The 257,987-nt window shown below is 47.6% G+C and overlaps 15 protein-coding genes, 1 long non-coding RNA gene and 1 other non-coding gene across 51 annotated transcripts; 5 read left to right on the top strand and 12 right to left on the bottom strand.

Moving 5' to 3' along the window:
* Positions 1-21,215: 21,215 nt before the first annotated feature.
* Positions 21,216-22,779, bottom strand: LOC147377615 (uncharacterized). The gene is made up of 2 exons (XR_015139665.1): positions 22,641-22,779; positions 21,216-21,467 (listed from the first exon to the last, which is right to left on the bottom strand). It is a non-coding gene; the product is annotated as an uncharacterized LOC147377615 (long non-coding RNA).
* Positions 22,780-45,510: 22,731 nt separating this feature from the next.
* ZBTB8B (zinc finger and BTB domain containing 8B) lies at positions 45,511-61,789 on the bottom strand. Its single transcript, XM_086334397.1, has 3 exons — positions 60,796-61,789; positions 49,922-50,100; positions 45,511-46,924 (listed from the first exon to the last, which is right to left on the bottom strand). Exons 1-3 carry the CDS (start codon positions 61,772-61,774, stop codon positions 46,607-46,609), a joined length of 1,476 nt encoding a protein of 491 aa, XP_086190523.1. The 5' UTR covers positions 61,775-61,789; the 3' UTR covers positions 45,511-46,606.
* Positions 61,790-92,431: 30,642 nt separating this feature from the next.
* On the top strand, positions 92,432-115,853 carry BSDC1 (BSD domain containing 1). 2 transcript variants are annotated; one of them, XM_086334299.1, is made up of 11 exons: positions 92,432-92,885; positions 93,196-93,256; positions 98,660-98,776; positions 100,799-100,966; positions 102,241-102,295; positions 104,240-104,355; positions 104,752-104,820; positions 104,984-105,062; positions 106,055-106,534; positions 112,722-112,825; positions 114,293-115,853. In XM_086334299.1, exons 1-11 carry the CDS (start codon positions 92,779-92,781, stop codon positions 114,323-114,325), a joined length of 1,389 nt encoding a protein of 462 aa, XP_086190425.1. In that variant the 5' UTR covers positions 92,432-92,778; the 3' UTR covers positions 114,326-115,853. The 2 variants fall into 2 exon arrangements, with proteins under 2 accessions (XP_086190425.1, XP_086190430.1); XM_086334304.1 differs by lacking the exon at positions 92,432-92,885 and adding an exon at positions 92,889-92,929.
* A 539-nt stretch (positions 115,854-116,392) lies between these two features.
* Positions 116,393-127,218, bottom strand: TSSK3 (testis specific serine kinase 3). 4 transcript variants are annotated; one of them, XM_086334316.1, is made up of 4 exons: positions 126,997-127,218; positions 125,434-125,499; positions 124,645-124,852; positions 116,393-117,110 (listed from the first exon to the last, which is right to left on the bottom strand). In XM_086334316.1, the coding sequence occupies exon 4, from the start codon at positions 117,028-117,030 to the stop codon at positions 116,446-116,448; it is 585 nt and encodes a 194-aa protein (XP_086190442.1). In that variant the 5' UTR covers positions 117,031-117,110; positions 124,645-124,852; positions 125,434-125,499; positions 126,997-127,218; the 3' UTR covers positions 116,393-116,445. The 4 variants fall into 4 exon arrangements, 3 of the variants coding, with proteins under 3 accessions (XP_086190442.1, XP_086190438.1, XP_086190453.1); XM_086334312.1 differs by lacking the exon at positions 126,997-127,218 and adding an exon at positions 126,218-126,282; XR_015139652.1 differs by lacking the exons at positions 116,393-117,110; positions 126,997-127,218 and adding exons at positions 119,269-120,491; positions 126,218-126,282.
* Positions 118,214-119,745, top strand: FAM229A (family with sequence similarity 229 member A). Of its 5 annotated transcripts, none has more exons than XM_086334369.1 (3): positions 118,252-118,675; positions 118,757-118,903; positions 119,060-119,327. In XM_086334369.1, the coding sequence occupies exons 1-3, from the start codon at positions 118,539-118,541 to the stop codon at positions 119,160-119,162; spliced, it is 387 nt and encodes a 128-aa protein (XP_086190495.1). In that variant the 5' UTR covers positions 118,252-118,538; the 3' UTR covers positions 119,163-119,327. The 5 variants fall into 5 exon arrangements, with proteins under 5 accessions (XP_086190507.1, XP_086190495.1, XP_086190484.1 ...); XM_086334358.1 differs by lacking the exon at positions 119,060-119,327 and adding an exon at positions 119,589-119,745 and having other exon boundaries at positions 118,332-118,675; XM_086334346.1 differs by having other exon boundaries at positions 118,332-118,675; positions 119,008-119,327.
* A 12,204-nt stretch (positions 127,219-139,422) lies between the features above and the next one.
* Positions 139,423-141,803, top strand: MARCKSL1 (MARCKS like 1). Its single transcript, XM_086334285.1, has 2 exons — positions 139,423-139,718; positions 140,527-141,803. The coding sequence occupies exons 1-2, from the start codon at positions 139,632-139,634 to the stop codon at positions 141,034-141,036; spliced, it is 597 nt and encodes a 198-aa protein (XP_086190411.1). The 5' UTR covers positions 139,423-139,631; the 3' UTR covers positions 141,037-141,803.
* Positions 141,804-141,993: 190 nt separating this feature from the next.
* HDAC1 (histone deacetylase 1) lies at positions 141,994-173,958 on the bottom strand. Of its 5 annotated transcripts, none has more exons than XM_086334269.1 (15): positions 173,852-173,958; positions 166,854-167,008; positions 166,438-166,550; positions 154,296-154,413; positions 149,786-149,860; positions 147,573-148,092; positions 147,352-147,493; positions 146,184-146,276; positions 144,890-144,998; positions 144,668-144,808; positions 143,995-144,103; positions 143,766-143,896; positions 143,391-143,543; positions 142,825-142,873; positions 141,994-142,548 (listed from the first exon to the last, which is right to left on the bottom strand). In XM_086334269.1, exons 7-15 carry the CDS (start codon positions 147,406-147,408, stop codon positions 142,521-142,523), a joined length of 870 nt encoding a protein of 289 aa, XP_086190395.1. In that variant the 5' UTR covers positions 147,409-147,493; positions 147,573-148,092; positions 149,786-149,860; positions 154,296-154,413; positions 166,438-166,550; positions 166,854-167,008; positions 173,852-173,958; the 3' UTR covers positions 141,994-142,520. The 5 variants fall into 5 exon arrangements, with proteins under 5 accessions (XP_086190395.1, XP_086190366.1, XP_086190376.1 ...); XM_086334240.1 differs by having other exon boundaries at positions 147,954-148,092; XM_086334250.1 differs by lacking the exon at positions 173,852-173,958 and adding an exon at positions 173,163-173,525 and having other exon boundaries at positions 147,954-148,092.
* Positions 173,959-178,976: 5,018 nt separating this feature from the next.
* Positions 178,977-200,045, bottom strand: LCK (LCK proto-oncogene, Src family tyrosine kinase). Of its 2 annotated transcripts, none has more exons than XM_086334220.1 (13): positions 199,937-200,045; positions 187,273-187,389; positions 186,887-186,968; positions 186,645-186,735; positions 186,329-186,427; positions 186,071-186,174; positions 185,739-185,888; positions 185,279-185,431; positions 184,947-185,126; positions 182,543-182,619; positions 182,298-182,451; positions 182,084-182,215; positions 178,977-179,633 (listed from the first exon to the last, which is right to left on the bottom strand). In XM_086334220.1, the coding sequence occupies exons 3-13, from the start codon at positions 186,960-186,962 to the stop codon at positions 179,431-179,433; spliced, it is 1,419 nt and encodes a 472-aa protein (XP_086190346.1). In that variant the 5' UTR covers positions 186,963-186,968; positions 187,273-187,389; positions 199,937-200,045; the 3' UTR covers positions 178,977-179,430. The 2 variants fall into 2 exon arrangements, with proteins under 2 accessions (XP_086190346.1, XP_086190345.1); XM_086334219.1 differs by having other exon boundaries at positions 187,280-187,389.
* On the bottom strand, positions 196,773-196,845 carry TRNAR-CCU (transfer RNA arginine (anticodon CCU)). Its single transcript has one exon. It is a non-coding gene; the product is annotated as a tRNA-Arg (tRNA).
* Positions 200,046-201,861: 1,816 nt separating the features above from the next.
* FAM167B (family with sequence similarity 167 member B) lies at positions 201,862-203,938 on the bottom strand. 2 transcript variants are annotated; one of them, XM_086334165.1, is made up of 2 exons: positions 202,977-203,938; positions 201,862-202,350 (listed from the first exon to the last, which is right to left on the bottom strand). In XM_086334165.1, exons 1-2 carry the CDS (start codon positions 203,232-203,234, stop codon positions 202,120-202,122), a joined length of 489 nt encoding a protein of 162 aa, XP_086190291.1. In that variant the 5' UTR covers positions 203,235-203,938; the 3' UTR covers positions 201,862-202,119. The 2 variants fall into 2 exon arrangements, with proteins under 2 accessions (XP_086190291.1, XP_086190299.1); XM_086334173.1 differs by having other exon boundaries at positions 201,862-202,347; positions 202,977-203,432.
* Positions 203,939-206,801: 2,863 nt separating this feature from the next.
* On the top strand, positions 206,802-214,746 carry LOC147377605 (myotubularin-related protein 9-like). Of its 5 annotated transcripts, XM_086333858.1 has the most exons (11): positions 207,206-207,294; positions 207,536-207,852; positions 208,032-208,140; positions 208,351-208,476; positions 208,592-208,765; positions 209,228-209,454; positions 211,458-211,619; positions 211,803-211,944; positions 212,027-212,247; positions 214,227-214,378; positions 214,452-214,746. In XM_086333858.1, the coding sequence occupies exons 2-11, from the start codon at positions 207,668-207,670 to the stop codon at positions 214,583-214,585; spliced, it is 1,632 nt and encodes a 543-aa protein (XP_086189984.1). In that variant the 5' UTR covers positions 207,206-207,294; positions 207,536-207,667; the 3' UTR covers positions 214,586-214,746. The 5 variants fall into 5 exon arrangements, 2 of the variants coding, with proteins under 2 accessions (XP_086189993.1, XP_086189984.1); XR_015139507.1 differs by having other exon boundaries at positions 206,802-207,852; positions 211,760-211,944; XR_015139506.1 differs by lacking the exon at positions 212,027-212,247 and having other exon boundaries at positions 206,802-207,852.
* Positions 214,747-214,804: 58 nt separating this feature from the next.
* On the bottom strand, positions 214,805-222,570 carry EIF3I (eukaryotic translation initiation factor 3 subunit I). The gene is made up of 11 exons (XM_086334050.1): positions 222,533-222,570; positions 222,347-222,439; positions 221,015-221,102; positions 220,647-220,712; positions 219,424-219,573; positions 219,211-219,338; positions 216,385-216,495; positions 216,185-216,274; positions 215,803-215,876; positions 215,196-215,288; positions 214,805-215,068 (listed from the first exon to the last, which is right to left on the bottom strand). Exons 1-11 carry the CDS (start codon positions 222,533-222,535, stop codon positions 214,987-214,989), a joined length of 978 nt encoding a protein of 325 aa, XP_086190176.1. The 5' UTR covers positions 222,536-222,570; the 3' UTR covers positions 214,805-214,986.
* Positions 222,571-222,624: 54 nt separating this feature from the next.
* TMEM234 (transmembrane protein 234) lies at positions 222,625-228,021 on the top strand. Of its 7 annotated transcripts, none has more exons than XR_015139576.1 (5): positions 222,625-222,671; positions 222,951-223,102; positions 224,276-224,342; positions 226,866-226,984; positions 227,251-228,021. XR_015139576.1 is itself a non-coding variant. In XM_086334131.1 (5 exons), exons 1-5 carry the CDS (start codon positions 222,656-222,658, stop codon positions 227,343-227,345), a joined length of 423 nt encoding a protein of 140 aa, XP_086190257.1. In that variant the 5' UTR covers positions 222,625-222,655; the 3' UTR covers positions 227,346-228,021. The 7 variants fall into 7 exon arrangements, 5 of the variants coding, with proteins under 5 accessions (XP_086190257.1, XP_086190263.1, XP_086190238.1 ...); XR_015139577.1 differs by having other exon boundaries at positions 226,866-227,073; XM_086334131.1 differs by having other exon boundaries at positions 226,892-226,984.
* A 2-nt stretch (positions 228,022-228,023) lies between these two features.
* On the bottom strand, positions 228,024-233,195 carry DCDC2B (doublecortin domain containing 2B). Its single transcript, XM_086334046.1, has 9 exons — positions 232,477-233,195; positions 231,542-231,593; positions 231,025-231,101; positions 230,710-230,841; positions 230,246-230,392; positions 230,103-230,142; positions 229,336-229,471; positions 228,829-228,932; positions 228,024-228,436 (listed from the first exon to the last, which is right to left on the bottom strand). The coding sequence occupies exons 1-9, from the start codon at positions 232,737-232,739 to the stop codon at positions 228,362-228,364; spliced, it is 1,026 nt and encodes a 341-aa protein (XP_086190172.1). The 5' UTR covers positions 232,740-233,195; the 3' UTR covers positions 228,024-228,361.
* An 18-nt stretch (positions 233,196-233,213) lies between these two features.
* Positions 233,214-236,071, bottom strand: IQCC (IQ motif containing C). Of its 4 annotated transcripts, none has more exons than XM_086333892.1 (5): positions 235,792-236,071; positions 235,305-235,448; positions 234,831-235,095; positions 234,491-234,609; positions 233,214-234,370 (listed from the first exon to the last, which is right to left on the bottom strand). In XM_086333892.1, the coding sequence occupies exons 1-5, from the start codon at positions 236,056-236,058 to the stop codon at positions 233,534-233,536; spliced, it is 1,632 nt and encodes a 543-aa protein (XP_086190018.1). In that variant the 5' UTR covers positions 236,059-236,071; the 3' UTR covers positions 233,214-233,533. The 4 variants fall into 4 exon arrangements, with proteins under 4 accessions (XP_086190018.1, XP_086190037.1, XP_086190030.1 ...); XM_086333911.1 differs by having other exon boundaries at positions 235,400-235,448; XM_086333904.1 differs by having other exon boundaries at positions 236,017-236,071.
* Positions 236,072-236,347: 276 nt separating this feature from the next.
* On the bottom strand, positions 236,348-240,434 carry CCDC28B (coiled-coil domain containing 28B). 3 transcript variants are annotated; one of them, XM_086334061.1, is made up of 7 exons: positions 240,359-240,434; positions 238,958-239,145; positions 238,692-238,778; positions 237,649-237,815; positions 237,357-237,550; positions 237,119-237,141; positions 236,348-236,544 (listed from the first exon to the last, which is right to left on the bottom strand). In XM_086334061.1, exons 2-7 carry the CDS (start codon positions 239,119-239,121, stop codon positions 236,490-236,492), a joined length of 690 nt encoding a protein of 229 aa, XP_086190187.1. In that variant the 5' UTR covers positions 239,122-239,145; positions 240,359-240,434; the 3' UTR covers positions 236,348-236,489. The 3 variants fall into 3 exon arrangements, with proteins under 3 accessions (XP_086190187.1, XP_086190209.1, XP_086190198.1); XM_086334083.1 differs by lacking the exon at positions 238,692-238,778 and having other exon boundaries at positions 240,007-240,434; XM_086334072.1 differs by lacking the exon at positions 238,692-238,778.
* A 4,555-nt stretch (positions 240,435-244,989) lies between these two features.
* TXLNA (taxilin alpha) lies at positions 244,990-257,579 on the bottom strand. Of its 6 annotated transcripts, XM_086333831.1 has the most exons (12): positions 257,524-257,579; positions 256,776-256,985; positions 255,582-255,920; positions 254,352-254,418; positions 253,733-253,824; positions 252,979-253,149; positions 251,437-251,631; positions 250,291-250,410; positions 249,959-250,033; positions 249,354-249,446; positions 248,960-249,055; positions 244,990-248,260 (listed from the first exon to the last, which is right to left on the bottom strand). In XM_086333831.1, exons 5-12 carry the CDS (start codon positions 253,802-253,804, stop codon positions 247,934-247,936), a joined length of 1,149 nt encoding a protein of 382 aa, XP_086189957.1. In that variant the 5' UTR covers positions 253,805-253,824; positions 254,352-254,418; positions 255,582-255,920; positions 256,776-256,985; positions 257,524-257,579; the 3' UTR covers positions 244,990-247,933. The 6 variants fall into 6 exon arrangements, with proteins under 6 accessions (XP_086189957.1, XP_086189950.1, XP_086189945.1 ...); XM_086333824.1 differs by lacking the exon at positions 254,352-254,418 and having other exon boundaries at positions 257,431-257,579; XM_086333819.1 differs by lacking the exon at positions 254,352-254,418 and having other exon boundaries at positions 257,483-257,579.
* Positions 257,580-257,987: the final 408 nt, after the last annotated feature.

The following is a 257,987-nucleotide window of genomic DNA, read 5'->3' as shown; positions in this document are numbered from 1 at the left end:
CAAGTTCAGCAGGAATAAAGAAGACTATTTACATTTGTTACTTGTTAACATATTTACTGTTTTTTAAATTTATTTTTTAATTGGAGTATAATTGCTCTATAGTGTTGTGTTAGTTTCTGCTGTACAACAATGTGAATCAAGCTATATGTTTGCATATATCCCCTCCCTCTTGAGCGTCCCTTCCACGTCTTCTTCATTGCAGTAGAGTTTGCATACAATATTACAAGTGTGCTTCATAATTGTCAGTTGGAAAGTGCAGCAACTTGCTTTTACTTGAAGGAGCTCTCTATCCTTCCCTGACTTAGGCCATTGGAATCTAGAAAGTTCCCTGAGATGGCAGGCTCCTGAGTCATCATGGGAGTTTACCTTGTATCCTCTTGCCTGTCTATGTTTGGCTAATGTATCTGGATACTTGCTCTTTCTCTTCACCAGGTCCTACTGATACAATGCCATCACTGAGTAGCAGACATCTCGTGTGACTACATTACTCAGTACAACTAACTAGTTGTGGGAAAATCTCAGTGGAGGGCTAGCCAGACCTCCAAACAGGAATGGTGATGCCTGTGGTTGGGCTTCAGGATCCAGAGCTATGAGAGGTCATTCCACCCAAGAGAGCTACAGAGAGTCAAAGATGATTTCCAAGCCAAATCCTTGGAGACAACCCAAACTTAAGCCAGGGAAACCAAGTTCAAATGGTGGAAATGGTATAAATAAAGGTTTTGGAACAGACTAGGAGCAAGGTAAGGCATGAGTCTTCATGTACAAATAGTATCTTGGTTGAATGTAGAGCTTTCAGATCACTCCTCTTACCAAGGCCTGTAATGTTACATTGTCTTCTAGATTCCAGTTTTGCTAATGAGTTGTTTGATGCCAGTTCAGTTCCCTTTTCTTGATAAGAAAGCTATTCTTTCTATCTAGAAGCTTGTAAAATTTTCTTTGATCCTTGGAGTTCAAAAATCTCACCGGGATTGGGCTAGATGTGGCCCCTTTTTCATTTGCCTCTTTCCACTCTCTCCCTCAATCATTCGACTTCAAGTCTGACAAGCCAATTTCTGCCTCAGCAGCACTCCCCCACCCAATAAGTCTCTATCCTAGTTCTCTAACCTTATCACCATCTGAAAATTATGTTACATATGTTTTGTTATTGTCTATCCCCCCAAATTAAAATGTATGGTTCATGCCTTGTCTATCTTGATTACTATTGTATTCTTAGCCTATAGGATAAGTCTTAGGAAGTGTTTGTTGAAAGAATGAGTGCTAGTGGAATAGTATGTGTGTTTCTCTACAGTGGGCTTAAGGCAAACATTTGGCAAGCTGGGATCCTGTCTTGAGTTCTGTGGACGTGTCCTATTTGTTTGCTGGAGCCCAGCATGGCAGCTTCCCCCAGGCTGCCTGCATCTGAGCAATACAATAGGCAGCAAGTAGACCTCAGGATCATTGCCCCAGCTGTCTCCTGGGGGGAAATTCTGTCTTCCAACCTTGCATCCTTTGACCTCTCCTGAGCTCTGCTTCATTTTGCAAATTCTTCACAGGAACTCAGGTTCCTTACCGTCCCCTCCAGCCTCCTCTCCCCCAGCCTGTGGAGCAACCTCACTTACACCCCACCTCCCAAAAGTAATGTGCTTCCTCTGTCCTCTGAACATACTTTCTTTCCTCCATCTGAATTTCACTACTCACCACCTCCATTTGCCTGGAACAGTCCTATTTTCCTTTAAGACTCAGTTGAGACATCACTTGTCCTGTGCAGCTCTCTGATACCTCTAGAGGTAAGTGCTCCTTCTTCTCTGCGTCTCTGTGGCTCTAGACAAACACTTCCATTACTATCCTTATGAAAAGTTCTCATAACTTTTCCTTGATCTGTTTCTTTCCACTACTGAGGGCAGGCATTTCATCTTATTTTACTACATAATCTCCACGTACATGCCCTGTATCATATACACTGCTGATGTCAATCAATGCCTGCTCAGGAGACAGAAAACGCAATGCAAGTTTAGTATAAAGAACTGTCAACTGGGAGTTCCCTGGTGGTCCAGTGGTCAGGACTTAGTGCTTCCACCGCAGGGGCACAAGTTCAGTCCCTGGTTGGAGAACTAAGATCCTGCAAGCCACATGGCCAAAAATAAGAATTATTAACTACTAAATGATACAGGTAGGTAGGTATATACATAATATAAATAGATAAATAGATAGATAGATTATAAGGATTATGTGATTATGGAGGCAGGCAAGTCCATATCTGCAGCATGGGCCAAAAGGCTCGAGACCCAGGAGAGTCGGTGTTTCAGTTCCAATCCAAAGGCAGTCTATTGGTGAGTTCCCTGTTACTCATGGAAGCCAGTCTTTTTGTTCTATTTAGGCCTTCAGCTGATTGGATGAGGCCCACCCACATTATGGAGGACAATTTGTTTTACCCAAGGTTCACCAATTTAAATGTTCAGTTTAGTCACAAAGTTGTGTCTGATTCTTTGCAACCCCATGGACTGCAGCACACACCAGGCTTCCCAGTCCTTCACCATCTCCCAGAGTTTGCTCAAACTCATGTCCATTGAGTCAGTGATGCCATCCAACCATCTCATTCTCTGTTGTCCCCTTCTCCTTCTGCCTTCAATCTTTCCCAGTATCAGAGTTTTTTCCAATGAGTAGGCTCTTTGCATCAGGTAGCCAAAGTATTGGAGCTTATGCTTCAGCATCAGTCCTTCCAGTGTATATTCAGGGTTGATTTCCTTTAGGATTGACTGGTTTGATCTCCTTGCAGTCCAAGGGACTCTCAAGAATCTTCTGTAGCACCACAGTTCAAAAGCATCAATTCTTCGGCACTTGGTCTTCTTATGGTCCAACTCTCATATCCATACGTGACTACTGGAAAAACCATAGCTTTGAAATGTTAATCTCTTCCAAAAACACCCTCTAAGTTGACACATGAAATTGATCATCAGGTGGTCGTCTACTAAAAGGGTAAAAGAAATCTCAAAGAAAACAGGAATAGCAAGTGTCACAAATGGCAAATTAGAAGCTAACATCTCTAGGTTTGAAGGGGAGTACTTGAGGAGGAACAAATTTGCAAGGCTCCCTAGTCTTCCTCATCCCGTGACAAGGGTGAGATTCAGATGACTGTGTGTCTTTAGTCCACTGGATGGTGAAGTTCACTGAGGTGTCACAAGCCTGGACTGGAGGATCAGAGGTCAGTTACGAGGATGCCAGTGCGTCTTACCGGAATGTGAACACTACTACCCTGGCAGCTGCCATGTAAGGCCGAGAAGAAAGGTCCACTGGGGCCAGAACAAGAAGCTCCTGCCTCTCTGTGTGTAGTGTCCCTCCAGTGTCCTCTATTAACTAGGCTTAGCATTGCCTTCGCTGACAAAGAAGACTTGTCTATAGGGTCCAGCTCATTTCACAAAGCAGGGCGAAGAAGGGCAGATTCAGAGCTAAGTGACAATAAATTGATAACTTGCTACAGTTGAGGAATAAAAAAATGTCTTCATCATGCAAAACTGTAACTAATTAGGAGGGTCATGTGTTGTCTTAGATAATCAAATGAGAACAGTTTTTAAATTTAATGAAGGGAGTGGGGCTCTTCAGTGGAAGAAAAGGGAAATACAGGCTATAAGACAGGAACATGGTGACCAAGGAGATAAGAGACAAAGTACTAAGAGGACAACCAGATGGGTCAGATACCTGTGAAGGAGTACCAGCTCTTTCACTTCAGTTCAGTCGCTCAGTTGTGTCCAACTCTTTGCAGACCCCATGGAATGAAGCATGCCAGGCCTCCCTGTCCATCACCAACTCCTGGAGTTTACTCAAACTCATTGAGTCCATCAAGTCGATGATGCCATCCAACCATTTCATCCTCTGTCGTCCCCTTCTCCTCCTGCCCTCAATCTTTCCCAGCATCAGGATCTTTTCCAATGGCCAAAGTATTGGAGTTTCAGCCTCAGCATCAGTCCCTCCAATGAACATTCAGGACTGATTTCCTTTACGATGGATTGGTTGGATCTCCTTGCTGTCCAAGGGACTCTCAAGAGTCTTCTCCAACACCACAGTCCAAAAGCATCAATTCTTTGGCTCTCAGCTTTCTTTATAGTCCAACTCTTACATCCATACATGACTACTGGAAAAACCATAGCTTTGACTAAACAGACCTTTGTTGGCAGAGTAATGTCTCTGCTTTTTAACATGCTGTCTAGGTTGGTCATAACTTTAACAAAAGTAGTTTGTTACCAGCTCTTTAACAAAAGTAATTATCTTATTCTCTTCCCAGAATTAAGGCTTCCATTATGGCTCAGATGGTAAAGAATCTACCTGCAATGCAGGAGACCTGGGTTCAATCCCTGGGTCAGGAAGATGCCCTGGAGAAGGGAATGGCAACCCACTCCAGTATTCTTGCCTGGAGAATCCCATGGATAAGCTCCAAGCACTCTGTGTGCTTGGAGCTTTCATGGTGGCTCAGTGGTAAAGAATCTGCCCGCCAGAGCAGAAGGTACAGGTTCAATCCCTGGGTCAGAAAGATGTCCTGGAGAAGGAAATGGCAACCCACTCCAGTATTCTTGCCTGGGAAATCCCATGGACAGAAGAAGCCTGGAATGCTACATACAGTCCACATCATTGCAAAGAGTTGGACACAACTTAGCAACTAAACAACAGCAGCAATTCTATATTCTTATTATTCCAGTGACCATAAATTCAGTCCCATGCCACAGCTCAAACACATTATCACAACAGACTATTTTCCAATTTTTGAATTAATTTTCATGAAACCATTTACAAAGGGAATAAAAATTAAATCTCACTTTGTTTCATGTAACATATTGCTTTAGACCCAGTGGTTAGGACTCTACGCTTTCATTGCCTAAGACCTGGAGCTTAATCCCTGGTCAGGGAACAAAGATCCCACAAGCCACACAGTGCAGCCATTAATAGTAATAAAGTAATAATAATGTGTTACTTTATCCAAAATAATATCTCAAAGTTTTTCGTTAATGTAATATTAAGCTAGCATTTCCATAATTTATTCTATCTCCCTATACTATTAGCTACAAAACATTACCCAAAGAAGGGAAAGTCCTGGTTTACTGAGATCAGTGCTTGACCCAGATTTGCTCAATGAACTTTTCTCACAGTGTTGTTGAAGATTCCCCCAGAAGGATTGCTTGGTAGTAAGCACATTCCTCTAGGATGCAGGAGGGGGGCTGGCCAAGCTCTGAAGGCAGAGGCAATATTGTCTTGGCACTCCCCCAGCTGTCCAGGAGGGCCTACTGTGGGGACTACTCTTGCCACCCCCACAAATTGCTCACAGACACAACCCACTCTTAAGTCTGAGAACTAGCCCTGGGGCTCATCAGGTGGTGCTGAGACAAAAATGTTCTGCAAGATCCACTCAGCACCCATGATTCCAGACTGACTGGTTCCAGAAATTTGAGGGAGTTGATGCTTTTTGGGGGTACACTTTGTCTAGTGAGATACAGAAAGCAGCAGATACATTATTCTCCCTTCCTCCCCACCACGGACAGTTAGGGGACATGCTAGTTTCATACAGCCTTGCTGATGACATCCCCAGAGACCAGTCACCTGTTCTTGGTATGAAGCTGTGGCCAGCACAGTAATGCATGCATGTGAAGTGAAGTGAAAGTCACTCAGTTGTGTCTGACTCTTTGTGACCCTGTGGACTATAGCCTAGAGTCCATGGGATTCTCCAGGCCAGAATACTGGAGTGGGTAGCCTTTCCCTTCTCCAGGGGATCTTTCCAACCCAGGGATAGAATCCAGGTCTCCCACATTGTAGATGGATTCTTTATCAGCTGAACCACAAAGGAAGCCCAAGAATACGGAGTGGGTAGCCTATCCCTTCTTCAGTGGATCTTCCCAACCCAGGAATCGAACCAGGGTTCTTTACCAACTGGATTCTTTACCAACTGAACTATAAGGGCTCCCTATTTTACTGAATTTTTTCCCTGCTATACTCTCCTTTTCCCCTCATTCCTGCTTCCCTGGGACTGCACCATTCCCCAAAGAGTTAACCCATAAGGTTTGTCTCAGGCTCACACCACCCTTATGGCAGAAAGTGAAGAGGAACTAAAAAGCCTCTTGATGAAAGTGAAAGAGGAGAGTGAAAAAGTTGGCTTAAAGCTCAACATCCAGAAAACAAAGATCATGGCATCTGGTCCCATTTTCACTTCATGGGAAATAGATGGGGAAACAGTGCAAACAGTGTCAGACTTTATTTTTGGGGGGCTCCAAAATCACTGCAGATGGTGATTGCAGCCATGAAATTAAAAGACGCTTACTCCTTGGAAGGAAAGTTATGACCAACCTAGATAGCATATTCAAGAGCAGAGACATTACCTTGCCAACAAAGATCCATCTAGTCAAGGCTATGATTTTTCCAGTGGTCATGTATGGATGTGAGAGTTGGACTGTGAAGAAAGCTGAATGCCGAAGAATTGATGCTTTTGAACTGTGGTGTTGGAGAAGACTCTGGAGAATCCCTTGGACTGCAAAGAGATCCAACCAGTCCACTCTAAAGGAGATCAGTCCTGGGTGTTCTTTGGAAGGAATGATGCTAAAGCTGAAACTCCAGTACTTTGGCCACCTCATGGGAAGAGTTGACTCAATGGAAAAGACTGTGATGCTGGGAGGGATTGAGGGCAGGAGGAGAAGGGGACGACAGAGGATGAGATGGCTGGATGGCATCACCGACTGGATGGACATGAGTTTGGGTGAACTCCGGGAGTTGGTGATGGACAGGGAGGCCTGGCATGCTGCAATTAATGGGGTCGCAAAGACTGGGACACAACTGAGCGACTGTCCGACTCTTTGCGACCCCATGAACCGCAGCACACCAGGCCTCCCTGTCCATCACCAACTCCCGGAGTCCACCCAAACCCATGTCCATTGAGTTGGCGATGCCATCCAACCATCTCATCCTCTGCCGTCCCCTTCTCCTACCCTCAATTTTCCCCAGCATCGGGGTCTTCTCATATTAATAAGCTGCTAATTAGAGAAAGAAAATGTCTCAAAACTCAGAGAGTGGCACCAGGCCCCTTACCCACAACATGCATTTTGAGATAGGCATTGGCACAAGGTGAGCCATCCTGGGTCATAAAACATTTGGCATGAATCTTGAAGGAAGGCAAATTTCCAAGCTAAATAAATAGTTCCATTAATATAGATTAAGAGAACATTTCCATGAGTAAAACATACTGGTTTGTTGAGCCATTATCGGTTCTGAGTCTTAGGCAGAACCAACTTGAAGAAAGGCATATTTTAAGATAAATACATAGTTCATTAATATAACGTAAGAAAAAACATTTCCATAAGAAAAACGCATTGGTTAGCTCAAGATTTGAGAAAAGTTAAGTTCAGGTGGAACCAGGTGTCATCATGGCAACACAGAGTTTTAAAAGAAACCTTTTAAATTTGTATAGAGAAGGGGGAAAAACAGTCTGACACTTGTGGTTTGATTCCTCTGCTTGGGGACCCCTAGCCTGCCTGCCTGTTACCCTCACCAAGTCTCTTATGTCTTCTGCATTTGCAGGCAGGTTCTTTATCACTAGTGCCACCTGGGAAGCCCCTTAATACTTCTATAACTTTGTCTTTCTATGTTTAGAAATCCATCTAAATTTTGTTTTGATGTATAGGATCTACTTCTTTTTTCCAATACACCTATCCAGTTGTCCCAGTGGTATTTATATAAATGTTGTCCTTTCCTTATGGGGCTTCCCTGGTGGCTCAGATGGTAAAGCATCTGTCTGCAATGCAGGAAACCCAGGTTCAATCCCTGGGTCAGGAAGATCCCCTAGAGAAGGAAATGGCAACCCACTCAAGTACTCTTGCCTGGAGAATCCCGTGGAGGGAGGAGCTTGGTAGACTACAGTCCATGGGGTCGCAAAGAGTCGGACACGACTGAGCAACTTCAGTTTCACTTTCTTTAAAAAGTCGCTTTTATCAGATATTAAATTTACACATATTCAAGAGTCTTTTTCTGGATGTGATACTCTGTCCCATTCATCTATTATCCATTGATGTACCATTGTACTGTTTTGATTATTGTAGCTTTGTGTTATATTTTGCAACATTAATTTTAAGTGAAATAACTTTTTTATTAAGGCTTAATATGGTACATTTCCTTTTCTGGCCACTTTAGTGCTCATTTTTACACTAAAAATAACATTAACCTATATATATTTATATCCAGAGAAGGCAATGGCAAGCCACTCCAGTACTCTTGCCTGGAAAATCCCATGGATGGAGGAGCCTGGTAGGCTGCAGTCCATGGGGTCGCTACAAGTTGGACACGACTGAGCAACTTCACTTTCACTTTTCACTTTCACGCAATGGAGAAGGAAATGGCAACCCATTCCAGTGTTTTTGCCTGGAGAATCCCAGGGACGGCAGAGCCTGGTGGGCTGCCGTCTATGGGGTCGCACACAGTCGGACACGACTGAAGCGACTTAGCAGCAGCAGCATATATATTTATATATAAAATAAATAACCAACAAAGACCTGCTATATAGCACAGGGAACTCTACTCAATACTCTGTAATAAGTTATATGGGAAAAGAATCTGAAAAAGAATAGATATTAGGTTGATGCAAAAGTAACTGCAGTTTTGCTTTGTTGAAATTTGCTGTTTGATTTTGGAATACATTCTTAAGTAAATGTGGATATGTTATACATCATTTAAATGCATGTTTCTCACTTTATGTTTCTTCTAATGACTCGTTACCTGCCACTTATTTTATATTTATTTTAGACTATGGAAATGATGTTAGACAAAAAGCAAATTCAAGTAATTTTCTTATTCAAGATCAAAATGGTTCGTAAAGCATCAGCGACAACTTGCAACATCAACAACGCATTTGGCCCAGGAACTGTTAACGATTTACAGTGCAATGGTGGTTCAAGAAGTTTTGCAAAGTAGATGAGAGCCTTGAAGATGAGGAGTGCAGTGGCTGGCCATTGGAGGTTGACAGCGACCCTTTGAGAGAATCACTGAAGCTGTTCCTCTTACAACATGAGAAGTTGCCAGAGAACTCAACATTGACTGTTTTATCATTTGGTGTGTGTGTGTGTCTGCTAAGTCTCTTCAGTCATGTCAGACTCTTTGTGATCCTATTGACTGTAGCCCACCAGGCTTCTCTGTCCATGGGGATTCTCCAGGCAAGAATACTGAAGTGGATTATATCGACTAAAAAAGATGTAGTTGCGAGTTAAGTTTTTTGGGGGGCAAAATGAGGACTGCAGCCTGGGGGCAGCACCTCAGATAGCTCTGAGAGACCGCTCCAAAGCCGCAGTGGGGGAAAGTCAATATATAAGGTTTTGGTGAAAGGGGAGTTCAATACCATGAAGCACTCATTTTACAAAAGGTCTTTTGTTAGTTATGAGGATCTGATGTCACCATGAAGGGATTTAGAGCTTCTTTAGATATGAGGAGATGCAAGGATTGAGATCATAAAATCTGTTCCTAAAAATATCCAACTATCTAAAGACCTATCCCACCAGATTCTCTGGAGCACAGAGTGTCTCACTCCACCCTGAACTCCCCCAGGGGTTGGTGAAGGTCAACAGCTATAGCAGCATGGGGTTCAATCTCGGTAGAGGCCGATGGCAAAGGCCTTTATTGTTCAGTTGCTGGCAATGCTCTTGGTAAGTGCCAGTTTGTAGTTGGCATGGCCCCCTTGTGGTCATAAATCTGACCATATTCTGGGGTGCATTTCATGACCATTTTGTCTCACATTGCTGGGAAGACTCGTTCCCAACTCTAAAGAAGGTTTTTGTTAATAGGCCACTCAATGTGCTATTACTGGACTAGGTCTTAATAGTCAAAGGTCTCTGGACACCTGTCTTCTAGTTATGGTCCAGGAAAGTATTCTCTTTTGTTGCATCTTCCCATATCTAGAGTTACACTATTAAAATCATTGATCATATATTGAGCTATACATTTGATCAACAGCTTCAAGTCTAGTCATCATTTTCATTGGAGGCTCAGTCATACAGTTGGTAATACAAGAAATAATAATCTTGTGAAACAAGCAAAATACAAATAGTATAGTTAATAACATTAGTGGAATTTAAAGTAAATATTTTAGCCATGAGCCTCTCACACCAAACCAGTTATTTTAAAAAAGATCATCAAGACCAGGGAATGGGTCACTTAAAGCAGAAATCTGATTTTTCATGTGATTCATCAAATGTGTTACATTAAAGGACTTATCAGGTATGAAAATATAGCATTCACTTTGAATTAGAGCACAGATATCTTCCAGAGATGCTGTCAAGTATCAAGGGCCTTGCAGTTGTGTAGCACTGCCTTTCTCATCATAGATATCTCAGAATTCAATAGGCTAATGGCCTGGTTGCTATCATTTAAAGCTTATGAAAGTTTTTTTTTTTTAAGCTTATGAAAGTTATTAAGGCCAATTACATCCTCTAATCCCATTGAAGGCACATGCAAACACACACACAAAAGCTGCCAAATGGTCATACCAGTAGAATACAGATCCTTGACGCATTGGGATCATACCAATGGTAGATTGGTTGGGGTTACCTCTAATTTGTTTACATGTATGATCTTAAATTCATGGGAGTCCCAGGCTATACCTTCCTATCCATCCCTGTATATGTGAAAGCCATTAACTAGTGCCACAAATCCACTGAGTTCCATACCAATCACTAATAGACATTATTCATAAAGCACCCAGCCTTCTCTCATAATTACCAGGTTGATCATTTTTAGCATGATTTAACCCTTCCCAACATAGAGGAGCTTTTAAACTTAAATGACCATAAAGTGAAAGTGAAAGTGAAGCCGCTCAGTCGTGTCCAACTCTTTGCAACCCCATGGACTGTAGCCTACCAGGCTTCTCCATCCATAGGGTTTTCCAGGCAAGAGTACTGGAGTGGGTTGCCATTGCCTTCTCCAGGGGAATCTTCCCCACCCAGGGATCAAACCCAGGTCTCCTGCATTGCAGGCAGACGCTTTACCCTCTGAGCCACCAGGGAAGTGCCAAATGACCATTAGATCAGATCAGATCAGTCACTCAGTCATGTCCAACTCTTTGCGACCCCATGAATCGCAGCACGCCAGGCCTCCCTGTCCATCACCAACTCCTGGAGTTCACCCAGACTCACGTCCATTGAGTCAGTAATGCCATCGAGCCATCTCACCCTCTGTCGTCCCCTTCTCCTCCTGCCCCCAATCCCTCCCAGCATCACAGTCTTTTCCAATGAGTCAACTCTTCACATGAGGTGGCCAAAGTACTGGAGTTTCAGCTTTAGCATCATTCCTTCCAAAGAAATCCCAGGGCTGATCTCCTTCAGAATGGACTGGTTGGATCTCCTTGCAGTCCAAGGGACTCTCAAGAGTCTTCTCCAACACCACAGTTCAAAAGCATAAATTCTTTGGCGCTCAGCCTTCTTCACAGTCCAACTCTCACATCCATACATGACCACAGGAAAAACCATAGCCTGGTGTTAATCATGTAGATCCATGCCATAATTGTGGGAGTTTTCCATTTAATAGATAAGAGGTTAATTTTTTTATTGATACTTAGCTCATCACTCTGATTGAGTTTGAATGACCCTAAGAGAAAACTTAAATTTACAGCCTGCATCAGAACAAGTGTTATTAATTGGCCAGGTGAGAGGATCCCATCTGGTAATATCATGAATAGATACAACAGGACTGAACATTCATCTAAAATAAATTTCCTAGGGGGTATCCAGTCAGAGCCCTAGAGAACAGAAATCCACCAGGGTAACCCAGAAGTACTAGACATAGGTAATTGGCCACAACCCAACAATTGGATTGAGTTGTAAACTATCATAGAATCATGTCCATGATAGAAAACATTTGATTTATATGGATAGGTCCAAGGAATCAAGAAAACACTATAAATGATCATACAAGTCAGATAAGCATCTAGGGCAAGCTGTCTACTCCTGATGTCATCTTTTTCTCATCCTAGTATAGTGTAGTTTCCTCTGAGCATTGTTTTAAGGTGAGTTTGAGATCAGCAGGCCTCTCTATAGACCAGTCCAGCTTTGGAAGTGGGAGTTAACCCAAGAGTCAATTTCCCTTCAATTTCATGGGTTGTGCATGAACTAGTTAAGAGTACCTGATAGAAAGGTCCTTCCATCCAGGTTGGAGACAGTTCCTTAAATTATGTCTTCTTCCAATCTTGGTTGCTGATCATGCATGAGGCATCTGATCTTCATCCAAAGACAGATTATTGAGATAAGCTTCAGAAACAATCTTAGAGTGTCCTTTAATAATTAAATTAAATTTTACATTAAAATGCCCTAACAGCTGGATCATCGAAAAAACAAGAGAGTTCCAGAAAAACATCTCTTTCTGCTTTATTGACTATGCCAAAGCCTTTGACTTTGTGGATCACAATAAACTGTGGAAAGTTCTGAAAGAGATGGGAATACCAGACCACCTGATTTGCCTCTTGAGAAACCTGTATGCAGGTCAGGAAGCAACAGTTAAAACTGGACATGGAACAACAGACTGGTTCCAAATAGGAAAAGGAGTACGTCAAGGCTGTATATTGTCACCCTGCTTATTTGACTTATATGCAGAGTACATCATGAGAAACTCTGGGTTGGAAGAAGCACAAGCTGGAATCAAGATTGCCAGGAGAAATGAGAAACGCTGGGTTGGAAGAAGCACAAGCTGGAATCAAGATTGCCGGGAGAAATACCAATAACGTCAGATATGCAGATGACACCACCCTTATGGCAGAAAGCAAAGAGGAACTAAAAATCCTCGATTAAAGTGAAAGAGGAGAGTGAAAAAGTTGGCTTAAAGCTCAACATTCAGAAAACGAAGATATGGCATCTGGTCCCATCACTTCATGGGAAATAGATGGGGAAACAGTGCAAACAGTGTCAGACTTTATTTTTTGGGGCTCCAAAATCACTGCAGATGGTGATTGCAGCCATGAAATTAAAAGGCGCTTACTCCTTGGAAGGAAAGTTATGACCAACCTAGATAGCATATTCAAAAGCAGAGATATTACTTTGCCAACAAAGGTCCGTCTAGTCAAGGCTATGGTTTTTCCAGTAGTCATGTATGGATGTGAGAGTTGAACTGTGAAGAAAGCTGAGCGGCAAAGAATTGATGCTTTTGACCTGTGTTGTTGGAGAAGACTCTTGAGAGTCCCTTGGACTGCAAGGAGATCCAACCAGTCCATTCTAAAGGAGATCAGTGTTCTTTGGAAGGAATAATGCTAAGGCTGAAACTCCAGTACTTTGGCCACCTCATGCAAAGAGTTGACTCATTGGAAAAGACTGTGATGCTGGGAGGGATTGGGGGCAGGAGGAGAACAGGACGACAGAGGATGAGATGGCTGGATGGCATCACCGACTGGATGGACATGAGTTTGAGTAAACTCCGGGAGCTGGTGATGGACAGGGAGGCCTGGTGTGCTGTGATTCATGGAGTCGCAAAGAGTCGGACACGACTGCATGACTGAACTGAACTGAACAGCAAAGAACTATCCAGGAAATGAGTCTTAGTAGATACAGACCTCCATTAACAACCTGGGATTTAACATTCATTGAAACATCGTTTTCTCCCTAAAATCACCATTATTTTTACCAAATATAACCAAATCAAGACCTGTTTGTAATACAGGTCTGGTCTCAATAAATTTGGCCTGATGATTTATATAACCATAATTAATCATAGATTTTTTTTTGCTTTGCTGAGACTTTTATAGAGTCTCAGACTGAACTTTTAAAATAAAACCTTTCAGGACTAGGAAAGTCATGCCAAAGGTTTATCATAGATTTTGCCTAACAGATCTAAGTAAATTCCTCCCTTCTCAAGGTCTCCAAAATTCCTTGAGATTTCTGTACCTGTTATTGAGATAACCTTCCTAACTTATCTGATAAAGTTACTGGAAACTTAAGAGCTTCCAATCTCTGGCGGGTTCAGATAGAGAGAAAGATAAATGTTTCAATTTGTTTATAGAATATAATTTTACCAAATTACTATCATAATTAGTTTGAGGGGAAGGGGTTTATTTTCTTACACCTGGAAAACACAGATTCAAATCAGTAATTTTTCAGATAGAAACCATAAAAATTATAAGCATATTCACCAGTTCATTTAGTCCTTTTGTTAACCTTTGTGAAGTCATCAGGTTTTCCATTAGAATCTTTACCCAGTTCAGAAACTGGTATTTATCCAAAAGTCCTTTTTATAAATCTTCTTGAAGAGGAAGCATTTTTGCGAAACTTGGTTAGTGCTATGACAATATTTTGAGATAGTAACTAAAATTATGTCTGATAATATTTTACTCAAACATATCAGAAATTTAGGAACTCCATACAGTTTCTAGGATATCTATATTAGTAACATTTACCATACAATATAACCCGAGACTTATTACTCACTTGCCAATACTCCCCATGTAATTCTGTATACAGTTCAGTTCAGTTGCTCAGTCGTATCCAACTCTTTGCAACACTGTGGACTGCAGCATGCCAGGCTTCCCTGTCCATCACCAACTCCTGGAGCTTGCTCAGACTCATGCCCATCGAGTTGGTGATGCCATCCAACCATCTCATCCTCTACCATCCCCTTCTGATCCCTCCTTCAGTCATTCCTAGCATCAGGGTCCTTTCAATGAGTCCGTTCTTTGCATCAGGTGGCCAAAATATTGGAGTTTCAGCTTCAGCATCAGTCCTTCCAATGAATATTCAGGACTGATTTCCTTTAGGATGGACTGATTGGATTCTCCTTGCTGTCCAAGGGACTCTCAAGAGTCTTCTCCAACACCACAGTTTAAAAGTATCATTCTTTGGTGCCCAGCTTTCTTTATAGTACAACTCTCACATCCATACATGACGACTAGAAAAATGAAAACTTTGACTAGATGGATGTTTGTTGGCAAAGTAATGTCTCTGCTTTTTAATACGCTGTCTAGGTTGGTCACAACTTTCTTCCAAGGAGCAAGCGTCTTTTAATTTCATGGCTGCAATCACTACCTGCAGTGATTTTGGAGCACCCCAAACTAAAGTCTCTCACTGTTTCCATTGTTTCCCCATCTATTTGCCATGAAGTGATGGGACCAGATGCTTAGTTTTCAGAACGTTGAGTTTTAAGCCAGCTTTTTCACTCTCCTCTTTCAGTTTCATCAAGAGGCTCCTTAGTTCTTCTTCACTTTAGGCCGTAAGGGTGGTGTCATCTGCATATCTGAGGTTATTGATATTTCTCTTGGCAATCTTGATTCCAGCTTGTGATTCATGCAGTCCATCATTTCTCATGATGTACTCTACATATAAGTTAAATAGGCAGTGTGACAATACACAGGCTTGATGTACTCCTTTCCCAGTTTGGAACCAGTCTGTTGTTCCATGTCCAGTTCTAACTGTTGCTTCTTGGCCTGCATACAGATTTCTCAGTAGTCAGGTAAGGTGGTCTGGTATTCCCATCTCTTTCATAATTTTCCAGTTTGTTGTGATCCACACAGTCAAAGGCTTCGGCATAGTCAATGAAGCAGAAGCAGACGTTTTTCTGGAAGTCTCCTGCTTTCTCTATGATCCAGTGGATTTTGGCCATTTGATCTCTAGTACCTCTGCTTTTTCTAAATCCAGCTCAAACATCTGGAATTTTATGGTTCATGTACTGTTGAAGCCTGGCTTGGAGAATTTTGAGCATTGCTTTGCTAGCATGTGGGATGAGTGCAATTGTGCAATAGTTTGACGCTCTTTGGCATTGCCTTTCTTTGGGACTGGAATGAAAACTGACCTTTTCCAGTCCTGTGGCCACTGCTGTGCTTTCCAAATTTGCTGACATACTGACTGCAGCACTTTCACAGGATCATCTTTTAGGATTTGAAATAGCTCTACTGGAATTCCATCACCTCCACCAGCTTTGTTTGTAGTAATGCTTCCAAAGGCCCACTTGACTTCACACTCCAGGATGTCTGGCTCTAGGTGAGTGATCACACCATCGTGATTATCTGGGTCATGAAGATCTTTTTTGTATAGTTCTTCTGTGTATTCTTGCAACTGCTTCTTAACATCCTCTGCTTCTGTTAGGTCCATACCATTTCTGTCCTTTATTGTGCTCATCTTTGCATGAAATGTTCCCTTGGTATCTCTCATTTTCTTGAAGAGATGTCTAGTCTTCCCCATTCTATTGTTTTCCTCTATTTCTTTGCATTGATCGCTGAGGAAGTCTTTCTTATCTTGAATTTAGCTTTTCTCTCTGTTAATAGGATATCTTTTCTTCAAATATTGAAATGCTTTTGATAATAGATTTAAGTTTCTTTATTTCTTAAATAATCTGTTCTGAAATCCTTTATTGTTACTTTGGCTAATTGAAATAGCTCAACTGGAATTCCATCACCTCCACTAGCTTTGTAGTGTGGCAAGAATACTCAGAAGAACTATACAAAAAAGATCTTCATGACCCAGATAATCATGATGGTGTGATTACTCACCTAGAGCCAGATATCTTGGAATTCGAAGTCAAGTGGGCTTTAGGAAGCATCACTACGAACAAAGCTAGCGGAGGTGATGGAATTCCAGTTGAGCTATATATCAATTCTGTATACAAAATAAACCTAATTAGTGTAATATCTCTCTTGGGGTGTTTCAGGGGCCCACTGAAGCATCCCAAAATTAGCTAGAAATCCTCTTCATTAGAATGATTTAGGAAGTTTTGTCAGCAAATATCAAAAAGGTTTAGAACACTCAGTCAGATATGATTATGGGTCACTGTGAAACAATAGCTATTCACTTAGCCAAAGTAACAATAAGGGATTTCAGAACATCATTTAAGAAATAAAGAAACTTAAATCTATTATCAAAGGCAGTTCAATATTTGAAGAAAGAGGTCCTCTTAGAGAGAAAAGCTAAATTCAAGTTTTTGCACCAGCTTACTTTATATAAAGTAATGCTCAAAATTCTCCAAGCCAGGCTTCACCAATATGTGAACTGTGAACTTCCAGATGTTCAAGCTCGTTTTAGAAAAGGCAGAAGAACCAGAGATCAAATTGCCAACATCCACTGGATCATCAAAAAAGCAAGAGAGTTCCAGAAAAACATCTATTTATGCTTTATTGACTACACCAAAGGCTTTGACTGTGTGGATCACAATAAACTGTGGAAAATTCTGAAAGAGATGGGAATACCAGACCACCTGACCTGCCTCTTGAGAAACCTGTATGCAGATCAGAAAGCAACAGTTAGAACTGGACATGGAACAACAGACTGGTTCCAAATAGGAAAAGGAGTACTTCAAGGCTGTATATTGTCACCCTGCTTATTTAACTTATATGCAGAGTACACCATGAGAAACGCTGGGCTGGAAGAAGCACAAGCTGGAATCAAGATTGCTGGGAGAAATATCAATAACTTCAGATATACAGATGACACCACCCTTATGGCAGAAAGTGAAGAAAAACTAAAGAGCCTCTTGATAAAAGTGAAAGAAGAGAGTGGAAAAAGTTGGCTTAAAACTCAACATTCAGAAAACTAAGGTCATGGCATCCAGTTCTGTCACTTCATGGCAAATAGATGGGGAAACACTGGAAACAGTGTCAGACTTTATTTTTCTGGGCTCCAAAGTCACTGCAGATGGTGATTGCAGCCATGAAATTAAAAGATGCTTACTTCTTGCAAGGAAAGTTATGAACAACCTAGACAGCATATTAAAAAGCAGAGACATTACTTTGTCAACAAAGGTCCATCTATTCAAGGCTATGGTTTTTCCAGTAGTCATGTATGGATGTGAAAGTTGGACTATAAAGAAAGCTGAGCACAGAAGAATTGATGCTTTTAAACTGTGGTGTTGGAGAAGACTCTTGAGAGTCCCTTGGACTGCAAGGAGATCCAACCAGTCCATCTTAAAGGAGATCAGTCCTGGGTGTTCATTGGAAGGACTGGTGTTGAAGCTGAAACTCCAGTACTTTGGCCACCTGATACGAAGAGCTGACTCATTTGAAAAGACCCTGATGCTGGGAAAGATTGAGGGCAGAAGGAAAAGGGGACGACAGAGGATGAGATGGTTAGATGACATCACTGACTCAATGGACATGGGTTTGGGTAAACTCCAGGAGCTGGTGATGGACAGGGAGGCCTGGCATGCGGCGGTTCATGGGGCCGCAAAGAGTCGGACACGACTGAGTGACTGAACTGAACTGAACTTTATTTAAAAGGTAAACTTAATTAACTTTGTTTTAAACTTAGTCCTAACCATGTACAAAATTTTTTCCACTTCAACATCATTCTTTCCAATGAACAATCAGGACTGATCTCCTTTAGGATGGACTGGTTGAATCTCCTTGCAGTCCAAGGGACTCTCAAAAGCCTTGCTTTCTTAGACAGAACATTTTAGGATGGCACCAAACATCATTTATTTTTAATCTCAAATCTCTTTAGTTTCTCTGTAACAGGAAATTAGTGTTTAGTAGCAACTATTTCAAAATCGTATTTTATTTGGAAATGACTCAGCTATTCAACAAAGACTTCCAACACTTAGTTTAGCACAACCCTTAGAAGTTTAAGTTATTCCAATCTGGAGAGACTATTTTAGACACATATTCCTAAAAAGCATAATTATTTTTAATGGAGTCTATCTAAAGGCTCATATCTCATTTACATTTTTTAGAAGTTTCTTCACTTAAGGTAATTTCCTTGTTGACAAACTTGCAACAGATATAATAATATTTAACTTATATTAAATCTAGGTACAATGAAAATATTCTGCTTAATGTTAATTACTCTTAGACATGTCTACATTAGATCAACAAACAAACATTAATATCAGGTATTTAATATTGAATATTTCCCAGTTCATGTGAACCTGAAATTCATTTAGGTTAATTTCTCTTGTATTTAGAATTATTTGATTTGTAAGTGGTTACCTTTTTTTCTTAAGGCCAATTAGATTAGAGCTCATTTACAAACTGATCTTAGCAATCAGCCATATTATCCAAAAAAACAAAGACACACACTGAGACATACATATATCCAATAAACACAAGAGATCCTATAGCTTTGTTTTCCAAACTTAGTTATGAAGAAAAAATGGTTGGAATAAGATTTTAAAAGGCTTTGTTCCTCTTTTTTTTTTCTTTTGGTTTCAGGAATTAGAGATGGTCTAGATAAGTGATAAGGGAAATAGATGGGGAAACAGTGGAAACAGTGTCAGACTTTGTTTTTTTGGGCTGCAAAATCACTGCGGATGGTGACTGTAGCCATGAAATTAAAAGGCGCTTACTCCTTGGAAGGAAAGTTATGACCAACCTAGATAGCACATTCAAAAGCAGAGACATTACTTTGTCAACAAAGGTCTGTCTAGTCAAGGCTATGGTTTTTCCAGTAGTCATGTATGGATGTGAGAGTTGGACTGTGAAGAAGGCTGAGCACCGAAGAACTGATGCTTTTGAACTGTGGTATTGGAGAAGACTCTTGAGAGTCCCTTGGACTGCCAGGAGATCCAACCAGTCCATTCTGAAGGAGATCAGCCCTGGGATTTCTTTGGAAGGAATGATGCTAAAGCTGAAACTCCAGTACTTTGGCCACCTCATGCGAAGAGTTGACTCATTGGAAAAGACTCTGATGCTGGGAGGGATTGGGGGCAGGAGGAGAAGGGGAAAACAGAGGATGAGATGACTGGATGGCATCACTGACTCGATGGACGTGAGTTTGGGTGAACTCCGGGAGTTGGTGATGGACAGGGAGGCCTGGCATGCTGCAATTCATGGGGTCGCAAAGAGTCGGACACGACTGAGCAACTGAACTGAACTAGATACGTGATCCAGAGAACTCTGGTCTAAAGGTATAGAAGGAGTTATTTCCTCAGGGCAAGAATTCTTAAAGAGATAATTTTTTTCTTCAAGAGCTTCCTCTGAAGTCTAAAGAATATTGTAACCACATTGTCAAAAATTGTATTTTTCTGTGACCATAGTTTTATAGCAAAAATTTAGACCAGATAGTGCTCAACTTGGCCCATAATAACAAGGGCAGATTGGTCCCAGCAGGGATTGTCCCTCTGGGGAAGTAAGGGTCTAAGTTTGATCAGCCCCAGGCTGTTGATTACAGGAGGAAGTCCTGGACATAAGGGAACTTCAGTCCATTTTCCTATCCTATGTCGATAAAGATCTAATATTTTTAGGCCATTTTTCTTATCATTGGATCATAGCTACAGATTGACCAGTAAAAAAAAAAACAACAAAATTTTTTACCCCCAAGGGGTTCCCAGGTGGAGTGTGGAACCTTAGAGTGAGCAATTCCCATATTAACTTGAGCAGTTTGTACCAGATGTCTGTTCAATCAAACCAAACCAACAAAAGCAAACCGAACCAGAACTTCACAGGAGTCACACTCCAAATGAAACAAAAGGCAGAGATGCCCAGAAATCAAAAGCCAAGTAACAAGAGTGCCCCGAAAAGATGGTAAAGTAATGCCCAGAAATCAAAAGCCAAATGGTATAAATGCCAAACGTGACTTCCCACTTCTACTAGACCTGTGACCTGGCAAAATCAGTGCTAGCAGCCTTTTCTAGTTCTGATACAGTTTCGAGCAATTTCTTGTTGGTTTCCTGCAAAGAAGTTACTCTATCATTTCCTGTTTTAGAAGCTTCTCAGTTCAGTTCAGTTCAGTCGCTCAGTCGTGTCCGACTCTTCGCGACCCCATGAATCGCAGCACGCCAGGCCTCCCTGTCCATCACCAACTCCCGGAGTTCACTCAGACTCACGTCCATCGAGTCAGTGATGCCATCCAGTCATCTCATCCTCTGTTTTCCCCTTCTCCTCCTGCCCCCAATCCGTCCCATCATCACAGTCTTTTCCAATGAGTCAACTCTTCCCATGAGGTGGCCAAAGTACTAGAGTTTCAGCTTTAGCATCATTTCTTCCAAAGAAATCCCAGGGCTGATCTCCTTTAGAATGGACTGGTTGGATCTCCTTGCAGTCCAAGGGACTCTCAAGAGTCTTCTCCAACACCACAGTTCAAAAGCATCAATTCTTCGGCACTCAGCCTTCTTCACAGTCTAACTCTCACATCCATACATGACCACAGGAAAAACCATAGCCTTGACTAGATGGACCTTTGTTGACAAAGTAATGTCTCTGCTTTTGAATATGCTATCTAGGTTGGTCATAACTTTCCTTCCAATTAGTAAGTGTCTTTTAATTTCATGGCTGCAGTCACTGTCTGCAGTGATTTTGGAGCCCCCCAAAATAAAGTCTGACACTGTTTGCACTGTTTCCCCATCTATTTCCCATGAAGTGATGGGACCAGATGCCATAATCTTCATTTTCTGAATGTTGAGCTTTAAGCCAACTTTTTCACTCTCTTCTTTCACTTTCATCAAGAGGCTTTTTAGTTCCTCTTCACTTTCTGCCATAAGGGTGGTGTCATCTGCATATCTCAGGTTATTGATATTTCTCCTGACAATCTTGATTCCAGCTTGTGTTTCTTCCAGTCCAGCGTTTCTCATTATGTACTCTGCATAAAAGTTAAATAAGCAGGGTGATAATATACAGCCTTGAAGTACTCCCTTTCCTATTTGGAACCAGTCTGTTGTTCCATGTCCAGTTCTAACTGTTGCTTCCTGACCTGCATACAGATTTCTCAAGAGGCAGATCAGGTGGTCTGGTATTCCCATCTCTTTCAGAATTTTCCACAGTTTATTGTGATCCACACAGTCAACGCCTTTGGCATAGTCAATAAAGCAGAAATAGATATTTTTCTGGAACTTCTAGATACCAGTCAAAGCATGGCCAGCCTTTTCTAATTGTGCATGCAAAAGTACCAATTTTGGAATATCAAAAGAACCCCAATTTGGCTGTTTTAGGTTAAGATCTCTTTTAGTATAATTTCTCCAGTTAACTAGGTACTTGCAAGTATGAGCTCCATACATATTGTACATGAATCTGGCTGGAGTGTTGGTCAGAGGCTGTCTTTCTGACACCCCTTTGTTTTTGTTTTTGAGAGATTCCATTTCCTATCTTCAGCTGAATTTGTCAGGGATAAAAATCACTAGTGAACGTGGGTAGTGGGCCCATGTGCTGCTTGTGAGCTTATCTCCTCAGGAGTCACCCCAGAGTCATTTCAGCTCAGCTTACATGTCTCGGATTCTACCTACGGCAATCTAAGACCACCATGGCTGCTCAGGTCGCTGAATGGCCAGTTCTTATGTGCGACCCCAGGACGAACAAGTCTTTTAATTAATGAGTGGGTTCCCCTATAGGACCACTGCATGGTATGAGGACTAGGCCTCCACCACTCCCGTAAATTTCTCAGTCACCTGAGAAAACTGAAACTGGCCAGGAGGCGTCTTGTCTCTTTTCTTCAGAGCAAAGCTCTCAAATATTTTCCTCACTTTTATCCTGACAAATTATATAATGACAGTCAAATTGAGGAAAAGTGTCAGATCAGCCTCTTACTTAACCACTCAGCCAAGACCATTCAGTCCCCTACAACGGAGCAACCTCAGCACCTTTCAGCTGAACCTGGGTATTCCTCGATTTTTTCCCAGTTGAGCCCCCATATCCAGTACCTTTCCACTAGGTGAGCAATTATCCTGGCATCTTTCAGCCAGCCCCCCACCCAGTATCTTTTGACTGGGTGGGAATTTCTCAGTGTCTTTCAACCAAGCCCCAGATTCAAGAGACTTACCCAAATTCATCTGCGCTCCCCAAGGAGGTGAATGGGCTCAAGGGGCCACTGCTGGTACCAAAGCTCCGATTCCTCGTGGAGTCCAGTCAAAGAAAGGAAGTCCACTCTGGGTCCCTTCGTGGTCACCATAACTGTCAACTACAAAAAGATAGTTGCAAGTTAAGTTTTATTTGGGGCAAAATGAGGACTGCAGCCCGGGAGGCAGCGTCTCAGATAGCTCTGAGAGACTGCTCCAAAGCCACAGTGGGGGAAGTCAATATACAAGGTTTTGGTGAAAGGGGAGCACACATGAAGCACTCATTTTACAAAAGATTTTTTGTTAGTCATGAGGATCTGATGTCACCATGAAGGGATTTAGAGCTTCTCTAGATATGAGGAGATGCAAGGATTGAGATCATAAAATCTGTTCCTAAAAACATCCAACTATCTAAAGACCTGTCCCACCAGATTCCCTGGAGCACAGTGTCTCACTCCACCCTGAACTCCCTAAAGGGTTGGTGAAGGTTAACAGCTATAGCAGGGGTTCAGTCTCGGTAGAGGCAGATGGCAAATGCCTTTGTTGTTCAGTTGCTGGCCATGCTCTTGGTAAGTGCCAATTTGTGTTGACAGATGCCATGCCCTACTCCAGGGGATCTTCCCAACCCAGAGATCAAACCTGCATCTCTTACTTCTCCTGCATTGGCAGGTGGGTTCTTTACCTCTAGCACCACCTGGGAAGCCCCTACCATTTGGCACTTGAAACAAATTGGAAAGGTGAAAATGCTCAATCAATGAGTGCTTCATGAGCTGACCAGAAATCTAAAAAATCATCAATTTTGAAGTGTCGTCTTCTCTTATTTTACACAACAATGAACCATTCCTCTATCAGATTATGATGTGCAACAAAAAGTGGATTTTATACTGCAAACAGAAATGACCAGCTCAGTCACTGGACCAGAAAGAAGCTCCAAAGCACTTCCCAAAGGCAAAACTGTTCCACAAAAAGGTCAGGGTCACTGTTCGGTGGTTTGCTGCTGGTCTGTTCCACTACAGCTTCCTGAATTCTGGTGACACCACTACATCTGAGAAGTATGCTCAGCAAATTGGTGAGATGAACTGAAAACTGCAATGCCTGCAGCTGGCATTGGCCAATAGAATGGGCCCAATTCTCCACACAACACTTGACCACACGTCACACAACCGATGCTTCAAAAGTTGAACAAATTGGGCTACAAAGTTTTGTCCCATCTGCCATATTCACCTGACCTCTCACCAACTGACTACCACTTTTTAAAGCATCTAAACAACTTTTTGCAGGGAAAATGCTTCTGCAACCAGCAGGAGGGAGAAAATGAGTTTGTCAAATCCCGAAGCATGGATTTTTACACTACAGAAATAAACAAATTTATTTCTTTCTAGCAAAAATGTGTTGATTGTAATGGTTCCTATTTTGATTAATAAAGATGAGCTTGAGAATAGTTTTAATGATTTAAAATTCACGGTCCAAAACTGCAATTATGTTTGCACCAACCCAATATATGTATAACTAAATCATTTTGCTGTAGATTGAAAACTAATAAAACATGATAAATCAATTATTGTTGTTGTTGTTTAGTCATTAAGTCATGTCCAACTCTTTCGTGACCTCATGGACCTTAGCCCACCAGGCTCCTCTGTTCATGGGATTTCCCAGGCAGGAATACTGGAGTCGGTTGCCATTTCCTTCTCCAGGGGAATCTTCTCAACCCAGGGACTGAACCTGTGTCTCTTGCTTTGGTAGGTGGATTCTTTACCACTGAACCACCTGAAAAGCCCAAATCAACTATACTCCAATATTAAATTTAAAAAATTTAATGTATAATTTTAGCAAGTAACCTTGTACAAGAGGATTTCCCTGGCAGTCCAGTAGTTAGGATTTTGTGTTTCGACTTCAGGGGGTCCAGGTTCAATCCCTAGTTGGGGGAGCTAAGATACTGCAAGCTACACAATATGGCCAAAAAAAGCACTAAGAAAATATTTATTATTGTTATTGCTTCCTATGCAATCAATCAATTTTGGCTTATTGCCACAATTTTGTGGGCTTTTCATACTAGTCTAGAATGAATGGGTTTAAGACTAAAGTCACAGGTTGGGTTTTCTGGGAAGTAGATGCTGAGTTCAAGCTGGGAATATAGAAGAATTAACAGGGAGAAACACCTGTGAAGGATAAGGAGCAGAAGCAGGCTTGAGAAAAGAGATCAGTTAGTGACAGGGTTTCTGCCAGCCCATTGGGAATCTCCAGAGCAAACATTGCCTGATGGAGGAGCCCCAGATTTTGGCTGGGCTTCTGGAAAGCTGAAGCCCTCGAAGGCACTAACTGCAGGAGGCTGTCAGCAAGTTCTTTCGTAAACGGAGATCTCAGTGGCACATCTCTCCAGGTCTGCCACATCACTCTTCTCAGCTCTGTGCTGGTGAGCATGGGGAGGTCTCTTAGTCATTCAACAAACACTCAGTAAGCACTTCTTCAGTGATCCCTTAAAGGAAAATCAGAAGGGACTACCTGAGAAACTGGGCAGAAAAGTCTGGCTTCCCCAGCACCAGGTTTGGTTCCCCTCCTAGTTGCTCCCAAGCACTATGCTTTGGTACATAACTCTAACCCTGACCCTAATCTAACTGCATTGAAGCATCTCATTAATTTGTTGGTCATCCCCAAAGACCACAAGATACTTGGGGGCAGGCTGTGTCTCATTCACCCAGGTTTTGAGGCTGAGCAGAACGCTGTGGGGTTCCTGGGCACAAAAGCATTTGTGTTCCCTTCCCTGAGTACCAAAGGGCAGATTCAAATAGCTGCTAACCAAGGAAGGCAAGGGATGCAGGGACAAGGGAGGAGCAGTCAAGAAACAGTAGTGCAGGACTTCCCTGGCTATCCAGTGGCTGAGAATCCACCTACTGGTGTGGAGGACATGGGTTCGATCCCTGGTTCGTGGAGATTCCACCTGCCTAAGGGCAACAGGGCCCATGTACCACAAGGCCCAGTTGTGCTACTGAGCCCTCGCTCCAGAGCCCAAGAGCTGCAGTTTGAGTCCGAGTGCTTCTACTTCGGAAGCTCGAATGCTCTAGAGCCAGTGTTCTGCAACAGGGGATGTCACCGCGGTGAGAGGCCCTAGAACCACAGTTGGAGAGTGGTCCCTGCACTCCACAGCTGGAGAGGGCCCACACACAGCAATGAAGGCTCAGGGCAGCCAAAATATTTTTTTAATTAATAAATATATTTTTAAAAATTTTTAAGAAAAAAAAAGTGTAGCCTTGGGGGCAGCTTCCTGGCTCCCTCTCAAGGGATACACATAACAACATCTTTGAGCTCTTCTGCAGAACTAAAACCCTAACCAAATGGAAGAGGTTAACTACTTGGTGAAGCATTTTCATTCCAGAGAAGGTCACAATTCACCCATCATCACTTGCGACCAGATGTTCTCTGGATTGAAGGAATGTAGGCCCTGCATGCTCCTTGATCCTTATTAGCAACCCTTCCCCTTGACTATAAAACTCCTCACAATCTCCCACCATCACTCTCCTCCTCATTGGGATACAGTTTTGAGGGCATTAGCTGTGGCCCCCTTTGCTTGGCAAAGGAATAAAGCTATACTTTCCTATTTCACCTAACACTCTATCTCTGAGATTTAATTCAGTGTCGGGATAAATAGGCCACATTCAGCTTCAGTATCCCCAGCGCCTAGAGGTACTCAACAAATATTAGAAGAAGGAACAGTGGCGAGGGTCATTAAAGTGTGTGTGCTATATTGTAATTGCTCCTGGCGCAGAGCCCTTAAAACTCTTGGAATTTTGTAAATGATGAGAGCTCAAGAGGTGTCTTGATACTTATAACCAACTCCTTTTAACTGCCCTGAGTTTATCTTAATGAGGTGACTTTTGGAAAGCACCTAAAGGTGGGGACTGGTTACTAGGGGAAACAACCATGTGATTAGAGGTTTGGAACTTTGAGTCCCAGCCCCCTGGCCTCAGAGGAAGGAAGAGAGGCTGGAGTTTGACTGAGTTGACAAAGGCCAATGATCTAATCAATTGTCCTTATATAATGAAGCCTCCATAAAATCCCAAAGAATGGGGTTTGGAGACTTTCTGGGTGTAAAATAAAATTCATGTTTATGCTGCTGCTGCTGCTAAGTCGCTTCAGTCGTGTCCGACTCTGTGCGACCCCAGAGACGGCAGCCCACCAGCCTCCCCCGTCCCTGGGATTCTCCAGGCAAGAACACTGGAGTGGGTTGCCATTTCCTTCTCCAATGCATGAAAGTGAAGTGAAAGGGAAGTCACTCAGTCGTGTCCGACTCTTCTCGACCCCATGGACTGCAGCCCCCCAGGCTCCTCTGTCCATGGGACTTTCCAGGCAAGAGTACTGGAGTGGGTTGCCATTGCCTTCTCCACATGTTTATGGCAAGACAAGAAAAATTTAGACATAAAAAATTTTCTCTCTGGACTTCCCTGGTGGTCCAGTGGTTAAGAATCAGCCTGCCAATGCAGGAGACGATGGATTCCATCCCTGGTCCAGGAAGATTCAACATGCCAAGAGGTAATTAAGCCCAGGAGCTGCAACTACGACAGCCTGTGAGCTCTAGAGCCCTCGCTCCTCGTCTGCAATAAGAGAAGCCACCACAATGAGAAGCCCTTGCACCAAGAAAGACCCAGGACAGCCAAAAATAAACAAAATTTTTTTCTTTTCCCTTTGGCCTCCCCTCTCTCCCCACTGTGCTTTGTGTGCCTGCATTTACATTGACCAAACCTCTCCGATCAGCAGGAACACCTGTTCAATCATAGATAGCAACATTCTTCCAGTATCAACAAGACAACTCTTTTAAATTACTATGCTCCTTCTTGGTCTTGTAAAAGGTCACATGACCTCCCCCATGATGGTGTTTAAATCTAGATTATGTAAACTGTCAAACATATGCTATTTAATGAGCCCTCTGTCTCAAAAAATTTAGAAAGACTATGTCATGACTTCTAGCAGATGGAACAGGTCTCAGAGATTTCTGAGATACTCTTCCCAGGTTATAGTCCTCAAATTTGGCTTGAATAAAGTTTTCCAATTCTTTCTTAGATCAACTGATTAATTTTTCATTGACACAGGTTGGTGGACACCTGGAGATTTGGAAGGAGTGACACACTCAGAGAAGGCATGGAAGCTCTGCGCCCCTTCCCGCATACCTATGCATCTCTTCCATCTGGCTGTTTCTGAGTCACATTTTTTTTTGTAATAAACCTGTAATTTAGTGAGTAAGGCTTGCATGTATGCTCAGTCGCTCAGACTCTTTGTGACCCCATGGACTGTAGCCTTCCAGGCTCCTCTGCCCATGGAATTTTCCAGGCAAGAATACTGGAGTGGATTGTCATTTTCTACTCCAGGGGATATTTCCAACCTAGGGATCGAACCTGCTTCTCTTGCATCCCCTGCACTGGCAGGTGGATTCTTTACCACTGTGCCACCTGGGAAGCCCCAGTGAGTAAGGGGAGGAGGAGGAGAAAGTCATTGGAACCTCCAGTGTACAGCCAGGAGGTCAGAAGCACAAATGGCAATCTACACTTGAGATTGGCCTCTTAAGTGGGCAGGAGTGGGGGTCAGTCTTGGAGGACTGATCTGATGTTGTCTCCAGGTGGTGTCAGAACTGAGTTGAATTGTAGGACACCCACCTATTTGGTGGTGGAGAAGTTGCTTTGTGGGGCTGGAAACCCCATACATGTGAATTGGTATCAAAATTGCAACAAACAAGGCTTGGTTCCTGCCCTCCTGGAGCAGGAATTTGGAGAAAAGGAAGTCCACTAGGACCAGGTCTCAAAGGAGAAGTAAATTTTCCTCAGGGTGAAGTGTATAGGGTGTGTGGAGTGAGGAAGAGATAAGAGAGCAGAAGAACATGAGAGCAAAGGCAGCATGAAAGGGACTGGTGTTTCAGGGAGTACTTCAGGAGAAAAGTTTTTCTGGCACTAAACATCTGAATGTTGCAAGGCGGGTGTGAGGTTGCAAGGCGGGTGTGAGGTTGCCTTTGAAGAGGATGCCAGTTTGGACGAATTAGCAAAACTATGACTCCTTTGAGTTAATATTTTTATAACTTTTTCACTTTTTTAATATTTTTAAAGTCTGATCATTTTAAGTAATATATTCTACTAGGTGAAAATATCCTACTACTTAATGCTTTTACCTTTTTTCAGATCATGATCTAGACCTGTACAGTCTGATACAGTAGTCTCTAGTTACAAGTGTCTATTGAGCACTTGAAATATGGTTGCTCCAAATTAGACTTCCCTGTAAGTGTAAGCTGCAAATTCCTAAGACTTAGTATGAAGAATGTAAAGTATCTAATTAATAATATCTTATATTGATTACATATTGAAATTATAATATTTTGAATATATAAAGTTAAAACTTATTATTATATGAATATTATTATTATTGGCCACACTGGGAGGCATGTGTGATCCTAGTTTCTTAACCACTGGACTGCCAGGGAAGTCTCTCAAGAATATTTTTTAAGCAAAACTTCAGCCCAATCTCCGTTCTGTAGCTTTGCCTTCATGATGAGATGTTGTGGGCACTGCAACTTTGTCTTCTTATGCTTTAAAGAGAGTAAGGGACCATCAGTCAACATCACAGAATTCCTGCGACCAAGATATTCACCAGAAAAGTTATCTTTTAATGATTGGCTGCTGACAAGCCCTTATCAAAAGCCTGGTTTGGATGGTTGCTCAGAGGGTCAAAGGAATGTGCTATTTGTGCCTCTGGATTTTATGAGCTCGGTCTCCATATCAAGTTAGACAGTACGAGTTTATGATTTAATGTTGTAGACTTGGGGCTTATTGAATGTCCGTATTAGAAACAGCCCTTGTGAATTCTGTAAAAACCCTCAGTAAAGAATTTGACCATGAGATTTTTTCAATATCCGTTTTAGAGGGAACTGTTTAATCAATTCGTTTTAGAGTTTAGTGCCAGAAAAACTTTTCTCCTGACAGCTATTTTCCTATTATTATACAATGAGAACCATTGCACTTAGCAATCTCTCTGTTTATAATTTTGGCTGCAAGAAAACTCAGAACTATATTTGATATTCAGTTATACTAACAATCTTTAGCTTTAATTATCCTTCCACTCTCCATGGCTTTTCACTGCTTATACTTACTGTACAGTTTAATGTGAGGTCCATATTGAGATAGTGTTGTTTCAGTTACTTTTGCTGTACAACATCCATCCCAAACTTGGTGCTATAAAACCACCACCATTTTATTGGGCATATTGATTTTGTGGCTTATCAATTCTCAGAGGGCACAGTGGGGGCTGCCCTTCTCTGCTCCATCCTGTTCCAGGTTTCAACTGGTGACTTAACAGCTAGGAGTTCAAATGGCTTCTTCATTCACTTGGCTGAGCCTGGTCTGGAAAGGCTGAAGGCTGGGCTCCACTGGAACTATTAAGCAGAGCGCTTACGCACATGGCCTCTCCATATGGCTTGGCTTTTCACTGCACTGTGCTGGGTTCTCTGGGACCGCAAAACCAGAGGGAGTGTCCCAAGAGTCAGCATTCCAAGACAGCTAAGTGGAAAGTATATGGCCTTTCCTAGCCTCCAAACATCACTTCTGCCATATTCTACATCGTAGAGCAGTCACAAACCCACCTAGATTCGAGAGGAGAGTATAGAAACCTCACCTCTCAATAAGTATTGAAATCATTAATTGCTACTTTGATAACTACAGACATAAATAATAAAAATAATAAACTCATGGCTCTTCTTCGGTCAAAGAGATCTAAACAGAAGGTTTCTCAGTATTTATTCTGCTCAGACCATGTGGCTAGAGGTGGGGGGAGAAAGGTAGGAGAGGCCTCTTCAGCGCCCCACCATCTTCCCACGTTTGTTACTGAGCCAGGGTTTTATTACTACTGTTATTTGTAGCTGTTCTTGGCTACCTGCCCAGCAACTTGTATGATCTCAGCTCTCCAGCCAGGGATGGAACTCCGTGCCCTCTGCAGCGGAAGCGCAGTCCTAACCACTGAACTGCCAGGGAACTCCCTTGAATTTTTTTAATTGAATGAAACATTCTTTCATTTCTACTGTGCTTTACAATTTTCAAAAGCTTCACACACATGAGTTCATGTAATCCCATAATAACCCTTTTCCCCCTACCCCTGTGCTGCCCCTCTTCCCTTCCCTCTCCCCACTGGTAACCACTAGCTTGTCCTCTACACCTGTGAGTCTTATAGAGCCATTTTTACAACTCACCAAAGCTTCCATAAAGGGGAAAACCTAGCTAAAATTAGACACATTATCAAATTGGTAACAATAAGATTATTTGGGCCTCAAATAATTGTTTCAAAGGACTTTAAGACACTGTTATTTTAGTCATGAAAGATTGATAACAGACATCTTTTTTAATGACCAGGGCAAAGACATCTTTTCTAGTAGTTGGAAATAATAAGTTCAGCAAACACCTGAAAAGAGACAAATTTAACAACCGTTATTCCTCTTCCTTGTCCTCCTCCTAGTTTCTTCTCTTCCTGAATTATTGGAAAGAAATTCCCTTAATAAGCACCTAAAATATGCTAAGTATTATTGTTGTCATTCCCATCATGTTTCAAAGCACAGATTTAGCAACTAATTTAAGAACATGATTAATATACAATATTTCAGGGGTTGGCAAACTTTTCTGTAAAGGGCCAGATAATATTTTAATTTATACTTTGTGGGTGATACAGCTCTTCAACAATCATTCAACTCTGCTGTCCTAGGGAAAAGCAGCCATGGACAATTTATAAATAGATATGGATGACTGTGTTCCAATGAAACGACTTACGGACACTTACAGTTGAATTTTATCCAATTTTCACATGTCACAGAACAGTATTCCTCTTTTGATTTTGTTTCAATCACTTCAAATTTAAAAACCAGTCTGAATTCATGGGGAAAAATGGGCAGTGGGCCAGGTTTGGCCTGTAGGCTGTAATTTGCCTACTCCTGCAAAGTTATATGAAAGAAGGAGGGTACAGAATTATATTCATGGTACGATTTCCTATAACTTAAAGGAGGAGACCTACATATAAAGAAAAGGCTGAAAGTACACTTACAAAACATGTTTTTTGTTTTTAATGCTGAGATTATGGTTGATTTTCCTCACGTGGATTTTGGTAGTTTCGGATTTTATAGATCGGAATATTTTACCTTAAGGATGGAAATAGAAGTTTTTGAAAGAACAAATGTAGTCATATTTCCCCTTAACAGCACATATGCCAAAAATCAAGAACAAGGAGAAAATCAGAATGAATTCTGTGGTGTTGGACTGGAATTAGAGTTACCTATCAATGTCAATCTATCTATTTACCGGTATATCCAAGGAAATGTCCACTGAGAGGTCCTGAAAACAATTCTTCATAAGCAATGAGCACACCTGGCATCCAGGTCTTGGTTTCTTTAAAAAAAAAACAAAACTGATTTATTTTACTGTCCTGGGTCTCAGTTGCAGCACCCAGGACCTTCCTTGTACTGCAAGGGCTCAGTAGTTTCCGGGCAAACTTACTTGCCCCACAGCACGTGGGGTCTTAGTTCCTCCACAACAGGGATTGAACTCGAGCCCCCTGCATTGGAAGGAAGTTGGTTTGTTTTTGTTTTGAGGATAAGTGCTTTACAATCTTGTGTGGTTTCTGCCATACAACAATGTGATTCAGCTATAAGTATTCATATATCCCCTCCCTCTTGAACCTCTGTCCCACTCCCAATCCCATTGCACCCCTCTAGGTTGTCACAGAGCAACAGTTTAAGCTCCCCATGTTACACAGCAAAGTCCCACTGGCTATCTACTTTACATATGAATGGATATGTTTCAATGCTACTCTCTCAATATGTCCCACCCTCTCCTTCCCCTGCTGTGTCCACACGTCTGGTCTCTATGTCTGCGTCTCTATTCCTGTCCTGCAAATAGGATCATCAGTACCATTTTTCTAGCTTTCATACATTTGGGTTAATATACAGTTTTTGTTTTTTTCTTTCTGACTTACTTCACTCTGTATAACAGGTTCTAGGTTCATCCACCTCATTAGAACTGACTCAAATTCACTGGAAGGCATATTCTTAACCACTGGACCACCAGGTAAGTCCCCAGATCTTCGTTTCTAAATAATGGTTCTTCACGAAAAAGAACCAAAGCTTTTTGGAGAAGTATGTGATTTGGGGGCTGGGGCAGGGAAAAAAGACACAATGAACTTGGATGCCAACATAAGAGATGACAGTTAGATCCCTGGGTCGGCAAGATCCCCTGGATAAGGAAATGGCAACCTACTCCAGTATTCTTGCCCGGAAAATCCCATGGACAGAGGAGCCTGGTAGGCTACGGTCCACGGGGTTGCAAAAGAGGACACGACTCAGCGACTAAACAACAACAAAGAGCCTGGAACATCTTGTGTAAGAAATGAATAAAGTGCTCAAATAACCATATGAAATCCAATGGACACAAAAGTTGACCTGAATGGGCTTTCACTGGCCAAATCTGGGACAGTTTGAATATTAAATGACAGCAGTAGATTACAGCCCAATAAATATACCAGAAAACTATGATCCCATATGACTTAATAAGTAGATAGGTGAGGGATATTAAGAGGTATAAACTTCCAGTTGCAAAACTAAATGAGTCATGTGTATGAAAGGCACAGAGTGGGGAAATATAGCCAATAATTATGTAATGTATTTGTGTAGTGACAGATCATAACCAGACTTATCATGGTTTTCATTTTGAAATGTTCAGAAATGTATAGTCAGCTATTTGTGTAAAGAAAAGCTATGACAAACCTAGACAGTATATTAAAATCAGAGACATTACTTTGCCAACAAACATGCATCTAGTCAAAGCTATGGTTTTTCCAGTAGTCGTGTATGGATGTAAGAGTTGGACCATAAAGAAGGCTGAATGCCGAAGAATTGATGCTTTTGAACTGTGGTGTTGGAGAAGACTCTTGAGAGTCCCTTGGACTGCAAGGCAATCAAACCAGTCAATCCTCAAGGAAATCAATCCTGAATATTCATTGGAAGGACTGATGCTGAAGCTGAAGTGTCAATACTTTGGCCACCTGATGGAAAGAGCCGACTCATTGGAAAAGACCCTGATGCTGGGAAAGATCGAAGGCAGGAGGAAAGGGGGACGACAGAGGATGAGATGGCTGGATGGCATCACTGACTCAATGGACATAAGTTTGGGCAAGCTCCAGGAGTTGGTGAAGGACAGGGAAGCCTGGCATGCTGCAGTCCACGGGGTCACAAAGAGTCAGACAGGATTGAGTGGCTAAACAGTCAAAATGGACAAACATCTGTTTACAAGATAAATAGGTACTAGGGATGTAATGTACAACATGATAAATATTACTTACACTTCTGTATGTTATATATGAGAGTAAATTGTTGAGAGTAAACCCTAAGAGTTCTCATCACAAGGAAAAATATTTTTTCTATTTCTTTAATTTTATATCTATATGAGATGATCTATATTCACTAAACTTACCGTGCTAACCATTTCATGATGTCTATTAGTCAAAGCAATATGCTATACCCCTTAAACATATACAGTGTTGTATGTCAATTATATCTGAATACAACTGGAAGGAAAAAAATAATAAATAAAATTTTAGCACTTTGATGAGAAATGAACGATTTATGGAGTTTGAAAGTAATTAATACCTCCTGGCTTCCCTGGTGACTCAGACTGTAAAAGAATCTGCCTGCAATGCAGGAGACCTGGGTTGGAGCCCTGGGTTGGGAAGATCCCCTGAAAAAGGGACTGGCTACCCACTCCAGTATTCTTACCTGGAAAATTCCGTGGACAGAGGACCCTGGTGGGCTACAGTTCACGGGGTCACAAAGAGTCAGACTGAGTGACTAACACTATGTAATACTTTACCAATAATAAAAGCGTAACTTCACAGTAGAAAAGCTTGTCAGGCGTCATTTTAAACAAGGATCAACATGAACATCGTCAGTAAGGAGGCAAACTGACAGATTGACAGGGGGTCACTGATGTGATGCTTTGAGAAGAACGCAGCCCCTCTTCTGTGATAGTCCTGCCGGAACGCATAGCCTCAATCTAGTGAGAGGAGACACAATCTTTGTGAGATGAGGCACACAAAACCAAATGGAGAGTTTACGAATTAGCTGGCATGCCCCCACCAGGCCGCCCCATCCTCGCCGCGCAGCCCGAGCCCAGGCGGCCGCTGACCCTCTGGGAGTTCGCGGCGCCCGACGACTCCAGACACGCTGGGCACCGGCGCCGCGCCGCCTTCCCGCCGCCGCCAGGAGGCTCCGCGCGCCTTCCCGCCTTTCCCTGCGCTGCAGCCAGAGCGGCCGGGCCCTGCGGCCAGACGGGCGCGGCCAGCAGGGCGAGGCGAGCGCGCAGTCCGGGAACCGGTGCGCCCCGCCGCCGCCCAAGGCCAGGTCCTTGGCGCCGGCCAGCCGGCCGCGCCTCCTTTGTGACCGTCTCCAGCCCCTCAGAGCCGGCACGCCACGGCCGCTGAGCCCGGGGCTGCAAATGGCGCCCGCTCGCCTCTGCGCCTCCCGCCGCCGTTCTCCCGGTTCGGGGACGTCTCGGGGTACCCGTCCCGGGGCGCCTACGCCCTCATTGAGGCTCGCGGGCCGGTCCTCAGCTGCCACGACGCAAGCCTGCCCTTAGGCGAATACCTAGGGGAGTCCTATATATATATATATATATATATATATATATATATAGTAAAATGCATATAGTATAAAATTTGTTATTTTGAAGTACAATTCAGGGACATCAAGTACATCAAGTACAATTCACAGGGTTGTACAATCATCACTGCTGTTTAGTGCCAGAACTTTTTCATCACCTCAAAAGGAAACCACCCCATTAGCAGCCATTCCCTCCTCCCCACCCAGCTGCTAGCAACCACCACTCTGCTTTTTTCTCTCTATGGATTTGCCTATTTTGAGTATTTTCTATAAATGGAATTGTGCAACACCGGTGTCCTTTGTGACCAGCTTCTCTAGCTGAACTTAATGTTCTCGAGGTTTATCCAAGTTGTAGCATGCATCAGAACTTCATTCCTTTTAATGGATGAATAATATTCTGTTGTATGCATACACCAGATTTTGTTTATCCTTTCATCTGGTGATGGATACTTGGGTGTTTCCACCTTTTGGCTATTATGAATAGATCTGCTAAGAATGTTTGCATACAAGTTTTTGTTGGAACACCTGTTTTCAAGTTCAATTCTTTGTGGTATATAACTAAATATTTTGCTCCACATTTAAAGGAAACCACTACAGCCATGTACAATTCTGCCATTGATTCTCAGAGTTCCTGGAGCTGTATAAGGCATGCTCCCCCAAATTTTCCTATCTTCCTTGATATTCTTGGTATAGGAGACATATATATCAATGTACCTGCCCTCCCCAGTGCCGCTTCTCAGGGGATTTGCCTCATCCCTTCTCATCGCCCACCTTAAACTTCTAAATAACATCCCCTAACCGCTCCACCCCTCCAACCCTCATCTCCAGACTGAGCCCTCTTCTGCCCAAGCTACCATTGACCTGAGGGAACCTATCCCTTGCTGGGCAGAAACTGAGGTGTTTTCCTTTGGAGGACTTTTTAAATAGTTTTTTAAAAATAATTTTATTTATTTTTGGCTGTGCTGGGTCTTCGTTGCTGCATTCAGGCTTTCACTAGTTGCAGTGAGCAGGGGCCACTCTGCAGTCGGGTCACTGTGCAGGCTTCACAATCCAGTAGTTTCTCTTGTTGTGGAGTACAGGTTCCAGGGCATGCAGACTTCAGTACTTGTGGGCAGATGGGCTCAGTAGTTGTTTCCCAGGCTCTAGAGCACAGGCTTAATAGTTGTGGGGCACAGGCTTAGGTGCTCTGTGGCATGTAGGATCTGCCCAGATCAGGAATTGAACCTATGTCTCCTGCATTGGCAGGCAGATTCTTCACCACTGAGCCACCAGGGAAGCCCCACCTTTGGAGGATTTTAACTAAAGGACAGGTAGGGGCTGGAGCAGTCATTTAGAACTGATGAATGGTGGCGGAAGGAAACTAGTCTGAGAATGGCTGGGGAGCCTCACACAGGCATAGGGAGGCAGACGAAAAGCATGAACAAGAACCATAATAGCCTCACTCCTGACTTCGAATTTCGGATGATCTGCTGACTTGCTGTCCTAGGACGCTCATAATGTCACTCATTTATCTCTTGAAATAAATGCTCTTAAAACTGTTCTCAAGCTTTCATTTGCATCCGAATGCCTCTAGGAATGCTGCTGATGTTGCTAGAACTAGAACCATACTTTGAGAACCATTGTCTTAAGCTTGCTTGAGTGCCTGTTCCTTGAAACCAAAAGTGCCCTGACCAGGAAGAGCACTTGCTTATCTGCTGCTGCTGAATTCACGCGTGCCTGGGAAAGCTGACATCCCACCTGCCTGCAGCGCTCACCATTACAGGCTGTCCAGCTGGATGATTGATTGATTTGGCTGCACCACGCAGCTTGCAGGATCTTAGTTCCCCAAACCAGGGATCAAACCCATGCCCGCTGCAGTGGAAGCACAGAGTCCTAACCAGTTCCCTGGATCACTAGGGAATTCCCTATCCGGCTAGATTTAACCTGTCTTGCTACTGCCTATGAGCCACAGCTGTGCTGAGAATACTGGAGTGGGTAGCCTATCCCTTCCCCAGGGGATCTTCCCAACCCAGGAATCGAACCCGAGTCTCCTGCATTGCAGGTGGATTCTTTACCAACTGAGCTATGAGGGAAGCCCACTGAGAACACATCAAGGAAGTGCAGAGTTACAGAAGTGCAGAGCAGTCAGTGTTCCTGCCCTCCCACTTGGTCTCAAGCTTTGGGCATCAGATGTTCAAAGCAGTGAAGTCTGAGCTCCTAGCATCTCACTAAGGTCTTGCATCATGCTCATTTAGTTTCTGCCTGTAGCTCTCACATTGAAGGCTCAGGCATACTTCATTGGAGCTGAGACAAATGACTTGTTTTCTCCTGGTCAGATCCTTCCAGCAACTTCCTGCCAACGCTTCATATACATCAGCTGCGAACCTCCACTGATTCTCATACCTACCAGACTTGTTTATATCCTAGTGATGTTCACAGATTGGTTTAAATTCTGGTTATGCTCACCAGATCGATAGAACTTACCTTGCCTTCATCATTTCTACATAAGGAATAACAGATTTCACATCCTGTCCAACATTCTAAATCACAGCTCTCTATATAGAGCTAGATAGCAAATACTTTGGGCTTCGTGGATGAAAAGTCTGTTGCAACCACTCAACTTTGCCACCGTAGTGCAAAAGCTGGCATATACAATATGGAAAAGAATGGGTGGACTTGTGTTCTAATAAAATTTTATTTGCCAAAACCAGGCAGCTAGCAGCTTTGACCCAATCTGTGTTCTAGACAGTAACTGTTTTTGCCTATTACTAAATGAAATTGAGTCTTCAAACAGATGTAAAGTGTATCTAGTGTTAGTAGTTCTATATTATTATGTGGAAATTTTTTTTTAAGTCTATAAGCTATAAATGCTTTTCTCAAGAGCTGGCAGTGAGCCCAGCCAATCTTAAATAAACCTGCCTCAACATTTTTTAAAATGTAAAATTATATCAATACGTTGCTAACACTGAATCAACTTCCTGTCTTTAGAAGATAAATATTTAAAACTATTTAAGCAGAAATAATTTTTAAAACAAAAATATGCACACGACTTAGAGATTTATCTTAAAAATGGAATGTCAAAACAACAGAAATGAGGTCAGGTCTAGATTATATAGATTATATCCACCAATTTATTACTTCATTCTGTCTTATTTTTAGTTCTTTATAAATAAAAAGTAAAAATAGCAAAACAATACACAATGTGCACAACACTGAATCGTATAAACATATCTGGTACATAACCACTATAACATAATGACCAATTCCATTGCAAAAAGCAGAAAGTTTCCCACTCCTTAAAAAGAAGGAATCAGTTGCTATTGTTTGAATGATCAGGATCATTTCCAACTTTGTCTTTTTTTTTTTCTTTTTTTGATAGCAGTATTGACAAGTGCCTTTGTTAGAGGAACTAATCCACTTGGAAACTTGTGGATTAAAAATAAATTCAGTTTCTATTTTTCTTTTAAGAGTTGTTGGAAAGTGTATGCCTGTAGAGCTAAGCACTTAGAATGGCTGTGCCTCTTTTGATTTTTGTGTTATCTGCCATAGTTTTTGATTATTTTGCATCCCACACCACCCACTCATCAAGGGGTGGTCAGTTTTCCGTCACAGAATCTAAAATGTCCTGGCTTGGAATAGTCTGCTCAGAAACTGTCTAATATAAGGAAGTAATTGGTCCTAACATCAGGGGACAGAGAGGTGGGAAAAGATGTTGATGGAAGCTTCTTGTGTTTAGAACTCTATTTATTTTCTTAATTATTTTCTTAATAAGTCTTAATTATCTTCTAAATTAATTTTAATTTGGAGCTCTATTTTATTTTGTGAATTTTCTTTCTTAACTAATATTATATTCATAAAATTTCATGTAAAATATATGCCCTGAAAAGTCAGTTAAATTACACTTGTTTCTGAAGACAAAATGAGCAATAAAGGAACAAAAGACTTTTCCTTGAACTTGGATAGTACTGTTTCTACTCCAAATTTGTCATCAGGGTGTCTTAATCTGACTTCTTGGAAATCAAAACAAAAATTTAGTTTGAGACTATTTCCTGTTTACCCCCAGGTTGATGTAACCAAATTAAAGATGATTTGCATTCATTTTAATCCCAAACTTGTTATTTCATTAATAACCAGGATCACTGCTTCTAGATATTTTCAGATCGTCAAGTGGCTAATCTGTTTTACTTTGAAGTTTCATATATTATCACACAGCTTTAAATAAAATTAGCTCTTATAATAGATTTATTAAAATCCACTGAGTCAAGAAATATCTAAAATACAATTTTACTCAATATCATATTATATGGGTCGCTGTCTTTAAAATATGTGGGTTTTTGTTTCAAATATGATTATCCTTGTCACCTTCTCTGAATCATACCCAATTTATATTTCAAAAATCAGCTAGAGAGGTTGGAAAAAGTAATTTCAAGATAATGCTGTAAATTTTTTAATGTGTAATTTCAAAGTTTAAAAAAAGTGAATACATTAATATCAAATACCTGATACATATTAAATAAGTAGACAATAAAATTTTGATCTGCTGTGTGTTGATGGTAGTTTATGTTGTTTCAAATATGTGTGGGTATTATAGGAAAAGAAATTAAATTAACTCCCTTATGTTCAACATGTGACTTCCCCTTCCCTGTCTAAGTATTACAAGAGTTCAGGCCAGGATCACACAAAGCCACATGAGGCTAAAATAGCATTTTCCTCTGCTGTAATTTTAGTCTGATAGGTACCCAAGGAAACAAATGCTGTCTACAGATGGTCTTTGCTGCCTGCCCAGACATGTCTGTTTGTTATCAGCATTGGCTTGGCAGGATCTGGCTTCTGATCCTAACTAGTTGTGTGGGAACTAAATACTAGTTGTTTCATCTCTCTATAAAATCTCTTTGGAGGAGACTATCTCCAGTCCTTTGATTTAATGGTTCTATTCTGTATGTACCTGGTTGGGGAATTAACTAGTTTACATGGCCAACCAAGACTCAATCCATATGCAATGGGGCTCCTCCATCTGTCACAGGAACAATACCTTTCTTCTAACTTATTACAGTGGGTGGAGATGATGGGAAGTTGTTTGTTGTTGTTGTTTCTTAAATAAGAAAACCATAGCACCTGATGCATATTTGCTAAAGACTAGGATGTTCTGAAATGTTTGTAGTATTTATATATAATTGAATAAAACATGTAATTTAAACACTGTTAATATCCAAAGCTACCATGTTTGAAAAAGGCAAGAAATATCAGAAACTGAGTTGTTTATAAATTGTATCCCAAAGGTAGGAGTTTATTGGACAAGAGACAAGAAGGTCTTCTCTAAGGCTCTAAGATTGGGCTGGACACTCTGCCCAAGCATTCTCAGAACACCCTGTTCCTGCCTCTACTGTCACACCCCAAACTGTATGGTTTAAGTGTTAGCCTCCCTGATTACACACTGCAAGTTCCTTGAGGACAGGGATTGTGCTTGTTCATTGATGTATCTCACAGGTACCCCTAGTGTCTGACAAACAACAAGGACTCCATAAATAATTACTGGATACCTGTTGAATAAATAACCGGCTGTCCTCATTTATTGATCTGCGAGGAGCAATAGAAGCAGGCAAGGGTAGCACCACATGATCCAATGATAAGAGGCACCATATAAAAAACCTGGTGTTTGGTGGTTGCCAGGTGGTCACAGGTTCCTATCAAGGTGTGAATGATGGAATCCCCAGAAATTTCCATTTAATGATGTCCCTATAGGATGTCACACTATACCTGCCTATGCTGAGTAGCACAAAAGGATACAAGACATTTTGGTGGGACCATTTATCCAACTCTTAAATACACCTCAGCAAAATTTGCAGAGTGTATTAATCACAAGTAACTAAGTACAAAGAATGAATACTCTTCAAGGAAGGAAAAATAAGTTGGTGTAGGCCATCTCTTTATAGGAATTTTCTCTGGCTTTATTTTTTAGGAAATAGGCGTAGTATCTGTTGTATAATTGCTCAGCATACCATTTGGCAAAGGTATAACAAAACATTTTCCCCTTCTGTGTGAGAATTTAACCTTGGTTTAATTTTCCAGCTCTGTTCCCCCAGCAACCTAATGAAGAGTAGTATATCAACCACATTGCTAGGCAACATTCCATATGGTAGAAATGATCCCGAGTTGGTAAACTGTAAACTGGGAGAACTATTAAATGCCTGATAGGAAGCCACAGCTCTGGGCTTCCCTATCTGTAGTGACTCTTGGAAGAGACATGTCTCTTGTGGGGAAGATATTTCAGTGGAGTTGTTATAAGAGATACTCGCTCCCATGGAACAAGAAGCTTTTAAGCCAGAATAGCTTCCATATTTGCGGGATGTGTGTCTATCTCCTTGCACCTGAGCCATACAGACAGACGCAGGGACTCTGATGAAAGAGTAATATCTGGCTCTGCCCTGTTGGTGAGCTATGCTTCCCATCCTATAACCTTGTTTCTTAAAAAATATTTATTTATTTGGCTGTGTCGGGTCTAGCTTTAGCACACGGACTTTCTAGTTGTGGCACTCAGGCACTCTGCGGGATGTGGGATCTTAGTTCCCCAACCAGGGATCAAACGGGCATCCCCTTCATTAGAGGGCAGATCCTTAACCACTGGACCACCAGGGAAAGTCCACCATCCTATCTCCTTCTTAGTGAATCTGATGTGATGGTTTATGAGTTTGACTGTTTCTAAACATCTAGTTGAGCCCAAGTAGCCTCCTGGAACGCACCTTATTACTATTTGCTTGCTGTTTCTGGTGGTAGAAGAAGCTCCACAGAGACCATGGGTAGTAGAAAGATGTGAAACTGCTTGGCATGTTCTAGCATGTTCTGCTTCTAAAAAAATCCTAACTATGCCCTTCACAGTCGGCATGACATATAATCCATATCCATTACATGCCACCAAGACATTTATCTCAAATTGACACCTGCCTTTAAAATCCCCAAGCTAGTTATTGCTAAACCTTCTTCATATAAGCACATAACCCCAATCCTAACCCACATTGATTTTTAAGATGCTACTGAGAGAGGACCAAAAAAAAAAAATCAAATGATGGATACAAAAATTGCTCCCCCAAACCACAATTGCCCATGAAGAATTGGCAGTAGTAATATTATCCATCTGGAGGATCAGAACAGATGCTAAATGTCCTCCTCAAGTTATGAAGACTCCATATCATCTGATCACAATGGTGTGAGTTAGTGTCACCTCTGAAAACTAGGAACATATTAGAAACTAACCAAGCCACCCCTGCCAAACAAACAACTTTCCATTTATCTCTACAGAAGCATTATTTGAAGAAAAGAATTCAAATTGTCAGAACTTTAATGAGAGGTGTGAAGAACACAGCCATATTTGGTGGAAATATTGAACAAAAATTAATGAAAACACTATCATAAGCAGCTGAATAAAGCAGCCTCCTTTTTGAGTCAGAAGATAGTGTGACCTTGTGAAAGCACAAAGCAAGCTACAAGGGACAAGCAACAGCAGAAAGTACAGTGGTGATGCTCAAAACAGTGTGATGGGAACTTCTCACCCACCCCAACCCTGTGCCCCTCCCTACCCCACCCTACTAGACTTCACGGAGATAATATATTGTCACTGAACAGAGGACACACAAGAACAACTCAGAAGTCCAAATGAAGCAGCAGCAATTCAGGTGACCGAAGGCCACTCAGTTGCCTTTCTCTCCATGGGGTTTATCACAACATCAATTAACAACAACAACAAAACACTTTTGTTGTATTCTGACCTGTATATCCTCCAGAATACTCAATTTCACAATATTTTGCAGACCACTAAGTCAATAGCTTTCTTAAGGAATATTCAAAGTCTAGTGACCACCAAAATATTTACATCAGAATGGCATCTTTCCACTAAATGACCAGAAGCCATGATGATGATTTCTAAATGTATTACAGATAATGTGCCTTATTTTCATTCCTTTCTAACCCTTGCCTTGAAAGCCTGTTCCCTTTTCCCAAGAGAAACAACTGTCCAAGGATGCCATCTTAAAATTCCATTACAAGTAAGAATCTTGTTCCCATTCATTCAATATATGTAATAGAAGACAAAAAGATCTGGATTGAATGTGCCAGAAAGATGCCAAATATAAACTAGATCATGAATGGTCTGCATTGGAAAAACTATGAATCTACTTATAAAAATATCACCAACTCCACAAATTAAACCTCAGAGACACTGTGTAGGTTAAAAATACTGACCACCAAATGTGAACATAAATTTAAAACTGCGGGCAGTTTATGATCTGATAGTCCATACAGAGGAATTATCTCCTTTAAATGTAATAGAATTCAACTACCAAATCTAGTTATTCCCAATGCCAACACACAAACTCCAAACAGCCAACCAGGAATGTAACAATCTGAGACATTACAGAGAAATAGAATTGTTTAAATACTAAGCTTCACATTCCATTTTCCTCTCAATGATTTTGCTACTTTAAAATCAGAGCCCAGTAATAGTTCTAGCAGTACGAATCAGATCAGAATTTCTAAGTTTCCACATCACACATCTAATCAGATCTCAGGCAAGTCATGGACCATCTATCATCTGGCCTCAGTGTCTTCATTTAATGAATCCACTATTTTCAAAACTTGTGGGAGTGTAAGTGAAAATGTAAGTTGCTCTGTTGTGTCCAACTTTTTGCGACCCCATGGACTATAGACTGCCAGGCTCCTCTGTCCATGAGATTTTCCAGGCAAGAATACTAGAGTGGGTTGCCATGCCCTTCTCCAGGGTATCTTCCTGACCTAGGAACTGAACCCAGCTCTCCTGCACTGCAGGCAGATTCGTTACCATCTGAGCCACCAGAGAAGCATAAGGATCTAATAAATATTATGAAGGTAAAAGGTAGCCTAAAATGTACAATAAAATTAAGTTCATTAAAGATATCATTTTTTTAAATCCTGCTTTATCTTACAGCTGGTTTCTCAACCTTGGTACTCTTGTCATTGTGGACTACATTCATCTTTGCTGTAGGGACCGTCCTATACCTTGTAGGGCATTTAGCAGCATCCCTGCCTCCACCCACTGGATGCCGGCAGCACCCCACCCCAAGCTATGACACTTGAGAGGGTCTCCAGACACTGCCGGATACAGGTCCTCTGGGGAGCAAAATCACCCCCAGTTGAAAATCACTGTCTTAGAGTGAAATCTCTAATGTAAAATGTTTTATCTTGCACCCAGGGATATGAATAGATCATGGGGTCACCAGAGAGGATCATTGCTCTGCTGGAGAAAGCAGGCTGAGAGTTGAGCTGTGAGGTAGAAAGGTCAAATTAAAACATCAGAAATACTTTAGACAAAGAAAGCAAAACATAACAAAACTCCTTGCAAAGTATATCTTTTACACCTCCATTTAGGTTTCCTCTTGCTAAGGTCCCTCTTCTAAAACAACACTAATAGTCTCATTTCTGGTAAGAAAAGTATTTCTGGTCCTTGATAATTTTCTGTGTGTAACTCTTGACCTAGAACAGTAATTTTCCAACTACCTCTGATAAAAGAGGTAACATTTTTTTGTTGTTGGTTTTTCAGTTTGCTGCGCAGTGTGCCTTCCAGGGAGTCCAGTCCCCCGACCAGGGATGGAACCCAGGACCCCTGCAGCAGAAGCATGGAGTCCTAACCACTGGACTTCAGGGAATTCCCAAAAGACCCATTTTTAAATTTCCAATCAACTGCAGGCCAGGGTATGGCCCTACTGTATGGACTGGGATCCAGGAATTCATGGAGCTGAAGCTGTTTCAGGCCACAGTTTGAGCAGCACTGTCCTGGGGTTCCAACTTCTGTTGAGAAGCATGGTCTAAACACTTTCTGAACCCTTCAATGCTAACATTTTTTTACAAGCAAATTTATATTTTTTTGGTTAAAGAGGTAGAAAGCGATATTTTTTACTACCTTTTGAAATATAATTATAGTAAAATTAAAGGAGGGCTTCCCTGGTGGCACAGACGGTAAAGAATCTGCCTATAATGTGGGAGAACCAGGTTCAATCCCTGGGTTGGGAAGATCCCCTGAAGAAGGGAATGACAACCCACTCCAATATTCTGGCCTGGAGAATCCCATGGACAGAGGATCCTGGAGGGCTACAGTCCATGGGGTCCCAAAAAATTAAAGGAAGAAAAGGAATTTCCTTTAAAATCCATTTTGGATACTTAAACATAAGACAAAATTACGGAAGTGCCTGAAATATCTTTAATCCATAATACTTCTTGTTCTTTAGCCTTTTAAAGAAATACAGTCTCTTTTGTTAGAATAATTGTATGGCTGCAAAGTGAATAAAGAACAGACTGGTTTTAAAAACCTGTTCTTCTACTAACCTTCCCTTTCCCTCCAGATGATCTTTTAAAGGTAAACAATTTGGAAATATAACTTGCTTATGTAGGCTTACGCTTTCCCTCCAATTAAAGTTCTATTCATAAAGTAAAAGAATGGCAGTGATGGCTGCATTGCCAGGTTACACAGTGGTGGCTGTCAGAAATGGCTGGAAAACACAGAGGAGCATTTTGAGCTTTGCCCAAATGACTTGCTTTATGATCGTAAAACGGGTTATTTGTGTGCGCACAATCGTCAAACACCAAGCCAGACAGGGAAACCACCCAGACCTGGGCTCTCAGGCTCCCTTCCTGGGGCTAACTTAAAATGTAATTTGACGGGGGCAAGTCACAGTGCCATAAGGAGCCTTTCAGCTCATTTCCATGCTTGTCTGCACATAAATACCCTCAGCCTCTAAAACTGCAATCTTAGATTTAGAAAGTACCTTTTACAATCATAAAGCCAGACAGCCCTGCCTACCTTAAATCAAGCAAGCTTTCTGCTTAACACTTTACCAGAAAGTTACAGTACAGAATTGATCAGGAGAGGCTTGGCAGAGGTAAGATTGATCTCGAAATTTAATATATTCTTGCCCACCTTTTCAGAGAAAGAGGATGACGACATAGGAATGCAGAAGACTGAGAAACTACAAAAACAGCTATAGAGGTTTTCTTATCTTTCTCCAATCCAGAGTTTGGATGCATAGCTCTGGAAAAAACAGCAAGCCTCAGGGCCAACCTTGATTCACTCAGAAAGCCTTCGGAAACCAGGGGCACCACTAAAAAATCGTTAGTCCTCTGAGTCACAGAATCCAACCTCCACTGTGCAGCCTAACAAAAATGCAAATAATTGGCAGTGAAAAAATGTTCCTCTCAGGGTTCCACGCCATTGGACAAAGGGTGGCTTTCACTCACAGAATCAGCAAGAACAAATTCTAAACCCTCTCCTCCACCAAGTTACTGCTACGTAAGCGTGTCTCCACCAGATAAGTTGGGCTGAATTTGGGGTCTGTCGTCAGAATCTTCTCCGGCGGGGTCATTTTCCTCCCCAGACTCCACATAGATCGGCCAGTCACTGTCTGTGTCACTCTTTTCTTGGCTCTCGAACGACGCCTCCACCAGGCTGAGGTTGATGGGCATCAATTCGTCATCGTCGTCGTGCGTATCTGTAATGCAGGTGCAGCTGTCACACAGCCCGAAGCGCCGCAGCCCCGGTGACAGGTGACTCGTGAAGGTTCTTCTGCAGCCCTTGCAGATGATTGGACGGTTGGATCTATGCACCTAAAATCACCAGCACAGTGCATGTCAGAGAAAAGAGGAGGAGCCATGGCCTTCAGGGCCCCATGTGATATGGCCCCTGGATGACCTTCTGGCTGCATTTCTCACCACTCTCCTTTTGCTTTTTCTGCCACCATCTCAGCCTCATCAAGATCCTTTCCAGCCCAGGGCCATGGGATGTGCATGGAGCAAGCCCTCCTCCCCACTGCCCCCTCTCCCCTCTTACTAAAGTCCTTTTGTGGTTTTTCTTGGCTGTGCCACAGGCTTATAGTATCTTAGATCCCTGACCAGTGATGAAACTGGCACCTTGGCAGTGAAAGCATGGAGTCCTTACCACTGGATTGTCAAGGAATTTCCACTAATGCCTTTCAAGGAAGTCTTTTCTGATGCTCCAGGCCAGACTAGATCTCCCAGCTATATAGTCTCACCTATACTTCTCCCTTCATGTCTAACAAATCATTGGTAAAATTTACTAGGTTACAGATTTATAATTTACTAGATTATAGATCTATAGAAATTGATAGATTATAAGCTCCACGAGGTCACAGACTAGCTTCACCCATGTTCTCTGTCCTCTGTGTCACATCTGTTACTGTATCCCTAGTGCCTGGCATGGAAAGGGCAATCGGTGAACCAATTAGGATTTTAGGCATGGCTTCTTAAATACTTTGGAATGTTTAGTTATTAAGAAGGCAGATTTCCCAAACAGTGTATTTCCCAAACATGCCAGCGGATGCTTCAGCCTTGACTTCTTTGTTGATAAATGTGTTCCTTACATATGAAAAGAGCTTTGCATACTAGAAAAGAGAACTTGATCTCCTAACCCCATGCAACTCCTCATGAGGACAGCAGCCCCAGGGGTCCTCTTTGTATAAGGAACTATCTATCTGAAGTGTGCACTCTTCAGGAACTCCAGCCAACTGGGGATCTGTGAATGAATAAGAGCCTCCCTTGTGGAGAGCTCTGGATGCAGGATACATACAAGAAGCGAGACAGACAGAGAGGCTGATGCAGGAGAAGGGCCAATAACAATACTTAGGTTGCTGGAGCTGCCCTTACATGTCCTGGGTTCCCATGAGGTTTCCTGGGTTTCCTGAGTCAACCTGAGTGTGTTTGTGACCCTTGCAGCCTGATGGAGCCTTTGAATAGTAGACTGGATCTAGTACAGAGTGGAATGCGGATTACAACCAATGAAACATCTTAGAGGCACGCAGGGACCGATTTTTGCCAAGATGGATTGGAGATTAATTTGAAAAAAAAAAAGGCCAAACAAAAACTTAACATCTTAGGATAAAGCCATTCTCAGGTAAGTGTGCTGGGTCCAACACTGAGAGGAAAGGCAGTCAGTCAGTCACCTTGAATGTATCTAAGTCTAGATACTATCAAAACTGTAATTCACATATCATAAAATTCACCCTTTTAAAGTGTACAGTTCAGTGGTTTTTAGCACACTCATAAGGTTGTACAACTATCACCACCGTCTAATTTTAGGACATTTTCATCACTCCATAAAGAAAACCTGTGCCCATTAATGGTCTTATCTCTCCCATCCCCACAGGCTTCAACCACCAATCTACTCTCTATCGCAGTGGGTCTGCCCACTTTGTATATTTCATATAAATGGAATCACATAATAGATGGCCTTTGGTAACTTGCTGCTTTCACGGAGCCTAATGCTTTCAAGGTTATTCCATGTTGTAGCATGTATCAGGACTTCATCTCATTTTATGGCTAAACAATAGTCCATTATAGGGGTACACCACACTTTGTTTATTCATTCATCAGTGATAAATATTTGGATTGTTTCTATTTTGGGGGCTCCTCTGTCCATGGGATTCTCCAGGCAAGAATACTGGAGTGGGTAGCCATTCCCTTCTCCAGGGTCCAGAAGAGCCTGGGGGGCCACAGTCCATGGGGTCTCAAAGAGTCAGACACGACTGAGCGACAATGGTGACTTCATGCCTAACCTCTGGAGGAAACACTAAACTGTCTTGCACAGTGGCTGCACCAGTTGGTGTTCCCACTAGCAGTATATGAGGATTCCAGTTTCTCTACCTCTTCACCAGCACCGTGTTATTATAAATTGCTTATTATAGCAATCCAAGTTTGTGTGAAGTGGCACCACTCCCATTCTGTGGGTTGTCTTTTCACATTCTTGAGAGTGTCTTTTGAAATCCAAATCATTTTTATGTCGGAGTTTTCAAAGACTCATTGACTTGTTCAAGTGTTAGTCACTCAGTCATGCCTGACTCTGTGACCCCGTGGAATGTAGCCCACCAGGCCCCTCTGTCCGTGGAATTCTGCAGGCAAGAATACTGGAGTGGGTAGCCATTCCTTTCTCCATGGGATCTTCCCAAACCAGGGATCGAACCCAGGTGTCCTGTATTGTAGGTGGCTTCTTTACCATTTGAGCCACCAGGGAAGTCCCTGGTGGCTGCCTTGCTCAAAGATAATCTTAAATACAATGCCTTTCTACATGGGCTGAATGCTTTTTAGCAGCTGGGACTCACCCACTTACATGGAAGACAGAATCCTAGGCAGCAGCCAGTGGGCAGGGAGGGCCCCTTGGCCAGGGGTCCCCTTTGCTGCTCACAGGCAGCCCTATAAATGGTGTTATACCTCTTCCCTACCCCGGGGTGCTGAGGTTGGGTGGGAAACCGAGGCTGCAGCTTACCCTTGGGGGAACAGACTCCCAATCCCTAAGCCCCAGTGTTCTCTGCCTTTTGACAATCATCCTCAGACTAGGATCTGAACTTTCTTAACTTTCCTTCTAGGAAAACTAGTTTGTAACCGTAAAAGTTTTCACTTTTTCTTTTTCCACTAACACAGCTATAATTTAGTAGCAGAAATACATGTTTAAAATTCTCTGACAATACCCCAGTGGACAGAGAAGTGAAAAACTGAGGGGCTTCACCTTTACATTAAACACATTTCATGAACCACCTTCCACGCCCCGCCACTCTCCGCCATCCTGAGAGATCCACCAGCTGCGACACTTACACTGAGCGCGTGACTCCGCAGATGCTCCTGTCGAGTGAACCTCTTGCCACAGGTCTCACAAGGATAGGGCCGCTCCCCTGTGTGCGAGCGGATATGCCGCTTAAGGATGCCCTTCTGTTTGGCACTGTAGGGGCAGAAAGGACACTTGTGCAGCTTGATGGGCACCACCAGCACATCACCTGGGGAACAAACGGTACTGTAAGCAGCAACAAGACTGGCTGCCCTCCAATGGATGGAATCCAGAGCAGAACTCCACCAGCCCAGTTCAAGAGGGAGAATCCCAACTCCACCAGCAGCTAACAGCAAGACGGTGTCTGCAGATCCTGACTCTGCTGGGCTCTGGGTCAGCCAGAGAGGGAAACGGGCTTCTGATACAAGACTGCAAGGAATGCTGTGAGGCATCAGCTTTCAAACTTCTCTGTGGCTCAGAGTTAGAAACAGCGCTTATGTCACAGCCTGAGAACACATGTATCCTCATGTGGACAGCTTGAAACACTTTCCAAAATAATACTCACTCTGATAATGTCTATTCTCCTTGATTTCATTTTAGGAAAATAATGATCGAGACCCTGTTATAGAATGAATTGCATCCCTCCCCACATATTCCTATCTTAAAGTCATAACCTCCAGTGCCACTTGTATGTAAAGACAGGGCCTTTAAGGAGGTAATTAAGGTTAAATGAGGTCGCAAGGGTAGAGCTCTTATCTGATAGGACTGGGATCCTTATAAGAAGAGGAACAATGCCAGAGGTGCCAGGAACGATGGCTTTCTCTCTCTATTCTTGCACAGAGGACAGGTCACGTGAGGACAAGCAAAAAGGTAGTTGTCTGCAAGCCAGGAAGAGAGCTCTCACTAGAAACCAACCATGCTGGCAGCTCGATCTTGGACTGAGCCTCCAAAACTGTGAGATAATAAATTTCTGTTGATAAAACTACTTAGCCTGTGATATTCTGTTATGCCTGCCTGAGTTGACTAATGCAAACCTCCTGAACTGATATAATGACCCTCAAAAATGTGTGGAAAAAAACAAACAACTATTACGATGGATCAGACCTCCAGACCAGGTTTCATGCTTTCTTTGACAACAGCTCCCGGAATAGCTTTCAGGCATATATAGGAGAGGTTTGCTATAAAGCAGCCCCCACACTGTTTGGAATTTATATTAACTCTGTATATATGAGATCATCAAATATCTAAAAATTCATTTAAATCTTTTTCCCTTTTTTTTTCCACCTTGTTCATACAGCTGTTAGGGTGACAACATGATTATCACCCACATGTATAGAGACTGACCCTTTCAAGTTTCCTGAGTTACCCTATTGGCAGTGTTCTGAGACTCATTTCCTCTATCCATGCCCTTCAGGATTTTACAGAATTTGATCATATCATATATGCGGAGGCACTAATAACTCAAGTTTTCCAGGCATAGAAATTAGGAGTCGCGTTCTGGCTCTGCCACTTACAAGCCGTGTGATCTTGGGCATCTCACCTGACTTCTCTGTGCTTTAATTCACTCATCTGTAAAATAGGGATAATAATAATTCCCACCTCACAGGATTGTGGTAAGAACGAAATGAGGTAATACCTGAAACACAGCACCCGGCACATAATAAGCTCTCATAAACGTCAGCCATTTTTGTAACATCACCTCGGTGTTTCTCTCCTGATTAATCTGGCCAGGCTCCTGCGGTCTCTCTCAACGCAGGAGTAACTCCTTTTCTCTGAGACCTTCTTGGGACATTTACCTGGGCTTTATACCTTTCCTGAGGTGCTGCCAAAAGTATGGCAAGCTGAACGTCAAGTGAGTACCCAACATCATTCTATGTAAGGGTGGAGATTATCTTCTTTAGCTTCTAGTTCCCATGCTGATAATGTCTAACATTTTTCATAATCTATAATGAAGGAGATCAAACCAGTCAATCCTAAAGGAAATCAACCCTGAATATTTATCGGAAGGACTGATGCTGAAGCTAAAGCTCCAATACTTTGGCCATCTGATGAGAAGAGCCGACTCATTGGAGAAGACCCTGATGCTGGGAAAGACTGAAGGCAGGAAGAAAAGGGGGCAACAGAGGATGAGATGGTTGGATGGCATAATCAACTCAATGGACATGAGTATGAGCGAATTCTGGGAGATGGTGAAGGACAGGGAAGCCTGGTGTACTGCAGTCCATGGGGTTGCAAAGAGTCATACATGACTGAGTGACTGAACAACAATAATGACTCCAAAATCTGTCTCCCGGAATAAAAGCAGCAGCTCGTGGCTCAGCACTGCATATACATGTCGGATTATTTACTTCTCACTGCTTACACTGGCACTGAGAGACCAGTTTCCTGCTCACTCCCCTGGCACTGTGGACTCTTCTTATCATTTATCCCCATCAGCCTGGCATTGTGCTACCACCTTCTTCCTGATTATCTACAAAAACATTAAGTAAAATGGGTCCACTGTTAGACCTTGGGGGAAAAAATAACCATTAACTACATCTCCATCAGAAAAGTATGAATTACTGCAACATTTCCCTTCTCTCTTATGATCTGGCTCCCCCAGAAGAGCAGTTCACCTGAATGCCTATTACATGTGAGGCACTGTGTCAAGATACATTGTTATCAAGATACTTGTTTCTTCACTCAAGAAGATAAGTCTAGCAGGAGAGAAAGACATGTAAACAAAGTCATACAATATAATGTAACAAATGCAAGTTCAAAGTGATGAAGAAATGTAGACAAGGGTGGTGGTGGGATGAAATCAGAGATTTGGATTGACATATATACACTAGTGTGTATAAAATAGATAACTAATAAGAATCTACTGCATAACAGAGAATTCTACTCAATGCCCTGTGCTACCGTGCTTAGTCACTCAGTCATGTCTGACTCTGTGACCCCATGGACTGCAGCCTGCCAGGCTCCTCTGTCCATGGGATTCTCCAGATAAGAATACTGGAGTGGGTTGCCATTCCCTTTTCCAAGGGATCTTCCTGCCCAGAGATCAAACTTGGGTCTCCTGCATTGCAGGGGGATTCTTTACCATCTGAGCCACCAGCGTAGCTCTATGGTGACCTAAATGGGAAGGAAATCTAAAAAGAGGGGATATATGTATACCTGGGCTTCCCTGATGGCTCAGTTGGTAAAGAATCTGCCTGCAATGCAGGAGACCCGGGTTCAATCCCTGGGTTGGGAAGATCCCCAGGAGGAGGGCATGGCAACCCACTCCAGTATTCTTCCCTGGAGAATCCCCAAGGACAGAGGAGCCTGACAGGCTGCAGTCCATGGGGTCGCAAAGAGTTGGACATGACTGAGTAACTAAGCACAGCACAGCACATATGTATACATATAACTGATTCATTTTGCTGTACAGCAGAAACTAACACAACATTGAAAAACAACTGTTCTCTAATAAAAAATTTTTAAAAAGAAGAAAGAAAGATAGTGAAAATAATGAATTCTCTCCTGGAGTTCAGAGATGATCTCACAGGAGAGGTGACCTTTGAGCAAGGTTTTGAAGGATGAATAGGAGTTCACTGGGAGTTTGAGAAAGAGAAAGGGTATCTCAGGCAGGGAAACAGCACAAGTTTAGGCACAGAGGTAAATGAGAATAGGGAATACAAAGCAGGGTGGAGAAGAATGAGGAATGAAGCCAAGGAAAGGGGCAAGAACTTCTGGGGAAGGTCCCAAGGTCACATTTATGAATTCACTCAGCAAATTTATCCTGAGCACCTACAATGTGCCAGACTGGGTTCTAGGCCCTGGGGATACAGTAGTGATCAGAAAAGACAAAAATCCCTGCCTCTGCAACACTAACATGTTAATGAACTCAGACTTTATCCTTTAAGCAGGTAGGGTTTTAAGCAAGGAAGGTACAAGGTGATATGACTTTTAAAGGATTCCTCTGGGGATAATGCAGGGGAAGGGTTTAAGAGAGGCAAGATTAAAGGCAGGAAGTCCAGTGGGGAGGGGATGAGAGAAGACAGAACTAAAGCCTGTGACTGTGGAGGTGGAGAGGAGGAGAGAGAATTGAGAAATAAAATTCACAGCATATGATGACCTCAATGGGGAGGACAGAGCAGAGGAAAGGAAAGATTCTAAATGACACTGATTCTAGGTTAGCTGACGTGATAGGTGATGGTGGAATAAACCAAGGCAGGGAACACAGGAGAAAAAGCAGGTGCAGGATGAATGAGGTCAGTCGGGATTTTATCATGTTTGAGGCAGGCTCAGTGCATCCACTTTTTTTTGGTGGGGGTGGGGCAGGGGGGATACTTGGATTAGACAGATCAATCTGGAGCTTGGGGAAAGAAGCAAAGAATACAGTTATGAGTCCTCAGTAGATTGAGTGGTTGCTTTAACTGAGGCCTGGCTGTCCCCTAAGCACCCTGATTCCGTTAACCCATGGCCTTGACACCCTGGATCAGGGGAGGGTAGGTCTTCCTCGGGCTTCACTGTCATCTCCAGAGCAAAAGCCTAAGATGTTTTGAAGGTCATCCCATCAGATGATACCGATGCTCATCCTTATTACAGTCATCTAGGAGTCCCTGGGTCATCTTGCTCCTTGGAGATTTGATCACACTGCCTTCAGACTCTACTCCTGGAAAAATTCTTGGTGTGAATACCAAAAATGACCCTTCCAATGCCCTGGCCCCTCTGTTCCTGGATCTCCTTTCTTCCAGAGAGCTTATCCTCCAATCCATCTCAGCCACCCAATCCTAGATGAAGAGGTCTCAACTTTGCCTGCATATAAAAATGCAGCTTAAAATGAAAAACAATACTAATGCCCAATCTCCATCCCAAGCTAATGGGTGGGGTGGGACCCAAGCAGCACATTTTTTTAATGTTTTTTTATGTGGTGAAGATCACATAATATAAAACAGACTGTTTTAACCATATTTAACTGTACAGCTCAGTAGCACTAAGTACATTCACATGGTTCTGCAATTCTCACCATCATCCATCTCCCGAATTTTTCTCCTACCTAAGCTGAAACTTGGGTTTCCCTGGTGGCTCAGACAGTAAAGAATCCGCCTGCAGTGCAGGAGACCTTAACCTCACATCCCCTTCCAGCCATGGAAGCATTTCTTTGTTCCCTTCACAGTAAATTTCTTGAAAGAAGTACTATACCATCTTCACATCTACATTTGAGGGTTTTTGGGTTTTTTTTTTTGAGGTCTCTGGGCTTAGTGCTTTATTCTAATATTCCAATAATCACCATAATCACCATTTTATTTTATTATTTTTATGAAGTATAGTTTATTTACAATATTATATAGGTTTCAGGTGTATAGCACAGTGATTCAGTATTTTTACAATTTATGCTCCCTCATAAGAAAATGATTACAATTCACTGTGCTGTACAATATATCTTTGTTGCTTATCTATTTTAATTTTTCTTTAAGTTTTAGGCATCCTATTTGATGTTTCCCCTCCCATTGTTTAAGTCTTTACTGAATTTGTTACAATATTGCTTCTGTTTCATGACTTGATTTTTTTTGGTCCTAAGGCATGTGGGATCTTAGCTCCCTGACCAGGGATCAAACCTGTAACCCTTGCATTGGAAGGGGAAATCTTAACCACTGGACTGCCAGCGGAGTCTCTGAGTCCTCGTCTAAGCCTACTCCATTTGGTCTTTTCCCCACCACTTCATCATACTGCTCACCCATGACCTCTCCATTAATAAACCCAATGATCAGTCCTCAATCTGCCTACACACAGTACCGGACATTGTTGATTTCTCCGTTATCTTGAAATGTTTTCTCCTCTTGACACCCATCACTCTTCCTTCCTTCCTTGGTTGTGCCATGCACCACGTGGGATCTTACTTTCCCCACCAGGATCAAACGGCACCCTCTGCGTTGGAAGCACAGAGTCTCTCCCACTGGACCACCAGGGGAGTACCGCAGCACTCCTGATTCTCTGCTGCCTCGCCCACTGCCCCTTCTCAGCTTCCTCCACTGGCTCCCTCATCTTCCTGACCTCCCAATGTTGGGGCTTCCCAGGGCTCAGTCCTTAGGTCTCTTATCTTCTCCTTCTAGATCTATGGAATACACAGAATTTAAATTGTGCAGATCCAACAATGACCCTAGATTTATATCTCAGCTCTGACTTACAGATGGAATCACTTACTGCACATCTTCACTGGGATATCCAACGGGCACCACAAACATAACATTTAAATCAATCGCTCAAGGTAAAAACATTAAGGCCATCTTTAATGCTTCTTTTTCTCATAACACTCATACAGCCATTAGGAACTCTGGTCAGCTCTATCTTTCAGAGTCAGTACAGTCCTAACCCAATCACATCTCACCTGTCTACTGCTACCACACTGATTCAAGGCGAGTGGGGTGGGAGAGAGGCACAAGAGGGAGGGGCTACGTATATACAAATAGCTGATTCACTTTGTTGTTCAGCAGAAACACAACCTTGTAAAGCAATTATATCCCAACAATAAAATAAAATTTAAAAAAATAGAAAAATGGGACTTCCCGGGTGGTCCAGAGATTAAGACTGTGCTCCCAATGCAGGGGGTCCAGGTCCAATCCCTGGTCAGGGCACTAGAACCCGCATGCCATAACTGAGAGTTTATGTGCTGTAACTAAGAGTTTACATGCCATAACTAAGACCTGGTGCAGTCAAATAAATAAATAAATAAATAAGACAAAATAAATAAAATCTATTTTAAAGAAAAGAAAAAGAAGAAGGCGCACACCTCTCACCTGGGTTACTGCAGTTACCTCCTAAGCGGTTTTCCTGCTCCCACCTCACTCCCTGACAGTCTATGCTCCCCGTAGCCTATGCTCCCCTGTAGTCTACAGGAAAGCGAGAGGAGAAGCAAGAGGCCCACTTAGAAGGTAACTGCACACAGTACTCAGAAGGATCCTTTTAATACATGTCATCTCAAGTCACTCTCTGCGGAGCAATACTCAAAGACCTTCTCATCGCCTTCAAGGGCCTACCTGGTCCACCCTCACTCAGCCTCTCTGACCTTATCCCCCAACACTTGCTGCCTTACTCACTCCACTCCAGCCACACTAGCATCCTGGCTGTTCCTTTTGTTCACTTGCCAAGTGTGATCCTACACCTGGGCCTTTGCACCTTGCTCTTCTCTCTGCCTGGAATGTTCCCCCTCATATCTCTGCAGTTTGCTCTCTTACTCACTTAAGGTCTTTGCTTAAAGGCAACCTGTTAGCAAGTCCTGGTCAACAGTAAATAAAATAGCACCCCCTCACTCTCAGTCAACTTTGTCCCTGCTTTAGTTCTTCATATTCAGTCCAGTTCAGTTCAGTCGCTCAGTCGTGTCTGACCCTTTGCAACCCCATGAATTGCAGCACGCCAGGCCTCCCTGTCCATCACCAAGTCCCGGAGTTCACTCAGACTCACTGAGTGAGTCAGTGATGCCATCCAGTCAGTGATGCCATCCAGCCATCTCATCCTCTGTCGTCCCCTTCTCCTCCTGTCCCCAATCCCTCCCAGCATCAGAGTCTTTTCCAATGAGTCAACTCTTCTTCATATTATACAGGTACTTATGTGTTACTGTCTGGCTCACAACGCTAGAATGTCAGCTCCACGAGGACAAGCACTGTCTTTTGTTCACTGTTATAAACGAATATTCATTCACTATAAACGAATAGTGCCTGGCATATAGGAAGTGCTCAATAAATATCTGTTAAATGAACAAATGAACAGGAATGATAAGATGTTAAAGAAGCAAGGCCATGATGGAATGCTGGACACACTGACATTAAACAATCCCATGATGAGGCTGAAAAGAAATGGACAAAGGTAACAGCAATGGGTACTCAAGGTGTCAGAAGCCAGGGGAAGAAAGAATTTCAAGAAGGAAAGATCAGAGTTAACTACTGAGAGTGGTCAGAAAGATAACATCTGAAAATCACTCACTGGATCAGCTCTGGAAATGTCCGGCTGACCTCATGAAGCAGGTGGGGTGTTGGGTAGGGGTCTTTCCTCACAGTGGGCTGAGAAAAGAACGGGAAGTAAAACGGTAGCAGTGGCCAATACAGATGAACTTTTCAGGAAGCAATGGGAGGTAGTGAGGCTGGCACTGGGAGGTCCAGGGGAGAAGAGATTATACGAGGACCACGTGCTTTGACAGTGTCTGCCAGTGTCAGAGATAAGTGAATACACAAGTACTATAACTGCCTCCTCACCATCTCCCTGCCCAAGTCTCCCATTTCTTCACTACCTTATGCTGAGGCCACATTAATCTTTCCTATCCACTCCCAAGCTCAGAAACTACCAACAATTCCCCTGTGCCTATAGATAGAAACTTACCGCTTACCATTTATGGCTTTCCATGACTGACTCCAATTTCTCCCTATGTTTTCTCTTCTTACCCTCAAATGCCACTTTTTAAAAAAATTGAAATATAGTTGAGTTGCCATATTGTGTTAGTTTCAGGTGTATAGCAAGGTGACTGTTCTACATATCCTTTTTCAGATTCTTTTGCATTATATTAATATGTTACAGCAAGATATTGAATATAGTTCCCTGTGCTATACAATAAGTCACTACTTATCGATTTTATATACAGTAGTGAGTACTCAGATGCCACTTTCATAAAGCCTCCCTAACCTAACAGCTGGAAGCCAGTTCTGCTTCTGGCCCGCTGTGAAATTCACACCTCCGTCTGTCTTTCAGCCCTAGTACCTTGTACCGCACAGTGCCAATTTCACACAGCTTAGCTTCTATAAGAAACCATCAGTTTTTTGAGAGCTGGAGCCATATCTGACTTATCTTTGTATCTTCACAAGGAAAGTGCTCAAGTATTTGAGCAAATATATGAAAAACCAAACAAATCAGTCTTACTCTGTCCCTTGGCACTTGGAGTAAATGTACCCTGGAGCCATGCAAATGGAATCAAAACCTGGCAGACAACAGGCATGGCAAGCAGCCAGGAGACTGCCCTGCCCCAGGATGAGTTGGAAAGCTGACTTTATAGATGGACAGATGGATCTGAATGAAGGTGGTGTAGATCTGAATTTCTATTTCTTGGTACTCGTGATACAGGCAGAGGGGTTGAGAGACAAAATCAGTGCACTGAAATCCTCTAACCACCTGTGCTGCCCTCACAGTTTGTTTCATGAGTGAAATGAAGCCAGCCTGGGTTGCTATCAAAGAACATTAGTGGTGACGTGTGTCAGTTCTATATTCTTAAGGAACTCGCCAAACCCTCTGGGTCTCAATTTCTCCATACTTCCTCCACCTAACTTACATGGCACTATGAGGGGCTGATGGATGGAGAAGGGGAACACAGACTGTGAAGTGCTACTCTTACACAGAAATTAGATTTTGGAAGTCCCTGGTGGTCCAATAGTTAAGAATCTGCCTGCCAATGCAAGAGACACAGGGTCCATCCCTGGTCTGGAAGATTCCACAGGCTGCAGGGCAACTAAACTGCCGCATGCTTAAACTACTGAGCCTGCGAGCTGCAACCACCCAAGTCCCCACGCCTTGAACCTGTGCTCCCCAACAAGGGAAGCCACCGCACTGAGGAGCCCGCACACCGCAGTGAGGAGGAGCCCCTGCTCCCACACCTAGAGAAACCCCAGGTGCAGCAGTGAAGACCAAGTGCAGCCAAAAATTCATTAATTACGTTTTTAAAAAGAAATTAGATTTCAACAAGTTCCCATAGGGTAATCACTGAAAACAACCACTACCTTTTGCATGCTAGTTAAGCCAGTGTCTCTGGCGACCAGAAACCATATTTGCAAGTTTTGCAAGTCTAGATTAGGTCAGACATACAGAGCATTCTTGATTTTTACAAAAAATGAAATTTTGATGCAGGGATGAAGTAATTTTTCATTAAAAAATGTTAAAATGAAAAAAAGAAAGAAAGAAATTTAAAAGTCTCCAGACAAACTCAGTTTTCCTGGGATTCTCCTGTGTGGTGTTTAGCCGCTAAGTTGTGTCCAACTTTCACGACCCCATGTGTACCTGTTATTTTTTTTTTTAAGTCTCAAAATAGTCATTTAGTAACGAATAAGAGCAGATCACCCCCCCTTACTTAGTCAACTTTCACTGCACAGTACTGAAGGGTGAATTAGAAATGTGACTCATTAATGTCTTGGCTTGAAAAGAAGCCAAGGGTACTTTCATCAGTAAGGAGACAGCCACATCTATTTCCATCTCCTAAGACAGTTTACAACACAATTACCTCATCTGTAAGAAGAGTTAACCATATTATCCCATCTCTCAGAATTGCTCAGGCAAAAAACTAAGTTCTCTTAAAACACAAAATCCTACCAAAGGATACAAGAAATTTACTTACACGAAGCCCAGTTCAACTCTCAAATACTCGCCAGGACATCACACTATCAGCCACGACATGTTAACTGAGTACATGGGCCAGGCACCACAGTTGACACAAAGAAGGATAAATTTCCTACCTGTACAGAACATGTTCTCATATGTGAGAAAAAAAAGTTCTGAAAACCTTTTCATTTGGTCCTCAACTCTGTAAGAAGGCAAGGTGGGAGTGATTATCTCCTGGAAAAAAATAAGGGTTCAAAGAAATTTAATGAATTCACCAAAGTCCTCCTTGTGGTTAGTAGAAGAGGGTGGGTTCTTTCCATGTCTGCAAATCGCATTCAACACGCTTATACTCTAGTTGTAGAGGTTAAAAAAAAAAAAAAAATGTGAAGAGCCAATGCCCTGGACACAGCAGCTGCTCAATTAATATTATTGGCAGTGGTGGCAGTGATAACATGGAGATAACGGTGGCGATGGTGATGATAGGGATGCTGATGGTGGTGATGATGGTAGTGACAATGACAATGATGCAGGTGATGGTGGGAGGCCAGAAGGCACACACGCATGTGCGTGAGCAGCAGAGATGATGGAGGCTCATGCAGCTCACCTGAGTCCTCTCCATACCAGTCAGTCTGCACATCCATCGTGGAACTCATGGCTGCTACTCCTGCACCATCTGGTCTTCCCTCCAAACTCTGAGAAAAGTGATGATCCACATCCTCTTTGCTCTGGACGGCACTGTTGCGCAGGAGTGCCTCCAGGAACTGCTTAACATGGTAGTTACTGTAAGCCAAGTCGATAGCTTGGCTACTGGGCAAACCCTCCTCCCGGTGGGCCAGGCTCAGTGGGATGGCAGGCGGCTGCTGCTGTCCATCCACCTCCACCTCTGCAGCATCCAACTCCACCTTGGGTTCCATCTGTTCTGGCCGAGTGGAGCGGTCACTGTCGACCCAGCCACTGCCCTGGCTGTCTTTCCCCACCAGTTCCAGAGGGCAGCAGCCTCTGTGATCACCACTGGGGGGCTCTCTTGGTCGGTCCTCACTCTCCTCCCCCTCGGCTCGAGAGACCAAGCTCTTGGTCTCACCAGCGGTCCCTTTCTTGGGGCTTCCACTGTCCACCTGATGAGCTGCGGCAGCCGCTGCAGCTGCTGCTGCGGCTGCTGCTGCTGCGGCCACCGCAGCCGCCACTGCAGCCTCCTTCTCCATCTTTCTGCAGATGTCAAGGGAGGATCTGATGTATGTCTTGCAGAAGTTCACCACGTCGTTCATCTGCAGGTAGCTGGCAGCCGACATAACTTCAATCACGTTCTCCCCACACAAATCCAACTTTCCAGAATAGAGGAAGTCTAAGATGGTGGAGAAGGCGTCGGAGGTGACGATGTCCAGGGAGGCGGTGCTGTGCCGCCCGCTGTCCTGGATGTAGTGAATGAGCAGGGCACGGAAGTAGCCGCTGTTGGCAAACAAGATGTTCCTGTGGGCCTTGAAGATCCGCCCTTCCACGATGATGCTGCAGTCGCAGAAGAAGTCCCTCTGCCGCTGTTCATTCAGCTCCCCCAAGAGCTTGGCATAATAGGATTGCATCTCCATTTCTCCACCAGCTGCTGCTGCTCAAAAGGAGCCTGGATCTCTGCCAAGATTTTTTGTTGTTGTTTTTTCAGTTCACAAATGCCAACCTTACAAATAAGATGTTCTTTTTTTTTTTTATTCTTCCCCAAAACCCAGGTAAATAATATCTTTATAATACGGGCTAACAAAAATTAAAGATTGTCTAACTGGGTTAACTAATGAGAAACAGTAAAAGTAACTACAGCTAACTGTATGTGGGTGCAGTCCTTAGTATTTTACATAGATTCTTTCTGTGAGCTTTTATAACAACCCTATGAATAAAGACTAATATCATACTTACAATATTGTACTTTTAAGACTCAGAGGATGGTGATGATCCAGCTGCAACAGAGCCAAGACTCAAAACCTCCAGAGTTCATGCTCTTATAAATGACATTCGACTTTCTTTAAGGCTCAAAATATAAATAATACCTGAATCTAAGAATTACTGTCTCCAGTTCAGTCTCCAGTGTCCCAATACAGAACTTAGGGACTGGCATGTCTAGTCTCAGCTCACACTCATTACCATAAATTTGTGGGAACACTTGGTGGATGCTTGGGCTAGCCAGAATGCATTCTCCATTCTTATGATTTTATTGCCCTTTTTGGCTTTGATGGAATCATCCTTGCCCCATCCACAGCCAATGTGCTTTGCATAAAATTAGCACCACGCCCAGGCTCCAGATGTGTAAGCTATAACATAGGCTAAACCCATCAACATAACTTATCCTCTGACCATAGTGACTGGCTCAGAGATGGCCATGTGACTAGGCCAGAGCCAATGAAAAGCAATGAAACATTTGCTGGGGGATCCAAAAAAAGAATGGCTCTCCGCTTTGTGGGCATGTAGGCTATGAGGGATGCTGCTGCCACACCACAAGGGGAACCAGCCTAATACAGATGATAGCTCAGTTCAAACAGGAGCAACAGATGGAGGCCAGGGACACCATATGAGTCCCAGCTCATGCAGTGCCAGAAGCCATTAAGTCCCTTTTTGCTTTGGTTGAATTTTCTCAGTGCAACTGAGATATTCCTAATTGATTGACTCCACAACCCTTCATTCTCTTCTCTGTATTTTTTATGTCTCGGTCCTTCTCTGTCAGTGGACTGTAAGTCCTTAGAAGGTATGAGCCATGTCTTATTTCATTTGATTTCCCATAAAGCACTTGGCAGGGCTCCCCTTGTGGCTCAGATGGTAAAGAATCTGCCTATAATGTGGAAGAACCAGATTCCATCCCTGGGTCAGGGAGATCCCCTGGAGAAGGGAATGGCTACCCACTCTAGTATTCTTGCCAGTATTGTTAGAGGATTTCATGGAAAGAGAAGCCTGGCCGGCGACAGTCCATGGGATCACAAAAAGTCAACACGACAGAGAAACTAACACTTTCACAGCATTCGGCAGTGCTTTGGACAAAGTAGGTTGCTGCTGCTGCTGCTGCTGCTGCGTCGCTTCAGTCGTGTCCAACTCTTAGCGACCCCACGGACTGCGGCCCACCAGGCTCCTCCGCCCATGGGATTTTCCAGGCAAGAGTACTGGAGTGGAGTGCCATTGCCTTCTCCGACAAAGTAGGTTAGCTAAATACAAAAGAATACTCCTGTCTTACCTGCTAAGTAGAACAAGTATGTAACAAATACAATTGTTAACTGCTCACTCCTGTCTGACTCTTCTGACCCCATGGACAGAGGAGCCCTTCAGGCAAGAATACTGGAGTGGGTAGCCGTTCCCTTCTCCAGGGATCTTCCTAACTTAGAGATTGAACCCAGGTCTCCTACATTGCAGGCAGATTCTTTATCATCTGAGCCGCCAGGGAAATCCCTAAAACAAATACAAAACATAAATCAAGTTTAAAACCCTTCTGCAAGTGAGGAAGACAGAAGCTGACCTCCCCTGAGCCTTTCTATGTTTTCTCATCACACAAACCACGTAGCCATCGATCAACTTACCCCTTTTATTTACTGACCCATTGAGCTCAGAGAAGTTCCTATATCTTCTTCTTCTACTGGGATCCCAAAAGGCCTAGTGAACGCTGCCAACCACAGCTAATAACTCTTCAGCACTCTTCTTTTCTACAAGTGGAACACAACAATTACCCCACGCAAGAGAAATGAGGCACCTCTACCAGCAGACAGAGTCCACTGCCAAGAGACCCCTCAAGGCCTGTGTGTTAACCTAACAGACTGTACTCACAAAAGACCAACAACAACCTCATTAAGTGCACTTTACACCTACTTTCCTCACATTTATAAGTGACACATTAAGTTTAGAAACTAGAGAACAAAGAAGTAAAGAAGCCTCCGTAAGTAAACTGACAAACTTAAAAGTGAGAATGGATAGCTAGGAAAAGGTTTTTAAAAAGTTGTCAAAAACAGACCCAGACATTTTTTCAAAATATCAGCCTAAGGCCACTTAGCTAAGGGTATTAAATGCTCCTACATATTCAAGATGGCCTAAGGACATCACTAAATTATACCCCAGGGCTATGATGGATGGGCCTAAGTCATCAAGATGATTCTTTTTATATTCATTTTAAACTCCAGGAGGTTATAATTTGGGGAATGTTTTTTCATCCAAAGTAGTTAAAATTAACATTTTGATTTAGAAAGGAAGAGAACTGTCTGATATCCGAAAAACTCTTCTCCCCCCCGAAATAAATCAACCCTGAAAGTTTTCACAGGATTAAGAGTTCCTGGTCATTCTCACCTCTTCTAAACGCTCCAGACAAACCTTCCTCTTTTTGGCAATCATATCAAGGGGAAAGCAAGATACAGGAGAATGCTACATTTAAATATCAAATTCTGTTCTTCCTCAGAACTGAAAGAAAACCGATCAGACTGGTAAAAAATTTTCAAAGTAATAATATCCACTGTTGATAGAAATATCATCGGGAACACCATTTTAGACAGGAATTTGCCAATATTTATCAAAATTTAAAATGTACACATCTTTGGGGATTTCCCTGGTGATCCAGTGGGTTAAGACTGCACTTCCACTGCAGGGAGCATAGGTTCAATCCCTGCTCAGTAAACTAAGATCCCCAAATGAGGTATGGCGTGCCCCGCCCCCTACAAAAATTACACATCTTTTGCTCCCAAAATTTCATGGCTAAACACTTATCCTTTTGGATGTATTCCCAAAAGTACATCAAATCAGAAGCTGAGAGATGCCCATCACACCAGGTTTTTGTACAAGCACAAAAGTAGAAACAATCAGAACATTCACCAGTAGGGGGCAAGTTAAATCAATGAGGTATATTCACACAGTGGAATACGAGGCAACCATGCTTTAAAGAGTGAGAATTCTGTGTATTCATATAAAAAACTCACCAAGATATATTAAGGAAAAATATAAGATGCAAAACAAAATGTACAGTATTATTCCATCACCTAGATGGGATACACATATGTTTTTGTTGGTATATGTAAGAATTTTTTTCTGGAAGGTAATATGAGCAAGAGTTAATAGCAGATAACCTCAACAGTACATGAACCCAGAACTTTCAGATGTTCAAGATGGATTTAGAAAAGGCAGAGGAACCAGAGATCAAATTGCCAGCATCCGTTGGATCACAGAAAAAGCAACAGAGTTCCAGAAAAACATCTACTTCTGCTTCATTGACTAGGCCAAAGCCTTTGACTGTGTGGATCATAACAAACTGTGGAAAATTCTTAAAGAGATAGGAATACCAGACCACCTGACCTGCCTCCTGAGAAATCTGTATGCAGGACAAGAAGCAACAGTTAGAACTGGACATGGAACAAAGGACTGGTTCCAAATAGGAAAAGGAGTACGTCAAGGCTGTATATTGTCACCCTGCTTATTTAACTTATATGCAGAGTACATCATGAGAAATGCCAGGCTGGATGAAGCACAAGCTGAAATCAAGATTGCCAAGAGAAATATCAATAACCTCAGATATGCAGATGACATCACCCTTATGGCAGAAAGAGAAGAGGAACTAAAGAGCCTCTTGATGAAAGTGAAAGAGGAGAGTGAATAAACTGGCTTAAAACTCAACATTCAAAAACAAAGATCATGGCATCCAGTCCCATCACTTCATGGCAAATAGATGCGGAAACTATGGAAACAGTGACAGACTTATTTTCTTGGGCTCCAAAATCACTGCAGATGGTGACTGCAGTCATGAAATTAAAAGACTATGACAAACCTAGACAGCATATCAAGAAGCAGAGACATTAATTTGTCAACAAAGGTTCATATATAGTCCAAGCTATGGTTTTTCCAGTAGTCATATACAGATGTGAGAGTAGGACTATAAAGAAGGCTGAACACCGAAGAATTGATGCTTTTGAACTGTGGTTTTGGTGAAGACTCTTGAGAGTCCCTTGGACAGCAAGGAGATCCATCCTAAAAGAAATCAGTCCTGAATATTCATTAGAAGGACTGATGCTGAAGCTGAAACTCCAATACTTTGGCCACCTGATGCAAAGAACTGACTCATTGGAAAAGACCCCGATGCTGGGAAAGACTGAGGGCAGGAGGAGAAGGGGATGACAGAGGATGAGATGGTTGGATGGGATCACCAACTCGATGGACATGAGTTTGAGCAAACCCTGGAAGTTGGTGATGGACAGGGAGGCCTGGCATGCAGCAGTCCATGGGGTCGCAAAGAGTCAAACACGACTGAGCAACTGAACTGAACTGAACCTTGAAAAGAGGGACTAGAGGAAGGAGGTTTTTGGAATGATTTCATTTTTCATGTATAACCTTTCCATACTGTTAGGATCTTTCACTGTGTGCATATATTGCTTTTTTCCCCCCTCTCTCCTTTTTAGCAAAGAAGAAAAAGGGGGAGGGACAGAGGGATAAGGAATTGGTAAATAAGGAAGATTATTAAATAGGACCAATTCTTTTTTAAGAAGTATTCATTTATTTATTTGGCTGAGCCAGGTGTTCTTTGCAGCATGTGAGATCTAATTCTCTGACTAGGGATAGAACCCGAGTCCCCTATATTGGGAGAACAGTCTTAGCCCCTGGCCCACCAGGGAAGTCCCAGGCCCAATACTTCTTGTAGAATGGTCTTATCTACAGAGCCTCCCCCCAGGCACCTGTATTTTTCACTAGAAGATGCGTCTTTCTAGCAATAATATTCAAAACCTATTTCCTTTGGCTTTCTATCTGCAAATATTCTAGATTCTACTGGATCATGGAAATACTCCCTTGACTTTGCAAAAATCTATCCACATATTTTCTTCAAATCTTTCTCCAACTGCACTTGGCATACAACGTGGAAATGTTTATTCACATCAACTCCACTTGCCTTCGGTGCTCTGCATCCCTGGCACAAACCGAGGATCACCACTTCTCCTGGAAAAGAAGCTCGTAGGGTACACTGCTTCCAGAAGCACATTTATCCGCACTTTGGCAGGGACCCTCCCAACCTTCCCATGGTTCCAATTCAACTCAACAGTTATTGGCTACAAGCAATGCCTGACACAAGGAAGAGGCCAAAAATAGAAAACTGAACCAAGAACATCGCATGTCTTCCAGGAGAGGGCAGATGCCAACACTAGTGTTAGCAACGAACTCCCACATGCCCCTGAGAGAATGTCTTTATTCCAGCGCCAAAAGCAGCTTTGAAATCCACCCGCTCTTTCTGACAACACTCCTGCAGTTTCACCAGAGAATAATGAAAATCTGCTCCTCAATTGTTAGCATTTACTGAGAACTACTTCTCATGAAGTACTGTAAAAAGTATTAACACTTTACAAGCATAAACTAATGTTAACCTCCCAAGAACCCAGTACAGTACGTAAAATCATTACTTCCTCTTTTTCAGAGGAGGAAACTGAGGTTCAAATTTTCATATAACACGCTCAGGCTAGGACTGGCACCGAGATTGGTTTGAGTCCAGAGTTGACATCCTTATCCATTTATGCCAACCTGACTTCCCTCACCCTCCAGGAAACCGTGAGAAGTGCTGGGGAAGTCATTCATTCCTTTCCCAAACGCACGGAGTGGAGGGAAACGACTCAGAAGAAGAGTTTCCACTTTCACAGAAAGTATTTTCTGGGTCAACTGCATCTTTGATTCAACTGCTAAATTGACCGCAAGTCAAGGGGATCCTCCCCCGCCCGGAGGTAGACAACCCTGCAGAAATCACCAGAATCCGTTACTGGATATAGTCTTTGGGTCCCGAAGGTGAGAACCGAGGCCTTGCCCCTCCCACGGCCTCTCCCGGACAAAGTGACCGTCGCTGCCAACTGCGCCAGTCTGGCCGAGCCCTTGCGCCCTGGGACCATCAGAATCAGCGTACGCCCATACCACCCGCTGGACGACTCCGGGCATAGGGGGCAACCCAGTGTCAGGAAGGACGGGGGAAACGGCCGCCGCACGGCCCTCCCCGAGCTGCAGGGGAGGGAGAGGGTTCGTCAATGAGTGCGGGTTCGCCCGGCTGGAGTCCGGGAATTAGCCAGGGCCAGGTGGTCCGAGAGAGGCCGACCGACGCGGAACATCCCTGTCGGTTGCCCATCCCGCCCCCACGGCGCCCCGAATCCCCCCAAGCCAATGAAAGCGGCAGCGTGAACCCACTTCTCTGCTCTCACCTTTCAGCTAGTTCCTTCCAGCCGCGCCGCCGCCGAGCTACGCGCACTGACACGCCCCCCTTTCATTCACCTGTCGCCCCCTCCGCTGAGAGGCGGGGCAGTCGACCAATCACGGGTGCTTCTGCGTTCAGGAAGGCGGGCCCTTGGACAAGAAGGTTGCTCAATGGCTTTGGTGCCCCCCTCCAGAGGCTGCGCTCTGAAGGCTCCAGTGCATGCGGAGTGATGGGAGTTGTGGTCTCACAGTTTATTTTTCGAGTAAAGCTACCCTGGACAAAACTACAACTACCAAGATGCCAAAAGGAGCAAGGACCAGCGCTTGTAAAGGCTAGAGCTCCGATCGGTCTTCTGAGTCCCACTTGACAGACCTGCGAAGTATCTGTCTCTTTGTCCCGAGAGCTAAAAACACGTTGTGCGTATTAAAACAGCCTACACAATAAGAGCTATGATCTGTCAATCCGCACACAACTGCCGGCGCTCTCCACAAAAAATCTGGAAATGAGTGACATGGTTTAATCTACTCAGCAGGTTTTTCTTGAACACCTGGAACACTCTCTTCCCTTGAAAGGCTTTCAGGTTTATATATACAAGTGAAATCGTTAAACAGCAGTACTGATGTGTTCTAAGTAACAGTACAGGCACGTTCTGAGGCTGTGAAATAAACAAACCAAGTTTAATGCTCTCAGCTTCGTTCTAACGGAGGGTACATTCGTTCGCGAGAGCTGCTGTAACAAAGTACTATTCAGTTCAGTTCAGTCGCTCAGTCGTGTCCGACTCTTTGCGACCCCATGAACCGCAGCACGCCAGGCCTCCCTGTCCATCACCAACTCCCGGAGTCCACCCAAACCATGTCCATTGAGTCGGTGATGCCATCTAACCATCTCATCCTCTGTCGTCCCCTTCTCCTCCTGCCCTCAATCTTTCCCAGCATCAGGGTCTTTTCAAATGAGTCAGCTCTTCGCATCAGGTGGCCAAAGTACTGGAGTTTCAGCTTCAGCATCAGTTCTACCAATGAACACCCGGGACTGATCTCCTTTAGGATGGACTGGTTGGATCTCCTTGCAGTCCAAGGGACTCTCAAGAGTCTTCTCCAACACCACAGTTCAAAAGCATCAATTCTTCAGCGCTCAGCTTTCTTCACAGTCCAACTGTCACATCCATACATGACCACTGGAAAAATCATAGCCTTGACTAGATGGACCTTTGTTGACAAAGTAATGTCTCTGCTTTTGAATATGCTAACTAGGTTGGTCATAACTTTCCTTGCAAGGAGTAAGCGTCTTTTAATTTCATGGCTGCAGTCACCATCTGCAGTGATTTTGGAGCCCAGAAAAATAAAGTCAACCATTGTTTCCACTGTTTCCCCATCTATTTACCATGAAGTGATGGGACCAGATGCCATGATCTTAGTTTTCTGAATGTTGAGCTTTGAGCCAACTTTTTCACTTTCCTCTCACTTTCATCAAGAGGCTTTTTAGTTCTTCTTCACTTTCTGCCATAATTAAACTGGCTTAAACAACAGAAATTGATTGTCTCACAGATCTGGAGACTATTGAAGTCCAAAATCCAGGTGTAGGCAGGATTAGTTCCTTGTAAAGGAAGAATCTGTTCCAAGGCTCTTTTCTTGACTTGCAGATGGCCATCTTCATGTGCACATGGTGCTCTCCCTGAATACATTTCTGTGTTCATATTCCCCTTTTTATAAGACAGTCATATTGAATTAGGCTTCCCCAATGGCTCTGTGGGTAAAGAACCCACCTGCAAAGCAGGAGGCTATGCGGGCTCAATCCCTGGGTTGGGAAGATTCCCTGGAGGAGGAAATGGCAACCTACTCCAGTATTCTTACCTGGAGAATCCCATGGATTGAGGAGCCTGGCAGACTACAGTCCATAGGGTCACAAAGAGTTGGACATGGCTGAGTGACTAAGCATGCACGTCGTATTAGATTAGGAGTTCACCTGACACCAGTACAACCTCATCTTAACTAGTTGCATCTGCAACAACCCTATTTCCAAATAAGATCACATTCTGAGATACTGGGGGTTAGGATTTCAACATAAGAATTGCGGTGGTGAGATGGGGGGTACAATTCAACCCATAACAGGGAGAGATGGCCAATAAATAGATAGATGGTTTTTAAAAAGGAACTAAGTGAAGTGCATGGCAACGAGCTAAAAAGAGTGGTGAAGCAACAAAGAATGACTCAGTGGCTGGGTTAAGTTGAGGCTCCTGGATGGCCTCTCTCAGTTGGTGATGTTGCAACTGAGACCCTAACTAGGAGAAGTGAACCATGCTAACATTAAACAGAAGAGCATTCCAGGCCAAGGAAGAGTTAGTACAAAAGCTCTAAAACAGAAACAAGAGGATGACTCTGAATGAGAAGTGGATGACAGGCAGACCAGCTTAATGGGCATGCAACCTGTGCAATCCCATGCAGCCCCGCTCCCAGAAAGGCTCCATGCTTGCTTTAAGGCTCTGCTGCTCTAATTGCTGTCTTGCAGTTCTTAATAATTTTTTAACAAGGAGCCCCATATTTTCATTTTTTACTGGGTCCCACAAAGTATACAGCCAGTCTAGGTGACAGGAAATGTGAATGGATAAAAGAGCAGAAGCCAGATCATGTAGAGAATTGTAGGTTGGATTTTTTTGTGGTATGTTTTACATGGGATGAGATACCTTTGAAGGATCTTAAGCAGTGGAGAGAGATGATCTGATAGTAAGTGGTCCCAGTAAAAGATGCTGATAGCTGGGGTTAGGGGATGTGGGAGAGGTGGAGAGAGCTGGTTCACAATATATTGTAGAGCTTGTCAACAGTTAAACTGCAGCTCACTCTAAAGACAACTTAGATAATTTAAATAAAAATAATTTAAAAGGTGAAATGTCAGTCAAGCCCCATTGTACAATTCATCAGAGAAAAGCAGTTTATTTATCTCTTGCAAAGCTAGATGCCAAGAGAAGAATAGCAGCACATCTTTACTCTCTGGGTGGCTTTCCTTGTCACACAGTTCCCAATGACCAGCTCAGGATCCAAGGACATTTGATCCCATGGCAGTGCAATAGTCATTGGAAGGGAGGCATCTTCAAGCTCAGCCTCTCACATCGTCTGACCAGAGAAGTCATGTCATTGGTGCTTAACCTTAATTACAGCCATATATGGCACTCACCCTGTGTTATTAATTCTGCAATTCCTGGATCCAGGATCTGAATTTAAGGTATCAAATTTTATTGCTGTGCCAGATGATAGAAATATTCCAAGCTGCTAAAACATAGGGGCTTTTAAGACATGGAAGCAAACTAAACGTCCCTCTAGAGATGAATGGATAAAGAAGATTTGGTATATCTACAATAGAACACTGCTGCTGCTACTGCTAAGTCGCTTCAGTCGTGTCCGACTCTGTGCTACCCCATAGACGGCAGCCCACCAGCCTCCCCCGCCCCTGGGATTCTCCAGGCAAGAACACTGGAGTGTGTTGCCATTTCCTTCTCCAATGCATGAAAGTGAAAAGTGAAAGTGAAGCCACTCAGTCGTGTCTGACTCTTAGCGGCCCCATGGACTGCAGACAACCAGGCTCCTCCATCCATGGGATTTTCCAGGCAAGAGTACTGGAGTGGGGTGCCATTGCCTTCTCCATCAATAGAATACTACTCAGCCACTAAAAAAAATGAAATAATGCCATTTGCAGCAACATGGATGGACCTAGATATTATTATACTAAGTGAAAGTAAGTCAGACAAAGACAAATATCATAAGATATCACTTATATGTGGAATCTAAAAAATACACTACAAATGAACTTATTTACAAAACAGGAGTAGACTCACAGACATAGAAAACAAACTTATGGTTACCAAAGGGGAAAGGCGGGGAGGGATAAATTAGGAATTTGGAATTAACAGATACATACTACTAATAGAAATAAAAGCAAAAATAAACAAAAGGAACCTAATCAAACATAAGCATTTGTACAGCAAAGGGAACCATAAACAAAATGAAAAGACAACCTCCAGATTGGGAGAAAATATTTGAAAATGATATGACCGACAAGGACTTAATCCAAAATATACAAACAGCACATACAACTCAAAAACAACAGAAAAACCCAACCCAATCAAAAAATGGGCAGAAGCTCTAAATAGACATTTCTCCAAGGAAGACATTCAGATGCCCAACAGACACATGAAAAAGAGCTCAGCATTACTAACTATCGGAGAAATGCAAGCCAGCACTACCATGAGGTATCACCTCACACTGGTCAGAAAGGCCATCATTAAAAAATGTACAAATAACAAATGCTGGAGAGGATGTAGAGAAAAGGAAACTTTCCTGTGTTCTTGGTGGGACTGTAAATTGGTGCAGACACTATGGAAAACAGTCAGGAGGTTCTTCAAAGAACTAAAAATAGAGTTGCCATTTGATCTAGCAATCCCACTCCTGAGCGTATATTCAGACAAAACTATAATTCAAAAAGATGCATGCATCGCTATGTTCATAGCAGCACTGTTCACAATAGCCAAGACATGAGAACAACGGAAATGTCCTTTGACCGATGAATGGATAAAGAAGTTGTGGTACATATATAAAAAGAACAAAATAATGCCATTTGCAGTAACATGGATAGTCCTGGAGGTTATCATACTAAGTGAAGTAAGTCAGGAAGAGAAAGACAAATACCATATGGTATCGCTTATATGCGGAATCTAAAATATGACACAAATGAATTTATCTACAGAAAAATAAAAAAGACTCACAGATAATAGAAAACAGACTTGTGGGTTCCAGGGGGAATGGAGGGTGGGGAAGGGATGGATCAGGAGTTTGGGATTAGCAGAGGCAAACTTTTATATATAGAGATTGGATAAACAACAAGGTCCTCCTGTATAGCACAGGGAGCTATATTCAATATTCTGGGATAAACCATAATGGAAAAGAATATGAAAAAGAAAGTATATCTATGTATAACTGAATCACTTTGCTGTACAGCAGAAATTAAAATATTGTAAAATCAACTATACTTCAATAAAATAAATTTGAAAAACCAGGTACACATTACACTGTATAGTACATGGAACTGTATTCATCCTGCAACCAAGAGTTCTCACCCCAAAATGAAAAGATCCTGCATGTCGCAATGAAGATCGAAGATCCTTCATGCTGCAACTAAAACCTGGTGCAACCACATAAATAAATAGATATCAATATTTTTTTAAAGCCTCTGGAAGTCATCATTTAGGCAGCCTTGGCAAAGGGCAAGAACTTATGATGCTCCATCTCTCATTGGGCAACCACAGTACTGGCGCCCCAGGATTTGATATGTGTGTGACCAATTGGGGACACGCATGCTCAGTCCCTCAGCCGTGTTCAACTCTTTGTGATCCTATGGACTGTAGGCCACCAGGCTCCTCTGCCCAGGGGATTCTCCAGGCAAGAACACTGGAGTGGGTTGTCATTTTCCTGCTCCAGGAGGTCTTCCTGACCCAGGGACCAAATCCACGTCTCCTGCATCTCCTGCATTAGCAGGCAGATTCTTGACCGCTGAGCCAACTGGGAAGCCCCATGTAGACTATGACAGGGCAATTTATGAGACAGAGGTCATAGCAGCTGCTACCGTGCTGAACCTAAAAACGCTGACAACCATATTCTTTCCAGTATAATCTCTGCACATACTGTGACCCGCCACAATCAACATCTGTTCTAATGAGGAGCACCTGGAATAATGAGATTGTTTCTCTCCAAAGAGAACCACTTGAGGAACAACAGATAATTCATCTCTTCTTGAGGGTTTCCCAAGGTTTTCACTGAGAGTGCATGTGTAAAGTAATTGAACAGCAGAGTCAGGAGCAGCTGGTCAATTTCTAACAGTATGCAAGGACAGAAGTTGCACACCTATCAGGAGACATCTGATTTGTCCTGAAAAATAGGGTATGAATATTGTGCACTGCACTAAGGTATGTCCCACCTGTCTCTCCCCAACAATTGATACCCAGGGCAAAGTCACCCCCTGGCATGCCACCTGCTCTGCATCTCCAGGTGCTAGATCATCATTTCTCTTCATCTCGGGGGAATTGGGAAGTGGTCACCACCAAATATGCTACTCCTCAATGGAAGTCAAGATATTTTTTAATACGTATCATTTTAACCCAAGAGCAACTCTGGGTTGACCTGCCAATGTGAGCAGCCAGCCTTATTCTTAAGTGAACACATTTTCCCTTGGGTGAAACACTGTGGATTTTTCCCAGGGTTGAGTGCTAACTCCTGGGTGACATCCCAAATGGCCCCTCAGTCCGTATTTTACTCCCAGTTGAAACCCTGACCTCATTGAGAATGGTTAGGTGGATTTTTGGCACCCTGGGAGGCACACAAATGGTCCTCTGCTCTGAGCAGCTCAATGTTGTTGCTGTTTTGTTTTGATTTTACTTTTTATTTCGGAGAATGTGTTTTCCACACTGCAAGGCTTGTGGAATCTTAGTTCCTTAATTAGGTATTGAACCTGTACCCTTGACAGTGAACATGTGGGGTCCTAACCACTGAACCTCCAGGGAATTCTCTGGAGAATTTTAATATACAAAGTACATTTATTGTAAATATGCCATGGGGGATTAAGGAAGTTCCCTAATGGGAAGAAACGAGTTAATAGCAGGCCTGCAACCCACTCCCTCTTTCTCCTGAGATGAAAGGGGAAAAAAATATCCCTGGTCAAATCTTGTATACACGCTAATAACCCATGCTCTTGGTAAACACAATAAGAGTATATACTTACTAGCAGGAAAGTAACAGAAAATCCTTATCTATGAAATGTTTTTAATAGGATACACCTGCCCTGTTTAAACTGCTTACTGTCAATAATCCTGGATTTTATGGATTTATGGAGAGCATGGCTAAGCAGAGAATGGGGAATATAAGCAGTGTAATTAATCCAATATAAGATGGAGATGTTCCACAACCAAAAGGAAGCAATGGCTCCCTACATATTGCTCAGAACACACCTCACCTGTTAAATCTGAAACTAAGACACATCCTTCTTTTCTTTTTTGTAATATGAATTTATTTATTTAGCTGTGCTGGGTCTTAGTTGCAGCATACAGGATGTTCCATCTTCTGTGCAGCATGCTGGATCTTTTATTTTTATTTAATTCAATTCATCTATTTTTATTTTGGCTGCACTTGGTCTTCGTTGTGGCACACTGGCTTTCTCTAGTTTCTCTGTGCAGTGTCTTCTCTCTGCAGTGTGCAGGCTTCTCTAGTTGCCATGGGTGGGCTTAGTTGCCTTTGGCGAGTGGGGCCCTAGTTACTGGACCAGGGATTGAACCCAAGCATCCTGTGTTGGTAACCATCCCAGGTGGCACTCGTGGTAAAGAACCTGCCTGCCAATGCAGGAGGTATAAAAGACATAGGTTCAATCCCTGAGTCAGGAAGATCCCTGGAGGAGGCATGGCTACCCACTCCAGGATTCTTGCCTGGAGAATCCCATGGACAGAGGAGCCTGGTGGGCTACAGTCCATAGGGTCGCAAAGACTCTAACACAACTAAATCAACTTAGCACACACACACCCTGCATTGGTAGCTCACAGTCTTAGCCACTGGATGACCAGGGAGGTCCCTAGAACACATCTTATTGTTAGAATGGAAGGACACGCTCTCTAAATGGGGAGCTCCATCTGCCAGTATTGGACTTCTCCAAGGGAAAAATACTTTACCTATGTTTTGTGACTGCCTTTTTCCTTTAAATCACTGGTCTAGTATAGGGTAAGACTATGACTTACATGAGTCTGATTCAAAAGTTCAGTTCCTCTTATTACCATTCCTTTCGTTTTTTTAAAAATCATGAATAGATGTTGAATTTTACAAACAATTTTTCTGCCTTTATTGAGGTGAATGCATGATTTTTCTCATTTAATTTACAAAGACAGTGGATTATGTTAACGGATTTTTAAATTGTCAAATGAATGTTGCATTCCTAGGATAAAATTAACTTGGTCATATGCTGGGAGCCAGTGTGAGGAACTCCACCCGTGGCAAAGGTCATGAGGAGGGAGGCTCGGCATACGTAAAGGCGGGATAGAGCCTCAGGAGTCCCCCTGGATATTCTTAGGCATCTACCCCCAAAATCAGAGTCTGCCTACTTTACTGCTTTGTGCTCTCACCCCTGACTTTACGGGGTGGGGGGGACTGTCCCCCACCACCATCTCGCTCTCTCTGATGAGGAGTTTACTTACAGCTCCAGTTAATAAAGTTCCTGGGCATAATAGGAGTGTTTAAATCCAAACCCCTCAGATGGCTCTCTAACTTGCCTGACAATTTACCTGGACTCCTACATCTATGCATATGATTGTTTACAGTCTCCCAACCGCAAGAGGCACAGGAAGCTTAAGATATTCAAATAGCTTAGAGCCTCTCAGAGAGTTAGAAACAGTCAGAATAAAACTAGTAGATTTCCTTGATGAGCCAATGCTTGCTGCCAAGTTTCCACATCCCCTGTATTGTATCCTTGGAAGTTAGTTGGTATGTAGAAAAAATAAGTAGTGGCCTTGGTGTTAGCAACTTTAGACCCTTAAGGTAATAAATTCTTTCCTTTGTTGTAAATCCACTGCACCTCTGCCCTATAGGAATGCAACTTTATCTAACACCTTCGGAGGATGGCGCCAAACTTTAAAATAATTACTCTTAGAGAAAATAAGTCTTATGGTTGACAAACCTTTGTCAGAGTCATAAAATGTTAATAGGCCTTCTGGCCAGAAGATGATATAAATCACCTAAACCATTTGTGTACGATAAGTTTGCAGAAAAGAAACCCTGGTTTCGATAAGGATCAAAGACTGCTGACTTTGCATGATTTCACATCCCCTATTATCCTCTATGTGCAACTTACGGTATAAAAGCCCCTGTTGAAAATAAAGCTACGGGCCTTGCTCACCAAAGCTTGGTCTCCCCGTGTCATTCTTTCTTTCACATTCTGGCTGAATACCCATCTGGAGCGTGGAGGTCCTCTGCTACCACTTATTTGCCTGGGCTTCTAAGACCCACTCGAGAAGGTGCGTAAGGTGGGGCACCTTCTGCTATTTGAGAGGGCAACTGCGGCCTCCGTGGTCAGAGCTAACCTGATGTCACAGGTTATATTGATTTTCCTCGTAAACCAAGTTATTCAGCCTCTTTTCTCCGCTGAATTTTCCTACTGAGCTATCCTCATTCTATTACTCTTTATATCTTTGATTAATATTTAATTAAAGCTATTGTATCCAGTTCACCGAAGCCGTCTCCCCTTCGAATTCCCTGGATCAGCCGGGGCTGGACCCCGGCAGTCATAAATTGTCACCTTTTTCATAAATTGCTGAACTTGACTTGCTAATATCTTACTTAGGGTTTTTGTATTAATGTTTATGATTGAGATGGGTCTTTAATTTTTATGCTTGTCCTATCCTCAGGTTTGGTTTCATGGTAATGTCAAATTCATAAAATGCCTTGGAGAATGTTCCCACTTTTTCTCTTCCCTGGAAGAACGCGTGTAGGATGGTATTTACTCCCTCTCTGCACAGTCCACTTCTCTGGACACTCACATCCACATGCATTTATTCTGAAACATCCAACGTGCTTATCTCCTCCCTGACAGGCCATGTAAAGTCCCAGCCAGTTACTACATCTCACTGAAAGTCTGTCTGTGATGTGCAGTCTTCTCTATCAAGTCCAAACGTGGAAAACACTACCTGCCTGTCATTCAACACTCCCAATATACAAAGATAAAGAAGAAAAAAGAAACCTGCAACTCAAAAAAAAGCTACAGTAGAGACCATGAACCCCCAGAAGTCATGGCAATTGTCCAACACTATTATTAAACCCTCTGGGGCAGGAATAGTGAGGATTTCCTGCCCAGTCAATATTGTAAATTCTTGGGAGCCAGGCAGCCCCTGGATCTGTTCTCTGGATCCTTCTCTGGAAGGATCTTCTTAGTCCATCGTTTTCTGTATCCACATCCGCGGTGGCACTGGAGAAAATGTCCTTCTAGGCAGCTGCCCAGCTGTTCTGGTTATTGTCTCTCAGCTTCAAACCCACCCTCAAGGCTCCGCTTTGTGATGCCAGAGCTGAGACTCTGGGAAATCACAGTTCTTTTTTTGCCAGCTGGCAGTAGGGGACCCCAGAGAGAGATTACATTTCTGGAAGAGGATGAAGATGTATCCTTCTTGCTGTCTGTTCCTATTCTCTCAGCATCATTTTGGCAATGATTTTGATTCTGCCTCACTTCTGTTTTCCTAAATCTGATCTAGAACCTTAGCTGCAAGCGAGTCTGGGAAATGTTTTTAGCTTTACAGCTCCTCAGATAGAAAGATGGTGGCATAGAGGTCAAGAGTCAATCCATGTATCTGTCACTTCATCCCACAGGCAGTCATGCTGGAGGTCCCATATGGGCAGAACACAAAACATGGAAAACAGCAGGTGCCAAAGCTGTGTGAGATGAATCCAGTGAAAATATAATAGCCTGACACCACGTTAAAATCCTAGAGCATATGGCCTGAACACATCGGGACATTTACTCCAAAGCAAAGGGCAAGGTTGCTGCACTTTAGACTTTCTTCCTCATAGAAGGAGCCCAGTACTTGATGGATCTCTTTGGATTTGGAAGGAAACATACACCATGATTCGTGCCCACAAAGGTCCGAATAGTCAGGGTTATGGTCTTCCCAGTGGTCATGTATGGCTGTGAGAGCTGGACCGTAAAGAGGACAGAGCACCAATGAATTGATGCCTTCCAACTGTGCTGTTGGAGAAGACTTGAGAGTCCCTTGGACAGTGAGATCAAACCAGTCAATCTTAAAGGAAATCAGCCTTGAATATTCACTGGAAGGACTGATGTTGAAACTGAAACTCCAGTATTCTGATCACCTGATGCAAACAGCTGACTCATTGGAAAGTCCCTGATGCTGGGAAAAATTGAAGGTAGAAGGAGAAGAGGGCATCAGAGGATGAAATGGCTGGATGGCATTACTGATGCAGTGGATACGAACTTGGGCAAACTCCGGAAGATGGTGAGAGACAGGAAAGCCTGGCGTGCTGCAGTCCATGGGGTAGCAAAGAGTCAGACACGACCGGGCAGCTGAACAACAACAACTCACAGCATGACTGGTAAACTATTCCTACCCATCTAGCAGTTTCCAGCTTTGAGGAAGGTATGGAGAAAGCAAAGTGAGAGAGGCCTCTCCAGCTGATCCAGGCTGCGGTGTAAGTAGTTCAGCCTTTTCATCCTGATGACCAAACAGATCCACAGCTCAAACTGCCAGGTAAATTAGGATGCTCTATGGAGCCTGGAAAGCCCCATGGACAGAGGAGCCTGGTAGGCTGCAGTCCATGGGGTCGCAAAGAATCAGGCACAACTGAGCAACTTCCCTTTCACTTTTCACTTTCATGCACTGGAGAAGGAAATGGCAACCCACTCCAGTGTTCTTGCCTGGAGAATCCCAGGGAAAGGGGAGCCTGCTGGGCTGCCGTCTATGGGGTCGCACAGAGTCGGACACTACTGAAGCGACATAGCAGCAGCAGCAGCAGCATGGAGCCTATTGCAAACAACGATAGAGGAAAATCTGTAGCCAGATCCTTAGGGTTTAGGGGTAAAGCCATGTTTCGTTCGGGCTACCCTAGTGGTTCAGCAGTAAAATAAAAACCCACCTGCAATTTAGGAGATTTGGGTTCAATCCCTGGGTCAGGAAGATCCCCTGGAGAAGGAAATGGCAACCCACGCTAGTATTCTTGCCTGGAAACTGCCATCAACTGAGCGACTAAACAACATGCTTTATTCATAAGAGAGAATTTCTCTTTTGTGAGCTAGCTCCTGGAGTTTTAATGGGCTCTGATAGACTGCACACCTGACCACAGGGCTCCAAATGACCCTGTGACCTGAGCTGCCCATTGTGAACTGGATGTTCTCTAATTAATTCTTACACCTGCAATTCTTCAGGGGAAATGGTCCATGTAAAACCTTGCCCAAACAGACCTGAAGGGGCAATGCGTAGGTCATCCCCCTCCCAGTGTACCCATTCCTGCTACATTGTTACGATAACTTCAACCCAGGAGCTTGAGAAGGAAAAATGGAGAACTGCTTTATGTGTGGCTCTGTAAAATGTGCAGGTATCAGCCAGAAATGTAGACTGCTATGGCTGGAGCACCCCATTCAAGATGACCCTGAAGGAGAGCAGAGGAAGGAAAGTGTCCTGGTGGCAGAAGACGGAGTAGAGCGTGTGGTTGTTTCTACTTTGTCTCGAAGGAGACATTGGACCATAAAGAAGTCTGAGGGCCAAAGAACTGATGCTTTTGAATTGTGGTGCTGGTCAAGACCCTTGAAAGCCCCTTAGACAGCAAGGAGATCAAACCAATCAATCTCAAAGGAAATCAACCCTGAATGTTCATTAGAAGGACTGATGCTGCAGCTGAAGCTCCAATACTTTGGCCACCTGATGCAAAGAGCTGACTCACTGGAAAAGACCCTGATGCTGGGAAAGATTGAAGGCAGGAGGAGAGGATGGCTGCACAGGATGAGATGGTTAAATAGCATTACCTACAAGGCACATGAGTTTGAGCAAACTCTGGGAGATAGTGAAGGACAGGGAAGCCTGGCATGCTGCAGCCCATGGGGTCTCAAAGAGTCAGACACAACTTAGAACTGAACAACAACCACAACTTGAAGTAGAGATGGACTGAAATCAGGATCGATACTGAATCCCAGGCGATGGCTACTGAAGAAAACAAGATGAGAGTCTTGGGAACAAAAGCTGGGGACAGAGGAACAAGGATGCTGCTGCTGCTGCTAAGTCGCTTCAGTCGTGTCCGACTCCGTGCGACCCCATAGACGGCAGCCCACCAGGCTCTCCGGTCCCTGGGATTCTCCAGGCAAGAACACTGGAGTGGGTTGCCATTTCCTCCTCCAATGCATGAAAGTGAAAAGTGAAAGTGAAGTCGCTCAGTTGTGTCCGACTCTTCGCGACCCCATGGACTGCAGCCCACCAGGCTCCTCCGTCCATGGGGTTTTCCAGGCAAGAGTACTGGACTGGGGTGCCATCGCCTTCTCTGGAGGAACAAGGATAGACCTGCTGAAATGGGCCCAGACCATGTGTTCACCGCTGTGGGTGTGATTGCAACAAGGCTCCCTATATGGGAAAAACTATTAGAGATTGGCTTTCAGATGGCAGACCGTGAAAGAGCAAGAAATGGTTTCATAGAAATGGTTATGTGGCCCCAAAGTCTAGTGGAGAAGAAAATATCTCCCCAGGTAGAACTATAAGAAGTAGGTTTCATTGTCTACTTTGCCTGTAGGGAGACAAGACCTGAGCTCAGGATCTGTACCGGGTCGTGGATTAATGATGTGACGAGCTCTAAGTTTTAAAAATTAGAAGTTCACGAGAAAGACGTTTGCAAAAGATAGATTTCTATGAATATCCAAGATCATAAGACAGGAGTATGCCATATAAATGCTCACCATGGCCCCCCACTGAGGGGAAAATAACCAGAAAATAGGATGCCCTGTGGGTGTTAACTGGATGTTAACCGATGACCTTTCCCCCAGCCAGTCCAGCTCTTGTTCAATGGGTTCACGCACAAAAGACCATGACGACAGGGGTGGAGATTAGCCATGGGCTCAAGAATAGGAATATCCCTCACCAAGGGTGGTCAGACAACCAACGGGATTGATACCCAGTTTGCGCAAAGCAGCTAACAGCACTGGACCCTTGCATGCATGCATAGTAAGTCACTTCAGTCATGTCCAACTCTTTGCGACCCCATGGGCTGTAGCCTGCCAGGCTCCTCTGTCCATGGGATTCTCCAGGCAAGAATACTGGAGTGGGTTGCCATTTCCTTCTCCAGGGCATCTTCCCGACCCAGGGATCAAAACCGCGTCTCTTCTATCTCCAGCATTGGCAGGCGGGTTCTTTACCACTAGCGCCACCTGGACCCTTGAACTGGTATCAGACCTTAAGGGGAGCAGCCGGCTACTTGGGCAGCTTGATTACAGAGGACTCCGTGATGGAGGCACGAATTTGTCTCACTAGAAGAGGCACTTATTCCGGATATGGATCTGCTTTCCTTGCCTCGAACACCTCTGCCAGAACCTCCACCTGTGGACTAAATGCACAGTCTTGATATCCCATACAGTATTGTTTCTGACCATGGAACTCACTCAAGAAAATAAATGAGACAGGACTCACTGGCCTTGTTATGTGCACCATTAGCCAGTCTAGAATGGTAGAAAGGCCTACTAAAGGCCCAGATAAAGTACCAACTGTTAGACAACACTTTGGGAGGTAGTGTACCATCTGCAAGATAGAGTAATCCTCTGAACCAGGGCACTGTCTCTCCTGTAGCCAGTCACAGAGTTCGAGAATCAAGGGGCTGGATGCAGGAGTGGCTTCTTCTAACAATGAAATCTTTTACTCACTCAAAAATTATCTGTTTCTTGGGCTTCCCTGGTGGCTCACTGGTGAAGAATCCACCTGCCAATGCAGGGGACACGAGTTCAATACCTGATCCAGGAAGATCCCATACACTGAGGAGCAACTGAGCTTATGTGCCACAAATACTGAGCCTGTGCTCCGGAGCCAGGGAGATGCAAGTACTGAGCCCACGTGCTGCAGCTACTGAAGCTCACATCCCCCCCCCCCCGCCCCCTGCCCCCGAGCCCGAGCCCGTGCTCTGCAACAAAGAAGGCACCATAGTGAGACGTCTTCTCACCGCAACCAGCGAGGAGTCCCCTCTCACCACAACTAGAGACAAGCCCAAGCAGCAACGAAGACCCAGCGCAGCCAAGGATAAATAAATACAATTATTTTTTAAAAAATGATCTGTTTCTTGACCCCATGATTGCAGGGAAGCAAGGTATGTTAAAAGCTTCTAGAGTCCAAGGAGGGGAATCCTCCACCAAGTGAGACAATTTTTTCCACCAAACCAGAAGTTGAAACTGCCACTCAGCCATTTTTTAATAATTTTAAAAAAATATTTATTTAATTTTTGGCTGTGTCAGGTCTTAGTTGCAGCTGTGGGCTTCTCTCTAGCTGAGGCACACGTGCTCAGTAGTCGTGGCATGTGGGCTTGTTGCCCTGCACCACGTGGGGCGTGACCTCCACCAGGGATCGAACCCACACTCCCTGCATTGGAAGGTGGATTTCTTAACCGCTAGACCACCAGGGAAGTCCTGACTCAACCATTTTGAGTACCTCATGCTGCTGAACAGACAAACAGAAAAAGAAATCAAGGTATCTCGTAGGGTTCAGAACTCTGGCTATCAAGGGGAAATAAGTTGTTACCACACAACAGGGGCCAGAGACTTCGGGACAGACTCACCTGTATTCCCTAAGAATCCTATTCCTACTACAAACCCTGTGATCAAAGTTACTGCAAGAGCGCTGCAATTCTAAACAAGAGAATCTGTCTGTTCTGTGGGCACAGAACTTGACTATATTGCTGACCGAAGGCAGAAGGAACCTGGAATAGTTAAGAAGGAAAATCATAAATACAAGATCAACTTTTGAATAAGTCAAAGAGGGACTTCCCTGGTTTCCCAGTGGTTAAGACTCTGCACTTCCAAGGCAGGGGGCGCATGTTCCATTCCTGGCCGGAGAGCTAAGATTCCACGTACAGCACGGCGTAGCCCAAAATAATAATACTAATAAATTAATCGAGGAGGTGAAGATTATAGCCTCTACTTGATCTTCTTTCCCCAGTGTACATAGTTAACATTTTTACATACATTTTCTTCTTTCTTCTCTCTTTTCCCCACTTCTGTCTCTTTGTGATTGTATATGGAGACTACCTTCACCATCCAGTCATAGATCACAGATTTTCAAGAAGGGATTGAGAAAAAGCTAAAGGGGGGACATCAAGGCATTGGGGTGCCTTTCCTGGAGGGTTAAGAGTGTTTTTAATTATACTGCTTTTTAATAACAACTGCTTTTTAATAACAACTGCTTTTTAATAACAACTGCTTTCTACTCTTTGGGGAGCAAGTCCCAGTTTGGGACACAGGGATATATGTTTGGCAACAAATGGGGTACATCGACAGTTAATGTTTGGGCCATCCACACTGTAGAGAGGAAAAGACTCCCTCTCCCTCCTAGGTTCCATAGCTGTGTCTATGAAATAAACTGATAACAGATGGATTAACAGGAGAAAAGGTTTACAAGTTTATTAATTTTTAATATTGGGTGCATGGGACATAGCAGGAAAAAAAAACAGTAAATACAAAAAAAAAAGGGGGGGTGGGAGTTAAAAGATTATACACTGACTTAGGGTTTTCCCAGTGGCTCAGTGGTAAAGAATCCCCCTGTCAATGCAGGAGAGACACCGGTTCAATTGCTGATGGGGGAAGATCCCACATGCCATGGAGCAAGTAAACCTGTGTGCCACAACTACTGAACCTGTGCTCTTGAGCCTGGGAGCTGCAACTGCTGAGCCCATGTGCCTCAACTTCGGAAGCCCACACACCCTAGAGCCAGCACTCCACAAGAGAAGCCCCCTCAATGAGAAGCCCGTGCACCGCAGCTGGAGAGTAGCCCCCACTCGCCGCAGCTAGAGAAAAGCCTGTGCAGCAACGATGACCCAGCACAGCCAAAAATAAAAATAAACTTTAAAATATTATACACTCACTTAATAAGGAGACACTTAGGGGAGAGAGTAAATGATTTGGGGGAAAAGATGAATGGGCCCTCAGAAGAATATATGATACAATAGATATGACATTTTGTGACAGTTTGTCTGGGAGTGGGGTCGACTTCTAGTCTCTTCCCTGGGATTTATGATAACTGAGTTCCTTTAGGAGGATCTGTCCTTAAGTAGATGAAGTTCAGAGAAAGCTTTTTCCTGAATCTGTCATTTTTCAAGTGCCTTCAATGCAAAATAATCAATATTCCAAGGCAACACATTTTAGGCTGACATTTCCTGAACTCCTTCAGCGTGCAACCCCAGTCTCCATTTGGGGAAAACCCTCAGTGTCTGTTACAGTCACAGTACGGAGATAACACTAGTTCTCACCTCCACTGCTATGTCCTTCTGCAGAAGTAAAGTGGGCTAGCTCTTTTGTCTGCCCACTCTCAGATACAGCCATGGAGCAAGTTTATGATGTACCAAGTCCCAAGAACAGTGCTTAAAGCAGCTGGAGTATATTATTACCATTCCTGTTTTTTCAACACAAGAGGCACGGGAAGGTAATAGGGCTTGCTTCCCTGAGTCAGTCCACAGCGCCACCTTCTGGAAGCCTTGGTGACAGCCACCCTGGTAGACAAAGTCATCAATCAACCCTTTTGCAGAAACATTTGCCCTGTTTTATTTTTTCTTTTAATTTACTTTCTAAAAATTAATTTTATGTATTTATTTTTGGTTGCTTGAGTCTTGGTTGCTGAGCAGGGGCTTTCTCTAGCTGTGAACAAGTGGGGGCTAATCTCTAGTTGCAGTACGCAGGCTTCTCATTGCGGTTGCTTCTCTTGTTGCAGCGTGTGGGCTCTAGAGAACCGGGTTTCAGTAGCTGTGGTGCAAGGGTCAGTAGCTGTAGTTCCAGGGCTCGAGAGCACAGGCTCAATAGTTGTGGCATATGGGCTTAGTTGCCCCAAGGGATGTGGAATCTTCCCAGACCAGGGATCAAACCCTTGTCTCCTGCTTTGGCAGGCAGATTCTTAACCACTGGACCACCAGGGAAGTCTCCTTTTGTAAATTATAAAGTGGTGCATAGACTTATCAGAGGCTGGAAGGAACAGGGTTCTGCCCAAGATCACACAACACGACATGTTAGGAGTACAACTAGCACCAGAGGGGTACCAGGAAAAGTTTAACGACTGGCTTAGGGGCAAGGCACATAGCTTGTAATGTCTGTAGATTTGATGATGTAAACAATCCCATCTTCGGAGATTTTAAACTACCAATGTGACATCACGTAATACAGAGTTGGGAAGAGATTACAGTAAGTCACACACCATTACTTGGCATTTTCTATACAAAAAATGTAAGTTATTTCAAAGGCATAGATGATAGAAAAATGTATAAAAATATGAGTTTGGGATATTTATTGCCTTTGTTTTTATATAATTTTATTTTCTATATCATTTATTTAATCTTAAGTTTCTGTAATTTACATTTTTGTAATGGTTTTGTTCGGGCTCAGTGGTAAAGAATCCTCCTACCAATGTGAGGGATGCAGGTTCAACCCCTGGGTTGGGAAGATCCCCTGGAGAATGAAATGGGAACCCACTCCAGGATTCTTGCCTGGGAACTCTCATGGACAGAGGAGCCTGACAGGCTACAGTTCATGGGGTTGCAAACAGCCAGACATGACCTGGTGACTAAACAACAACCATGGCTGTGCTCAACAACCAGCATACTCAGCGCTAGAAGGCTGAACCAGAAACTTTCTGCTGGCTTTTAGACGTGCCCTGTGCTGCTTCCACCAGCAGCTTGAAAGTAAAGTGAAAGTGAAGTCGCTCAGTCGTGTCCGATTCTTTGCGACCCCATGGACTGTAGCCTACCAAGTTCCTCCGTCCATGGGGTTTTCCAAGCAAGAACACTGGAGTGGGTTGCCATCTTCTCCAGGAGATCTTCCCAATCCAGGGATTGAACCCGGGTCTCCCGCATTGTCAGCAGACGCTTTACCGTCTGAGCCACCAAGGAACTCCGCCAGCAGCTTAGGCATTTTCATTTTGTACTGGGTCCTACAATTTATGCAGCTAGTCCTGCAGCCAACTCTATGCTGGATTTCCACAGCAGAACCAGGGCAGGCTTTGGAAACTTCACTTCCAAGGATCATCCTGGGCCTGGCTGTCTTCCACTGGGGAAGCCCAGACTGTCTAGAGGAATCAACCAGAAGGGCATCCTAGCACCACTCCCGTCAGCCCTGCTGGACACGAGAAGCCTACTTTACTTGAATGAGTCTACAGCACCATCTGGTGGCAGCTGGGTGTTAGGGCTCCCTGGGAGCCAAAGCTGGGAGGCTCCTGGGACAAGAATCGTCCACTATGAAGGATCCAGCAATGCAGGAGAGGAGACGTGGTCAAAGGAGGTTCTGAGGGTCAGGGACAGGGTGAAATGATGCATTCATACTTCACCTTAGAATTAGAAGAAAACTCAGATGTCCCTAGACTGGTGAAAAAACAATGCCAAAAAGAAAAAAGTGACCAATGCCCATAACCCAGGATTAAAATCTACTTCCCCTGGCTCTCAATCTAGTGATCTTTAACATACCATTTAGTTCAACAGATGCTTATGAGTCTCTAACAGTGCTTAGGACAAGGGTGAAGGACTAAGGCAATAATAATTACCGTATTAAGGGCTTTCATATAATATGTTAGGGGCTTTTTTTGTTTCGTTGTTTTTTTTGTTTTTTTTTTTAAGCCAAGCCTCAAGGCTTGTGGGAACTTAGTTCCCCAACCGGGGGTTGAACAGAGCCCTACAGTAGTGAGAGCACAGAGTCCTAAACACTGGACTGCCAGGGGATTCCCTGTATTTTACTTATTTTACTTAATTCTCACAACACCCAGAAGTTGTATCCCCATTTTAATGATGAAGGCTCTCAAGCGAGGGAACGTTAACCTGCCCAAGTCCACGTTGCCGGGAAGTGGCTGGGCTGGGATTTGAATCCAGATCTACTTGATGTCATTCAAGGGAGCCAAGGCTCAGGGTGCAGGGAAGGACAGATGGGGAAGACCAAAGAGATCCAAGAAGGTCCTGCTCAGTCCACACACACTGAGGACCTCACGCGCGAGAGCTGTGCTAGGCCTGGGGATGGGAGGGTGAGAGTGGAGGACAGTCTTTGTCTGCAGCTCACGGCTGGGTGGGGAGGCAGGACACGAACCTGGACAAAGTGAAGGAATATGCTATGGTCAGAGACTTGATTTTATCATAAAGCCTTGGGTTCAAATCAGAGTTCTGCCATTTCCCAGTTGTATGACCTGGGAAAAAGTTAATCTCTTTCCATCTCTCTGAATCTCATCTTCTTCCACTACAAAATGGAGAACAAAAACACTCCCTACCTCATAGGACAATTGGGAAGATAACACAAGGAACACTGTGTAAGATGATTAATAAAGAGCACCTTTAGTGTGCGGTCACTAGATCACATTGCCTTCACAGCACAAGTCATTTCCTTATTTTAAAACCTCTGGACATCCCTGGTGGTCTAGTAGTTAATACTCCATGCTTCCACTGCAGGGAATGCCCCTTTGATCCCTGGGGAATTAAGGTCCCACATGCTGCGTGGTGTGGTCAAAACTTAAAAAAAAAAAAAAACACTTAATAAAACTAAATTTTAAAAGCTCTGGTAACTCTCCTCTATCCATGGATTAGGTTTGAATTTTTAGCTCTTCATCCAAGGTTCTCAGGAGTAAAGGAGTTAATGATCTTTACAATCTCATCTCCATCTTCTCTTTTCAATTTTCTTTTTAGCCATTCCAGCTTGCTCCCAATTAGACTTGTCTTTGTCCTTACTCTCCTTACATGTTCTATTTCACTTGCCCTACCGATATTCCACTCCAGGCACCATTCTGCTGCTGCTGCTAAGTCGCTTCAGTCGTGTCCGACTCTGTGCGACCCCATAGATGGCAGCCCACCAGACTCCCCCATCCCTGGGATTCTCCAGGCAAGAACACTGGAGTGGGTTGCCATTTCCTTCTCCAATGCATGAAAGTGAAAAGTGAAAGTGAAGTCGCTCAGTCCTGTCTGACTCGTAGCGACCCCATGGACTGCAGCCCACGAGGCTCCTCCGTCCATGGAATTTTCCAGGCAAGAGTACTGGAGTGGGGTGCCATTGCCTTCTCCAAGGCACCATTCTAGGAACTCGAATATCTGGGGGAAGAGCATTCTGAGCAGAGGGAACAGCAAGTTCAAAGGCCCTGAGTCAGGAGAGTGCTGGGAATTTTCAAGGAATGAGAGGCCTTAGTAGATCAAAGTCAGGTCAACTTCAAGGACACTGTGAGGCTATAGTGGCTTTTCCTCTGAAATAAGAAGACATTGGAGATTTCTGAGTAGAAGACGACTGTGGCCTTTTCAGATTCAAACTCTGAATCCATTAAACAATAACACCCCATTCCCATCTCCCCCTGGCCCCTGATAACCACCATTCTATAACCTGTCTCTATGAATTTGACTATTCAAAGCATCTCATATAAGTAGAATATTACAATATCTGTCCTTTTGTGACTGGCTTATTTCATTTGGTATAACGTCTTCATGGTTCTTACATGTTATAGCATGTGTCAGAATTTCCTTCCATTTTAAAGCTAAATAACACTCCAACACGTATATGCGTGTACACATTTTGTTTATCCATTTCTATGTCAAGGAACACTTGGGTTGCTCTCACTTCTCGGCTATTGTGAACAATGCAGCTGTGAACGTGGGTGCCCAAGCATCTGCTTGAATTTCTGCTTTCATTTCTCTGGGGTATATACCTAGAAACGGAATTGCTGGATCACATGGTAGTTCCACGTTTAACTTTTTGCAGAATCACCATACTGTTTTCCACAGCAGCTGCACCACTTCACACTACCACTGTCGCATGCTTTTCAAAAGATTGCCTTCAGAGTGAACTAAGACTAGACTAATAGAAGGCAAGAGTGGACGCAGAGATACCAGTGACCCAGGTGTGAGACGATGGTGGTTTGGACCCACATAGTGGCAATGGAGGTGGTGAGAAGCTACTGGGTTTTTATTTTGATTTAAAGGTAGCACCAACTAGATTTGCCAAGGGATTATCTTTTGCGTATGAAAAAAGTGAGGAATTAAATTGTCTCCCAGGTCTTTGGTTTGAGCAAGTGGGGGGATATGGTTGCTATTGACAGCTTTGGAGAAGTTTGCAGGAAGTTGAGGCAGATACATCGGGAGTTTGGGAACATGTTAAGTTAATATGCCTATTATACAACCAAATACAGATAACGATCCTGGTGTTCAGAGAATACATGTGGGTTGGAGAGAAAATTCGGAGAATTGTCAGTGTGTAGATGGCATTTAAAATCATGTGGCCTGATGACATCATCTGGGGAAATGATGACAGAGATCGAAAAGGAGAGGGTCAAGGGCTGAGCCTTAGGACATTCTAGGGATAAGAAGTAGGTGTGAAAACAAAACAGCAAAAAACACCTAGAAGGAGACACCAAAGCAGGAGGAAATTCAGACAGGCAAGATGTCCTGGGAGCCATGTGAAAAAAATGTCTGAAGAATGAAAGTAATAGATTGTGTTAAATAAGATACTGATGGTTCAAATAAGATAAGAATTGCAAATTGGCCACTGCTCTTGGTACCCTAACAAAAGTAATTCAAATGACTTTGGAGAGGCAAAAACCTCACTGAAGTGAGATCAAGAGAAAATGGAGACATGTGAGTATAGGGAGTGCTTCCAGGAGTTTTGCTGTAAAGGGGAGTAGGGAAAGGGTGATGGGTCAAGAGAGGGTTAGGTTTTTGTTTGCTTGCTATTAAGATGGGAGAGCATATTCAAAAGCAGAGACATTACTTTGTCAACAAAGGTCCGTCTAGTCAAGGCTATGGTTTTTCCTGTGGTCATGTATGGATGTGAGAGTTGGACTGTGAAGAAGGCTGAGCATCGAAGAATTGATACTTTTGAACTGTGGTGTTGGAGAAGACTCTTGAGAGTCCCTTGGACTGCAAGGAGATCCAGCCAGTCCATTCTAAAGGAGATCAGCCCTGGGATTTCTTTGGAAGGAATGATGCTAAAGCTGAAACTCCAGTACTTTGGCCACCTCATGCGAAGAGTTGACTCATTGGAGAAGACTCTGATGCTGGGAGGGATTGGGGGCAAGAAGAGAAGGGGACGACAGAGGATGAGATGGCTGGATGGCATCACTGACTCGATAGACGTGAGTCTCAGTGAACCCCGGGAGTTGGTGATGGATAGGGAGGCCTGGCGTGCTGCGATTCATGGGGTCGCAAAGAGTCGGACACGACTGAGCGACTGAACTGAACTGAACTGAACTGAAGATGGGAGAAGTAACAGCATGCATGATGACAGAAATAATCTTGTAAAAAGGGAAACAAAATGGAGTGGGGGTAAAGAATTATTATAGCTACACTCCATAGACAAGAGACAATGGATAGATAACTATATAGGCACCTACTGAAGAGCACAGGGAACTCTACTCAGTACTCTGCTGCTGCTGCTGCTGCTGCTGCTGCTGCTAAGTCGCTTCAGTCGTGTCCGACTCTGTGCGACCCCATAGACGGTAGCCCACCAGGCTCCCCCTTCCCTGGGATTCTCCAGGCAAGAACACTGGAGTGGGTTGCCATTTCCTTCTCCAATGCATTAAAGTGAAAAGTGAAAGTGAAGTCACTCAGTCGTCTCTGACTGTTAGCAACCTCATAGACTGCAGCCCACCAGGCTCCTCCATCCATGGAATTTTCCTGAAATGACCCATACAGGAAAATAATCCAAAAAAGAGTGGATATATATGTATATACATGGAGTCTTCCAGGTGGCATAATGGTAAAGAATCTACCTGCCAGTGCAGGAGACCCAAGAGATGTGGGTTGGATCCCAGCCCATTCTTGCCTGGAAAATTCCATGGACAGAACACCCTGGCAGGCTACATTCCATGGGGTCACACGACTGAGCAACTGAACACAAATGTATAACTTATTCACTTTGCTGTACAGCAGAAACTAACACAAGATTATAAATCCACTATACTCCAGTAAAATTTTTTAAAAATTAAAGAGAGGACGGGATCTAGGCCAAAGTATGAGGGCGCAGATGCAGCCAGGTAGCAGATGAGGCGGTAAGAACAACGGAGGCCTCATTTGGAAAGTTAACCACACACACAAAATCTTCCTCCTCCAGACACACACATACACAAACACACACACACAATTTTTCAACCCTAGACTACACACACACACACACACAGTCTTTCTCCTCCAGAGTGTCTCCGGATTTCTCCCGACCACATCCAGTTTACGTAGTTTTGATCTGGGTCGCCAAAAATTGAGCTAACTAAATGTGTCTGTCTCCCCAATCTCCTGAGAGCGCCTCCCCCAAAGGTTGCATCGAAGACATCTCCGAAATTTCCTCCAAACCCCGCCCAGAGCTCCACGGACTGCGCTTGCTCAATTAGCCCGAAGAGACCCCAGGCTGCTGCTACGCGGCAGGTTTCATAAAGGGGGGCGGTCCTAGCCCTGCGCTCAGGGATACAGACGTTCGAGCTCCAGGCTGGCTCGCTCCCTGCCTCCTCTCTACCCGGTTTACAATTCGAGCCCTCAGCCACCGGCCGATCTTGACCCAAAACGGCCACCGTATCCGATGTCAGCGGATACCGACCTGGGTTCGATGTGGGGGGGCGGGGCTAACATTTGGGGTGGGGCCTGGAGACAATCCTGAGAGCGGATTGGACCGAGCTTTCAGGAGCGGAGTTTTAAGTCCGAACCCTGGACCGAACCTGAACCGAGTTTAAGGAGGCGGAGTCTAATGATGGAGCCAGGCGGAGATGGGGCTGAGGACGATATCGGCGCGGGGATTGGGCCTCCCGCTCCGGGGTGGTGCTTGAGGGGGCGGTGCCGTGTCGGAAGTCAAAGGTCAGTAAATAGTGGTGATGTCATGCGGGCAAGATGGCGGAAGGGTGAGCCCGTCATCCAGTTCTCCAGGCGTTGGGCCCCGAATTCTCCCCAGGGCTGGGGTGCTGGGCCAGGGTCCCCCGGGGGAACGGGAGGCCAGCGCGGGCCTGACGGAACTGAAAGGGCGGGGTGGAATCGCAGCGTGAGGGAGTGGGGAAGCGGCCTTCGATGCCCCAGCCCACGGGCCACATCTAAGAGGGGAACTGAGACCCGATCATTGCGCGGCCCCGAGTCTCACCGCGGGGCCGCCAGATGTATCTGTCTTCCACAGGGAGGACGTGGGATGGTGGCGGAGCTGGCTGCAGCAGAGCTACCAGGCAGTCAAGGAGAAGGTAAGCTGGGCCAGCGCCCTTCCTCCGGTAGGGCCTCAAGCCACCTCCCTGCACCCTGTTCCGAGCCTGAACCGCTGAACCTTGTGGGTTCCGGGCCTCGGGGACCAGGCTGACTTGGGCCCTCTGGGAGGACAGACCCCCAACTCAGACCAGTGTGACTCTACCTACAGTGAAACAAAGATGGCCTTAAAGACTGGAGCGACCGTGTCGTCGGAATCCGTGGGAAAGAGTGGTGTATTCCCACTTGGGAAATTCAGTTTTGTAAAAGAGAGAACATTTGATCTAGGCCTTGAAGAGAAAGGATTCTGCGATAGAAACTTACTCCTATAGTCCTATATGCAAATAGGAGTGTATGCCATAGCCAGCACTCTGACTCTCTGGTCCTCAGGATACCGACATTAGCCCAACAGATGCAGTCGTGGGCCTCCCCACACTCATGGTCTAGTGAGGAGACAGCAGTCCCTGTGGGCTGAGTGAGGCTTGGCTCTGCCCGTGGACAATGCCACTGTGTGTTCCTGTTTCTTTCCGTGCTGGTTTGTCAAAACCAACTCATCTGAATTCTGGAAAAAGTTAATTACCATTTACCTCAAGCATCTGGGGTGAGTCCTGCTTCAGGGCAACTCCAGGAGGCTTCTGGCTTCAGTTAAATCAATGCTCTACTCTGTGAGCATTTTTATCCTCGCCTGGCCTGCATACTAGCCTTTCAGCTACAGCCCAGAAAATCTGAGAATGGCCTGAGCTGTTTATGTTGTTAATGAAGACTCAGTTTCAAACTGAGCTTGAAGCTGAAGGGGAATTTCAAACTGAATTCTAATAGAAGAGACCCCAGAGTAGTTTGCTTCTTGTTGAGCAGTCTTCGGGAAGGAGAGTCTGACATTCATTTAGCAAATGTTGTGTGAGGGCCTCCTATATATTACTGTCAAGGTTGGTCTTCCCATAACACGAAAAATAGGTAGTTGATTAGCCTTCCATCTTTGTTCTCTCATTTGAAGCAGGGGGAGTGGGTATTGTTTCTGCCTTTGACAGTTCCCCATTTGAAAAGAAAAGACTTAATTTCCTACACTTACATGAACTTTGGCAAGATATTTAACCTCTTAAAGCCCCAGTTCCTCATCTGTAAAGTGGGAATACTAATAATACCTACCTGACAGAATTGTTGTCATGATTAAATGATGATATATGTAAAGCACCGAAACAGTATTTAGCACACAAGAAGTATTAAACAAGGACCTTTTTTTAAGAACTGAGAGTAAATACCAGCTACCATTTTCTATTAATTTTGTTCTTGGTCTTTCAGTGCTCACTATCCTGGCTGCGTCTGGACCACTCAGTTCCCAGCAACCCCCCCCCCAATTTTCTTGCAGCATATGCTGCCCCAGAAACTACAGCTTTGAGATTATGCTATAATCTGCATTCCTCTTCCTCTTACTTCCTCCTATTGTGTGTGTATGCGTGTGCATGTGTGTGTCGCACTTGCCCATGCACACTGGTGGGAAAATTACGTTGCTCTTTGCCTCTACCACGGATTCCCCAGACTCATCTGGGCCTGGTCTTGGGCCTCTCAGCCTCCACCCCCTACCCTAGCAAGTGTTTTCAGTCTCTTATTTGCTCCTCCCCTTGCCTTCAGTAACTTTCCCCAAACCTAACTGTCCCCTCACATTCCCTGTCGAACCACTTCCTTTTTTAATTTGAGGTGACAGCCTCGCCTCCTTTTTAAAACTTGAAGTCAACAACATCATGTTTCTTGGCTCCCCACCCCTGAAGCCCCTACATATAGCCTTATCTTTGTAAACACTCAACTTCACCTACCACTTGCCAAATCCAGTGGATGTTTTTCAGCCCTTATCTTCCTGGACCTTTTGCTGCTTTAGACACTAGCGGTCACTCTCTCTTTCCTGAAAGTCTACTCCCTTGGCTTTTATGGCATGATTCTGTCTCAGTTCTCCACCTGCTTCTCCAGGCTTTCCTGTTCCGTGAGTTCCTCTTCCTCTGCTTGCCTCTTAAAGCTGGCGTTTGAGGAACCTGGTCCTCAGTGCCTTGCGCTGTTCACTCAACAGACTCTTCCTTGGTGAGCTCTTCCATTTTCATTTTAGGGTGACTCCTAGTCCTGTCCTTGGAGCTTTAGTATTTGAGAATAGCTCCTGCGGGACAGTTGACCCAAATATCCCCCAGTCAGTACAGATACTATATGGTTTTTATATAGTACTATATAGAGACTATAGAATATATATATCTAGCTATATAGCTTCTCTCTACACTTGCTCCCCTTCACTGTTTCCTCCCTTGGCTAGCAGCACTGCAACCACCCAGTCACTTAGTTTAGTTGCCAGTAGCTCTTCCTGACTCTTTGTTTCCCTCAGTCAACACATCTATTTAATCACCAAATCCATCTTTTTTGCCTAATATTTCTTGAACCAGTTCCATCCTATCATCCTTACCAGGGCTGTCCTTATTCATATTCTTCTGTTTTCTCTCGTGGACTATTGCAACAGCCTCCTGACTGGTCTTCCTCCATTTCTAATCTACTCAAGTCTTGGACCTGTCATCCTTCCCAGTCTTAGGAGTGACATGTCAAAAACACGAATCTCATCATGTCTTACCTCCTTCAGACACTGGTGGTTCCCCGTCACCAACAGGGCTGACCAGGCCCGCCATGGTCACCCTCTCAAGGTTTCTCCCTCACCACTTCTGCTTTGCTCTTTATTTTCATTTCTCCCAGGACCGAAATGCTTGTAGGCCTCAGTATACTCCAGGTGCCACCATGCCCAGGCTTCCTCAGTAACTCCTGCTTATTCTTTAAGGCTCCGTCCAGACTTCTTCACCAAGTCGCTCCAGCCTCCCCACAGTACACTGGTCACTGCTCTGCCCTTGCACCTCAGCACTGTTATGTGAGCATTTTCCCCAGGAAACTGACCTTCGAGAGGGCTGGCACCATGTCTGTTCATGTTGGTCCCCTCAGAGCTCACAGTCAAGGGAGGGAGACAGCCATTTGCCAGATAATCATGTAAATGGTTAATAATTAAAACTCCCTGGTACATGCCAGTCTAACTCTATGCCAGGCTCTATGTCAGACACTGGGAGAGTATCAATGGAAAAAAAGGCTTTGTGTTCACAGAACTTACTGTTTACCCAGGAAGATAGACAGTGAACAGGTAATCAGAAATCCAAAGTAGAGGAAATGTTAAAGAAGAGAACGTGCAGGTGCCATGAGCAGAAGAGCCAGCCTGGTCTGAGGTGGCATCAGGGAAGCCCCCAGGGGAGTGACATGTAGGTACAGCTCTGAAGGAGGAACAGGAGTTATCCAGCTGAGGGGGTTCGTTCATTGTGTTTGTTCGCTTGAAGAGTTAGAATGTGTCAAGGAGAGGGAATGATGTATGCAGACACCCTAAAATAGGAAAGATACTGGAACACTGGGGAAATTTTGAGCATGGCCAGCTGGACCTCAGTAAGGGGCATAGTGGGAGAGTCTCCCAGAGAGGAGATTATATGGACCTTGTAAGTGAAGGGAAAGATTTTATACTTTCATACTTGCCGTTGGATACCCTGTAACCACTGAAGGCTGTAAAGCAGGGGCATCTCTGTCTGCTCTGACTTACAGAGTTTCCCCTGTTGCCATGAGGAAAAGATACTAAAGCCATCTTATGCAACCTGGGAGAAGGCAGTGGCACCCCACTCCAGTACTCTTGCCTGGAAAATCCCATGGGCGGAGGAGCCTGATGGGCTGCAGTCCATGGGGTCGCTATGAGTCAGACACTACTGAGCGACTTCCCCTTCACTTTTCACTTTCATGCATTGGAGAAGGAAATGGCAACCCACTCCAGTGTTCTTGCCTGGAGAATCCCAGGGACGGGGGAGCCTGGTGGGCTGCCGTCTGTGGGGTCGCACAGAGTCGTACACGACTGAAGCGACTTAGTAGTAGTAGTATGCAACCTGGGGGGTTTCCCTCAAGCTCAGTTGGTAAAGAATCTGCCTGCAATGCAGGAGACCCTGGTTCAATTCCTAGGTGGGGAAGATCCCCTGGAGAAGGGATAGGCTACCCACTCCAGTATCCTTGGGCTTTGCTTGTGGCTCAGGTGGTAAAGAATCCACGTGCAGTGCAGGAGACCTGGGTTTGATCCTTGGGTTGGGAAGATCCCCTGGAGAATGGAAAGGCTACCCACTCCAGTATATCTGGCCTGGAGAATTCCATGGGGTCGCAAAGAATTGGACACAACTGAGCGAATTTCACTTTCATGCAACCTGGGAGAAGAGTCCAGATGAAAGAGGAGGTTAGCCTGGACTAAGGTGGCGGTAGTGTGCATGGAGAAAGAATTAATAAATGACTCTTCCAGTCCAGTTAAGGAGTCCCAGATCTGAAATGGAGGCATTCCCACTTGCAGAGAAACCTCTGGCTGATAGATGAGACTTGCCAGGCTGATGAGAATGAGGCAGACCCTTCCCCAAAGAAAAAAATCACCAGAACACTCAAAAAGACACTTTAAAAATGCAGGTAACTATCCCTTATAAAATGAAAGGGCTTGCAGAGGTAAGCACAGAGATAGTCCAGGAAGATGTCTTGGAGTGGGTGAGGATGAAGACAATGTAAGACTTAGACAAGAGCTGAGGGGTTGCTGTCACCACTGGGTCTGAGCACAGAGTGAGAGGCAAACTGTCCGACGGAAGCGAGTGTCAGTTCTGCCCAAAGGAGCTCTGTGCATGAACAGAGCTCTGAGATGGTGGAACCAGGGCAGTCTAGGAGAGACTCTGATCCAGTATTTCTTTTAACACCCCTTTTGTTGAATACAGAAAAATGGCACACCTTTTTACTGGTATTGTCAAAATTTGCTCATAAAAGCTTTCTAAACTATTGCTGTTCCAAATCCAGCCTGTTTGTGAAACCTTTCACACAAGTAATTTCACCTGCTGTCTCGTATTTCAACTGAATTTCCTTGTAACAAAAAAAAGAAGTAAAAATAGAGAACACTTTCCTTTGATTAAAAAAATCCTTTCTCTTCCTGTTTGCAATTGGAAACAAAGGTCATGGCTTACAGCATAGCGATGTGATGCAGTCTGTCTTGTTTTCAGACTACACCTGCCCCCTAGCCCAGTCTGCTCATGAGAACCACTGCTCTAGGCCACATCCCTCATTACCTAGGAGAAAACCGAGGACTTGATGAGAGTTCCTCCTGGCCACAGAGCTTCTAGGTACCTGGGCTGAGCTCAGTCCCCTGTTTTCAGACCAGCAGGAAGTTCTGTGCTCTCTGCTGTTGAGTAATCCCAGGTCGTGGGATTGGGACAAGGAAGCATTATTTCTGAGCCCAGGTTCCCATGTCCGTTGTTTTCCACGTTTCTGTCTGGTACTGAAGCGCAGGAAACAAAGGGTGGTGGAGCCGCTGGCTGTCAGCGCTTTCTGTCTTCCCTTAGTCCTCCGAAGCCCTGGAGTTCATGAAGCGGGACCTGACGGAGTTCACCCAGGTGGTGCAGCGCGACACGGCCTGCACCATTGCGGCCACCGCCAGCGTGGTCAAGGAGAAGCTGACTGTGAGTACTACCTCCACCCCCAGAGCCTGAGCGCCATGTTTCATAACCTACTTGTTTAATTAATCACTGCAGACCCAGTTCTGCAGCGTCAGAAATGGCATGGTATTCTTTTTTTTCTCTGACATTTTATTTATTCATTTTTCTGACTGTGCTGGGTCTTTGCTGCTGCCCAGGCTTTTCTCTAGTGGCAGCGAGCGGGGACTGCTGTCTAGCTGTGGTGCGTGGGCTTCTCATTATGGTGGCTTCTCTTGTCGAGCACAGGCTCTGGGGCGTGTGGGCTTCAGTGGTTGTGGCTCCCAGGCTCTGGCGCACAGGCTCAGGACTTGCAGTGCGCTGCTTGGTTGCCCCGCCACATGTGGGGTTTTCCTGGACCAGGGGTTGAACCTGTGTCTCCTGCATCGGCAGGCAGCCTTCACCACTGAGCCACCAGGCATGCCCACGGCATGGTATTCTATTATGTGGATTTGACCAGTTCCTAGTTTCCTGATTCAGTTTTTTCCAGTATTGTAAGCAGAGCTATAGTGAACATTCTGATTGCTTAATCTTTGCCTTTAATATGTTCTTCCAAATAAGGTATTGAAAAGGATATAAGATGAATGTAGTTTTAGACCTTTTAATATCTACTGTAGAACTACCTCCAAAAAGTTTTTGCCAGCTTGTATTTTTACTGGTCCAGGTTTTACCAGTCAGAGATGTATACTGAAATTCTCCTCTGAGATAGGAGTTAGATTCTCAAGTCAGCATGAAAAGTGAAAATTGTATACAGTCAGAGATACCCCCGCAGAGCTCAAATTTCCGAGGAAGTATAGGGTCCTGGTTTTGTATTGCAACTTCCCCTTTAGTAGTAGAACAGACTTCAGTTTCTCTGATCACCAGTGGAATCAGCTGCCTTGTAATTAGAGGCGATGTTATGAAAAACATATTGTGGAGTGTTTTTAACCAAGCTTCTTTTGTTGAATCTTAGAAAATACTGTCTGCCTGCTGACCACAGCCACTGATGAGCATGAATGACAAGTAGTCACCCAGCTGAACCGCTGCATGTCCAGCCAGTAGCAGAGACACGACTTGTGTCCTTCATTTATTTATTCCTTTTTTAATTCAACAAATACAATTATATACCTGTGCCAACGTGTGCCAGGCACAGTTGATAGGTTCAAGGTTTAAAATGCCTGGGCAGCCTCATTGGAAATAAATATGACACTTTGCTGCAAGGTTTGCGGAGCTTGGTCTTGTCTCTCAGCACACCGTCCCTTCTTGCTCAAGGGCATTCTGACCAGCATGGCTCCAGATGGGTGCCCCACTTGCCCCTTCTAGGGGGTCCATGCATTTGCCCTCAGCTGGTCCCAGGCTTGTCTCTAGGCAGGGCTGTCTGTCCTCATCCTGCCCATATTTCCTCAGTCTTTCATACAAAATACCTCCTGAGCAATGATGATGATGAGATTGTAATATTACAGTACTGCTAGTTATTAAATGTTTGCTATGTGCCAGACATTGTGCATGCCTTATCTCTTAAAAAATCTCCAAAGTAACCCCCTGCAGGAAGTATATTTATCTGCATTTTATAGTTAAGGAAACAGACTCTGAGAGGTTAGGTCTCATTACTAACAAGTAGTAGAGCTGGGATTCAAATCCCAGATTGACCCGAAAGCTGGTACCTTTCCCATCTCTCTCCCTCTAAGTCCTTTTCCCTGTTGAATGTCTGTGCCATGGATCCTCTCCTGTCAATCTTTGATCAGCTTGACTGACCTTGAAATTTTGGCGAAACAGCCAGTCAAGGAGCTCTGCTCTGACCTACACAGGCCTACTGCGGCCCTAATCTGCACCCCCATCTGGGGGTGGTGACCCTGGCTGCCCCTCTGTCCGTCTCCAGCCCCAGAGATGGGGTGAACCGTTGTGAACATTTCCCTGGTCCCCCGACACAGTACACTTTGACCCCTGATGCTTCACCCTTCTCTACCCCATACCCCAGATTGCAGCCTGCTCCTGAGCCACTTCACTTCCTCTATTGGCTTCTCTTTGCAGACTGAAGGCTCCTCTGGAGCGACAGAGAAAATGAAGAAAGGGCTGTCTGACTTCTTGGGGGTGATCTCCGATACCTTTGCCCCCTCACCAGACAAAACCATCGACTGTGACGTCATCACCCTGATGGGCACGCCTTCTGGGACGGCTGAGCCCTATGATGGCACCAAGGTATTCACTAGCGGCCCTGGGCTCTAGCTTCCAACCTGAGCTCACAAAAGCAGTACATGTTCATAAGAAATAATATGTGTATATAATTAAGTTGGAGAATACCAATAAACAAGAAGATAATGATTTCTAAACCCATAATCCCATCACTCAAAGAGAACCACTGATTCTGATTGTTTTTCTTTTTAACAGAAAAGCACTTTATATATGCAATTTTTTAACCCACTTTTAAAAAATTTATAACTATTAGCGTCTTTCCTTATCACTATCATTTTAATGTCTTTAACTTCTTGCAGGTGTATATAGCATAATTTATTCAGTCATTTCTCTAGTGTTGCACATTGAGATTCCTTTCAGTTTCATCCATAACAAGGAGTGCTCGAGAGCATCTTTACAGGCATGAGTTCCACATTTGTGTTGTTTAAGATTAATTTTCAATTGGAATAAGTGTACAGGAGGAGTATGTCTTCAGAGCAGTCATATCAGCAACAGTAGTGTGTTTCTGCTGCATTGCATTTTCTCACCATTATTCTCACACTCCCTGAGCATCTCCCACACTCGCGGTATGGTGTCACAGCAGCCTGGCCTGCATTGTACCGTGTTGAATTTCCACCCCAAACATTTTTCAAGCATGTTTTTCAGCCCTAGTGTTAGCACCACCACTTAGTACACATTGAAGTGGATTGTGATATTTTTTTTTAATTACAGAAGTTTAAATTATTACAGTGAATCAACCAAAATCACTTGCTGAAGTTCTGATGCAGCCCACCCATGCTTCCTGTAATAACAAGGAAGGAAGGATGGGCTTTCCATGTACCAGCTAAAGTTCACGACTCCTGTGGCCCTAATGGGAGCACAGCTTGCAGTTCATTTGGCAGACTGGCTATGAAATTAAGAAATTCTTGATGAATTGTTTTAACTTGAGTTAAATATTTCAAAATTTGCCAGTGAGTTTTGGACTTTATTAATATATTTGCACTACTGTTTTTTGTATATCGTATAATTCAAAACTATTTTATGTGTATGATTTTGTAGCCTGCTTACTTTATTTTCTTAGTCCAGGGATGGAATACTGGGTGAAAGACCATTTTTCTAGGAGCTCCAGTTTAGGACTCCTAGCTCAGTGCTCCACTCATAACCCACACTGTTAATTACCAAGTGCCCTGTTGGTATGGTAGCCAACAGGGGAGAAGCTGGGTCGTGGTTGATTGGCAGAGAGGCATTGCTTTCTGTCCCCAGCACCCCAGAATTTCTCTTCTTTTTTCTTTTTTTTATAGGCTCGCCTCTATAGCCTGCAGTCAGACCCAGCAACCTACTGCAATGAACCAGATGGTGAGGGGTTGTGGTGAGGGGCAGGCTTGCTGGGCAGGGAGGCCAAGGGGGTCTGGATTGTACGCCCTGTTTGTCTCTGTAGCAGTGGTCAGGTAGCCTCTGTGTAAAGGACCAGAGCCGGGGCTGCTTTGAACCCTGCATCTAGTGGGATGGGTTGATGGTTGCCTTTCCTCTCTGAACGCAAACTGTCTTCATCCCCATCTACAGAGGCTTTGCTCCTCTCATCCCTTATCTTCAGTTGGGCTCCCTCCCAGCCCTGCTGCCCTGCCTGCCTTCCCTCTGGCCTGTTTGCTAAGCTCCTGATGTACAGCAAGCCCCACATCTAGAGAGGGGAACTGGTGTCTAGGTGGGAACTAGACACCAGAAATGAGTGGAACTCTGAATCAACCCTGTCCAGACCTCCAGGAACCTGCCTGCCTTTAGGAGAGAGAAATGGAATAAAGCAAAGATAACTAGAGATGGAGTGACTGCTTCCACAGAGAGAGGGGAGCAGTGGGAACCCAGAGGATGGCACATAACCCAGCCTGGGAATCCTAGAATGTGACACCTGAATTAAGGTTTTAACAATGAATTAGAAGTAAACTAATTTTACTTGTAGAAGTCGGGGGAACAGTGTTGAAGCATGACAACAGGACATTTGAAGGTCTAGAAAAACCTAGGCATTCGAGAATACCAGACAGAGAGTACGTGTGAGGAAATGAGGGCAGTGAGAGCTGCCAGGGGCACTGGACTGAGGGCCTTGGGTACCAGACTAAGAAGTTGGAATTTTGTCCTGAAAGACTCAAGGTAGCGGGTCTTAACCTTTTTTTGAGTCACAAAGGCCTTTAAAACTCAGTTGAAAATCATAAGCCCGCTTTCAATAGAATTGTATGTGCAGTATGGGAGTTCTTGAACCCTTTGAAGCCTATCCTTGGACCATAGTCTAAAAAGCCGTACTGTAGAGAACTGTTGAGTCTTAAGACCTGATGTGATCAGATTTTGCATTTTATAAAAGAGCCTTCACGCAGTGTTTTGTTAAGGACGAAATAGAGAGGGAGAGACAAGACAGGAAGACCAGTTAGGAAGCTCGGTAGGAATCCTCATGTCAGAGGTAAAGCCAGAACCAGGGAAGGGCCGGGTAGACTGAAGAGGAAGATGTGCATGTAAGAGACACTGAGGAAGTGGAATCCAGAGTGACTGCAAAAGGGAGGAGCCTGGGAGGGCCCGCAGGTCTCTGGTGGATAGGTGGGTGGGACAGGTGCGGGAGGAAGAAGGTGAGCATGCGCTGTATTTGCAGCATCTGTGCAGGTGGATGTGTCCTGGCACCTGGACCTCTGGATCTGGAGCCCAGAAAGGTAGCCTCAGCTGCCAGACTGAGGAACTGTCAGTGGGAGAAGGAGGTTAAAACTCGTGGTTTAGCGGAGGTCATCTTGGGAGAAAATGGAGAATGAGAAGAGATAAAGAAAGGAGAAAGAGGAGCCCACTGAAGACTCAGATGGACCTACTAGAGCAGGAGGAGGAAATACAGGCAAGAATGAGAAGCCAGGGGAGAAGACGGCTTCAAGAGGAAGGTAGTGATTCCCAGGGCGGAAGGTATAGGATGGCCACATGACCAAGGACAGAGAAGTTGCTGTTGGATCTGGCAGCATGGCGTCACTGGTGACCTGAGAGCAGTCATTGCAGAGAGGAGAGGCTTCAGTAGCCAAGTGTAGTGAGCTACAAACCACGCAGGCCCTGGAGAGAGAGGAGACTGCAGCCCCCCCGAGATCACTGAGGGGCCATGCCCTGATAGCAGGCACACCCATCCCTTCACCCTGCCTGATCCCCCACCTTGGGCCACGTGGCTTTGGAAAAAACCTTACCCTTTCCTCGTTGTCCGTGTCCAGGCTTTGGTGTGTTTTCTCTAAGCCCAGGGTTCTTTCTTCAGCCCCACAGAACTGACCATCAGTATCTTTCCCTCTCCAGGGCCCCCAGAGTTGTTTGATGCCTGGCTTTCCGAGTTCTGCTTGGAGGAGAAGAAGGGGGAGATCTCAGAGCTCCTTGTAGGCAGCCCCTCCATCCGGGCCCTCTACACCAAGATGGTGAGGGCCTTCCCGGCTCCTGGCTGAAGGTGTGGGGATGTGGGAGGGTCATGTCCAGAGTCATTGTGGAGTCCTCTGGCCTAAAGAGCAGCAGGAGGCCCTGTGGAGCCTAACCAGCCAGCTCCTGAGCCAGGAATCCATGTGGGGGAATCTAAGTCACCAGGCTTCTGGCAATCACGGTGAGAAATAGAAGGGCCAGCAAAGCCTGATGGGAGTTCTCTTCTACCTCCTGGGCCAGGAAGGTGGGTCTGGCAGTTGAAAGTGCTGTAAGAATCACAGCTCAGCTGCTTAGACCCTCTGAAATCCAGAATGACTGGGAGCTGGCTGATAAGGCTGGGGACATGGACCCCACACAACCACTTCTAAAGTCCCATCTCCACTGTCCCCTCCCTCCAGGTGCCTGCAGCTGTTTCCCATTCAGAATTCTGGCATCGGTATTTCTATAAAGTCCATCAACTAGAGCAGGTATGGTGGCCTAACCAGGGGAGGTACTCCACTCAGCCTTGGGTAAGGGGCTGGGTTTTGTTGAGGGAAGAAGGGGACAGAGGGTACCAAGAGTTCTGGAGTCAGAACCAGAGTCTGGGGTTCCCTGACTGCTCCTGGCCGTCTACTCCTCCCCCACTTTCAGGAGCAGGCCCGGAGGGATGCCCTGAAACAGCGGGCAGAACAGAGCATTTCTGAAGAGCCTGGCTGGGAGGAGGAAGAAGGTAAGAGGTATTGAGAGGCGATGAGCAAGTACCAAGTCCTGCCTGTGGGGGGCTGTCTGGGCCATTCTCGCTGAAGCCTTGAGGGACGTGGCGCCTCAGGAAAGGAGGGATTAAACACGGTGTTTGCAGGTGCCAAGGATAGTCTGAGCTACAAGGGGGTGTTTACCAAGTCTGGTGGCCCGGGTTTAGGCACAGAGGTTGCATGTGTCAGCTGCCAGCCCATGGACCAGCTGCTTCAGAGTAGGAGGAGCTTACTGAAATTCCAAATGTCCTTCTTCTAAGACTCTGGGCATGCACAGCATGCGGCATGGGGGGAATCTTCATGCCCTAACCAGGGACCAAACCCCCCTACAGTGGAAGCGTGGAGTGTTAACCTTTGGACCTCCAGGGGCACCCCAGACTTGTATTTTTAACAAGCTCTGCTGGTAATGTTAATGCCCAGCCAGACTTGGGAAGCACTGGCTTAGGGACAGAGCTGAGCTTCCTCTGCCTGGTAGCTCAGCTTATTAGGAGTGTGTTGGAGCAACCTGTATGATATGTTAACACAATTACTAAGTGCTTATATTATATGCCCAACCCGTACTAAAAGCTCTACACGTATGGGCCTTACTACAACGTTATTATTCCTCTTTTGCAAATGAGGCAGGTAGGTCAACGGAGAGTTAGGTGGCTTGCCCAAGATCATGCATCCAGGAGGGAGCAGAGCTCAACCTGAACCTCATCCCGACTGACTTTCAGGTCTTGGCTTTCTAAGCTGTCATGTTACCTTGGGCTGCACTTGTAGAAGCTGAGTGCCTGCCAGACATGCACTAGGCCTCATGGGTAGGAGATACTTTGACCAGCAGGGAGTACCTACAGAACTACCATGGAGAGGGGGTGAGGAAACCGACTAGAGCAGACTTTGATGAGGACCTGAGCTCTGTCTGGTGGTCTCCATGATGGCCTTGGGACTGACCAGAGTACATCACTCTCCTTCCTTTCTCTCTTGACAGAGGAGCTTGCGGGCGTTTCACCCACGTCCCTAAAAGAGGCAAAGGTTCCTGTGGCCAGACCTTTCACATCCCCTGAAGGAGGACCTGGTCCCCAGAGCCCCTGTGAAGAGAATCTGGTGACCCCCGTCGAGCCTCCAACAGAGGTGACCCCCTCGGAGAGCAGTGAGAGCGTCTCCCTGGTGACACAGATTGCCAAACCGCCCCCTGCCTCTGAGGCCCCAGCGCTGCCCAAGGACCTGTCCCAGAAGCTTCTAGAGGCATCTTTGGAGGAACAGGACCTGGCTGTGGATACGGGCGAGACTGGACCCCCACCCCGAGCTCAGTCCAAGCCCCACACCCCTGCTTGCCGCCCCAGCGGTCCAGAGCCCCGGCCTCCAGCCAGAGTAGAGACTCTCAGGGAAGAGATTCTCACAGACTTACGGGTGTTTGAGCTGAACTCGGACAGTGGGAAGTCTACACCCTCCAACAATGGGAAAAAAGGTGAGTCAAGGCCAAAGCCCAGGGAGCATGCGGGGGTAGGGCAGGTGAGAGTTGCCACCTCACAAGGCACACTCGTCTCCTTGTCCCTTGTGAGGATCCTAGGAGAGGTGGCCTTTGTTTGTGATACTGATAATGATGACAGCTACTATAGGTTGAGTGTTTATTACTGTATTCCATTAATTCCAACATGCATTAATCCTCTGAACTTAAGATGCATCTTAGGATGACAAAATAAGATTTATGTCAAATCATGGGTTAAGGATGTAATATTGCAGTTAATTTCTCAGTTACCAGGGGAGCTTGTTAATTTCTAATTTACATCTCATTTCCCTATATTACTGTCCTCATTTTATAGTTGAAGAAAGTGAGCCTCAGATGTTAAGTAACTTGCTCAAATTCACACAGCCAGAGAGTAGCAAGCCCAGATTCAGACCTAGGTCTGTCTGACCTGAAACCCATGCCCTTAGCTACCACAGGGTGCCAGTTCCTGTCCTTTTGGACAGTTCAGTTTCGGGGTGGGACCTCCTATGACACTGATTGCTGCCAAGGGTCTTCTCCCCTGGATGACCTCAGCAAAGTCATTTAGCTTCCCCAGGCCTTCTTTAATTATTATTATAAAATACATGAACAAAGCTTATGTGTACAGTTTAAAGAAGAATAAAGTGAATACTCATGAACTTGCAGTGACCTAGCTTAAGTAACAGAGCTTTAGTCTCTTGTCTGCTTAGTGAAATTTGAGACAGGAGATACTTTGACTTTGTGTCGGGGAGGAACCTCTCTAACTCCTGCAGTTAAAGAACAGTGGTATCGCTGGTGTCAGCTTGTTTTGTTACATCCAGAGTACCTCTGCAGAGGCAGCCGATTGTCAGCAAGACCTCCCCTCAGCTCCTCACCCACAGGCATCCTGTCTGCCCACACTCAGCACCAGCCAGTCACCCAGCTTGCCCAGCAGGTGCACACTGGCCTGCTGGCAGTGAGAGACTGGCTTGCTGCTGTGGATGGAAATGGGCCCCTCACACCCTGCCCTGCTCTGCTCCCTGATGGAAACTGCGAGATGTCTAGTTTCCAACACAGTGCTTTCCTTCTGACTCTGAGTCAGTGAGGTCATCCATTGAGCTCCTACCTACTCTTTATGAGACACTGAGGAGGGAGGGGCAAAGGCTATGGTCTTTTATGATGAAGCAAGAAGCAGTACGGGGCAGGCTTGGTACCGGAGGAGTTCAGAGAAAGAAGGAACCGCTGGGCATGAGCAGGTGTTTCAGCGAGGAGACAGGCATTGTATAGGCGGGTTGGAGAGTTTGGGGTAGGTGCGGGTGGGGGAGCTGTAGTCCAGGCTGCAGGGTCCTACAGAGTCCAAAAAGCAGAGGGCATGGGGCATGTTGAAGGGGGTAACCAAAGCCCACTTTTCTGTATTGTTCCCAGGTGAGGGAGGAATAAGAAGGGAGGTGGGGTTGGCTCAGAAATACAACTTGAGATCCTAAACCAAATTCAGAAAGTTGGACATGGTGCCACAAAGCAGCAGGTCGTGCTGCTTGTGTTACATGCCCAACCTGTACTAGGAGCTTTACATGTAGAGGCTAAGCTAAGGGCTCAGCCTCTGGGGTTCAGACAGTTCTGGGTTCAAATCCCAACTTTGCTCATAAGCCATGTGACTTCAGAAATGTTACTGATCTTCTGTAAGCCTCCATTTTCTCTATAAGTTGAGACTCATTGTTCCATGATAGAGCCTCAGTCAGGGAAGAAATTGGGGTAGAGCCCTGCTCTGGGGAGATGATCAAGATAGTAAAAGGTACCAACCAGTCTCTGGACACTTCCTGTGTATATAGCTCTGTGCTGAGCACTTGATATGCATATCACTCAGTCCTCACCAAAAATCCTATGAGAGCTGTGAGATTTTCCTTTTTTCTTTTTCTTTTTTACTGGTAGGAAACTAAGATAAATCACCCACCCAGTAGGTATTTAGAGAAATGTGAAATAGCCTTTAGGAGAGTGCAGAGTAGGTGGTGGGCTCAGCAGGTGCTGTGGGGTTGCTGGGTGGATGGTACGAAGGGTGCTTCTGAGATGATGGTTATGAATTTTGAGAGAGACCAGTCACCGCTGTTGTACTTTTGTCCTGCCACATTCAGTCACTCAGGTGCAGGCACAGAGCAGGTGGGGAGTTGGACTGAATCAGGGTTGAAGTTTATCCAGGTGAACTCAAAAGGACAAAAGTCGAGTGTATGCAGAAGTGATCAGAATGGCGGTTCATAGAGTCTAAGCTGGGTAAGGGTGGGGACAACAGTGACACAGTTGGAAGGTTTAAGAATTACTGGTTCCATTTGGAAACGGGCTCCTGGAGAATGTGATGGGTAGAGGCTGGAAGAAATGAGATTGTGGAGAAGATGTGGCGGAAGCTTGTAACCATTTGGTCCAGTGCGTCTCACACACTTAGTGGGGCAAAGCTGGGGTCTTGGACTGAGAGGGGACAGTGGGAACAGAGTAGAGAGTAACATCTTAATAGATTTTTTGTCCTGGAGGCAGTGACTCCTTTTCCTTCTTGTGTCCACATCCAAAGATGACATGAGCGAGGCTTGGTCTCTGGGTACAGCAGTCTCTGGGGTGGCCAAGCCAAAGGGACTCCTGAGGTCCCAGGGTGATGCCTGTCATTGCAGAGCTGCTTCCCACCTGCATTTTGTGCCGAGGTCCATTTGATTGAGGAGACTAGACTTAGCCTGCTCAGGCGCCCTCAGCAGGGAGCAGGGAGGGGAGATTGGAGCGGGCCCTGTGGACTGAGGACTGGAAAGAGCCTTGGGCTTATGGCCCCGCTTCACCACTGACTGACCACCTGGGAGGGATTTTGGCCTCCATTTCTTCTTTGGAGAAGCAAAGATCCAATTAAACAGAATAAAATGAGCTGTGAGTGACAGCACTATGATGTTAGTAATCACTCGAAAACTCCCCATTCCTTACAAACAAAAGAAAACAGTAACACTCCATGGAGATGTCTTAAATTGTTGCATAGATCAGTTCTCTGCCATGTGCCCAGAGTAATGGCGATCTTACTAGTACTCTTGTTGTGTGACAGGACAGGATGGTGGGAGAAGGCAGGTGGCAGAGAAAGCCCAGATTCACCTCTCTGCCACTCGAAGCCTTTGTCTCCTCATCTGTAAACTGGGACTGTTTACATCCACCCTCTGAGATAAGTATAAAGTGCTCCAAAAATGTTACCTGAGACTCTCTTCTACCCAACGGGTTTGCCCTAGCATTAAGCCCTGAAGAGAGTTTCAAATCCCTGGAGGGAAACCTGAGGTTAGGAAGAGCTGTCATGACCACAGCCACAGCTCTGAAGGGAGAAATCAGCTGGGAGTCTGGCTTCTAACCCACAGGAAGCCTGCACTGACAGAGAACCAGGCATGAGCCACCAGAGTGTCCTGACAGCACAAGGAACCTTAAACGTGGAGTCAGAAGATCTGGGTCTTTGTTTGAGATCTGATCCTGACTGGCTGAGGGACCATGTGCAAAATTACTTAACTGTAGGACCAGCCTTTAACAGGTCCATTTGTTGAATATCCACTGTGTATGTATGTTACAACCGACTCAGTGGACATGAGTTTGAGTAAACAAGAGTTGGTGACGGACAGGGAGGACTGGCGTGCTGCAGTCCATGGGGTCTCAAAGAGTCGGACACGACTGAGTGACTGAACTGATGTATGTTACAGGCACTTTACATGATGCTGCTATTTGTCACACTGCTGTATCTCATACTGCAGGCCAAGATCTATACAGAATCATCCAGATTTCTGGGCCACCACCTACACCTGCTAAATCTGAATGAGGGGAATGGACAGGGAGGAATCTGCTTTCTAATAAGCTCCTCCGGTGGTTCTCTGCAAAGAGAATGGTTTTATTCTTATTTTATCAGTATAAATAAACTGAAGCCCAGAATAATTTGCCCAGGACTACACAGTAGAAAAAAGAGGGTTCCACCCAGGTTTGCTTGACTCCAGAGATACCATGTGCTATGTGCTATGTGCTTAGTCACTCAGTCGTGTCCGACTCTTTGCAACCCCATGGACTGCAGCCCGCCAGGCTCCTCTGTCCATGGGTATTCTTTAAGGCAAGAATACTGGAGTGGGTTGCCATTCCCTTTTCCAGGGGATCTTCTCAACCCAGGGATCGAACCTAGGTCTCCTGCATTGTAGGCAGATTGTTTACCATCTGAGCCACCAGAGAAGGCCAGAGACACTACCACATGGCTAGATGGGTGACTAGAGAGAACAGTGCAAGAACCCTAATAAGGACTGTGGGGCCCAGGCTTGGGGAGGTCTCAGAGCCTGGGTACGTGTGAAGGAGCAAGCTAGACAAGAAGAAACAAGGTATTTACAGGTGGTGCCCTTGGGGGATCAGAGCTTGCTTTTTTTAAAGATGCTTAAAAAAAAAAATGATTACAAAGTAATATATGATTTTAGAAAAAAAGAAACATTACCCCATGACCTCATCACCTAGCAATAACGATCGTTGGATTCTTATGGGTATTTTGCTCGTCCTTTCTGTGTGTGTGCATGCATCTGTGAGCATATTTTTTTAAATGAAACCATACTGCATGTATTTTTTTTACAGGAACTATTTTTGTCATTTTCTTCTCAGTAATAACTTTCACATGTACTTTTTTTATATTGTCTGTAAGAAGGCATACCCAAATACGAATGTTTGGAGCAGTGGCTGTCAAACCTTAGCAGGCATCAGAATCACCTAGAACAGGGCAGAGCAAGTGTTTTCTGTACAGAGCAAGGTCACAAATATTTAGGCTTCAGGGGACATACAGTTTCTGTCCCAGCTTCACAACTCTGTCTTTTCAACATAAAAGCAATCATAGGCAATATGTCAACAAATGGCCATGGCTATGTTCCAAAATTTTATTTCCAAAAGCAGATGGTAGGCTGGATTTGGTCCACAGGCCATAGTTTGCCAACCCCTGATTTAGAGAAAGAGTCCATGGATGTTTATTTAGTACAAACTATTTGTTCTTGTCACTTGGAATACATAAGAAAATAGAAGATCCCTGTCCTCCAGGAGCTCACGTTCTAGTTTCTCTATTATTAGACAACAAGCACGGGGAACCTGATTATGTAATACACTAGCAAGTGATAAATACAGTGGAAAAGACCATCCAGAGCAGAGTGAGGGGGACAGGGTTGCAATTGAAAATAGGATGATCGGGGCAGGTCACATTTAGATGGTCAGATATGAGCAAAGGTGTGAAGGAAGTGAGCAGGTTGGCCTGTGGGTATCTGAAGAAGAGTTCCAGGTACAGGGAACAGTCCTTGCAAAGGCCTTAGGTGGGAATGTGCCTGATATGATTCAGTAGCAGCAGGATCAGTGTAGGTAGAATGGAGTGACTGAGGCAGAAGAGGTTCATTGTTTATTTCTTCTGAGAGATTTCCATGGCTCCCAAGGAGTTTCTGGACCAAAATATTTCTCCACTACTCAGTAACTTACTTTTTCTCACTTAATCAGATCAGATCAGATCAGATGCTCAGTCGTGTCCGACTCTTTGCAACCCCATGAATCGCAGCACGCTAGGCCTCCCTGTCCATCACCAACTCCCGGAGTTCACTGAGACTCATGTCCATCGAGTCAGTGATGCCATCCAACCATCTCATCCTCTGTCATCCCCTTCTCCTCCTGCCCCCAATCCCTCCCAGCATCAGAGTCTTTTCCAATGAGTCAACTCTTCGCATGAGGTGGCCAAAGTACTGGAGTTTCAGCTTTAGCATCATTCCTTCCAAAGAAATCCCAGGGCTGATCTCCTTCAGAATGGACTGGTTGGATCTCACTTAATAGTGTAAGATTATTTTGCCATGCATACAAATGTTCTGTAGCCTAACCTTTAAAAGCCACATAACATTCCGTCATAGGACTATACCCTTTATTTTTATAATTCCCTAGCAGAGGACTTTTAGGTGGTTTTTTAAGTTTTTATCAGTGTTACAGCACTATAGTGAACATTCTCTTGGTTAAATTTTTTTACTGAATCCAGGGTTCTTCCTTAAAATAGATTCCTAAAAGTGGGATCACTGAGGCAGAGATAGCAGCATGTAAGCCCTTTGGTGTGTATTTGTCAGGCCCTTCTGAAGGGCTCCATCAGCCCAGCTCCAGCCGCACCACGTGCCCTTCCCATCTTTCACACTGTGGATCATGGTTCTAGGCTCGAGCACAGACATCAGTGAGGACTGGGAGAAGGACTTTGACTTGGACATGACTGAAGAAGAAGTGCAGATGGCACTTTCCAAAGTGGATGCCTCCGGTGAGGTGAGTGGGCCTGCTGATGGTGGGCCACAGGGAAGCAAGCCCAGTGATCCCAGGTCTGAAGACTCTCCCCACCAAGCCCTACTGGCCCCTCACGGTGGATCCCTTCCCATCTGAGGTGGCCGGCTGTGGGAAGGGAGCCAAGGCCTCCCGCTCAGGCCCTGAGCAGTCATCAGCAGGCTCAGGCTCTGCTTCCCCTGAGTTCCAGGGTGGCGGATAGGGGAAGTTCTTGACATTAGTCCTATCAGCATCACCTGAGGAACCACCAAAAAAACCCAGGTGCCGGACCCTGCCCCAGATCTTGTGACTCAGGGTCACCAGGTGTGGGACCTTAAGACCCTGGCCTTGGAGGCAACAGACAGTGTGATCGCTAGACCTGAGCCTCTGCTGCACCATCTAAACGCGGCACTGGTCGTTACCAGCTCACGCGTGGCGGTGGTGATGCATGTGCACCCGTTAGCACAGAGCCTGGGACGTGGGAGCACTGACAGGTGTCCTAAAACCACCGCAAAATGGAGCTCAGAGCCCTATTACTCTTATTCCTCACTACCTCTCCAAATGAGAAATGACATGAAGGAGAGGCTGGGCAAAAAGCTCTCACAGCTAGTAAGGGACAGGACTGAGGCTCCAGCCCACACCTCTGATTCACATAAGTGCTATATCAAGAACTGTCACACAACAACCCCATGATTCCTTCCATCACATAGCTCAGGGAACCTGCGATAAAGAGGGAACAGATTAGAGAGATGGGAAGGGCCTTGTTTTTCATATTGGGAGACTGAGGGCTGGGGGCCACAGTGACCTACGTGAGTATTTTACACCTGTGGCCTCACTATACCCAGAGGAAAGAAGGCTCATGGTGCCCTCTCATGCCATGGGGCTTTCACGGCTTTGGTGTCTTTGTAGCCCTTTTTAAAACCTGACATAAAACATACCTGAACAGTCATTCTGTAACTCATTATACCAGGGGATCCACTGACAACAGGCCAAGAGAGTTCCCTGGGAGACTTCAGCAGGGGATTAGGGTGCTGGAGCCCCCAGTGAAGGCCCAGTGAGTCCCTCTAGTCCTGTGCTGCACTGGCTTCTGATCAGAGTGCCACTTTCAAGGTCGCTGCCTCTTGGAGCCATGTTTTTCTCTGCTCAGCAGGAGACAAGTTCTCCTTAAGGGACTGACTGACTGGGTTCTTGCAGGCAGGGCGTCCCCTTGTGTCCAGAGTTGGCTGGTAGAAGCATTTCCTTTGAGTCTAGAACCATCAGACCCACCCCTTAGGCAGAGGGCTCCCCAGACATTCCTTGAGGCTAGTGTTTCATTTTCATAGGAGGGAGGGTCCAGCCCGGGAGAGTGGGGCTTGGGGTTGCAGGGAGGGCTATTCTGAAATGGGGCAGCTGGGGAGCTTGGGTCTGGACTTGACTCAGAGGAGTAAATATGTGTTCGTGCTCTCCATTATCTCCATTGTCCCCCCTTTGCAGCTGGAAGACGTAGAGTGGGAGGACTGGGATTGAGGGGAGCCAGAGCAAGCAGCTCCCCCACCCACAGCACTTCCCACTTCCCTCGCCCGTCTCAGCCCGGCCCCGGAAGACACTGACTAAGAATGTCCCCCAGTGGCCTCTGTCAGCCAGAGCTCTCGGCAGATTCTGGGTTGTTCCTTGTTGGCCCTTCAGGCCTCTGCTCATGTCTGGGAAGGGCCTCGCTAAATCCAAACCAGGAACTCTGACTTGTGCCAACCGTAGGATGACATGAGGGGGAGGAAACTTCCCCCACCCACCCCACCCCCCACTGGAAGAGCCTACATTTCTCTGCTGAATACCCGCTGTTCCTGGGGACTCTTGCTGAGGAGTCCCAAGGGACAGCCCTCGCCCATGTGCCTGTGTAGACAGAGGCTAAACCGCCGGTCTCATGGAGGACGCCAAAACAACACTCTGTCACCCATGAGCCGGCAAGGAAGGCCGTGCCACCTGCCTTTGGCTTGACAGGGATGGCAGACACACTTTGGTTCCTATCCCAGCGGGTAAGAGGCATTCATTTCTGGGAAATCTGCCTCCCTTAGGAATCTGTCCCTCCCAGTCATTTTCCATTCCTGGAAGGGCTCCTTGTGGTTCAGAATCTAGAGACCAAACTCCCTCCTTTCCCCCAGTCCAGGCTGGTATGTCCCTAGCACCTTTCCCAAGCCGTCTTCATGTCGGATGCACCTGAGTCCTTAGCCCAGCTGTGCCACCTGCAAGAGTCTGCTCTTGCCCTTCTTCCCTTCCCCAAGAAGGGAGGGGGCCACTTCAGGCCCTTCTGTGTGTTGCCTGGCGGGATACCTTGGCCAGCCAGCCACCAACTTTGACTCCCCCGTAGCTTAGGACACAAGCCAGGTACCAGCGGTACAGAGCAGTGATCAAAGCCGAGTACTTACAACTCTGGTAAGCCCGACTTCTCCGCCTCAACCCTTCTGCCTCTTGGAGGGATACGCTGGGGGTGAGCTGCTCGAGATTCTCGACAGGCTTCTGCAAAAGCTCATCCTCCTGAAGGCAGATCCAGTCTTGGTGGCTCTCACCCTCCACGCTGGTAAAGCTGCACCTCTCTTGGGGGGACGAGGGGCTGCAGGAATCCCTGGAGACCCTGGTGCTTCATGATGCTGCTCTGGTGATTCTTGTACATAATCTGGTGTGTTCACCAATGATTTAAAGGGATCGTGGTCAGGGACGCCAAGAGAGTGGTGGTCACTTCCACTTCAAACCTTCAATGAGGGGGTGGGATGGAGAGAATGCTGAATCTTTTTTTCTCTTTTTCATGGGATGGGGTTTTTCTCTTTGTAATTATTTCTTTAGTTTAATTAACCTTTTGGTTGTTTGTGCAATATTATATATTTTAAATTATAATGTATCTCCCCAGAGTATTTTGTAGCTGGGATAAGAAAAAAAGAAAAAAAAAAAAAAAAGACTCTAACAGCTGTTAGTTTTGTAATTAAAAAAGAAAGAAAAAAGAACTTTGTCCTGAACCTTTTCCAGACTTGCCGTTAACAGCTATTAAAGAGATTCAACAGAAGCTGGAAGGTGTCTGGGGCTCTGTTCTTGTCCCCTACAGCAGCTGCCCCAGAGCCAGGGCAAGGCAGTGTGCAGGGTGGAGCCCAGGGGAGGGGTCAGGATGGGAGGTGGTAGCCTGCGTTCCAAGGAAGTCCCTTGTCTTCATCCCAGACTCACCTTGGCCTTTGGGGTGAGGAAGGGACAGGGACCCCAGAAGGCCTCTCACCAAGACAAGAAGTCAAGAGGCCGTTTCTGCATTCCCAACGCTTCTGCTTTTATTTGGAAAGGAAGATGCAACAACAGTGGTTCCAACTGTTCTTGGTCATTTTTCTCTCCTCCCCCTATATGTGTATGATTCTGGGGTCTATTTTAAGTAACTTTAGTTAAACACCTGTATGAAAATCACTTGTCAGCCATAATAAAAGGGACGTCTGAATGAGGCCCTCTGGTTCCATGAAGATCTTTAAAGGGAAAGAGAAGTAAGGCTGGGGAGGGTGTAGGTAAGTTTAGGATAAGTAAACTTAAAGTGTAAAATATATATATCACCATTTTAGAAGCGGGTTTTTGGGTTTGCTTTCTCCCCCTACTTTATTGGGGAGGACTTGCCATTGCTTTTACGAAGTGCTTGCTAGCCATGGATGCCAACTGACTTCTTCAATTGAAGGCCGGAGAATCATGTCTGGTTCCAGGAGCCGCTTGAGCAAGTCCTGGCATTCAGCCGAGATGCCCAGATGAGTGGGGAAGGACACCCCCTTCTGCTGCTGCCACAGCATCTTGGGGATGTCTGTGTCGTCAAAAGGCAGGCTGGCACAGAGCATGACGTGCAGGACCACGCCCATGCTCCAGATGTCACCCTTCCTGCTGTCGTGCGGGATACCCTGCAGCACTTCGGGGGCGGCATAGGCAGTGCTGCCGCAGAAGGTCTGGCTCAGCTCCCGGCGCGATTTGGGCAACACCTTGGCAAAGCCAAAGTCTGTCAGCTTCAGGTTGAAGCCCTGCAACAAGGCGTTCTCACACTTGAGGTCCCGGTGGGCCACGCCACAGCCATGGCAGTAGCGGATGGCCTCGACCATCTGACGGAAGAGGGCCTTGGCCCGGCTCTCGGGCAGTGGCCCCCCATTCAGCACACAGTCAAAGACATCCCCTCCTTCAGCCAGCTCCATCACCAGGTAGATTTTCCCGTCGGCAGACTCCAGCATCTCATACACTTGGATGATGTTCTTGTGGTCCAGAGTACGGACGATCTGGAGCTCCCGAGGCAGGAATCTCTGGATAAACTCTAAGGAAACAAAAGAGATGGAGAATCAAGTCCAGAAGAGCCTAACTCCTCCCTCTGTCTCCTGTCTTCCAACTTCTGTCTGCCCACCACGTCTGGGTTGTGGGCCTTGGTTCCCTTTAACAGCCTTCAGTGTCCAGCCGCCTGGACACTGCAGAGTGTTCACTTCTGTCTTTGTAGTTAATATATTATTCAAGGGAACTAGTCCGTCAGCCTCAGGGACTGTTGTGAGCAGCCTGTGAGACCATGGATAGCAAAGTGCTTTGGGAACTTTTAAACAAATCTACTAAACTCAGTTATGAGGCCTGATTTGCCCACAGCATGGTAAGCTAGACCCTCTCACCTGTGCCCCCTGACCCACAGTTCTTTCCATGAGCCCTGTCTTTTCCCCATCTCTCTCCCTTGCACCAGCTCCTGCCCTCTGCTACCCCTGGCCATGGCCTGGCCAATCAGTTGACCTCCTAGAATAAGAAAGGCCTAGTAGGCTCTGACTCTGCTTCTGAGGGTCCTTCACCGCCTGCCACATTCATTTTGGAGTTTGAGAAGGTGTGATTTTCCTGGACTTTCTCTGTTCCCCACTGACTGACTCCAGAGCCAGAGCCTCTCTTGCTTTCTTTAAGACTAAAGGGGAGGAGGGAATTGCTCCTTCTGACTGGAGGAAGCACCCACCCACCTCAGCCAGCCCTCCCTTCCTCCAAAGGGGCCCCAGCTCACCTTCTGGCCCTCCCATCTTGTCTATAATTTTAATTGCCACTTTTCTTTGGTGTTTTTTGGAAACTGCTTCTTTGACTTTTGAGTAGGTCCCTTCCCCAATGGTCTTGCCCAGCTGGTACCCATTGGAGAGCAGAAAGTCCTCCATGCTGTCTAGCACCTCCTTCCTTCCTATCACCCTCTCAGCTCATGCTGCCTCTGCGAGGCAGCGCTACTCCACCATCGCCCTCGGCCCGCTTCTTTTCCCCCCAAGGACTTCATCCGCAGCCGCCCCCAGCGCTACAACATTCTCCGTCTGGACACAGGAGCCGCGGGTGATGGGAAGGGAGAGGGTCAGACATTTTAAAACTCTGGCCCAATTGTGATGTAAATGCTGTGTGACCCTGGGCCAAAATGGGCAATGCCCCTATCTGCCCTCACCAACACCACCACTACCACCGCAAAACCCAGCACGGGTTAAGTCACCTCCGTGCCCCGCCCCCGCGCCAGGCAGTGAGTCGTAGCCCCGCCTGTAGGGGTTGCTGCGATGTCTGCGCTCGGCCCGGGATGCCAGGCTCTGTTCCGTGGACGCCCCCATCGGGCAGCAGGGGGTCTGCGCCACCCATGGCCAGAGCCCTCCAGCTCCCGGCTCGCCGCCGCGCTAAGTGCCCGGGCGGCGCGGGGTTCTCCCGGGTGGAGGAACGGGTTCTGTGAGGTCAGCGCGCCGCGGCCCGGGTCACAATGCAGCCCTCCCCCTCGACGCCCGGGCCGGGACGCGCCGCAGACACCTGCCCGGCTCCGCCTGGACCGGAGCGTCCTCCCGCGGCCAGGGCTCGGGCAGCTGCTTCCAGCCTGGGACTGGCCTCGGCCTCCGGCAGGTGAGCAACGGCCCGGGGGGCGGGCGCGGGGAGGGGGTGCCCGGCGGCCCGGGAGCGGCCTGACCGCCACTCCCCGCGCAGAGCGCCCCGGGGCCTGGACATGAGTGCCCAGGAGCCCCCGCAGGGTCGGAGATTCCCCATTGAGGCCGGAGACTCCCCTGGCCTTGCCGCCGCCCCCGAGTCCCAGGACAGCCCGGAGCCCGTAGCTACGGAGCACAACCCGGTCAGGTGAGGCCAGCGCCCCTGCCCGCGGCCCCTCCCCTGCCGGTTTTCGGTCCCCAGACCAACCCGCACCCACGGCCGAACCTCTAGGACTGATGCGCCCCCTACAGGATGGGACCGGCCGCCGCCTCAGCGCCCCCTGTCGCACCCCGCTTTCCGCAGGCCGCTTCGACGCTGCCCCGGCTGCCACTGCCTGACGCTGCTGCACATGCCCATCGACGTCTACCTGGCCATGGGCGGGAGCCCCCGGGCCCGCGCCACCTGAGTGCGCCTGCGCACGGCGGCTCCGCGGGAGCCGGGCGGGGACGGGGCCCGCTGCGGGCCACCACGCTGAGGTCGCGCGCGCGCCGAGCACGAGACAATGATGCACATTTTAAAATAAAAGAATGATGCACATTTTAATAAATCACAGCATAAACTGTTCTTTCCACTCCGGCTGGCCGTGTCTCTCTTATCCCGTCGGCTCGGGCCCGCCGGCTGCTCCGCCCCATCCAATATCACCTTTCCCTCTGCTGCTTCCTCCCTTGGGCCCAGCCCCAGGGGCCCGCCCTTCCCTCCGGGTCGGCTTGCTTCTGGCTGGGCACCAAACCCTCCCCTTTTTTTTTCACTGGTCACGACGCCCTCCAGGGCCGTGCTTCTGCTTGGGCGCTGCCCTCATCCTTCTCCCCGACACTCCCCTTTGTCTCTCCAGGAAAATCAGCATTACTGTTCTGGACTCTGGGGGCCCAGAAAAGCTTGAGACTGGAGGAGATGGACAGACAACTCAGAATAAAGAGAATGGCCACCTACCCCGGGCCCATTTAATTCTCCAAAGATGGAGTTTGGTTTTGCTGCCTTCTGTTTTGTGACCCTGAGTCTCTCTGGCTTTGTTGGAGGGATTAGGGGCTGCCCCACCATCTCGACCCCTGGTTTCTCCTAAGGACTGGTGGGGTCAGAGAGAGACTGGGGAAGAAGTCGTTTGAAAAACTGATTTCTTATTCCTATTTTACAGGTGAGGGAACTGAGTCTTAAGCCACTTGGGCCCTTGGCTGGGGCCCCCCAGGTGGCTGGTGATGCTAGTGCACTCCTCAGTGGCCTCAGACTTCAGGCAGCAAAATGCATCCCTAGGAGGAGCCCATGACAGGAGGGCTGCCTGGAGGCTGAATGAGTATTTCCCACCTTCTAATTTTGCTTTAATGAACCCTGTATTATTTTAATATCAGAAAAAAAAAACGTAACCCAAAGGTCAGGCTCAGTCTCCTGTCCCCTGAGATTTAAGGACACTTGACTCAACGCGGGGTTTCCCAGGTGGTGCTTGTGGTAAAGAACCCGCCTGCCAATGCAGGAGATGCAGGTTGGATCCTGGGTCAGGAAGATCCCCTGGAGGAGGACATGGCAACCTACTTGCCTGGAGAATCCCATGGACAGAGGAGCCTGGCAGGCTACAGTCCACAGGGTTGCGAAGAGTTGGACACAACTGAAGCGACTGAGCAGGCATGCACGCACATACATCCCTGATTATCTCCTCTGGGCAGGGAACATGGCTGCCTCAGCTTCGAAGTCCTGGGAAGTCAGCATTCCCTGGCAGTCCAGTGGTTAGGGCTCTGCACTTCCACTGCAGGGGGCACAAGTTCAATACCTGAGTGGGGAATGAAGATCCCAAATACCACACAACACAGCCCACCACCACCTAAAAATAAATCCCAGGAGGGGAGAGCTGCTTCCCCCAACATGATGTATCTATTCCTGGGAAGGGCAGTGATTGGCCCGTGTTTGGCCCAAATCACAAGCATATTCTTTGGGCCAGTTACCACTGTCAGAGAGATGGAAGACTACAGTTGACCAGGCTGAGCCACAGGTAAACCTATCCTTGAGGTGCAAGCACAGTCAGGTGATTGACAGCATCGCTAGACTAGAAAATAACGGGTAATGATGGAGAAAAAAGCATTGCAGGAGCAGAGACTGCTTATGCAATGATCAAGTACCCCTGGGAGGAAAAGAAGCCTGAAAAACAATGGATAGAGAGTTTGATAGGGGCCAGGGAACAATACAGCTCCATGGCAATGAGGAGCCTTGGAAAGTGTGACCAGGAGTCAGGCCACTGGGTTCTCTTTCAGGTTTTGTGCCTGTCTCAGTCAATACAGGTCTACTAGCCAGGCCTGTGCGGGAGGTCAGCCATGAAACTGACAAACATGACCCTTAACTCTCATGAAATTCACATGGCCTGGCAATGACCTGATGGGAGGCAGGTCCCTTCCTTCTGGACCCATTTCCTCACTGGCTTAAAAAAAATAAAAGCCTCAGCTGATCTCTATGGACCTTCCCAGCCCACAGAGGCAGAATTCTTCCCATTCTTCCTTTCTCTCTTATCTCCCTCATTTCCTTTCTCTAGGCTTCTGGAACCCTCCTTTCCTTCAAAAAAAAAAAACTTACTGCCTGGGAGTTTCCTTAGTGGTTAGGATAACGGCATTTCATTCTCATGGCCCCGGTTCAATCCCTGGTCAGGGAACTGAGATCTCACAAGCTGTGAGACGTGGCCAAAAAAGAAGAGGGGAAATCAAAAACTTACTGCCACTTTCATTTGTTTGGTTAGTGAGGGATAACAAAAAATACAGACAAACACCTTGCCAATAGGCCAGACTCTGGAGCTAGATAGCTCCAGAATGGCCAGGAGCAAGAGGAAAGGGCATTCCAGGTGGAAGGAATACCGTGGGCAAAGGCCTGGAGGCAGGGAAGTTTAAGGAATTCAGTTCAACCAACTTTCACTAACACCTACCTGGGCCACACCAGGTGGTGACAGGTCCCTTCCCCTTGGAGAGCTCAGAATTCAAGGGACCCAGGGATGAGTTAACAGAAGAGAAGCTGGATGAGGGAGACCTTGTGTTTGAACTTGTTCTGTAGGTGACAGGTAGAGTGCCAGGCTCCAACCGGGGTCACTTAACTATTTTTCTTTTCCTTTTCCATCATGTTCTCTGTTGCTTCTTCCTTTTTCCCCCAGGAAAAACCACTGGCCTAAACTCTAGTCCTAGATTTGAGTCCTGATTGTCATTTACTAGCTGTGCAACCTTGGGCTAATTACTTAGCCTCTCTGAGTCTCTTTCCAAATCTGTAAAACAGGGCTAATAACATCTGGTGGAAGGTTTCAGTAAAGTCATGCACCAGGCAGGAATCTCAGGCACAGCTAGCACTGAGCAAAAGAGGACACTGCCTTTGGCTTCAAGGGGCAGCAGAGAGCCAGCTAGCCATGTCCCCAAGGGCTGGGTATCTGGAATCTCTCTTGCCTCCCTTTGTCAGGTTCCTATCAGTCCTGCTCAGGAGCTAAGGAACTTGGGAGCAGGGGGCATTTTCAGGGGAGTCCCCAGGTAGGAAAAGCAGAACTGCCTTCCTCACTCTAGAGGATAAAGCTGTCCCCAGACCCAAAGCTACCCAGGTGTCGCTAGTAGTAAAGAACCCATCTGCCAATGCAGGAGACGTAAGAGACGTGAGTTCAATCCCTGGGTCTGGAAGATCGCCTGAAGAAAGGAATGGCAACACACTTCAGTATTCTTGCCTGGAGAATCCCAATGGACAGAGGATCCTGGTGGGCTACATTCCATGGGGTTGCAAAGAGTTAGACATGACTGAAGTAACTTAGCATGCATGCAGACCCCAAAGCAGGACCCCCACATCCCAGCCTCATTTTATGCCTGAGGAATGGGGAGGGGCCCAGTCAAAGAAGGATACTCAAATCCCTGCTTTCCCCGACTTCTCTCTCAAACACCTTATTAGCCAGCCCCTCCCTAAGGGACCCTCTTTTAGAAGGAGGGGGCGAAGTACAGATGGACCCCCCCCTCAGGTTACCATGGAGATGGCAGGGAAAGGGTTGCTGTATCGCCATGGCAACAATTGACGTCAGCACTACCCTTTCTCATTGCTTGATATGAGAGGGGGGCAGCCACCCCAACCACAAGCAAATCCCCCACAAAGCCTCCTCCCTTTACTGAGCCAATCAACCAAGGGGTCGACAGGCTTAATATAGCACAGGAGTTAAAAGCACAGACTCTGATGTCAGTCAAACCTTGGTTCAAATCCTCTTTGTGCATGGTTTTAGCTGTTTAAATTTGAGCAAGTCCCTTAACCCTGGAAGACTAGTATGTACAATGGGGATAGAAAGCTACATGCCTTCAAGGGTTAATGTGAGGACTGCAGGGGATCATGCAGGTGACGGGCATTAGGCCAGTTTATGGGAAGTGCACACTGATGTTAGTGACTCTCTAGAATCCTGGGGACCTGTCAGGGCATTGTGGCTTTTCAGATATAGATTCACAGCCCCTAAAAGGCTTCCAGGATTCCTAAGGACTGGCCCTGAGTTTGAGCACCTCAGAACTGGCGGCGGGGAGTGGAGGGCAGGTATTTCCTTGGCGGGACAGTGGATAAGAATCCACCTGCCAGTGCAGAGGACACGGGTTCAATCCCTGGTCTGGGACGATCCCACATGCCATGGAGCAACTAAGCCTGAACACAACTACTGAAGCCCACACACCCTAAAGCCTGTGCTCCACAAGACAAGCCACCACAATGAGAAGCCCACGTACCGCAACTAGAGAAAACCCACATGCAGCAACAAAGACCCAGAGCAACCAAAAGTAAAAATTAATTGATTAATTAAAGAAGGAATGGGGGAGGTGAATCCAGAGACAGTGGAATTTCCCGACTCTGAAGAAACCCCAGATGCCACTTTCCTTGAAACCTCATCACATCCGAACCCTGACCCAACTTCCTTTTCCTCCGCCCATCTGCCTCCTTCTCCTAGGCCTTCTTAGCAGCCATCTACCTCTTGACACTCCACTTGCTCCTCTAGGAAAAAGCATGGATGAGGGCCATTGGGAGACATCAGGCAATCTGACACCAGGTAGATCAGTGGGTTGGACCCCACAGGGATCCACGGTCCTCTCCGCACCCTCCCTTGGGGTGAAGACACTGGAATCATTCTCACTCCCTCTCATTTCCCCAGGCCCCAGTCCAGGTGCCCACAGTTGATTCTCTAATTCTACTGTATTGCCCTGAATCAGACTCCAATTGCTACTCATCTGGATTACTCCAGCGGCCCCCCAACCTATTTTTTTCTTTTTTTTTTTAATACTTTTTATTGATTTATTTGACTGAGTTGGGTCTTCATTGTGGCCCCTGGGATCCTCACTGTGTCATGTGAGATCTTTCATTGTGGCACATGGGCTCACTATTTGTGGCACAGACTCTCTAGTTGTGGCACTTGGGCTCACTACTTGTGGCACAGAGGCTCAGTTGCTCTGCAGCCTGTGGGATCTTGGTTCCTTGACCAGGGATCAAACCCACAGCCTCTGCAAGGAAGTCTCCTTCTAACTGGTCATATGGTCTTGTACTTCCTTCCCTGCTTGATTCCTCCAGCCCCGAATTATTCTATAAAGACCACAACCCAGCCATGTAATTCTCCTATTTAAATCTCACCAATGGCTCCTTTACATCACTTGCCCAACCACGAGGACACCCCTGAGTTCACAAAACCTTCTTTCCACCTTTCAACATGCTGTTCCTTCTGCCTGGAATAGCCTCCTCACTCACTTTACCCCTCAGATCTCCACCAATTGTCAGTCCTCAAAGAAGGTTCCTCTGACTACCTGTCCGTTCCTTCCCAGAGCAGCTGCTTGTCCCACTGTGTACTCGCTTCTTCCCTGATCCTCCCACTGTGTACTCGCTTCTTCCCTGATCCTTGCTGAATGCCTATTTACCCCATTACACTACAGACTCACCAAGGGCGGAGGCTGTGTCATATTCATCCTGACATCCTGGGGCCAAGAATGGAAGGGCTCAGGAGTTGGTAGAATGGTTGTCATTAGACTGGCTACTGAACAATGGCTTGATGGGTCCACAGAGGAGAGGCCGAGAGCGGTGAGGTGAAGGAATAGCAGAGGCGGTTGGGGGATCTGGAATGGCCTCCCTAAGGAACTGACCCTGAAACTAAAATGAGATGCGGTTACCCACACAAGGACAGGGCAGTGGGAAATATCCCCAACCCCGAGACTGGTCTGTGCCACGATGAACATAGTGCTGATGACACTGTGAAGAGGGAAACATTCAAGTCTTGGAAAGACGGCCGTAGCTGCTCTGTAAGAACAGACCCTGGAAGAGATGGCAAGTAGCAGCAGAGAGATCATTCAGGAAGCTGCAACCTCCCAGATAAAAGGCGATGGGGCCTTGGACCAGGTGTGAGCAGAGGAGATGGAGAAAAGCAACTGCATTTTAGACATCCTGGAGAGGACAGGATTTTGTAACTGCTTGACTATGAAAATGTAGAGACAGGGAAGAATCTAGAACCAAGCCCAGATTTCCAGTTCAGGCAACGGAGGAAACAGCCAAGCTGGGGAACATGGGAGGGACAGGTATGGGGCATGTCTTCTGTGAAGTGCGACATCCAGAAGAAGGGGGCCAGGAGACAGGTCTTGGGGAAGGGAAGAGGGGTATGGGAGAGAGAAGTGAGTCTCTGACAAAGGTGGGCATTAAAGGCACAGGAACTGACAAGATCCCTGGGACATACTTACAAGGCCCAAGAACACCCATGGTTAGGCAGTGAGCAACAGATGAGAAATTTGCCACATGGCGGCAACCTGTAAGATAGTAAATAAGTCAAGACTGCAGTGTTCAGAAAAACAAAGGCCCAAAAATATTTCAAATAGGAAAGAGTGTTTGTGTCAAAGTCGGTCACTGCTAAAGGGTCAAGTCAGATAATGACTCATGAGCATCCCTGGGATTTAGCAACAAGGAGGTCAGTGGTGACCTTGAGGAGCTGTTCCCGTGGAATGGTGAGGGAGGGAGCCAGATTGCAGGGGCAGGGTGGGGAAGTAGAAACAACATGTGCACACAACTCTTGCAAGAATCTTGGCTGTGAAAGGGAGCTGGAGAAGGACCCAGGGTCGAAGGAAGGCTTTCTTCTTTTTCAAAGATAGGAAAGACTAGAGCCTGTTTGTTTGCTGCTGGGAAAGAGCCATCAGGGAGTCAGAGGTTGGAGACAGGGAAAGGAGGAAGGGATGAAAGGAGGGAAATTCCCCAAGGAGAGAAAAGAGAAGGTGAAATCCCCAAATATGGCCACACAACTGGGGGGAGGGTGGTGACAAGCCTGTACAGGATTCCGGGGACTCCGAATAGCTGCCCACTCTTCCCAGCAGCCAGTGTGAGTCACTGGGGGAAACAGCCCAAACTGGCAGTGTAGGAAAGGGCACAGGGCCAACATGTTCCCCAGGGGGTGGGGGAGCAGGGCCCAGCCTGGGCTATGAGCCCTGAACCCCATGCCCTGAGCAGGACAAGGGCACAGGGAAGTTGTCTCACCCTTTGTAGGGGCAGGCAGAGCAAACTGGCTTTTCACTGTCCCTTTCTGAATCTGTTTCCCTTTCTGCAAAAAAACTTAGGTTAGGGTTTTTAACTTTTTGAGGGGACAGGAGGGTGGGACAGGTGTCAGGGACCCTTTCTAGATTTCTAGATTCCTTCCAGAAATATATGTGTATTTGAACTTGGCAGACAGTTTAGTGAAGACCCACAGACTCATCCCTGGCTTCCAGATAAGAATTCTGAACTAGAGTTGGCTGAGGAGTTTTCTGCCTCTGATTTAGTTTCCTGGAGCAAGGGAAAGGCTCCTGTAAGGGCCAGGGAGACAGAGGTGGGGAGCTCTGAAGCCTGGAAACAGTGAGGCCTTTTGAGGTGTGGCGTCTTCCTGAGCACACCATCAGGGGTGTGTAAGCAGAAGATGGAGGCCCCTGGTTGAAATAAAAGGAAGGGTTGATCCAAACAGCAGCTGACCTTTCCTGGGCCCCTCTTGCTGCCTCTGTCCTTGTCTTTCTGTCCCTGACCCTGTGGGACTAGCGTCTCAGGGAATCCCCCGGCAGTGGTGACCAACCCCCGCCCCTTGAAGCGGCTGGTGAAGAAAGACCACCGACTAGACCCCGCCAGAGGGCCTGGTGCCGCCCCACTCCTCTCTGGCAGCTGAGGCCTCCTGCTAAAAACAGCGGGGCCCGAGGGGAATATGGGCTTTCAGGCCTCCCCCTCCACGTCCCAGCAGGTATTAAAAGAGGCCGAAGAGGACCAGGCGGCCTGGACACTATGCTATTCACCGAGACTGCCCACTTGGTGGTGAATTTTCTTCTGTCCTGGTGAAGGGGTCCAGAGGAGGGTGCCGGCGAGATAAAGGCCCCGGGTCTGGCAGCTTGGGGGGAGGAGAAGCGCAGGTCCTTGGGAAGATCCTGAGAGGGGCCTCCAATCTCCCTTCTCCCCAGCATGGGCCAGGAGTGATCCCGACCCTCGCCCCGACGCGTCTGATCCGAGGCGGCCGCCTCCTCCCAGCGTGCCGCGCCTCCTGGGGTGACCGCTGCCCTGTCTCCCCTACGGGCGCCCCAAGGCCACGCCCCCTTACTGCCTGGACTAGGAGTTATGTTTCTAGGGCTGCCGGAGCCCGGTCTTGCTGGCGCCCGCGACCCGCCGAAGCCTGGGCGACTACTGGATGAGCCCGCAGGGCAGCCGCCCACCGGGCACCTCCTGGCGCTGGCCCGCGCACAACCTGCTACTGCTGCCGGGGGCCACTGGGGTGGCGGACGGGGCCCAGGTGCACTGGCCCAGCTGCTACGGAGCGGGCCCGCGCCTCCTGTGAGCGCGCGGGGCGGGGCGGGGCGGAGGCGGAGGCCCCCGGAGGGCGGGGCGGAGGGCCTCGGATGGAGGGGCGGAGCCTACGGCGGGGGCGGGGTCTGTGGAAGGGGCGGATCCTCAGACCCGAGGGTCCGTCAGGGGTTGGATAGGCTGGCTTGACTGTGCCTGGGAGAGAGAGGAGGGAGCGGAACTGGGTGGTTAAGGGCGGGGCCTGAAGCAACTGTCCACGGAAGGCAGTGGGCGTAATCCCAGAGCGAGTGGGATTTGGCCCCGTCCTGGCGGCCCAGTTTTTCCTCCCTAGGTGGAAGCACAGGTGGCAGAATATTAACTACGAATACCTGGGCAGGAAGAAGGGAGATCTAGCTCCCCGGCATCCCCGAGAGCCGGTGAAGGGCGGGGCCCAAAGAGGGCGCGACCTCGGAGGGGCGGGCCTATAGGCGGGGCCTGGCGGAGGTAGGGGTGGGGAAGGGTGATGCCCGGACACGAGGTCAGTCCGCCTTGCCTTCCAGACTCGAGGACCCAGAGGGAATGAACCGCAGTGAGAAAGGCCCCGCGGGCTGGGCGTGGGGTTTCTGCGGGGTTATTCATCCCTGCCCTTTTCAAACCACCACAGATATTTTTAAAGGAGATTGACAGATTCGTCTCTATTAAAAGTTCTGTTCATCAAAAGACAACTAAAGGGGTAGAATAGAGTTTCAAAGAGGGCTCTTCAAACACAATGCCAACTTGAGCCCAGCGCAGGGAGTGTGGAAACCAGAATAGATCATGCCCTTGGCCACCAACTGGGTCAGTTTCAGGACAAGAGTGACCCCAGCCCCAGGCTTGGTGACCAAGCTGAATGACCTAAGTGAATTGGTCTGCTTGAAGGACACTCCCCCGTGTGCCTGTGTGTGCTTCACATTTGGGGGCATCTCTGAATGTTGCATCACTTCTGCACATGGTTCTGTTTCTCTGTGTCTCTGTCCCTTGTCTCTGTGTCCATTCATTTATTCAGCAAGTATTTATCAGGGCCTATTTTAGAGGGTTGTGTCAGATTTATATTCTGAATCACTGAGTTCAAATTGGTGAAAAGAATAGTTGAGGCTCCCTCATGGAGCTTACATTCTGATGGGGAAACAACAATAAAGAGAAGTCAGAGATAAACACCGTGCTGTGTTTGAGAAGGATGAAGTGGGCCAAGTGCTGTGTTGTATGGAGAGGGCACAACCTGTGTCTTGTTCACAGATCCAGAACAATGCCTGACTCATAACAGGGGCTCACTAAAGGGTGCATTAATGGATGGGTTGGCCAGGAGGTCCTATCTGAGGAGGTAACTGTAGATCAAGGCTTGAAGGGTGAGAGAGCAGCCACTTCAGACTCCGGGAAGAATGTTCTGGCTGGAGGGAACAGCCTGCATGTTTGTCTCTTGGGTGGCCCTTTGCCTTTAGCTATCTATCTTGTAATACCCCTTTGGCTATGTCTCTGTTCTTTTCTGTTGTCTCTCTGATGTTGGGAGCCGGGGGTGGTGGGTTGGGATAGGGGAGTGGGGATGAGATGGGTTTCAATAGGGCCCTCCAAGGTCTCTGGAAGTGAGGTCACTGCTGAGTTGATTCACTCCACTGGCCCACTCTGGCCTAACCTGCCTGGTCTGGACATTCCCCTGGAAGCAACCCCTCCCCTCAGCAGCCTCAGTCCCACGATCTCTGGCTCCTTCCCAGGATAGCATCCTGCAGTCCGGAAGGAAGTCCTTCGTTCTGTCTAACCACAGTCCCTGCTGCGGCAACCACAGCCCTTTCCTCTCATTCTGCCCCATGGACAGAGGGGAGGAGATGGGCTGGCCCTGTGGCAGCAGATCCTGCCTGGACAGAGAGCCCAGTAAAAACCTGACAGAGTGAAGGTGGCAACCCCTCTGCAACCACAGGGAGGGGAACCTCAGAGGGGCAAAGACGATCACGGATCTTAGGAGCCTCTGCCACATCCATTATTTCTTTTAATCCTTCAACATTCCATTTTATAGATGGAAACTCAGGCAGGTCCAGAGAGGAAAACAGGGCAGAACTGAGACCACAACCCAGGTCTCTTGATAAAATAGTTATAATCATAACACTTAATATTTATTCCACATTTACTTTCGGCCAGTTATTATGCTAAAACTTTTCATGCTTCATCACAACCCTTGAGGTAGGTACCATTGATGTTCCCATTATCCACATATAAGGAGACTGAGGCTCAGAGCCATTAAGTGACTTGTCCAAGGACACCCACAAGTTCACAGTAGAGCTGCACAGGAGCCAGGACAGTCTGGTGTGCTCAGCTGCACACCCTGTGCCCCAGGTCCCAGAGGAGTGTCACTGATGTCTGTTTTCCAGGAATTTGGGGAGACAGCTTCAGGTTCATCACATGATGGTCCCGAGGCTAACTTGTGCCAAGCCAGGATGAGCAGGAAGATGGCCCAGGAGCACTGCACAGTCCTCTGTCCCCTTTCTGTGGGTGAAGATTGTCCCTTTGCCCTCTCCTGGATCTCTGTGTTCCCGCCCTTCACTGACCAAATAAAGAGCTCTCTGGCTCTCCCTACTTTGGGGGGTAATGATCTGTGTCCTCCCCAGCCACACACACTGAGTTAGACTGAACCCACAGAGCTGGGAGGAACTTTGCAGCCACCCTTGAATGTCCCACTGCACCCATGACCCCCATGGGGTACGCTGGGTGAACCCAATGTGTTCTAGCTCCCCAGACTCTCGCAGGTCATAGAAAAAGGCAGAGGCATACACTAGCTCAGTAAGGTGCCACAGGAGGGTGACATTAGTTTGTTTGGGGCATAGTGATTCCTCTGTGAGGTCAGGAAACCCCCCACCACCCTCTTTTTTTAACCGTACTACATGCCATGTGGGATCTTAATTCCCTGACTAGAGATCAGGGGTCAAACCCATGCCCCCTTCAGTGGAAGCTCGGAGTCTTAACCACTGGGCTTCCAGGGAAGACCCCCAGGAAAGCCTTGGAGGAGTTCCTTGAGTTGAGTCTCCACAGATAGGCAGGCCCTGGGTGCTACACAGGAAGTAGCAATCCAAGCAGAACTGGCAGCACGGAGAAAGGTTTGGTGATTTGCAGGCTGCAGTGGTGTTGTTGAAGCTGTCATCCCGCTGAGGGAACCATGAGATTGGCAGCCAGGGCTCTCTGTCTAAGGTGGAGCTAGCTGGGCCTGGAGCTTCTAGGACCTTGAAAGCCAGGATGAGGGGTTGGACATGCTCTGGGAGGAAGTAGAGAGCCATGGAAAGGTTTAAAGCAAAGGAGGAACATGATCCCCTCGTGGCATCTCTAGGCCTACAGCCCTCCCAGGGTCTCAGAGTCCACTCTGGTGGGCAATGAGTGGTCTCCGGCCCTCAGATAGGTCCAAAGCCCTAGGCAACTGTCCCTGTCCCCTTTGCACTCTCTTGCAGGTCCTACCTGGGACTGAGGCTGGGAGTGGATCAGCTCAAGCCTCCCTGCAGGGATCTGGCAGAGGGGACTGATGGTTTGAGCCATCTTTGGGCAGGTACCCTGACTCAACTGCTCTGTGGTCAACAGCATCCCACTCCCCCTTCATAAGACTCACTTGTGACCCATCCCCTGTCCTTTTGGGGGGATGTCTCAGTCATATTAACAGGTAACTGCAGGACAGCAGCCCCCACTTCCCATACCCAGAGTCGGCTCCCTTCCTCCTCTAGCCCCCCTCCCTCCAACGGAACCTCGCCCCCATCTCTGGTGCTCTCCACTCCCTGAATGTCTCTGCACTTTATCTCCACCTCTGCCCTCTGCCCTTGCTAGTTCAGGCCACCTTCACTGTTGTCTGGACCAGTCTGACCAACCGTTCCCTGCTTTATCTTGCCTCCAACTCTGTCCTTTTTTGATCTGTGTCCTGAGCCTGTTGTTCTGTGTCTTGTAGGTCCCTGTGGCACATCCAGGGTGGTCTCCAAGGGAGCCAGAGTTCTGGAGAGATCTGGGCTGAAGATAGAGATTTCATAATGGTCAGCATACAGATTCTCCTATAGATACACATAGAGAAGGACAGAGAAGAGAGACAGAGACAGATAGACACACACATACAGGGATCTTCTCTCCAACACAGATTTCATTCCAGATGCCTAGATCCTAACAACATTCCAAAGGCACCTCGACTTAACCTGTCCAAAGCTGACCTCTCCATTTCTGTGGTGCCCCACTGCTCCTCCTCTCGACCTCCTGTGTGCAACTTGGCACCTCCTTCCCCCCATTTCCCAAGCCAGACCCGCAGGCACCATCCTTGGCCCTCCCTCCTGACTCCCATCATCCTGTCTTTTGTTAAGACTTGTTACTTCTGCCCCCTAAACCCCTCTATATCTCTCCTCCTCTGTCTTCCTCCATCTTCAGCAGCATCTGACCTGGCAGATCACACACTCCTTCTAGAAGCCATTTCCTCCCTCAGTCTTCAGGATACCCTGCTCCTGGTTCTCTTCACTTCTCTGCCCATGAGCTGAATCCACCTGCTGGCTCCCCCTCCAGAGTCTCAATGCTGGAGAGGCCCTGGCGGTGTCTTCTTGAGCCACTTCTCTCAGTGGATCTCGTCCAGTCCTGTGGCTTCAAATCTGGGAGGCCTCCAAAGCTCTCCTTTGGAGTCCAGGCTCATAGATCTATTAACTGCCAGCCTGATGTCTCCACGGGGACGCTAATAGGCATCTCAAACTGAAGCTCCAAGGCCCTGCTCGTAGTCCCCAGCCCTGAGGACAGAGTCTAGTCTAACCCAGGAAGTGTTGGTGTTGGCTCACTCTCCCCTCTCTCTTTAGTGCAGGTTCCTACCATCTCTTCCCATCATGGATTATTTCAACATCCCTTCTTACATAGCAGAGAAGAAAGACAATTCCAGGTGAATAGAGGAAGGCGAGCAGGCTAGGTCTTGGGGGAAAGCCCAGAGTGTGCTATGGGGAATCAGTGAGGATCTCAAATGTAAGGCACAGACTTTCCTCTGAGGGCAGTAGGGAGCCACAGAAAGGTTTGAAGCCAAGCGGGATGTGTTTGATTCTACATTTCTTTCATTCATTCCTTCACTCATTTACTCCATCTGTCAACAGATTATTCATTGAGCACCCCCTACTGGAAAGTAATTCTCAGGTAGAGGAGAATGAATGGAGGGGCTGGACTTGTGCAGAGAGACAAGTGAGAAGGCTCATGAAATGGCCCAGGTCCAGGTGAGAAGGGCCAATCGTGGAGATGGAGATGGAGGAGGATGAGCTGATGGCGGTGGCCTGGTTATGCAGCACCAGGTTCCTGGTTTGGGCAGCTGAGTAGTGGGAACTCTCAGCCCAGGAGTGTGGAATGTGTGGTGGGAGAGCCATCTCTTCCTCCTGGGGAATCTGGAAAGTCCTTGGGAGTGGTTTAAGAGAAAGCAGAGGGACTTCCCTGGTGATCCAGTGGGTAATAAGAGCCCATGCTTCCACTGCAGGAGGCATGGGTTCTATCCCTGGTCAGGGAACTAAGATCCCATATGCCACATGGCAAGAAAAAGAGAGAGAGAAAGAGAAGAGCAGAAATTCAGCAAGTAGAGAAGTGGAAAGAGGCATTCTAGGTGGAGGGAACAGACTGTTCAAAGGCCCTGAGGTAGGAGAAGATCAGCCCTGAGGACCTAAAAAGCCAAGAGAGTTGAAGATCAATAGGCCAAGAAGAAAGAGAAGGGAAGTGAAGCTGGGAGTCCCATCTCTGAGGCACAATCTGGAGCATTGCAGGCTGGTCCCCAGAGATGCCAGACCCCCCTATGCAGACAGATGGGAGGGAAGGAGAATGTGAGGAGGAGCTGCGAGGAGACAGATGATGTGCACGTCAAGGGGTGTCCAGAGTATGTCTTTTCTGGGAAAAATCACTAAAAGAAGGTCCCTGGGGGATACTTCTGGAGTGTGAGAGAAAAGGAAGAGAATCCTCAGGGTTCTGGGGAGAGGCAGATTCCTTTACCATTTAAGGAACTGATTGAGCCCAGTAAATTTCCCTCTGAACACTTCAGCATCCTTTGAACAGTCCCTCCACCACCTGCCCAGGAAGAAAGTTGATGGAGGGAATACAAGGTTATCCCAGGGCAGTCCTAGATACCCACCTCCTCTCTCTAGGGTAGGAAGGGAAGAGAATGGCCCTGGCCCAGGATTTCACGTAATCACACTTAGGAACATTGTCAACTTTTCCCACATGCTGGGCACCTCAGGTGCTTAGTTCTTAGGGCTTTATGTCATGATATTAGGTCGTTCATCTCACAATAACCCTGAGAAATGGGTATAATCATCATTCCTATTTTACAGATATGGAGACTGAGGCTCAGAGCAGGCCTAAAGACACATAGCTGAGACATGATGGAGCCAGTTCTTTACCACTAACATTGCCTCAACACAACAATACCTACTGAACCCTTCAGTTCAGTTCAGTTCAGTTGCTCAGTTGTGTCCAACTCTTTGAGACCCCATGGACTGCAGCATGCCAGGCTTCCCTGTCCATCACCAACTCCCAGAACTTACTCAAATTCATGTCCAGCAAGTCGGTGATGCCATCCAACCATCTCATCCTCTGTCATCCCCTTCTCCTCCCACCTTCAACCTTTCTCAGCATTAGGGTCTTTTCCAATGAGTTAGTTCTTTGCATCAGGCGGCCAAAGTACTGGAGTTTCAGCTTCAGCATCAGTCCTTCCAATGAATATTCAGGACTGATTTCCTTTAGGAGGGACTGGTTGGATCTCCTTGCAGTCCAAGGGACTCTCAAGAGTCTTCTCCAACACCACATCGTTGACTTTGAAGGTTTGTCTAGTCAGAGACTGAACCCTTGCCACAACCCCAAGTGGTGCCGGATGTCCTTGCTGTATGGAGTGGGCATTTTGAGGCTCAGTAAGGGGAAGGGACTTGTCCAGAGTCACAAAGCTGGAAGGTGGTTGGAACTTGGATCCAAATCATTTGGGGGAGGAGGCTGAATGGAAGAGGTGATGGGGCAAGATCTGAGCAGTGTGGAGAGGAAGGGGTGGGACTTGGCACTGGACTAGGAGAGAGTTTCAGTTTCCCTTTTAAAAGGACTTCCCCTAAATGGGGGATTTTGGCTGGAAACTTGTTAGCAATCCACATTCCACTGGTTTGGCCGCCTCTTCCCCCTAAAGGTGTTGAGGATCTGAAAAGAAACTGAAAGTTGGGAAAAGGGGAGGGGCGGGGGCAAGGGAGAGGCTATGGGCAGCCCAGAACTGGGTTGATTTTCTGGTGACCTCATTGAGCCTGGGGGAGATAGGCAGGTGAGCTGGGATTACACACCTCTTAGCTATTGGAGAAATTGAGCCCCAGAGAGACAGCTCTATTAGATAGTGGCTGGATCCTGTCCAGTTTGCACAACCACTGCCAACACACACACGCGCACACACACACACACACACACACACACCCCCCAGGGGAAGAGGGAGTGAAAGGGAGAAATAAAAGGGCTGAGTGGCCTAAAATCCTGAAAGGGAACTTTCCAGATGTCTTGTTTCTGTGATGTGGTGACTGGTTGGATGGTGGGTCCCAGGGAAGAGTCCCTGAGGTGCCCAGTATCCAGACTCAGGTTCCAGGCCCAGGACTGGCCTGCTAACAACCCAGCCAGAATCCAGCATACCCAGGGTGCTGGGGAGTCCAGTTCCAGGGATCCCGGTCCTGCAGCTGCCATGCTGTCCCTGCTGACATCCCTAATGGCTCCTCCCAAACCAGAAGCAGCGAGACCCTTTGTGGAGGCCGCTCCTCAGAGCTCCTGGAAACCACTTTCTCTTAGACCTGACCTCCTCCTCTTCTGCTTAATGAACACTCCACCTGGCTGGGCTTCAGAGTCCTCTATAGAGGGGAACAGTGGATCATGCAGTAATGTGGTATAGCAGGCATGTCTTGGTAGCAGCTATGATTATTACTGTTGGTCATTCCTCCCTTTTCAAAACTCTCCCGAGTGGTCAAGGATCCCCATGATTCTGTGCTCTAGGGTTTCTCCTCCCCCTCCCATTGACTCCCTCCCTGAGGCCCTCTCCTGCTGCTGGCCTGGCTAATGGCAGAGCTCCCACTGCCCCAGGACTTCCTGGGTGACCTCATGCACTGCTTGGCTCCAGTCACCCTCTTACTAGCAGCAACCAGAGATCCAGATTTCCTGGGGTCAGTTCTGACTTAAAACTTTCTGTCTGTTATCCCTTTAAGGTCACTAGCCAGACCCTGGCCTTTGAGGCTTGGTCTTTGGCTTAGGAAACATGATCACATGCCTATGTGCTGAAGCATACAGGCTACCTCCTGAATGGCCCCCCAAATTTTCTCTGGACACCTCAGACTCAACAAGGTTAAATTCCACAACCCCCTTCCAGCTTTAGTTTTCCTCTGATTCCCTATCTAAGTGATGAGATCATGGACCCCAAACAGAAAACTCAGAAATCTTCACTCCCATGTCTCCACCCCATCCCTGTACCAGCCAGTCCCCAGATCCTAGAACCCTGTCTCTTTAACTTTGCTCTAGAACAGGCTTCTGCCTTCATCCCCACTCCACACAGACCATCTGCTGTTCCCTTGTGCTACTGGAAGCTTTTCCTCCATCCCCTGGCCCTCCCAGAGGGCCCTCTTCCATGCAACCCACAGGTCTCTCATCTGACCCTGCTCTGGCTCTTTCTTCTCCTCTTAAGGCGTTGCCAGCCTCCCCATTGGGAAACCCCTGCGGGCAGGGGCCCGATGTGACTCACAGCTGACACTCTGCCACGTAGGAGCAGAAGGAGGAACTCCAGTCTCTGTGCACTTGAATCACAGAGGCCAAGCTGTCACTGTACAGATGAGTAAACTGAGGCCCGAGAGGAGAGAGGACTGGCTGACAGTTAAAGCGGAAGGCAGAGCTGGGGCTAGAACTATAAAGTCTCTGGGTCCAGGTGATCCTCCCTGGAAGGAGATGGGGACCCTGGGGCTGGGAAATGGGCTGCTCCAAGTCACCATTCCTGAGGTCTCCACTGGGACCTAGCTGTCCTCTGGTATCTCTTCCCCTCTCCAGGCCTTGGCATATGCTGGTCCCTCCCCTTGGAAGGCCTGTCCTCCATTCCTGATAAGATCCTGCCCACTCACATCTCACCTAGTGTCTAATCTGATCTCCACCACAGGACCCTCCCATGCCCCCAGAGCTGTCTTTATGAGGTGGTGTTCTCTTTTGTCCTCCCCCCCACAACCTTCAGGGCTCTCCTGGGGTCCCACTCCCTTCTGTCCATGGGGACTAGGAGCATCTCAGGCCAGGACCAGGGTCTGAGCCTTTATGGGAGAACTGGGACAGATGGAAGATGTGGGAAAAGTCTAGTCTCTCAGCTTCCCTTCCCCTGCCCATCTCAGAGTGCCCACTCCTCCTGCCCCTGCCACTCTGTCCTGGCAAAAGCTCTCATCTCAAAGGCCCTGATCACCTCGAGCTGACCCATGGAGGCACACACAGCCACTCACACGAACACAAAGTAGTCACTCTCTCATGCACATACACTCATAGTCACACACGCAGTCACAGCCAGTCACCAACCCAACCTCAAGGACAGACGGGCACACACACCCAGAAAGTCTCAGAAAGTCATCAAGAGTCACCAAGCCTCTCTCTCTCACCCTTAATACACACTGCCAAACAAAGATGCGGACTCACACAACTGCAAAAGTACACACCTGGTCACACGCACACATATACCCAGAGTCACAAAGTCTCTCACACACAGACAGATACAGAGCAATACACAGTCACACACAGAGAGAAACAGACACACACAGTTGCACACAGGCCCCTGGAGATACAGAACAATGGGCGCATTGTCTGGGCTGGCAGCAGCTGGGGAGAAAGGAGCTGCAGTGTGGATGGAGGGGGCTGTGGGGGCTGCCGTACCACCCCCACTCACCCCCGCAGCATCCCAAGCCTCTTCCCCCTTCCAGAAGCTGAATTCAGCTGGGACCTGGATTTGCTGAGAGATTCAGCTCTCAGGTCCCCCTCCTCAGCCTCCTTTCATGTCTGGTGGGGGATGCAGGGCTCCCTTGTGGACCAGCCTCCTTCTGGAGCTCTGGGGACTCAGGATCCTTTAGCCCCTGATGGCTCCCCTCTCCTCCCGGGATCATCCTGACTATGCACCACTCATCCCCACCAGAGCAGAGCCTGGAAACCGGGGGCCTCGGGATCTTAACCTCTGACTCCAACCCCTCCAGGACTCACACAGCCTTCATCTGAGCTCTGCCAGCCGGAGCTGGCAGCGCCTGGCAGCATTGTGGGTCCCCTATTGTGGTCAAGACAGAAATGCGGGTCACGATGTCCATCCCTTACTGGCAGGGGTGGAGAAGTCACTGTCCTGTCAGTGAGTTGCCGTAGGGCATGGTGCGCCTTCCCGACCCAAGAGCTGGCTTTTCTTGCCTCCCACTCTGACCAGGCAGCCCCAGATCTCAAGAGAGACTGCTTCCAGGACTTTCCTTATAGCCCACAGCCCCTTTTTACAGGTCTCTCCAAACTCTGTCTTACCCTCAGTTACTGGTATCTGCTGTGTACCCTTGGACATGTCATTTTCCCTTTCTGAATCTGTCCACTCTGAAAAACAGGGCGTTAATGAAGCCAAGAGCATTCTGTAGTCTCTGAGTAGGGCTGGGGGTGGAGGCTACAGGAGTGAGCGCTGCAGGTAGAAGTCATCTCAGCCCTGTCGTCAGATCTGTGGGAGTTCCTGATTTCTCAGGCCCTGGGGTGTCTCCACACCTCACAGCCTCAGGCCTCCCAGGAGACCTTACTCGTAGGAGGGAGGGAACAAGGGAGGGCCGTGCTGAGCTGTCCAGGACACACAGCCTTGTTTTTGCAACACTTGGCTTCCGCCAGCCCCCATCTCCTTCCTCCTGGGGGCTGAGGGCAGCAGCCGGACGCACACATCCGGGGCCAGCCAGGACTCTGGGGTTCCCCCTGGCCTGGACTATTGGAGGAGGCTCCAGCTGCAGTTTCCAGTCACCACCCGGCCCCTGTCTCCAGGCTCCCCTACTCAGGCAGGGGTGAAGGCTGGACTGGGCAGCTTGGGGGCTGGCCTCAAGGGACCATCCAAGGCCCCTCCTCCTGAGGAACTGGAGTGTTTTAAGGGTTGTTGAGCCCCCTCCTGGGCTTCCTCTGCTGTCTTGGGGGAAACCCTGATGTAGGGGAGCGGATGTGACTGGGGAGTGCTGAAGTCAGACAGGTTATGTCCAGGTCTCTGAGCCTCAGGCTCCTCAGCTTTCTAATGGGGATGGAGATACCTGCTAAGATACCCCAGGTGGGACTTTGTCATGGGTCTGAGATAAGATGGACCAAAGGTGAGTTTGTCTGTGGGGGCTTGGTGTGACTGGCCACCGACTGACTGACAGGAGGGATGAGGGACGACCTCACCAGACTCACCAGACTAACCCTGCGGCCGGGCAGACGTCCTGGTGGGGCAGGCAGCACGTGGACGGGACCTCGGACCCATCTCCAGGCCTGAGGGGGCACAGAACCCAGCTAGGGCCCTGCGGCTGCCATGACCACATTCTCTGGAGCCCGCCGGCTGACGAGTCTGGGCATGTGAGTCCTTCGACCAGTTCTAGGGGGAGACTGACAGAGCTTGCCAATGCGGGACCAAGACGATGGGGGCCACTCCAGGAGCTAGGGCGTCCACCCTGAGAGGTGGACGGTGAGAGGAGGGGACGACTGTTCCCTTCTCTTTCCTCTAGGAGCCCCTCTGCTCGCGTAGGGACCCGCCTCCCTCCTTCCCGCCCTGGACCCCACCTGTCCCCGGGAGCCGAGTGGGTTGGGGGACCAGACCGCCAGCGTCGCCCACCGTTCAAGTGGGGCCCGCGGCCTGGGTCCGCCTCCGCCCCTTGATTGGGCGCTCATTTAAATGTCCGGCCCCGCCCCGAGCTCCGGGCGCATATATATAGGAGACTCGGCGGGCGGCAGGCGGCATTCTGGCGCGGAGCGGAGCGGAGCGGCTGTGGGCGCAGCTAGCGGGTTGGGCGCGGAGCGGGGGTGCAGCTTGGTTTCCCCCCGACACCCCTCCCCCTCAAACGCGAGCCCCACCCCTCCGCCGGCCAGGCCCACCCGGCCGAACTATCCCCTGCGGCGCGAGCCCGGGGCGGCTCCGGGCGCCCCCCCAGCAGAACCCCCCACCATGGGCAGCCAGAGCTCCAAGGCTCCCCGGGGCGACGTGACCGCCGAGGAGGCAGCAGGCGCTTCCCCCGCCAAGGTCAACGGACAGGTGGGTGCGCTCGGCACGGCCCGACCTGGCCCCCTCCTCTCGTACCTTGCCCCCTCTAGGGCCCCGGTCCGGGGCCGCGCGCTTTGTCCGGCCCGGGACACGCGGCGCCCCCTCCCCCGCCCGGTCCCTTTGTTCTCGGCGCCGCAGCCCCCGCGGGCGAAGCGAGGGGAGGGGCGGGGAGGGGGCGCCGGCCGGGCCCCGCCGCCTTCTTTGTTCGCGGCCCCGGCCCCCGGCGCTGCCCCCCGGCCGCCCCGAGTGCCGCGCGGGGAACAAAGGCGCTGCTGGGCCGCGCCAAGGGGGCGCCCGGGGGCCGCGGGGCGGGTGCCCGGAGGCGAGGGCACTCCCCCCGCAGACCCGACCTCAATATCCCAAGGCCTTTTTTAAGGGAGGAGCCGCGATGTGAGGAGAGCCTGCGGTGGGTGGGGGCCTTTTACACAAAGCCGGCGGCTGGGAAAATAGGCCGTCCAGGTGCAGGGAACAGCGCCCCGGGGCGGCTTCCCGCCCAATATCGGCTGTACGGCTCCCCCGCCCGTCCGGGATCCGCGGCCTCGGGCGGTCCTGCGCGGAATAGAGAGCGCGCCCCGGGAGAGGTGGGTGGGGGGCCCCGATACCCTAGCGCCTCCTGCCGGCCGCGGCCTCTGTATCCTTGTGCGGGGCAGGAGGGAGAGGTTTGACTGGATGCCGCTGGGGTGAGGCTACAACTAGGCTCTGGGGGTGCGGTGGAATGACTCGGGACCCCGATGTCTGGGTTGGCTGGGGGAGGGGAGTTAGAGCCCCGACCCTCATTGCGGTCTTCTCTGCCCTGCAGGAGAACGGCCACGTGAAAAGCAATGGAGACTTATCCCCCAAAGGTGAAGGGGAGTCGCCCCCCGTGAACGGAACAGAGGAGGCAGCGGGGGCCACTGGTGATGCTATCGAGCCAGCACCCCCTAGCCAGGGCGCTGAGGCTAAGGGGGAGGTCCCCCCCAAGGAGACCCCCAAGAAGAAGAAGAAATTCTCTTTCAAGAAGCCTTTCAAATTGAGTGGCCTGTCCTTCAAGAGAAATCGGAAGGAGGGTGGGGGTGATTCGTCTGCCTCCTCACCCACAGAGGAAGAGCAGGAGCAGGGGGAGATCAGTGCCTGCGGCGAGGAGGGCACTGCCCAGGAAGGGAAGGCTGCTGCCACCCCCGAGAGCCAGGAGCCTCAGGCCAAAGGGGCAGAGGCCAGCGCTGCCGCCAAGGGAGGAGACACAGAAGAGGCAGGGCCCCAGGCCGCAGAGCCATCCACTCCCTCGGGGCCAGAGAGTGACCCTGCACCAGCCAGCGAGCAGAATGAGTAGCTGGGTGGGGGCAGGTGGGTGATCTCTAAGCTGCAAAAACTGTGCTGTCCTTGTGAGGTCACTGCCTGGACCTGGTGCCCCGGCTGCCTTCCTGTGCCCAGAAAGGAAGGGGCTGTTGCCCCCTAGCCACGTTCCCTCTCCTCCTCTCCCTCCTGTGGATTCTCCCATCATCCATCTGGTCTTCCTCTTAAGGCCAGTTGAAGATGGTCCCTTGCAGTTTTCCCAAGTTAGGTTAGTGATGTGAAATGCTCCTGCCCTTGGCCCTACCTCCTTCCCTGTCCCCACCTGTGCCGAAGGCAATTGCTGGTTTTCTTCCCCAATTCTTTTCCAAGTAGGTTTTGTTTACTCCCCAATCCCTGAGCCAGATGTGGGGGTGCCTACACTCCCAAACCTTGAGTGTCCAGCCTTCCCCTGTTGAGTTTTTAGTCTCTTGTGCTGTGCCTAGTGGCACCTGGGCTGGGGAGAACACTGCCCCTGTCTAGGTTTTTATAAATGTCTTACTCAAGTTCAAACCTCCAGCTTGTGAATCAACCCGTGTCTCCTTTTTTGACTTGGTAAGCAAGTATTAAGCTTTGGGGTGGGCGGGAGGTCTGTAATGTGAAACAACTTCTTGTTGTCTTTTTTCCCCCTCCCATTGTTGTAAATAACTTTTAATGGCCAAACCCCAGATTTGTACTTTTTTTTTTTTTTTTTCTAACTGCTAAAACCATTCTCTTCCACCTGGTTTTACTGTAACATTTGAAAAAGGAATAAATGTTGTCCCTTTAGTGGTGCTTTTTCATGAGTGGTCTTCTGGGGGTGAAGGTGAGAAGATTGGCCAACTTCAAGCTTTGATGGGGGGATTAAGACAGGTAAGTCTGGGGTTTCGTTGAAGGCTTACCCAGGTTCTCATGGACACCAGAAGGGCAGAGACGTGAACCCAGGGGATACTACAGAGTAGAGATGAGCTCAAGAGGGTATAGAAATGTACCATTTTATTACAAAGATTCTCACAAAAATGAAATATAGTATCTCAAAATGGAAACTAGACTACCAATCTTCACCTGCAGAACTGGGGGAAAGACAGAGAGAGGGCAGGCATGAGAACAGAACCAATCTAAAAATGGCTGATGTTACCTTAAGAGCCTAAACACAACAGGGAGTCCCTGAAGACCCAGCCACCCCTTCTCAAATGCTCAGCAAGGGCACCTTTTCAAAGCTATGAAGCAGGCACTTCAAGATTTTGTCCTATGGCTGCTTAAGTGGATCCCTTTTACCCAGTACCCATTAGGGTTCAAGAGTTTGGGAGGGACGGGTTGCAAGGCAGCTACTAGAAAAGTAATGTGTGCCCTGACCTCAGGGCCCTGGTTCCTGTCTAGTCCCTGGGGATATTTATATTTAATATATTTTTATATAAATACACAGAGAAATAGAAAATATAAAATCTGAAGGGTTGTGGGATAAAGGTAGGGATTTGGCAAGAAGCCAGAACTGGAGAGGTCTCTTCAGGCCAACTTGACCTCTTCCTTGACCCTGTGGAGAGAGCAGAAACTGGCATTAGATAAGCCACCCCAGAGGCCTCGGAAAAAGGAAAGGTACAATGACTTCCTCAGGCCCCTGGCTGCCCAGGTGACTGCTGAAGGCTGGGGCTTCCTAGCTCTGCCTAGAACTGCAGCAACTGACAGACTGGTCCCTGAAAGAGGCCTTTGTAAGCTGGACCAGCTGTCCCTGTGCTTTCCCTCTTGGTGTGGTGGGACAAAGGGGCTGGTGCTCCAATGCCAGGGAGCAGACAGACAGTTCTTTCCTCACCCTTTGGCTTCTTGCTTCTCTTCCTTGGTTTTCTCCTCTTCTGTGACTTCTAGAACATAAGAATACAGGGATGGTCAAGGGCAGCCCCCCGGAAAGACCCATGGGATCTCCTGAAACCCCTTCCCAGCATCATAGCTCAGTGGACATACAAAAGAGAAAAGTACATCCCAAGCCCTCCCAGCTAGACCTGCAGAGAACAAACAGGTTGGACCGGTTTCCCAGCCTGCTAGAGAGTAAACCCAGCGGGTGGAGGCAGCCCCCTGGGAAACTGCGGTGAAGCACTGGGAAAGGGCTTGGGTGGTATGTGAGCCTCGCCTGACCAAGGGGAGCCCAGGCATGTCCCTGGCTCTGGAACCTGGCAGGGCTCTATCAGTCAGTGAGGATGACGAATTGAGTTTCATTCTTCTGTGGGCCACTTCTGGGAACCACAGAAAGGCCCACGTAGCTGAGGGAATACCTCAGGAGCTGACAGTGCCAAGTCGGCTCCCCGCCCCCCAGTGCCCTACATAAATTCATCTTCCAGGGCCTGGGGCTCAAGACCCAAGTCCTGGCCCAACCAAACTCACCTTTCTTCTCTTCTGGATCTTTCTCTTTCTCATCCTCTGTTTTGACTCTCTTGGCTTTCTTGAAGTTGGAAGAGTTCTTGCGCCCGCCTTCTCCCTCCTCGTCAGAGTCGGAGAACTCTTCCTCACAGGCAATTCGTTTGTCCGAGGAACAGACTGGGAAGTAGTGGGACATTCCAGTGAGAGAGCAGATTCTTTATCTCAGCAAAGAATGCTTTTCTGCACATTCCCGCAAAAGACACCGAGGGAAGGGGACCTGGCCCTACAGGTACGAGCATTTGGGGTTCTCAACAGCTGGGCAGCTTGGAGAGAACATGGAGGCAAGTCAGAAGAGCCTACAGAGTAGGGAGGCAGAGGCCCCCGAGGTTTGGGTCTTACTTGAGATGCGCTTGTCAGGGTCTTCTTCATCCTCATCACCACTCTCCTCTGGAATGGCGTCCTCGGGGATGGCCTGCATCTGGACCCCAGGCGCGTGGGGCAGCATTCTCAGGTTCTCGAACAGCCGCTGTCTATGGCCAATGGTAGAGAGGTTGGCTGGGCTCTGGTCAGGGACCAACCGGAGCCTGAAATGTTCAATTAGGGGTGTGTGGGGCGGGGGTATACTCACTTGATCTTTTCCAGGTACTCATTAGTGTTCTGGTTAGTCATATTGGAAGGACTGATATGAAGTTTGAAATCTGGTCCAAAGTATTCGAAGTAGTCGTTGTATGGAAGCTCTAATTGGGGTGGGGGCGGGTGAGAGAATTAAGAGATCTGGCCACCATGGAACCCCGAGAAAAGCATTTGCAGGTTTATCTGGGCCTGTCAGCCCAACTGTCAAACAGAAGCAGGCCTTCAAGATGGGGTGAGACTTGGGTACCTGTAGGATTTCAACTGTTTAAAAGCCAAAGCCATTCTCCAGGGCCCACACCAGTGGTGTCTGGGTATGTGTATGTGAGTGCCTGTGTATAAGGAGAAGGCTGAAGCCCCTGGTTTAGAAAAATTTAGGCAATATTCATTGAGAGTACTCTCCCTCACTACCCCAATTACCCTACAGAGTATGAATTCCAAAGCTGTAACTACTGATAATTCTGTCCAGACCAGAAGTCAAGGGTGAATGGACAGGGGCAGCTAAAGGACTCGGAAAAAAGCTGATGGCTATGGTCTGAAAATCACAAGAGGCTAGCAACAGAATCAGAGTCTGAAAAGGAGACGCTGCAGAGCCAGCGGGAAGGGGGTGTGAGCTCAAGCACACAGGAGCTCCAGCACCGCCCGGCCCAGTCTGGCCCTGGAGCCATTACCATTAGGGATCTCCGTGTCCAGGGCCACAGCTGTTTCATATGTCCAGCACCGGGCGACATTACGAATGGTGTAGCCACCTCCTCCCAGCATCAGCATAGGCAGGTTGAAGCTCTTCACAAATTCCACACACTTGGCATGCCCTTTGGTGGGAGAAGGGGTGCCAAGTTACAGGAGCACCCAGCAGGACCCTGCCTGCCCATCCCTATGCTACCTGGACTCACCTTTGATGGTCAGATTGAAGCAACCTAACCGATCCCCAGACAAGGAGTCAGAGCCACACTGCAAGACAACTGCACTGGGCTGGAACATCTCCATTACTTTGGACATGACCTGCAAGGACACAACCTGGTCACCACCAGCCTCAAGAAAAGCTTTTGGGGTTCAGGCGGAAAAGTGTGGGTGCAGCACTTTCCTCTGTTCCTTATTCACCACTCCTACCTTTTCACTCTGCCCCAGGCTGCGGAGTAAAGGGAGCACCAATCTGGGCTTCCCGTTTCCCTACTTAGTTCAGTTTTCCAGGAGCTTTCTAGAGCTAGTTACGCTGAGCCTAAAACAGCCTCCTTATCAGTTCCCCACATCCTTCCCTGCTCTCCAGGTCCAGGACCACTGGCTCCAAGAAGCTCTCCTGACCCTTAGCTGCATCTGCTCTATGCATTTGGTCCTACAGACTTTGAGCCTCACACTACAGAGCTGCCTCACTTTTGTGTATCTCATTCTCACAACTAGATTCCAATGTTACTCAGGACAGAGACTGTAACTCAGGCTTCTCTGTCACCCTTACTACAAGGTATGTTTTAATAGTAGGCACCCGGTGTTTGCTAAACTACTATGCGACCTAACTAGGTTACTACTCTAGTAATGGTTGGTTCCTTGTTGCTCACAGGTGAAAATTTAACTCCTCAGCATGGCCCTCAAAGCTCCCTTTGAAATACTAACCCCACAAGTACTTTCTACCACATCCTTCAACACCCCTCCCCGCATCATACAGGCCTACTGCTGCATACTGGCACCCCCGTGCCTCTGCTGGTGCTGCTCCCTCTGCCACCCCTCCCCTCCAGCTCCCACCTTTTTCTTCACATGAGTAACTCCTCATTTCTCAGAGTCCTGCTCAAATGTCACCACCTCTGTGAAGTCACCTCTGATTACCCTTTCCCCAGCTCAGGCAGCAGTTTTTCTCTCTCATTCCTCTGTTCATCCCTCAAAAACAGCACTAACCACATGCTATTGGGGATGTGCCTGCCTTCCACACCATGGACTATACCATGGACTGTGAAGTCTTCAAGGACACAGATCATGCCTTAGACATTCCTGTATAACAACAGTGTTGGATAAAAGATTCAGATATATACTTGGAGAAATTTTGTCCTCTCAACTGGCCATACAGCATGCAATCCAGGGTTCAAACCCATCTCATTTCCAGCCAGCCTCTCGTTGGGGAGACATCCCTGAGGTGCTTTTGCTACCCCTCCCTTAGACCAATCCCATTTACAGCCCAGTGGTGGAAACGCCACTTACCGGCTTGAAAATGGCCTCATAGGACTCGTCGTCAATCCCATCTCGGAGAGGGTAGTTAACAGCATAATACTTGCCTTTGCCAGCTCCAATATCCTAATCAAGAAGGACATTAAAGTAAAACTGAAAAATGAAGCTAGGAGGAAGCTCAAGGGTAGGGGCTGGAAGGCTAAGGAAAGAGGCAGTGGTTCTAAGAGAGAGAAGCTGGGTCTATGAGGTGGGCCAGGGACAGAGCAAGTTAGCACCATTCCCCTCACTGGCGGGACAACTCTAGCTCACGTCTCTGGACAAACCACTGAGTCTGCACTCAGGCTGAGAATCATTTATGGGGCCAGAGGCTGAATATCCCACCCCCACAGCATGAGATCTCTTCCTCTGGACTGAGTTAAAGGTGGCTGGACCACAGAATTAACACCCATCCCACAGCAACCCTTTTCTAGAACACTTTACTGCTCACTCTTCTACCCCCCCACCCCACCCTCAACTCTAGGGAGGTGTAGAAGGAAAGCAGAAAGGGAAGAATTCTTCAAAATTGTAAATGCTCAGTTATTCTAACACTTGCCATAGTAAACTGACTTAATGCCACTTTTTCACCCAAGGGGCACTGGCATGACAAAGTGGATGGTTTCATTGTATCCATGCTAACACAAGCAGAAAAGTTTAATGAATTAGCTTCCAGGGATTCTTATCCTGAGGTCCATGGATGGGCTTCAGTAGGAGGAAGTTGTCTATTAACTATTCAATATCAAATCTAAAATTTCATGTACATTTCTGGGGAGAGAGCAGCTTTCTGTCAGATGGTCAAAGGGGAAGGTAACCTAAAAATACTAAGAACCCTTAAGTTGGTTCACAAAGGTCCCAATTCCTGGCCTGTGAGAGAGTACCTGATATTTCTAGCCTAAAATTCAAGCTGTCTAGGACATCTTAACAGTGTAATGCAACTCAGCCGTGGCCAGGAAGGAAGTGCAATGAGTCAGGAGGCACCCATCCCTCACAACCCTGTATGCTCCATCATTCCCTTCTTCCAGAACAAGAGAGGGAAAGAGACCATGGCAGGTGTGTGGTCTCCGAATGGCAGAAGAGGCAGGAAGTGGTTTTTGGTGACATGAGATAGGAGAGTTAGAGCTGGCAGCTGAGGGTGAGCTGGTTGGCCCCTGAAGGGAGTTCTCACCCGTAGGTCCCCAGTTCCTGGGAAGTACTCTCCATATTTATGAAAGGACACAGTCATGACTCGGTCTGTGGTATAGAAGGCCTCTTCCACGCCATCGCCGTGGTGAATATCAATGTCAATATACAGCACCCTCTGGTGATACCTAGGATCAGAAGGGGGTCAGGGGGTTCTGGGGGCTCTTTGAAAGTGGGACGCGCCAAGGGCGCCAGGTCCCAGCTTACCGGGCTGGCTGCCTCCCTCAGGTATCTCTAAGCACCAGAGACGTGGAAACTGGCTGAAGGAAGGTGGAAGAGCGGCAGGGTGTCTCCAGAGGCCTGACCAAGCCGACCAAGTCCGATCTTCCTACTCTACAGCCAGGGTCAACTCCAGCCACACAGGGACATTCTGGAGGCAGGATCTGAGCAGCACCTGCCCCTGATCTTGCCGTGGGCTCAGATCAAATCAAGGCCTCGTCAAGGAGAGGATGGCCAGAGACACTCACCAAACACATCCTAGCCGGCACGCCGCTAGGAAAAGCAAACTAGGGAGGCAAACCCGGGGGAGAGGGAAGTGGGAACCTGGCCTAAGGTGCTCCTCCAAGAGACAAGGCCAGGCAGGCATACTTTAGCAGTTCCAGGATGGCCAAGACGATATCATTGACGTAACAGAAGCCAGATGCCTCGGACTTCTTTGCATGGTGTAGGCCCCCAGCCCAATTCACAGCGATGTCCGTCTGCTGCTTATTAAGTTTCACAGCACTTGCTGGGCACCGGAAGAAAGAACACAAGCCTGTCACAAAGTCCCTCTCTCCCCCTTCCCCAAAAAACCATGGGAACCCAGTGAGAGATAGGACCTGCCTATTTAACAGCTGAACTGTACAACTTACCAGCTAGCCCTCTCCCTCTGCCTACTCCAATGGGAATAAACACAATATTGGCTACTCTAAAAAAACTGTTTTCCAAACTGAAAGTGGTAAAACTCACTAGTAGGCCTTAAAATTGGTTTAGTGGGCTATGGTTAGTATATATATATATATGTATTTTTAAATGAGATCGACTATAAAATAAAAATAGCAGAGTAACAATAAAGGTAACCACTTGTGAAACTAGCTGCAGAGCAACAGAGGATGTGTGTGTACGAGTGCATCCATAACCTGGATTTTAAGTGTAAATGTATTTCTTACTGTGGTTCATGGTCAAAATATTTTGAAGACACCAATGTAGTAGACATAGGTTTGAAGTACAAATAGGTCCAAGAAGAAGTGAGAGAAAAATACACACCATGTGTGCAAATGCCTTTGTGTCAGTGTGACTTTAACAGCAATAAAAACATGAGGAAATCCCCTGGCAGTCCAGTGGTTAGGACTCCATGCTTCCACTGCCAAGGGCTCAAGTTCAGTCCCTGGCCAGGGAACTAAGACAGATCCTTCAAGCTGCATGGTGTGGAAAAAACAAAGACAAAAAAACACCAACACAGAGCAACTTGAGTGGACTAATTATATCAACTGAAGTTGGTCCATAGCATAGAATAATCATGTAGCCATTAGATACCATGCTAAACATTATTACAGATAAATTTCAAAGATTTACTAAGTAGGGACTGCCCTGGCAGTCCAGTGGTTAGACTCAGCACTTTCACTGCCACAGGCCCAGGTTTAATCCCTAGTCCAGGAACTAAGATCCTGCAAGCCACATAGCATGACCGAAAAAAAAAAAAAAAAAATATATATATATATATAGATTTACTAAGCAAAAAACGTAGCAGGGAGACACAAAACTATACATACACATTTTTGTAAAATATAGATGAATATATGCTTGGTCTAGATACGTGCACAAAGGAAAAAGCATGGATGTACAAATACCAAAATGGTAATGATGGGCACCCATGGACAGTGTGATTGTAGTCAGTTTTTTTCCTCTGTATACTTCTTTGTTTTCTGAGATTATATTGGGAGGTGGTAGGGAGAGGGGAGGAGAAAAACCGATGATCACAGAAAAATAAATATTTGTTAAGAAATGGTAGGGTGATCCCAGAGATAACGTAGATATTACTAATGGAAGTGGGAGATATGTGGGGAGTGTTTCTGACCTCTAAATGTAATTACCATGCTCTTTTGTAAGACACAGATGATGACACTTCCTATTTTTACAGCACTTTGCAGTTCACAAATTACTTTTATGTTCAGCATCTCAACAACCCCATGAGGTCTGCAGGGAGTTCCTGTATACAGGATGTCTTAGTAGGAAAGGACAGGCAAGGACACATATCTATACCATGTCAGACTGAACCTGGCCTCGGACTGAAGCAGAATAAAATTTTAAGGACCTAACGTAAAAACCCACAGGACCATTTTACATGGTCACAGGTCAGCCTTACTGGGACAGTGGCCTAAAAGACAGACCTCACTGGTACAGCCCAGAATAGCCCTTAATGAAGGGTATATATTCCTTACCCACAGAGCCACCAGTAGACAGCTGACAGAACTCAAACAGGCCATCAAATACGGGACAGTCCTCACCGACGTTGACTTGAAAAAACACGAAAAGGTTAGTTTCCACAATTTCCTTTTGGTTTTGTTTACATATTTATGAGCTGATGGAAAAAACACAGCATTTGGATTCAGAAGGCCTGGGTTCTTGTCCAGGCCCTCCTGCTTACTTGCTGTGAAACTGGGTCCAGTCATTTAACTTCCTTGAGCTTTGGCTCATTATCTTTAACAAGCAATAATGATATCCACCTCACCTAATTCTTGAGAAGATTAATAGAAACCTTACATGGGAAGCATTCAGCAAGTAAATAAGTACTTGGAAAATGTTGTTTCATTCCCGAGGGAGACAAATTTAGCCTCTTATTCCAGCCTGGGTTTGTTCTGGATCTTACTCCAGCTGGTCAACAAGCAAGCGAAGAGCAGAGACTATACTATCCTCCACTGATGCTTAACAACATGCCGGACACCATGCTAAGTGCTTTATTTTTTATTTACCTATTTTTTTTTTAAATGCTTTAAATACTTGGTGTCGTCTATGCTCACACAACTTTCTTAGGTAGGATTTGGTCCTGTTTTATAAATGGGGAAACAGGCTCAATGAGGTAACTCCCAGTAAATGGCAGAGGCAGTATTCAAGGATTGGTCTGTCTGTCCTAAAAGCCCACGAAAATACACTCTGGCCTTTTCCCCAGTAATTTCACATACACAATCTCACTGAATCTGCCCAACAACTCCATAAAAGATGGACAGGACCAATATCAATCCCACTGTGCAGAGGAACAAACAGATGTGAAGTTAACTGACTTGCCCAAGGCTATATAACCAGGCAGTGGTAGAACCAGAGTCCAGGTGTCTTGACTCCCACAGTTCAGTGCTCTTTCTACTACAACAAATGACAACTGGAGGAAGGTTATTTCAGGCCTAAAAGGGTAAAAGTACAAACTAACACATAATGTGGAAACACATGCAAACAATAATGCAAATAAAATGAAAAAGACAGGAAGGGAAGCACATCTGAAGTCTACAGACTAGAGGAGGAACTTTACAGCTCCAAGTCTCCTCTCACAAAAAAGGAAACTGCTGAGATAGCAATGATACCCAGAAGTTAGAGGCAAGGCTGGGGCTAGATCCATGTTCTCTTGCCTCAGCCTTCACACTGCATCCACTATTATCAATAAAAATGGAGCAAAGACGGGGAGCCCTAGGGTGAGGAGGGTAGGAGAGCCCAGCTTAGACTGTGGTGACCTGTTGAGCCACAGCTGAAGCTCAAGGTTTGCAGCCGCCGCAAGAGTTACCAATCCTAGTCCTACCCTAAACTTGGGAGGGGGCTCTGATCTGGAGCCCTGCCAAGAACAGTGCTACGAGGAAGGATGGTGTGCATAAGGGGGCAAGCAGAAGGTGGCCCTCTCCCTCATTTCCCAGGTAAACACTGGGAGGCTGTGTCAATAAGAACTTTGGTCCCTGAGGCCAGGCTATTTATTTATCCATTGGCAATTGATTTCCCTCTCTGGCGGCTTCCTCCTTTGGTGGGTTTGGTCTGTCTGGGTTTCTAGCTTTGCCTATATTCCTGTTTGATGTGGAGCCCCCGTGGGAAGAAATTGGTATTTTAGAAATGAGAAAAAATATTTTCCTTCAGGCCCCACATCAATATGCGGCTCAAATGGCCATTCCATTATTCCCAGGAGCTGTGTGATTACCGACAGAAAAGGGGTAAAACGGGAGAGCAGACTCTCACTTGGACTAATCTATGAGACTAGGGAGGACTTTTCTATGGGTTTTCTCTCTTCCCACTATAAATACTTTTCTCATTCTTAGCCTGGCTTTAGACTGACGGGGAGCAATACTGGGTGAGAAATATGGGAGCAGATGCAGGTTGAGAAGGCAGTAAAAAACATACCGCAGAGAGAGACGTATGAGATTAAACACTGCCTTCAGGACAGTGCTACTCCTTTAGTGGTGGCGGCGGTGGTAACGGGGCGGAGAGGGGAGTAGGAGAAAAAGGGCATGTGATCAAATAGAGGTGTCCAGGGGCTTCAACTGTATTGGTAATATTTTCTTTCTTAGGCTGATTACAGGAACATGGATGTTCATTACATTATTTTTATACTTTTTGTGCGCCTGAAATATTTTATTTGCAACATATTTTAAAATACTCCAGGGACTTCCCTGGCATCCAGCGGTTAAGACTCCATGTTTCCAATGTGGAGGATGTGGGTTTGATCCCTGGTCCGGGAACTAAAATCCCACATGCCACACAGCACATCCAAAATAAATAGATAAGTGAAAATACTCCAGAGTCAGGAAACTAGAGTTCCATTCTCCGTTCTACCACTATCTTGCTGGGAAAGTCATTTCACCTCTGTAGGTTTATAAAATGGAGAAGCATGCCTCCACATTTTATTAGCACAAGTTCCTTTTATCATGTTTCTACCATGAGCCTCATATTTTGATAGACTACCTGCCCTCCACCAAAATGCATTTATTTATGTTCCCATTATTAAATATTAGATCAGAACTTCTAATTTAGATTCTCAACGTCTCAAAGTGAACACAAAGCATTTAAATTACATTCTAGCCAAGAGCAAGGAAATCTGACTTATTTGGTCTTCTTAGAGGTATAACTTCTCAGGTTCATAGTGGTGGTTTATTTGCTAAGCCGTGTCGCACTCTTGTGACCCCCATGGACTGTGGTCCTCCAGGCTCCCATGTCCTTGGGATTTCCCTGGCAAGAACACTGCAGTGGGTAGCCATTTCCTTCTCAAGGGGTCTTCCCAACCTAAGGACTGAACCCCAGACCCCCTGTGTTGGCAGGTGCATTCTTTACCACTGACCCACCAGGAAAGCCTAACTTTCTAGGCTAGGTGTTGGTAAATACTGAAAAAGAGCTCAGCTCGTCATCCCTGTTGTTCTCTCTGTAGACACCCCTGGTTATAAAGCACTGCACTAAGGGGCATCTCTCTGGCTCATGTCAGTCAGTACCCTGAAGTCCTTAGAAAGCCTCATCCTTCTTACCTCCACCTCCAATGATGGAAAATCTCAGACCTAATTTTTTAATGTACAACTTTAGAATGCTGGTTTTGGGAAAAATGGAGCAAACTGGGAGCCAGAACCAAACTACTGTACACCCAAGGGCCTAACATGTTGTCTGCCTTGGAAGATTTGAAAATAATAAAAGCAGTAAGTCATAAGAGCAAAAGCTACTATTCACTTTCACTGACAGTTGGTGCTTTAAATACATTATCTTACTTATCCCCCCAAACTCCGTTATAAAATAGGCACTACCGTCTTTCTTTTAAAGAGGAGAAAACAAGGCTCAAAGCGGCTAGGGGACTTCCTCAAGAACACATGCATAGGTAAGTGGTAGAGCTAACAGGTTTCAAACTAAAACATCAGAGCTCATTCTTTTGCTGCAAAACCAAGCTGCTTCACTAATGAGAGCCCTCTCTGCTGAGAGTAGAGCCTGATCACTGGCCTAAATAAGTTTTGGAACCCCCTAAAGGCATCGAGAGCAAAGGAATGAATCTGTCTCACCTTGAGACAGAATGAAATAAGACTCTGCCAATTTAGACAGTAAATACCTTAGATGGGGCAGCTGGTCCTAGAGTTGTGGGTGGCAAAGAAGCTTAATGCTTCCAAAAAGGTCTCTATAGTTCTGTAATCATTAGCAGTGCACAATTATTGTAACAGATAAATTTCTGCCTTAGGAATCAGACTACCTTGTGGCCAGCAGTAACAAGAAAGTGTCATAGGTTTCCTGGTATTCCAAAATAAACTATCATAAACTACTCAAAACTTCTAGACAATACCGTTATACTGTTTTATTATGAGATCTTAGGTGCTACATGATAATTTCTAAAATAACACAAGGGAGAAATCATGTATGATAGTTTCTTCCCAAATTTGAACATATTTTCCCCCACAACTAAAACAATCACCATAATTCCTACAAGCTGAGTGTGGCTTCTGAAATGATACCTGTGCTGGTTTCAAGTTCCAGGGGGCAGGGGCAGAATCACCTCAACTCAAAGATGACATCACCTAGAGTCTGTCCTAAGTAGCTGCTAAATTCTCAACTAACACTCACATAGTCAGAGCAGTTACAGCTGCATGGATGCCATCCAGGCCACTTTACAAAAGAAAAACCTGAGAAGTGACTTGTTCAGTCAGTTAAGTGTCAGAGTTAGGACCTGTATCACCTGTCTCCCTCTCCCAGACCAGTGCTTTTTCCATTACAACAATCATGGTTTGGGGGGGATGGTGTTGTGAACCTAACTGGACAATGTTCAGTCTCTATTCCTTACAATCAGGAAACAAAGCCCGTCCTGAGACAAAAGAAGCACTGTGGTACCCTTAGGAAGCAGGGAAATCAGGTGTCACCTGAATGGGGGATACAAGCGAAGGGAGGGTGAGTCTCTCCAACTAGAAGGGGGACCTAATGGGGCTTCAGAGTAGAGAGGGAACAGAATGCACTTACATCTCTGCATCTGCTTGCTGTACTCGGACATGTTATCTGGGCGGATGGAGCGTAAGAATTTAATGTAGTCATCACTGTGGTACTTGGTCATCTCCTCAGCATTGGCTTTGTGAGGGCGCTAGAAGACAGAGGGGAGAAAAAGCATGTTATTCTTGACCATGGCCAGTCTTCACTCAGCATTGAGCTACACAGGATAAAAAGAAATTACTGATTAGATTCAGGCCTCAAGATACTCACAATCTAGTTAAGCAAACAAGATTATCAAAATATATTCAGTATCTCACAACCTAGACTGCAACTCAAGCTCTATTGCTTAGGCAAGTCTATTTGTTTTTTCCCATTTTTTAAATCTAAAAAGTTGTTTTAAGTTTTTAACTGTGGTGGCAAGTCTATTGCTTGGGCCTCAATCTCCTCATTTACCAAATAGAGATAACATCATCTACTTCACAGGAAAGTTGTGAGAAGTGGATGAGATTATTAAATCTCTTTGTAAATTGTTTTACAAATTATGACTTCAATATTAACTATAACAATATACAACTATGGGCCAAATGGCTCTAAGAGTTCAAGAAGAAGAGGTGACTAGTACTGACTGAAACAGATGGCAAATCCTTTATAAATCATCACCACACCAATAATTCTGACCACATCCTCCCGATAAAAACTTCCTTGAGGGACTTTCCTGGGGGTCCAGAGGCTAAGACTCTGTTCCCAAGACATGGGGCCTAGGTTCGATCCCTGGTCAGGGAACTAGATCCCACATGCTGCAAGAGTCTGCATGCCTGAACTGAAGATCCCACCTGCCACAATGCAGATCCAGCATGCTGTAACTGCGCCCAGGTAAGGCCAAATAAATAAATATTTTTAAAAAACAAAACTTCTTTGACATAATAATTTCCTGGTTATCCCAAGATTCTGATTCGGCCTGTCCTCTTTTTAAAAATTCTCCCAAAGAAATGTTTACTTAAAAAAAAAAAAAAAAAGACTTCCCTGGTGGTCCAGTAGTTAAGATTCTGAATTTCCACTGCGGGGGGCGTGGGTTCAATCCCTGATTGGGGAAGTTCCATATGCTGTGTTGGTACAGCCAAAAAATTTAATAAAAATAAAAGTTCTCTTCCTCTCATCCCTTAAAAGTGGGTCTCCTTCAAAGATAACCCTCTTCTTTTCTATTAACCCATATTTTACAGTTTATAAAGCATTTTCAGTACAGCTAACAGGAATTGTTTACTCTGTGCCAGCCACTGTTTCAGGCACTTTATTGCTATCCAGCATGAGACAACCTTTTAAAGTTATACTATTATTATCTTCACTCTGCAGTAAGGAAACTACAGAAGAGAGGGGTTAAACATAATTTGCCCAAGGTTACACAGCTAGTAAGCTGGAATAAGAACCCAAAGGTCTGGCTCTAGATACTATCTGACTCTCATTTAATCCTCCTTTATTGATGAAAATATTAAGAATGAAAAACAGGGGCTTCCCTGGTGGTCCAGTAGTTAAGAATCTGCTTCCAATGCAGGGGACTCAGGTTCGATCCCTGGTCCACGAAGATCCCACATGCCACAAAGCAATTAAGCCCGAGCTCCACGGCTACTGAAGCCTTTGAGCCTAGGCTGTGCTCAGCAACATGAGAAGCCGCCACAGTGAGAAGCCTGTGCACTGCAATGAAGAGCAGCCCCTGCTCACTACAGCCAGAGAAAGCCCAAAAGCAGCAGTGAAGACCAAGCGCAGACATAAATAAACAAATCTTAGAAAAAGACAGACACTGCTTTATTAAAAAAACAAAACAAACCCATAGTGAAAGAAGCAAGTACTAGATCCAAATACTAAGTTGTTTTCACTATACTAAGCCCTTTGCACTCTTGACAATGTTGTCAAAGCTCTGCTTTGGTGATCCCTTCTAGATAGGTGACTGCCCAGACTTTCACTCCATCTTAATGTTCTAAGCTTCAGATTCATAATTCCAATAGCTTCCCAGCCAATTCCACTCACAAATCCTACAGGCACTTCAAATTCTACTGGACATAACAACTTGTTGAGAACATAGAAGCATTCAAATTTAACTTCCAGAACTACTCTTCTGCTGTTTTTGTTAGTGAAGTGTCATCTTTAACTCTGTCCTTCTTGCCTTCTATTTCAATCCATTGCCAATCCCTTTCATTATACCTCCACAATGGTTCTTTTTTTCCCCCCTCCATAACATTGACTGCATCCACCACCTTATTTCTCCTCTGCTCCTCTTTCCCAGGTTTCCTATTCTCCCCACCATCCAGTCAGTTGCTCCAGACAAAAGTCAGAGCATCACCCTTGACTCCTCATCTGCTACATTCAACTTCTCTGGAAACTACTGCCAATGTCTCTGTCAAACCTGTCCACTTCCATCCCCAGGTCACACACGTTGGCTTGGATAGTGGCAACAATCTTCTAACTGGTATCACACCCTTAACCTTAACAACTGTGAATCTATTCTCAATTGTACAGCCAGAGTAATCTAAAATTCAAACTGAATCATGTCACTCCCCTCTAAAACCCTTCAGTGGCTTCAGTATTCACAAGATCAAGCTCAAATTCTTTAGTTTGACTTGAAAAACCAAAATAATTGGGTCCCTGCTCACCTCTCTAGAATCTTCCTAAAATATTTTATGCTCTAGCCTAGGGAACACCAAATTCAAAGCACTTGGAAGAGCCTGAGGTAGTTTAGCTAACTTGGTGCTTCAAACAAACAAATAAATAAAAACTAGTGAGGAAATCTGGGCCTAAATGCCAGGGTCTTCTGGGTTAAATTCCATTTATTTCAAAGGTTGGATACTAACATAAAGTTCTTAAAAATAATTCGTCATTTAAACAAGAATGTTTGAGAGGCTGAATTTTTCTCATGAAACAACTGTACCAATCTGCTGAGCACAACTCTACTAGCTGTTCTCTAAGGAAATTCTCTCCCATCTTTAGGCCTTTGCACATGCTATGGCCTAGAATACTGTTCTCTTCACATCCTCTATGCAACCTTTAGGTTGCAATTGAAAAGTTAATTTCCCCAGAAAGCTGTCTTTGACCCCCAGAGTCTCAGTTAAGTAACTCTCTGAAGTGTTCCCCTGAGAACCCTGTACTTCCTTGTCATCACATTCAACCTGTATAGAAATTGAGCTGCTTATTTTACTCTGGGAGGCCAGAAGCAGGTCTGACTGTATTCTACAAAAACAAGACAGGGGAGGAGTTCACAGGCGACCTTGGTTAGGATTCCAAGCTTTCACTGCCATGACCCAAGTTCAATCCCTGGTCAGGGAACTAAGAACCTGTACAGCTTGAGCAAATGCTCAATAAAAATCTGTTGTCATAATAAATTAACTCTCATTTGGATTATTTTTTTGGTCTCCTCATCCGTTCCATTAATATCCAGTCTAACCCTCTTTCAATCCATCTTCCATAATGGTGTCACAAAAATCTTTAAAAAGTCAATGCCCTCTTCTAGAACATTCAATGACAAATGAAAAGATTTAAAAGTCTAGCATAGTAATCAAGGGGACTTTAAACTCAATTTTAAAGTCCAGCATAGGACGAGAAGGGGATCACAGAGGAAGAGATGGTTGGATGGCATCATTGGCTCAATGGACATGAGTTTGAGGAAGGTCCAGGAGATGCTGAAGGACAGGGTGTGGCGTGCTGCAGTCCATGGGGTCACAAAGAATCAGACACGACTGAGCGACTGAACAACAATAGTAATCAAGGAACTTTACAAGGTTCCTTTTCCAATCTAATCCTCCCTCCTACCCTCTTTCATAAACATAATCCTCCAGAAAATAACTCTTCTTCAACAAGACCTACAGGGTTTCCCACCACAGTGACTCTGATTAAGCCTTTCTACTATTTGAAATTCATCCCTATCCCATACCTCTGAAGGACAAAGCCAATCTCAAAAGCTGCCTCTTTTACAAAGTAAAAGCATATCTCAGCCTAAGAAACCATCTTCATCCCAGGCCACAAAGTTTCAAGGAATATGACCTCATAATCAAAAATCACAAAAGAGGACTTCCCTGGCGGTCCAATGGTTAAGAATCCCCCTTGAAATGTAGGGGATGCAGGTTCAATCCCTGGTCAAGGACTTAATATTCCACAAGCCATGGAGCAACTAACCTCACATGCCACAACCACTGAGCCCACATGCCACAACTAGGGAGTCTGTGCGTCACAAAAGAAGATTCTGAATACTGCAACAAAGACCTAACACAGCCAAATAAATAAATATTACAAAAAAAATCACAAAACACACAAGGAAACAAAGCACCAGAGGTAAGACGTCAGAGAAACAACTAATAGCAGAATCAGATCCTCAGGGACCTTGGACATACACTGAAATAGAAAAGAACAGCACTGAGAATTCCCTGGCAGTCCAGTGGTTAGGACTCCAGCACCCCCACTGCAGAGGGCATAGGTCAGATCCCTTATCAGGGAACTAAACCTGCATGCTATGGGGTGTGGCCAAAACAACAATAATTAATAATAATAATAATAATTAAAAAAAGAAAAAAGGATTGAATTTTTATGTGAAGTGAAGTGAAAGTCACTCAGTCATGTCTGACTCTTTGCAACCCCATGGACTGTAACCTGCCAGGCTTCTTAATCCATGGAATACTGAAGGAGGTTGCCATTCCCTTCTCCAGGGGATCTTTCCAACCCAGGGACTGAACACGTGGCTCCTGCATGGCAGGCGAATTCTTTACAGTCTGAGCCACCAGGGAAGCCCAAGAATATGGGAGTGGGCAGCCTATCCCTTCTCCAGGGGATCTTCCCAACCCAGGAATCGAACCAGGGTCTCCTGCATTGCAGGTAGATTTTCTACCAGCTGAGCTACTATATACCAGTAAACAATTAAAAATAAAAAGTTCAATTTGTGACACCAAAATGTATACTCAGAACTTATGAATAAAAGGAAAAGTCATGTGTTAAATTCTAAAAATAAATAAATAAAAAGTTTAAAAGATACAGTTTATGATAGCATTAAAAAAAGAAGTAATGGGGAAAAAAAATCTAGTAAAAGAGGTACATCACCTTTATGGAGAAAATTATAAAACTTTATATTGATAGCCAAATTCTCAACTCCCCCTCAACAGTGGAATGGATAAACTGTGGTATATTCTATAATTAATTACTATACAGTAATTAATATGAACAAGCTACAACTACACACAAAAAATACATATTGTGTAATTCCATTTATATTAAATTCAGCAAAATTAAACTATATTATTTTAAAATGGATAATTAGGTAGTTGAATTATGATCAACAGCAAGGAAGCAATTAACAGAAAAGTCAGAATTCTAGTTATCTCTGGGGGAAAAGAAGAAGCTACAATCAGGAAGGAACACATGCAGGTGTCTGAGGTACCAGCAATGTTTTATTATTTTTTGAACTAGCCAGTGTTCATGTGTATGTTTACATCAATTTGTTAAACTGGACATTTGTTTTATGCAGTTTTCTGTGTTAATATTTCATAATAAAGAAGTTAAAGGAAATCTTTATATAAGACATTTAAAAAGACGTAATTAAATGGAGATATATACAATGTTCATGGATTCAAAAACTTACTATTCTCAAGATATCAATTCACCCTAAGCTGATGCACAGAGTCACTGAAATTTCAACCAAAATCCTAGGAGATTTGTTTGTACCATTGATGAGTTAATTCTAAAATTAACAAGTGCAAGAGGAAATGTCAGTTGCTTGGTTGTGTCTGACTCTTTGCAATCCCACGGACTACAGCCTGCCAGGATCTTCTGTCCAAGGAATTCTCCAGGCAAGAATACTGGAGTGGGTTGCCATTCCCTTCTCTGGGGGATCTTTCCAACCCAGGGATCAAACCCAGGTCTCTAAAATTTATTCCGAGTACAAAAAGCAAGTCATTTTTTAAAAAAGAGAAACAAAGTGGGAGGATTTAATACTGGCTATTAAGACTCATAAAAAGCTGTTATAATTAAGCCACTGTAGTGACAGCATCCTGGAGAAGGCAATTGCTACCCTTTCCAGTATTCTTGCCTGGGAAATCCCATGGACAGAGGAGCCTGGCCAGGGCAATAAAGAGGCAAAGTCAAGAGAACACAGGCCCAGAAACAGACTCCAACATAGGACCTGGCACAAAGTAGGTGCTTAATACGCGTTTGTGAGATAAATTAATAAATATTGACATTTCAGATATAAAAGTGGTAGCACTTAGCTCAGTGGGGAAACAACAGACTTTTCAATCAATCAGCTGGAGAATATAGGTTTCAGTGGTTTCTTTACTTCAAATCATGTTAAAACGTCAAGTCTAGATAAGTGAATATCTGTATGTGAAAGGCAAACCTATAAAGATTTTTAAAAAATTAACATAAGAGAACACCTTAAGGGTTGGGAAGCATTTCTTAAGACATAAAAGTACTTTTAAAAGAAACAATAAATATGACTATGTTACAATTAAGAATCTGTTTATTAAGGATACACTAGATTGAAAAAGACCAGAGTAGAAAATATTTATAACAGTACACTGACAATGAACTACATATACCAAAATACATTGAAAAAACAAAAAACTACTCCAGGGGACTTGCCTGGTGGAAAAGGTGCAGAGATTAAGATCCCCCGCTTCCAATTTAGAGGGCTTAAGTTCAATCCCTGGCAGGGGAACGAAGATCCCACGTGCCACGTGGTCCAAAAATAAAAAAGAGAGAGAGAGGTAAAACTACTATAAATTGGTAAGAAAAAGAAAGCCAAATGACCCAAGAGGAAATGGGCAAAAGAAATGAAAAGATATTTCATAGTAGAGGACATACAGTTTTACTGGTCACTAGCAAAATGCAAATCAAGACTGGGACTTCTAGCAGTCGAAAGGTTAAGATTCTATGCTTCCAATGCAGGGAACACAAGTTCAATTCCTGGTCAGGGAACTGGGGAACTGGGATCCCATGTGCCATGTGGTACAGCCCAAAAAAACCAAATCAAGACCATAATTATAGTTCTTTTTTTCACCCATTTGATTGGCAAAATTTAAAGCCTAATTCCAAGTATAAGAGAGGATGTAAATCAAGGTATCTGTTATATATTGCCAGTTCATTCAACCACACTGAGAAACAACTGGGCACTTAATATTCACAAATCCTACAGTCCAGAAATTCTGCCCCCAGATGAAGAACCATAAGAAAATTTTGCATATATACACTTAGAGACATGTATAAGAGTATCAGAGAAAAACTGGTCCTAACATTAAAAACCTAGATACAGGACTTACTTGGTAGTCCATTGGTAGACAGTCTGCCTGCCAATGCAGGGGACATGGGTTTAATCCCTGGTCTGGGAAGACCCCACATGCTGAGGGGCAACTAAGCCCCTATGCCACAACTACTGAAGCCCGGGCACCTAGAGCCTACGCTCTGCAACAAGACAAGTCCATACACCACAAGGAAGAGTAGCCCCTGCTCACAGCGACTGGAGAAAGCCCACACGCAGCAATGAGGACCCAGCACAGCCAAAACAATGAATAAATTTAAAAAAACAGAGATACAAATTAAGATTATGGGAGAATGGATAAATTACAATATACTGAAATGATAAAATCGTATTCAGCAGAGAAAAATGAAAGAATTATAGCTATATGCAACAAGTTGGATAGATTTTAGTAATTATATATATTGTGAGACAAAAGCAAGTCCCAGAAGACTACACACAGCAGGCTACCCTTTTTAAGAAATTCAAGAACAAGTACATAAACACTATATATTGCTTAGGCACATATATACATGATAAACATAATAATATGATAAGCAAAAGAGTAATAATCACAAAATTTAGAAGCGTGATCAGGTTGTAAGAATATGAATGTTCATTGCATTATTAAAATATTTAAGTATTAAGAAAGAATAAATAAATAAAATATTTAAGTAAAGTGAATGAATAAACAAAGTAAATTTTTTAAAAAGATGGCCAAGCGTCAATCTTCTTTGGATGTTCATAAGCCAAGAAAAACAATGAACCTGATTCTATGCATCTAAAGGCCAATTACAACAGAAACACAAGAATAACCAGACAATCAAAAAGAAAAATGGGCAGAAGGCCTGAATGGGAACTTCAGTAGGGAAATCTGTAAAAAGATCCTCAACTGCACTAGTAACAAGAGAAATACCATCTTGGCATTATGTGCATGCCAAACAGCAATAAGGACGACTGTGTGCCTATATCCTCCGAGCACACCACCTGGTGAAACTCAAGCATATGCACCACGAGACATGTTCAAGAGTGTTCAGGACTTACCTGTTGGTCCAGTGGCTAGGAATCTGCCTGCCAATGCAGGGGACAACAAGTTTGATCCCTGGTCCAGGGAGATTCCATGTGCTACCGGGCAACAAAGCCCATGTACCACAATTGGTGAGCCCAACAGAGCCTGAGGGCCGCAACTACTGAGCCCATACACCTAAAGGCCATGCTCCACCGCAAGAGAAGCCACTGCAATGAGAAGCTTATGCACCACAAAGAGTGACCCTGCTTGCCACAACTAGAGAAAGCCTGCACACAGCAACTCCTATCTAGTGTAGCCGGAAATAATAAATATTTTAAAAAGAATGTTCATAGCAGCATTGTTTGTAATAGCTCAAAACTAGAAACAAACCAAATGCCCACCAATACCAATAAAATAGACAACTTGTGGTGTAGTCTTTCGAAATACAGTGAAAATAAATATATGTATCATCAACATGAATGACTTAGGAACATACTGGGCAAAAAAGGCAAGTCACATAATAAATACTGTATGGCTCCATTTATGTAACATTCAAACATGTAAAAGTAAAATATGTATCATTTAAGGATACATACTGGTAAAATTATAAAGAAAAGCAAGGAAATAATAAACCCCAAATTCAGGGCAAAGGTTAACTCCGGGGAAGACAGAATCAGGGAAGGACAGACAGGAGTTCTAACAGTCATGGAAACATTTCTTTTCTTAAACAAGGTGCTATTAATAATAACGTGATTCTTTATACTTTACATATATTTTATAAAAATTCTTTCATATCTACTCAATGTTTTATAAAAACATTTAAAAAAAGGAACAGAAGGCGATGAGTAAGAAGCCTGGGAATATACAAAATCAGCATCCAAGGCAAGGAAGAGAGCAGGATTCTTAATTATGTAAATAGGAAGATGCCTGGATGAAAAGTGAGGATTTGATTCTGGGAGAGATTAATTAGATGTGCAGAGAAAGAACTGGAGAAGGAACCCAAGAAGGTGAAATTGTGTGAAAAAGACTTCAACCTGTCTCCTTCAGGTATAGAAACTTCTGCAAGGAGAAGTCCAGGGAATTTCTTTCAGGAGTAACTCTCAAAAGCCATTAATTTCAGGGCATACACTAAAATAAATGGCTATTTGTCCTTTGGGAAAGGGATGCTAGGATCACAGCCCAGAGAAAGGAGAAGAAAGAAGAGATCAATGCAGAGAAGCGCTGTTAACAGAGGGGACTAAAGAGTCACACTCAGTAAAGAGGGTACAGGTTCAATCCCTGGTTGGGAAACTAAGATCCCACAAGCTTTGCAGTATGGTCAAAAGATTAAAAAAAAAAAAATTTTTAAGGGGGAAAAAAAAAAGATAGAACCAGAAAAGGAAAAAGATCACATGAAAGAGAACACGGTCTAGAGATTTCAGCAAGAGATTACACTGGGCTTTTGCTTTAGTTTACAATAAGAATACCACACAGATGAAGTAATCTCCAATAAGGTATTATTGTCTCCTATGACAGCCACAGTTAGTTACTTCCCAAAGAGCTATTCTCCCCCTTCCCTCTTTTTAACAGATCTCAATTTGGTTGGGTATATCCAGCCCCAAGGATCAAATTGCTGGTGAATGGTCTAAGTATGGCAAATGACCCAATGAGACTTACAGGGAAATCTGTTAGGAAGTTGCTAGGAAGAGCTTTCTTCTTTAATAAAAATAGAGTGTAGGGTAGGCACAGTGGAGAGTGATTCAAATCAAGGTTGCTATAAAGATTAAGTAAATAACAGTAGCCCTGGCTTGGTACTTAGCCATCTTCAATAAATGTTAGTTAATTTCTCCTCTCACTTAAAGATATGACCCTTTTTTTATTATTAATATCTCAGTATCACTCATGGAGGTTAATAATGTCCCTGGGTTATAACAAGTACTCAACAAAAATCTGTTGGATGAAAAAAAGAAACAGTGCTTAATGCAACTCTTGAAAATGAGAAAGATATGACTAGGTGGAGTAAATAATCTTCCCCATCAGAATGGGGTAGAAAGAGGCAGAATCTGATCTGGCTGAAATGGAGGGTTCTGAGGGTGGAGTGGCAGGGAAGGGGGCAAACAGGCCAGGTGAGCATGGCTGAGATGTGCAACAGGCAGCCCCGTGGAGCCTTGGTGCTTACCATTCCACATTCAGGTACCCTCTCTGTATCTAAATGCTAGTCTGTTCCCTAGAGTCCCTGAAAACCTCTGCTATCTTTTCTATTTTTCATTCCCAGATGCCCTTCACACCTGAAAATGCTCTCTGGTCCCAGTTCCATCTGCTCCTCCATCTACCTTCCCTCCTTGCTTTCCCAGCTGCCTCCAGGGGCTCCAGAGACATGACACGGCTGCCTGAGACAGAAGATTCATCTCCTTTCAGTCTCCGGAATGGTGGGGAAGGATGCTGCTGCTGCTAGGTTACTTAAGCTGTCAGCACAGACTTCAACAACCCTTACACTCTAACCATAAGGCAACACAGGCCCCCAACCCCTCCTTATTTTCTCATTTGGACTCTTGCAACATCCTCCTAACTTAGCCTCCCTGCTTCTCAAATGCATGCCTATTCCTATTTCTCATTTAAAATACTTCACTTGGGACTTCCCTAGTGATCCAGTGACTAAAACTTCACGTTCCCAATGCAGTGGGCCTGGGTTCAATCCCTGGGTTAAGGAAATAGATCCTGCATGCCGCAAGTAAAAGGTCCTGAATGCTGCCACTAAAGACCCAGCACACCGCAAAGAAGACGGAAGGTGCTGTGTGCCACAGCTAAGACCCGGCACAGCCAAACAAATAAGCAAGATGTTTTGAATAAATACTTCTTTTGTGTTTTACAGCCTCCAGAAAAGTTCAAATTGGGAAACTCTGGACCAAATTTGGCCCGCAGATATGTTCATGTACTTTTGTTCCTACATGTTTCAAACAAACTTGGGCCAACATTTTAAACCTTGGAGATTCTACGTAATAATCCAGAGTTCTGGCTTCTCTTTAAAAACCACTATGTGCTTGGTCACTCAGTCGTGTCCGACTCTTTGTGACCCTTTGGGCTACAGACTACCAGGCTCCTCTGCCCATGGGATTTTCAGTCAAGAATACTGGAGTGGGTTGCCATTTTCCTCCTCCAGGGGATCTTTCCAATCCAGGGATGGAATCCATGTCTCCTGTGTCTCCTGCATTGCAAGCAGATTTCTTTACCTGCTGAGCCATCAGGGAAAGCTGGAAGATGTGGCAAAAGACATCAGCTGGAGCCAGGCCAAATGGCTAGAAAGTCCATACTCTCTAGTAACTAGAGACTTGGTATCTACTTCAACACAGTTCCAATCACTTAGTTTTTAGGGACTGGATTTTTTTACCCTGGCCCAGCCAAATTGCTTAATATAGCACATCCAATTCTTGCTGACCTCTCCAGCTCTAGCTCCCCTCTCTCACACTTGTCAACTTTATACTGCAGCAATACCTGCACACTAAACTACTTTATTTCCCTAAACACATCATATTGTTCCTACCTTTCTGCCTTTTTGTATATGTTCTTCCCTCAGCCTAGAATGCTAGTCCCCTCCTGAACTTCAGGCTAATTTCTATTTAATCTTTAAAACATTGCTTAGCTATCACTTCTAGGAAACATTCCAAGGCTCCCTTCCACGTTCTGCCTCAATATCTCTGAATCTTATACATTTTTATATCGTTGCACACTGTAGTACAATTTGTTGTTCACCAGCACTAGAGTGAGCACCTTAAAAAACAAAGAATCTCTATCCAATGTCTGCCACGTAACAGTCACTCAACACATTTCATAAATGAGTAATTGAAAAAAAATGAGACAATGAATGATGTATGGGGAACCAGAGCTGAAGAGGCTAGGGAGGGGTGAAGTTCCCAGTAACTCACATAGATTTCCATCTTCCGGTAGAGACCATAGTTAAGGAGTAAATTATGAGTCATGCGGATTCGGTGAGGCTTCATTGGGTGGCCTTGTCCATAATAGTAATTTCCAACATCCCCTGAAGAAGAAAGAGTGACAGCTTCAGTGACACAGTTAGACACACACTCCCAGGAGAACCCACAGATTTTTACAACAAATTTCTAGGCAAATTCTGTCTGGTTCATTCTAGGCACCAAGATTCTCTCCCACCTCAAGGAAGGGTAACTTCAGAAGACAACGAAAAGCAGGGGGCCGTGGTGAGAGGAGCACTTAAGGATGTCTGTCTAGCCCAGTTTTTTCCCTTGGAACCCAAAGACATTAGACAGTGTGAGGGGGTCAGTCCAAAGCTACTTGGGGAACAGCGGCCAGTGAGGTGACTCACCTCACTGTCTCCAAGGAATTCACTCCCACAACAGAAAGAATAATCATCACTACTCAGAATTACTGTAAGTCACAGTTCACCTCCTGCACACCAGAACACTTTATGGTGTCAAAGCACTTTTGCAATCACTTTCTTACTGGATTCTCACAAATACCCTGGAAAATAGTCAAGACAGGGAGTATTATTCCCATTTTATAGATTAAAGACTAAACTCATCATCTCTTTTTTAAAAAAATTATCTTATCCCTTCATTTTGTGTTTGGCTGTGCTGGTCTTCACTGCAGCTTAGGCTTTTCTCTAGCTGAGGACAATGGGGCTACTCTCTAGCTGTGGTGCTCAGGCTTCTCATTGCAGTGCCTTCTGTGGTGGACCACGGGCTCCACGGCATGCAGCATGTGGGCTCAGCAGCTGTGGTGCCCTGGCTCTACACAGCAGTCTCAGTGATTGTGGCACATGGGCTGAGTTGCTCCGAGGCATGTGGGATCTTCCCAAATCAGGGACTGAACCCATGTCTCCTGCACTGACAGGCAGATTCTTTACCACTGAGCCACCAGGTTGGTTGGTTGTTTAGTCGCTAAGTCGTGTCCGACTCTTGTGACCCCATGGACTGTAGTCTGCCAGGCTTCTCTGTCCATAGTATTCTGGCAAGGATTCTGGCAGAGCCACCAGGGAAGCCCCATAAACTCACCATCTCTTCATTTATCCATAGCAATAACCTTCCACTGGTCCCTCTGCTGTCAGTTCAAACTATCTGCCACACCAGTTATTTTCCTAATATACAGCTTTGATAACATCACTCCCCTACTCAAAAGTCCTTAATGGTTCCCCATTTTCTATAGGATAAAGAATAAAGAACAACTTCAATAGGACTTTCTTAATCTATTTTCCAACTTCTTACCACAACCACCCTACCCCAACATACACACCACATACATATACACACACACACTCTGCTCTAGACGTTAGCAGGCAAATGGGTTAAATACAACTGGTTGCTTGATTTTTCTAAATAAGATGTTATTGGAATACAACAATGCCCATTAGTTTTATCATCTATGACTACTTTTACATTATAATGGCAGAGTTGAGTAGCTAGTTACTACAGAGACCCACCCATGTGGCACATGCATGCTAAGTCACTTTGGTTATGTCTGACCTGCCAGGCTCCTCTGTCCATGGGATTCTCCAGGCAAGAACACTGGAGTGGGTTGCCAACTCCTTCTCCAGGGGATCCTCTGGTCCCAGGGATCAAACCCACATCTCTTATGTCTCCTGCATTGGCAGGTGGGTTTTTTACACTAGTCCACTTGGGAAGCCCTCCCAGTCACACAAAGCCTAAAATACTTATTATCTGACCCTTTACGGAAAGTCTGCCGATCTCTTGGAAGAAAAGCTATGACCAACCTAGATAGCGTATTAAAAAGCAGAGATATTACTCTGCCAACAAAGGTCCATCTAGTCAAAGCTATGGTTTTTCCAGTAGTCATGTATGGACATGAGAGTTGGACTATAAAGAAAGCTGAGCGCTGCAGAATTGATGCTTTTGAACTGTAGTGCTGGAGTAGACTCTTGAGAGTCCCGTGGACTTCGAAGAGATCCAACCAGTCCAGCCAGGAAATCAGTCCTGAATGTTCATTGGAAGGACTGATCGCTGAAGCTGAAACTCCAATACTTTGGCCACCTGATGCGAAGAACTCACTGGAAAAGACCCTGATGCTGGGAAAGGGTGAAGGCAGGAGGCGAACGGGATGAGAGGATGAGATGGTTGGATGGCATCACCGACTCAACAGACACAAGTTTGAGCAAGCTCCGGGAGTTGGTGATGGACAGGGAAGCCTGGCGTGCTACAGTTCAGTCCATGGGGTCATAAGGAGTCAGATGCAACTGAACTGAACTGAGTTGAACTGCCAATCTCTGTTATGAACATGCTAGATTATTATCAGCTTCTTGAACGCGTTCACCTTCACACCAAAGTATCCTTTGTTCAGACTGTTCCTTTGACTTGGAACGTCATTCCTTCTCTGAGCATCCTCCTCACACTACAAAGCTCAGCTAAAGCTCCAGCCATAGTCCTAATCAGAATAAATGGTCTCTTCCTCTGCATGCAATTTATATATGGCACTTAATTTTGTATCTCAATTATTTACATATCTATTTTATATCTACAAGACTGTTCCTTGAAGGCAAGGACAAATATGCCCTGTACATCACACAGACTGAATAAAGATTCAAGGAAATGAACTGAGACTCAGAGAGTTATGTGCCTGCTCAAGATCACACAGCTAATGAATGAGTGTCAACCCTTCTAACTCCAAATCCAGGATGTTAAAAACTGTATTAGCAGGACTTCCCTGGTGATCCAGTGGTTAAACCCCTGGGCTTCCAATGCAGGAGGCATGAATTTGATCCCTAGTTGGGGGAACTGAGACATGCCCAAGTAGGGTGTTCAAAATTTTCAAAATTAAAAAAAAAAAACTTTATCAGGTTTCCCAGGTACCTACTTCAGTTTGCAATTAACCTAAAGGGCTCTGTAGTCTACCTGGTAGAAAGTTCCTGGGAAAATATTTCAAAATCATGTGAATTGCACACCCAAAGTTCTCTCTTTGGAAGTTCACTAGGATGAGGCAGATCTTTCATTACCAGTGAAACAAAGGGTCCCAACCTCTTAATCAATGATTTAGTAGTGCCAGAAACAGGCTTCATTCCAGGGAGCAATGCATGGTGGGGAATGCCACCAACAGCATCCAAGCTGTACTCCATTTCTCTTTAGCACAAACAGACATGGCCTGTGATAATAGGAAACTGCTAAACAGTTGAATATTTAGGATCTCATCCTTTTCTCTCTTTATTTTTTAAAATATTTATTTGGCTGCACCAGGTCTTCTTAGTTTCGGCACCCAGGATCCTAGATCTTTACTGCAGCACTGGATCTTCAGTTTCGGCATGTGGGATCTAGCTCCCCGACCAGGGATTGAATCTAGGCCCCCTGCCTTGGGAGTGCAGAGTCCCAGCCACTGAACCACCAGGGAAGTCCCTCTCTCTTTTTAAATAAACCTTATTCTTTAGAACAATTTTAGGTTTACAGAAAAATTGCTAAGAAGTACAGAGTTCTTAGATACTATACTATTTCCTCTATTAACATTTTAGTTAACTAGAAAGTATCTGTTACAATTAATGAAGCAATATTGATAATTATTTACTAAAAGTCCATACTTTAGATTTCCTTAGTGTTCACCTAATGAATACCTAGTGTTCATCCTCTTCATTTTAGTGAGGCCTGTGTTCTCAGGCAGTCACAAGCCAGAGCACAGCATGTAGCGGCATTCAACAGTCCCATACAGACAGACTTTGAGATACAGTAGGAGGGAAGGCAGTCAGAGACGTTTGTTCCCAGGGCTCCTCAGACAACTTTACCACCACGGGGTTGGGTAGAACACGTTCTCAAGGCACTGGCTGAGACTTCCAGAAAGTCAAAGTGTCAGTGGCTCAGTTGTGTCCCACTCTTTGTGATCCCATGAACCACAGCCCACCAGGCTCCTCTGTCCATGGAATTTTCCAGGCAAGAATACTGGAGTGGGTAGCTATTCCCTTCTCCAAGGGAGCTTCCTGACCCAAGGATTGAACCTGAGTCTCCTGCATGGCAGGCAGATTCTTTACCATCCGAGCCACCAGGTAAGTCCAAGTCTTCAAGATGCAGATCCCACTTGTGGGCAGTCAAGAGTCACAAGGTCATTGCTATGTTATATAAATTGGATTCCTGCTTACCCATTTCTCTGGTATAGATCTTGATCCCTAGTAACTCCCCTGCCTATCAACACAGAATCCAGCCAAGGTTAAGACTTGGGGAATTGAGATAACTTATCTAGAAAGCTAAGGGAGTATCTGAGGGTGGGGCCCAAACACATTATCCTGTCTTTTAACAGTTTTTAATCAGGTTGCTGAGAGACTTAAAAAAAAAATAATCCTTATAGATAAGAGTTGGCCCTCCCCATCCACTAACCCTGGACTAAGGAGGGCCTATTGTACTATGTTATTTTATGTAAGGAACCTGAGCATCCTTTTGATGGGGTCTTGGAACCAGTCCAGCTGTTTTAAACTTTTTAAAACTTTATTAAAAAGGGCTTTCTGCACTGTTCTCATAGTTTCTCCATTTTATAGGGGAGAGGCCTGAGGCCTGTAAAGGTAAAATGACTTGCCCAATACTTCAAAGCTTTTGAGCAGCAGAACCAAATTTCAACCCCAAACTAGTGACCTCACTGAGAAACTCACAAGTAGTTTCTCAGAAAGGAAGAGATCACCCTTCTCTAAAGGTGGAGGTCTTTCCACTTTTTCTCTTTTTAAACTGAGAATGTGGAGATCACAAAAAACTGTGCAAACTGATAAAGCTATGAAGTCACAGACTCCAGCTTCAAATGGACCCTCACCACTGCCCAGCAATCCTTCAAATGTTTTTACTTGCTCCCTCTTTCATAACAGCTATCTCTCTTCAAGATTCCTATTCTACCCAATTGCCCTCCCCTACTCTCACGAAAAGGAATATTTTCTTACTTCCTGAAAAATATTTTCTTACTTCCTATCTCCTGAAAGCCCCCTCCACTTTCCATCTTCTCTCCTTCAAACATGCTTTTTCTTGCCACTTACCCTCTCATCCCAAAGGAACTTCCTCTTAAAAGAGGGGTGTCCCTACGTGTGCTCTGGTTTCCATCTCACCTGATCTCTCCTCAGGGACCTCCATCATTACTAGCCCCTCTCCCCAGTATCTTCAACCTCTCCCTAATTTCCATAAAAATTTGCACATACTTAACTCTCAGCCACTAATTCTCCTCTTTATCAACAACCCTCTCTCTGTCTCAACAGCTTCCTTTTGGGACTTCGCTGGTGGTCCAGTGGTTAAGACTCCGTGCTTCCACTGCAGGGGGCACAGGTTCAATCCCTGGTTTGGGAACAAAGACTCTACACACAACATGGTATGATTAAAAAAAAAAAAAGTTTCGTTAAAAAAAAGAGTTCAATCTAATGCCTCCCCTTCAGTCTACAGTAATTTAACTTCAGTTCTAAATGCTGCACAGGAAACAGTTCTTGCCAATACTTGGCCACTCCCTCCCTCTTTTGGCTACTGTAACCCAACACTTTCTGGTTCACTTACATCTCAAGTCATTCCCTCTGTATCTTTATTCACTTTATCAACAGTATTTTTTGAGAATCTACTACGAGCTAGGCACTGTTTAGGGGGGCCGCGTATACAAAGGTAGACAAAACATGATCCTTTTCCCTAAGGAGTTCACTGTCTGTAAGAAGTATGAACAAGTAAATGGGCAATTCCAGTACACGGTGACTAATGTACAAATGTACTCTACATACCCAGGAGTACAGAGCATGAAGAACACTAGACTTTTTCTCAGCCCACCTCCTTAGAATCCCACCCTGGACCCTCTTCTCTTTTCACCCTATACAACTTCTTATATGGGATACAAGGGTAACTGCATTCTCTTCTGTAACTAAAATTATCAGCTGTATGTATGTATGCTGACAATCATCAAAAATTTCTATCTTCTCATTTGTCTTCTAAACTGCAGACCTGAATGGCCACTGCCTACTGGACACCTCTACTTGGGATATCCCCCAGACATCTCAACAAATGTTTCTTTAAAAAACAAAACCCAACATTATCAACTGAAATGGTCTTCTACACTCAGCATGAAACTGCCCAAACTAAACACTGGGATCCTTGCCTTTTTCCTTACTTCTCCATTCATGCATTTAACTTCTGTCCCAGAGTGATAGTTCTAAGGTACAATAAATCTGATGATGTCACTAACCTGAATACGACTTCAATGATTCACCAGTGCCCAACTTGTGAATATAAATCCAACTTTCTTAGGGTGGTGTGCCCAGCCTTTCATGATCTGGTCCCCATTTACTTCTCCAGCCTCATCACTTGCAACCTTTTTCTCACCACTGCTCTACACCTTCTAGCACTGTGCCTTCAAATTTATGCCTCCACCATACTGTACATCCGGCCATTTTTCAAAGGTGCTCGCCTCTCTCTTACCTCTCAACTTGTTATCTTTATCCTTCCTGGGCCTAGTTAATAACTCTTGCTCTTCAGGTCCTAATTGAGATGGCACCTCCTTGCCTGACTTCTCAGGCTGGGCAGATACTTCGCTGTGCTCCCAGCAAACTCTGAGCTGTCCTTCCTCCCAACCTGATAGTGTAGAGCAATTTTTCTGTCATGGTCTATATGCTCCTCCAGACTGAGTGAGAAGAAGGTGGCAAGACCATCCCCTGGCCTCAGCCCCTAAATGATACCTAGAACAGAAGAAGCTGCTGCTCCACAGATTTCTGTTCAACGAAAAAGTTTGTTTTAACAAGTTGCATCCTTCTTCTTCCAACCCCAGGAGTCCCATTTCCCAGCAGCAACCGCAGGGCCCGCTGGGAGACAGGGGGAGGGGACTTGGTGACCTCTAGGTGCTGAGCCCTGCAGGCCTCTCAACAGAAAAGATGAGGAAGGAAAGGGGCAGTGAGAGATCTTAGGATTCTCAGCAGAACATATCACATATCACCCGGCAATCTTCTTCACCAGATTCTGCCTCCTGCCTCGGACTCAGCCTCCCCTCTAGGAGGCCGCCGCAAACTCCACATCAGACTTCAGAATTCCCCACCAAGGTGACCTCTGGCTTCCCGAGGCGACCCTCCTGACCTCGGACCCATCCCACCCACCCCCCCGCCTCCCCTCTAAGCCTCGACCCCCTTCCCTTCAGCCGTCTCCCTCAAGCTCCACCTCCTTTCCTCTTAGCCTCCTCCCTCAACCCCAACCTTTTCCAGCCTCTACCCTCAGCCTGGACCTCCTCCTCTCTGCCTCAGCCTCCTTCTCTCAGCCTCCTCCCTCAGCCTTTCCCAAACGCCTCAGCCTCCCCGCTCAGATCTCCTCGGCTCTCTCTCCCGGATCCCGCCCGGCTCGGGCCCGGCCCCGCCCCTGGCGCGAGGACTGTGCTCACCGTCGTAATAGTAACAGACTTTCCTCTTGGTGCCCTGAGTCTGCGCCATCTTGCTCGCCTCCCGTCCCTCCCGTCAATCGGTCCGTCCGCCCTCCCGCCGGTGGCTCAGCTCAGCGTCCGACCCGCGGGGAGGGGGCGGGCCTCCAGAGCGCCCCGCCCATCCCCGCCCGGGCTCACCTATAGCCGCGCAGCCCGGGCACGGCTCCAGCCAATCAGCGGCGCTGGGACGGCCCGGAACTCGGCGGGGGGCAAGGGCAGCCCGGCGAGGCCTCGGAGGGCCCCCTGGGCCTGTACCAAGGTCCGCGACGGGGGGAATGGGGCTGCCCCGGGACCGTACCATTCGTCCCGGGGGAAGAAAGTGGGCCTGCTAACTTGGGTGTCCCATTCCGCTTTGGGAGATTGCTTGGCGATCAGAGGCCAACTTTCATTTGACAGAGGCCTACGATGGAAAGTGACTTGTGCAAGGTCACTCAGCTAAGTTTGGAGGAGGAGAAATAAATTGACAAACAACAGGAAACTGCTATAGACGAAGGACTGTGCCATAGCTTTACCGACATTATCTCGGTCATCTCTGTTGTTCCTATTGGCGGCCTTGGAGTGGGGCCTTCTATCCGCATTTTACAGACAAGGATAATGAAGTTGAAAATTTTGTGACTTCCTCAGAGTCACACAATAATTACGTTCAGTTTTCAACCACAGATTTTTTTAAACGCTTACCCGACTCCAGAAGCACATATCACAATGGCAGAACCCAGCCTTTCTTACTCCAAATGCAGTCTTTCTTTTCAAATGCAGTCCTTTCTTACTCCTGATGCAGTCACCTAGGAGGGCTAAGGAGTGCCTTTAGATGGGAGAAAACTGTCGCTTACACCAGAGCAGAGTTTCTAAAGATACTGAAGCTATTAATATTTTGGATAATATCCAAATATGTTGTGGGGGGCCATCCTGTGCACTGTGGGCTTCCCTAGTGGCTCAGACAGTAAAAAATCTGCCTACAATGCTGGAGACACAGGTTCAGTCCATGAGTGGAGAAGATTCCCTGGAGAAAGGAATGGCTACCCACTCCAGTATAAGGATACTGGAGAATTCCATGGACAGAGGAGCCTGGCAGGCTACAGTCCATGGGGTCCCAAAGAGTGGGACATGACTGACTAACATTTTCACTTTGGCCACTTCTCTTAGATGCCAGTAGCACTGCCCTAGCCCTCTGCAGCTGTGACAACAAAAATTGTACTTAGACATGGCAAAATGTCTCCAGGGCAAGGAGGAGAGGATTGGAGGACGTATAAAAGCGCCCCCAACCCTATCCTTGAGAACCACTGCACTAGATCAATCAGTCAATCATTATTGAAAGCTAAGGGCTGAAAAGCACTGTGGTGGGCTATTAAAGAGGCAACTACAACAATATTAATATTTAGTGAGTGCTTACTGTGTGCCAAGTAAGTTACTCATGGTTCTACAGTCAATAAGATACATTTTTATGCCTCTTTACAGTAGAATCTGCCTGCCAGTGCTGCTGCTGCTAAGTCGCTTCAGTCGTGTCTGACTCTGTGCAACCCCATAGACGGCAGCCCACCAGGCTCCCCCATCCCTGGGATTCTCCAGGCAAGAACACTGGAGTGGGTTGCCATTTCCTTCTCCAATGCATGAAAGTGAAAAGTGAAAGTGAAGTTGCTCAGTCGTGTCCGACTCCTAGTGACCGCATGGACTGCAGCCTACCAGGCTCCTCCATCCATGGGATTTTCCAGGCAAGAGTACTGGAGTGGGGTGCCATCGCCTTCTCCAGCCTGCCAGTGCAGGAGACACAAATTCCATCCCTGGGTTGGGAAGATCCCCTGGAGAAGGAAATGGCAACACACTCCAGTATTCTTGCCTGGGAAGTCTCCTGGACAGAGGAGCAGGCTGGTGGAGGAGAGGGGCTGCAAAAGAGTCAGACATGACTTAGTCTAAAGACAGCCTGGGCACTTGTATTCCTCACATGGGAACTGCATTTGAGCCTTTAATTATAAAAGTAACAGGAGATCTAAGACTGGGCACTTTTTTTTTTCAGGCAAGGCTTTATTGGGGCTCCTAGGGCAGCAGCCGACAGCAACAGGGAGCGAGAACAAACAGGTTTTCGTGCTTGCTTGCTAGCTCCCCCACCCTCCACCGCCTGGGGGTGGGGGTGGGGTGAAGCTTGTTCCTTATATGGGGTGAGGGTAGGGGTGTGTCCAGGGGTCCGGTTGGAGGGTTGGCTTAGCTGTTTTGTTCAACCTTTAGGTGGTGTTGTTGGGCGCTTCTATTACAGAAACAGCAAAGAACCAAGAAATAATCCCTATTGCCAGTTCTGTGTTGCTGCTTCCCAGCCAAGAACCTTTCTGTGTCCCTATTTCCCGCTTAGTAAAATGGAGAGTGTAAGAAAACAAAGTTCATCAACTCTGCGGCTGCAGCCATGTCCAAAAAAAGGAGGAGGGTGGGATCAGATGAGGTCATGGGTGTGGCAGCATTTTATAAAATGTTGAACAGGAATCACCAACCCGGATGCCTACAGAGGTCAGGAAGGTGGTGTAAATGAGTGGATTTGTATTATAGTTACATTGGTTTGAGTCAGGTACTTTGCTTATTTTTAAAACTGGATTCTTTTTTTTACTTTCAGAAAGAAATATGTCCTCCCATCTTTCTTCAAACACACTGCCATCTTCAGGCATCTTTAATTTTCACACTTTGTAATAGAAATATGGTGTGCAAAAATTTTTCATTTGCCTCTTTATTATAAAAACCATAGCACAAGCATGATGATAAATAGCCACTAACACTTAGGTTCATAATCTGAGAGCAATAGGGTGTGAAAGGCAGAGCTCATGCCCAACCTAAAGGCGGTGGCCATTACTCAGCTCCATGAGGCCAGGTAAATCTAAAGGAGCCAAATCTTCCTCTTTTCTCAAGAGAAGACAGAAATCTGGAGTTTTTTGCAAAACTGCCCCAGTTTTATAAACTGACTGCTAACTCAGTCTATTTTCTTTTTTTTTTAATTAATTAATTTTTTTATAAATTTAATTTTTTGGTTGTGTTGGGTCTTCACTGCTGTGCAGGCTTTTCTCTAATTTTGGCGAGCGGAGACTACTGTCTAGGTGCTGTGCTCGGGCTTCTCATTGCGATGGCTTCTCTTGTTTCAGAGTATGGGCTCTAAGGCACAGGGCCTTCAGTTGCGGCTCCCAGGCTCTAGAGCACAGGTTCAGTAGTTATGGAGCACAGGCTTAGATGCTCTGCACCATGTAGAATCTTTCCAGATCAAGGATGGAACCCGTGTCTCCTGCACTGGCAGGCAGATTCTTTACCATGGAGCCACCAGAGAAGCCCTACTTAATTAATTTAATTAACCCGCCTGCTAATGCAGGAGACATAAGAGACTGGAGTTTGATCCCTGGAGAAGGAAATGGCAACCCACTCCAGTATCCTTGCCTGGAGAATCCCATAGAGACAGGAGCCTGGTAGACTACAATCCATGAGTCACAAAGAGTTGGACTCGACTGCAGCGACTTAGCACACAGCACACATTTACTTTTTGGCTGTGCCTTGGCATGCAAGATCTTAATTCCCAGAACAGCAATCGAACCCATGCCCCCTGCAGAGGAAGCATGGAGTCTTCCACTGGACCGTCAGGGAAGGCCCTCAATCTATTTTTAACACAGCAGTAAGAGCCATTCTTTTAAAATGTAAGTCTCAAAATGGCTCCTGCAGAAGCCACAGGCCCCAAAGCCCCACATGATCTATCCTCCGCCCTCAGGCAGCCTTTGTGTCTCAGAGCTTGCCCTTCCCAAGTTTCTTGCCCTTTGTCTCAAGTTTCTGCCTCAGGCTGTTCCCTCTGCCTGACTGCTCCTCCCCTATACCACTGACTCCCTCACCTCCTTCAAATCTTTGCTCAAAATTCACCTTCTCTATGAGACCTTCCCAGTGTATCCTCTTTAAAGCTACAAACTTCCCCCAAATATGACACTCCTAATTCCCCTTTCGTTGCTCTGTTTTCCCCTTAGCACTGTCACCTTGCAGCACACCATACCATTTATTTGTTTGGGATGCTTACTGTCTATCTTCCCTGTGAGCTCCCCAGAGACCTTATCCACTGCCTGCTGCTGCTGCTGCTAAGTCGCTTCAGTCATGTCCAACTCTGTGCGACCCCATAGACAGCAGCCCACCAGGCTCCCCCATCCCTGGGATTCTCCAGGCAAGAACACTGGAGTGGGTTGCCATTTCCTTCTCCAATGCATGAAAGTGAAAAGTGAAAGTGAAGTCGCTCAGTCGTGCCTGACTCTTTTCGACCCCATGGACTGCAGCCCACCAGGCTCCTCCATCCATGGGATTTTTCCAGGCAAGAGTGCTGGAGTGGGGTGCCATTGCCTTCTCCAGATCTATAATCTAGTAAACTATAAATCTATAACCTAGTAAATTTTACCAATGATTTGTTAGACATGAAGGGAGAAGTATGCTGCTGCTGCTGTTGCTGCTAAGTCACTTCAGTCGTGTCCGACTCTGTGTGACCCCATAGACTGCAGCCCACCAGGCTCCCCCATCCCTGGGATCCTCCAGGCAAGAATACTGGAGTGGGTTGCCATTTCCTTCTCCAATACATGAAAGTGAAAATGAAGCCACTCAGTCGTGTCCGACTCTTCGTGACCTCATGGACTGCAGCCCACCAGGTTCCTCCATCCATGGGATTTTCCAGGCCTAGTGCACAGTCAATGTTCAATAAATATTTGTTAAGTGAGTGGATTAACTCAGTATTTAAAAACACCTTAAAGGTGAATCAGAACATATACCTCTTGAATTAGTAGCTGTAAAAAGGAAAAGGCAGTCACTCTTATGCAATGGGAAAGGAAGGGTCTTGGGACTCATCTACTCTCTAGGAGGTTCTGGCTAGGGTGCCCCTAATTCTTTGGGGTGGAGGTTTGAAGGGGTTCAAAGAACACATACCGCAAAGTATAAGGACCTCCTCTTGGCACCCAACATCAGCAGGGCTGGAAAAAGTTCAGACATCCCTTCATCCCTCCCACCTTTCACCCCAATTCAGGGTGCCTCAGTTTCCATCTTCTGAATGTCCACCTCCCCCCGCAAGGAAGAGGAGACAGGAGTGGGGAGCAGAAAGATGTACAATCTTCGCCAACAGGTATTTATTGAGCTCCTTATGTGTGCCAACACCAAAGAGGAGCACACAGAGGTATTTTAGATAAGGTCCCAGCTCTCAAAGAGCATCTTGATGACCAGGGGAAAGGAAAAGGGGACAGGGAGAAGCAGGTGTTAATCATAGGCCTCTCTCCTCTCTTTGGTGGTCTTGGAAGTCAGGGGGGCGCCCAGAAAGGACAACTTGGACAAGTGTCCAAGACGTATATGCACAGGCCACACATGTACAAGACACATGTGCAGAGCCCACCCAACTACAGATCCTGTGTACAAGACACGAGAAGTGTACGTGTCGCACGTGGGTGGGCTTCACATGCTGAGTCCGAATGTGCACAGGCCACATGGGTATGACCCAGGAACTGCACCCCCCAGCCAGGTTGGCTAGGTGGTGGGGGGCTGCAAGCCCCCGTCACCTAGGCCCCTCAGGGCTGGGGCTGGTACTGGCCCTCCGTGGCTGTGAAGAAGTCCTCCAACACGCTGCGCAGGTAGTCAAAGGTGGGCCGTTCTTCCGGGCGCTCCTTCCAGCACAGCATCATAAGCTGGTACAACTCCTCCGGGCAGTTGTCAGGTCGTACCATGCGGTAGCCTCGCTCCAGGTTCTGAATCACCTCAGGATTGGTCATCCCTAGAGGTTGATGGGAGAACTGACATCAAGGCTCCAGGTTTCGGAAGCCCAGAGACAGGGGTGATGGTCAAGAAGATATTTGACAACAGGTATGGTGTGAGCACCAATCCAAAGGGATCTTGGTCTTCATCGATGGTAAGGATGGTAAGGCTATATTGGCAGTACCTTCGAAAGGTCAGTCATGCCACTTAGAGTGTCTGCTATGGCTTAAACATGTAGAAACACAGACGTGTTTGGCTGTGAGTCCTTGAGTGATCCACTGAACTTCTTTGAGCCTCAGTTTCCTTATTTAGAAAATGGGATAATAGGAGCTCCTACCTCCTAGAGATGTTGTGAGGATTGAATGAGAAAGTGTGTACACGGCCCTGAGGATGGTGCCTGGAGGAGGAGATGGAGCATAAAGAGCGCCTGTGATGATTATTATTTGGTGGGGAAGGATGAAGCCATCAGGGCCTAGTGCAGGATGGGGGCCCACAGCCAGGACAATGGGGAAGTTTCTCCAGCTCTGGGAACAGGCACATGAGATGCTGCATCAGGAAGCCAGGTGGATCCTGGGCCTCAGCCAGGCAGACCCTGCATCGGGCACAGAAGATTCACTAGGCCCCTCTGTGACCCAGATGAAGTCATCTTTGGACCAGTTCCCTCCCTTTGTACTGAACCTGGCCCCACCAGCGAGGCCCATTACATGTGGACCCCAAGAGATGGTGCTCTGGAGAACCGAATGGTCACAGCAGAAATAGGCTCCCTGTTTCTAAATTACCTGTGTGGCCTCTGGTTTCTCCTTCCTTCTCCTGAGAAGAGAAGCCTAACTCCTAGACATCCTAGCAAAACAGTAGTTTTACTCCTACAAAGCTTCAAACTGGAACCTAGTCAATAGAGACCTCTCTTCCTCAGGCCTTGCCCCTGGGAGCCTCTAGCTATGTGGCCCTCACATTTAAAAATCAGGGCACGGAAAGATACAGGCTAGGAAACAACACTGATGCATAGAGTCAAGGGTGCAAACCAATTGGCTACACCCAGCCTAAATATAGCCCACAGACAGACCCACTTTGACTTGGCCCCGTATTGTGTTTTTAAACAATCTGAATCATCACCAATATTTGGAAATGGGCAAATTTTCCTAAAACTCCAAGCTTTGGCTTTTCTTGAAAATACACAGCTCTGCTTTTTGGGCCCCTGTGTCTTAATAGCAACCATCTGCTGGTGCAGACGAGTTTACCCAGGTCCCCATTACTCTCCATAGTCTCCCTGACCCTGAAACTATGCGTCAGTTGCCATTTATCATCGTGCTTTCATTGCCTTTATTCTTCTAGTAGAAAAATTCTCTAAGGGAGCAGTGTGAGCTCTTGGCAGGATGACAAGAGTATGTTTCTAGCCCCAGCGCTGCCCTTGAACTCTTTGATGGGGCAAGTCCAGACCAGGAAAGGCCTGCATACTCACACCTAATTCTAAGGTGTTTTTACCTTCCCAGGAGCAAAGTTCTGTGCACACTGCTCAGGATGTGGGAAGCTTCTGCCAAGTCTGGCCATCGGGCTGCACGAGCTCCCAACCCGGTCTTTGTGTTCTGTTTCCTTTCCCCAGCGTTTCCTAGCAAGTTCCTTCCAAAAAAATTCCATTCCTGCCCTGGCTGAATTCAGCGGTAAAGAACTTTGTCGAGGAGATAGAGGGAGGAGTGGGAGAGAGTGGGAATTGGTTGCTTACACATCTCTCTCACTCTACATGGAAGGCTTTAGAGGGAAAGGAAGTCAGTGTTTCGTGAGCATCTACTATGAGTCAAGCTCTTTCAAAAATAATCTTGTTTCTCATATCATGAAACTGAGGCTCAGAAAGGTAAAGTCATCTGCCCAAAGTCACCTGCCCAAAGTGATTAATAATAAAACCTAACACCCTTGAGTGTTTTGTATGGGTCAAATACTGTTCTAACCTCACGTTTTACAACTGGGGAAAGAAGCAATAATCTGATCAAAGTCAAACAGAAAGCATCAGTGGCAGATCTTGTAATAAAAAGCAGGCCTTTGGGAACTTCCGCAGCGGTCTAGCGGTTAAGACTTTGCCTTCCAATGCAGCAGCTGCAGGTTTGATCCCTAGTTGGGGAACTAAGATCCCACATGCTGCAAGGTGTGGCCAAAAAATAAATAAAACTTGGAAAAAAATGAAAAAAGAAAGAAGGCTTCTTGCCTCTCAGACCAGATCCTCTTCTACCTACTAGGCTGCCTGTGTTAGAGTTAAAGAAAAGAGCTGGGATTATTGAAGGAAGAGAGATTCAGGGACAGAAATGGAAGCCAGACCTAGGAGATGTGGCACCTGATCGGGGATGCACGAGTGCCATCCCTAGGAGAATAGAGGGGAAGCAGCTGGAAAGGTTCATATTCTGAGCCTGGGAGGAAGTAGAAAGACATGAATTTGCTGCCCTTCCCCATCACCCTTTCAGCTCCTGCCTGGACCCCGACCTGGGTAAGGGATGCGACCATGAGTGACAATCTCCGTCAGCAGGATCCCAAAAGACCACACGTCCGACTTGATGGTGAATGTCCCATAGTTAATGGCTTCTGGTGCTGTCCACTTAATGGGAAACTTGGCACCTGGAGGGAGGGCAGTGAGGTCACCAGGGTCTGCCAGGCCAGACCCCGGAGACCCCTAACTTCCCTCATATCCCATACCTACCCTCCCTGGCTGTGTACTCGTTGTCCTCAATGAGGCGTGCTAGACCAAAGTCCGCGATCTTGCAGCTCAGGCTATGGGACACCAGGATGTTGGCAGCCCTCAAGTCACGGTGGATATAATTCTGCTCTTCAATGAATGCCATGCCCTCTGCAATCTGCAGACCAGATATAGGTCAGCAGTCCTGGGCCAGATATCTGGATCCCATTGCCCTGTGCCCATGCTCAGCCCCTCCCTAGTCTCCTTACTTGGGCTGCCATGTCCAAGAGTTTGTTGATAGTCAGCTTGATGCCTTCGGAGGTCTTGAGAAAATCCACCAGGCTTCCTGTGGACATAAGCAAGAGTTGCTGACCCAAATTGCCCCAGGGGAAAGCTCCCAGACCCTTCTCCCCTAAGTAGGGGTCTAGAAGCCATGTCTGATGTGTGGAAAGGAAGAGTAAGAGCTGAAAATGGAGGAGTATCTGTTCAGAGTAAGGGTGCCTGAGATGTGTGATGCCCTTTTCCTGGGGACTAAGATGCCACTTGGAGGGGTCTGCAAGCTTCTTGCCACGAGTGGGGTGGAACCTGAACTCCTCAGCCAGGCATCCAAGCCCTGAATAGTCCACATCTGCAGTTTCTTCTCTTCCCTCCACTCCTGCCTCTTTTACTCCATCTACCCTAGATAATTGTGAGATTTTTCTCATAGACCATGGGTTTCCACTCCAAAGTCTCTTTGTCCCATTTCTTCTGCTACAGTTTCTTTTTGGTCATGGCTCAGCTAGACTCCTCCTTTAAAAACCCTCTCTAGATTGTACCAGGAATAATAAATTGTATCATCATCATCATCTACCTGCTAAGACTTTTCTATGGCATAAACTCGTTTTCCTAGGGTGCATAATTAAAGCAAGGTTTCTCTGATAGCAAGATTCTTATTTTGTCCATCAATATTCCCAGCCTTCAGTGGATGCATGCTCAGTCACTAAGCTGTATTGGCTCTTTGGGACCCCATGGACTGTAGCCCACCAGGCTCCTCTTGTCTGTGGGATTTCTCAGGCAAGAATACTGGAGTGGGTTGCCATTTTCTCCTCCAGGGGATCTTCCTGACCCAGAGACCAAATTGCATCTTCTGCATTGGCAGGCGAATTCTTAACCACTGAGGCATGTGGGAAGCTCCTCCCAGCCCACAGAAAACAGCAATAAATGTATGCTGAATATATTAAAATAGGAGTATGAAAATAGGTATCATGAGGGAGTGAGGGACCATCTTTCTGGTAGCAGAGGGTAACTAGAAGAAGACCAGGGATTAGAGTGGCCGGAACAGAGCTAGTAACCACTGGCCCTTCTCAAGAGATTAAAACCCTGTGTGAAGATGACAACAACCTGAATGTCCCCATTTGAGTGCTGAATTAGTCACAGACAAAACCTCACCCAAAGGCAGCAAATATGTGGACAGACACTGTCATTCCTCCATTGTGTCCATGGCAGATATTGCTAATCAATCCCAGTGCTCACTTCCAATGAACCTCAGAATCCTCAACACAGAGCTCCAAGCAACTACCAATTGAAGGTGGCCTGCTACTTGCCATTTTCAGAATCCATTAACCAATTAGCTTTTTTCCCTTCCTGAAAGAAGGACAGATTTTATACTCCCAAAGAATCAGAGCCAGATAACAACAAACTTACTGAGCCATTACTATACAGCAGACATTGTTCTAACTGCTCTATATGCATTAGCATTCATCCTCACAAAGATCCTACAAGAAAGTTACTATTCGATGGACTTGAGTCTGGGTGAACTCCGGGAGTTGGTGATGGACAGGGAGGCCTGGCGTGCTGTGATTCATGGGGTCGCAAAGAGTCGGACATGACTGAGAGACTGAACTGAACTGATTGCATTATTATCACCATTTTTACAGACGAGGAAACCATGGCAGAGAGAAGTGGTGATAACCCCAAGTCCACACAGTCCTCAAGCCAGGATTCCAATCCAAGCAGTCAGAGTCCTTAATGACTACTACTTTCTGGATAAGCCTGTTTAGATTTCTGCTGGTATTCTTGAGGGAACTGAGCACCAGAGGCAGGACAGAGACTTGGCCCAAAGCTGGGCCTAGAAATTCCTATTTATTTAAACTCCCCTTCTTTGGGCTCTCAATCTGTCCAACAGTGGGCGAAGGGATGGGGAGAGGCTCATCAAGAACTGAAAAAGAGGGCCTTGGAACAGATCAGACCTCCCAAGGCTGGGAGCAGAAGATATAGAAAAGGAGCTAGGGACCTACTCATCTCCTGAGATCAAGCATCCTTAGATCAAGATAAGGCTTTGAAGAAGGCAAACAGTACTGCAGGTGAGGGAAAATGGGCGTTGAGTCCTCTTCCACAACCTGAGAGGGAGGCCTCGCATGCTGCAGTCCACGGGGTTGCAAAGAGTGGGCCACGACTGAGAGGCTGAACAACCAGAGCCTGCCACCTCAAGCTGGGCTCCCAGATACGGTTCAAACAGCACACCCTCTTCTCCACACACCCTCTGGTCGCCCCTGAAGGTGAGTCTTTGAGGGCTCAGCAAAATTCCTGTAGGAAAACCTCAGTGCACAGCCACGCATAGCTCCTCCCCACTCCGGGAAGGGGCAGAGGACACGGCAGCGCCCCCCAGCGGCCGCGCACGGCGCCGGCGCCCACCGTTCTCCATATATTCCGTGATGATGTAGATGGGCTCCTGGGTGACCACCGCGTAGAGCCGGACCAGCCTCTGGTGTTGCAGCTGCTTCATGAGGTTGGCCTCGGCCAGGAAGGCATCGGGGGACATGCTGCCCTGCTTCAGGCTCTTGACTGCCACCTTCGTGTGCCCGTTGTAGTACCCTAGGGCAGGGAAGGGTTGGGAGGGTCACTCACAGCCCATGTACCCAGAGCTAGGCAGCTGCCCTGAAACAGGGTACTGTCGTAGAACTCTTAGGACCTCGGTAGACGCCTCCCCTCCCCACCTGCCCGCAGTCCTGGAGGGCCTCACTCACCCATCCACACCTCTCCGAACTGGCCAGCCCCCAGCCGCTCCACCAGCTTCAGAGTCTCCCTGGGAACCTCCCACTCATCCTCCCACCACGGCTTCTGGGGCTTCTGGGTCTGGCAGGGGCGGCTCAACCGTGTGCACAGCCCGTCCGAAGTATCTATGAGGTCAAGGGAGGGGCGAAGGGCTGTCAATAAGGCGGAACGGAACTGGGGGTTGGGGGGGGGGGCGGGTGCTCACTCAGTCCCCACCTGGGGAAATGGTCAGGCAGGGGAGGTATGGGGCTGTCACCTGATCTCTGAGGCTACAAGGTACCGCCCCTCACCCACTTGGGTGGGGGTGGGGGGAATGAAGGAGCATGCTGAGAGATGGGCCGGGGACGGGTGGAGGGGGACCCCCGAGAGGAAGTGGGGGAGACAGGCTGATAGGGTAGGGCCCAGGTGAAGACTCCTGCGGTGTGTGCTCACTCATGTAATGGCGGACCAGCTCGTGCAAGCCGGGAAAAGTGACGCGGGGCGAGATGTAGAAGCCGCCTTTGTCCAGGTTACGGATCTTGTAATGTTTCACCACTTCTCCCTGGGTCTGGTCGAAGTCCCGGACCGACAGTGAAAACGATCCTGAACGAAAGAAGGGATGAAGGAACGCAAAAGACGGGGAGGGGTGGCCTTCAGCGAGTCGCCCCTCCGCCAACGCGGTTCCCACGCCCCCCATTCCCGCGGGCTCCTCGCACCCCGGACCTCCGCTAGCGGCCCCAGCCCACGGCCCCCTCCCGACGCCCCGCAGCAGCATCTCCGCTCACCCGCCGTGCTCTCGCTCTCCCGGATCAGGAAGGAGCCGTGCGTGTTCCCCGGCGCCAGGAGCTGCCTCTCCGCGTCCTTGCGGCTCAGAGTCTTGAAGAACCAGCTGCTCAAGGCAGAAGCGAAGGCTTCTTGGATCCGCTGGTCCGGTCTTCCCCCATTACCCTCAAGCATTCACCGCCACCACCCCTAGCACCTCTCCTCTGCTCCGAGGTCCCTGGATCTGCGTCCCACCATTCCCACGACGCGTCCCCACTCACGGTTCGGGCTCCAGGCTGTTCGCTTTGGCCACAAAGTTGAAGGGGATGAAACCTTCCTGGCCCGTGGTCAGGGACTGCGCCTTCCACCACTCGCCGTTCCTGCGCGACGGCGGCAGTTAGCATGGTCTGCATAGCCTCGGACTCGGATGGAAACCCTCCGTCGGAGCCCCCAGTTAGGCCATGCCACCCCACCCTCCAGCTCAGCACTCCGAAGCCTCCCATTTTTGTCTGCAAAGCTCCCACTGCAAGCCGGGACCGCAGGGGTTTGCGGTACTGGAGATACCCTAGGATGGGCAGGGCGAAGGGGGGCACTCACTGCTCCAGGATACGGAGCTGTTCACCCTTCTCGAAGCCCAGGTCTCCGTCGTGAGAAGGCTCATAGCTGTGCAGGGCGATAACCAGGTTGTCTGTAAAGACAGGGGCAGTCAGGGAGAAGACTTCTGGAGCAGACTGGGAGGGTGAGTTCAGGAGTTAGAAGTTGGGGATGGGGGAGGAGATGGAGGCTGACAGCCAAGGATCCACAGGCCTTGTCTTTCAGGCCCTGTTGGTTGAGGTCACCTTGCAGTGGAGAAGCTGGGGGGTTGGATCCCTCGTAGGTGACCAGTGGATCACGCACTTCAGAGCCATTCCGCATGGGCAGCTGTGGGTGTGGGATGAGAGAAGTCAGAGAGCTGGAGACTGGGTGAGACCCTGGCTTGCCTCCCCACTCTCCTGCTCTCCTTCACTTCAGCTTGGCTGGATCTTCTCATTGAATTTGCCCACCACTTGCTGTGGGACCTTAGAAGAGTCCCTTTCCCTGTCTGGGGTTCTTTTCCTTTCTGTGTGGCAGGGGGGCTCGCTGTCATCTCCAGGACCTGTGAGATGGCATCATCATCCCTATGATCTGTTCCTTTCTCCCCACGCCTGCATCCCACCCAACTCCCTCACCAAGCCCCTTGTCTTGCCTCTTACCGTGGTCTTGCCATCCAGTGGGACTATGGGGTAGTGGCAGTTTTCACATACATCGATGTTTTCCATCCAGTCATCTTCTGGGTTTGAGCTGCAGCTACAGCCCATGGTCCCTGGGGGAATGGAGAGGGGGCTGAAAGGGCTCCCCCAACATCAGACATGCTAGGGCCTAGCCCTGGGAACTTCCAGAAGTGCCTGAGATTGTCAGCCCCCCAGCCGCCATTCTCCAGCCGCAGAAAAGCTGAAATGGGGTCCTAGCTCCCAATAAAGTCACACGTGGCCCCCGCTGAGACCTAGGCCCCGCCCTCCCACCTGGGCCGGGTAAACCGCCACAGGCACCTTTGTTAGTCTGGTTGCCCACTTCCTGCCTCTCCCCTCTCCCACTCTCTCAGCCCATCCCCCAAGTTGGGGGACTACCTACTAGAGATCACATACACTTCCCCCAGCCCTAGGGGAGACCTGAGTTTTGATCCTCCCCTACAGTGGGGTGCGTGTACCTCACCGCCTAATTACAAGTCCCCCCTGCTGCCAATGACACTGAATGAGGGACCCTCTCTGCAGAATGTCAGCCATCAGGCCTCTGCTCCCCCAAATCCCCCACAAAGTCTGCTTCAGAGGCTTCTTTCTGCTTCTCCCTAGCAGAAAACCCCTCAATGGCCCTATGGGCCATACATTTTTTTTGTATTTGTTTGCTTGCTTTAGCAGTGGAAACTTTTTGTCAGATGAAATCGAGCGGAACCCCGTATATAAAGCAGGTAAAAGTGGAGCTGTTCTGCCTGAAGCAGCATGGGGATCTCACCCTGAAGTCCCCAGGAGTCCCTACAGAACCTCCTCGCCCAGGGCTGGTCCTCTGGACCCCTGGAAATACCAGTCCTCAGATAAATTAATTTATGCATTCAAGAACCTTTAATATCAAGATCAAATCCATCTCCTCAGTCTATTCTGCAATACACACACACGTGTACACACACACACAGAATCTGTCTTCGGAGCTCCTCTTCCCCAAAAAACTCACACTCTTCTTACAACATGCCTTGCATGTGTGGTTCACCTGCCGTGAAATACTCTTGCCCATCTATTGAACTCTAGCTCAGTCTTCAAGGTTCATCTCAGATATCACCTTCTCTGTGAAACCTCCCCGATGCCCAGTGCTCTTTGCTCCTACAACACTCCACTCTCACCAGCCACAATCATCAACTTCCACCGAGTGCCAGGATGACACTAATTTATGTGTCAGTCCCCCTGCCTTTGCTACCCGCTTGGTGAGATCAGGGATTCAGCAAGAGCAGAGGTTGTGTTTTATTTGCCTGAATGTCCCACCACCCAGGACAATTCTTGTTAATAAATGTTGACTGATATGTGGTGGGTTAATGCACAGATTCTCCCATTTGCAAAGGTCTTAGAAACCACCAAGTCTAACCTCAGATTTTAGATGAGCAAACAGGACCAGAAAGTTCTGCTCAAACTCACAACTGTTACGGGCAGAACAAAGCTAGAGCTGCTAATCCATGCTAAGGTCAACTAGAAATGGGGAGCAGTGGTGGTTTTTTAGTTTGTAAGACTTAAGGACCTATTCAATTATAACTCAATTAAAGAAAAAAAAGAAAAAAAAAAAGATTCAAGGATAGTCCCTGGAGTTATGTTCAAATTCTGGGAATAATACTCATTATGTCACTTTGCTGAAATCATTCTCCTCTAGTTCCACTCTGCCTTTCTGTCAACCGGGAATTGTCATCCCTTCCTCAGAAGCTTAGATAAATGTTGGCTTGGTTTAGAGCTTAGAAAGATTTCCAGGAGTGCTCATTCTGCCCTACCAACCCCTGCTTTGGAAAGTGGAAGAATATGACTGATAAATAATCCTCTTGGCTTTAAGCTCACATTTCTTTTTTTTATATATATAATTTTTATTTTATATTGGAGTATAGTTGATAAGCTCATGTCTGTTAAACTGAGATACTTATAACCTTTCATGGGTACCGGAAGTCACGGGTGTGTACCTCTCAAAGCATGAGTGTTAAACACATAGTTAAGCCTTATTCACGTAGTTAAATAAACAGATCTATTACAAATAGAGGAAAATACAAAATGTACATGAAATTTTAAGCCAAATCAAGAGACTTTCAAGGAAAGGTGTTCGCGCATATACTCTTCCCCTCCTACTTTAGGAGTCCTGGGGAAACATTTGAGAAATCTTGCTCAGCTCTGTGGCTGCAAATGGCTTTTTTATTTTTTCGATTGCTACTTTTATTATGGCTTAGAACTGATTAACGGCAAAAGCCTCCAGAAAAGAACTGTTTACATTCTGGAACCAGCCTTAGATGAGCTGACTGTCTAGGGTCTGAGGTACTGAGCAACCTGTTTTTTGTGATAGTCAAACAGCCCTTGGAAAACCACCAGCTGGCTATATTATACAGAGAACACCAACATCAGATAAGGTGTCAACTTAGATCAGTAAGTCCCTTCTAGGCCTGACATTCTCAGGGGCTTTGGAAAGGGTAAGAGCAAGATGAGAAAAGCCTGGGGTTGAGAAAATGGGATGAACTGGGGTGCAGCAGTGAGGAGAGGCTGGTAGACCTGCAGAAGAAATCTATGCTGAATCTAGGGCTGGATACTGCACGTGGTCCAGGCTGGGGTCACATGCGGGGAGAAGAGGAGCCACCTGGCCTTGGGCGAGGGTCCAGGAAAACATGCAGGCAGGACCTATACCCTGGGTAAATCTGGACCTGCCAGAGAGGACATGATGATGTCCCTGAAGACTGGGACCAGGTGAAAAAGAATGAAATATTGCCATTTACAGCAACGCGGATGGACCTACGATTATCACACTGAGTGATGCAAACCAGGAAGAGAAAGACAAATATGACATGATATCACTTATATACAGAATCTAAAAGCTAATGCAAATAAACTTATTATCACACTGAGTGATGCAAGCCAGGAACAGAAAGACAAATATGACATGATATCACTTATATACAGAATCTAAAAACTCATGCAAATAAACTTATTATCACACTGAGTGATGCAAGCCAGGAACAGAAAGACAAATATGACATGATATCACTTATATACAGAATCTAAAAACTCATGCAAATAAACTTATTATCACACTGAGTGATGCAAGCCAGGAACAGAAAGACAAATATGACATGATATCACTTATATACAGAATCTAAAAACTCATGCAAATAAACTTATTATCACACTGAGTGATGCAAGCCAGGAACAGAAAGACAAATATGACATGATATCACTTATATACAGAATCTAAAAACTCATGCAAATAAACTTATTACAAAACAGAAACAGACTCAGACTTAGAAAAATGATCTTGTGGCTACCGAAAGGGGAAAGGGGTGGGGGAGGGGAGGGATAAATGAAGAATTTGAGATGAACAGATACACACCACTCCATATAAAAGAAATAATTTACTGTATAGCAGAGGGAACTATATTTAGTATCTTGTATAACCTATAATGGAAAAGAATCAGAAAAATATATATATGCATAGCTGAATCACTTTGCTGTATACCTAAAACTAACACCATATTGTAAGTAAACTATATGTCGATTAAATAAAAGACTGGGGCCAGGAGTGAGAAAAAGTCAAGCTGTGTAAAATTAAGGAAAATGGTACTTGGTAACTGTTGGGTATCTGACCCTTAGCGTTTCTTGTGTGACTTGTTTAGTGCCCACGGAGCCCTCCGGCTTCAGGTTTCAGGCCCTGCCCTATACAGAAGTGTGAGTTTTGGAGGATAACACCTGGCAGCAATCAGAAGACCCCAAGACCTGGCAGTGTCAGACATAATTCTGGTGAGTGGCTCCCAGCCACTGGGAGCACATGCGCCTGTGAGGCCCCAGAATAACACTGTAGGCTTGCAAGTGATCTGTTTCTCAGTTTGACAAATTGCATTATTGTTTCTTCAATGCATACTTGGTGGCTTAGCCACTTGGTTCCCAGGTGGCTTAGTGGTTAAGAATCTACCTGCCAATGCAGATGCAGGAGACATGGGTTTGATCCCTGGGTTGGAAAGATTGCCTGGAGGAGGAAATGGCAACCCACTCCAGTATTCTTGTCGGGAAAATTCCTATGGACAGAGGAGCATGGCAGGCTACAGTCTGTGGAGTCGCACAGTCGGACACAGGTCGGACTTGACTGAGTGACTGAACACACACACATACAAGGCATACTTAGTTAAGTCTCTGCTTAAAATGTGAACTAGAAACAACAAAATTAGTACCTAAATGAGGTAGTTTAGTCAGCAAAACCCTCAAAATCATGAGAGCCATGGGGGAGCGGGGAAAAGTACGACAGGGGAAGGGCAAGTAAGTCCTTAGAGGGAAGAGTTTAGAAGCAAGAGTGTAGGGACTTCCCTGGTGGTTCAGTGGTTAAGACTCCCTGCTACCAATGCAGGGATCCTGAGTTCCATCCCTGGTCAGGGAACTAGATCCTACATGATACAGCTAAGAGTTCACATGCTGCAACTAAAATCCCAAGAGTTGCAACTAAGATCCAGTGCAGCCAAAATAAATGAATAAATAAAAGAAGAAGCACCTGTGTAATTCACCAGGCTCATTTTAAAGACGGAGATGGTGTCAGACCAGAGGAGCTAAGTGGTTTTTCCCAATAGCACAGGAGGGCTCTTGGCAGAGGCAGAATTCCAATCAGGCCCCTACCTCCTCTATCCAGGTACTCTGCTCTGTTCTTCACTTCCTGGAAAACCTAAAGAGTGTAGGGAATCCTGAGAGGTGATGGAGACAATGGAGCAGGGAAGGAGGTCTGACAGAATGAAGTCTACTCTCCATCAGAAATGTGACATTGCACTGTTAATAGGCCTTTCTCTCTGAGACAATTCTCCATCTATCTCGAATGCATGTTTTTGGTTTATTTATTTTCAGTTTTTTGGCTGTGCTGGGTCTTCGTTGCTTTTTGCTTAGGTTTTCTCTAAGTTGCGGTGAGCAGGGGCTATTCTTCCCTTCGATGTGTGGTCTTCTCGTTGCAGTGGCTTCTCTTGTTGCAGAGCACAGGTTCTAGGCGAGTGCGCTGGGTGGTTGTGGCACACGGGCTCAGTCACACCTCAACATGTGGGATCCTCTGGGACCAGGGATTGAACCCATGTCCCTTGCACTGGCAGGCAAATTCTTATCCACTACTCCACCAGCCAAGTCCCCAAAAACGCATGTTTTTGAGTATGCATTTCTCTGGCTGGTGAATACAAGTTTGTGCCTACCGAGGCACATTAATCATTGAGCATCATGTTATGTGTACATACCCATGGGTGTGTAGGAGTCCATGTATGCAGATGGCTGTACAATGAAATGGGGGCATGTATGGTTTGTACGGGTCCCTAAGTAATTGTGAGGTTATATATGCATATATTTCTTTGTACAAAATGTGGGTCCCATTCTAGTCTGATCAAACCAGGTTAATAAATGAAGTTAGCAAAAAGAAAATAAAAATTAAAGCTTAATATAAATTTCTCATTGAAAGTAAGAGAGGAGAGGAATGAAGAAAGAAAAAGAAAGAGGAAGCAGATCCAGAGAATCGCCAGGACTCTCAGAATCAGTAACAAAAGGCAGATGCTGGAGTGAATGAAACAGGACATTCTTTTCTCCCAACTCAAGAATTCAAGGTCAATGTGTGTGTGTGTGTTAGTTGCTTAGTCATGTCCGACTCTTTGCAACCCCATAGACTATAGCCCACCAGGCCCCTCTGTCCATGGGATTCTCCAGGCAAGAACACTGGAGTGGCTTGCCATTTCCTTCTCCAAAAGGAACTATAGAAAGAAAGAAAGTAAAGTCATTCATTCGTGTCCGACTCTTTTCGACCCCATGGACTGTAGCCTACCAGGCTCCCCCATCCATGGAATTTTCCAAGCAAGAGTACTGGAGTGGGGTGCCATAGGAGGAACTTTGTAGATTCTAGACCTTCTCTGACTGGTGTCTATAATGTTCTTGGTCAATCTCAAGGTCTGTCCATGGTCCACAGAGGGCTTTGTGCCAGTTATAAAGGGCCACCCCTCCCTGGGGTTTCAAACTTGGAGAGTGGAGCGAGGGCTAGATTTCAGGTCCCATCTGTCTTGTCGCTTCACAGAGCCCAACACACACAGCGCCCTGCTCATTGCAGTTTGTTTAGTCACTGTGGTGTCTGACTATTTGTGGCCCCATGGACTATTGGCTGCCAGGCTCCTCCACCCGTGTAATCTCCCTGCTCATACTCCCTGTAGAATTGGTCAAAAATCCCGGATTTCATGAAGTACCTGGACCAAATTTTCTGATCCCAGAGTTGTTTAGGAATCATGCCACAGTGAGCTCTGTTTTGCACTTCCCTGGTGGTCCAGTGAAGCAGTCAATGCAGAGGGCTTGGGTTTGATCCCTGGTCAGGGAAGTAGATCGCACTCGCTGCAACTAAAGATCGCTCGCGTGGCAACTAAGACCCGACTCAGCCAAATTAATTCGTTACTTTTTAAAAACTAAGAAAACCTGAATACAGTGTGACTAAACTAAATAACTATTATTTAGTTAATAATAAAGCATTGGTATTAAAACAACAACAACAAAACCATAACAAGCTCTGATTCTTGCCAGCTCGTTCACTTTTACCAACTCCATAGATATCATCTCACTTGACTGGGCCTAGAATGTGTTTTGTCCCCTTAAAAAAATATACAAGACTTTCCCTCCCCTGAACTGTAAACCTATTCATTTATTGAACATTCTGTCCAAAATGTGTGCCAGCTTCTTGCCCAGGCAATGTGTGTGTCAAGAGCAGGCAAGCTATTTCACTGACCCAGGCTACTGCCATACTATGGGCCACATTGTGGCAAAATCTGTTAGGAATAATTTAAAGCATTTTCTTGGCCTTTTTCTTTGGTCAAGATTTGATTATTGGCGAAGATACATATGTTCAGTGAAGAGCCTGGGCTGTGGATGCCCGTGCCGAACCCTTAGCACGGTACTTGAGAATCAGGGTTGACAGGCATGGCAAGTAATTTCTAGTGGGTAAAACAGGGATGCATCCTGAATTCCTTCCTTTTTCACATGTTCCTCTTTGATATAATACTGGTTTGGAATAAACCCTGTGAGTTCACAGAGTTCACAAAAACAGAGAACAAAAGGATGAGTCTTTTCTTATATGCAAATAAGATGGATTTAGTCTTACAAACTGAGAGTGGTTTGAACACAGAACTGATTCTCCTAGTTAGTTATTGCCATAAACAAGGGCAATAGAGTGATTATTCTAAAGCTTGTATTTTGGGTAGAGGTCCTCCAACTAGTAACTTGTATATATTGAGTAATTCCTCTTATTGAGTCCCCTTCCTTATGTACCTCTGTCTGTATTTTGCATCATGTAGGTTTTATCAGGACGAAGTATTACTTAAAATTTGGCAATCCGCACCACTCTATTAAAGTTTCCGGGAGTCTGCTGATCAGAGAGGTTCAGCTCACCATGTCCATGTCATGGTCATCCAAGTTCATTCCCAAGGCCTCCCAGTCGTTCCCTGACAGAGGACCTTTGGGCAGGTTACTACACCTGTCTAAACCTCCCTCAGAGAATTCCTGGGTGGTCCACTGGTTGGACTCCGTGCTTCCATTGCAGGGGGCACAGGTTCAATCCCTGGACTCTGGTCAGGGGACTAAGATCCTGCATGCCTCGCAGTGTGGCCAAAAAGAAAAAGAACATAAACCTCCCTCAGTTCGTTTTTCTTCAAAATGGAAATTAAAAATGGACCCGCGTCCACGGCTGTTGTGAACATAATATGTGATCTAGAGATGACCTCATATAATAAAGTACTTAACATGGTACACAGTAAGGACTAAGTAAATGAAAATTGTTATTTGAGGCCAGCATGGGTATTTCATGACCCCAGACTTAAACATATTCATTTTCCTTTTTGATTTTTGGCACTTCCACAGACCATTTTTCACGTTTAATATATTTACCTCAAATGAAAACTTTGCTACCATAAATGGAAAACAAGTACAGAACACGGTAAATCGAGTGTACTTTTTTTTAAAAAAATGGAAAATTAGTATCACCATCTATAAATGGAAATCAGTATATATTAAAATAAACACAGGGTATAATACCTAAATTCACATTTGCACATGTTCATTCATGACCCCCTAAGATCACTCACCCGCATCAGTGACGAGGTATCTGGGGAAATGCCGCACTGTGGAACAGAGCTCTGAGCTTAGGCCTCACTTGGTAGGTGAGAGGAGGCATGACTTTCTTACGTGGTCAGCCTACCGATTACAATTTAATGGGTACATCTTATGTGCCAGGCTCTGATCTAGACTTTCGGACACACAGGTGAATAGTCAGAGGTTCTTGTCCATTTGACTCTGCCCTCTGCGACAGAGGTGGGTGCCCCACTGGTGGGTCACTCTACTTTCACAGGAGGCAGTAAGGCCTATCTTTAGCTCACTGGTCAGTAACTCCTGACAACACTAACAACACCAAACAGCAATACTGTCCAGGAAGCAGCATCTTAAAATCACCACATTGCCCACTAACCAAGTTCACAATATTTAGCTAAAACCACTGTGGTTTTCGGAGAAGGCAATGGCACCCCACTCCAGTACTCTTGCCTGGAAAATCCCATGGACGGAGGAGCCTGGTAGGCTGCAGTCCATGGGGTCGCTAAGAGTCGGACACGACTGAGCGACTTCACTTTCACTGAAAAGGTGAGGTAAATCTCCACATAGACATGGAAAGATGTTCCAGAGATAACATGGCAAGAAAGTCACCGAACAGAATATAGAGTATAAGCCTATTTGCATTTATTTTTTAATGTTACATTTATTTACCTGTTTGTTTATTTTTGGCTGCACTGGGTCTCTGTCGCCGTGTGAAGACTTTCCCTAGTTATGGAGAGTGGGGGTTACTGTCCAGTTGCCCAGCGGCGTGTGAAAGCAAACGTGTCTGTGGACACAGGGATAGAACCTGTGTCCCCTGCACTGGCAGGCTGACTCTTAACCACTGGACCACCAGGGAATCCTCCTATTTGCATCCGAGTATGAGTATGGATACCTAGGGGATTCTTTTCAGCCAGATTCTGTGCTAAGCCTTCATTTGCATGACTTCATGTTAGTCACATAGTAATCCTATCAAGTAAGTGCTATTATTATCCCCATTTCACAGATGCAAAAACTGAGGGCTAAATGGGGTAAAGCTATTTGTCTGAGGCCTCATAACAAATAAGTGATAGAAATAAGTAGCTGAACCTCAGGCTATCTGTTTCCAGGGATTAAGTTCTTAACTAATATGCTTTTCAGTGGCCACGTAGGGGAAAATCTAGAAGGGTGTACACCAAACTGTTCACAGTAAGCATAGCCCACGAGTGAGATTGGAGGGAGCTGCATTTCTTATATTTCTGTATATGTCTCTGTACTGTTTAAATTTTTTTTTTAATATTTATTTATTTTATTTAGTGGCACGGGGTCTTAGTAGCAGCATGCAGGATCTTTAGTTCTGGCATGTGGGATCTAGTTCCCTGACCAGGGATCGAACCTGGGCCCCCTGCACTAGGAGCACAGAGTCTTAGCCACTGGACCACCAGGGAAGTCCCTACTGTTAAAATTTTTAGAAGCAGCCATGTGCTAATTTTATAATTGAAAACCAGAAAACAACCAAGTCCCCACCAACGCAAAAACTCTGGTAAGACACACAATCCTTTGAGAAGAATCAACCTTACAGCTGTCCTTCCACTGCTCCCCTTGTCTCTGGAGGTGCAGGCAAGGAACTAGGGATACAAGAAAAACGGTTCTGCAACCACCGAGGTCTGAGAAACACTGGGTTAGACAAAAGCAAACAGCTGCCTTCTCTGGGGAGACTTTCAGAGTTTCCACAAGCTAACAGTGATAGAAATTTCACACGGGACACTTCATAGTTGAGGCCGTATTGATTTGGACCCAGAACTGTTTTCTTCCCGGACGCCTCATGGGACTAGCATTCTTTAGACCAAGCATTGGAAATATAGCTCAGATACCTTCCAACCAACACCTGGATGGAGGGCCCACTTGCCTCCATCCCACCCACAAACTCAGCTCCCCTCAGCATTGCTTTCACTGAATTGAGCTTGGCCTTGAAGCCATCAGCTTGTGGGTGTGTGCATGGATTTATAGGATCCCACTGTGGTGTTGGAGAAGACTCTTGAGAGTCCCTTGGACTGCAAGGAGATCCAACCAGTCCATCCTAAAGGAAATTAGTCCTGAATATTCACTGGAGGAACTGATGTTGAAGCTGAAACTCCAATACTTTGGCCACCTGTTGCAAAGAACTGACTCATTGGAAAATACCCTGATGCTGGGAATGATTGAAGGTGGGAAGAGAAGGGGATGACAGAGGATGAGATGGTTGGATGACATCACCAACTCAATGGACATGAGTTTGAGTAAGCTCCAAGAGTTAGTGATGGACAGGGAGGCCTGGTGTGTTACAGTCCGTGGGGTTGCTGAGTCGGATACGACTGAGTGACTGAACTGAACTGAACTGAACTGATGTGTGATGTATATGTGGTCCCTGCCTCTGCCTCTGAACATCCATGCACACCTACATTTTCCAGTGATGATATGAATGGTATTTAGGCTAGGGAGGGAAAGATTGTGTGTGTGTGTGTGTATCTATGTGTCTGTAGGAAGGTATTGTGGGACCCTCCTCCAAGACAGACCCTGTGGGCCAGCCTAGAATTCTCACACCCACTAGAACACACAGGACACAAGCTCATTTGCAAAGCTACACCACAAGTGTAAAGGAATGGGCTGCCCACTGGCCTGCCAAGGTGCTGAGTAGGAGTAATTCCGGGTATGGACAGCTCCCCCCGCCAACACCCCCACCACACATACACCCTTGGGTGCACCATTTGCAGGAGAAATGGTTGCCTAACCTCTGTTAAGCACCTTCGGCATGCCAGGTACTACCCACGGAACATCACGGCCATTTTCGCTTTGATTTCCCACCAGCACTCTGTAAGGAGGGATTTATTATTGCCTCTTTACCAATAAAGCAACTGGAATTGGAGAGGTGAAGTTATTTGTTCAAGGAAATGGCAGAACCAGAATTGTGCCTGGGTCAGCCTGACTGTGAAATGCATGTCCTTTGCGCTACACCAGACCCGCTAGCTCTCTTATGTTTGGTCTTGCCCTGAGGTCTCTGCCCTCCTAGGACCCAACGAACAACCCAGAGACAGTGACCCTGGCTGCATATCCTAGGTACTCTGCAAAATGGGCCTTTGTTCTCATAACCGCCTGACTCTTCCAGGAAGCCTTCCGATCACCCAAGGGAAGCCTCCTCTCGACCTCCTCCGGAGCTTCCGCCCATTCTCTTGCTTCATCACTTGGCCTTTTTCCCTTTGAGAAGCACCTCTGTCCCAGAGCCTCGAGGGCGAGGGACCCTGAATCATCCTTCAGCACAGGCTGGGTGGGGGATGGCCAATGCCAATCCAGGGTCTGGATGAGTCTAGGGAAGACCCAGCTTGTTTTCTAGGCCCCACAAGAGGCTGCAGGCCTTGGAGCTGGGGACAAAAGAAAGACTGCAACATGGCTGAGAGAGTGGAAACTGTTTCAAGAAAAACTCCAATGGCAGTGGGGGAGGCAGGGGAAACCTGGAAAGTGTGGCTCAGGTGGGGATTTACCCCATAAACTGCAGGGTGAGAGCTAAAATGAGGGGGTGGACAGGGAGCTGATTCTGCCTCCCTGGGCCTCTGCCTTCCCAGGGTCTGAAGCAGGACCCAGCAGGACCCACTGGCCCTAATCAGGCAGTGGCAGGGGTGGGGGAAGTGGACAGGAGGGAGCAAAGGCAAGAGGAAAGGACATCCTGTGCACACTTGGCAGGGGCAGGAGTGGCAATTTTCCAGATGGAAACCCAGACGGTCCTTGCCCAGGGCCAACAGCACCCCTGTCCAGGATAAAAATAGCCCTTCCTCTTCCCTTCTCCCATCATCCTCTCACCCCCCAACTTCCTGGAGTCCTGTCAGATACTTCCGCCCCAGGCCCCATCCCAGATGATAAATATCCCCCTGCATGCCCATCCATTCCCAAAGGAAGACCCCCTGCCTCTCTCAAGCAGTGTGGGTCGAGGCTAAAGTCACTTCTCACGTGTCTGTCGGGATGCTCTTGGTGACTCCCCTCACTCTCTCAAGAGAGTCTTGTCACTGGGGTCTGCACCCAGTGACAAGCAGAAGGACTCTTGGGACCCTTGACACAAGCCTGTCCATCACCTTGCTCCAAGGGGGAATCACATCCTAGGCCATCACCTCTCCCAGGGCCATCACCCTCTCTGCCTCTGCGTTGCTGACGGACTATGGGGAGGGAGCGCTTTGCCAATCTGGGGCTCAGGAGGCTTATCCATCATGGGATGAGGGGCTGGATGTAGAGATTTCTGAAGGCCTTTTCAGTACCTAAGAGATCCCCAAGGAAAAAGCTCCCAGTGAGGTTGGCGCTGATGGCAGGCAGTGTGGTAGAAGCAGGAGGCAACTACACAGGAAAGAGGCAATCTGGCTGTTCAGCCTGCCTCCCACCTGACCTCCAGGTGTTTCTGACCCCAGCCTGAAAGGCTGCTGCATCCCGGGGGAGCCTGACCCCAGGCCCAGCTGCAGCCTTCTGCTCGCAGGTCCCACACCCAGCCCTTAGGCCCCTGTTCCCGGCACTCCTTACCTGCCCAGCCCAGGAGCCCCCTGGCCCCATTCACATGGTCTTCCTGGCCTAGCCCGGCTGCCCAGACACAGCTTCGGCTCCCCTCACCGTCGTAGCCACCGGCTGTCTCCCCGCGCCCACGTCCCACCCTGACTTCCTGCCTCCTCCTGAGGGCTCCGCAGCCAACCGGGCCCCAGCAGCCCAACCGCAAGCCTCCAGCACCCCCAAGCTTCCTGCTGCCATCGCCCCCTGCCTCTCAGCCCTCGAGGGTCCTTTCACCCCAGTCCAGGCCCCATTCACCTCGAAGGTGGCACCCGGAGGTGGAGGAGGATACTGGATGGAACTTCCTCCGCCCCCCCAGGGAGCACCTGGACCAGAGATTCAAGGGCCGCCTTGAAGCCCCAGTGAGCAAGAGGCAAGTAGACACCCACTCAGCTTTCAGTGAAGGGCAAGCTGCACGGCTGTCAGTCTGAGGGCCAGGTGACCCTTGTAATACAGTCGGAGGGCAAAAGTAACATCACCTCAGATTCAGGGGGGAACAACATCCCTGGAAAATCACTGGAGGGGGGATACGATGCTAGACAGTCAGATAGATACCAGGCGCACACAGCTGCTAGCCACACAGTGGAACCACAGCCATGCCATCTCAGGGCATGGGGCAAGAGCTTTATTATTTGCAGAGGGGAGGCTAATACCCCTCTTACAGACAGTCTGCTGGACAACAGGCTGTTCAAGGAAGCAGACAGGACAACCCGGTATCTTTAAGGGAGTAGAGTCACAGCCTCTTTTGTGGGCAGAGGGCAGGACAACACCCCCTAATTATGGTTGGAGAGTAGGGCAATCCTTCTAACTCAGGCAGAGACAAGGCCACAGCCCGTCAGAGGCGAAGGCCTGACACCACCTCCTGCAACAGGTGGGAGACAGAACAAACACTCCTGCCCAGGCCCCAGGTGCAGGCGACAGACAGGCAGGAGGCAGGGACCCTGTCACAAGGGTCAGGCCAACAATCTCCCTTTCCCCAGGAGCCAGGCTGAGGGCCAGGTCACCAGTGTTATGAGGAACTCTACGTGGCCTCTCGCGGGCCCAAGAGCTGGGCCTTGACCGCACCCATCGGAAGACAGAAACCTGTTGCCACCGCCTGAGCCTGTACTGAGGCAGCAGGCTGGGGGAGGGGAAGCCCACAGAGCATTGTTGGGGTTTGTGAGGTGGAAGCTGATGCTGTATGCACCTTCAGCTGCTGCGGAGAGAAGGGGGAGACAGGAAATGGGTGGGGGGAAGAGGAAGCCTGAGTTGGAAAGTCAGACAAAGAGGGTGACACAGAAACAAAAGCTGAGAAACACGAAGTTTTTTTTGAAAAAAAAAAACAAAAAAAAAAACACAACTAAAAAACAGCCCTACAGAATGACACAGAGCCCAGAGTCTCAGCTGCAGGCCCCAGCTCCCCTTGCTATGAACCTGAGCACTTCACAGTCCATCTCTGGGCCCCAGGACAACAGTAAGAACACGATTGGGGCTAGTGATAATAATGCACATTTTATTGAGGACTTACTGTACATTATCTCACTTAAAATGTATCTAACTACTTGTGGAGTTGGATTTTCCATTGTAAAGATAAAGAGACAGATGCAGGGGTTAAGAGAGCTCCTCCAGGTCTGATAGAATCGATGTTGCAGTTGACATTGAACCCAGGTCTACAAGATCCTGCGTTCTTCAGCTGCTCATTTATCTGAGTCACATTCCATAGGGGTGATTTAGAATTTAGGTTAAATTCTTTTCCAGTCCTGATCTGGATGCGATAGAGAGATAGAAGTGGAGCTGCAGGGGAGATGAGTATCCATCAGGGCTTCTCTACCCTCAAGGCCAGCCTCCTCTCCCGAGGTAGAACCCGGGGCCCTAGCAACCAGCGAGACAGTGAACCCGGGCCTGAATAAAGGACTGCAGAGACCTTGATGGGAAGCAGAGATTTATTGAGGAGACTGAGGGTCTGTGAACTCCTCCCCTTCCTCCAAACCACCCTCTTCCCCCATCCGGGCAGCAGGGCCCCAGGATGCTGCAGCTTTAAGCTCCCAGAGCGCTGAGCATCTCTCCAACTCTACCCCGACCCTTCTCCAGGTGCTGGCTCCTCTGGGGCGCCCCTCTCTTCCTTCGTCCCAGGTGGGCTGGGGAATGGGTAGCAGGTGGTGCAGGAGACACGCAGGGATCCCTTAGCAGAGGGTGAAGCGCCGGGCACTGATGTTCATGCGCGTGAGGCCCAGGTGCCGCAGTGGCGGGGCCAGGGCCAGGCCGGCCCCGGGCTCCATCTCCAGCTCCATCTCGGCCTCGTTCAGCAGCTCTTGGTGCAGGTGACAGACTTGGTCCACCTTCAGCCGGTGCAGCTGGGCCCGCAGCCTAAGCAGCTGCCCTGCCAGCTGCCGGTCCTGTGCCTGCATCTCCTGCTGCAGCCGAGAGGGGGCATGAGCCCGCTGAACCTCCATTCCCTTCCGGTCAACACCCCGGGGGCTTTGCCCTGGCTATGTCCTTCCTACCCCCTCATATCCCGGCTCTATACAGCCCATCTCATAGATCTTGCTCTAAAACCAAGCTAAACAAGTACAGGTACCTGGGGCCTGATCTTAGATCAAATCGATGGAATCTCCAGTCTGGAGGCTGACATTTTTATATTTGCACATATTAGATTAAGAGCCACCTAGTTAATACTGGCCTCCTCTGGGGACAGCGTGGTTAGTGCCTCCTTTGTATCTTTGGAGTATAGCAATTTGCAGAGGAGACTGGGAGGCCATGCCTTCCCCAGCTATCCCTGGTGGCCCCCAAGGGCAGGACTCTGTCCTCTGAGCCACAGGAGCACAAGGTCAGTAGACTGATGGACTCCTTCTTCAGTAAGGCTCCCTGAATAAAACACTGGACAAGTCCATTCCTGGCTCCTCAACCCTGGGACAAAGCCACAGAAGAGGGCAGTTGCTGGAGGCAGGGTCTTTCTCATCCCCTCACCATACCCAGGGTTTTCGGCCCTGAGGACTGCCCTCAAGGCCCTCTGCAAGGCTGCCCACCCCACCAGACTTACCAGCTCCCGTCGGAGCCACTCAAGGGCAGAGTCCATTGAGTCGAATCCGCAAATGGCCCCAGGTCCCCCGGGCTTGGGTCTGGCTTGGGCCCTGTGCCAGGCCTGGCTCTGGACCCGGGCTGTCCACTCCAGGTATGATGGCCGTCGTGTCTGTAGCTGCAGCTTGGCCGTCAGTGCCTTCACAGAGTCCAAGCTCTCTGCTTCGTCATCCTCCTCATCTTCACCCACTGCCTGGAATTTTAATGGTCCCAGGGACATGGTAGGGGGTGAGCAGTGACAGGGAAAGGCTGCAGCTCTGGGGTTAGGGAAAGGCTGGCAGTATTACCCAGGAAGAGGTGGGAGAAGCTGAGGGTGAAAGAAATGTGCCAGGGAGTGTGCGATGGTGAATGTTCAAGGTGGGTCAGGGAGGCTTGAGTGTGTCAGGGTAAGCAGATGGGTGTAGGAGGCTGAGTGTGCAAGGGCTGGGATTTTCCTGGACTGCTATCCCAGGAGCCACGTGATGCCCATCCGGGTGGGGGCAGGAGGAGCCCTGCGCCTCTGGCCCCTTGGATGAAATTTATTGTCTTTGCCCAAAAGGAGACACCCAGTTCCCAGAAAGGAAGTTGCTCCAGGATAAGAAAAGCATCGTCCACACTAGAGTCTTGGCCCTCTTCCCAAGACCCAAGTTAAGGGATTGGGGAGGGGATAGGAGGCTGACAAGCTGCCCCCAGTCCTGACTCATGACTGTGGCCCTTCAGCAAAGGAATAGTGTCCAGATCCTCAATTTGGGAGTCAGGAGACTTGGGTTCAGGTGCTGGCTCTGTGGGACCTTGGACAAGTCACTGACTCTGTTGGGACAGATCAGTGATTTCAAGCTATATTCTAAGGAACTTTAGGTTCCCTTGGAGATCCCACAAGGACTGTGTTCGGGGTAAGGGCAGAGCTGTGGATGGGCTCCTCGACCTTCCTCTCCCTGCCCCTCCCAGGGCTTCAACCAGAGCATTTCCCTTTTTAAAACTTTGTGTTGAAATATAACACACACCCAGAAAAATTTACATGTCGTAAATACATGGTTTGATGAATTCTCCCCAACTGAATCAGAGTGATGTAAACAGATCAAGCAAAGGAGTATTACCATCACCCAGGAAGCTCCTTTGTGTTGCTGGTCTAGACCAACTCTCCTAAGGGTAATGTAACCAATTACAGCTTGCTCAAGTACCTACAGGTGAGAAAGCCGAACTCTGACAGGGTGTTTGCAGCAAAGTAAGGGTTTATTGCAGGGGGGCCAAGCAGGGGAGTGAGAGACAAGTCTCAGATCCACATCAACTTGGTCTTTGAGTGTTAGGTTTTTGCTTTTTGTTTTTAAAGGGGAAGAACTGGACTTCCCCAGTGGTCCAGTGGTTAAGACTTCCACCGCAGTAGGCACGGGTTCAATCCCTGGTTGGGGAAGTTCCGCATGCCACGTAGTATGGCCAAAAGAAAGAAAGAAAAGAAAAAAAAAAGGGGAAGAACAAAGAGGCTGGGATTAATCATCACCTTGTGATGTTTCTGTGACATTTCTTTTTTTTTCTTTTTCTGTGACATTTCTTAATAGTAGTTTCAGAGTCAGAATGTCTCTTCAGTTCAGTTCAGTTCAGTTCAGTCCCCGACCCCATGAACCATAGCACGCCAGGCCTTCCTGTCCATCACCAACTCCCGGAGTCCACCCAAACCCATGTCCATTGTGTTGGTGATGCCATCCAACCGTTTCATCCTTTGCTGTCCCTTCCTCCTCCTGCCCTCAATCTTTCTCAGCATCAGAGTCTTTTCAAATGAGTCAGCTCTCCGCATCATGTGGCCAAAGTATTGGAGTTTCAGCTTCAACATTAGTCCCTCCAATGAACCCACAGGACTGATCTCCTTTAGGATGGACTGGTTGGATCTCCTTGCAATCCAAGGGACTCTCAAGAGTCTTCTCCAACACCGAAGTTCAAAAGCATCAATTCTTCAGTGCTCAGCTTTCTTTATAGTCCAACTCTCACATCCATACATGACCACTGGAAAAACCATAGCTTTGACTAGACAGATCTTTGTTGACAAAGTAATGTCTCTGCTTTTTAATATGCTATCTAGGTTGGTCATAACTTTCCTTCCAAGGAGCAAGTGTCTTTTAATTTCATGGCTGCAGGCACCATCTGCAGTGACTTTGGAGCCCCCAGAAATAAAGTCAGTCACTGTTTCTACTGTTTCCCCATCTATTTGCCATGAAATGATGGACCGGATGCCATGATCTTAGTTTTCTGAATGTTGAGTTTTAAGCCAAGCTTTTCACTCTCCTCTTTCACTTTCATCAAGAGGCTCTTTAGTTCTTCACTTTCTGCCATAACGGTGGTGTCATCTGCGTATCTGAGGTAATTGATATTTCTCCCGGCAATCTTGATTCCAGGTTGTGCTTCTTCCAGCCCAGCATTTCTCATGATGTACTCTGCATATAAGTTAAATAAGCAGGGTGACAATATACAGCCTTGGCGTACTCCTTTTCCTATTTGGAACCAGTCTGTTGTTCCATGTCCAGTTCTAACTGTTGCTTCCTGACCTGCATACAGAAATGTTTCTGGTTTATGATTATCTGGCCAGGTGGCCCACGGCTGGGGGCTGATGAGTTGTTACCTCATCTTGTCCTAGAGAAACAGCTTGAATTTGTATGTTAATGATAATACCTAGGATAGCAATTTCAGTACATTAATGATATTATGGACAATAGCAATTTTAGACATCTGACTCTGTGGGTTTTTTTTGTTTGGTTGGTTTTCAGCCTAGGCACAAGGCATGGGGGATCTTAGTTCCCCAACCAGGGTCTTAACCACTGGACCACCAGGGAGTTTTCCGACTCTTGTTGATTAGTGTTCATCTAGCACAGAATTGAAGTCAGTTCAGTTCAGTCGCTCAGTCTTGTCTCTTTGCAACCCCATGGACTACAGCACACCAGGCTCCCCTGTCCATCACCAACTCCTGGAGTTTACTCAAACTCATGTCCATTGAGTCGGCGATGCCATCCAACTATCTTATCCTGTCTTCCCCTTCTCCTCCCACCTTCAATCATTCCCAGCATCAGGGTCTTTACAGTTTTACAGCCAAGAATTTACAGTTCTTCGCATCAGGTGGCCAAAGTATTGGAGTTTCAGCTTCAGCATCAGTCCTTCCAATGAATATTCAGGACTGATTTCCTTTAGGCTGGACTGGTTGGATCTCCTTGCAGTCCAAGGGACTCTCAAGAGTCTCCTCCAACACTACAGTTCAAAAGCATCAATTCTTCAGTGCTCAGCTTTCTTTATAGTCCAACTCTCACATCCATACATGACAACTGAAAAAACCAAAGCTTTGACTAGACAGAGGGGACAAAAAAGATAAAAATGTTTTGAATAGAGTGATTAATCATAAACTCAGTAAGGGAACTTGGTTTCTGGGGAGCCCAGTTTCAGTAATACTGCCCTAATTTTTGACAGCCTGGATTAGTTTTGCCTTTTTGTATACTTTCCAGTGTTTCTCAGTCTTTAACATAGATCCCAATCCCCTGGAAACTTATTAAAATAGACTGCCCCATTCCCAGAGATTCAGATTCAGTATGTTTGGGGTAGGGCCTATAATTTGCATTTTTAACGAATTCCCATCCCAGCTGATGCTCCTGGTCTGGAATTTTACAGTTTATACTCTTTTATATCTAGTTCCTTTTATAGAGCAGTTCCAACTTTGTGTTTATATTATGTATGTGTGTATGGGGGGAATCCACTTATGATTTCATTATTTGAAAGAAGGGTTTTGCACACACACAAAAGCCTGGAACCTTGTAGACCAGAAGGCTCTTTAAAGGCAGGAGTACCTTTTATTTTTCATAATGATTATCACTTAACACATTATAGGCATCATTGTTTAAGAAATAAAAGAATATCTGGATGGATGGGTCCTCCAGTAAATAGATTTAAACTCTTGTAATTTACCAGCTTTAGTGTGTCTCTTGCCAGACTGAAAACCCTGTGAAGGAAACCCTCCTCAGCCACCCTTGGGTCCCTAGGGCCCAGCTCAGTGTATAGGCAATTCCCCTTTGGTCAAAGGATGGAGAGAGGAGGGATGGGGCTCCAGAGGGCAGAACTATACCAGAAGTGGCCCCCCGTAGAGGGCGCCCTCAGGCAGGGACTGCCAGCTGTGGTGGGGGAGGGGTGCCAGCTACACAGCTGCTTGCATTTAAGGTGGACCCAGGGATTTCCCCACCCAGCCTCAGCTGTAGGACAGGATGCAGACACTTCCTAGTTTCTCACTCACCCTTTCCACCCCTCCCACCAGGGTACAGGAGAAGAGACGGGTATTTTTGTTTGTTTTTTAAATCGGTGGGAGTGCCAGCACCTTAGAGACTTTTTTTTTAATGCCTCCTGCGACCCACGAGGTCTTAAAGGACTTTAGCAAGATTTTTCTCCCCCACTTCACAGATGCTGAAATTGAGGTTTCCCTAACAGATTCTAGTCCCGGGGTCCTCACTAAGAAGTGCTAGCAATGGGGTGGGGGTGGGGGAATTCCTGTGAAACTGTGAGATCTCTTCCTCCAAGGGGCCTCCTTAACAGCTGTCCTGCCGGCGTCGCCAGCTGCCCAGCCAGTTCCTGTCCCTTTCGGAGCCCGCGCTCACCCCGCCTGACGCTCGGAGTCAATCCCTGCCGGGCGTCAGGCCCGCCGCTGGAGGAATGGAGTTCGCGGAGATGATCCGCACCGGCCAGGCCCAAGCCGAGCTCCTGCGGGGTCCGGAGGAGCCCCCACTGCGTGGCACGCTTTGCATCACCGGCCACCACCTGCTGCTGTCGCCAGGGCCCCAGGCGACTCCAGACCTGTGGCTGCTGCTGTTGCGTAACGTTGACTCCATCGAGAAGCGGTGAGACGTGGCGGGGGCGTCCCCGTAGTCGGGGAGCGCGTGGCTCGGTCGGGAGAGGGGAAAGGGCTAGCGCAGTTGGAGCTGGTGCCCCGCTGCATAACGTACAATCTTAAGAAACTCATTTCTTCTCCCCCTGGTGGGGGTCAGTGGACATTAAACCTAAAGGTTGTGCATTCCAGGGTCGCGGGTGACTCGGGCACCATCACGCTGCGCTGTAAGGACCTGCGAGTGTTGCAGCTGGACATAGAGGGCGTGGAGGCGACGCTGGACATTGCCCGCTCCATCGAGGTATGCCAAGGATGCAATGGAGGCACTTAAGTTGCCCTATCCCGTAACGGGAGGAGTCAGCAGGGTTTACTTCTCTAGGGGGCTCAGGATCCGGGTTTGTCCCGGAGCAAAAGGGGATGCAGGGTGGTCTGGAATGCGTGGAGAGGCAGGAGCTGCGGAACGGCGGACTGGATTCCGATCTTTTCCAGATCCCTTGACTTCCTTCCCCAGGCGCTGTCCTCCCTGGAATCGGTCATCACCTCCTTTCCGTTCTTCTACCGTCCCAAAGGTTTGAGGTTAGGCGACGCCTGGCACTTCCACCCTCCCGAATGCTACTACAAGCGAGTAGCTCGTGAGGTGGGCGCGGTCGTGCGGGGCTGGGGATGTGGGAGAGCCAGGTCTAGAAGGGGCGCGGGGACCGGTCACGCATCGGGTGCCATAGACTGGGTCTTCACTCGTCCCTGCGCCGCAGACCAACGCGTGGCGGCTGAGCGAGGCGAACGAGGACTTCAGCTTGTGCCCCAGTTACCCCCGCGCCGTGATCGTGCCTCGCGCCGTGGACGACAGTGCCGTGGCGCGTAGCGCCCGCTTCCGCCAGGGAGGCCGCTTCCCTGTGCTCAGCTACTACCACGCTCCCAGCGGAACCGTGAGCCCCGCCCCTCCCCAGACCCCGCCGCTAGGACCCTCTGTCTCCCTTTTTGGCTCCACTCTGCACTGGCCCGCTCTTCTGCGGTCCGGGCCGTAACATGGCCCCGCCCCCTCGGCTTATCGTGCCTTCACCGGTGCTGACCCCGCCCTTCTCCGCAGTTTTGGAGTCTCCCCTGCCTCTGGCTCCGCCTCCGGCTGGTCTGGCCCCCTCCCCGAAACCTCCTCTTCTTTTGTCCACCCGTGACTCGCCCACGGCCTACTCTCGGGTCCCTTCCCGCTCTTGCCACAACCCACCGAGACCCGATTCGAAGCCCGTAGGGTTCCTGAGCTCCATCTAGCCTGCCCCAGCCAGCTCTAGATGCGCTCCAGTGTGTACACCCGGCCTAAGGGATGCCCTGAGCGAAGTTCCTGAACCAGGCCTGGGTGGGTACAGTTTCTGGAGCTGGATCCCTGTCTGCAGGTGCTGCTACGTGCCGGTCAGCCCCTGACTGGGCCCCAGAAGCGGCGTTGCTCTGAGGACGAGGAGCTCCTGAGAGCTGTGCTGGCGGGGGCTCGGCCCGGGGCCCGGGGCTTCATCGTGGACACGCGCTCGCCCCAGGCCGCCAAACAGGCCCGCATGACTGGCGGGGGCACCGAGGCCAAGGCTGCCTACCCTGGCTGGAAACGACTGCACCGGCCCCTGGAGAGGTAAGGGGCTTTCTCATGCCCTCCTAAGGTTCTTTCCTCTAGGACTCTTTATGGATGGGGGTGGGGGACTGGTGTCTTCTAGGAACTTCCAGGACTGTTTGATCTTTCCTGGTAGCCATCCTGCCAGGTGGGCATGGCCACTTGCAGGCACCCACTGACAAAGCTCTTTCCTCTCTAGGCATCCCAACTTTGCCTCGAAAGAGAAATCTCTTCTTTACATTAAACTGAAATTTGCCTTCCAGGAACAACTTCATCATACACACACACACACACACACACACACACACTCTCTCTATCTCTCTGCCCTGGTCCCAGCTCTGCCCTGAGGGCTGTACCCACAGTTGTTATCTGTTCCCACTGTCTCCAGGTGCTGGTAGTACCAAGAGGAGGTCCTGAGGGACTTTTGTGCTTTGAGGAGAGTGGACTGCTCCCCTATCCAGAATACAAAACTGTTTATTCATTTATTTGACCGACATTGACCCAGCAGAGAGGCTGAGATGGTGGCCAGCCCAGACATGGCTGGCAGATTAGCAGTAAACAGGCAATTAGAGTTCAGTGTGATAAGCGGCAGCACTCCCCTCTTAGAACAGGTCATCCTAAGAAAGCTTCCCTGAGAATAGGGTGCTTTAGTGAGATCCGAAACACAGCAGGGGTAAGCCAGAGGGTGGGAGGAGGACAGTCCAGGTGGAAGGCCCTCCAGGTGTGTAGCAGCAGGCAGCCTAGTCAATTGCCCCGTTTTGGACTCAGGTGGGATGTGGATTCGATCCCTGGGTCGGGGAAGGTCCCCTGGAGGAGAGCATGGCAACCCACTCCCGTATCCTGGAGAATCCTATGGACAAAGGAGCCTGGTGGGCTACAGTCCACGGGGTCACAAAGAGTTGGACATGACTGAGCAACTTTGCATACACAGCACAGTGTGTTGGGAGTATGGACTCTGAGGTGGAGGTAGGGAGGCTAAAGGGGCGACCCGGGCCAGAGCAAGGGTCTTGAGTACCATGATAATGGGCTTAGATTTTATCCTAGAGGCAATGGGGAGTCATTGAAGGCTTTTAAATGAGCCTGAAAAAAGTACCAGTTAGATTTTCTGGCAGAAGGTTCCTGGTGATCTAGAACAGAACAGTTCCTGGGAAGATTCCAGAATCTGAAGAGTATTCTATACCTCTTGTCAGGCTGGTTCTCCCAAGGGAGTACTGTGTAGCTCCCATTGGGCTGGGGTACATCAAGGGAACTGTGACACCTTCATCAAATTGGGAGTTTCCAGAGCATTCTTTCTGGAGCTATTAGTAATTGCCCTCCGTTCTCCCCCAGGAGCATATTGGACACCTTCCAACCTGGGAGGCTCAACTTTCAATGTCTTATCTTTTTGCCTTTTTATACTGTTCATGGGATTCTCGCAGCAAGAACACTGGAGCGGTTTGCCAGTCCCTCCTCCAGTGGACCATGTTTTGTCAGAACTCTCCACTATGACCCGTTGGTCTTGGGTGGCCCTGCATGGCATGGCTCATAGCTTCATTGAGTTACATAAGCCCCTTCGCCATGACAAGGCTGTGATCCACGAAAGAGAAGAGGGAAGCACAGCGGATGAAATGGTTGGATATCATCACTGACTCAGTGGACATGAACTTGGGCAAACTCTGGGAGATAGTGAGGGACAGGGAGGCCTGGCATGCTGCTTGGGGTCACAAAGAATCGGACATAACTTAACGACTAAAAAACAACAGAGCATTCTGTTTCTCCAGGAGGCTATGCTATGCCTCTCCAACAGACTAGGTTTCCCCAAAGGGTCTTGGGTCTCCTCCAGCAGATTGGGGAATCCTCAAGATTAGGGAGTCACTTCCATCAGATTAGGTGGGCTCTCCAAAGGGTCTTGTGTCCCTCTTGTCAGATGGGCTCCTCTGAGGGCTCTGTGTCTCCCTCATTGGCCTGGAGCCCTTGTTCTGAGGCTGTTGTGCTCACCAGAGCTTTAGGCTGGAGGAACAATGACCAGACTCTTGCTTGTGCAGGGGGCGGCCCCTACAGGAGAGCTTCGTGCGCCTGGTGGAGGCCTGTGGGGACCTGGAGCAGAGCATGGACCGCTGGCTTAATCGACTAGAGAGCTGCCGCTGGCTGTCACATGTGAAGGAGACTCTGAGCACCGCCTGCCTAGCAGCCCAGAGCATGGAACAGTAAGACCCCCACCCTACAAGACAGGGAACAGGGCAGGGTGGGCAGGGCTCTCCATGCCTGGATGCACAGCCATGTCTCAGTAAGCAAGCAAAGGTAGCCTTCAAATGGGCCCATTCTATTCCTGACCTGGCCACTCCAGGCAGGGAAGAACAGGCCACTGTTGATGAGCCCTGGGCCCTCAGGGAAGGGGCCTGCATCCTGGTACATGGCGCTGAAGGCACGGACAGCACCCTGCTCATCACTTCACTGGCCCAACTCATCCTAGACCCCTTGAGCCGAACCATGGCTGGATTCCAGGAACTAATAGAGAGAGAGTGGGTCCAGGTGAGTGGCCGCCCAGCCCAGCACTACCCTCCTCTATCCAGAAACCCCACGTCCTCATGCCCATTGCTCTGCCCTTCCCCAGGCTGGCCACCCCTTCCAGCTGCGCTGTGCTCACTCAGCCTTCTCCCACGCCCGCCCCAAACACGAGGCCCCCACCTTTCTCCTATTCCTGGACTGCGTGTGGCAGCTGGGCCGCCAGTTCCCGCTGTCGCTGGAGTTTGGGGAGGGGATGCTATTGGCGCTGTTTGATCACGCCTATGCCTCCCCTTTTGGCACCTTCCTGTGCAACAATGAAAAGGAGAGGTGAGCTAAGGGGGTGTCCAGGTGGGCCAGAGGGCAGGCACAAGACAGGGGCGGGGCGGGTACCTACTTCCTTAGAAGACATCTTTGGGAACTCCTTGGTGGTCCAGTGGTTAGGACTCAGCGCTTTCACTGCTGGGGGCTGGGTTCAGGGAACCAGTTCAGGGAACTACGACTGCCCCTCCTCCCTCCCTTCCAAAAAAGAAGGTATCTTTCCCTTTTGAGTTTCTCTTGTAGAAAACCGTGTGTCCTCTCCTCTCCTGCCTCCGGATCTCACACGTTCCCCTAACTTCTGCAAAGCTAGAAATGAGTGGGTCCACAGTCAGTTCTTCAGACCTCCTACCCTGTCCACAGCCAAGAACCATGCACTCCTAGCTTAAAAACAAGGACTGAAGGGGGAAATTGCTGCCAAAATCATTTCTGGGGCTCTCTACCACTTTGCAGGGTTGATTCTAGTGAAGCAATAGATTGGAGGTTGAAAGCTGAGTCAAATTGTTGGGCTCAAATTCTGGCTCACCATTCACCTGATGAGTGATCAAAAGCAACCCTGAGTCTGTTTCATCAGTAGCAAGGAGGTGATCATAATAGTCACCATGATCTAGAGGTGGGCTATGTGTGTGTGAGAGGATTAGCTGAGTTAAAGCATAAAGTGAAGTTGCTCAGTCGTGTCCGACTATTTGCGACCCCATGGACTGTAGCCTACCAGGCTCCTCCCTCCATGGGATTCTCCAGGCAAGAGTACTGGAGTGGGTTGCCATTTCCTTCTCCAGGGGATCTTCCCTACCCAGGGATCAAACCCGGGTCTCCTGCATTCCAGGCAGACGCTTTAACCTCTGAGCCATAGCAAGTGCCTAACACTGTGCCTGGCACAGTGGGCACACAAGTGGTAGCTACTTTCATCATTTGGTTGACTTGTTGCTCCCATTGGCCGTCTTTCTTTCATCAGACTGAGACAAGGGGAGGGAGGGTTCACTCCTCTCCACGAAGGCGATTGTATATTTAGTGATCTTTTCTTTTCCAGTGGCCTCCTCGTCCTGTTGCTTTCACTAGCTCTGCTTATCCAGGTTAAACTTTTTACCTCTCCCCCTCCTTCATATTCAGCTTTTCTTCTAACAATTTCTTTTCTTAGTCCTTTCCCATCCAAGGCCCCTTCTACTTCCCTAATCCAGACTTTCCTTTCCCTGTAGACCATTGGAATAGCTTCCTCACTGCTTATAGTATCTTCACTTTCATCTTTTTTTTTCTCTTTTAAACTCATCAGTCTAGACCTATGAGTGTTTACACTGAGCCCTTTCCCGCTTCCTTGCTTTTGCTCTTGTATTTCCATGTTTTTGCATACCTGGTGAATTGCTGCTAGAAAGTGAAAGAAAGAATTGCTGCTAGACCCAGCTAAAATGGCACACTCTTAAAAACATTTTTCACTATTTATTGGGCTGCGTCAGGTCCTGGTTGCAGGATGTGGGATCTTGGCTGCGTCACGGGGACCTTTTGCTTGTGGTGCACACTGGTTGTGGCACACGGGCTCAGCATTTGCTTGTGATGCACACTCCGGTTGTGGCACACGGGCTCAGCATTTGCTTGCAGTGCAGTCTGGTTGTGGCACACGGGCTCAGCAGTCGCAGTGCCCAGGCTTAGTTGCTCTGTAGCACGTAGGATCTTAGTTCCCTCACCAGGAACTGATCCCACATCCCCAGCATTGAAAGGCAGATTCTTAACCACTGGACCGCAAGGGAAATCCCTCAAATGGCACATTCTTAATTAGCCTTCCATGATCCTTTCAGGCAAAGATAAGCAGAACTCCTTAAGAACTAGGACTTTGCCTTGTTCCTGCGTTATCGTAGTTCAGGATCTGACTCCCAGTAACATTTGCAGGAGGTGTTATCACTGCCCTGGGGGAGCTGTCACCCTACTAACTGGAGTCCCCACTCAGAATCCTAGAGTACACAGCAAAGTCTGGAAGCTTATGGTCTCACTCCCTCCAGATGCCTGTGTGAAGTGAGAACTCGAACACACTCCCTGTGGTCTGGGCTCAGTCAGCCAAAAGAGCAACGAAAGCTCCGGAACCCGCTCTACGTCCCCAACCCCCTGGCTATCTGGCCCTCGGCGGAGCCCCAGAGCCTGCGACTGTGGCAAGGTGACCCTCCTCCTCCTCTCTGGGGTAGTTCTCGCCTCTGGTCAGCTTCCTTACCCGTCCTCCTCTTCCTCAGGCCTGTTTCTGCGCGGGACCCGTCCGCCTGAGCCTTCAGAGGTAGCGTGGGAGAAAGTGTGGCAAATAGTGACAGATCAGGAGAAGACAGAAGGCTCTCAGCCAACAGATTCAGCTTCTGAGCCTGGACCCTAAGTACTGGTCCTCAGATGGTGGTTGAGATGTTCCTGGAACCTCTCCAGGCCCCTCAGCACCTCTGGATCTTGGGAGAATGCCTACAACCCAGCCCGGATCCACGTGTTAAGTGTCCAAGTGTAGTTGGAAGGTCCAAATAATAAAAGCATCCATGATTGGTATCAGCTGGCTGGGGTGTCACTGAGAAGGGAAAATGATCAAATATCTGACCAGAAACCATTTATTTCCAAACTAGTTTATTTCATAGAGTCCAAAAGCTTCTGTGACCCTGGCTCAGATGGAGATCCGGCTTTGTGTGTGTATGGCCGCATGGTGAGGCTTGCAGATCACCCGTGCCCCTGTAGTGGAAGTGCAGCCTCCTGACCACGGAACCGACAGGGAATTCCCAGAGGTCTGGCTTATTAAGCTTCAAACTCAAATTCAAAGTACTGTGGGTCGAAGTAGTGGATGCGGACGTAACCATCTTCGCCGCCACTGCTGTAGCTGGAAGAGACAGCCAGGGCCCAGTCAGAGGCCTGCCCTTTGGGAAGCAGGCCTGGGGGACAGGACGTGGGAAAGGAGCAGAGGTGGGCAAACCAGGGCTGGCTCAGCCCCCTTCACCAGGCCCTACCTCTTGCCATCAGGATGGAAGGCAACACTGTTGATAGGTCCGAAGTGACCCTTGACTCTTCCAAACTCTTCTTCAAAGGCCAAGTGGAAGAACCTGGAGGAAAGAGCAGGGTGGGAAGCAACAGTTCATTCGGTCCCCATGTCCTACCGAAACACATCAACGGGAACCATTCCCCAAACAAAACTATAAAGCAGGAAAACTGGGATAAGGGGGAAATGAATGAGAACAAAACAAGATGAAGTTGGGAGAAGATTGGACCCAAATGTCTTCCTTGCTATGTGCTGGGCAGTGCTCTTAAAAGCTTCACAACTATTACCTTATTTAATCTGCATAGTCTTATGAGGTAAGTATAATATCACTGTGCCCATTATACAATCAAGGGTGATTGGGCACAGACAACTCCAGTGATGTGCAGGGCTTCAGAGTGAGCCCAAGAGTTCATGCCCTTAAGTGCTGTATCAGACACTTGTCACAGGAGGGCCCCCAATCTGGTTGCACTCCCTAGCAGCCAGTGAATTAAGCAAAGTTTCCTCCATTATCCGGTTTCTGGCCATTGTGAGAGACACTTCATGATGTTTCTGTTTGGAAGCGCTCCTTCCCCCTTTACCTGGCCTCGAACTTGCCAATCCTGGTGGAGGTGGTGGTTACATCCATGGCTTCCTGACCACCGCCCAGCACCACCTGAAGGGAAGAAACTCTAGATGGGCCCAAAAAGCAGGCAAGTCCATTTTCCGTTTCTTCCCCCAACCCTATAAGCCTTTAGTATCTCCTACATCAGACTGGGAAGATATTAAGGGTAAGGAACAAACATCCCTCAGCCACCTCCTGCCCTGCCCCCGGGGCTTTCCCATCATTCACCCTTGTTCCTGCTGAGATCTCCTCTCTGCCTGACACTATTTTCCCCCAAAGCTCTTTTCTTAATTGCTAGACAAACTAGATCCTGGAAACATTCTGAGTCTTTAGCAGGAAACTCAGGTGGGTTTCCTTACATGATCGTAGTTGGGAGAGAGGGCAGCTGAGTTGACAGGTCGTTCTGTCCTGAAAGTCTTCTGGTGTTCAAGGGTTGTGGAGTCGAAGAGCTAGAGACAGAAGGCCAGGGAGATGTCTGTAAAAGGAGTCTTCTTGGGGGAAGCTGAGAGCCCTGCGGGAGGGTGGGAGCAGGCCCGGCAGACTCCTTGCCCAGGCTCACCTTGGCAGTGTTGTCCTTGGATGCAGTGACGAACATGGTCATATCCCTGGATAACTGGATGTCATTGATCTGCCGGGAGTGCTCCTTAACATTCACCAGAACCTCCCCAGACTGCGGACAGAAGAGGGAGGCTCTGATCACTCCATTCCCAATACCCCAGGCTCAGCCAGGACTCTGGACCCTTTCTCGTCCCATGAAGGAGAGGGGAGGTCAGGTCGGGCCTGCCTTAGTATCCCCTGAATCAACATTTACTCCCACTCCCAAGCCCAATCTAGCCCAAGTGTGCAGGTTTCATGAACACTGCTAGTCCACCTAGGAAAACAGACACTTATGGTGACACCTATTAATTAATCATCATGTAACAGTAGAGTAGTTCCATTTAATCCTTCTTCCAAAAAATACTGAGTGGCTACTATTTGCCAGAAGCAGAGAATGAGATGGTTAGACAGCCTCACTGACTCCATGGACATGAATCTGAGCAAACTCTGGAAGACAGTGGAGGACAGAGGAGCCTGGCATGCTGCAGTCCATGGGTTTGCCAAGAAATGGACACAACTTAGTGACTGAATAACAGCAGCAGCACCAACACTGTTTGCCAAGCATTGTGCTAAGCAGGTAACAACACATTTTTTTTTTAATCCCCACAACAATCCTATGAAGTGAATATTTTACCACAATTTTAAAAGGAAACTATGGTTCAGATAGGTGGTGTGACTTGGAGAGCTCAAAACCAGTAAAAGGCAGAACCCAATGGAATCTCCTTCCCTCGCAGGGTCTTGGTCACAGTTCATGAGGACCGATGCTCATCCAGCCTTTTTTCAGGTCTTCTCAAAGGGCTCTTTCATCTGATTTCCCTTCCCACTTACAGAACCTGCCAGACTACGTAGTACAGAGTTTAGAATCTGCCCTTAAACGTACTTTTCTATGGGAGTTCCCTGGTGGTCCAGTGGTTACAACTCAGTGCTTTTACTACTGAGGGCCTGGATTCAGTCCCTAAATGGGGAACTAGGATCTTGCAAGCCTTGCAGCATGGCCAAATTAAAAAAAAAAACAACAAAAAACTTCTCTTTGCCTCGATTTCTCTATTTAGAAAACAAGATTATTAAAAGCCCCTAGGAGTAACTCCCTGGTGGTCCAATGGTTAGGACTAGTAACAAACAAACAAGTCCCCAGGATCCTGTAAGGACACTGTGTGTGCGTGCTCAGTCATGTTCGACTCCTCGTGACCCCGTGGACTGCAAAACCCAAGGCTGCTATGTCCATGGGATCTTCCAGGCAAGAATTCCAGAGCAGGCTGCCATTTCCTCCTCCAGCGGGTCTTCCTGACTCAAGGACACCGGGACTGGGTCTTACCTGAATGTGAGTGATGGGCGCCTGGCATGCGTGCTGCAAACATTTGTGAAGATGACTGAACGGCCTCAAGCACTGGGCCTCACAAAGACCCTCAGAAGACTGCCATCTCCTTCCCTGAGTTCCTTTCACCTACTGTCAGGGAAGACTGTATCTTTGTCTCCTCCGTGGACACATGGTAGGGAGGCATCTGGTGCCTCCATTTTGGGGAAGAAGCACCAGTTTTGCAGTCAGGCCTACCTGAGGGCACAGATCAGCTCCACCGTTGGCTAGCATCAAGCACTGTTTATGGCCTTGACCTTGGTTCCCGTTCATTCCTGCAGGTAGGCCTGGTACTTTAGTGGACCACAGCCAGTGCTTATTGAGTGACTGACCAAACTTTACGATATTACATCCCAGCATTCCCCAGAAACCCAGGAGCCCACATCAGAAATCTGAGACAGAAATCTGAGACTTCACCCTTTCGGTAACCCTCCCTCTCATCGGTCACCCTGAATGTCTCCTGTCAGATACCCCACATCCCTGTGACTACTTCCTAGTTTTTATGCATTCTCCAGTCTAGCCTGTGAGAGCTTTCTAAAGGAAAAAACCTGGGACTTCTCTGGTGGCCCAGTGGTTAGGAGTCCATCTTACAATGCAGGGGATGTGGTTTTGATACTTGGTTGGAAAACTAATATCCCACATGAAGACTGAGAGGCACAGCTAGAGTTCATACACTCTGGGATGCTACCACTAAGACCCGATACAGCCAATATAAAATCAATCAATATTTTAAAAAATAAAAGAGAAAACCTGATCATCATAACCATTTGAAGATTTCCTCCTGCCTAAGAGGAAATCACAGCTCCCTTATCTCTGGATCCGCAATCTAGTCCTGGTCCCCCTTCCCCAACACCACATTCCAGAGAGACCAAACTCCCATTCCTGAAGAATCTGCCTACTCCCTTAACTCTGTGCCTCCGCACACTCTGCTCCTGTGTCTGTGGAACAACTCTCTCTTCTGGCTTGAAGCTCCATTTATTCTTCACAGCTTAATGTACAGGCCACGTCTTCTGTGACAGACGGCACTTTCTGTACTTGGTTGAGCCCTCAACAGTGGCACAGCTCACAACCTGACCCATGTGCTAACTGTTTGCCAGCCTGCCTCCCGGAGGGCAGGGTCCATGTCTGATTCCCTTCTTTGTCCTGAGTCTAGCATGGCACCTGCCACTCAGTGGGGGCAGGGACATGCTTAATTGTGATCACTGGTCACATGTCCTGAGTACTCTATGACAAGTTTTTCAAACACCTGAGGTCATCTGATGCTTGAAACATCGTACAGATAAACAGGCTCTGTGAAGTTATATAATACGACGAAAATCACATACTTAGAAAATGGTGAAGTCTGTGTGAATCTGGCCCTCACTCTTAACCCCCAGGCTCATCCTGCCTCTCACAGAGAATCATTCTGATGGGCGTAGGCCTCACCCACCTTACCTTGGCACTATACTGGTTGAGCTCTCCACCTTCGTGGCCTGCGATGATGCACTCTCCCAGAGGTCCCCAAACGGCACTGGTGATCTTGGAGTCGTTGCAAGGGATCCTCATGTAGGGCTCATTGCTGTCTGTGTGGGGCAGCACGTCAGGCCCTGGGCTCTGGAGCCGCACCCCTCACCTCAACCCCAGTCCTGTGCCCCAGCCCCGGCTCACCGATCTGGCTTGGATCCCGCAGGTCAAAGAAGCTCACGAAGCACTGGTAGCCCATCTGCTTGTCTGTGGAGAACATGATTATGTTGCCCCCAAAGTCAAAGCCACAGGTCCGGACTGCTGAATTGGTCTTGAGCAGGGCCAGCTGCTTCCCTGGGAACAGGCAGAGTCTCGGTTAGGCCCTGCCCCCTGCTGATCCCGGGAGGATGCCCTCTACCCCTGCCTATCATTACAATGCACTGTTCCTCCTACACTGGTGACTAGCCCCCTGCCCTGTCTTCTTCCCTCACTGCTGTGCTTTGGCTCAGGTCTTTTAACTTCTCCACAGTCCCTCCTCAGACATCCCGCCACTGTGGCACTCACAACGGACTACATTTTATCTGTCTCCACCTCTGTGGAGAATGTGCTTCTCCACAGCAAAGACCTCCTCTAACTTCTCTGCATGTCACCAGTGCCCAGCAAAGACCTGGGAGAGATCTGGGTACCCAGAAAATATTTACTAAATGGAGCAGTTTAATAGGCTCCCATCTTCTGTCTGTTCCTGCAATGTTCTCCACTGCTACCTGGGCTTGCCAAAGCTAAACATGGTTGGGGACTTCCCCAGCAGTGGTTAAGACTCTGCCTTCCAATGCAGGGGGTGTGGGTTCGATCCCTGGTCAGGGAACTAAGATCCCACTTGCCCACTTGCCACGGTGTGGCCAAAAATTAAAAAAAAGAACTAAACAGGCTCTTCCCTGCTCAGGACCCTCCACAGCATGCCGAGTCCTGCAGAGCAGTCGTGTTCCCGAGCTCACACTCAAGGCCTGTTCTGGCCCCAGCCGCCTCAGCTCTCCACTGCTGTCTATTTCACCCCCAGGCAGCAGGAGCTCCTGCCAGATCAGATGACTTGGACGACACTCGCTGTGCTTTCACTCTTGCGTGTGCCGCAGCGATCACCTCACATGACACTTACTTTGGGAAACCTTCCCAGGCTGATCCCATCCCCACTTCAGCCTTCAGTTGCCTCCCCCTTGGCTTTCACAGTGCACTGTGCTACCTCTAACAAGGCTTATATCTCACTGGAGTGCCTCTTTTCACCTCTGTCTTCCTTATTTTCTTGTCTCTTTTTCCCTAGACTGGGAACCATCTCTGAATTTATCTCTATTTCCCCAGAACCTGTTGGCCTCAATAAGTATACTATAGGTCCTCACTGTTTGCTGAAAAAGTGTAGAAGGATCCAGGCTTACCTGTTTCACAGTCCCAGAGACGACAGCTGTTGTCAGCTGAGCCAGTGAGGACATGCTTGGTGTCCCCTGAAGAGAGTGTTAAGAAGCATGACAGAATTCACCTGAGTCCTTGTCCTCTTGGAAGGCCAAGTGAATCATCTCCCTATTCAGCACCAGAGAGCCTTCCTTCTCTCATCCTAACCTCCTCATTCAGAACTGGAACCTGTCCTAAATGTTCCCCGAACTAGTGAACAGACCAAGGAGTAGGAGGTAGATAGCATCATTCTCCTGACCCCACCAGAGCATCTCAAACTCTCAGCTTCAGGTCAGCAGCTTCTCCACGGCTGGCAGACCCTGGGAGCACAGACTCAGAACAAAGATAAGGATACAGTCCGCGTCCACACACCACACAGCTCCGGTATGGCCCATGTAGGTGCCCAGTCTCTCACCATTCACAGAGTACCATACATTGACAATCTGGAGGATCAAGGACAATGTGACAGGATGATAGGCATCGCAGGCAGAGCCATGGCCTATTTTGCCCCAGAAGCTTCTAGCCAGGCCAGATTCTACCCTCCCCTGCGCATCTCTTGAGGAACAGCAGGTTGCTGGTTAAAAGACCAACTCCTGGATTCTCCTCCTGGTTGCAAAAAAGTCTCCATCATACCAGCCTTTTCCCCAGACTCCTAAACCCTTTGAGGAATAAAAGGTCGAGTATCAGCCTAGCAAAACAGTAGTGTTTTGGTGTTCTGTCCAAACGGGAGCAGTTGGTAGGAGGGAAACCTGGGTTCCAGTCCCTGCTCTGCTACTATCTCACTGTATTATCTCAAAATGTGTGCTTTTCCCCTCTGAACTTCAGTTTCCCCATGTGTAAACTGGCCGGGACAATAACGCCTTTTTCAAAGGGTAGCTGTGAGACTCCAATAAAATAATGTCTAAGGAACTTAAAATGTAAACATCTAACATTGATATGGTACTCACAAACACTCTTTATTCAAGTAAGCTCTTTATTTGAATAATCTCACTTAATCCTAAAGACAACCCCAAGAGGGAGGTACTATTACTACCCATAGTTTGTAAAAAGGGGCACTTAAAGTTTATAATGGTTAAATGGCATGTTCAAAGTCACACTGCTAGTGAATGCAGGACTCAGGATTCAAATCAGGTCTGTCTGGTTTCAGAGCCCCCACGTTTAGCCACTAGGGTTAACTTTCTCCATATGGAGGTGCCTCAAAACGCAGTACTCAGAGGGGCTGTTTGCAGTGAGTGAGGCAGGAACAGGGATGACTGAAATGATACCAGGGATACCTTCTTTAAGGCCTTTATCTCTCGCCGCCCCAGGATCAACTTCCCCCTTCTCCAGGTGGTCTGTTCCCCTATCCTTGTAGAATAGTTTTGTTCTTCTCCGGAATGAGCTCCTCTCCGCCCCATAAACAAGATGACCCACGTCCCTGTTCCCTTTCCACAGGCCCCTTGTTTTCTTCTCCCTGGCTACTCCCTCCTCCTATCAACAATGGAGTCCTTTCCCACATCTATCGGTGTAATGCTCTCGCCCTCCAAACCCCGGGATGATCTCTCCCTACTTCTCAGAACGGGGCACTCCTTGGTTTTTCTCGCAGCAAAACTAGCTTGTCCACCCTTCGCCCCGGGAGAATGAACTCGCCCGCTCCCGGGCCCCCTCCGCAAGGTCCCGGCTGGCCCGCCCTTCGGCCGACGCTCACAGGGTCCTTGGCCACCGTGAAGAGGAGGTCTCCCTCGCGGTTGTACTTAATCTGTGTAATGGACCGCTCATGGCCCTGCAGCAAGATCGGCTTCTGTGGGGACAGGACGGCAGTGTCAGCGCCCAGAAATGGCCCCTGCCCCAGCCCGGACCCCCACGGCAACACCTTTAACACAGAAGAACTCACCATCCCGGCGGTGACGCGAGGAAAGCAGCAACGTGAGTAGAACCGGAAGAGGCTTTGGCGCCACTTCCGGATCACGAGTCTCCGCCCCCTTCGTTCCCGGAAGAGGAGAGGAGCGGCGTTGCCATGGCGGCGACCCTGGGTAAGCGGGCCCCGCCCCTGCCCTGGCTTCCAGACCGCTATCCCAAGTTCATTTCTTACACCCCCTCACCACCTAACCCCGACCCCTGCTACAAACCCGAACCTGGGCTCCAGGATCCATCTCCCCGGCTTCGCGGGGCCTGTCCTACCCGCCAATCACACACGGGGCGTCGGAGAGCAAAGAAGGGATGTCGGGGCGGCGGGGTGAGAATGGGAGGCCGGAGGAGGGCTAAGGCCGTGCGGTGGGGCGGCGGGGGATGTCACTCGTATCTCCATCCAGGGCAGGTGCTGGCTCTGGTGCTGGTGGCCGCTCTGTGGGGTGGCACACAGCCATTGCTGAAGCGGGCCTCCTCCCGCCTGCAGCAGGTTCATGAGCGGACCTGGGCCCGGCAGTTGCTGCAGGAAATGAAAACCCTCTTCTTGAATCCCGAGGTGCGTCTGTGAATGAGCCCTCTGTAGAGAGTAGCGGCTAAGAATTTGGTCTCTGGAGTCAAACAGATCAGGGTCAGAATCTGCGCTCCACCACTTACTCTCCGGAAGCTCTTGTATGAGTCTTGTTTGCCTTGAGTCTCAGTTTCGTCATCTGTCAGTTCAGTTCAGTTCAGTCGCTCAGTCGTGTCTGACCCTTTGCGACCCCATGAATCTCAGCACGCCAGGCCAGGCCTCCCTGTCCATCACCATCTCCCGGAGTTGACTCAAACTCACCTCCTTCGAGTCGGTGATGCCATCCAGCCATCTCATTCTCTGTCGTCCCCTTCTCCTCCTGCCCCCAATCCCTCCCAGCATCAGAGTCTTCTCCAGTGAGTCAACTCCTCGCATGAGGTGGCCAAAGTACTGGAGTTTCAGCTTTAGCATCATTCCTTCCAAAGAACAGCCAGGGCTGATCTCCTTTAGAATGGACTGGTTGGATCTCCTTGCAGTCCAAGGGACTCTCAAGAGTCTTCTGTAAAATGGGGATAATAAGGGTAACAGTCTTATGGGGCAGTTGTGAGGGTTAAGTGAGGTGAGGCACATAAAGCACTTAGCAGTTGGCCTTATACATATTATAATTAGGTCTCAAGTCTATGATGCCCTGAGCTGCTATTAATATTTTATTATGGTGATCCTTCCAACAGACTTTTCCAGAGGGAGGGCTTAGGGCTCAAATTGGCCCTGGGGAGGGGGGGATAAGGGAGAATCTAGAGTACTACTTCTGAGCTCAGTGCTGCCAGTCTCGGCTGGTGGGAAAGACATAGACACAACTGCCTCTCAGGGCTAAGGGCTTTGAGTGAGGTACAAATAAACTGCTTTGTGAGTTCAGAGGAGGGAGGCTGGAGCTAGGCAACTGAGGGAAGGTTTCTTGGAGAGAGGAACACTGGCACTCAGGGACTTGCAGGATGGGGTGGATAGAAACCAGCGGGGCTGAGGGGGAGGGCATTCAGGGCAAAGGCATGGGGTTCAGTCAGTGATGTTCCCTCTGCCCTGGAAGGGTCCTTTTCAGATGACTTGGGCCCTAGGCCCTCATAGCTACCCCTCCCTCCAAGGAAAGGCTTATCTCGAAGCTCAAAGAAGGCAGCCCTGCTCAGTTAAGCAATCACACTGACTGCAGTTTTCTTCTGTTTCCAGTACCTGATGCCCTTTTCTCTCAACCAGTGTGGCTCCCTTCTCTATTACCTCACCTTGGCGTCAACAGGTGGGTCTCTGGCTTAGAACCGCTATGCTTAGGATGGAGGGAATGTCTCAAACACCTTGTTGCCATGAATGAGGGATCTGGTTCCATATTTGCACCCTCTTCTCTAGGCAGTAGGGTATGGTGGGTTGGTTATGAGTATGCTGCCAGGCAAAGGGTTGGTTTGAAGCCTGGCAATCTTGTGCAGCAGCAGAGAAAGAAAGTTCCTTTGGCCGTGTGGAGGGTTTTTGAGTGTGTGTGTGTGTGCGCACCATGCAGTTTATGGGATCTTAGTTCCCTGACCAGGGATCAAACCCAGGCCCACTGCAGTGGAAGCACAGAGTCCTAACCACTGGACCGACAGCAAATTGCCCAAGGGCTGCCTTTGACACTCTTGCTTCCACTGCTAACTGCCTGCCTAACCTTGGGCAAGTCTCTTATTTGAACCTTGATTTTTTATGGTTGACTTCATAGCACTGAGAGAATTAAGTTCAGTTTTGAGAAGCATCCGGAGCAGTACCTGGTGCACGATGGACTGGAGGAGCTCAATAAGGATACATTTCTTTTCCCCTATTGTGTGTCCTCCCCTGCATCAGATACTGTTCTAGTTTTACACATTTAAAAAAATTCTCAGCTCAACCTTATAAAATGGACATGATTGTCTCCACCAAGGCAATGAAGTTACAAAACTTTGGGCAACTTATTTCACCTCTTAAGTCCCACAGCATGTCAGTGCAGAAGCATGTGAAGCCGTCTGTTACTAAAGTTCATGCTCTTGAACTTTGCTAACAGAAGTTTTTGCTATAACTTTGCTGTAACTCACCTGAAGTCTCACCTGGGCTCACCTCCCAGGGATTTGAGGGGAGTTTGGACCCCAAATAACCCTGGGAAACCCCTCAGAAGTCATGGGAGAGGCTAGGCCCACCTCCACATCTGCCATGTCAGCTTCAACTAGCATCACTCCACTTTCATCTGTTTTACATTTTGGGCTTCTCGTAAGACTTCATTTAAAGCAAAGTTGGAAAGCCTCTGGCACTCCCTGCTGCCCAGAACACTGAGTGCTCTGGAAAAATGCCTGCAGTTAGCCATTTACCAAGTTTTGAGCAAATTGGAATTTCAGGATCCTCTTATCTCACCACTTACCCTGCCTGTATCCATTCTAATAATCAGAACAGTGGTCACTATTCATTCAGGCAAGGATATACACATGTTATCATATTTCATCTTACAACAACCCTTTTGTAAGACGATGCTGTTATCTTGCTATCACTGTTTTTCAGGTAGGGAACAGGCTCAGAGTGATTGATCTAGCCAAGATCACGTAGGGAAACCTGGGTCTGCCTCACTCCAGTGTCCTATTCTTTCCTCACACTATGCTGCTTCCCTCTCCCATCTACTGTTGCAAACCAGTCTTTAGCAACCACTACATTCTGTGTTGTGTAAGGTTAAGGAAAGCGCTCTGAGTAGGTGGCAGTTGTGTCAGTTTCTTGGGTGGCTAATACCAGCCATGGCCGCGCCTCACAGGGGATGAGCAGCTGCGCGGTTCTCTCCTCCTCTGCCTGGAACAGGTGAGGCCTGGGAGGGTTGGGAAAGAATGTGCTGAGGAGCCAACGTGCACAGCCTGCCCGGCAGTTATGAGTCTTGCAAACAAGTAACTCAGTTTCTGATTTATCCATTAGTTTTTTTGGTTTTATTTATTTATTTATTTTTTTGGTATGTGTTTTAAGAACACAACATAAAATCTGTCTTCTTAAAAAGCTTCAAATGTACAAAATTTAAGTGTAATAAATTTCAAGTTAAGAGTATTGTTAACTCCGTTAAGTCTTCTTGAAGTTTCATTTATTAAAGTCAGAGCTTCAAAACGAAGCAACAGATCCTGGACTGTGGTGACCTCTACTTAAGAACCAGCCCTGTGGGGCCTGTCCTGTACCTGTTCCTGCTGCTGACGTTTTTTTCTCTTACATAATTCCATGAGGCCCAAGTCCGAACTGAAAAGAAAGAAATGTGCTTCACCTGCTGTTTTGCTTCGTCCTTATCCATTTAGTTCTACTACCTTTAGAGTCAGGCAGACCTCGGTTTAAATCCTCAATTTGCCTCCATTTCTGTGGTGTCTTTGAGCCTTTGTTTCCATTATGATGCTAATGTGCTTCCTGCATTGTTGTTATGAAGACTGATTCGATGTGTACACAAAGCGCTGGCACATAAAGTGTGCTTGTGTTTGGTGTTACTGCCGCATGCTATTGTGTCCTTTGGCTTTGGGGTACCTGTCTGTCCAGATGTCCTTGAGATCACAGTAGTTCTGTTTGAGTGCAAAGACCTCATCCTTACCAGCAAACCAAGATGGTCCCAGACCTTGTAGTTTAGGTCTTCTTGCTGGAATCCTGAGGGAGCACTGAATTTGAAGTCAGGAGACCTGAGTTTGAATCCTGAGCTTTGCTGTGACATTATCTGAAAAATGGGATCATGAGACACCTTTTTTAAAACTGTCTTGATGATGTAATGAAAGTGTTTTGTGCTTAGAAAGACTTTTTTTTTTTTGCATCTCAGAGATTCTTTTCATTCTGATCACTCAGATCTGACCCTAGCTGTGCCCATCAGTAACTCTCTGGCCATCATCTTTACACTGATTGTTGGGAAGGTCCTTGGAGAAGATATTGGTGGAAAACGTAAGTCAGGACACTGCAAATTCGGGAAGCCGCTACTTGGACTTTGACACCCTGGGTTAGTTTTTTCCAGAGCCGTTTCCTGTGACCAGGTGAGGAGAGGCTCTTCCCTCATCCTGCCCTTTCCTCTGTAGCTCTCCTGCCTCCTTGTTGCCATCAGGGTTGCCTTCCCCTGGGTAGTTCCCATCTGAGCCCTTCCCTCAGCCCTGCGTCAGCTCCTACTGGCATGGCTAGTCTCAGAGCTCCTCAATTTCTACCCATTATCCCAGGAGCATTTGCTGGCATGGTGCTCACCGTGGCAGGAATTACACTCTGCATCACAAGCTCAGTGACCAAGACCCAAGGGCAACCGTCTGCACTTTGAGTGAACCAAGGCCACCTCCAGCTCTGCTATCTCCAGGAAACCCTTGGGCCATGAGGTAGAGGCAGTGAGCCTGGGACTTAGGCCTCCCACCCCCAGCCCCAGGCCCAGCCTCAGCTTCCTCACCTCCTGAGATAATAACTACCTCATGGATCGTAATAAGAGAACAAGAGTGAAAGGGTTTTGTAACTTTCACATGCTGTTCAACCACTCAGATTTAGCACAAGAGACTTCACCCTCATCCTCAGCAGCCCTCGTGCCCCAGCAGCACCCTCTCTGCTGTCACGTCAGGTCCCCAGACCTGTCACTGTTACTATGGCCTGACCTGGACTATCCCAGCAGCTGGGTGGTGGACTGCAGAACCCCAGCTGCAAGGAGAAGGCCAGCTATAGCCTCTGAGCCAGAAATGCAAACAGGAGGCCTCCAGGGCTCAGCCTTCGCTGGCTGAGGAGGGAACTGGGGAAAGTGCGTAAGAATGGCAGATGATGTGCGGGAGAGGAGCTGGCTGTTAGCCTCCCTGTCCTTCCCGTGAGGTGGGCGTAAATCCTCAACTGCCTGCCCCCCTCAAATGCCCGTGGGCCCCGGCACTGCCCAACTCCAGCATGTGGAGCGATGCTGGGTGAGCAGTTGTTGTTGAGTCGCTAAGTCAGTTGTCTGTAATAAATCTGTAGTAAACAGATGGAGATTAGTAAGTATTCTTTTATTGTGACAGACCTGCTCCCATGTTTGTGGTCTCTCCCCCAAACCCAGCTGGCTACTCCTTTCTCTGGCCAGAGACTCTCATAAGGAAACAGCCTCTGTAGCTGGGGCTTCTCTGCTCCAAAAGGAAAGAAGACTGGGGTGTAGGTTTATGAGCAGCAGAGCCGGACTGAAGGGGTTGCATCATACCCTGTGAGCCCAGAGGAGACGCTGGTTCCTTGAGAACAGGCTGCTGGAGGCTGAGGATAAAAGGTGACTACAGAGTGAAGGTCCCCAGTTCCTGGCTGGAGCTGCTGGATCTCAAGATGGTGGAGCAGGCATCAGGCTGAGATAGCCGCCCCAGCCCCAGGCTGTTTTTCCAGGAACAGCGCCTCTTCCACAATCTGTGCTATCCGCTGGAGGAGGAAGAAGGCCACACAGAACGGAGCCATTAAGCACCCCAGTCCAGCCTCCAGCCTTTAGCCTGGGGTTTCCCAACCCCAGGAAAGGAAGAGACCAGAAATCTGGATCCACCATCTCATTTAACATAGGAACTCGGGCTCTGAGAAGGTTAGATTTGTTCACAGTCACAAGGGAGAATTGTTCCTGCGACCGAGGGCTGCTGGTTTCCAGCTCAGAACTCCTGTCCCAACATATGGCTTCCAGGGACTTCCCTGGCTTCCAATGCAGTGGGTGCAGGTTTGATCCCTGGCTGGGGAACTAAGATCCCACATGCCGCAGGGTACAGCAAAAAAAAAACCATACAAACAAAACAAAAGCCAACACACAGCTTCCAGCCCCGGCCCACCTGATCCAAGGGCTCCTCTGTCTGGGTGTCTTCATCATCTGCTACTTCCCGGGCCCCTGCCGTCTCCTTCCTTGGGTGGGGAGCCCTATACACTCCCTTGGTTCCTGACGTGGAAGGCAAGAGACCAACGCCGAGGCTGAGGAGCCCTCAACATTCTTTCCTTAGACTTTATCAGCCCTCTCCCCAGCCCTGAGCCTCGTTCATGACCGCAGAGGATGGAGGTTAGTTCAGGGGCAGGCTTTTGGCCCCCATCCCCAACCCTTCCAAATCCCACCCCTGAAATTCATGGCTTCGAGTTTTCACATGCTTCTTTTCATAAGCCAGGTCCCCATGAAAAGGCAAAGGACTGGCTATGCACACGAGGGAGCAGGAGACAGTTGTGCTGAAGTCAAGACCAGCTCTGGACCATGGAACTCCCTCACCCTCCTGTGTCATCCCCAGCAGGCACCATCCCATGTCACTGTCAGAGGCTGGCTGAGAAGGCCTTGAATTCTGGGGTCCCCTCACCTGATGGAAATGAGAGCGTGGGGAGCATGCTTCTTGGCTCAATAGCTCGTTGGGGTCTGGCATAGAAAGCAGATGGCTCAATTTGTCTGGCTTCATTTGGAGAGAACCGGCTTGCCTGTGCTCTGTGGCCCTGGGCCTGCGGAGGGAACACTGAGCGTGAGCCATGGTTGTAGGCTGTCCTTACCTTCTCCACTCCCAGTCCAGGTGTGAATGCCTCTGATGCCTTTGGCAGCCTGGGAGAGGAGAAGCCATCCATCTTCATAGCCTGCATCTTCCCTCCCTGCTCCCTCTTCCATCAGGCTGCTTTATCCAGGGACATAGTAGATGATGTCTGGTGTTCTAAATGACCAGTGAAATCAGGTTGTATCCTCCTACCCTCAACTCGCTGGCTCATCTCTTGGGAGGGCTCAGGCCTGGGATAAGATGGGAAGCTGATAAGCATTTTGGACCCTGCTATGCCAGATATACTGATTTTCCCAGCATCCAATCTGGCATCAGGTCCAGCAACTCAGAGTCCTGAAGATCTTCACAGAGCCCAGATAAGCTGGCTTTCAGACCTGGTTCTGATCTGGCTGCTGTCAGTCACTGTGTTACCCTGAACAAATCACTTCACTCCTCTGAACTTCAGCCTCTCCTCTGGAAAATGGGAATAACAATCTTTATTTCACAAAATTATTGAGAGGATACAGTACAATAAGGTCAGAGCCTCAGCGGGAAGCTAGTCACTTCCTTCTTTCCCGCCCCCCACAACACCCTGGGTCACCTACCACCTGCTGGTGGGGCCTGGACTTTGGACCTGGGGGACGCCTGCAATGAAAAAAGAGAAGGCTTATAGCGGGCAGAGCAGGACATGGAGTCAGGGTGGCTTCCTTTGCTCTAACCTGCCGCCCCTCCCCTCATATATACATACCAGCAGCCCCTGGGCAGTGAGCGACTGGGCACCAGCAGCTCCAGATAGGGGAGGGCCTTGAACTCATCCTCTCCAACGGCCACGTAGTAATGGCCGCTCACCAGAGCCTCCCTTGCTGACAGTGGGAGCCCGTCCAGGGTGCAGAGCCTGGGAGAGAGAGGTGAGTACATAAGGGCCAGTGAACAAGGTGGGTCTTGATAGTCAGCAGACTGTGAGGGGGTGGGTACAGCTCTTCCAAGGTGCCTGGCCCTGCTGGGGAGCAGCTCTCCGGGCACCAGGGCCAGTCCCCCAGGCTCCACCCTGGCTCCAAGGGCTGGGCCGGAAGGGCCTCTCCCTCTGGCACAGAAAGAAGTCCCCTTTGGGGAAACATGCTTTCATTTGGCCTTTTCATCCTCTAGGAAGGCCAGAACCAGTGGGGCGGCTCTCTTTGGGGACATTCAGGTTTCCGCAGTTCCCAGACTCACTTGCGCACAGCCCCGCTCTGTAATTTCACCTTCTCCTTCAGGAGCTTCAACACTGCTTCCCAGTCCTCGCTGGCAGCCTGGGACAGCTTCAGGCTGAACGGAGGACTTAACAGGTCCCCATTCCTGAACACACTGGGACAAAGAGCAGCCTGGTAAGGGGATGTGAGCATCCATGTGAGAGGATGAAGGATGGCACCGGGGCCAGAAGACAGTCTGAGACCCAGTGCACGGGCTCCTGGAACAAATCCACCTACTTTTCCTTGGCCTCACTGAAACAAAAATCTATGCCCCCGCCTCCCCAACACGGGCACTTACTGGATATAGCAGGGGGAACCAGCAGGTAGCTGCCGTCCAAGGGCCCCATCACATAGCTGCCGAGTCACCGGAAGACCCTGAAACCCATCAGGTCCCCAGATCAGGAACGCATTGAGGCCTTTGGTCAGGGGTAGGTCAGTCTAAGGTGGGTAGGGTGAGGGAAAGGAACCAGACTGGGGCGGAAGAGGGGATAAGGAGCGTGAGACTGGTCACAGCTTTTACCACAGGGTGCTTCTACCTCCCTAAGTCACATTCTTAACCCCCTCCCATCCCTCTGTTTTATAGCGTCCTCTTTCCTCTGAGGACCACAGCCTGGAGATAAAAGGTTGCGAAAGGCGCAGGGAACAGCATTTTGAAATCCTGCACCCTGGGAAGGGTAGCAGCTGGCTCCAGAGTAGGTGTGGAGACAGGCAGATCCAGCTGCTTCTGGGGCCCCTGACCTCCCAGACCAAAGTGGGAGCCATCTCAGAGGAGGGGGAGAACAGAGGGCTAGGGGCTGGCCTGCCCCAGGACTCACTGCCAATCTGCTGCTCTTCCCACCTGGATCCTTCCCTGCAGGGGGTAAATAGCTGAAAGGACAGAGAGGTCACAGGTCATCTTGGGGAGCCAGGGGACCTCAGCAGCCCAGCAGCTGCCAGAGGAGGGGGCTGGGGCCCAGCTCACCAGGTCTCCCTTCCCAGTGAAACAGTCTCAAGTCACCTCAGTCCAGAAACAGATGCTGACACTTGAACCTGCCTTAGGCCCTGCGTATATCAGGCTGCACATCCAGTCCAGGGCACAAACCACATAATTAAAGGTCTAAATCCTCCTGTATCTCAGAGAAATGTTCTCCTTCGCAGGGTATGTGGTTTCATCTCATTTTGTATGAGACAGAACAAGGACTCCCAAAGTAACACGGAAGTGACCAAGTCCAGATTCTAAGTCTGTCTAGCTCCCCAACTCCTGGCTCCTTAGGTTACAGCGAGCAACCTCTCAGCTGAGAGTGAAAGAAGACCTGGAAGCCAGATCTGAGTTGGAAGCTCAGACACTGAAGTCTCCCATCTTGGAAAGCACAGCTACACCCTGTAAAGGGTGGTCCCAGCCTACTGGAGAACATGGGATGTCTATGGATAGATTTAGAGTATTTGGTGGTGGTGGTGATGGGGGTGATAAGGATCCCATCAGGAGGAGCCTTTGGAAAAGGGGGCTCAACTAGCATGAGAATGTTGCTCTTACCGTGGTTTGGTCCTGGCTGGATAGGCATGATCAGTGTCAGACTCTTGACTTGAACAGTGGCTCCACCTGTGTTGTCTACTCCTGGGCAGCTTAGGACTATCTTGATTTACCCTTCCAAAGACTGGGAATAAGACCACCCACCTCACAGGACTGCTAATGTCTACATAGTCAGTACTGAACTGCTGCTGTTGCTATTACCTCCCTCCCCAGGCTTTTGACCACCCTCAGCCCACTCACGGGAGCTTGTGGAAATGTTCGAAGCCAGCAGCCACATACAGCCCTCCGTTCTGCAGGTCTGCCAGGTCGGTGACAGGGTGGCCGTAAGGGGTGTAGAGAGCACGCACGGCCACTGGGGCCCGCACAGCCAATGTCACCTCACAGAGGAAGGTCTCCAGGGTGGGGAAGCGGCGTTGAGTCACCACCAGCTGGCGGCCTGGGGAGAAGGGGTCCCCGTTCCGGTACACCACTACCCTCTTGGCTGCTGGACTGCCACTGGCCATTGTGTGTCCCTGGCTAGAGACGCAGAGCTGTTGCCAGGCAACTAAGACAGGGTTGGGAGCAATGCCAATCAGAGGTGGAGTCCTGCCTTTTCACCCAGGAAGGCAGGGAGAGCCTCCATAGGAGCATCTGTCTGCATTCAGGGTCTCATCCAGTCTGCTCTTGGTGGGGCCTCACAGTAGGGTGGGTCTGGTCATTAGGTATGAAGGAAGAGCCGGGACTCAGTGAGAGGGGCAGTGGCAGAGATCACACTGAAACACAGATGTTTAGTACTGGGTTGGGGCAGGGATTCTCAGAGCCTCCCTGCCACTCTGTAGCCCAACAGCTTTGGGGGGCTGTTCCCCAAGAATGCTAGTCTGCTCCTGGGCTGTGGCTCTCAGCCAGCTGTGCAGAGGATGCCCCATGTCAGCAGGAAGTGAACAGGAGGTCCCAGAAGCTTGTCCTGACCAGGGGCAGAATATAAAATACAACCAGGCTCAGAATCTAACAAAAACCTTTATTCTCCATCTTTATTTATTCTCAACCTTTATTCTCCAGCTTGACTTGCCCCAGGTTGCTCCCTATCCCCAAATGTGGGCTGAGCCACAGGCAGAGGATGAAAGTAGCCTCCTGCCTTCTCCCTCTACTGGTGCCAGCTCTGTGCTCCAGCTTCTCTTGGCCTCACTAGCCACCAACACCCAGGAGCAGGGGCAGGAGGCACAACTGGAACCAGGGAACTAGGATGAGGTCCTGTGTCCCTCACTGCCCTTTCATAGCATCACCCTTTGGAACCTGGTCCTCCCTGGTTCCCCAGGGTCTAGCCTGCTGGTCCTGTTTTCCACTGTCTGCCCCTCCAGTGATCCTCTCCTGTGTGGCCTGACCCTGTGGACAGTTTCTCAGGTGGCCTTGACCTAAATGGTACAGCCCTCTGGTTTTGCCATCCTTCATGGCTAGATTCACTGGGGCTTCTCTCTATGGAGCTTTTATCACTGGGGGTCTGGCCCTTGGGTGGTTTATTCTTCCAGAGATCCAGGCCACCATGCTCTGCCAAAGACCCATCCCAGGTGACATGGTCCTCTGAGACGCCCAACTCTTGCGGCACAGCTCTTTGCCAATCAAGCTCTTTTGGGCATGGCCCCCTGGGAGAGTTGTCTTCAATGTTTGGGTCCTTATGGAGTGTGGGCAGCTGTGTCCTGGCCTTTCCAGGACAGGAGCCCTTAGATTTGAGCTCTTTGTGGCTTTCATCCTCTAGAAGTGTTGTCAGCTGCAGGCAGGTCTCTCCAGAGATCTCTTCTCCACAGTCCAGCTCTTTGGTGAGCCTCTTCCCTGTGGCCTGGTATTCCGACGGTGTGGGCAGCTGTGGTCCAGGCCATCTGTAGGATGGGTCCCTGTACTTGGCCCCAGCAGTTGTTTTATCTGGAGTGGCCAGTCCTTCTGGGAATTTGTGGGCTTGTGATCTGAGCCTCCAGCAGGAGGCATCCACGTGGCCTGGCTCGCCAGGGGTCCTGCCTCTGTAGGGCTGGTCTTCCAGCGGTGGGCCTGGTTGTGATCCAGCTTTTTCACAGCTCTGTCCCCCATGATCTTGGCATAAACTGGGCTCATGTCTGTTCTGGTTCACTTCTGGGGATCTCAGTGTTTGTTTGAGAACTAGGTACTGTTAGAGAAAAGAAGAGACACTGTACCAGGCAGGACTGCTTGGGTCTGGCAGGAGGCTTTTCCCTCACCCCCACCCTTGGCTTTAAATGTGCAAAAAAGGCTCCAAATTAGTGCCTACCTCCTTACGGCTATTGATGGCCTGTTGTAGCCACAGCAGCTCCATGGCCAAGTGGCTGCGGTGGTTCTGGAGCTCCTGGAGCTCAGTCTGGCTGTGGGACAGTCCTGGACCTGCAGCTTCTGTGAAGGAGAACGAAGGGAGAAAGCCTTGAGGGGACAGGCACTGGGCACTGGCCTAGTCCTTAGACCCTGGCACCTTTCCCCTATGCACCCATAAGTCGCCCCCAACCAGAAGGAGGGAAGAAAGGGATGCAGCTTATCTAGCACAAGCCTTCACTTTTCAGATGGGAACGCTTAGGCCCAGAGGGCAGAGGCCTGCCCTGATCTAGGTAGAGGTGTACCTGGGTCGTTCATCCTTGACACGTCTCTGGTCTCTTGGCTCGGTTTCCTGGTCCTCCTGCTCTGCTCATCCTGAGACCAGGCACTGGCATCTCTGCAGGGAAGACTGCTGGCGTTTGTGAAGCTCTCTCCTGACTTCTTCAGTATCATATCCTCCCGGACGGTCTCTTTCTCAGTTTCTTTACATGCGAAGCGGCTCCATAGTTCCTGCTCTGGATTTGGTGCCCTCTCTCCAGTGGCTTTCCAGGTCTGACAGGATTTTGCCTTCTGAGAAATCAAGGGTGTGAGAGCCCCAAGGCTAAACCCTCCAAGGATCTGGACATTCTGATTTAGCATACCAATTGATGAGGACTAAGGATTGGGGTGTGAGGAGGTGAGTCTGTTCCCTTTTCCATTGAGGAACGCTTATTGGCAGGTAATGTGGAATGCCCTTGCCCAGGTCCCTCTTTATTTTTTACCTCTAGGGTGTGTAGTACCTTTGGGAGAAATCGGGGCCTGGGAATCCAGCCCTCAGTCCACTGAAGCGTGCCCAGATCACCCTCGATCTCTTGTACAATAGCTTCATATTCACCTCGAAGACTCTGGAACTGGCGTCGGACCAAGAAGCCCCGGATGCAGGCCTGGTGTGGAGAACGAGGGGAGAGAAAACCCTTATCACTGCAACATGGGGATATCTTGGGGAACGCTCCTGGAGAGGTTATCGCGTGACTGCAAGAGGGGACCCGGCCCCGGGGAAAGGACAGGTGACACTGTGCGTTGGGGCTCCGGGGATTCGAGGGAGTGTGCTGGACTGGATCCAGCACAATTCTTCGACTGAAGGCCCTTCCCACCCTTTCCCTGATCCCGTAGGAGCTTGTGGTGGCGGTGGGGGTGGGGGTGGGAGACGCATGAGGATCCGTGCTGCTGCTGCTAAGTCGCTTCAGTCGTGTCCTACTCTTAGCAACCCCACGGACTGCAGCCTACCAGGCTTTTCCGTCCATGGGATTTTCCAGGCAAGAGTACTGGAAAACTGCCTTCTCCGAGGATCCGTGGGGTCCCCACATTCTTCAGGCCGGTGGGGTGGGTCAGTAGCTTCGGACATGGGCACGCGGGCAGGTTACTAGACGTGAGAGCCTCATCTGGTCCATAGGTCCCACCCAGTCTGAGAACCCGTAGAGGGAAATCACAGGCAAGCCTCCCGCCCCGTACCTGCAGCGCCGTCACCTTCCGAACCAACCGCTCCCGGTCCATCCGGGCGCAAACTGACCCGCCCGGCGCCTGCGCAGTGCGTCACCGGCCTGCGGCGCGGGCCGATGGGCTCAGGCCCCGCCCCGCCGTCTCCGCGGCCTCCTTTGGGTTCCGGCCAGGACCCCGCGTGAGCGGGTGCTGTTCCTACACACCCCGAGCAGCCCCGGAGAATCTAACTCCCCGAGCGGGACCTCCCAAACCAGAACTGTGTTGCGCAGGGGCGTCCCTGCGAGAGCTGGGGCCCGGGCGCCCCTGACGAGTAAAAGGCGCAATGAGAGAAGACACAGACCGCTTTCTTTCCTTCTGGTTTAATTCCATTCAGTGCCCCCCTCTCCCATAGCACCTGGGGGGGCGGCGAAACACCCACTCAAGTCTGTAAGAAAGTCACAGTTTGAAGGAAATGAGAAGGGACAGTCAAGGACTGGGTCTTACACCTACACAGCTGACGGCTCCTCCGGCTCGGCGTTCTCGGCCAGGTGCAGCTTCTGTCTGTGCGGGTCAAGGACTGTGACGCTCTGGACCCCAGGTCCTTCCAGCCCTATTGTCCCAGCCTGCACAAGCTTAGTTTCCCCAACTGTGCAAAGGGGCGGGGGTCAGGGACTCGGGTGGTCCGTGATCTAGGGTTGCAGCCCTTGCTGGTCCCTCTTGCCAGGTGCCTTACCCCCTCACTTCTGGTTTAGATCATGCAGGTGTGTGTGCACTACTTCTGTTAGGACTAGATGGGAGATAATCCAATCAGTAAAAATAATTGTTTAGTGCTGAAAGAATAGGGAGACATGAGACAAGCTTTGTCATAGATTGGTGTAAGCTAAAGTGGCCTAAAAATATTTTGGTAAGTATGTAGAACATAGTCCCTGCAACCACTCTTCTTTCACCTAACATTTGGGGAATTCTTTCTGCACCTCTACCAGGGTAGGGGGAGTTTGGCGCTAATTCTGTAGGACTGAAAGGGGTGAGGACATTGGTTATCTGTAAATATTCCTGCAGGGTGGTGGGGAGGCGGAAGCTGATTTTATATCTGGGAGGGGAGGACACCCACTGTCAAGTCCCCTAGAAAGGATACATAGAATTACTAAGATCTTCCAGCTGTCAACAGAAAGAGAAAGGGGGGTTTCTGTAAGGAGGGGCACCAGGCCAAATTCTGGATGTTCTGGGGCTCAGCTTCTGGTGGGCATTGAGAGGCCCAGAGCTTTTGCCTCCATGCACCCCCACTTTTTCACCTAGGGGCCAGGAATGGTCTTGGAAGCATGGTGCCCACCCCCTGGTGCCCTCAGGAGCCAAAGCCCCCAGCCCTGACCCACATTGCTAAGCAGCTGGTCCAGGTTGCGGTCAGCCATTGTCTTCTTCTGCTCCTCAGGCAGCCCGTCCGTCACCCCGTCGTCCTCTTCCTCCTCATCTTCCTCCTCTCCACACACATCTAGGCTGAAGTGCAGCCGGGCCAGCTTCTCCTGCATCTCCCGCACGTGCTCCAACTGCTCAAAGGAGCATTCCTTCCCTGGACAGCACCTGTCAGCTCTGGGAGCAAGCTTGGGACCACGGTCCCAGTCTCGCCCCCCAGAGACCCAGCCCTCCAGCCCCACCCCCAGGACTCACCGAAGGCCTGCAGCCGGCCTGAGTGGAAGTCGTTGAGCAGGTTCAGTAGCCCCCCTTCCATTTCATAGACGTCGGTCACCTCGGTCAGGAAAGAGTGCTGCAGGGGCGTGCCTGCAGAGCCACCTGCACCTCCTGCCAGCACGGGGCGGCACTTCTCCTTGCCTACCCTGGGTGAGTGGGCGTGGCCATGGTCACAGGGTGGGGGAAGCCAGGTACCCCAGGTCTTTTGTGCCATCTGTCTATGCACTAATTCATCTTTCTATCTACCCATCAACGTAAGTGGATATTTGTTCTTCTGACCCTGTCTGGGGCACTCGGATGCATTAAGGGAGGCAAGTGGATGAAGAGGGGTGAGGGTGAGAGGTCAGAAGAAGTCATTTTCTTCCAGTGGTACAGCCAGAAGCACGCCTGGAGCAGGGCTCTTGGGTCCCTGTCTGAGCCCTCACTCTTTCCTCCTGTGATCACTTGGCCTTACTGGTCTTCAGTGAATTTGGGGACAGTTACTTCCTTAGTGCCATGAGAGCCATTTTACCGCTCCCAAAAACATTTTTCTGCCCCTCTTGTATATAAAAACCATTTTTTGAATGTTCCATTGCCCACAGGAGAACACTGAACGACCGTCCCAGCTTGGCCTCCATGCCTCTCCAACTATACTTCCTACTATTTCTGTCCCAGCCCTGGGCTTCAGCTACGCTCACTTGGCCGTGTCCAAACGTGCCTCTTAGGCAGGTGGTGTCAAAGGCACAGGGAAACATAGTAATCAGAGGAGGAATGCGTGTTTAGTGGCAACACTATAGGGTAGACACATTACAGGGTAGGAGGCAAGTTTTCAATCATTAAAAAAATTAAGTGGAGAATTCAAATTGTTTACTTTTTGTATCCCCTCACCATTTCCTGCCCCATGACACTCCGGGACCACCAAACCACTTTGTGATTCCTGGAACCTTGCAGGCAATATTTTTCTTCCATACTTCTGGCAGGCAGGCCCCTCAGCTTAGAACAGTCTCTGTCTCCAGTGTGCCCAACAGCCTTCTCTGACTCACCTCCTAGAAGTCTGCTCACTCCCTGCTCTGAGGTGCATCATCACACTGGGTGAGCCCTGTGACCCACCTGGTCTTTTCCCAACACACCTGAAAGTAGGGACTGGGTCTGAATTCTCAGGGGCCAGTGGAGGGAGGGGGAGCCCCAGGGAAGGCATGGATTCCTGCATAGTAATTATAGGCTAAGCCCCCCTTTACCTTGCTGCCCACAGGGCTCAGGCCAGAGTTAGGGTCCCTCCCTCCTTGCCCTACTTCCCATCTGTACCTACCTCTTGAACTTGGTCCGCTGTTTGGGGGATGGCAGATGAGGGAGTCCCAGGGCCAAGGAGCCACTGTGGCTGGTGGGCACTGGGACCCTGCGTAGTGTGCCTGGGGGCTGGGCTGGCTGGGTCAAACAGGGCTTGGGACTCCTTTTCTTCTTCTTGTCCTCCATTGGAGGCTGGCTAGGCCTCAGGCCCTGGGAGGGAGGCGGCCCCGCTGAGATGGTGTGGGCAAAGCCATCCCTCCCTCCAGCTATCCCTGAGAACTGCAAAGGATGGCCCCAGGACCTTCTAACTATCCCCCCATTACTCCAGTATGGGCAAGGCCAGGTGCCAGCACCTACTGCTGAGATCACAGCTGTGTAGTTGAAAGACCTGTGGCCCAATCCAGGTCCCCTCTGCCCTCGAACCTTAGCCTGAAACCTAGGTCTTGCCTGAAAGGAGTGGACCAGACACTATTCTCAGCTGCAGCTGCTCCCGGGGTTTCCAGTCCCTGTAGCGGAGGGGGTGGAGCCGGCGGAGGAAATGTAGGGGGAGTCTAGGTGGATGTGAGCTGGCAGGAGCCCAGCTGGGGATTAGGGGTGTTTTAGACTCCGGTTCTATTCAGCAACTGCCTGGACAGACCCTGACGAACCTCAGCATGGAAGGGGATCAAAACGTGCATGGGATCACCTGGGAAGACCCCATGTCGAACCCCTAGAGGATGGGCATCAATGGTTGAGCTGGCAGGGCTCAGTCCCCGCACTTAGACACTTGGCATCCTCTCTTCCACCCCACCCCCAACGGTAAACACCTGGAGACTCCCGTTAGTTCCCTGGGACAGACTTCCAGCTGCTTCACCCTCCCCAGTCGGGAAGTCCCCTCTTGGCTGCAGCTGTAGTCAGAGAGGGCCGGGTGGTCCGGCAGGGCAGCCGGCAGCCTGGGCCTCCAACAAAGGCTGCGCCGAAGCTCGCACCGCTCGGCCTCCCTCCCGGCCCGCCCCCTCGGCTTCCAGGTCCGCGGAGGTCCTTCGGCCTGAGGTCTGGAGGCCCTTTACGGGGTTTCCCCAAGCTGCTTACTACCAGGTTCCACCAATAAGCCCGACTCCGCACTCTGGGGTGGCGCCTGGGGCATAAGCATTTAAAACGGCACGAAGCCGGCTGGCACTGAGGGGGTGTGGTGCTGGGGAAACAAGCGCGTCAAATGCGTGGCCCAGCAGCAGCTTAGTCCAATTAGAGACGCGAGAGAAGAATTACAGCGGGAGCCCCAGCTCCCCAGGAATGCGTGGTGGCGACCTGGGATCTATTTTCCACAATCAGTCTCTAAAGTCGCGTGCCAAAAAGATCTCTCAGCTCGGGAGCCAGGATCCGAAATGAAGCGAGAGATCAGCGTCATTCCGCCTCTGCACCCACCCCCAAGGGGGAAACTAACCTGAAGATTTAGGGTCTGGAGTGATGCTTCCGTGCGAGTTCCCTCCGCCCTCAGCTCTCTCCAACAAGGGAAAAGGAATGGGTGGAAGCTGAGCTCGCAGTAGGTAATTTGCATTTAAAGAGAAACTGACCTTTTATAGAGTGAATGGAGTAAGATGGGAGGAGCATCTCCGTATTTATTAAGTTGTCCCTTTTACTCGACTTCACGTCTCCATTTGAATTAAGGTGATGATATTGGTTATGTGAGGACAATCCAAAAAACCCTTTCACTGCCTATCAGTTTAAGAGAGAAGCTACAATCCCTTGCAAAATGGTGGAAGCTTTGTCAGAAATGGAGGAGAGAAAGAGGTGGGGAGCTGGGAGATAATGAATGAATGCATATATATATTAATATAAAATACATAAAAGATGATGCTGTTAAAGTGCTGCACTCAATATGCCAGCAAATTTGGAAAACTCATCAGTGACCACAGGACTGGAAAAGGTCAGTTTTCATTCCAATCCCAAAGAAAGGCAATGCCAAAGAATGTTCAAACTACTGTGCAACTGAACTCATCTCACATGCTACCAAAGTAATGCTCAAAATTCTCCAAGCTAGGTTTCAACAGTATGTGAACCAAGAGTTTTCAGATGTTCAAGCTGGATTTACAAAAAGGCAGAGGAACCAGAGATCAAATTGCCAACAACCATTGGATCCTAGAAAAAGCAAGAGAGTTTCAGAAAAACATCTACTTGTGCTTCATTGACTACGCCAAAGCCTTTGACTGTGTGGATCACAACAAACTGGAAAATTCTTAAAGAGATGGGAATACCAGACCACCTGACCTGCCTCCTTAGAAACCTGTATTCAGATCACGACAAGAAGCAATAGTTAGAACCAGACAGAACAACGGACTGGTTCCACATTGGGAAAGGAGTATGTCAAGACTGTATATTGTCACCCTGCTTATTTAACTTATATGCAGAGTACATCATGCAAAATGCCGGGCTGGATGAAGCACAAGCTGGAATCAAGATTGTCAGGGGAGAAATATCAATAACTTCAGATATGCAGATGACATCACCTTAATGGCAGAAAGCGAAGAGGAACTAAAGAGCCTCTTGATGAAGGTGAAAGAGTGAGAGTGAAAAAGCTGGTTTAAGATTCAAAATCCAAAAAATGATCATGGCATCCAGTCCCATCACTTCATGGCAAATAGATGGGGAAACAATGGAAATGGAAACAGTGACAGACTTTATTTTCTTGGGCTCCAAAATCACTGCAGATGGTGACTTCAGCCATGAAATTAAAAGACACTTGCTCCTTGGAAGAAAAGCTATGACAAATCTAGAAGGCATATTAAAAAGCAGAGATAGTACTTTGCCGACAAAGGTCTGTCTAATCAAAGCTATGGTTTTTCCAATAGTCATGTAGGGATATGAGAGTTAAACTATAAAGAAGCCTGAGCGTTGAAGAACTGATGCTTTTGAATGTGTTACAGAAGACTTTTGAGAGTCCCTTGGACTGCAAGGAGATCCAACCAGTCCATCCTAAAGGAGATCAGTCCTGGGTGTTCATTGGAAGGACTGATGCTGAAGCTGAAACTCCAATACTTTGGCCATCTCATGCGAAGAGTTGACTCATTGGAAAAGACCCTGATGCTGGGAGGGATTGGGGGCAGGAGAAGAAGGGGACAACAGAGGATGAGATGGCTGGATGGCATCACTGACTCGAAAAACATGAGTTTGGGTGAACTCCGGGAGTTGGTGATGGACAGAGAGGCCTGGCGTGCTGCGATTCATGGGGTCGCAAAGAGTCAGACACGACTGAGCGACTGAACTGAACTGGACTGCAAGGAGAAACCTGTCAATCCTAAAGGAAATCAATCCTGAGCATTCATGGGAAGTACTGAAGCTGAAGCTCCAATACTTTGGCCACCTGATGGGAAGAACTGACTCATTGGAAAAGATCCTGATGTTAGGAAAGATTGAAAGTAGGAGAAGAAAGGGACGACAGAGGATGAGATGGTTGGATGGCATCACCGACTCAATGGACAGGAGTTTGAGCAAGCTCTGGGAGCTGGTGAAGGACAGGGTTGCCTGGCATGCTGCAGTCCATGGGTCAAAAAGAGCTGGACACAACTGAATAACTGAACAACAACAAATATGAAACACAAAAAGCAGCAGCAGAAAGAAACTGCAAGAGAAGACAACCATCTTTCAAGTGAGTCCAGGTCCCCTATTATGCATTTTATGTATCCTTTTTTTTTTTTCATATCGCATTTTTTTTAAACTTTATATAATTGTATTAGTTTTGCCAAATATCAAAATGAATCCGCCACAGGTATACATGTGTTCCCCATCCTAGACCCTCCTCCCTCCTCCCTCCCCATACCATCCCTCTGGGTCGTCCCAGTGCACTAGCCCCAAGCATCCAGTATCGTGCATCGAACCTGGACTGGCATCTCGTTTCATACATGATATTTTACGTGTTTCAATGTCATTCTCCCAAATCTTCCCACCCTCTCCCTCTCCCACAGAGTCCATAAGACTGTTCTATACATCAGTGTCTCTTTTGCTGTCTCGTACACCGGGTTATTGTTACCATCTTTCTAAATTCCATATATATGCGTTAGTATACTGTATTGATGTTTTTCCTTCTGGCTTACTTCACTCTGTATAATAGGCTCCAGTTTCATCCACCTCATTAGAACTGATTCAAATGTATTCTTTTTAATGGCTGAGTAATACTCCATTGTGTATATGTACCACAGCTTTCTTATCCATTCATCTGCTGATGGACATCTAGGTTGCTTCCATGTCCTGGCTATTATAAACAGTGCTTCGATGAACATTGGGGTACACGTGTCTCTTTCCCTTCTGGTTTCCTCAGTGTGTATGCCCAGCAGTGGGATTGCTGGATCATAAGGCAGTTCTATTTCCAGTTTTTTAAGGAATCTCCACACTGTTCTCCATAGTGGCTGTACTAGTTTGCATTCCCACCAACAGTGTAAGAGGGTTGTATCCTTTTAACAGTCCTGAAGGAAGGTAGTCATTGTCCCATTTTACTAAAAGTCGACAATATTCTTTTGAGGGTAATACCACTCCCTCCAGAGCACCCATTCTGGTAGGCGATGGGGGTATATTCACCCATTCATGAAATGACAAGACCAAGCCTACCCTCTCCCCACCCCCAGGCCTAGGGGACACGTGTGGGGAGCATCAGGTCAGAGCAAAACCAGTGCGATTACCCAGCACTTAACACCAGTCCCCAGGAGGGAAACCTGAGTATCTGATGAAGGCTCAGCCAGCGCTGCTGGTGCTGCCCCAGGAGGCCAGATCAATGGGGCAGCTATTAAAAGACCAGTCAGAGGCTCCTAGCTCAGGTCTCCTGAGAAGCATCTGATGCAACAGGAGGCTACCCTGCAGTCTCAGATAACTGCCCCAGGACAGCACACCACCACCGCACTTACCTACCCCTCCCCCCACCCCACCCCCACTGAGCAGGAGCATATTTCTTGGGCCTGGGCCTCACTGAGTTCCAGAGGGGTGGGCACCCTTTCCAAAGGCACCTCACTGGGGCTCTTTCCCAGGTGCTTCTAACATCTAGACTGCTCCAGAAGGGAAGACATTAAGACTTCTTCAACAATCAGTGTGGACACATAAGCCTGTGGAAGCCTGGAGGGAAGGACACTTGTCTCTGCCATGTGGCGGGTATTCATATGTAATCCTTTGGGCCAGACCAGCCCAGGTGGAGAGACCAGGATGCTGGGTGAGGCACCAGTAGTATGTCTCCCTTATAGGAGTCTCAACTTTTACACCTCACCTCGGGTGGGAGAACAGGAGTAAGAAACACACCCATTCATAAGCATGAAGTGCAGCTTCTGATCTTGGGATGGAATGCATGAAATCAAAGGGACCTGGAGGTTCCTGTGTATTCTCTTGGGTGGGCCAGTGCCAGAGATACAACCCACGGTGGACAGGCCCAGTGGCAATGGCGACAGCATCCACTCACCTTAATTTGGGCCCCACTAGTTGGCCTATGCCACTCTCTAGTCTCCACTCTTTGTGCCTTTCTCACAGACTTGACTGATTCGTAAACATCAGTGGTTCCTTCTCTCTCGATCTAGCCCAGATTCCTTAGCCTGGCACAGTGGCTCATGGTGGTTTGGCTGGGCTCATTTCCTCCCACTACCCTCCAGAGCACCCGCTTTGCCAAATCAACCACTTCCTCACTGAATGTCGAGCTTCCACTTGCCTTTTGGGTCCTAAGACTCTTCTGGGATCCAACTCTATCCCCTTGGTGAAGGGAACAGGACCTCTTCTCTGTTCCCACAGCACAACCAACTTTTCTGTATCCAAAAGCACCTTTCCCCCTCACTAGCCCATGAGCTCTCAGAGGCCAAGTTTTGATGGGAAAAAATCATATATATCTGATGAGCATCATGCCAACTTTGCCAAGGACTCTGCTCAGGCAGCTGAAGTGAACCTGCTAGTGTCCTAAGCCTTCGGTGACTGCTGGAAGGCAGGAGGGCACTCTGGAAGGTGCACCATACCAGGGCAGAACCAGAAATGTCACAGATGTGGACACAGCAGTGATGGCCGGATGGATCCAAAAGTAGCAAAGGACCACGAAGGTTGGGAGAGAAAAAGTAAGGCAACAGACTCTTTATTTAATGTGGTTTTAAAATACATCAAGTCCCTGGCTGTTGTGAATACCAAAAGGAGACAAAAAAGCTGTCTGCACAGCTTCAAACAAATCTGGACGGCCAGGCTGGGCCATAAGGGAAGCAGTTACAGGGACAGAAGGCAGCACCCCTCCCCCAGGCAGGTGCCTGGCTGTCCCTAGGGTGACCTCCTCTGTGCTGTGCAAGGTGGGAGGGCTGGAGCAGCAGCAGGAGAACCACCTCAGCAGGCCTGGGCCCTCCCCTACCGACACCAGGGTGGGGGCGGGGGCGGGGAAATAACCATCCTTTACAGACATAACATTCTCTCATAGAAAGTGCCTGAGCGCAGCCCATGGTCCAAAAACCGCACAGAAAACAAACTTTTTAAAAAGTGCTGCTGCCACCTCTCAGAATCTGGTGTACACGAAGCTCTCAGCTGGCCAAGACCCTGAACACAAGTTACTGTCAGCAGAGCCTCACCCACAGTGGTCCCCTAGAGGAAAAGCTAGCAATCTAAGAAACCAACACAGCTCTTGGTCCAAAAACTGAGGTCATGGGCATGAGACCTGCCCCAGTGAGGAAGGAACTGGCCTTCATTCATGGATAGGCCACTTCTTCATCTGGCCCAGGACCCTGGCTGGTGTGGGCAGCACCCAGGAACCTGGGCTGACTTTGGAAAGCAGAGCAAGCAGAGCAGCTGTAGTGATTGAAAAGATTTGGTCAACGGAGACAATGGGACCCCAACTACAGCCTGGCCTGGATGGCTACAGACGGACGGCTGAGCTGAGAGCAGAGCTCCTACCCTGCACAGCTGGGGCCACCTTGCTCACCAAGCAGCTAGACTTGGCTTCTGAAGACTGTAACTTGCCACACCATACTGGGCTCTGGCAGTCCCCTCCCTGCCAACACTATAGGCTTTAAGAGGTAGCTGAAGTGGGGCAGGTGATCCTGTGGGCCACTGCAGGCCTCCCTGCTCTTTGAAGGGGGCAGGCAGAAACTTCTGCCTCTTCCCGTGCTTCCTTAGCCCAGCAAACCCTGTTGGCAGCTCTTCTGTTCCTCAGCAGAGCAGGATCTCAGCCAGAGATGGCAAATAGGTCTCAATACTCACACTGGCTGCTGGGGGAATCTTGAGAAATGAGGGTATACCAGGAATCTAGCAGGAAATACTCAGAAGCAGATTAGTGGTACCACCCATGGATGAAGAGGGGAAATGGCGTGTCATTCATTTGCCATCTCTGGTTTAAGTCCTAACGTAATTCAGGAGTACTTCACACTCTTTATGAACCTTATCACCTGAGGGATTTAAGAGCTGTTAAGAGCGGGCTATTTGTGGAAGATGAAAGGAGCTATAAGACAATGAACTAACTTCAAGGAAATACAGCAAGAAGCAAAAACTCATCCACTCAATCCATCTTGGTCTATGGCTTCCACAGCTACAATGAAGCTGAGGCCCAACTGGAGATGGGATTATGGTACCCCCAAACCCAGCGTACCCCTGCTTCCTGATGCAAGACTCATACATTCTGCTGTCCCAGAAGTGTTTCGTATAAAGACTGGCTAATGCTCTGGCAAGTTTGCAAACTGTAGGTTTTTCAGAGTACAGAGTAGCATGTGTGAGGGGTGGGAGTCGGAATAGAAACAGACACAACTATCTGTAGCCATTCTGCGGACTTCTGGGGCTCAGTCAATGGCTGAGTCTCATTCTTATCCGTTAGCTGTTGGACAAGACCTGGGGGGTCTCACACAGAACAAGTAGGATGTCAAGGAGGGCATATCTCAGCTCTTATTACGTGGGTAACAAAATCAGGGCAAATCTCAAAAAAGAATGCACATTGTGGGCATGGATATATGAAGCAGACTCATCAAGCCAAGGGGACGGTTGGACCCAGGGCCCAGCATCTGCCGCGTGGAGACAGTGATGGCATCAGCAGTGGACACCCAGGACTGAAGCCACTGGTAAGCTTGTGGCAAAGCCATGGGGACCCTTTCCTTTCTCTTACTATAAATAATCTGACTTCATCAAGCAGGAAACCTAAGCACCAATGTGGCAAAGGTGCCAGGCAGGGTGCTGAGGCGGGTGGGGCGCTAGAGGCCAGGAACCCAGGCACCACTGGTAGAGCACCCCCTCCTCCTCAGAAGAGCCTCAATACAAACACTGTCATGTGCAAAACAAACACCAAGGAAACCAAACCCCAGACCTTCAGAAAGAATCCTTTGGGTGATCTCTTGTCCGTCATTTGTGCAGGCTAGAGAGGCACCTGTGAATGATAAGGCTACTGCGAAGCATCATTGGCCTGGTCCTGGCACCACCAGCACGCAGGGGAAGCGGCACCTGAGGGGCTCCCTACCAGCACATCACCCTGCACAGAACATGCTCCAGGTCCCTCTTCCTAGGCAGGGAAGCAGTCTGATCACCAGCTCCGAGTGCTCTGTCAACACTCTGCCTGGAGACCCCTTTTCCAGGTCAAGGCAAGCAAAGGAGCTTCCAGGGGAGCTAGGAGAGCTGGAGCTGCCCAAGTCCCGCTAAGAGAAACACAGTCATGGCCTGGGTGTGTCACCTGTCATGAGCTCTGAAGGGCAGGGAGGGAGGGGTGAGCCTCACATCGGGCAGGGAAAAGCTCGACACTTGTCCTGCCAGCTTACTGTGACGGCAGCTCCCCTTTAAGACGCTTCAGCTCACAGAAGAGCCACTGACTTGATGTGTACACACCCTCACCTGTGATGCAAGCCCGTTGTACACTTACAGATATAAATGTATGAGGCCTTGCACATATGCCGTACGTATGCAGAACTGACCCATAAAATCCAAAACTGCAGTCAGATGTCAGCCAGGTCAGAGCACCCTGGGCCTCAGCGGTGGGAGCCTCGCACAGGCCGGGCCTGGCTGAGCAGCTCGCTCCCTTCCCAGAGCGCCCCCTGGCATGGGCACCCTAGGCGGTGATGGAGGTGGATTCCTGGGGCCCCGTTTGGCCTGAAGGGTCTGTGCTCAGTGCTCCGGGGCAGCAAGGAGCTTCTGTGGCTCTTGGGGAGCTCGGTGTTTGAACCCTAGGCCCCTCGCTGCCCTGCTCCTTAGAGGCGTTGGCAGCCTCTGCCCTTCGCTCAGGGCCACTGTCAGTGAGGGGAGCCTGGCTGCCAGCACTCAGGTCCTGCACCCTCTTGTTCAGGTCATTGCGCTCTGACTGCAGTGCTCGGCACAGCTTCTCCAGCCGCTGGATTTTCACCTGCAGGCCCTCCAGCTCTTTGTCCCGGAGTGTTTTCTAGGGAGAGAAATGGGGCCTTCAGTTCCATATAATCAACCGCCCACATACTGCCACTTGGTAGAAAACGTTCACCATTCACATTTTAACAACGCTGGGCACTGGCCAGAGTCAAAAGCTGGCCCCTTTCGAGTAAACAGTCCTGGTTTATGCTGAGACATGACTGCCAGCTGGAGACAGGTGTGGTATAGAGAAGGGGCATGGCTTGGAGGTGATGGATTCCTCTGTTTATTCACCAGATGGCCTTAGCAAGTGCTTGGCTTTTGAGTCTGTTGCCTTATCAGTTAGCCTGGACTACTAACATCACCTCACAGATCTTGAGAGAGCTCAGTGAGCTGGTGCATCCACACACGTAGCAGGGTCTGGCACACAGCAGCCTCTCCATCAATTACTTTCTCCTCCTTCACCTCAAGCCACAAAATCAAATTATCTGCACGGCTCTGCATGCCAGCTGCACACACATCGGCGCCCCTTGCTTTTCCCTCCTTTCTTCCATTTGCTCTCTTTGCTTCCACTACAGACCTATCACTAAGCTCACTACCTCCCTTGAGGAGACAGCTGGTGCCTCTGGACTTGGACAGACATGCGCATGAATCCCAGCTTCACTTGGGGCTCACTGCATCCTTCTTGGTAGAAAGTACAGGAAAGGGCCAAGAATTTCACAGACCCCCAGCCCGCTGCACACCGTACTCAGCCCACCTCCTCGGCCATCTCAAGCAGGGCCTTGTTGCTGCTCTCCCACCGGGACCGGTACATGGTGGTTTCCTTTTCCAGCTTCTTGATCTTCTTAGTCATCTGGGTTATATGACACATAGAAGGAAATGGTCAGGGGGTCAGGTGATTTGTGCATCTGTGTCTCCAAGGTGGGAAACCGTCCCAAGGGGGCGAGATCAGTGCTTTCTGAGCCACCTCAGGGTGTATCCAGGTAAATACGCCCACTCTTACCCCTCTATGGTATCAATCACATGTTACTGTAAACGGTGCCACATGAAGCACTCCACGGATGGGGGCTTCCTGAAGGCAGGCCTCGTGTTCAATTCAGAATGAAGCTGCTTGCACCCCCAGAGCCACCCCCAACCTGGACCACAGTTACCTTTTCCATCTCCTGTTTGAATGTGGTGAACACCTCACTACTTTTGGAAAGAGTGTTCTGGAACTCCTCAAACTTCTCAGTGTACAGGGCAAGCTGGGTGAGAGGGAAGCCCACAGGTAAGACTGGGCTTTTCTGGAGGGCACTTCTGGTCAACACACTCAGACCCACCCTTAGCCCTCTGACCCAACAGTTCTGTTGAGATACCAGTTTTCCTTAAAACAAAACAAAACCCATCTATTTGGAAGGATATAATCTAAAATGTTAAGCCTAAAAAGTAGGACTGGGGGTGATTTATGTATTTCCTGTAATCTTCCTTTTCAAACTCTTCTTCCAGAATGAAGTCTAATTTACATAATTAAAATCACCTGTCCTGTCTCCGCCTCCTCAAAAGGAATACAACACTTTGGACCAGGAACAAGTCCTTCTAGCTTGCCTTCCCACCTGGTCACCACCACATAGGTGCCAGCCAGGTCCAGAGAGAACAAAGGCTTGGCAAGGTCACACAGGAGTCAAGGTGGGCCTAGAATGAGGGTTCCACTTCCCTCCCCCAAGATGGGGCTCGGCTTGGGGACCATGGAGGCACGTGGGAGGCTACACAGTCTTACCTGCTGTTTCAGGTGGGTCTCCTGCTGCTTCATCAGCTCGCACATCCTCTGGGACTCCACAGCCTCTTTGAGGAGCTATTTCAGGACCCCAGACAGGGGTCTGATTAGACAGGACCCCAGATTCCATCAGAAGCCCCGAGAGGCTGCATCTGGACTGTTTTAGCCATATGCACCATGACCCCCCGAGGCTTCCTGCTCTCAGATGGTTTCTGAGCTAGCAGTGCCCTGGCCTAACCAGACAACAACCTCTCCCGGGCACACCTAACTGTGAGCTGAGCCAGAACCCGACCCACCTCCTTCCAGAACCCCCACCCCTGGGGCCTGAGCCTCACAAAATCCTTCTCCCGCTGGTGCCTCTCCTCTGCCTCCTTCAGCATCTCCTGGGCCTGCTGGAGCTTGGCGTCCACCAGCTGCTGCTGCAGGTCCTTGTGTTTGAAGACTTTGTCAATGTGCTGCAGGAAAGCATTGTCGGGGTGGGTGTGTGGTTTCCATCTGTTAGGAGCTTTTCTTAGGGAGGCCCAATAGCTATAGGAAGCTCCACATGCAGAGACCAGGGGACTGCCCAGTCTCCCACTTCAGTATGACATGCTGGACTCCCATGTGTCCCATAGGTTGTGGGCCCCAAGTCCCTGGAAGGTCTACTTCCCAACCTCACCTTGTTTCTTTCCCACTGAGTTAGTCTGGCATGAACGGGATGAGATCACCTCCCAGGAAGCCAAGTAACAGATACACTCAAACCTTTAGCCTCATTACTCCACTGGACTGAGAACCCGCACTTTTGTAGCCCAACTCCCTAGTAAATGGGAGTACCAGGGGGAAAGGAGAGGGAAGAGGAAGAGGGCCCTTCACTTGGCCCACAAGGGCCAAAAGACAGTATGCAGGGACCCAAAGAGAGGGATTCGAGTGCCTGGGACAGCAGTCAACACTAGTCAAGGGAGTGACATCCTGCCCTTTCAGGTGGTGGGGGCAGCAAAGCAACAAGTAACTGGAGGGCACAGCCCCTAGAGTCGATCACTGAACACAGTTCCAGCTCCTACCCTGTGATTCCAAATTCTAAAATACTCTGAAAACTGAAATTGTCTTAAGTAGGCAGAGAAAATTGACCCATATCACGGTAGGGCTAATTATACACCTAGGTGAGAATACTCAGAAGTTTAACTACATAAGCATTAACGTGTCCGATTTGGGGTGCTGCCACAAATCCCTGCTGGGGTGCAACAAAATACATGATCCATGAATATAACTCCAGTCTAGAACGTGGACAGTTTTATTCCAAAGGACATCTGGCCCTACAGTTTAGGACAGGGCACTACGGATCCAGCTGTGTGGTCACAAGCAAGATTCCTCTCATCACCTCAGTTCCTCATCTAGATCCCTCCCAAGGTAAGAAGGGGGAATGGGTGAAGGGATGAAGCCCGGAAAGTGATGCCTGGTGCTGGCACCCACCCAGACTCCTCAGTCCCCTGGCGACCCCTCACCTCCTCCCGCAGCTCATATTGCTCAATCAGCTTCTTGAGCCTTTCAGCCAGCTCCACGTTCTCCTGGCGTAGCTTGGAATTGCGCTCATTGTGCTGTTCCATCTGCAGCTGGATGTCATTCAGTGTCACCTGGAAGTGCGAGGTCACTTCCTTGCGTTTCTCCTCCTCCTCCCGGGCCCGCTGCACACCTTCTTCCTGGGCAGAGAAGTCACCCCCAGCTCCATCATCCACCGCTTCCAGCCTCACAGGGCTCTCCCACCAGTCCATGGATGCTTGCCCTCCCAGGGAGGGCTTTAGCCCTCCCTGCTCTCCCAGTGAGGAGTAGCCAGGCTCTAAAGAGATGTCAAGCAATGGGGGCTTCTAATGGACCCCTCTGTAAACAGGTGACATCAAGCCAGAGACTCCCTAGAAAAATGTAGGTATACAGGTAAGTGCCTTTCTAAAGAAATCTAGATCTCCTGAAGCCTACTCATCCTGGTCTCAGAATAAGTTTGGAAGGTCTATTAGTCTCAGTTAAATGTGCTTTTATCTGTGACCCCCTCACCCTGACCAAGTAGTTAAAATTCAGTTATACCCAGGGTTGGTAGGGTTGTGCAGAATTAGGCACTTGGACACTGTTGGTGGGAAGGCAAGATCTACTAAAATTAAAATCTGATACTTTTTGACCTAGACATTTCACTTCTGAGATTCAGCCTATGGATAAATCCTATATAATTAGCCAGGGATATACATAAAAAGAACTTTCACTGTAGCTCTGTAACAGTGAAAAACTGGAAACAACACAAAACATACTAACTAGGGTACTGATTAAATGCAGTATATCCATATAATGCCACTGTTAAAAAGAATGAGGCAGGCTTATATAAATGATAGGGAAAGATGAGGCACTGAGAAAATGGAACAGGCTATGAAACAATACATGTATAACAATTTCATTAAAAAACAAACCTATGTTACATTTTATACTCAGGAAACTTAGACGGCTATGCTTAAACTTACATATAAGTAGGTTTGTTTCCCATCAGTTTCTATTGGGGCTGGGGTTGAGGATGGTGGGCAATAATTACCTTTGATTTGTTAGACTTTTGTCACCTTTTACTCTGTCATATCTATATTAAATTTATAACATTTTAAAACATACAGTACAACTGAGCAAAACAAGTTGCAAAACATGCATACTGATGCAAAGGTTTAAAGAAACACAAAGGGTACATTTAACGATATGGAGGTCACAGTACTGACCAAGCCTTAATCATACTGACCCACCCTAGGCGAAGCGCAGCAAGGACCAAGGCCTGACTGACAGCCCTCCGGGAGAAGAGCTGCTCCCCTGGACTCTATGAAAGGACAAACCTGAAGCCCCTCGTCCGGATTCCCTCAGCACCTTAACCTTTACCTCACCTAATACAAGTGCACGTCAAGTGGTAAAGCAGCTCAAAGCACAGCGTCACTGAGGAAATCTCTTTCTATCCCAAAGCACGTGCTCCTTTTAGGGGGAAAGCTACTGAAGACGAGTGAGGTCAGGAAAAGTGGATGGCCCACCTTGAGGGAGCGGTTATGGCGCTGCAGCTCACGGCAGAGGCTCTCGAGCTTGCTGCGGGCCAGGACAGCCTTGCTGTGCTCGCCGCGCAGGTGGTCCTTCTCCTGCACCAGCTGGCTCTGCTTCTTCTGCAAGAGCTTCATCTGCTTCTGGGAGTTCCGGTGCTCTTCCAGCTGGAGACAGGGACAGAGGAAGAGCTTCGTGGGGACTCAGGGTCTCCAGAGTTGACCCAACTCCAGCCATTGCAGCTCAGGCTAGACACTACGATGGTGCTTCACACATTGCCCCAAATAACCCCAAGGGCCCCATATCAAGGATACAGAAATGGACGCTGAGGATCAACCAGCAGAGGCTCACAGCCAGCAGATGCCAGTTTCTCTCCAAGCTGTGCCTCCAGATTCAAAGCTTGTAAGACTCTCCAACCACATTTGCCCAACTCTCAGGACACCTGTGTCCACAGACCAGCCCACCTGCTACCCTCTTCCTTATATACAGCAACAGACCCTGATTCCCCATTTCTCTCCTCAACATGATTCTGAGTATCATGTTGGCCTTTTCGTTATTGACAGATAATCCTTCTGCTTCCTGGCCTCAGACCTTCACCTCCTTCTTAGACCTGGTCCTTTCCCAGCTCAGCTCAGCTCCCCTCCCATAAGCCTATTCAGGGCCATAGGAAGAAATATAATGCAACTTGGGGTAGTTAAAAATGTGCCAAGCTCCTAGGGCAGGGAGGGTGTGTGAAGGGGGAGCACTGACCAGCTCAGCATACTTCTTGCACAGAGCTGCGAGCTTCTCCTCAGGGGTACTCAGCGTGTTCAGAGTCTGCATTAGTAATGTGATCTCCTTTCCTGCAAAGCACAGGGAGCAAAGGCATGTACCTCCTTTTCTGGAGGCCCCCTTTGGGTCTGGGCCCACTATTCTCGCCTATCAGACTTTTCATTTCTGTTTGCTGACCTGGCTGCCTTCCCTGCTCTTTGGTGTGCTTCAGGAGCACTGGGACCCACTCAGTTCTGCCCACCAGTACAGCCCCAGTACCATCCTGAGTGCCCACCACAGAGGACACACTCAACAAATACTTGTTCAGTGAAGGACTGAGGGAGTTCCCTGACAGTCCAGTGGTTAGGACTCCACATGTTTACTACCAAGGGTGCAGATTCAATCCCTGGTCAGGGAACTAAGATCCTGCAAGCCACGCAGTGCAGCCAAAACAATCAATGAATCAATCCACCCATTACACAAAGATCTTTAAAAAAAAGAAAAAAAGAAAAAAAGAAAAAAAAAAGAATGAGTCTCTATGAAATCTCAGAGATGAGCACCAGGAGTGGGAGAAAGAAAACTGCCTGCTCTACCTACAGGTGAAAAAAAGGTATCCCACCTGTGAATTCAGTGCTGTTTCAATGCAAAGAAGGGCTTCCTTGGTGGTTCAGCGGTAAAGAATCCGCCTGCAATGCAGGAGACCTGGGTTTGATCCCTGGGTTGGGAAGATCCCCCCGAGAAGGAAAAGGCTACCCACTCCAGTATTCTGGCATGGAGAAGTCTATGGACTGTATAGTCCATGGGGTTGTGAAGAGTCAGACACGACTGAGCGACTTTCACTTTCAATGCAAAGAAGGCCCTTCTGAAAAAGGAAGGACACAAAAGGAATAGGTCTCCTCAAGAACACTGCACTCCAGTCAACACAGGCAGCCAACAGTGTACTTTAAAATGACTATACCCCTGCCAATAAATAAACATACCTTTCAATATCTGATCATAAGATGAAAAAAAAAAAAACCAACGCTTCTTTAAATTAGGATAACAGGGAGGGGATGGGGGAGTAGTGACCCCATAAGATGTGGGTATAATATCACCTTTGCTTCTTTAACCCACTCACTCTCCATCCCCACCCAAGTGACTCCTCCACTGCCTGTGCCTGGGGCCACCATGCACAGCACTGTGCCAGGTTCCTGATGTGTCAACCCCTGGAGGCTCTGAGAGACCAATGCAGAGAATGCAAATCGTTGGCACACAGGCCAAATCCAACCCACAGATGGGTTTTGTTTGGCTCCTATCCTATTAGTTGCCAACTGTTACAAATCTAGAGATTTCACCTAACTCTATATTTTTGGCTAAAAAAAGCAGCCAGCTACAGTTCTAACATACTATCAACTCACTGGGACCACGTGGCAGTCAAGCCTTTGGATAAAGGAGGCATTCTCTTGGTCTCCTGGGGCCCTCTGGCTAAGCTTAACTTATTTGAGTTTTCAACTCTGGTCTAGTCCAATTCTCTTATTGTGTAGAGAAGTGAAAACTAAGGAACAGAGAGGAGAAACGTCTTGCCTAAGGTCACACAGCAAGTTAGAAATGGTGATAGCACAAGATGCCTACTGATGACTCCTGCTTCCCATCTTCTCAAACAGTATATTGGACTTTGGTTTGCACTTGTTCCCCTAATGCAATGAACAACCGCACACCTCTACGTGATGGCCCCACTGTCCTGGCTTTGATTAGACTGTCGTTTGGCAGCTCTGGAAGTCGGGTTTCTTCTGAATCCTCGCAGAGCAGGCTAGCCCAGGTATGTCAGGTCCAAACTCCCTCCCCTCACAAGTAGCTGTTCTCTGCTCACCCAGACCCTTGGCTTTCTTCTTCTCCTGTGGCCTTCGGTGGTCTCGGTCTACGACCTCATCACTGGTCCGGATCTCGTCCGGGCCCGGCTCCCCCTTGGAGATTTCCTTCTCACCATTGACTACTGGAGTCTCTGGCTCAGGCTCCCCATTCCTTGAGGCATAGGTCCGGGACTTCTCTGCATCTTCGGGTTCAGCAGGCTCACCCTGTGCCACATCCTCACCTGGGCCCCCTTGACTGTTGTCCACGCAGTATGTACTGAGGATGTCTTCCAGCTGGCGGCTCAACTCCTCAGAGACATCACGGAGGGCTCCAGACTGAGCACTCTTGGCTTGTGCTCCTACAGGAGAGGATGAAGGGCAGAGAGGGAAATAAGATGATTAGGCTGCTGGTTGGAGTTTTTCAGGCCCAAACATACTGGTTTGGGTTAAATGTTGCCTAAATTCTCTAAGCCTCAGTTTACTTCCCTATAAGCCAATTATTTCTCACTACTGCCCAACCACGCTTGTTTTGAGCATAAAAGAAATCAAGTAAGCAGACCATCCAACACACAGGGGTGGCACCATGTAGCAGGAACTCTACATCTAAACTCTAGTCCATTCCCTTCTCCACCCTGCATGTTGCCTCTTGATATTAAAAAAGTTTCAGGGAATTCCCTGGCAGTCCAGTGGTTAGGACTCTGGGCTTCATGGGGTAGGAGGAGGTTCCATCCCTGGTAGGAACTAAGATCCTGCAAGCCACTGGGTGCTGCCTAAAAAAAAACAGTTCTGGAGGAGACAGTGCTTTGGGAAATCAAGATTTCTCTTTACTTTCTTCAACTAATAAATCCTTCCTTCACTGGTTGAGGGAAAAAAAAAAAAGCACCAGAAATGCCTCAAGTATAAACATCAATTACCCATTGGTGAATGAGGTGTTTCTAACCTGGATTTGCTGGTTGGGAGTCTCATCTGACTGCCAACCTCAACCTGACTTAATCCTGTCAGAGCCTTGTCTGGAGGTCTGCCCCTGTGCTTTGAATGGGAGGCTGTATCCACTGCCCAGCGCCTGGGGGTGCTGCGCAGACTCAGCGCTGGCCTCCTCTCCACATTTCCTCTCCGCTGGGTAAACAGTGGCCTGGGCCTCTAATTCCAGAAGCTAGACCGGCGCGCCACAAACTCCTCCCCCTGCGCATTGGAAAAGCAGCGCTGGCACACACCCTCTGCCTTCCCTGCAGCCTGGCTGGTGGAACCTTCAGCTTCTGTCGCAGGAGCCGACTGGCTGGGCCGCCCCTGGGCTCCCTCAGGTCCTGCTTCCGGTTGCCCCGGAGTGTTTTTGGGGTTGGAAGTGTTGCCTGATTGCTTGGAAGGCCCATTCTTTTTGTCTTGGTTCTTCATTGTAGTTTGCAATGTCAGGTTAGGAACAGATCCTATAGAAACAAACACATTGCTATTTTCCAGACTCTTGAAAAGTTCTCCTCAGCCTGGATCAGAAATCCCAGTATCAGGGGGCGCGCAAAGCTTGAAGCAAACCGGCAGGTCTTCACCGGAGGGAGTCAGCGGTTCTCCCAGTCTCTGGTCAGTCCGGTGTGCCCAGTCAGGCCTCCTTTTTCCAGAAGTCACTTCCCAGCACAACAATGGCCCACCACAGCCCGCACGCGGAACAGGCTCAAGGCCCGGGACTGACGTGGCGGGACGCTGGATTCCCGGTTCCTCCCCGCCCCCCAGGCCCCATGTGGGCGCACCCTGTCGCGCGCGCGCAGCCACCCACGCCCCGCGCGCCCAGGAGCCGCGCGCGCGCGGCCCGCGCATGCGCACAGGCCACAGCCCTGCACCACCCCCCCCCCCCCCCCCACACCAGGCCCGAGCCCTCACATTGAACCAGCGCGATTCCCCGCACCGGCCAAAACCATCTGAGCCCACAGACCCTCTGCTCGCGTTGTTCCCCCTAGCCGCCGCCGTACGCACCCCCACCGCCGACGCCCCGACGGCTTCGCCCGCTCTGGCCTCGCACCGGAAACCCTGGATAACTGCTGCCGGCAGAGCCTCCTGCTCGCGCCGCAGCCAATCAATAGCCGGCGCTAGCGCGGGGCTTGCTGGGAAAGATGAAGCGAAGGCGGCCTCCGAGGAGGGTGAGTTGGAAAGGTGGGGGAGGGAAAGGACTACGCGTCCCTCCGTGCATCGGGGCTAACCCCTGACTCCCAAGATGCAATAGGGCTCCAGTCCTCGGAGCCGCAGACTCAGGAGGTTCGAAAGAAGCCAGTCATTCTACACAAATACTCACGTCAACCTCGTTTCTATCACGCAGAAGCTATGATTCAGCTCCTAGAGCCTTTCGCCTGGCTACTTTTTTCTGCACGCCTCCACTACCCCGTTCCCTTCTGCTGTGAACATCTATGTGTGTGTGTCTGTGCTTAGTTGCTCAGTCGTGT

This window comes from Bos grunniens, chromosome 2 (assembly GCF_055505025.1).
Source record: "Bos grunniens cultivar Pamir isolate PY7600 chromosome 2, Bosgru_T2T1.0, whole genome shotgun sequence".
Classification (NCBI taxonomy): domain Eukaryota; kingdom Metazoa; phylum Chordata; class Mammalia; order Artiodactyla; family Bovidae; genus Bos; species Bos grunniens.
The sequence above is the reverse complement of the archived record's forward strand: the minus strand, read 5'-3'. Positions and strand labels throughout refer to the sequence as shown.

Excerpts from the sequence above, each read along its gene's own strand:
- CCDC28B (XM_086334061.1), bottom strand. The coding sequence starts at position 239,121 with ATGGAGGACAAGAAGAAGAAAAGGAGTCCCAAGCCCTGTTTGACCCAG. Across the intron at positions 237,816-238,691 it reads AGTGAGCAGACTTCTAGGAG|GGTAGGCAAGGAGAAGTGCC; the intron begins GTGAGTCAGAGA and ends CCACTCACCCAG. Across the intron at positions 237,551-237,648 it reads AGGCCGGCTGCAGGCCTTCG|GGAAGGAATGCTCCTTTGAG; the intron begins GTGAGTCCTGGG and ends GGTGCTGTCCAG.
- HDAC1 (XM_086334233.1), bottom strand. The coding sequence starts at position 173,900 with ATGGCGCAGACTCAGGGCACCAAGAGGAAAGTCTGTTACTATTACGAC. Across the intron at positions 148,093-149,785 it reads GTCTACTGGTGGCTCTGTGG|CAAGTGCTGTGAAACTTAAT; the intron begins GTAAGGAATATA and ends TCCGGTGCCCAG. Across the intron at positions 143,897-143,994 it reads GAGTACCTGGAAAAGATCAA|ACAGCGGCTGTTCGAGAACC; the intron begins GTGAGTATACCC and ends CATTGGCCATAG.
- FAM229A (XM_086334346.1), top strand. The coding sequence starts at position 118,539 with ATGCAGCCCTCCCCCTCGACGCCCGGGCCGGGACGCGCCGCAGACACC. Across the intron at positions 118,676-118,756 it reads CTGGCCTCGGCCTCCGGCAG|AGCGCCCCGGGGCCTGGACA; the intron begins GTGAGCAACGGC and ends CTCCCCGCGCAG. Across the intron at positions 118,904-119,007 it reads ACGGAGCACAACCCGGTCAG|GATGGGACCGGCCGCCGCCT; the intron begins GTGAGGCCAGCG and ends CGCCCCCTACAG.
- TSSK3 (XM_086334327.1), bottom strand. The coding sequence starts at position 117,966 with ATGGAGGACTTTCTGCTCTCCAATGGGTACCAGCTGGGCAAGACCATT. Across the intron at positions 117,111-117,821 it reads CAAGATGGGAGGGCCAGAAG|AGTTTATCCAGAGATTCCTG; the intron begins GTGAGCTGGGGC and ends TTGTTTCCTTAG.
- MARCKSL1 (XM_086334285.1), top strand. The coding sequence starts at position 139,632 with ATGGGCAGCCAGAGCTCCAAGGCTCCCCGGGGCGACGTGACCGCCGAG. Across the intron at positions 139,719-140,526 it reads CCGCCAAGGTCAACGGACAG|GAGAACGGCCACGTGAAAAG; the intron begins GTGGGTGCGCTC and ends TCTGCCCTGCAG.
- EIF3I (XM_086334050.1), bottom strand. Across the intron at positions 220,713-221,014 it reads GTGGTGTGTGGACGCGGACT|GGGACACCAAGCATGTCCTC; the intron begins GTATCCTTATCT and ends CACTCTCTTCAG. Across the intron at positions 215,877-216,184 it reads TCTCTCCCAACTACGATCAT|GTGGTGCTGGGCGGTGGTCA; the intron begins GTAAGGAAACCC and ends TCTTCCCTTCAG.
- TMEM234 (XM_086334112.1), top strand. The coding sequence starts at position 222,656 with ATGGCGGCGACCCTGGGTAAGCGGGCCCCGCCCCTGCCCTGGCTTCCA. Across the intron at positions 223,103-224,275 it reads CCCTCTTCTTGAATCCCGAG|TACCTGATGCCCTTTTCTCT; the intron begins GTGCGTCTGTGA and ends TTCTGTTTCCAG. Across the intron at positions 226,985-227,250 it reads AGAAGATATTGGTGGAAAAC|GAGCATTTGCTGGCATGGTG; the intron begins GTAAGTCAGGAC and ends CCATTATCCCAG.
- LCK (XM_086334219.1), bottom strand. The coding sequence starts at position 187,384 with ATGGGCTGTAGCTGCAGCTCAAACCCAGAAGATGACTGGATGGAAAAC. Across the intron at positions 186,969-187,279 it reads CACTGGATGGCAAGACCACG|CTGCCCATGCGGAATGGCTC; the intron begins GTAAGAGGCAAG and ends CCACACCCACAG. Across the intron at positions 182,620-184,946 it reads CACGGAATATATGGAGAACG|GAAGCCTGGTGGATTTTCTC; the intron begins GTGGGCGCCGGC and ends TTATGTCCACAG.
- ZBTB8B (XM_086334397.1), bottom strand. The coding sequence starts at position 61,774 with ATGGAGATGCAATCCTATTATGCCAAGCTCTTGGGGGAGCTGAATGAA. Across the intron at positions 50,101-60,795 it reads CTGGTATGGAGAGGACTCAG|GTGATGTGCTGGTGGTGCCC; the intron begins GTGAGCTGCATG and ends TTTGTTCCCCAG. Across the intron at positions 46,925-49,921 it reads TGCGGAGTCACGCGCTCAGT|GTGCATAGATCCAACCGTCC; the intron begins GTAAGTGTCGCA and ends TGGTGATTTTAG.
- FAM167B (XM_086334165.1), bottom strand. The coding sequence starts at position 203,234 with ATGTCCCTGGGACCATTAAAATTCCAGGCAGTGGGTGAAGATGAGGAG. Across the intron at positions 202,351-202,976 it reads AGTGGCTCCGACGGGAGCTG|CAGGAGATGCAGGCACAGGA; the intron begins GTAAGTCTGGTG and ends TCTCGGCTGCAG.
- IQCC (XM_086333892.1), bottom strand. The coding sequence starts at position 236,058 with ATGGACCGGGAGCGGTTGGTTCGGAAGGTGACGGCGCTGCAGGTACGG. Across the intron at positions 235,449-235,791 it reads CCCATGGACGGAAAAGCCTG|GCCTGCATCCGGGGCTTCTT; the intron begins GTAGGCTGCAGT and ends TCTCCACACCAG. Across the intron at positions 234,610-234,830 it reads GTCAAGGATGAACGACCCAG|AAGCTGCAGGTCCAGGACTG; the intron begins GTACACCTCTAC and ends TCTCCTTCACAG.
- TXLNA (XM_086333824.1), bottom strand. The coding sequence starts at position 256,953 with ATGAAGAACCAAGACAAAAAGAATGGGCCTTCCAAGCAATCAGGCAAC. Across the intron at positions 253,825-255,581 it reads GAAGAAAGCCAAGGGTCTGG|GAAAGGAGATCACATTACTA; the intron begins GTGAGCAGAGAA and ends TGTGCTTTGCAG. Across the intron at positions 249,056-249,353 it reads TCAAACAGGAGATGGAAAAG|ATGACTAAGAAGATCAAGAA; the intron begins GTAACTGTGGTC and ends CATATAACCCAG.
- BSDC1 (XM_086334299.1), top strand. The coding sequence starts at position 92,779 with ATGATGGAGCCAGGCGGAGATGGGGCTGAGGACGATATCGGCGCGGGG. Across the intron at positions 104,356-104,751 it reads GGGCCCTCTACACCAAGATG|GTGCCTGCAGCTGTTTCCCA; the intron begins GTGAGGGCCTTC and ends CCCTCCCTCCAG. Across the intron at positions 105,063-106,054 it reads TGGCTGGGAGGAGGAAGAAG|AGGAGCTTGCGGGCGTTTCA; the intron begins GTAAGAGGTATT and ends CTCTCTTGACAG.
- DCDC2B (XM_086334046.1), bottom strand. The coding sequence starts at position 232,739 with ATGGCCAGTGGCAGTCCAGCAGCCAAGAGGGTAGTGGTGTACCGGAAC. Across the intron at positions 230,842-231,024 it reads GGTTCCCCCTGCTATATCCA|TGTGTTCAGGAATGGGGACC; the intron begins GTAAGTGCCCGT and ends TCTTTGTCCCAG. Across the intron at positions 228,437-228,828 it reads CAGAGGAGCCCTTGGATCAG|CGGATAGCACAGATTGTGGA; the intron begins GTGGGCCGGGGC and ends TTCCTCCTCCAG.
- LOC147377605 (XM_086333858.1), top strand. The coding sequence starts at position 207,668 with ATGGAGTTCGCGGAGATGATCCGCACCGGCCAGGCCCAAGCCGAGCTC. Across the intron at positions 208,766-209,227 it reads ACCACGCTCCCAGCGGAACC|GTGCTGCTACGTGCCGGTCA; the intron begins GTGAGCCCCGCC and ends CCCTGTCTGCAG. Across the intron at positions 209,455-211,457 it reads CTGCACCGGCCCCTGGAGAG|GGGGCGGCCCCTACAGGAGA; the intron begins GTAAGGGGCTTT and ends TTGCTTGTGCAG.